The sequence below is a fragment of the Buteo buteo genome, chromosome 12, assembly GCF_964188355.1.
Source record: "Buteo buteo chromosome 12, bButBut1.hap1.1, whole genome shotgun sequence".
NCBI classification, from domain to species: domain Eukaryota; kingdom Metazoa; phylum Chordata; class Aves; order Accipitriformes; family Accipitridae; genus Buteo; species Buteo buteo.
This window is the reverse complement of record NC_134182.1, coordinates 8,885,963-9,174,320: the sequence shown is the minus strand read 5'-3', so window position 1 is coordinate 9,174,320 and position 288,358 is coordinate 8,885,963. Positions and strand designations below refer to the sequence as shown.

At 39.4% G+C, this 288,358-nt stretch overlaps 5 protein-coding genes across 8 annotated transcripts; 1 reads left to right on the top strand and 4 right to left on the bottom strand.

The window, feature by feature from the left end:
* Positions 1 to 110,209: 110,209 nt before the first annotated feature.
* On the bottom strand, positions 110,210 to 120,558 carry SLC30A10 (solute carrier family 30 member 10). The gene is made up of 4 exons (XM_075042619.1): positions 120,045 to 120,558; positions 119,511 to 119,594; positions 115,813 to 116,049; positions 110,210 to 115,061 (listed from the first exon to the last, which is right to left on the bottom strand). The coding sequence occupies exons 1-4, from the start codon at positions 120,556 to 120,558 to the stop codon at positions 114,586 to 114,588; spliced, it is 1,311 nt and encodes a 436-aa protein (XP_074898720.1). The 3' UTR covers positions 110,210 to 114,585.
* Positions 120,559 to 137,333: 16,775 nt separating this feature from the next.
* EPRS1 (glutamyl-prolyl-tRNA synthetase 1) lies at positions 137,334 to 178,451 on the bottom strand. 2 transcript variants are annotated; one of them, XM_075042617.1, is made up of 34 exons: positions 178,323 to 178,451; positions 175,579 to 175,663; positions 171,017 to 171,116; positions 169,043 to 169,199; positions 167,730 to 167,869; positions 166,970 to 167,064; positions 165,522 to 165,648; positions 164,776 to 164,968; positions 164,227 to 164,398; positions 163,000 to 163,233; positions 161,491 to 161,575; positions 161,096 to 161,155; positions 158,590 to 158,700; positions 156,819 to 156,955; positions 155,885 to 156,092; positions 155,337 to 155,449; positions 154,605 to 154,722; positions 154,140 to 154,511; positions 153,037 to 153,267; positions 152,083 to 152,334; positions 151,052 to 151,282; positions 150,468 to 150,733; positions 149,218 to 149,269; positions 148,152 to 148,361; positions 147,921 to 147,993; positions 147,066 to 147,145; positions 146,646 to 146,747; positions 145,243 to 145,398; positions 144,925 to 145,122; positions 144,399 to 144,572; positions 142,003 to 142,163; positions 140,934 to 141,012; positions 137,975 to 138,039; positions 137,334 to 137,702 (listed from the first exon to the last, which is right to left on the bottom strand). In XM_075042617.1, the coding sequence occupies exons 1-34, from the start codon at positions 178,366 to 178,368 to the stop codon at positions 137,552 to 137,554; spliced, it is 5,034 nt and encodes a 1,677-aa protein (XP_074898718.1). In that variant the 5' UTR covers positions 178,369 to 178,451; the 3' UTR covers positions 137,334 to 137,551. The 2 variants fall into 2 exon arrangements, with proteins under 2 accessions (XP_074898718.1, XP_074898719.1); XM_075042618.1 differs by lacking the exons at positions 152,083 to 152,334; positions 153,037 to 153,267 and having other exon boundaries at positions 178,323 to 178,450.
* Positions 178,452 to 181,572: 3,121 nt separating this feature from the next.
* BPNT1 (3'(2'), 5'-bisphosphate nucleotidase 1) lies at positions 181,573 to 194,665 on the bottom strand. Its single transcript, XM_075042615.1, has 9 exons — positions 194,404 to 194,665; positions 191,026 to 191,150; positions 187,650 to 187,754; positions 187,293 to 187,400; positions 186,725 to 186,773; positions 185,634 to 185,725; positions 184,460 to 184,657; positions 183,494 to 183,599; positions 181,573 to 182,167 (listed from the first exon to the last, which is right to left on the bottom strand). Exons 2-9 carry the CDS (start codon positions 191,140 to 191,142, stop codon positions 182,019 to 182,021), a joined length of 924 nt encoding a protein of 307 aa, XP_074898716.1. The 5' UTR covers positions 191,143 to 191,150; positions 194,404 to 194,665; the 3' UTR covers positions 181,573 to 182,018.
* A 45-nt stretch (positions 194,666 to 194,710) lies between these two features.
* IARS2 (isoleucyl-tRNA synthetase 2, mitochondrial) lies at positions 194,711 to 224,432 on the top strand. The gene is made up of 23 exons (XM_075042614.1): positions 194,711 to 195,051; positions 195,602 to 195,724; positions 196,818 to 196,974; positions 197,970 to 198,118; positions 198,202 to 198,251; positions 198,350 to 198,459; positions 198,545 to 198,635; positions 199,006 to 199,121; positions 200,716 to 200,885; positions 201,861 to 201,951; positions 202,160 to 202,311; positions 203,330 to 203,490; positions 211,223 to 211,325; positions 211,951 to 212,044; positions 217,425 to 217,533; positions 218,332 to 218,434; positions 219,456 to 219,581; positions 219,986 to 220,117; positions 220,783 to 220,889; positions 221,761 to 221,906; positions 222,074 to 222,264; positions 223,789 to 223,933; positions 224,067 to 224,432. The coding sequence occupies exons 1-23, from the start codon at positions 194,809 to 194,811 to the stop codon at positions 224,216 to 224,218; spliced, it is 3,021 nt and encodes a 1,006-aa protein (XP_074898715.1). The 5' UTR covers positions 194,711 to 194,808; the 3' UTR covers positions 224,219 to 224,432.
* Positions 224,433 to 224,618: 186 nt separating this feature from the next.
* Positions 224,619 to 274,130, bottom strand: RAB3GAP2 (RAB3 GTPase activating non-catalytic protein subunit 2). 3 transcript variants are annotated; one of them, XM_075042610.1, is made up of 35 exons: positions 273,951 to 274,130; positions 262,436 to 262,503; positions 260,205 to 260,328; positions 258,596 to 258,677; positions 256,512 to 256,559; positions 256,321 to 256,396; positions 256,072 to 256,173; positions 254,861 to 254,960; positions 252,204 to 252,302; positions 251,225 to 251,373; positions 250,162 to 250,241; positions 249,963 to 250,052; positions 248,989 to 249,128; positions 247,060 to 247,276; positions 246,602 to 246,745; positions 246,257 to 246,339; positions 245,686 to 245,750; positions 245,161 to 245,251; positions 242,881 to 243,008; positions 241,887 to 242,100; positions 239,737 to 239,834; positions 238,763 to 238,868; positions 237,562 to 237,722; positions 235,849 to 236,065; positions 235,296 to 235,469; positions 235,063 to 235,169; positions 233,954 to 234,020; positions 233,136 to 233,206; positions 230,948 to 230,983; positions 230,302 to 230,376; positions 229,848 to 230,066; positions 228,032 to 228,121; positions 227,729 to 227,947; positions 226,881 to 227,039; positions 224,619 to 226,591 (listed from the first exon to the last, which is right to left on the bottom strand). In XM_075042610.1, the coding sequence occupies exons 1-35, from the start codon at positions 274,057 to 274,059 to the stop codon at positions 226,445 to 226,447; spliced, it is 4,155 nt and encodes a 1,384-aa protein (XP_074898711.1). In that variant the 5' UTR covers positions 274,060 to 274,130; the 3' UTR covers positions 224,619 to 226,444. The 3 variants fall into 3 exon arrangements, with proteins under 3 accessions (XP_074898711.1, XP_074898714.1, XP_074898713.1); XM_075042613.1 differs by having other exon boundaries at positions 252,204 to 252,296; XM_075042612.1 differs by having other exon boundaries at positions 262,436 to 262,500.
* Positions 274,131 to 288,358: the final 14,228 nt, after the last annotated feature.

The window sequence follows — 288,358 nt, the reverse complement described above, 5'->3', positions numbered from 1 at the left end:
ATCCAGGCCTTGGGCCTGCTGTATAAATTACTACTGGATTCCCTGACAGGGTGAGGAAACCTGGAAACCAAAGCCTGGGAATTCAGTAGGTAGGCACTGGGCACTAAATCAGCATGCATTTCAAAAAGAAAAGCGTTTGTGTTTGCAGAAGCAATAACCCGGAGCTGAAGAGCCCCTGTGCACTGTGCCTGAAGGGTATGTTGCACAGCCAGACTCCTCGGAGCACTGGGACATGGACCAGCTCACGCGTTTGTGTGTCCCGGTGAGGGAGGACCTGCCCCATGTCCATTTAAGAGATGCTGCTGGGATGCCTGGGTCGAATCCGACACACTGCCCCTGCCCTTCTTTTTGTTTCTGAAGTACATGCAGCCATGCAGCTTTGACCCACCCCCATCAGGATGGCTTTCCCTCAGAAAGGACGGGTGATTTTATGTGTTTCAGCTTCAAACAGCCAGGATAGGGTGTGAGCCTGCGCGCAGATGTTCAGCCCTTTCCGAAAACCCAGCCCTTTTCAAGTGCTTCTCCGCGGTCGTCCAAAAAGCAGACACTGGCATGCATTCGTCACTTGTGAAACACTCTGGATGGGAAGGAGGGTGCTGAGCAGGATCAGCCTGGACGTCTGAAGTGGGGCCACACAGTGTTTTGCAAGTCAATGCGGGCAGGCTCTGCAAATGCTCTGAGCAGATGTGAGCTCTTCCTCTGCCTGCATTTGAAGACAACTCAGAGCATGTAAATCCCCTCGGTATGGAGCCTGCAGGCCCTGCAGACAGGCAGGGGACATGGAGGTAAGCTGAGATTGCACTGGTGAGCCTTCCTAGTGCTAAGAAGCATAGTCAGGACAAGCTCACATCTTTCTGCAAAAGCCCTCGTAGCCATCCCGTATGGAATAACCTTCTCCAAGCATAACCGAGCAGAGGGACAACGCAGGGACCCTGAGGAGAGCTGTTGCCAAAATGAATCTACGGAGCACTTCCCAGCCTTAACTGACCTTATAGAAGTATATAAGCCAGTAGGTCATTCAGCAGATGCCTGCTCAGGAGTAAAGCTCAGCTCCATCTCCCCAGCCGTGAACAGCATTAGAAGTGCTGTCTCAGTGTGATGCACCTAGTTTCCAGCATTTCTGCTCTAGCGAGTGAATCCCAACACCTGCAGCACTTTGTAGCTGACTGCTGCTAGCCAGCTAACAGTCATTCCCCTTCTAAGGGAAGTAAGAAATACCTATTTCAAAGATGAAAAATGAAGAGAAAAAGAAGTTACCTGACTTTGACTAATGCAATGGAGGCAATCAAATTAGAATATAGGTCCTCCCTGCTTACCTTCTTTCCATTAATCTACTTTACTCCACTTTAGGCTTTTAAGTCACCCTTTCCTGAGCCAGAAGTTACTCCAGTCAAGCTAGAAAAACAAAGTGTGCATAGCAAATATGTGAAAGAGCACATTTGTTAATTCATTTTGCCCCTTATTCTTACAACGTGGCCAAGTAATTCTAAAACTAGGTGGGAGAAAGAAAAAGATGGGGAACAGTTTTATTCTGGGAGGTGGTCATGGAAAAAGGGAAGAAGAAAGAAAAAAAAAATCTACATATTTAAGAAATACTAACCTAAATATAATCACTTGGTGTACAAAAGAGACATTAAAAATAGCAGAAAAGACAGCTCTGCTGAAAACAGCAAGCTGAGACAGAACATGAAGCAAAATTAATGCCATCAACCAACAGCATGAATGAATTCTGGAAATATTTGTGGGATCTCTTACAACGCTTATCACTCAACATGAAGCCATGCAAGGCGAGTGTCCAGAATTACTAGGGGGGCAGGAAGCAAAATGTTGTTTGAATTTTTTTTCAGGAGGACCTCTGTCATGAGCCTTGCTAGGAAGTTCTTTCTTTTTCTTTAGGGAATGGCAAGATTTTCGTGATGTTTCTAAGAGACGATCCTTGGCTCAGAAATTTTGTATCGCATAGGTTAGCTGAAGACACTTGGATCTAAAACATAATTCATTTTTCCAGAAGTAGCACTCTAGCTTAAAATGGACCCCTTACACCCATGCAGAATGTTTCATTGTTCTCTAATGAAAAAATCCATGGACAGACAACTGTGAACAATGTATAGTACAATATTTTTTTAAAAGATGAGGTCTCCCAGTATAGCAGCTTGCTAGACAATAGAGACAACATGAAGACAGACAACATCAACTTACACAGCGAGGAGTGGAAGGAGGGAGACTGTCTACCATTATGTCAGCCATTTCAGTTTGGCTGGGTTCAGAGCCTCGGAGGGGTGCCTTGCTCTGCACAGAATAAACACACCACTCTTGACAGCAGAGAGCAAAACAGAGGAAAACCACAGAACTCGGATAATTGCACTTGAAAAGAGAGGAATTGCAAGCAACCTGGGTGCACGGTTCAGAGGTCTGATTCCTCCATGCTCTCCCCAGGTACTTTGAGAGAGCAGGAACAATTACAGCTGCAGTGAGAGCGAGAGTGCAAGGAAAGGGGCAAGAGGGGGACTGCCAAAAATAACCCTCCATAAGCTGCAGAAGCAGTGATTGAGAAAACAGAGTCAGGGCTCTACACGTACGGCCACATGTATGAATCTCAAACAGAGCAGTGAGTGTTGACTTCAAACTGCAGAGCTTTTTGTGGAGGGGGAGAAACCCCACTACCTCTTAGTTCTGGTATAACTATACTTCCACTTGCCACATCTTATACCCTGCTGTAATTGCGTCCCAGTGAGCCATGCCCGTACTGCATATGTACTTCCCAGCCTGCCCATATGCTTCTTAAGTGGTGAGCTCATCTAAATCATCCCTCTCATTTCCCTCCTACAGAAACTATTCATGGCCAGTCTATTTCTATTCTGACCAGATCATTGATGCTCCACAGGACTTTGTGGAGCCAATCCTACCGAGATAATTGTCAGATTTAGAACTGGTTAAGAAAAGCCCTTTCCAAAAATATTTATTTGGTTAAAAGAATCCAAGAGATTCTCAGATTCCTGTGAACAGCAGGTGATTGTTTTTGCCAACATGTGCCCTCAGTCCTTATGACATCTTTTTATATAGCTGTAGGCACCAGGCGCGTTAACCTCTCCGAGGCCACGCTAGGTTTGGTCCATGTCAGGCTGAGAAAAGCTGACAAGCAGACATGAAGGTGAACTCAGGATGTCTTAAAAGTCATGTACAAGTTCATTCATGGCCAGAAGTACTCAGCACACACAGTGGGGGAACAAATCGTCAAAGTTGCTCATGGCCAAATTTCCAAGAGCTCCGTTTCCACTGCAGAAGCCAGATTTTTAAAACATTTTCTAGGGCTCTAAATAATGGGCTGTACTTTTCTACAACCTCAACCCAAGCGGCTAAGCTCACTTTACAGCCTGGACACTCATTTAAATATCCAAAGAGGTGCAAAGTCCTTCTGAAAAGTCACAGCTAAAATGTTCTGGTTCAGAACACTTGAGAATTGGGTATGAAAAGGTGAAAGAGGCTCAGGTCCTTCAAATACAACATGTTCAGAGGTGATCACTGAAATAATTCTAAGCCTCTCTGATTCAAAGCAATATATATGGCTGTATTCAGGATTTTCCCCAAAGTTCATTTTTGGTGGAGAACATAAGCATTTCATTTGGATGTGTGAAAGGTGTAAGTAGAATTAATTAACATTGTCAAAATTTTGATAGCAGCGTGAATTTTAGTGAAGGAGCATTAGATTAGAAAGGCTTTATCCCACTCCAATTAAAACAACTACAGGAGCCTGTGCTGTACTTGAGTCTGAGCTACGCAGATAAACGTACCTACCATAAGCAGGAGTAGGTGCAGCATAAGGCTTGACTGCTGCAAAACCTTCTTTCTAGCCACAGAAATATGAGAGATAGCATCCCTGTCTCCAGAGTATGAAAGAAAGTGTGACTGTGACCAGGCAGGGGAGAAGAGACCTGAGTTCTTGTCCTCATATGGCACCTGCCATCCTACAAGCTGGAACAGAGGGGGGCTGTCCCCTTCCTTGCAGAGCAAGAGGAAAAAGAGATAATCAGATATGTCACTGTACTGTGTTGTGGGTGGAGAAGATAACTGATAGTATCTAATTAATTTTTTTTAAATGGAGTGACAGGTAAGTTTTGAAGGATGTCTGTTCTAAAAGAGTGAAACGTATTGTTTGGAGTGGCCAAATGGGACATAGCTATGAACTATGGAACAAAAGCACAGGAAGGAAAATTCAAGATAACTGTCAGGAAAAACTTCCTAATGGCATGATATACAGCCTAATACTGTGGAATAATCTTCTAAGAGAAGAGGTGGAAGCCCAGCTGAATGAGTAATTTTAAAATTAGACTGTAGGAAACAATTCAGCGTTGGCAAGGGGAATGGACAAGATGACCTCATCAGCCTTTTCCATCTCAGATTTCTATGGTTCTGAGGACAGAGAACAATAAAAAGCCACTGCACAGAATCAGTCCCAAAGAGAGTTGCAAGGGGATAAATGGGATTGGCTATTAAGAGGTGTAGATTGCAAAAGAGACTGTGAATGAGGAAAAGTGGATGTGAGGAGAGATGAAGTCATCGATATGTTTAGAATGCAGACTTGGAGGCAACGGTAGGCAAAGTCCTGGGCAAGGAATACAAAATCAGAACAGACCAGATTCAAAGAGATAAAAGACAGCAGAGTGTGAGGTAGGGAGACTACGCAATTTTACGTGGAATACATCTTCACTTAGCAGGTCCCAGGTGTGCAGGGCTCACACTCATTGAGAGCCATCAAGTGTCGGGGCAAAGCCATTTTTAATGCTAAAAGATTATGTGAGAATTTAAGGATGATGCCCAGGTATTTGGAAAGATAGCGATACGGGTATTATTCTTTTGCTTCACAACCATGCACGTCTGCTGGGCTTGCCAGCATTTGCAACAACAAATGGAGTCTCCACTCATTTGGCTGGAGGGCTCAGGGTGCATGGATTTGTCTTCCGAGCCCATGCCATCACGGACTTTTCTCAGCCAGTACAGAGCGATTAAGTACATATGGCTTTCCTTTTGTTCATACCATACATGAACCTGGCTCTTTAGTATTTATTGGAGAATAAAGCGCTGCAAGAAAAAACAAAATTCAGAATTCAGCTTGATCCAGCACAGGTAACTAACTAACTATACAATTATTTTCTGTTGGGGAGTTGAAAATAGACATCAACTTCGTAACCTATAAGACTGTTCAAATTGTAATTGTGGAACTGAATATACAATGCATTTCAGCCATTTTGGGAAGGGTTGGGAGTCTTCTGTCCCTGGATTTTGCAAGCCGATTTACAGTTTACAATTACTCAACCCCATTTTCAGACAGCTCCCAAACTGTATTTGTGATTTGCAGTGTATGACAGGTCCTGAGGTATTATTTCTGCTTGTTGACTGGATGCCTGGTGTCGCAGTAGAGACGGACACGACAAGTAATAGATCACGCAAAATGGCTACTTTATTGTTCTAACACACCTTTTTATACCCTCCTTTAGAGTATGTGTTAGTATATGATTGGTTTGGTTAGTAACTAACAATTCATGATTGGTGAGTTCGTTAGGACGGTTCTTCTTATCACTATCTTGGTTTTGTACTGGTCTTCTCGGATCTTTCCAGACTCTTCAAGGATATACTACAAGCTGCTCAAGGTCGCGCTGTTCTCGAACTGTCAGGAATTCAGTAGACTCGTCGCATTCCCAGACAGCCTGGAACTTTTTAAGCAGTGGCATAGCAAACGGCATGTCACAGACTCCATTGTGCAAAGTTCATGAAAATTCCGAATGTACAGGTGTTTTCACGAATACATAGTGAACTTTGGAGTATTTGCAGAAACCAAATATTGTGGGCCTCCCCATAACTAAGAAGCTAATCAAATGTCAGTAATTTGTACATTGACCAATTTCTTCAACCAGTATCAAGACATAAGAAACAAAAGTGGATAATAGCTTAAAAATGTTATGCGATTCAGTTAAGAACTTAGGAAGCGCATTAGAAAATTATGAATTTCTGTAGTACTAGAAAGTGATGTTGTCATAGTTGCTAAAGTACCTGTCTAAACTGTAAGAAATGAAAGTCATTGTTCTCTGTATAGCAGAGGGTCCCATATTGTTTCAGGCAGCATGCTAAAAGTGTATGGGAAAGTTTTCTAATATGGGAAACTCTTCCCTATAACTTCATATTATTCAAGACAGGAGTTAGGAAGTCAGTTCACAGAAAAAGCATGGGAAGGAAACTTAATTCAGGAACAGTGCCTTTACTGTACTTATTTTGCATTTGTCCTTAAAAGTACCATGATAATTACAAGTTTTATCAACCTAAACACAATTAAAAGCATGAGATTCAAAATGAAAGGCATACAGCAATGGGCCTGAGAATAATGACCAATAGTTACTGTTCTGTACCACCAGTAACTCTTCATAAGCAAGTTATGACAGATAAATTTGACACAAAAGAGCAAATCTGTCTCTGCAATCCCTTGCTCAAAACTGAACTGTTGTTGAAATCTAGAGCCAAGTCCCACTTAGTAGCAGGTGCAGATATTCATTCCCAAAGGCAAACCAGGAAGAACACCTTATTTAAAGTATACATAATGAAATACTGTCATACATATAGAAATATAATAATTTCTGTGCTATAACATATCACAGAATATATAATTTCTGTAATATAGTTGTTTCTGTCATAGGCTGCAGTAGAATACCTCAGACAGAAGCTAGCAAATCCACCTACTATTAAATAGCTGTTAAGATGCAATTTACTCGTCCCTAAGCTGTCGATTCTCATATATTATCACATTGCTATTTATTATTGTTGGATTTGCTGGTTGTCACTATGAACATTCTTTATTGGTGTCATAAATGTGGATAAAAGTGGCACCGCGTTTTATGATAAAGCCTCTTCAGGTACTTTCCAACATAACCACTGAAACAGTATTTTATAATCTTTCCCTCAAATAAGTAACATCATTTTGAGGGCACTTAGATGAGGGAAGGTTGCTGCCATCAGCAAAGTTTAGAATACCTGTTCTTTAAAATGCATTCTAAAAGGATATGTAATAAAGCAGGGTATCAGCAGGCAGAAATTTGAAAAGGGGAGTTATAAGGGACCCAGCAAATATATGTTATTCTAGAACATTGAATGACTGAGGAAAAAATAAAAAGGCATAGTATAGAAAAGCAAAACCAAGAGTATTAAGTGCAAGAAATGAACATATGTTAAACAGTGACTAGAGTTCAAAGAATTTTTTGCTGGATTTTATATATCATTTCATAAAAATGTGTATGTTTGTCTTATATGGTATTTCTTGGAAAAAAAAAAAAACAATAATATCATAATGAGCCATCTTGAAATACTTCCTAGGTGAGTATAGGAATGAATTAATTTCACTGTGAGGGCACGCTAGCAAAATGAAGCTTAAATAATTCCCAAAAGTTCTTTGAGCTCTGATTTTCTAGAGTGTTTTCTCTCTCTTATACCAATCGCCTGTAGTATGATGAGCCACTGGGTTAAAAATGCTTGCTGAAATAAGTATGTTTTTCTTGAACTGAGATTTTTCTAGCCTGAAACAAGGTAAGGTCGCAATGCCACTGTTTAATTATTCAGCCCTTAAGCTACCTGTTTCAGTTCAGCATAGTTACTGCCAGAGGGGATAACTTTAGTGGTCTAAACCTGACGTCTGAACAGACATCCTGGAACCATAAGGTTTGAATATTGGCAGAGCAGAGCAAGTTCTTCATCCTTCTGTGGTAGCTGTGTTTTACTACTAGGCAGTTTATTGAACAGGGGTCCTTAAGCTGTGCCCTTAAAAACCCAGAGCTCATGTGAAAATTAAAACTCCCATGCTGCTTTCCATGAGCCCATGAGCCTGTCCCGGTGTCATGGGCCAAAGTTTCCCATTCATCCACTGCTGGGGTTTATGCTGTTCATTTTCTGTCATCTACTGCAGGGATGGCTGTGTGTCAGCAACGCCGTACTGTGAAACGTAAAGCGCTGTGGGAGCCTTTGTGGTGAAAACGGCTCCGCTGAAGTAAATCATAATTATCATTAACACATACGTGAGCCACTTTAAATGCACTCTGTCCAGACCACAGCTAGATCCGCTAAAGACTAATCAATTGACTTACAATTTATAATCCTGTTGTCAGCTCACTCTGCAGTGCTTGGGGATTGTTTAGTACCTCATGCATTTAATGCTCAAGCCCTGTGGTGATATTGCCTATTATCATGATTTAACACTGATTAATACCCTGCTATTCCTGGCAATACCAACTATTAGTTGAAAGAGGAAAGAGTGAAAACATAGTTGGGGGTTTCCCTGCTAATTTTTATGTTATTATGTAATGAATTCTGTTGGTACATATTCTTACATACTTTATAAACGTTAAAAAAACCCTTTCTGGCTGAAAGTATATTTTGGCACAATGAGGATCCCTTCCATGCACCTGTACATGACCAATCTGTATAGATGAGCCTGCAGAAGAACATGCAGAAGAGTATGTCTGTGCATATGCTTGTGTGCATGCACGCACACACAATGCCCATAATGCATTTATATCAAATGTCATCAGGAATATACTCCAAGTGTTTCATAGGCTGTATATTTATGGGTCAGTACAAGCAGTGCTTAAACACTTGGGTAGAAGGCAGCAGACATTCTGCACCAGCAGCGCTACACAGCTGTGTTTGAGGAAGGGGAAGTGAAGTCTTCCAAATTAAACTGTTGTAAAATTTAGATAGGCAAAATTCAACTACCAGAGTTGGACTTGGCTGGCATTCTGAGACCTTAATCCTTACTCTTGCAAAAGGTCCCGTGTGACCTCTACAACCACAAATGGTGTGTATCTGGTGTTACATCACATTCAGGAGACAGTAACGTCTGCATCCCAACACCTTGCACGGCACTGCTTTGCCACAAGAACTTTAGTTAGACGCTTTCCTATTCTGACTGTTTCTTCTAACTCCAAGGCTCTGGGTTTGGCTTGCTTATCTCCAGTCTATCCACCAGCCTCCTCACTTGTCATCTATGATGGCTTCAGAAAGTCCAAATGGGGACAAGACTATCAGTGGGCTATTATAGGAGTTTGTTGTAGGGACGTGAGAGAAGATCTGACATCAGTTTTTACGTGGTGCAGTAGTTCTCATCACACAGGGCTGAGTCAGAAGAATATAGGAATTGAATGAATCTGTTCTATCCAAAGAAGAAATGTCTGAACAACACATGATCCCAGGGGAAAAAAAAAAATCACTTACAAAATACCCTCAGTGAAACACTGAAATAATGAGAAGTCCTGCCAGAACTAAAGCTTTGCAGAACTGTGGAGTAGAAATTAAGGTGCATTAATCAGTACTCTGCTCTATGTCTGCAAGTAATGAACATCCATGAAAGGAAGACAGAGAATATCATTATTTTCTCACAACAGCAGATTCTGGAACACTTCCAAACTAGTTTAGCTGTAAGGGGATATACCTGAAACCGCAGTATAACAATTATCAGGGAAGCTACTCCTTCTGAAACGGATACATGCAAGCTCTGTGTTGTTTCAAAGAAAGAAGAGAGAAAACATGGAATATTTTGATGACATAGAGTGGATGAACCAGTCTGGCAATCCTCGGAAGAGCTCCAGACAGGTGAGAAGAGGTGAACCTGCGGTCTGGAGCAAAACATTCATCAGGGTGCCCAAAAGACCTCAGATGAACCCATGCCAGCACAGCTGGACTGTGCCAAGCAACATTAGCCTGGAAATCGGATGACCTGGACTGACACTTGAATTGACTCTAAAATATAGACATAAACTTGAGTCCTAATCACTCCAGATAAAAAGACCTGAGTCAGAACTGCACACGCCCAGAGTACATCCATTGGACTTTTACAGTTCTCAAAACATTCAAAGCCGTGATGCTGCTGAGTGTGACACACTCACCTGCTCACCACCACAAGGAGTTTCTCAGTTTCCTAATGTCCTTAGGAATCAAATAAAATGCAATATTTGAGTTTAGTCTGCCCTTAGGGTATTCTTGGCCAGTAGCAGTTTCCAGTACCTAAGAACAATGCAACAAGAATGAAACTTTTTGGTTAACAGAATGAGCCTGGCTCCCTGTATTAGAGATCTGCATTCATTTCTCAACTCTGCCACTAATATTCAGCGTGTTTGGGCAACACAATACCACATTTGTTTTGAAGTCAAGGAACAAAATTTGTCTCTTTACCCCAGAGCACTTTCCCTGCTTTTTACACAAGTCTACCACCTGGGCTGTGATCTCCAGGGACAGAAAGAGCATCTTCTTCTGTGCTTGTGCAGTGCAGGGCACAACAGAGCCTGTTCTGCACTACTGTAACAGAAACAATAGCATAACGGAAATGACAAAGATGATGCATTTTCAACTTAAATCATTGTCTTCACTAGCAATGCCTCCAGGAACATTTATCCACTGCCAGTAATTCCTCTTACCTGCCAGAATCTGTTCCACTGAATTTGGAAGGGGTTTCTTTAGAACTGAATTGACTGTGGAAATGTCTTTTTACTCTTCACCTACTTTCTACAACATCAAAACTCTTGTTCTTTTGAACTGGATGTGTAAGAACAAACAAAAAGAGCAAACAAACAAAATTCTGAATGTTGCAGATGAACAAAAATGTTTTTCTTGCTTTTTTTGCCATCATACAACCAGAAAGACTATCAGGGCACATTCCTCACTGTACGATTACAAGGCTTCACATTTCAACTGACTTTGTTCAGGAAGGTTGTCCTAGGTACATAAAGTGACTATTCAAAAAGAGGACATACAACAGCAGATTCACAAGCCAAGACAATCACATCAGACTGTCACAAGTATTTGCAAGTGCTCCCTCCTTAAGAAGAGAAAAATATTTATACATTGAATGGCAAAATCCCTCCATTTTTTAGAAGTGTCTTAATTCTTGGTTTATTGTATTAACTTTTTTCCTAAATTCACTCATTAGTCTGGCCATTGTATCAGGCTCTTATTCCTGTGCAAAGCTGAGCTGATATTTTTTGAAGCTGCCATTCTCCACAATGGTTGGGAGGAGGGAGGAGGAAAGGACAGGGAGCCAAGAGCTGAGGAGAAGGATGTAGTGGAATGAAAGATGATCAGGGAAGGGAAAGGGAGAGTCTGTTTTGTTAATGCTGTTCTGGCCACCTCTCATGTCTTCCTCTTGAATTTTTTAAGTTCTTCAGCTGCATGTATTTAGCTTTCTGGCTGCTTTTGTTTTTTGGCTATCCAGCCTCTCTCTTTGCATCTACTCACTTTCCTTTTTTTTTCTTTCTTTAAGAAACTTGCTTAAGCTTTTCCGGCCACGTCTCTCTCACATTGTGTGGCCGCTTCTCTTAGCTTCCTTGCCAGGGTCTAAACCAGGGCTGCTTGGCTTAGACCTCCCCCTACTGCTAGATGCTATTATGAAGCTTCAGAAATCTGCAGCATGATAAGGGCATAGAGCATCGAACACGTTTATACAGGCAATGGGGTGTTTCAACTCTGCTGCTGTGATGAGGACTAATCTGCCTGGCCCCCTTCTCACCTCACACATCACAGAGCAAAAACCTGCCTGCAGAAATCTGTTCCCTCCCAGCTCTACCTCTCCTGGGGTATTAGTATGCAATAATGGGTAAAGCAGCCAAGGGCAGGCAAGACAGCTCTTAAAACACTCTCAGTGCCAGCGTAGAGGTCTTCAACAGGCAACATAAAGTTTAAGGTAGCAACCTCCAGATGATCTGCTATTGAATGCTTGGGATCCATATTCTAGGCAAAGAGTACAATTTAAGACAGTTCATGTACACACACACGCACTTATCTATCTACTAACCAGTCTACCTATAAATGTTTTGATGTGGTAAATAGTAAGGTGTATTCCTGTGATCCTAAATGTCTACATGAAGGTTCTGTAGATACTTTGTATGCTCATCTGTACACATAAGGTTAAAGTAGGAGAGCATGGGAATTACAAAACCAGGTTTATAAAACAGCTTCCTGTAGCACCGCCTCATAACTCAAAAGGAATGCAATTCACCAATGTAATTAAGTAGAAGCTTAATCTTAAACATACACTTTGGCATGAGAATGGCACTGTTTATTTCACTTGTAACATTTGTTCTGAAGTGCAAACACTGTTCCTACTCTAATGAGAGCAGCACAAAAATCATTTACCCATTAGTGAAGGAGAACAAGAGAACAGAGATGTCAAAGCCGCCAAGTTGCATACATGCATTCAAGCATATAATGGCAAATCCATCCCAGAAGGCAGGAAAGGAGAGAAACTCGCCACTCCAGTGTGTAAAAAGAAGATGAGAAATAGATCAACTCAATCAATTGCCCATTCATCAGTATATATTCGCAGAAGCATTAGGTGTGTATACTGTTTATGAATTGTACTTCTGAGGAACTAAAGCACCGAAGGATTGGATTGTACTTTTTTGCTCCCACTTTGATCTCCAGTTCATTTTGCCAGAATGCGCTCACAGACCCTCAGCAGCTCTGCAGCAGAGTGTGATCTACAGAAGTCTTCCGCACTCATTGATGCAAAGTCCTGGTGACTAGGGAAAGCAGGGAGCTCTTGAGAAACCCCAAATCCCCCATAAACTGCTTTTTTTCTAGCAAGGTATCATAGTTACTGAATGAAAAAGCAAAAAAAAAACCCAAAGCTGTTCCCTGCTCTGACAAGCTCTCTACTCCTGTATTGTTCTGGCATCTCTGTTGCTTTTGTACATAGTCCCAAGTGTTGTCTGGCTTTTGATCTTTGTGTTTACACTGAAGATGATACACTGTAGCTCAAACATGCTGGAAATATAAGAAAAAATAATGTCGTATTGTCAGATTCTTTTATTAGCATTTCAGAAAAGTGTGATTTGGGACTTCACTGCAATGCTTTTACTGCTTCAGTCTGGAATACAGTTAAAACCCACTCCTGCTCTCATCAAAGTCAGAGGTCAATAACCATTTGCACCCATGACCAAACCTTCAATTAAAATGATCAATATTTTTTTAGAGGCCTGCTTTTCTCATAGGATCTTAAAGAACTAGCTAGCTATACATTATAAACAAAGGAATCCTTCTATATACCACTGAAAGCCTGCTACTTCTTGGATGGTCCTTGAAAGAGGCTTAACAGCATATTGAAAAAGGAAGTAAAAATGAGTACGTCAGCTGAAATCAGAAAACTGAAGAGTATCGGTACAATATAATTATTTGAATTGGAATTTCTCCAGAGCACTGGGATGATTATAAATCTGGATATTCTTGCAAGTCTTGTAAATGACTGAAACTCAGATGTGATAAATTATTCATCCATACAGTGGGATCATTTTTGAATGCTGCAGTATGAATTAGAGTGCTTACATATTGGAAAGACTTGCACATATCACTTTCTTCTCCTGCATTTCTTTTCTTTTAGCACTGCAGGTGTGCTCCATGTTTTGCAGGCAGAAAATCGAGCCATCAGTCCCCCAAAGGTTTTGCAACCTCAACAGACAAGATGGGAAATGAAGGCACCAAGGAAAATATGAATGTTCAGGAAAGTTTATCAGGTTTGTTGTCTATAATTTGGTTTAGCTATCTTTTGATGTGGACAAAGGGGGATCATACTCAGCTATAGCTCCTGATCCCCTTCAGAAATCAGCCTCTCCAAGGGATCTAACATACTTGTGTGCTGCTTTAAAGCTAATTTGTATAAACCAAAAGTAAGTGTGGGAAAAAATAGCCAATAAAAAAATTCCAAACAGCCATGAAAGTAATGTTCTACATGAACAAATAAAACTCAGGGGGAGGTTATTTAATTTTTATGAGTGTTCCTTAGCTTTCTTTAAGTCTGAGCATTTTAGATTAACAAAGGCAGAGCATCTGCCCTGGTTGGGGTAGTGAAGCATTTGGAAATGATGAAAAATCTAAGTTTTTTATGAACCCAGAAGAATTCAAGAAAGAAAAAATCAGAGTGAAATTTACCAAGTCTGAGAGTGGCTCAGGATAACAAGTTTTGGGAATCAGATTTTTGGGACAAAAAAACCCAGCAGGAAGTCTGAAACCTGTCTTGCAGTTCCTTGGTACAGACATGAACAGTCATTTCCCATTCCTATGTACTTGTGTAGCAGGAAGAGACCCTGCTACTAAGTTTAATTCCACTAGATGTTTTTAAAATACATTAAGGAAAACAAATTTCCAATGCACATATGTACCAAATCAAACAAGTCCACTGAATTCTTAGTAAAATATATGGACTTTAGCATTGTTTATCTGTGTTGAGTTTAAAGAGACTTCTGAGTGGCTTTGTACAATAAAAACCAATAAATACTAAGCTTCTACCCTTTCTTCATTAAAGGTCTTCCACTGAATACCTGTCTTTCATGCAGCTGATCCAATGCTATTCTGCCAGCAAAGTGTCACTAAGGACTTTTTTTAACACACTGAAATGCATCTATCCCCTTGTCATTCCAAAACCAGGCCCATTTCCACTGAAGCCCAGTCATTTCCATTGAAGGTGATGGGAAGATTCCCTTCGATTTCCATGGAGGATGGCTTGTTTCATGCTATATTGCGTGGCAGGGTTATTTTACTTTCCATTGAAGAGAGACTGTGGATCCAACACTACTCATCCTAACTTAGGGAAACTGTCCTTCATGACATGGTAAGCACCACTAGTTTTACATTTCTCTGAGAGCGACGCAAATCAGGAACTAAACCTACTTACAGTGGTACAAAGAAGAAGAGAGGAAGGTCTATATATATTCACTGAAAAAGCCACATCACAAGGCTATACTCCACAAATTACTATTATGTATAAGTAATGGTCAAATATTAAGTAAATATTAATTGGTATCTCAACTCCTTTTTATTAAATTGTAGTCAATTAAACATGTTACTTCTTTTATGCTATAATAGTGTCACAGAAGGCATTCCCGAGACAGAAAAGCTGTTTACCCTTCAGTTTTTAAGCTGAGACTCCTAATGAGGGAAATTTATATGAAATAAACTTTGCCAAGTGAACACTAAATTCCATTCATTTTTCAGATGTTCTACACTTCTATTCTTACAGGCTTTTCTAATTAACCTATTAACATGTATTACTTATTTCTTGGTTCTTTGCTGCTTATATTTCCTTAAAAATTCTGACAGCATGTTGGATTTAAGCCATTCTTTTTACTTTCCACATCAATAGATTACTATCCTTATAAGTGAAGGATTGTGATTCACATTTATGAGAAAACATAAGATGCAGAATAGAATAGGAAGAGGGACAGTAGTGTTTTGTAGCTGTACACTACCTTTCATTCAGCAGAAGCTGTCCATTTTCACAGTAGTTGTGTATAGATACAGATACAGAGCATCAAAAGCTCAGCGGAAAAGGTAGGAGTGATTTTGTGACTGATTTTCACAGAGCAAAGAGGAAAATCAGACCCATGTGTCCTTGACCTCTTCCTCTAAATAATGCCTTAAAAATCAAAACTATTTAAGGTTTATTCTCTCTATCAATCTGAAAGTTGGAGACCCTTAGGAGACACCCTGTTTAAGCAGCAGCCATGCGAACAGATTGCTCTTGAACAAAACCAAAGTCACTGCTTCCTTCCATAACTGTTTCTTGTCATATTGCAAGATTAGCTTTGAAAGACGTTGAAATGGGCCTGATAATGGTTATCACTGAATGCTCTTTGATGACTTAAGTATAAGTTTAGTGGTCTCGTTTCCTGTGCAGTGAATAACTACATAAATGAAATAAGCAAGATACCAAGAGTGGTATTATTGTGCTCCTTTGCTGGCAGTCTCATGAGGGATGCAAATGACTATTAAACAGCCATACACACTGCACCGTTCAACAACTCCACTGTTTTTCCTTCTGGGTTTGGAGTATTGCACCTCTGTAGGGTAGTGTGGGAGAACTAGAGCAGTTCTGTGAAAAGGCGGAGGATTTTAGTCTCCATGACTGTGATCCAGGCATGTTTTACAGCCACTGAATTCAACATACACATTTATTTTAAATTAAAAAAAAAGTCCTGAATAGGCCTATTCTAGAACAGCCCTGGTCAGAAAGAGGCAAAACTGCGGAGGCTATGCAGCTGACATGGCCAAGGATCTCGGTGCACATTGAATTGCAACTGAAGAAGCCATTAAGAGAGGGACTTTTGACACATGTCTGAGTTTAGGCCACTTGCCTGCACAATTTCTCTTGTAGCTGAACCTCTTTCACAACCTCTCTACTGTCTGCAGGACCATTCATCCAAGAAAGCCCACATCACAGTAGCTATTTCTGCAACGGAGCTGCAGAAGGATCTGTGTCTGTTTAGTGACTTAAATAGATCTATGAATCTGGACCTAAATTCCAACAGAGATTACAATTTAGCAAGAACTTTTCGTCATTCAGGTACAAAACCCTTCATTTTTTAAACCTGCAAATATTAGCATGTTTATAGTCTTTCCAAAGGCAAACAATTCCAGGAATAAGGAGAAGGAAAGGGTGGCTTTAAGCAGCAAGAAACTGCAGTCTCTCAGGAGCCTCTGAGTCTGTTTACGTGTGTGACGTTGTGGAACATGCTGCAAATTATAATTGACAGCTCAGACTGTAAAATTATGGTCCCTTTCTAACTGCTGTCTCTGTGCACTTGAGCCATGAGGTATCATTTCTCAGGAAAATGCATTTCTCATCCTTTAATCTGGAACCACTTTTATGTCCTACACAGGCTCCATTACATGCCAATGGAGCCTACCTCTTCCATGAGGATGCTGTCCAGATGTCTGCGACTTACTGTCTGGGGTCCACATGGGGCAGAACATACCTGACACTTGAGCCCAGAAATTTATTGTCAATGCAGAAGTATGACACCAATAAATCTTACTTCAAATTATTTGGGTATTTCTCAGTGCCGTTAATAGTATGACATGGTGATAACCAACCTCGCAATCCATTTGCAAAAATACATGTTACTAACTGACCACAAAACACAGTTTTTCCCATTGTAGTATTGTGGATACTTCATGCCCTGCAGGCAAATAGCTTTGGTTAAGGGAGGAAGGCCTTGAGAAGTTTCATGGGTTTGTGACAAGAACAGCTTGTCTGAGTCTAATTTTACCCAATAGTTGCATAAATGAATTTTTAAAACATGATCCATATTCTTAATGTCTAATCCAGGACTGTGCGGTTTCATGCAGGGCTAATCCCATGGAGTAATATATGACTTCAAGTCTTGGATCAGAAAACTAGTGAATATCAGTTATACCAAAATTATGGTGCCTGAAGATAGCTAAAATAAATAGAAGAGAATGGCACACAAGCGAAGAAATAGAAAAGACAGATAAACAGTACGAAAAAGATCTTGTCCAAAACACTGAAATCGCTAAGATATCATTTAAAGACTTGGAACAAGGACTATGTTAGTGAAAGAGGCAGATGTTAATTAAAAACTTCATGTTGGGCAAGTCCAAGAGAAAGTTACACTTGCACATTTAAGTGAGAAGATTGGGAGAATCATAGCAGAGACAAAAATGCTGGGGGACACAAAAAAGTGCTTCAGCTAGCAGGCAGCTGCCTCTCAGAAACCTGGCCTCACACTTCATGAAATTGGTGAGAAATTCAACAGAAAGACCCCCCCAGGGTGGGAGGTCCTCTACCCACACGTGGTTACGGAAGGCACAAGGCTGTGCCTCTCTGGATTCTCCCACCTCTCTTTGCTTTCCCTGACACAAAGGGTTGCCAACCCAGTGCACCCCTCTGGCTGCGTCCATGCTCAAGTGGCCAGGAGCAAGGGCTGCAATGGCTGAGCTAGCAGGAGGTGTTCTCTTTGTAGATTACTTTAGGACCCACCTCTGCTCCTTATACAGCAGAGCAGTGGGATCCCCTTGCCTGTCATCCTTGGGGTGTCCTGCCCATCTCAGCATTTCCAGGCATGTAGGTCTTTCCCTTGTTGCTCTAGATCACATGAAGATTTTGTTGGTCACACCAGTGGTAGTAGGACCAAGAGTTGAGTTTTTACACAACTCCGGCCTGCTTGTATCACTTTGTTTGTATCTTAAGGTATCAAATAGACCCTAAATACCTTTATCTACATTGCACATGCACTCACTTCAAAAGCAACAGAAAATTGCCTCCTGAGTCCACTCCACAGAGCCAAGGCGCTCACTCCCATGCTGTCCCTTGGTGGCAGAGGTGATGCACTGGCTGTTGCACATGCAGCGTCTTGGAGGACAGACCTCTGAGCTAGCAGTGACCTGGGCACCGCCAGCCCCTGCATGCTCACTGGCCCAGGGCTCGCAGCCACAGGATTTGTGTCAGCAGACCCTTTCTCTCTGCCCCGTTCCTCCTATGCTGGGCTGGGGAGCAGCAGGCAGAAAGCCTGTGGGACACAGCAAGAAGAGAGGCAGACTCCCGCTGCGAGCACCTGCTGTGCCAAGGATCTGAGGAAACACTGCTACGGCGGAGGAGAGCCAGCAACCACCAGATGTGAGGGGCGATCTCCAGATGTTGGGGGAATGTTAGCCTCCCACAACTGGGAAAGGTACTTACCACCATAATGGTAGAGTTACTCTGTAATCCTTTCTTTTCTCTCCTATTTACTCCTGCCAAAGCAATCAGCAAGTTCAAAGCTGTCACTGAACTCAGACGAGAAGGGGATGATTACAGAGTGCAGTAATATTCTGTGTGTAAACCAAAGCACTTCCCATTATGTAATGCGATGGCACATACGTTACGAGCCTTTCGCAGTGTGCTACCCACAGCTAGCGGGAGCCTGCTCAGCTAGGGTGCCTTGGCTCTTCATCACATGCTAACCTCATATTTTGCCTCTGGAAGTCTTTAGTTGTGTCCCTGAGTGTCAGTGCCAGCTAAGGCGGCAGTTATTATGCTCCCTTGGGTTTCTGCTACATTGATGGTCCAAGTCTCCTAAATGACACTTGTAACACAGCAAATGAGACTGTGCTTAGTTTTAGCTGATGAATTCGACAGCCAAATCTATCACTGCTTTTCCCTTGGATCTTGTGAAATATCATCTGAAGAGATAATCCTCTGTGATAAATAAAACAAAACAAGTGAGCTCCTCAACAGATGGTTTCACTATTAAAGTCTGAAATCAGAGCTGAGAAAAACTTTATCTGCTCTGACACAACATCTCATCAAACCCTGATGGATTTTTCCTGTTGTTCATATTCATATGATGAAAACAATCAACATGGTATTTTTTTTAATAGGCAACGAAGAATCTCAGCCCAGCCTCAGACAAAGCTTTTATTTCCAGATGTTCTTCTCTTTGTAACATGAAACATAAGAACTCTTTTAACAGGGTCAAGCTAAAGATGCATTTAGCCTAGTCCTAACTTTGAAAGCAAATGGTAGAGGGTGTTTCAGAAAGTATATAGAGAACATAGCAAGTACACCATGGTACTTTGCCTAGTCTAGCCTCCTGGTTTGTGGTGTATTTTCTACTGACAATTATTGTCCTTTTGGTATAGCATTAGCCTTGCACACTAGGCAAGATTCAGAATAATTATAAGATTAGGCATCTTGGATGGGTAGATTGAGTGAAAATTATTTTCCATTAACATTTAAAACAAATGCAAACCTAAAATCCATGTATATTAACATCTTCATAAAAATTTTGATTTTTTTTTTTTTAATTAAAACTGAAGCAGGCAACATCATTGTCCAACAAAAAACAGATTACTTGAAATGTTAAAAGCTTTCACTTTCACTACAAATATTGCTCCTTCACTACAAATGTTGTGTACATCTCTACAAAAATATTTACCCTTTGTCTTTTCAATTCAGTGTCTGTTTTTCTATTTAGTTTACCTTAGAAGAGCTATCTTCTTGCCACTTCTCTAAAAACAAAAGGCAAAATCCCTGTTAACCTCAGAGGGAAAACAGCTACTCTAAAAATGTGCACGATCAGGATATATAGATACATTGATCCAAACACTGTGCCCTACTCAGTCTATATTTGTATGCTGCACATTTGAAATAATCATATTAAGTAACTCCAGATTCGTGGCAGCATAATCACGATCAGGCACCTTTGCCTAGCTGACTGTAACACGGATACACGCCATGAGAACGGGTCCTCTGTCTTTATCCAAAGGGGTCTCTATTTCCAGTATGAGATCCCACACAGTAGCCTGCATGTACAAGAGAGCACTGAAAGGCTGTGAAAAAAAGCTGGCTAGGTCTCTTAAAAACACATTGTGAAGCTGGACATTTTAGGTTAAAAATACAAAATAATTTTTTAAATGATAAATTGGTCTCTGCTTATGAATTTTATTCTGCTGGAAACAAAAGAAACCACTATGTGCACCTTATGGTAAGGTTTAAATAAATATTAGTTAAAAAAGCAAAAGTGCGGTCTCTTTTATTGCCAATTACAGGTTTACAAAGTTAAACAGGGAAAAGTAATACTATAGCCAAAACAGACTTCCAGAGAGCCCTCCAGAGTCTTCTTACTTGCTGTTCACTGGACTAACATTAGTTATATTTTTATACCACAAGAATGGGCAGGGAGTATTATTAGGGTTTTGGTAGCTTTATGATCAGCTTCATATTCAAGATATTTTCTTCCAGAAATCTCCAAGTTTATGTGCAATCCTTAAGGAATATATCAATGAATTGGAAGAAGCAGTAGTAGTATTTGTGAGGAAAAGAAAAAAGGCAGGCTCGGGGTCAGTCTAGAAGTCAGATATAGCTGTAAAATTTGGTTCAACACATTCAAAGCAAGTTGTTGGCTTTCTGCTCCCTGTGTTCCAGGAAGAGAGCATTCTTTGGCAGGCACTTCATTCAGAGGTTTCGATTTATGGGAAAGAGGCTTGCCTCAAAGAGGTTATTTTTCTTATTTGACCAAAGTTTGGTGTTTTCCATCATTAGAACTTTTTGCCTCAAAAAAAAAAAAAAAAAGGTTAATTTTCAAGACATTTATTTCCATCCAGATAACTGGGAGTTCCTAGGCTTTTGTACTAAGGCACTCCTAGATGAAAGTGAAATCTACAAAGCAAAGATCTTAAAAATGTCAGAGAATAAAAATACCAACTCTTAACCAGATGTGTGTGAACTTCCTGGGCACCCACTGTAGGAGCACACCCAGGGGTGCCCAGGTAGGCCAGGGAAGTATGCCAGCTACATTTTCCACGTGGAAGCAAAGGCACCTCTGAATTGCCCACGGCTGCACCGTGCTTGCAGCAGAATTCACAGCTGAACCCACATTTCCTGAGTAGTAATCCAGTGCTGTTAACCACAAAAGAAAAGAAAATATAATGGGCCAGATCTTCTGCTTGAGGAGGCTATATCTCAGTATTGCCAGTCTTACACTGTCTAAAGATCTGGCCCAATACACACTCGCTGTGAGATTTCCATAAAATATAGGGGTTCTTGGCCTACCTAGTTTCCTATCTCAGATTTCAGATTTTTTTCAAGGAGAGAGATTTCCACTAAAATGTATGGTGCATTTTCCAGTGTTAGTGTGCAATAATGCCATGCGTGTAGCAATGGAACGCAATTTGCCATCAGGATTTACATGAGGTAATGCCATCTGCATCACATCTCTTTTGCTATGGAGAAAACACTAAAATGTAATTTGAGGTCAAGATTGTAGGGATTAAGATTACTGCTTCTTTTAAAGTACACTATAAAGACGGAAACTTTAAGTGGGCTTGTAAAATGGAAGGATCCTTATGCCAGGCCATATTTTCAGCACATTGCCTGTTATTGCCTAGAAGAGTATTTAAAAATGAAGTAAATGCCCACCGTATTGTACCTTGATGCATGTACCACATGTTCTTTTTCTATTTGCTTGTGTTGATTTAGGAATCCCTATGCCTGATCTTCTTAAAAACTTTTCAGAAAGCAACATCATATATTGAAACTCAAGGCAGGATCAACCTGCCTTAACTTTAGATGTCTACACTGTGCATATCTTAGGTTGGTCACATGGCCCTCTAAATTATGCACTCATTTTGTCTCATCCTTGGAACTAAATTTGATACAACATGCAGAAGACCTCTAGTCTGGATTGCTTTTTCCCAGAAAGAAGAGAAGACAAGCCTCTAACAGTTCAGCTGGAGACCTGACAGCATAAAGGGTTAAGCAGTCTCAACCACAGAAAGTGCTCAGCACTGCCTAAATCCAGACCTCCTCTCTGTGCCTGATCTCTGTGTCTGTGGTAGTACCACCACTTTCCTGCAGCTTTATTTGCCTCAGGGCAATAGCAGCATCTCTTTTATTTCTGCAGGCTCTGGCTTTGACCCTGCTGACAATAGAGCTATTCATCTGTATAAAGTCATGAATTGTTATGGATTTGATATATTTATTTTTATTTCATTCAAAGTTTGTGCTTAAATCCAATCCTCTCTGAATAAGAATGAGCAAAGATGGTTGGAGGAAACAGCAAGCTGAAATGGACGGTTGGAGGGGAACAGCGTGGCTTTTCTGCCTCTCTGGCCTGGATTTTCCCAGAGATTCTTCTCTTGGGCACCTCCCTAGTTGCTCTTACTATGTTGTCTGAGAGTATCTTTAATGGGTTTCTACATCCAGTTCCTCTATCAGGTGTCATGACCCTCATTTTTTCAATGGTGAGAACTGAAGCACTGAAATTCAATTCACTTGAGCCAGGTTACAGGTCTCAAGGGTAGGGAACTGAACTGAGGTCCTCAGGGAAGTCAAAAGGTTCCATTGGGTCCCCTTATCTAGACTACTCAGGATCAGGAACCTGGACTGCACAGGGGTCAGTACCTCATCTAGACACTATGTAGTAACAGGACTGCTTCTGTATTAGTGGGGATGCATGTGAACATACATAAAAAGACATTCGTAATGCCTGTATTTTTTTACATGGGCTTTAAAGCACTTTTCTGACTGATAGGACAGAAAAGGAACATTGAAAATAGCATTTCATAAAATTGCACTCTGGTGAACTGCTTTTATACAACCAGAGAATCTCCCCAGGTGGTGGACTAAGTGGCAAGTTTCTAGACTTTCACATCACTAGTCCGAAAACTCCCCATTTGGCAAAGGAGCAGAGACATCTGCTGAAATTGAGAAATTCTTATTAGCTGAGTTCAGGATAGAGAAGCCTGCAGCTAATCAATGACACCACTACCACCATCATCACCCAGAGCTGCCAGTGCAGCCCAGATGAATTCAGAGTCAGGATTACAAAGACCTCATGATAACAGAGCTAAACACTGAGAACAAAAAAGATTAGAGACTTTAGGTATCACGGGTCAAAGATTAAGTAGAGGTCAATCTAGTCATAAATAGAGAAATGGATAAATTCTCCCTGATGTGAGGCTGAGTAATGAGAAACAGAAAAACTCTGTGTTACCCAAATTAAATGTACATGAAGCTCATTAGCTCTTTTTACCCTCAACTATGCCAGTGAACTGGACCAAAACAAGACTACTACTACTGAGGATATTGTCTCTGGACCTTGTATTCACACCTGTTGTAAAGGACAACAATGCATAGCTGTATCAGAAATCTCCAACAGCTTGAACAGGTGAAAACTTCTAGCACATCTAGTCATTTCTGCTCCAGCATAAATGATTATTCAAAGTGTAACACAATGGTGGAGCTCTTATGTGCACACACGCATATCAGCAAGAAGCAGGTAAAATCCACCAGAGATTGCAAATTTGCTGTAATTATCATCTTTGCCAGAAGCTGCACATAATGAGATGTTTTAAATAGTTGAGATAGAATCAAGCACAGAATAGTTCAGAACATGTTCTTCAATTGTATTTAAGAACCTAATTATTTTTTAAAATCTTATTTGACTGACTCTGCAGAGAGCTCTTTCCATGAAACCAAGTCATTCCCTTGTGTACTGGGAATCAAGACAACACAGAATTCTGCTGGTCCCAGAGAGTTAAAAGATGAAAAATAATTTGGAAAAAACTCAGCAGTGAATCTGCAGAAGAACAAAAGTGGTATTTAAACTGCCTTGCAATTCCACAACCCACTGTGTGAGTAACAAGGGCAAAGGCACCCCATAACACTATTAAAACACTGAGTTTTTTACTTCAGGCTGTCATGACATGCTAGAGTAAAGTGAGAGTGAGGCCAAAATCAGGCCAAAATTGTTTATACTATCTCTGAATTGATCTATCTGTATTTTAGTCATTACTTACTTGCATTACCTTGTAAAAGTCATCACTGCCACTAAGTATGGCTTATAACTTCTAAGGATACAAATATTTATTGTCTCTAGTCCCAACACATTACATATATTCCTCTTGGACTGCTCTGACAAGAAGTGTTTTCTTTGTGCCCTTGAAAAGAGATTGAAAACGTGCTTTTAAATACAATTTTTTTAGGGCAGGGAGGAGCAAGACAGCAAACCCGTAGGATCCACTCAATAGGCAGAGCCCACGGCTGAAGCACTACACCTTCCTTCCCTGGTACCTTAGAGCTCTCATGGGACAGTCAGTAATTCCCTGTTTTGCACTGAGTGTCCCAGGATCCTGGAAAACCCTTGAGGCTCCACAATATTTCCCAGAAACTCAGACTTTTCAGGGAACATTTTTGCTGCAGAGTGGACATGGTGCTGAGAAGCTCAGCCCGAGTCTGGCAGGGTTTAGCCTTTCACCAGGGCTAACGAGTATGAGTGCTGCACTGGCTCAGTATGGCTATCTGGCTTCCAGAGCCTCATGTATTTCTGACCAGGGCTGGCCCATGCCAATGGGACTTACTGGCCAGCACGGAGCTCCAAGGGTCGCTCACTTGGCCGCACTGCTCTTTGCCCCTTGCCCAGGTCCTGCCTTGTATTTTGAGCACCTCGTTTAAAAATAAATAAAGACTGACTAAATCGTTTTTGCTCTCTTGTAATGACACATGCATGATTACGTGCCTGGCAAATTTTCACTGGATACGCACAGAGGGAGTGAAATGTGTAAGTGCTTTTTCCTACTGTGCGTATGATGAGGTATTACAACACTAGGATGCTCAGTTGAAAGCAAGGCTCCGGTTCAAAGGAAATGCAGGTGGTTTCGATTGTTTCTGTAGACCAGAATGCCTGCTTAATAAGAACAAGCAAGTACATGCAGAATTCAGAGGATCAACAAACTGTTCTCATTAAAGGCTTTCTACCATAATGTGCCTACAGACACATGCACACAAAATTAAATAAATGTCACAACAGAAAAATGTGGGCTATCAGCTATTGTGTTTCAGTTCACTCAGGGATAATTGATCAAGCAGTGCATTCTTTAGTGATGTAATATAAGAAAACTACCTCCTAATTGGCAATGGTAAGTAATATGACAAGAAAGAATAATTCACAGTGTAGATGGAATTCAGAGTGTATGTGTTCTGTTTACCAGGCCACCATGGAGGTTGATTACTTTGGTCAGCCATTTTTCCATAGTTTTAATATAGCTGGTTAAGCAGTAAAAGGTTCTTATTTTTCCACAGCTGCCACCTGCCTGGAGTACAATAGATACTTCTTAACTGGCATCTATTCTTACTGGAAATAAATGTACTGACTACAAGGTGGTCCTGATTATAGCAGACTAGAAGGAATATATTGTTTGGAAGTTGTATTCTGTTTAACATCTTTGCCAATGACCTGGAGCAGTTGATGGAGCACACTCTCACCGAGCCTGCAGATGACACTAAAGTGGGGGGAACAGTAGATAGGCTTGAGGGCAGGGCTGCCATTTAGAAGGACAGAAATGGGCTGGAGGAATGGGCCAACAGGAACTTTATGAAATTCAAGGAGGGCATATGCAGAGTCCCACACCGCAGAAGGAGGAGCCCCTTGCCAGGCTGGGAAGCAGCTGTGCTGAAAGGGGGCTGGGGGTCTTGGCAGAGCACAAGCAGGGTGCCCTGGCAGCAAAGACAGGCAACAGCACCCTGGGCTTTATCAACAGGATTGTAGCCAGTTACTGAGGGAAGGGATTATTTCCCTCTACTCATCCCTTCTCACACACCATATAGAACACTGCGTCCAGTGTTGGGACCACCAGAAGAAAGACCTCAATAAACTGTCCATGAGGACATTCAAGATGCAGAACAGGTTGCCCAGAGAGGTTGTGCAGTCTTCATCCTTGAAGGTTTTCAGCTGGATGAAGCCCTGGTCTGACCTCATAGCTGACCTTAACCTCCTGTGAGAGGGAGGTTGAACTACAGATCTCCTCAGGGCCCTTCCAGCCTGATGTGTTCTGTGATTCTGCAATTCTGTAAATTATTCTCCAGGGGAATAATTTCTTTCAACTGGTCTAAAAAGAAGAATGATGCCAAAAAAATTGAATGCTTAACTGGTCTCTGGGTACACTAGAATAAATGAACAAGAGAGAGGAAGATGAAATATAAAGCAAGGAGGTATCAGTTCTAAACAGCAATACAACATTGTCTGCCTTTTGTGCACTTGGGACCCACTGCAAATGAGATGTGTTAGTCTAACCTGTTCTTTAATGCATTTAAATAAAGAGAATCCATGGTGTCCTTAAGCAACTTGCCCACAGGCTCAACTGTCCTCGCCATTAAAATTTCTTCCTTAATCTCTAACCTAACTATTTTTCCTGAAAACTTAGTCAATATTCTGTCCTACCCACAGTAGACATGGGGCCAGATTGTTTCCTTTCTTTTTGCTTTTTGCATCTTTGGACATTGTTATAAGGTCTCTAGGTTATACAACCCAATTGTTCCAAAGTTTCCTCTTAAGTCACAGTTCTAGACCTCTAATATTCTCCCTGCATTTCTTTCCACTTTATCTGGTTTGTCTGTCTTTAAGTGTGGCATTGGGCTTTTACCAGTACTGAGTAGTGAGAAAAGATTATTTCATTTGTCTGGTAGTCTATACATCTGTTCATACTTTCCAGTATGATGCTTGATTTTTCTAATGTAGTGTCTTTCTCTCAGAATGGCCAAAGAGCAAGACACTGCAGACAAAGTAGGAAGAAACACCCAGAAATCAAGTCTGACATTATCTTTTTGCTATATTTGGACTGGGTCTAATATCTTATAGCCAGGATGAGGTTAGATAACGTAGGGAAGGCTCCACTCCACCTTCTCTACTTCCCTTCCCAATTCATTCCTCTCCCCATTCTGACTCCTAGCTGTGGAGTCCCACTTGTTGCCTTTGCTGCCTTACTTTAACTGCCCAGTAAGCCAGTTCAACTCAGAAATCCAGCAGGTGCTATTTGCTTTATTTATTATGTTAGTTTTCTTCTGTCTTTACTAGTACACTTGGCTTCCTCTGGAGCCTGAACCAGAGTAAAAGATGAGCAGGAACATGAAGGCGAGAGAGACAGAAAGGGAATAGAACAGTTTGGCAGACAGTTATGGCAAACAGTTCATGTCCCCTTTCAACATTTTTGGAGTGGAGGGTTTCCAGTGAACGCTCATTAAGCCTCACAACACCCCTGTAGAGCAAGTCTCATCATCTTTAATAGACGAGTAAAGCAAAGTCCAGAAAGAAACAGTCTTTCTCAAGGAAATTAAGCAAGGTAGGAGGAAAGCTAGAGGTAGGACTAAGCTCAAAGCCTCTTGCTCAAGCTACTTACTTTCCCCTTTATCTCCATGGCCCACTCCTCATGCCGGTGCTGCTTTGCAAGTTTACAACAGCTGAGGTTTTGAATGTTTTCAATATTACTACTACAAATAATGTCCGTACGTAAAGATACACCAATAATACCGATTTTGTCAAAACTGGGCAGAAGAGATCAAGAGGCATATCTAATAAAAGAGGAAAGTATTTAAAACCTAGGAGATGTGATGCCTTTTAGGTTTATGGCCTCCATAACAGAATTCCCAAGTGATGGGCAAAACATAGCAGCTTTCAACACAGAGCAAGCTAAACAAAATGGGATCAGAAACTGAAATACTTTAGGTAGTGATCTGTTCAATGTCAATACACTGAGTTAACAGCCACCTAAAACTAGTCATCGGTCTCCCCTGTATGATTTCTGCCTTTTATCTAATACTTGTTTGATATAAAATACACTAAAAGTCCCTGGAACCCAGACAAAAATCCATGGCTTCACCGTCTTTTCTGATCACCTCAAGTCACAAATCATGCTGTCACATGGGTCTAGTGAAATTTTGTTGCATTGACACAGCTTCAGGATGAGAGGAAGGAATAGTGTCCAGCTTGGCCTAGTCAGTAAGATACCCTCATAAGCAGTGTGATGGGGGGGAGACTGCAAGAATTAAAACTGATCTTGCATGAAACTTATCGCTATCACATTATTGAAAAAATGAGAGAAGAAAGCAAATATGAAAGCAAGGAAGGGAAGTCTTCCTGTTGCTGCATTAAAAGTAGTAGATTCTATGGGCATTTTGTGAGCAGCACAATCTTCCCAGTGAGCTTAGCTGAAGTGTCTATTTTGAGGATCCTGTTCAGGTTCAGGCACAAGCATAGTGCAAACCTGCACCATCCTCTTGAAACTGGAAAAGTTGTGAACATGAGCAGATGAGCACCTCAAGCTGCCAGGGAAAATGGAAAGCCAGAGAGTCAGGTAGAGCCAGATCCACGTGTCAGGAGGATTTAGGCACCCAGATGGTGTCAAGTTTCACATTTCAAAACCTATGACTAGATTGGGCAGGGGCTGCACCCTGTATACGCCCTTCTGTATGCTTTTCTGCCAAAGAACAAATAGTGCATAGGTCCTTTGTCCCAAATTGTCCAGTGTGGATCTCTGACCAGAGCTTACTCTGACTCCTTTATTGCCCGCAGGCCCAGGATTTCCTTCTTGGAAAGCATGCCATGGGAGGGGAACTGGTGTACAGCACTGCCTCAGTGCAACACAGAGTCAGGATGATACCAGGACATGTACCCAGCCTTGGAGCTCTGAAGCCCTCTCAAGCCCATCAGTTCCCCAGATATAGCTTTAGCCTTAATTTGAACATGCTTTTCTCCTTTTGATTTCATTTTGTGAGTGAAACCTTCACATTCTAGCAGTTGATCATTATATTGATACTAGGAATACACACATTTCAGCAATATTTATTCTTGATAAAAAGGATATGAGGAACTTTGCAAACACATTTACTGTATAGAAAATTGCATGTACAAAGCTGGATATCCACCTTAAGGCTGATCCTGCAAGAATTCCACATACAAAAAAATCACATTTAATTCAGGCTGTGTTTTGCAGGTTGACCGTGAATGCACCCAGAACTCCCTCTTCGCAAGGCAGAAGTATTTTTAATTGTTGTGGTAGGTGATTCTAACAAGTAAAAAAGTCAATAATGTAAAATCGTCTGTAGTCTTGCAGGTACAGTTCCACTGAGAATTATCCAAATGTACAGGGATTATAGAGGCTTATAACAAACATCAGCAAAATACACCTGGTTTTGTACAAAGGGTGAATCTTGGCAAAACAACAAAGGGGCAGCAGGGATTTGAGTGCACACACTTTCTGCGTATATACTTACAGATGCTGCTAAGATAGCTGTACTGGAAAATTTTGGGGCCTGATCCTACGAAGCAGATTTCAAGTCCTGTTAGTGTTAGTGAGCAACAAGTTACAAATAAGTGTCAGAAACTGGCAGGATTCACATGTTAGCCTCCATGCCTGGCATCTGCAAAGACGCATAGGAGGCCTGCTCACCAACTGCTTTTAAAGCCCCAGTTTCAAATCTAGTCAGAAGTCACTTATCTATATAAACCATTTGCCCATCCCCGAATAAAGTGATGCAAAAATATTATTACACGGGTTTGATTTGTTTTTTTCCTTGAGTTCAAAAATGAAGGGGACCCAAGCAACCCTCTGTTTTCCTATCCAGACACCATAGAGGTGGCTGAAGCTACAGCGGCGTAAGGGCCAGATTACAGCCCTCAGCCTGGGCAGGTGGGTACGAGGAAAGATTTGGGAGGCTTCTCCCAGCTGTGTCACATTCTGGTCAGGCATCGCTCCTACACCAGGGGTTTTGGGGAGAGGGGTGTGACGCTGAACCGCTATCACCACGTATGAGACCCACCAGCTGTAGCTGAGGTCCAGCTGCCAGAGCTAGGCCCAGGGCCTTGGCCTAAGCCTCTAGGTGCAGAGTCAAACCCATAGCTGCTGAGGTACTAATTCCAGATTTAGAAGTAGAAAATCTACACTTAAAAAAAAAAAAATTTTTGAAAAAATTTTCCACTGTTAAAATTCTGCTTCTAGTAACCAAGTTAAATATGACATAAATATCCTGGACAAATGTGTGGCTCTGGAAATACTGAAATCCTGGCCCCGTGACATGGCTGCTGGGATTCCTGCCATTCGCTAAAAAGTTAAGCTGGGAAACACTTTGTCCAATTACTAAAAAACAATGAAGATATAAAGGAATTATAACCTAAAAACAGAGGTGTTGAAAGAAAGAAAACAGACCCACGTAATAAACAATATTGATTTAATTAAGGCAGCAGAGAAAAACGTTCACGAGCTTGGATGCCCCTGGTGGGTGGGTTGGTGGGTGGGTGCATGGCGGGGGCAGGTGGGTGTGCGTGTGTGTAAGCACACGTGCTCCTCTTGGGACTGGCTTCTGCCTGAGTCCGAACAGAGGTGTCAGAGACATGAGGGACGTAAACATCAGCTCCTCTGCTCTAAAGCTGCTGCGGAGAGCAGTACTGGCATGGCACCTTACAAGCATTCACGGCCTCAACCCCATCTGGGGAAACCATTGCTGGTTGAGTATGGGAAGATGGACCCTGAGACGGGCTTTTGTGCTCTGAACTTCTGAACCCTGCAGGAGATCCGAACCACCGAACCACACTCTGGTTGTTTGTGAAGAGAGTAATTTATTGAGCTCCGTCCTGGAAGAAACCACAAGAAGTTCTGAAGGGCTAAATTCAATAGCTAAAAATATTCCTCCAGAATTGGATGCAATGAGAAAGGCTTCAAGATTTAGACAGATGTGTGTTTCCAAGGGCAGTATTTTGTTCTTCAGCTCTCAGAAAGTGGTATTTTAGTGCTTTTGGTAATTGGAACAAAGACACATTCAGGCCCCATTGCATAACATCCAAATGACCACAGAACAATTTCTGGTTGTCCTTTTCAGGTGATAAGCAACAGCAATAACATGTTTGGTAGTTCTCATTTCTCTAACAGAAACCTCCAGCACGCTTGTGATTGATGTGTGCTGGAAAGGTGAATAAACAGATACATCAGCTGAACATGAAGTAATCTGGAGAGAGCGAGCCAGAGCAAGAGGAAAGAGGGGAACTTTATGTGTGTTTAACTTAGAAATTACGTGACCACATACAAAGGCATGTGATTCTTTTCCTTTGCCCACTGGTTTCTGAGCCTCTCAGGAATACCTGTGCCACATTTTGAAGCTTTTCTTTCATGCACATGGTATCCAGAAACTTACTTTAAAACAAGACACATGAATTTTAAGATTATCATATACTCTAATACTGCAAAATAGAGGATCTAAACAAATCACCAGGTATCTTGGGATTCAAAATGAGGTGAGTTGGTACAGTCCATGTGAAAAGCAGCCATCTAATATCAGAGTAGAAAGCCATTATAATGAGAACCATCTTATTTAAGTGATGCCAGAAAAGCCAAACAACTACTCTCAACACCAGATATTTTAGGGACCATTCTACCATGCTCTAGATTTTTTGGCTGGTCATTTTCTAGATGATTCAATTCCTGTTGCTTTGGAAGTATGCTGAAAACCACAGAAATAGCTGTTAATCTTTGGGAATGCTGAAGTCTTAAGCATCTCAAAGCTCCCATATGTATTTCAAGAAGCCTGAGCCTTTTCCCATAGGAGTTCAGTGATTTTTGTTTCTAGGAAAAAACAATTATAGACACCACTCAAAACAGAGTAGAAAAGCAGGCATGAAAATACAACACAGTTCAACTGTGAGCTGAAGTACTTGGGGAGAGGACTTTTGTCACTCCCGAATCTGCAAAGACACTGCTAACAATTAGCTGTGAGGAAGAGCTTCTATGCACAGAAAGTTAGGAGCAGATCCTCAGCTGCAAGGTGCAATCTATGTTCAGCGCCCTGAACAGAGCTGTGACTGTTTACACCAGTTTAGTAGCTGCCCCACTACAGTTTAGGGAAACTATAGAGAGAAGGCTGAAAAAGAGGATCAGGAGCCTGGGTTTTCCACAGGCAAAAGGTCCACATGCCACATTTCCACATGCCAGAAAAATGTGTGCAAGCGTGATCCTACGAAATCAATGTGAATCACTTTGTCCTGTCAAACAAAAGTGCTCTTTCAATAAGACTGAGGGAATGAAGAGTTTACTGTACCTTTTTCTAATCCAGAAGAAATAGAAGCCCAACAAGGTTGGTTTGTTGGGGATTTTGTGGGAGGTTTTGTACTGCCCGGATCTGATCACACATTAGTTATTTTTCAAGGGACTACTTTTTTTCAGGTAAGCCAATGCTCAGCAACCATGAAAGGACAGGCTTTCTTGTTTAAATAGCTGAATGAAATTGCCAGATAGTGCGCACTTAAACATCTGACTTCTCTATTTAGGTAACACTTTGCTGAACTTTGAAAATTTTTTCTGACTGGGCCAATTTTGTCCCTGACACTTTGGAAAACTGTCTACTGTGTTTCTTACTTAAGGGAAAGTTGATTACTCTTCTTACTGTTTTAGGAACACACTTTCTACAATTTTTGTCATTCTCTGTTTACTTGACTACAGTATCACGAACAGCCAAAGATATTAATGTCCTTCAAACTTAGTGAGACAAAGCAGAAGTATAAAACAAGAGGTAAGAAGTATTACATAGGTGTATGTTCTCTACAGGGCAACAGCATATCTGCATATGCTGCACCTTGCAACAGTGGTGTTTGATGCCATGAAGCTTCCACGTGTTACCAAAACACAAATATAATGATAATAATCCACTAATGTATTAATTGTTCATAGGCTTTCTTGCTTCCACAGAACCATTCAGGTCAGAAGGTACCTCAGAAAGTTGTTTAGTCCAACCACTTCCTCAGAGTATCCTTTTCATGCCATGTCATTATAGCTTTTACTTTACACATCTCCATATACTATTCTTTCTCTTTTCATTATTGTCATTTTCTTTCCTTCGGAAGCTCTGCAATATGGTTGGTCGCTCTTTTCATCCATATCTTTACTGCACTGCTAAGTCACATCCCATTTCACTGATTTTCTGCCTTTTCCTGTGTCCAGCTACTTTTTCATCTACATTCTCACCTCTGAGGCTCCATTGAAGGACACATTTCCTTTGCAGACCTTCACTGTTCTGTTGCCTTTCTCCAGTTCCCTCAGATGTCACTTTCTATGACTTGTTTATCTGTGCGGGAATATATTCCTGGTACTCTTAATCACACTCCACTTCCAAAGACTCGTCTTTATCTAGAAGAGATTGTACTATGCATCTGATTTTACGCTAGCAGAGGAAAATCTTGCTGGCAGGCACACGTCTTCTTTAACAAAACAAATTCCCCAAGTTCACCACAAGCACATGCCCAAAGCAAGCGTTGTTAAAAAGTAAGGAGAATTTTAAAGGGAGGAGGGAAATGAAGGCAGCCAGGGAAATCAAGGCTTCTTAATTTTGCTCCAAAGTATTCTCCAATGCTCCCTTCTCCCAAACCACCTTGATCAATCAATCAGTACGCAGCTTGCTCTACTCTGGATCAATAATAGTAAACACCCAGCTGTGCCTGGCACACAGGTGTTTGGGTTATGTGTTGCCAACTACAGGTGGACCGATGGATATTGTGGTGGGTTTTTTTCTTGGGAAGGGGACCATGCAGGAAGGAAGGTGAGGGAACAGGACTGGGCTGGGCATGTTCTGCACTGCAAAGCTCATGGTCCACTGGCATTGTAAACCTTCCTAATAGACCCGGTGCTGTATTCAAAGCCCCTTTCACATTTCACTGCATGACCGTCAGTGCTGGACAATCTGACACTTTTCCACAGCTCAGAGGTTACCTCTGAAGTGCAATTCACTTTGGGTGGGATTTGGTGGGCACGTGAACTTGTGCTTGCTACCACAAATCCTTTTGAAATACAACCTCACTTCTGCAGCCCTTCTCAGACACTTACCAGGTCAGGAAGAGCAGGTCAGGTCACCACAGGCAGGGGGTCCACGCAGCACACAGCTCAGGAAGTGGCTATTGTCCCAAATCACATTCTGCTGCCTGGATTTTTCCTATGTTTTTAGTTTAAATAACAGCAGATAACTCCTCCTGAGTTCCCTCCTGCCTTACCCTATCTCACAATGCATTAGAAACTGACTGTATCTGAGGGTTTCCAGCTGTTAGCTTTGGTGACAGGCCTAAATCCCTTCACTGACTTTAGCAGTCTCAACCTGAAATGTTTGTATGGTTGAACAAAGTTAATGAAACCTTCCTCGTGCAGCTGTTATTCTGAGTTAATAAAACACCTCTGCACTTCTCCATGAACATCTCCTCTGAACGTTGCTGCAATAACAATACCCCACCCCAAGGATTCCCATTCTGCTTCTTCAGAAATGAAGGTGTCACAGCCAATGAATTAGCAACAAGCAATTAGCAAAAGGGCTTAATTCAGACTTCTCTGAGGTGTGATCTGTGCATTTACGTGAAGAGGAGCAATGTAGCTTTGGCATTTGGCACTGGAAATCTATGAATGTGTCTCCAAAGGTGGTTCTGTTTCCAAAAACAGCTTCTGTGACAACTTTTCAGCAGTTGCTCTTAGGATAATAGGATAGGGTAATAAAATTATACACACTGACATCACCTTTGTCACTGCCTGATTCACTATATTTGTGTTTCCTGGAATACAGAACAAATTTTGCAGAAGCTTCCTGGTCTTAGCAGGTGTGGAGTGGCACTCTCCAAATGAATGCCATTATCTCCCACTTTGTGTTAGGGCAACTTCTACACATCTTCATCTTCCCTTTTCCCTTCCAGCTCATTCTTTTCCATTTTCATTCACTGCTCCTTCTCCTTTATTCCCACAGAGGGAGGGAGGGAGGGAGGATGTTGGCAGCCCCCTTCACACCCTATCTCCTTGCAGCTCTCCAGTAGAAGGGGCAACTTCATGTAGCCAACTGTGTTTAGCTATTTAGTGTACAAAAGCCAAAGTAGTAAAGCTGTGGTGCGGGCACAGTTCTCAAGATCAAATCTGCTGTTTGCATGCTGCGTTGCCAGCACTTTTATGTCAATTAATGCTTTTCTGCAGTCAGGTGCTTTTCATTAGCAAGAAAAGAAAGATTCCAGGTGAAGATTTTATAAATGTGTTGACAAATGCCAACATTTTTTATTCAAGTTATGATTGAAATGATTGTAACCTCGTAGGGAAAATGCTAGGAATGCTCTTGATGTGGTTAGGAGGCGGAAAAAAATGGCTGAGGGTGCCAGAATGAACTCTTTGATTCTGCAGAAAAACTGGACAACAAGCCAGAAGGTAGTTTGTTCATACACACGTTGTGGATATGCGGCTTAGCACAGTGTACCGTATACACAGGTTTATAACTGAACCACAGAGGTGCCATTGTGATCCAGGTTACATTTTAAACCAAATGCTTAAGTTCAACCACTTTCCACAGCCTGAAACCCAAATCCTAGCCTTCTGATATAGATACTGTTTCCTATTATCTGCAGGTTCTTCTTCTCATCATTAACAGTGTACCAAACTACACAACTGACAGTTGCCATACGCTTCTTCTATCACTTTTCCTTTAGGATACAGGCATACTTATATGCCTGTCTTTATGGTTGCATTACACAAGGAACAAAGAATGGTGCCTTTCATCCAGAGCAGATAGTCAAATGGTTTCTGACAGCCTTGAGGTCTCGTTTGCATTTACAGGTCTATTCAAGATCCATGTCTTCTGTTACAGTATCTGCAACCCTTGCATACACAACTGAGAGTGGGTGTGTAGTTTAGCTCAGCTAATAACCAAGGCTGTTCCCTGAACTGGCTTACAGAAGAAGCTCTAACTGTGTGAAATTCTTTTCTGCCCCAACACAGACACAGTAATGGTAACATGAATCCCAATCTGACTCTTTCATATAGTGAAGGAGTGCCACTGCTGTCTCAGAAAATGTAATACCTCATCTGGCAGTTGTTTGACAACTCCAGTAAGTTAAAGAAACAGCAGACTAAGAATTTATATGTGGGTTGCCACCAAAACAGAGAAGGATTCCTTCCCTAATCCAAAAGAGCTCCCTCATTTTGTTTTCTTTTACACTGATTTCTGTGCTTTTATAGAATTTTTTTAGTGTAACCCCAAGAGTTTAGAGATTCAGCGTTTGGCTGACTAACCCTTCTTTACACTGGGATTGTGTCATCAGTAATGCTTATGTTTTAAGAGTGCAGGATTTTTAGGCCAAGGAGTTTCACAAAGAGCAAGAGCTGCTGTTGCATCCAGGGTGCACAGGTGTAGGGACTTGCACCATGAGAACCAAGCAGCAAGCAGCAGAGAGCTCTGCACTGAGCCCCCACATCTGCCATGCCTTTGGCCAGTGCTGGCATCTGTCACACTACATGTCCCTAGAAACCCTTGTGTGAGACTCCAGCTCTGTGGCAAAACACGTTTCCATTAGCAGCTGAGAGACGTAATCTATTTCACAAGTACTACAACCCAGCAATCCTATCAGCCCAGTAACCAGCTTACGTGCACCTTCCCAATCTTTCTATTAATAAACCAAGCTACAAAACAGCAGGTTACTTTCTGTAGGTGAACACCTAACCTAATAAGAAGAAAATGAACATGGTCTAAAAATAGAGGGACTATGACACTTACCACTACAAGGCCATTGAAGTGGCCCGTCTTATGAAGCTCTGGTGGTTGTCAGTGGCTGTCCTCATTTCCCTCCGGACATAAAGTTTGTCCCTTTAGTCTTCAGCATATACACATGTTACAGAACAGCCTGAGAATTAGGTCTGTTACTGCCAAAGCTCAGTTGAAGTCAGTGTGGATGCTGCTGCACAAACAACCAAAAAATTAATGATTAAAAAAAAAAAAAAACCTCATTAATTGCAAGCTGTTTTGAAACAATAGGGAGAAATTAGTAAATTATTTGTCAGTAGAAGTGCAAAAGAATAAAATCACTATGGAAAGAATTTTTACTTTCAAAAGCAGACAGACACTCTGTTGTGGTTTTAAAGGAGAAGGGAGGAAATGTTGGTTTGGCCCATTTTGATCTCTAAAGGCTTGTAAATCAGTGATAATAAGCTTTCCTAGCCTAGCCTGGGAGAGGCTGTCCGGGAGTGATTCACATTTCAAAGAGCTTAGGATAAACAGTGCACAGCTCTCCAGTTTGTTCTTGTGGAGTAAGCAGGACAGTACAAATTGGGGAAGACTGCTATTCAGGGTGGACCAAATCTTCCACCAGCCTCAAAGCCAGCACAATTAGTACAGTGGAGCTCAGTTGCTTTCATATTCCAGCCAAAATCACTCCCTTGTTAAACTCTGGTAACTAAATAAAGGATAAATAAACTAAAGAAAGGCAAAGGATGACTGTTCCCTTGGTTTCGTTACTGGGTTGTGTCATAGGATCTGTTTTCTCTAGAACCCTCCGGAGCTTTGTCTTTTAGACAAAGTCTGTTTATTTGCTTGGACTCTGTAGAAGGACATTGGTCCTGAGAAACACAAGAGATTTATGGTAAATAAAATTCATCTACAAAAGGTAAATGCCCTGAACCCTTTGTGTCAGGTGAAAGGCCATGAAGAAAGTTGTCTCAGTCAGTCCTACAGTACAAGCAAGACAGAAGGCAGTGAAGCTCTGGGGCTGACAATGATGGCGGTGGAGAAGGGACCACAGGGCAGAAATATCAACTGCCGTGGCAACTCCAAGCAACACTGCACCTTGTAGGGTAGACCAGAAAGACCCAAGTCCTATGTATGGAGGACTGTTTTCCAGTATAACCTAATGACTGCATTTATACCAGTAAATAAGTACATAATATCCGTTATTTTCTCAAAAAAAATCTTATTTCTAATACAACAGTAGGATCAAGTGGGTCTCCAGTTGAGAGAAGAAAAAAAAAATGTCATTTGTATCAGTACAACAGATAATTACCAAAAAAACCAGAGATTTTCTATTGGATTAGCTGAGAAGAGAGAACAAACTCTCAACGAGTTTTGCGAACTAGACAGACACAGTAGAACTTGAAAGGCAGCCAGCTGGCATAACAATTGCTACAGAGTAGCAGGCCTGGGCAAAACAAAGTAAATGGTATAAACTCTCCATCATGAAAGTACAGGGATTTTAGCATCCCTGGAGTAGCCACATTATGCCAGGGACAATAAGGGTATATGTACACTGTGACCTGCAAAGACTGCAGAGCTAGTGCTGACTTACGAACTGTAGATGTTATTACTTCACTGTCCCCATGTGGCTGTGGACTTTGCCGTATACATCTCAACACCGTACCGCATAGCGCAGGCTTGACATGCCCTACACTGTACTTCTACTGGTACTATATCTTTGCCTTAATTACCTGAACAGCTTACTCAAATCTTTTCAGTAAGATCTGGAAAACTGACATAATCAAAAAATCAATTCACTGAAAAAAGATGTCATGGTAGCAACTAGAAGAAGACACCAAGGAAGAGGTGGGTCATTAGCAACCAAAGGCTGTGATTTTGCATTCTGTGTTTGGTCTGCAGACAGCAAAAACAGTACCTGGGAAAGAATGAAACTCTCTCCCTCCCTCTTATTTATGTTAAGGTGTGCCTAGAGACTGCAGTCAGCATTGAAACTCTGTTGTGCTAGACATTCCACAAACACAGTGAGAGGTAATCCCTCATATGAAAATAATTTGAAATCTAACCAAAAATACAAAACAGAGAGAGAAGAAACAAAGACGCAGAGATGGAAGGACTTGGCAGCAGTTAGACAACAAGTCAGTGGAAGAGCTGGAGACAGTCATGCCTCCTGCCTTTCAAGTGAGTGCTCTCACCACCAACTCATGCTCTAGCTTGAAGCCAGGCAGTTTATATGCTACAAGCTTATTGCTTATAACACCGTATGTACTGCTGCTGCCTGAAAGGTTCTGGAAAATCACGCTTCTTTCATGAAGGTATAAAAGAAAGATCAAACAACAAAAATAGGTTGTGTGGAAGGATGTTGATTCACATTTTGGAACAAAATTCATATTCAGAGCATTAAAAGCTTTAAGGTAACAAATGAAGCTGAATTATAACCATTTTGTTTTCCATGAGATTAGGTCTACATAAAAAAGACCTGGCTCTTAAGCTTTAAATAAGATCTATAGAATAAAAGAAAGCAAAAACTGGTCCATCCTCCTCATCTCTATTTTTTGCTCACTAAAAGAACAAGGAGATTATTGCTGAATTACAAGGCAATAAATTCGGACACAACTACTTTATGGACATATGCTGGAATCATCTTGTGGAATTTGCTTGTAAGGGAGGTCATGAAGTCAAAGAAAAGTTGGTCTTTTATGAAGGGCTGAATAACTTCATGAGTCATTACCACTAACTCTTGTTGTTATGCAAGGAAAGGTATAAAAATCTTATGTTCTAGAGCACAAGATGATTCTTTATATATCTTATTTTTAACAGAATGAAAGACTGTGAGTAGGGGATTAGGAAGAAGAGTTACTGTCTGATATTTATGCATTTCTCCTAGTTTGCTTTGTGATTGCATGTTCATGGTGTCTTTTTTTCCCATGGATTTGCCCTTCTGGGGAGAGGTCTTATGCTAATGCTGACATCCCAACACGGAGAATTTAATTAGATACTGTTTCAGATGCACACTCTATTTTTGTGTTAAAAAAACCCAAGATTTCTGTGCTCTACAGTTGGCTCAAATCTGTAACTTCATGGGATATGAACATTTAATATTTTGTAACTCCGAAGACTCGGCAGTATTATATTTTATGCCATATTATTGCTGACTATAACAGCACCCCATCCCTTAAAATCATGCCAAGATTAAATGTCAGGTGCGAGGTTTGCCATTCTTGCAATGTTCACTCAAAACTTCAAGAGAAAATCAAAACAGAGATTCCCATCATTTATTACACTCTCAAAGAGAAAGTTGTATGCTGCCGCCAAAAACGCTATAAACATTAAAATACTATTATTTTGGTAGTTTAAAATACAATATGCTGTATAAGGGTGTTCCTTGGCTTCAAGTAACCTCTGGAGATGATGAAGAATACTGTATTTCTAGCCAGCTCACCTAGGTGCTCTGCAGTGCCTCTGGAGGGCTGTGCTTCTTCCTGCTGACAGTCTAAGGAAAACTATCCCCCTAAATTTAAATGCTCCTGAATCTCATATCGTTTGGCTGCCTAAAGTGATTTAAAATAAATTATGCAGATACCCACGGGTGTGTCTGCTGCTGCTTATTTTACTCACACAAGCAATATGACTAATTCTATTTTAAGGCCAATCAGTCCTGTTAGGTCATTCAGTCTGCATCCTGTATAAAAGAAGGCAGGGAATTTTGCTCAGTCCTGTAGCGAGTTCAATGAATGTTACTTGAAAAAAGCTTGCATTTAAGCTTCTCAGTCTGACTGGCCCAAGAACAGTCACTCCAACAACACAGATTTTTATCTAGACATTGGCACTTCTTCCCAAATCATTAATAAAAAATTTGGAAGTGACAGGGCTCCTGCAGTCTCTTCAGAACTGTGGTAGAAACAGACCCATTTGGTAATGATGCCTCAGAAAATATAAAGATATGGAGAAATTACATCTTTATTTAGCACCGAACACCAGACATTAATCATCACCATCATTTTAAAAGCTGGAACTTTATTTCTAAAAGGTGAATCTGTCTGGAGTGTTTAACTTCAAGTGATTGGTTTCTGTAAAGCTTTTGTCTTGTTGATTAAAGAAATCATGTAATTTCCTCCTGGTTGAGGCAGTTATGACCCCTAACTCAATTACAACAGGAAGGTCTTGTTATTATGCCAGAGAAATCAAGTATTTTTAATTTCCCACTCTAAAGCATTTTTGCCAGGCCTTAGCATAAAGTTTGTGTCCCTTTTTCTCAATTCCCCTGTCCTTTGTGAAAATGAATGTGAACTGCCTAGCAAGCATCCAAAGAGAGACACCATCACCCCTGCCTCTCCATTCCTCCCGTCAGCCGTGCAAATGCACAGGTTGTGTTGCTTCATGCCACTGTCACCCCTCGTATTTTTCGGAGCCCTGCTGTCTGAGAGGCTGTTGCCGCTGCTGCAAGAATAGCCAGCAATCCCAAATGCACCTAGCTGTGCTCAGGAGAATTTTGCTTCGAACAGGCTCCAAGAAACCAGCAGCCCAGACGGACCAGGCTGCCTGCTCTGCCTCACCACCTTTTACCACCCCGCTGAGCCATTCTCTGCAGCATCCGCAACTGGGATCATCAGCAGTCGCATTTGGATTTCAAATAGTGCACAGCACAGGGAGCTTAACCAGCCCCACAGAGACCCACCAGGATGTTTAGAACGTGTTTTTGGTAATAGCACCCGACCACCAATGCCTGCCTGGCGCCCAAAGAGCAGATTCTCAAAGCGCTCACCGCATGCTGTAACGAAGTCGTGTAACGCTACTTTGCTTTATTCAAATGAGTTCACGTTGTGCAAGATGAGAATAGCTCACATTTCATCGAGTCATTTTCCTGCGGATCTCAGGTGAGAAGCAGACTTCAATACTTTGAGATGCCTGTCTTGGAGTCTGGGTCATGATAGGGATAATCAAGATTACAGCATCTTTCCTATCACAACCTCTTTCCCTCAGAAGCCTCAAGTTTTCAGAAACTACGCCAGAGTGAACTCCAGCTGGGGATGTGTTGTAGCGTGGATACCATGCCACAAAGCTTACTCCAGTTTCAGGGACGTGAACCCAATGAGTAATTTCAGACAAGCTACAGCAGCCTAAACAAGAACAAAGCACTGGTGTATATAAATAATAACTGCATCCTCTCAGACTGAAGACACTAAGAGACATTAAAGAAAACATACAGTTTCTGAGGTTTTTCACCTTAAATAGAAAGACTAAAACATCACAGTCTGGAAAAATAGAGTCATCCTGCCACAGGACAGAAGCAAAACAGAGTCTTTCAGCAGACCAACAGTCGGAGATCTCTCTTCTCCTTGCAGCAATTTGGACGTGAAGCCACAGCCGAGCCCGTGCTCAGGGCTGGTGTTTGGGTTAACCATTGCCAGATGATACGGAGCTCTGACTACTAATCTTTGTTTCCCCCAGCCTTAAGTCTGCTGGCCTCACCAGTACTCTGCATGGTCCCAGCTCTCTCCCTCCCTGGGCAGAGCAGACACCATTACTGTTGTTACCTGGAGCAGTAGATAAAAGTATGGGTTTAGACAGTCTATCTGGGATAAAGCAGAAATCACACTATCTGAGCATTTCCAGTTCAAAGAGTTGGGTGGTTTTTTCCAGTTACTCAATTTTCCTCATCTTTTTAGGATTCAGTTTTCTCCACCTGGCTTTTGCTTAAGACACGAGTTTATACTAAGTTTGACCACAAACAGTTAAGCCATTTCTGAGAATGTTGACAGAAAAGCATGAGTATAAATTTGCTTTTTGTATGTTGGCAACCTTTTTTAGTTTTGAACAGCTCAGCATCTCAGCAGGAAGTGGAAGAGAGTTAAAATTTGACCCTAGGTCAAAAATGCTTTTTGATGATCCAGTGAAAATCCACTTTTCTATCACCAAGTCTGCAAGACACAGAGCTTGAGTAGCATGCAGTTAAATAGTCAACAAGAAAGTGGGCCATTCTGGTTTTCATTGCATTAGTAAGACCTAAGGCCATGCAATTTTTCTTAACTAGCTCTGCTCTGAATTTTCATGGGTTGAAATTAGTTATTTAGCACTAGACTATACGTTTTTATTGCTGTCTAGATAGGACCACTCAGGAGAATAAAAACTTACAAACTATATGAATTCAAAGTGTGTTAAAATCTTGGATGGATAATTTCACTTAGGGTTGAAGTTGCTTTAAGCCAAGATTTAATCAAATTACAGCAAAGTGTGATTACTTCTCTAAAAGAAGGTAACCATATCAACTTTATCAACACATCCCCCTTCAGCTCTTTTTTTTAATCTTGTCCGATCTTCATCTTATCTCACGTCCTTTGGTGTTACATAGGAAGCCAGAACTATACATATTCAGGGAACCGAATGTTAGATGGGAAGAACTGTGTTCTTGCATGCTGTCTTGCTTTGCGAGAAGCACCTATCAATTCATAGCTTTATTTCTCGCTGGGTGCTCACACAGGTAGAGGTGAGACACTCAGACCTAGAGCCTTGCCATCTTAAGATCTGCTGGCAGAACACGGATACAAGTTGCAGCTTGCACCCAGCGGGAAGCAACTTGTAAACACAAGATAAAGCAAAGTGTACAAAAGCGCTGGCAGAAGCGTGGGTGTTGAGAAAGTTAGCAGCTTTCCTGTCTGAAGGAGCCAGGCCAGCAGATAATTCTTTGGAGTAATTTCTTCCTCTTAGAGAGTACTTAAGTGACCTTAAGCTGCTGAGCTGGCAGCAAATACAGCTCGAGTTCAGCGGATGCACATGTCTGCGCTGTGTGATTCCACCACAGGGACCCAAGACCTTGGGAAGCAGCTTTAATCGAATAAAGCCATCCAGGGTATGGACAGTGCTTGCATTGAGTTGTTGGAACAGAATGAACTGAAAGATGTGCTGTGGCCTAAAAGCCATAAAACTGTACTGGCCGCATCTCCCAATCATTTTTTTGGCACTGAATTACACAAAGTTGTCTTTTCTTGTTTTGTTGCACAGATATGACACAGATTATTCATTTATTTTTCAAAAGATCATACATAAAAGTTATCTTCAGAATCTCATTAGATGTACTGCTGGAAACAGCAGCATAAAATCCTTTACAGAAAGGGTTCTTTTTTTTTTTTTTTTTCCCTTTGCAAAAAAATATATATGTCTTTCTCTTCTATTTGAAATCAATATTGTTTATAAAGTGTATACACACACACATATATAATGTACATATTTATAAATATTTATATTAAACGTATTTTTCTAAAAGTTCAGAAAACTGTGAGAAAAACTACTGCAAGGAAGTCTTCCTCACACTTTTATCTTAGGTCTCACTATCTTCAGCGTAGCAGCCTCAGGTTTCTATAGTATTTAGATTGAGTACATGATGCATTTGAAATATCATTTGTAACAGCTCACATTGACAGTACTGACTGCAGGATAGTAGAAATTACCTACCTTTGCCCAAAGGCTATCAGTCTCCTTTCTTTTAATTTTAGATGGCCTCATAACTTTAGTTTTCATTAAACACATTTTTTATGCTGCAAAAGAGCTAGGAGCAAGAATGTCCAAGCCCAACTTAATTCTACATGGATATAATAAAAAAAATAGCAGCAGTCAATTAAAATTTGCATCTTCTGCTGTCTACACCAACACTACATGAAAGGATTGGAAGAAACTTGCCCATGGACTTGTTCAGGACAGAGATTCTTGTGCCTTCACTGACTTCTCAAAGAGTGCTATGGGCGAAATGGGTGTCATGGGGGTAATGGCATAATTTATTATAAAATCCAAATTAGCAGGTAATATGCAAATAGTGAGAAAGCTTTTTATCAGACAACTAGCATTAAAAAAAATATATAAATCCTATTTTCACTATCATTTTGTTTCACATTAACTCGCAAGTTCTTCCCCCGGTGAAATGAAGACTAACAAAAGAAAATAGGACAAGCTAGACCTGTAGTGTAAAGCAGCTTATAGTTCCTCTGTCACTAAATAAAATCATGTAAAAAAAAAGAAAATGTTACCTAAGCTTATTTAAACAGTATTGTGGGTCATATATTATTCACATTTAACTTCAGTGTGAAAATACATGCTGAAAATTTTGCCTCCTACACTAATCCTTTTGGCTCAAAACAAGCTCTGTGATGCCATTCCAGCAACATGCAGGCAAAAAAACCTGTACTGTTTAGATGAGTAAAAGCAGCAACAGATGGAGCTATCTAGTGTGAGGTTCTTGTAAGGCTTGAATATCTTAAAACACAGAACAGCTTGATGAAATGTGTTGCATTATAAAGAGCAAGTATAAACTCATAACAGCAGGTGAAACACTGATTATTAAGTCCTGAATGTGTTACAATTCTTGTGCAGCAAGATACAAGAGGCATCAATATAATGAACCTCAGATAAGGTAGTAGACGCAGTTAAGAACCTGGATGCCCCTGAGTGTTGGTAAAAGGCTGTTGCCCCTGCCCTCCAGTGCAGATGGAGGCCAGTTGCATCTCCATCAAACACCCTTCTGGAGTCTTGCAAGGCTGCAAGTCTACCTGAACATCATCCCAGCGGCGCAGGCTGTGCCTGTCCCATGGGATTCCATCCCTGCACATCGAGGCAAGCACGGCACAGCAGCGAATGCCATTGCAAATCTCATTGTGTACTTTCAAAGATGCTCACCACCAGATTTCACAAAATAATAGTCAAGCTTCTTCTCCTGGACCTCCAAGAAATATCTCAGTGTTTTAAGGAGGGAGGTTAATTAAGTTAATGGCAGGCTTCCATGCAAGCTTTTATTAAACAGGTGACTCAACACAGTGTTGGGAGGCATCGTATGGAGAGCACAGGCTCTTTTTTCCAGAGAAAGAGTAAAACAGAGGTTGTTCCTGTGGCCATTAGAACCACTACCTGCCTTTCTAGAAAATGACAGGATTTTAATTTCAGGGTATTCTAGCAATTCCAGCTGGGATAAAACAAAATCTCCCTTTTCATAGAGTTTTGGCTGGAAATACTTTTTTTCTGCACAAATTGTTTTTCTCTGTGAAAGTGCTCTTCATCTTTATCCCAAGTGCCTTCAGCTGATGAATTAGGAAAGTTGTCACTGCATAATTTCCTGCTTCATCATAATGCTTTAAAGCTTAATTTATATTTATTAATATGCTGAATATAAAAAATCATGGTCATGAAAGTTAACCTGTGACATTTCAGCAAAGTCAGCAAATATTGTTGCAAGAACCTTAAGTGTAAGCACTTTATAAAAACACTTCCATAAGTAAAAAATTACCCATACTTGAAAGGCTGCTCAGGTTTTTATATCAAGATTGTCACTGAGATGCCTTAGAACTGTGGGTTTTAGAAGCATATTTTCATTTCTTTGTCATATTTTTCTTTCCTCTAAAAAGCTTTTTCTGCTCAATGAAACATAAATAGTTGATCTTTATCAGAAAGAGAAAGATATTCTGAATAGCACCTAATGCACTTTCAAACCACGATTACTTTAATGAAATATTAGGGCTTGAAAATTTCTTCCTTGGCTCCAGTATTCCATCTTATTTATCATAGAAATATAGCAAAAAATCAGATGCAAAGGCATAAAAGTATATTTGACTTTATTATTGTACGTGCTGTATGAGCTATTTGACCTAAGAGCAACTGTAAGTGACATTGAGTGAAACACAAAACATCGATCCTCCTTATGAGGAATAAACTAGCCACTATTTTTAAGTGTGAAAGTTACACAATCTCATTCCTTCATATTTCTTTCTATTCCACTGCTTCTTTCACAAATAATTCATGCTGCCAAGTGCTTCCAGGAGTTTTACAATACAACTATACAAGTTTTCAAAGCAAATATGGTAAGTACATTCTTAATTGCACGCTTTTTCCCAAGGTATCATGTAGCTTAGCTGATGGTGCCATTAGAAAACACTCTGTACAGCAATTGGTTGTTTAAATGTCAATGTTGAAATAGGAAATCTGAAGGGAATGAGTGCATTTAGTTTGCAATTCCAAGTAGGGGGAAAAAAACCAACCAAGACCAGATCTTTTCAATACAACTCTATTCCTCTATAAAAGCATCAATTCATCTGTTTGATCTGGTTCAGCCTAATCCAGGATTTATCTCCTTTCCTGACCTAACACAAGTTATCTAAACCAGTTTTTCAGATGCTCACATTTTAAACAGGTCTTACAAGATTTCAGAAAACCATCCTCAATTTGGGATCCTTGCTATGAGCAAACCCCAGTGCTGACTTTTACAGAAAAAAGCTACATGTAGTGGTCACCTGGGGGGAGTTCCTCCTTAGCTTTTATAAACTCTTTCTCAGGAAAACACAAGCTATTTTCAGACACATTAATTAGACTGATTGGTGGCTGAAGGAAAGCTATCTTTAAATGGAAACTGCAACTGTTTGTTACCTGGCCTTGTCAGAAGGCATTACCCGTTCTCCTTTTCACTTACTGAGTAACATTGGCTACTTTGGCTTAATATCTGGAACTTTTATGGTGATAAGTAGCATAGAGAGAACACTTTCTATCAGCCTCCTACCCTCAGAGAAATCCTGACTTTATCAAATTAAACACAAAACACCAGCTGACTTCAATGGGACATTTGACGATCTTCCCTTGTGTCTCTTACCACAACATATGAGCATCTTTGGGGGTCGCAACTGATTATTATGGTTTCCATGAATTGGCATTAATGTCACCCCTTTCTACAGAGATGGAAAGTGAGATGTAGAGAAGCTATATCTTCAATTTTAAATGCTAAGGGCTTAAATACTTAACAAACATTTCAAGTGGTTTTGTTTCCTTTTTGGTTTTAGTGAATTGATGTTCCATGTCTTTCAGTCGGAGGAATCCGTCTTCTCCCAGCAATAATTTCCCTATATTTGTTGGATGGCAAAAGTGAATTCCAGGAATGTCACTGCTAGACATCTTTATGAACTCATATTCGACTTTGTTTTTGTTAAAGATTTTGTTTAAAATGAAGACCTAGTCAATGGAAAAGGTGGAAGATCCAGATTGAGATTCCATATTAACTTCAATGGACAATCATCTTACTCCTTTCTATGTTACAATCCAGTCTGTCCCTTTCTATTACTTAGTCTCTCATACACTACAATAATATAAATAGTATTAAAACACATTTGAGTCTGGCGGCCATTAAGAGAGTGCAGGGTGTGGACACCATGAGCTTCAGACTGGAGTGCAAAGGGAATTACACAAGGGAGAAATCTATGCAGTCAGAATAGACTCTCTCAACTCCTTCCAAATGCATTGATGATAGATTGTGCACTCTTTTTATTCATGTACAGTGATCTCAGCTTTATTCAGCCCTGCCTTTTGAATGCCAGTATTTTAACCGAATAGATTTTAAATAACCAAGAGGAGTAGGTAGCTCACTAATCTGATAAATGACCTAGCTTCTGATAAACATCTTCCCAGGCCTGTCTTTGAAAAGGATTCAGTGTACTACTATAAGGACTAGAGAGTCAGGAGAGTGACTGACTTATTCTACCGCTTCTGTATGCTTCAGATCTTCAGCTTTCCTTTCAAATGCATCTGGTGAGAGTCTCGTTTGCTACCTTTGCCTGCTCATGAGTGCCAAAGACCTCTAGCAAGGGAGCTGTACTCTCTGAAAAAGCCTCTGTGCATAACGAATGCCACTGCTGTTGCCCGGTAGCCCTTGCTCATGCTCCCAGGGCCGTGCACTACCAGGGTGCACTGTGGAAGACTGTCTATAAAAGACATCTGTAGCAAGTGTGCACAAAGGGATTGTTTGACATCAACAATGGGTATGTTTACCAGTTCATGATGCATTCATGCCATATATGTTTGCAGATGTTCTACAGCCTGAATTATTTATGAATATCTTAACAAGGGGCATCTGTTGTAGCCATTAGACTGGGGCCCCCTTGAGATAGCTGCTGCTCCATCAGCTCATGAAACTTAAACAAGCTGTGCCTCCAGCATTCTCACCAGTCATTTCTCTTGGTATATGTTTCTACTTTCTAATTTTAAACTTGAAGCTGTCTGCTGAAGAATGACTCAGACAAAGGATGGGTGACTTAGTATGGAGGAAATTAGAAGTCCAGTCATAGTCAACCCAGACTTTTGACCCTGAGCCTGAGTCACATTAATTGTATGTACTGTAACCCCCACACGAAAATATACACAGAATCAAACAATTACTTTTTAAAAAGTGTCTGGACTTTCATGAAGGCCTGACTGGCTTGGTCTGGAACTGAAAAAGGAGACAAAAGAAGAAAAGGCTCTTCATGCAGTTTTTCCAGTCCTATTTAAAGAAAAAAAGTGTGCGCAAAAATCTTGGCCTTACCATAACAGCAACATTGTGCTTGGCTCCAATTGGGCTACTCAGGAGTCCAAAGAATATTAAGTGTGTTTGGGAATCTCAGCTGATACGACAGGCACAAGGCTTCTCACTTCAAAAAGCATTGTCACAGTTGGTCTCAGTTGTTGGCATTCTCAGAAAAGGGGGCAAAAACTACAAGGGTTTCAGGGACAAAGTGGCTTTCTGCTTTATGTACTTTTCTAAATCAAAAAAGCCTATGAGCAAAACCCTTACCCCATATTAGGTTTCAAAGTGCTTTTAAAATCAGATAAAAAGCTATTTTCCTCCATTTTAGGAAGGAGAAACTGGAGGAACCTGTGGAAAGGAGCTGCTTGCAAAAGGTCACAGAGCAATGCTAGCAGTAAGAGCTTCTAGCTCTCATAGACTACCCAGCAATGCTCTGTCCATTGTGAAACACTAGCCTCCCATCATGCAGGGGATATCCAAAACAAATTATACCTGTAAGATGAATCTTGCTGATTTAGCAATAAAAAGAGCCATGAGAATTCCTCATGTTACTGTTCCCTTACTTAAAAGTTTATCTCTTCTGCTAATTTGGCCCCACCTGCTGTCTCTGACAGACAGAACAAACCTCTGATCATCTTAAGGATAAAACTGGGATGATGTATTCCTTGAATTTACTTCTCTCTGCTTAAATCTGAACTTAAAGATAATTTTCTGTTGGTGATGCAAACCATGAAATAGGTAGGAGATCAAAGACTGCACAGTTATAGTTGCTGGAATAACTCCAGTATTCAGAATTTCCTTGGTTTAAATCTTTTTTTTTCCTCACAACTTTAACTTTGCATCATCTGGGGCAAACTAGCTTTGTGCAAATTTCCCTAAATATCAAGACAATGAAAAAGAGAATGAAAGTTGTCTGCAATATCCCAGAGAGGTTGTGAGAATTAGATGGGAAATTGTGTCTTTCAGGGTGTGCAGGGATCTTCCTAACCAGTCAGCTAGTGGAAGGATGCATCAGGCTAGCAGAGAGAATTACTTAACTCCTTTCTTGGAACTGTTCCTCCTCTCCCCTCCCTGAACTCATACACACAGTCACCATCTCCTCTTCGCATAATCTTTTTTGAAAGATTAGAGAGGAAGTCGGGGTCCTTTGGAGGCTCTCAGGACCCATCCTTGATGAGAGGCAGGCTTCACTATCCAGACCTCTCTCAGCAGCGCTGCACTTTGTAACTCTCAGTAAGTGACATTAAAGACAGGTCTGAGGAAGGAAGGTCAGACCCCAGGAAGGGAGAGGCAAGGGGAGATGCCCCTGCTTCTTCAGGAGATAGCATATCCACTGCTTCTCAGACTTTCTTGTTTTAATAATTGCCTGCAGCAGCACAATTGTACCCAGGCCCTCCTTTGCAGTAACAACAAGGAACAATGTACTCTATTACTGTTAAGAATTAAACTGTGAGCACCGCAGCCATTAATCAGTTACCATACAGCTGGTCCTGCTGGAATCAGTAACTGCTCTCAGCCCACATCCAACAATTCCTGGATCAGCCTAAGGCAATAGTCCTGCTGCATGGTCCCAAAATTATTTCTTTTGTCTTTACTTTAGCTGCAGCAGTTGCAGAGAGTACTTCACAGGTTGGATCACACAGCAGTACTACCCTCAGTTCTCCTCCCTCACAAGGAAGATGGCAAGTCCCTTAACACTGTAATGAAGAAGCATTTTAAAAAAGAAAAGTGAGCCTTTGAAACTTTAAATGGGGCCAAACAGGGTTGCATTCAGGAAGAAGCAAGCCCACAGCAAAGTCCCAAGACAAGACATGTCTCTGCCACTCCTGAACTCTGAATTCTTCCAGAATCAAAAAGTCATTTTTCTATTTTCATCTCAAACCTAGAAAAATTTAACAGCCTATTGTCCACTACACTTTTGTTAAGGTTAAATGGAAAAGGACCAGAAAGACAAAAATCATGAGGCTACTCTCTCAATATACTTTAAATCTAACAACTAGTCTGCCTTCACTCATTGTGACGGAGGGTCTCCTTCTCTTCAAAAATTGTTTCCATCAGTGAAGCCCTGAATTTTCTTTTCTGCTGCTGTACCTCAGGGGAGAACTGTTATGGTAAATTTGAGACCTAGCCTAAGATGAAGCTGTTCCATAGACCCAGTCATTTGTTCAATTACACACCTCTACTTCTTTGGATGAGTTTCTGGGAATAGGAGAGCATGGATTTGGAGGAAGTCCTATTTCTAAGAAGCTCAAATCCCTAGGGATCAGATATTCATGAGACTGCAACCACTATATGTTAAACAAAAGGAACATCTTCTGCCCCCAGTGATGATGGCTCACTTGCACCAAATTAGCTATTTGAACATTGGTTCAAAATGAACCACTTCTGCAGCACTCAGAAACCATTTTAGTAGTTTTCTACAACTATAAATAAGTGGCTTGTAGTGCATTAGACTATTTTCTGGAAGTGAAAGTCTGGTAAGTACTTTTGTGGCTGTTTGCTCAGAAAAGGTTTCGCATGCGAGAGTTAAAGCAGTCATCCCGAAAATGCTGAATTCTTTCCTCCCATTTATTAGCATTCCAGTCAGCAAAACTGCAGACTAGTCATACCCCACCAGTCAGACTACCTGAACACAGAGCAAATAGTTCATAACGAACTTCCAAATCTGAAATGAAGTGACTCACAATAACTGAACAAACTGAATAGCTGGCTATTCATAAATGACTTACAAAGAGAACAAAGGTTAACCTTTGGAAAGTCTTTTAGTACTCATAGTTGGCCATGAGCTCTTTTTTTTGCCTTTTAAAATAACAAGAGTGATCAAAAAAGCAAAACAAGCCTTGAAAGACAAGCAACCTAATCCCAGAGAGATGAATCTTTAGATCATGCATGAAACACCATTGCTGGATGGGCACAGCGATTACTTTGTGCATTTCTACAAGAGGTAGAAGCCATAAGCCAAAAGTAAGAAACGAGGCCAGAACCAGCACCAACTTGCCACTAGCAGTAAAAAATGTAAAGAGGCTGCTTTAACTAGGCATCTCCAAATCCACAGGGGTCTCTGTCTGCCAATTACTTCAGCTTTCTTACTCTTATTCTACCTGGCTTCCTATGGTCTTTATGGCATATTCAGCTGAGCATCTGAGCATTTTTTATTAGAGCAGTAAACAAAGTCCCTAACATCTCTCACTTGTAATATTTATTTCATCTATCCTTTCTCCCAGAAAAACAGTATGGGTGAATTGAATGTTTGAGACACTCTTGAGCATGATTCATGATTCCAGCTGAGTAATACATAACTATCTTTCTCCTCATCTCTTGCATGTCTTTTCTGATGTTTTGCTACCGATGCAGCCTTTTACATCTCATCTGAAACTAGCCTGTGATTCTGAAGACTTGTTGGTGAATAATGGTGTTGCAATTTTCATCATTTTATAGGGAGCAATTTTTCAGATTAGAACTAGATAATGAAGGTAAAACATTTTTGATACATACAGTACTACCTAAACTGCACATGTGTGTACATCCCTGCCTGAGGATGGCCTGTATTCACCTGGCAGTGTGGAGAAAGACACCATTAAAGATCTAGACTCTTGTGGGGTTGGGATTTCACTGAGGGTTTTGTAAGGGTCACCTGGATCATTACTACAGCTATATCTGTGATCAGTGGAGCGAATGATTCTGTCTGTCAGTTATTAGTACTCCCAAAGCTAGCAAAAATAAACACATTCAAAACACTGTCATCTTTTGATTTCTTTTCATCACAGGTCTTAAAAGCCTGTGTCTTTGGAGTTGGTTTTAGACCAACATATTGAATGGATTTTAATTATGTGTTTCCTTCTACTTCTGCCACAGGATATAGCATTAAAAATAACTTAATGGGCATGATGTATATACATATATTTTTAGCAAGGCTTAGATTTGCTCTTCTCTGCTTTCACAACGTGTGGAATCATGGAAATCTGTCTCCCATCCCATTCAGTTTGATTCAGCTCTGGGGATGGTGTTGCATTTACCTATCCAACACTGCAAAGTTTTTGGTGCAGAGGAGAGGGTATACTTCCACAGATTCACTTGGCCAAGGCGAGACTGCACTCTGCAGTGAGGAGCCGGGGATTCCGCATTTAGGTGGCTAGCAAGAGCTGCACAGACACCTCCATGGATCCTTAGCTGATACACTGAGTTGTGCCTTGTCACTGCACAGATTCAGCATATTCCTGGCCTGGGTTGATGAAGTATGAGGGCGATCAGGAATAAATCTAAAGTCTTGCAATGTAAACCATCTTCACTATGAATGTCAGATCAAACTCCACTGAAATTTAACAGCCAAACTAAAGTGATTCAGTTTAATGATCTCAGACAGTTTGTTGACTGAAATATCTAACCTCCAAAAGGTCTCTTGCACATGACCTGCTAGCAAAGCCATTTCTGAAGTAACAAGATTGAATCCTGGCAGACCAAACAATCTCAGTATTTTAATGTGAGCAACACCTGGATTTGTGAAACAGACACATTACATAAAACAGTAAACCTTTCTTAACTCTGCCCTTCAGACCACGGGGAACCAAGCAGTGAAGAGCAGCATGGATACTGTTTAGATAAAAGAAAATTTCATATGTTGGTGCCTATAGAAAACACAACAGAAGATTTCCATTCACCCCAATTATCTGATCAAACCTTGTACTAATTAGCACCCAGACAGCAAGGTACAGGTTTACCCTATGCCCTAAAAGATCCCACAGGGTGGGAAGGATCCTAAAGTGGAGGAGGGGAATTAAAAACTTCCCTTAATTGTTCTGCATGTCTCTAATGAACGTTACAGCCTAGCATATTTTTGGCAACACATAGTGCTAGCATATTATTTTAAACTTTGCTTCCTAAATCAAATAGCCTACTGTTTCAAAGCAATTGTGTTCCCTATCCTAAGGATTAGCTCAAGCATTAACAAAGTGGGCCACAGAGGGCTGTGACAGAGACGGCGTGTGGGCAGTGCTTTTGCTAATTTGACCTCTTTTCACAGAAATGAGAGGAAACTGTGATCTGAAGCTGACATTTCCTTAGAACATCGCCCAGCTTTCCTAACACTGGGACCACAATTCACTGATAACAGGGCTTTGAAGTAGCTGGAGCAGAGCCAGGAAACATTGGAAGTATTCTTCAGAGAATATCTGTTTCAGATTACCCCAATTTATAGTAAGCCACACATGCTAACTTTAGCATTTCTTCTGCCTTTAAAGCTTTTCGTCTTCTGGCTGATTGATCTTGAGCCTTTTCCTTTGGCTCACTACAGTAACATTTCTTGTCCAAACACTGCATTCCTACTTTGCATCCAATTTCTTCCCTACCATGTGTCACTAGGTTCTCTTATCTTTCTCATCCGCTGACCCACATTAACTTTTGCAAATATATGATTTTGCTGGAGTTGAAGCAGAACCTGTGGCAAACATTGCACTGAATGAGGCTAAGCAAGCACATGTTGTGGTTTCTTTATTTTATTCATTCACACCTGCAATACCGAGTCTTCCGGTTCTACTCTTTCCCTCCTCACCACAGGCTGCGTAAGAGTAACTCATAGACAGGAGTTAGGTTTTGCTGGTCCCATTTGAATTCAATTGGAGTTGTACACCCAGCTTTCACAGCAGGTAATGCAAATCGATAGGAGCAGCTCTGTAGAGCAAACCACTTGTTGATCTGACATCCACAGTTTCCTCATGCTAAGTCTAGTCTGATCCCAGGTACTGAGTGTTCATTTGCAGCCGCAAGGTTTTATGTGCATGTCTTCCAGTTTAGATTCTTACAAAAGGAATCCAGCTCATGAGCATCGCAACCTCGTGCTGCTGCGAGTCAAAGCTCAGTAAGAGGCGTTGGCTGGTAACCCTCTTCTGATCCAGGCCGTAACACCAGTACAGAAGCACCAGTTGGTCCTTCAGAATTCTTGGCTAAGAAAGGGTGCCAGAACAGTCATCTTCCACAGTGAAACACAGAGCGGTTACAGCACGCTGTGGCTCTACAAGAATCCCTCAGTCATCTAGCCAACGTTGCATGCCCGCGGCTCTGACTGAGCACCTTCGAAGCAGAGCATGGTGCATTGTCTGCTCTTTGGTCACGCCGCCGGACTGCTAGCAAGTATGACTCTCATTGCCCAGCCTAGCCATGATTTCTAGCATGTGAATCTTGGTAGCTAAACAGAGCCCATTAAATCCACTCATCAAGTCTGTGGAACAATCAATGCCAGCATGGTTTAGCATCTAACCTATGGTGTGAAACAGTCTATCACCTGCCTTGAAGCTCTGAGACACACCTGTTTTGCCTGTTCCCCAGCTAGAACTTAACATCAATGAATGCTACGCAGAGCAAGGAAAGTGGATAGCAGGCTATTCTACCATCAGGAATTTGTCTTGGAAAGACATTTAGCATTTATACAAATTCTTAGTTTCAACATATCATATGAAAACAATGACAGAAGCAATCCATATAAAAAGCTCCCTTCTTTGTGAAAGACAAAGACACCTCTGTCTTCTAATAGGAAGACAATATTTCCTTTATCGCTATTGCAAATAACTCGGGATGCTTTGCAATCTAAACAAAGTAGAAATTACGAGTTGGGCTCCCAGACTCTTACATTTTGGGTTGCTATTTTTAGGCCTGTCATCTACTGACACTGACAATTTCCTCTGCCAGGAGCATAAAAAGATTATCTGAAATTGTGGGAAGACCAGCTCATTCAGTGGCAAGGAAGGGAATCTACACATGGCAGGTGGTTGCTTGGTGCTGTTCCTCACAAGCCATGAAGTAAATGCAGACCAAAAAAAAAAAAAAAAAACAAAAAACACGCACATCCACTTGTGCATCTCACTAACATCAAGGCTTGTGCACGCTGCAGTCAGGAACTGCAGTAGGTTGGCCACTGCTGGATGCTGGCAGCAGCCTGGAAACCTAGGAGAAGCTTTTCGAAAGGGGAAAATCTACATAAAAGTTTGGGGGGTGGGGAGGGGAGGACGACATCCAGAGAGCTCCAACTAAATCTGAGCTCTGCCATTAAGCAAAAGGCGGCCTCACATATTTCCCTGGAACTAGGACTACCTCCCCATATTTCCTACCCTTCAGCAGTTCTCATTCTTATATAAAATACTGTTCCCACTGGTTTCGGTGGGACTTCCTCTGTAAAAAAGTTACTGCTGAACATGAATACAGATATTCACCCAGTGCATGATGCCAGTAAACTTTGGGAGAGCGCAACTTCCCTGCTGTTATCATGTGTTTCTGCTCTTTCTCTCCTTCTTGGGAAATTAGACTGATTTCACAAGAAGTTGTCTCCTGAAATTTCTGAGTTTTCCTTACTGTCACAAGAACAGCCAAAAAAGTAATAATTTTGGAAAAGACAAAAATGGAATGAATCCATTTTCCATATTGAAGCAATGTTTTGTGACCAAATTTACCTACATTTATTTTCACTGAAACAATATTTCTCTTGATGCATTTTATTTTGAATGGAACAAATATTTAATTACAAAAATGTGATGGATGAGAACTGATCTTACCAAGAAAACTGTAGGTCTTTCATTTCGGGTTGACCTGACACAATGTTTTTTTCCTTCCATTTTTCAGTTCAAATGTAATTGTTCAGACAGCCATTTGGCAGAAGGCTTTACCATTTTTAAGGAAAAAATGCAGTTGGTTATCAAAAGCAGTTGTAGAAGCAAGCATTCCTGTTGGGGTAGACACCCACTGAGATAACAGGTACCTTAAAATCACAAAATGTGATAGGAATTGTACTTTCTAGGGTGACCTAAGAAGTTCAGAAAAAGGTACAGACTCATTCTTCCTGATTTTTGTTGCCATCAACTCCATTTTCCCAATTTTATCATCTGCAGCACCTGAAAATTTGTGGTTAAAGACAATCAGAGACCATTATTAGATGGCAGTCAAAATGACAATTTGGCAACAAAGACACACTTTTGGTACTCCCTGTTTGAATTGCCTAAATGAAGGCAAACTAATGCTAGAGAAGAAATGAAAGGCTCCAGGAAAGATTCACATGTCCAATTGATCCAGGTGGTCTTGCACATTTACTGTGTTGTATGGAACTTGATACATTTCAGCACATTACAGCTGGTGAAATGTTACCCAAACATGTAACCCAGAATTAAACTACCTTCTAAACTGCAAAAGCACATTACTAACGATGACAAGCTTCCCACGCAACACTTTAACCACTCTTTTCAGAAGCTACCATCCGGCATAGGAGTATGTCATAAACTCCCGAAGTACCATGATGTCAACTCAGAGAGAGGAGTGGTTTCATCAAGGTCACACAAAGGTTGCACAGGGAAGGTGTAAACTGAGTTTAGTTCTCCTGTGTCCCAGTAAAGAGCTCTGACAGCAGACCGTCATCTCTCACTGATGTCAGCCTCTGTAATAAATGATGTCTCCTTGGTGGGGAACTGCCCAATCTGACATCATTAGCAGATCTGGAATTGCTAAAAGGTTTAGGGCTTCAGCATGTTTTGTTTTTAATTGAGCATGAAGCTGTCTTGGCAATAATACCAAAAAAAGCCTTACACCCAAATAAAATCTGTTTGGATTGGCTAGTCTTCATGAAGTGATTCAGAACAACAAAGCTGCACCTTCTTTCTTCATGTCGGCACAGTTGTCAGAACTAAATATTGTGGGCTGCACGTCTTTGAATGAGATTGATTGCACAATGTTTGCAAAAGTGCAAAACATTTGAAATGCATCTTGTGTGGGAAAAAACAAATGGATCAGCTGTCCTCTCCTTTGAATCTATTTGGATTGTTGTAAAAACAGATAAACTGCTGAGTAGAAGACAAATAAGTAGGGTCATTCTTGCAGGAAAGAGCTCGTGTCACATTCACCCTGGGTAAAACTAATATATCCTCATATGGCTTTGGAAAGATTCCTTCTTGGTTCCTAAAATGAACAGTTGACAGTCCATGAGAGCAATCTTTAAAAATAAAAGTACATTTCTAAGTTTAGGAAAAATAACACATTAAACCCTGAACTTAAAATCATCTTTAACGGCACCATTTTTCCAGTGATCGTTGTTCTTGCTGGAGCATGCCACTTAAAATAACGCATGTTTTTGAAGATCAGAATCCAAAAAATACTGAAAGACGTTTGCCCCATTCCTTCCTGACTGCTGGTTCCCCATCTAATGAAGGCATTCCACATGCTCCATATGCCACATGCTTCCATTTCCAGAATGTATATTACCCATAATTGATTTAATCCCTCAGCATTGAGAACTATAACTGTATTTAAAAAAAAATTGATTTTGTCTGTTTCTTGTTCTCCTCACCCCTGTGATGCATGCATTTTACACAGACGACAAAAGTTTCTTCTGTTGTATCAGATTTATTCAGTAAGACCCCAGTCCTACCACAGGGGAATTTTACTGCTCGCTTCAGCAAGAGCAAGGTCCTCATTTCCAACTGTATATCTAATGGAGCATTTTCACAGATGTCTTAAACGGATCTGTGAGGTGCCTTGCCTTTACCCCATGCACATTCTTATTGCCTTCCCCATAAAAATTCCAGCAACAGTGTGACTCTGCAATCAGCCAGATAGCCAGATCAATCAGCTCAGCTGGCAGAATGGGAACTCTACCAAAAAATAAGAGTACACTTTTTTAGCCAAATCGGTTTGCTGCATAATTGCTATTGCCAAAGCAAGGGGTGGGCATGAGCACCTAGTTTGATGCAGTGGCAAGAGTGGAATAGTCGCTTCTCTTACAGCATGAAGTCAGCTCAGCCTTGGAGAACCATCAACAAGAAACATCTCTTTCAGATATACTGGGCCACATCCTTTGCCGATAAGTCAACAAAGTTAGATCATCACTACAGAGGTCTGGACTTAAACCAGCTAACAATTGGTCCTATTATAGCCAGTGTCCCCCTGAAGCTGAATATATTAAGTAGTTCTCCAATAAAAATGAAATATATCCTCACCACCAGTCACTCCTGTTTTCATAAAGGGCAAAGCAAGAAGATGTATTCTTAATCACATGCCTGACTCGGCAAAACACATTGTGCTTATCTATTCGTCAGCCCACAGCCATGATTCAACTGTAATTATGACTCTTCCCCTGAAATAGCAATTCCATCTATCATTATTATCATTATTACTGCATTTTTTTCTTAAATGGCAAATAGCATCTACCTATGTGGAATGTAGGAGGACTGTTTTCCTTTTGCTATTAAAAAGTTCTCTCACAAAGTAAACATTGGCTGAACCTCCGAGTTGGTATACTGTTTAGGAATGCAGCCTTGCACAAAGCCAGAGGCTTTTCAGAGTGTTAAAAGAAACCTCAGGCATTGGAGTCATCCCCAGGAGGCAGATGAAAACGATGTGTACACGTGTCAAAATGCCAACTTCAACTGTGTGAATATGTCAACATGATTTGAGCTGGTAGGAAGGCAGGGGCTGCATGGAACAATAAAAACCCACTTTTTAAAAGGCTGTTTTCTAAGATGGATTAACTGCATTTTAAAAAAAACTTTAAAAGATAACAAAGAAAAGAAACACAAAAGGAAAGCTGAAGTAGAAATTAAGAATGAGTCCCTACTGCTGCTCTTTAAAACAAGATTAGTAATTACAAGCACACAAAGAAGTCTGGAATGCCGTACACTTTGTTCATTTGTAATTAAGACTTCAGTGTTATCTTAATTTTCTCTCCATTCCATATCCTTTGTTTACAAGTTGGAAAGTCTCACCAGCTGTCCCAAGCTGGTCTTAGAGCAGACTTTGTAGAGAAGTGAGCATTGCTTATAGGATGCAATCTCTACACTATAAAATCTCCAGATCTAATCAACGTTTCTTTGCTGTCCACAACATAGCTACTCTCTCCAGCATTATGGGCAGCTATTCTCCTTACCTTTACCATACTATGGAGTAGTGGTGAAACCTAGCTCTGTCCTGGCAGGTCCTGGCACTGTCATGTCCTTCTGGTGCTCAGAAACCCTGCAGAGGCTCTTCTGTTTGGGCTTGCCCACTCCAAACTATCGTTGCAGATTCCTTGAAATATGAAATGTGGTTCCCAACATTTGCTATGAAGATATCAAACAGAGCCCACTGCGAGCAGAACTGTATGTCAAGTCACATGAAAACTATGCATTGCACCAGCATAACCAGCAGAACATGCAATCATCATGAGTTTCACATTTCACATTTCTCACTGAAATTAGGTAACAGTGGAAAAAGAAAAGTAACAATGCCAGAAAAGATAGGTTGCCTAATGCACATCATGACTGGAGCTGGACAAAGGATTTTGTCAAATCCAGTCCACCAAAGGATTTTTAGAGCAGAATTGTCTGCACTGGTCACCAGTGAAGGACTTCTGGCTTCCCATTGTTTCACTCTCCCCAGGAAAAAGCACTGGAAGTCCCCAGGGGCACACAGACACTGTTCCTGGAAGAAAGCCTGACAGTCAATACAGGATGGAATGGAATAGGATGGAATTACACAAAGTCAAGGTAAGTACTTTTTGTGGCAGTTTTTCTGCTCATTCTTCCATCTTTGTGACTCTGATCTAATAGTCAGTATCTGCAAATGTTAAAGGAAGTAAATCAAACACTGGACTTGTGCCACCTCTATAAAAAGTCATGAACATTCACCTACTTTAATTCACACTCTTAATAAAAAGCTTCTTGGTAATATGGATAAGAGAGAGAGAAATACCTTATGAAATCTGTAAGTAACAAGTATAGATGGCATAGGCACCATCACAATCACAAAACTAGCCAGATTCTAGAGTCTCAGTAGGGTAAGGCAGGGGGAATTAAGAGGTACCAAGCATTAAAAAAGACAAAACCCACAATGTTTCTGTGAGGCAAAACTTAACAACAACAAAAAAAGTAATAAATTCAGGTCCGCTAAAATATCCTGCTGTGAAAGGCAAAATATTTCATTTCATTTTGCTTTTTTAATATATTTTAATTTTCATATATATAATTTGCTTTCAGAGGGAGAGATTCATTATTTTTTAACTGCAACAAGTCCAATACATAAATAAAATTTGCCTCCAAAAAAGCCAAAATACAAACATGTGTCCAGATAAGGAAATGTTGTCGTTCAACTTATCGAACTGTAGCATTATTATGATTTTTTTTTTTTAATGAAATTTCACTGAAATAAATTTTAAAAGTCTACTGGAAATTTTTCAATACCCTCTGCCTAGTCAGATATCCACAATCGCATCTTAGAAAAGTAACCTTAACTTTACTTCAGAGCATTTTTAGATGTCAAGGGAGCAGGGAGTAGCTCTTAGGGCAGCCTCCTGTCTGTCAGCGTGTCTTTAGCACTGGTTGGCACAGAGGCAGATTCTGGCCCTTTTTCATCTAGCAGCTATTCGATGCAGCACATTTGTTATTCTTTGCTGCCAAGGAGACAATCTGTTTTTCATTTCCACTGAAGAGCAGCATAATACTATGAGTAAAACATCAGATATAATTAGGCGAAATGGTTGAGTGCCTGACTGAGCAGAGAAATGGAACTGTCCTGGATATGAAAAATAGCCATACACCTGAGAAAGAAGAGAGAGAAAGGAGAAAAGCGCTGCCCTCCCAACTGGAGCGTGCAGAGGCTGTCATACATTACCCTTTCCTCGTGCAAGTGGGATATTTCTTAGGGATTGTGCGAGCTAATTAAGTGTCCTCTCATAACAACTAGAAAATTAAAAAAAAAAAAAAAAAAAAAGGCAAAAACCACACACACAGAGATCCTGCTGTTTTCCTACATAATGAAGCAGAACGTACCTTAAGATGGAAAACCTGATTCCTGTACATTTATAGACCTGTACACAGCCTGGACACAATTCTCCAGTGCTTTATGTCAATTACATGTGTGCCTGTGTTTGAAAAATGCCCCTTAACTTATACAAAGAGGAGTTTGTCACAAGTCTTTTGCTGCTAACAGCAAATATCAATTGATTCATCACCGTTCACAAGAAGTGAATGTTTTGGAGCAAGAAAACCTGAATGCTCATATTCCTCTGAACCACAACAGCGGGCAGTGCCACCTCATGTCTCATAACCCATGAGGTTATGGAGGGCTGCAAGACCCTCCTGGAAAGGCAGGCATCCTTCAAAAGAAAACAGAAGAGTCAGCTATCAGGTAGCTGAAGCTCCTGCTTCATCAAAAGATGGGCAAAGATCATGCAAGGTGCAGTTAACAGTACCACCAGTCACCTCATACTCCTCTCCATCGAAACTCAATAAATACAGTATTGCTATGGCTAGTAACAGACCACAGGCTTCATACTAACTCTGCAAGCCTTATCTGGACTTGTCTCAGCCTGCCTAGAGCTTTCTTTCAGCTTTATTCCCTTGTAAAAGTAATTTTTTTAATGACCAGGTGGCAATTGCTTTATCTGTTTTACTTCGCTTATCTTTGTTTAATTATGTTGTACAACCATCATTTTTATAGAGGCGGTTGTAACAAGTAGCTCTTCTGTAGTAATGAAAGAAGCAGAATGAAATATTGTCTAGAATAACAATATAGTTTAGGTGAATAAAGGCAAGGTATGGCAGAAGGCTTGAAAGTGAGGACGCAGGTCACAGTGTAGAGGAGTACAGACATGGGATAATGAGAAAGGGGGCATGAGACAGCACTGGAGGCCCTGGGGATGTAAACATCTCACCAAAGAACTGCAGACTCAGGAAATGTGTAAAACTGGTATTAGGGGGAATAAAGTGAACAAAAAACAAGTATCTAATGGATGTAAGACACTCCAAACAGCAAATCTGGGTTTAATGTGGAGGTGCAGCCTAATGAAAAAAACCAAGTGTTAAAGTGTGTTAGAAAAAAAAATCTAAAATAGTCCCAAAGCTACCCTAGAGTAAGAGAAAAAAGCCTTCAACACTACTATCATAGGCCTCCATGTGTAGGACTTAGGACACTGACAACACACTAACTTCTCTTCCAGACTGAAGCCAGTGACCTCAGGACCAAAGGGCAGTGAAAGGGTGTGTGTAACATCAGAGAAAGGGTAGGTACAAGGGAGCATGTATATAGCAATTTTAACTATATCATAGAGATATTTTCTAGAATTGTACTCTATTTTCCTTTTCTCTGATATTTAGATCTGGACTAATAATTATTCATTAATTATACTGATAGCAATTCAGTTGCACAAATAATATTGAGCATTACATACGAGGTATGTTTTCCTTCTGCAGAACAAAATTTTGAGTGTAACACTACCTTTCACTCACGGATGGTCTTCATACATGCCCTGAACCCCCACGGATGTAAGAGAGTGTGGCACGTCCATCTGCATTAATGGATGACGCTGGGCAGCAAATTCAGCACTGCCAGCGGGAGAAGGATTGCCATCATTTCTTCCCAGCACAAGGGCATCCCTGCGTTGTATTTTGTGGGCTGAAGTAAGGCGGCTGCTTGTGCTCTCCAAGCCTGCCAGCTCCAAACATGAAATCATACAACCGTGGTTAGCCCAGCAGTGAACGCAAGCCCTGCTGAGAGTCGGGTTTAGACTACCCCAGGTTCAACACTGCCCTAACACAGCCACACCACTCTCGGTTTACAGCTGGCTCACATCTGGCTGCTTCAGAGCACAGGCTTCTCTCTGCCTGCAAATCAACTCAGAGACATGCTTGAAGATACAGTCCAGAAACCCAAACCAGTCATATTCACCACCCTTTCCTTTCTATTTTTTCTTTTTTTGTTGTTTTTTTGCTTTTTCACCAACTTTTTGGGTGTGGCTCCTTTCCAGGAGGACACCTGAATGGTTTATTAGCAAGAAACATTGCCTACAATTTCACTAGTGGCATAGACAGCAACAATACTAGAAAGAAATATTATGCAGGGTCTTCTGTGAGAAGACAGCCATCGTTGGTCATCCCAAAGCAGCACTGGAGATGAGCAAGAAGCATACCTCAGCCCACTACAACTCAGCAAAACATGGCCCTCAAGTGGATTTCCCTCTCCATCACCAATGTTCCCATGCAGGACAATGCCTATCCAGCTACAAGAGGCAATCAGATCTGTTGTTCAATTCAAGAGCACATTAAAGACGTTACCTGGATGAGCAGTGACTCACAAACACTTTCAGCTGCAGCCAAAGAGGGAGGCATCGCTCAGCAACGCAAACTGATTCAGTCTAATAATTGTCATAGCTGAGAGTGTCAGGAGGAGGTTTACAATGGTTCCGCAGCCTGGCTTTAGCCTTAAGAGTTAGGGTGGGGACTGTAAAGAATTGGCAGCTGATAACAGAAATGGAATGAAATCAAGATATCTATCCTTTGTTTATTCGTCATCTTGAAATATTTATAATGGTCCAAGTAGCCCTCCACCCACCCCGCACTGGAGCTTTTAAATGTGTGTCCAGATTCAAGACTGGCAGCATCTTGAGTCCATCTCTGGATTAACCCAAACCCTTCTGCTTAGGCCATTAACAGATACTTTAACAAAATAAGACCAGAATCTAAGCTAGCCTCAGCTTTGTGTTTACTGCCTAATCCCAAATTAACGTTAGATGTTACAAGACTAAAATGATCCCTAATGAACCCAGAAAATGGCGTCCTGGATGAAGACATGCAAGGCCTGACTCCAGCCAACAGGCCTCCACTCTAAATATAAATAAATATACATATGTAAATATATAAAAATAAGTTTAGGGACAACTGCCCTTAATAGGGCAATCTATATTACGATACCTACCTAAGTGGATTTCAAGTCTCCCTCTGACTTAAGTTTAACATTTCTCTCAGCTCTCTAATTATTTTCTTTAAAAAGAACTGTACACATAGCATCCATATTAAAATCTTGAATGTCCATAATGCTTCTAGAGTTCACATCTGCAGTTTTCTTTGTTCTCTTTAAGGAGATGGCTGCCAGTAAGGAAGATTACATGTTGCCTTGAATTTTCCCAGATTATGTCTGCTTGGATCCAGCATTATGGTTCAGCCTTTTGTACACATGGAGAGGGCAGCTGGAACATTTCAGATACAGATGTGAACCTCCCCAGAGTTAATTATTCACATTATTGTTTGCATCTTCGATTTGAGTTACCCAGCTTGTATTAAAGTCCTACATACTACGCACTAGCTTTGGGGCACCGATACCTTTTGCGAGTTGCTGGCTGCAATCGCTGCTTCGTACGTACATTCCCAGACACTTTTTGGTTTGTGTGATTGGTGGTGAGATTGTGAACACATACATGGAAAAACTTCTACTAGAAGAGCAGTTACTTATACAATTAGCAGCACAGAGGAGACTAAGAATAGCTCTTCTAAAACCCTTTAGTTGCATTCCTTACTCTCCACTGTCCCCATGCATCCCCTCCCTTTGCTGATCTGAAATTCCTAACCCTGCAGACAGTTGTCTTTGTGTACTGTTTTTGCTGGAACTGCAAGACAGTTTATCAAAAGGTTTTTGAACGATGACAGTCTCTCAGACCTGAAGGAACAGCTAGCTCAGTTCCCTCCCATGTCCTCCACGCACTTGCTATAGAAGAGCTGTGAGGTGTTTATGATGATCTATTTCAGACTGCTTTAACACTGGACACTCTGGTCTCACAGTCTGACAACTGATTGATAAGTCCTCTATTGTGGGCTGAGAATGACTGACCTTTTCCTCTTGGATTCCCATTATAGGGTAGCCCTGTGTCCTCTTTCTTGGCCAAGTGCCATGGGAAAGACAGCGTGCAAAGACAGCTCAAAGAATGATGTATGAATTTAAAAAAAAAAAAGGAGGAAGAAAGCAGCTTTGAAAAATCATTCAGCATGACTGTGCACACACTAAATATACATGAGTCTTTTTATCACATAAGGATTCTTTCTCATCTCTCTGTGCTGGCCCTGTACATTGAGATGAGCCTTGCTTTAAACAGGCTTCCCTGGATATGTCTGATCTCTAGGAACTCTTTTAAATGAATTATCCACTGGGATCAATTTCCAAATAAAATCCATCATACTCAGGGCACGGATTTCCAACTTCACAAGCCATTAGTTAAGCTGGAAGAACAAATTGCAGCAACTACTGTGGGTTGCCCTAAGCTTTTAAGTTATACGATCTTGCCAGTGCATCAGAGGCCAGCAAGACCATTACTGCTGGAATAGCTAATGGGAGGCTGATAGGAAGGAAGAGCCAGCCACTTAAGATGTGGGAAAGTCACCCACACTCCCTGCAAAACTTCTAGGATTCCCTCTGATTTGATGAGGTGCTTTTCATCCACCACTTACTGCAAAGGTACTGTTTCTCGGTATAATATTGTAAAACATTTGGTAGCTTAGAGAGCTGCATTACCCAATTCATATCCATATCACACTTCACCCACAACTGTGCATAAATCAAAATCTGAGCTTCCAGAAAGATTGGTTAAAAAAAAAAAAAAGCAAGCTGAAAAGCTACAAGAATGAAAAGCCACTGAAATATCCTGATTGAAAGAAAGGGGCGGGGGGGGGGGGGACGGGACTAATAGAAGTAATACAGCAAAACCTGGTCTTGCAAAACATTCAGTCCAACTTCTGTATAAAAGAGGTGACTAAAGTTATCCAGACCTAAACTTTTCAGGCTGGACAAGTGCTTCCGATGGATTTGTTTTATGCCTAGCCATTAAACACTTTCCATGAAAAGTAATTTCTCAGAATCCCTCAATGCTGAGGGCCCCCAAACACTGTACAAATGGTAGAGTATTAAGAAGTTAAACGGGTAGACACTTTTTCAATCTATGTTTGCAGGTTTCTGTCACTGAATTTTTTTGCATGGATTTCCATTGGTTTTATCTTGTACTTGTTATATTTGTATTAGGTGGAAGTAGTTTGTTAGTTCAACGGCTTAGGACCTGTCACAACAAGGGAGAACAGGGGAAGGTCTGGGAAAGCACTGGGATACCCATTGCCTTGGAGCATTGCTCAGGAACCTGTCAGTGTACATTTTGTCAAATGTTCAAAGGAGATGGGCAGAGATGAAGGGAGATTTTTGCTCCCTTACACATTAACCAAATACTTCCCCAGACCCAGCAAGATGCTCATCACACTGTTCCTGATGAAACCCATGTAACCATGGTGCCCATATTGCTTAAAAGTTCACCCGTCTAGGGAAGTCTGCAGAATGGAGGCCTGAGTCTAGAAACATTAATGCATGCTTGTTACTATAATGGCCAAAGCTAACAACACTCAGAGATCAAGTCATCTACTGGAAGGTATGTTTACCATCTGCTGGTCACAGTCAGCAGAAAACTTGTCCTGGCCATGAAGACCTTTGTGATACTAAGAAGAGGAATTAGAAAAAGTGAAATACCCTGTGGTGTCATTGTCACAACCTACACTGGCTTCAGTTGTAGGGTGGTCAGGCTTTTATTACGATGAGTAAATTCTGGGACCTGACAAAATAACTCATTCATCCAAAGCTCTGCTGAGCTTGCTACTGCTTTCAAGCAAAGCTGGAATGTTTTCAGATGCCAAGGAAGAATTTCATAGGTTGGGATAAAACAATATTAAATCCTATGGTGTGGGCCTGAAAACAAGGATAATTCAGCAGCTTCAGATTACTTGAAATTTATATGCAGGTGGATCATCTGATGCTGAACATGATCATCTATAGAAACACTTAACTCTTCTTTTACCTCATATGATTTCAGGTAGAAATGAGCCTAATTAAATTCAGATTTAAATTTTTACCAAGTTTAAGCGTTAGATGTATTTGCTACAAGTGTCACGGCAAGGCACAGATTTGAACTTCCTGGAAGTCCTCCCTCAGCTGTAGATCCAGGAAAAAAAAATCAAGTCCAGCTATTTCACTTGTCAGAGCACCAAACTCAGTATCACAGGCATTTAATTGAACTCCAGTCAGTATTGGCTACCCAAGTGAATGATAGAGATGTAGTCCAACACATTTCCTTTCTTCTGTAAATCCTTTTGGAATTAGAGGTGAAAATGCTTATATGAGTTGAGTTTAGGATTTCCAGAAAAAGAGAGTAAGTAATTTCACCGAACAAACAACAGTCACTGTAGCAAAAGCAAAATGCTCTTTTGCAGTGGAGGGGAAACAATGGGGACATGGGTGCTTTAAGTCCTGACATTTTTTTTATGTTGGCTGCTTCCATGCAGAGACCCAGGCATCCTGCCTTTGCTATAGTATTTGGTTTCATTAAACCAGGACACTGCTTCACCTGACTGGCCTAGGAAGCAAGCTAATACTGTTTTCAGTAGGACTGAAAACCATATCAGAGTCTCAAGAGGGGTAGCAGACAGCCTCAAGGAGTTGATCAGATGGGATTAAAGACTAGTAAAAGGGTATTGTCCACAGAGGAAGAAAAAAAAAAAAGTACTCATTGCTTAAGGACCCAAATATACCTGATGAGCAGGGGCAACTTTCTCCAACAAAGGCAATGGTGCAGCATCTAATTCAAATGGCTGAAAAGTCTAATGGCTGAAGATTAAAATAATCTGTCAGTCCACTAAAAAAGATTTTTTTAATTCAAAATAAATCGGACTAACAATTTACAGATGTTTGGAAAGAAAATGTTTAAGTTACTCGCTTTCAAAGCCTGAGCCCTCCCTACCTTTGGTATTCCGCTTGCATTTTAATGGTTGTGGTGGCTTTCTGCCACTGCCTGCTCCCTCCTTATTCATAGCACAAACCTCATGAGTCGGCAGGTCTTGCACTCACCCTTGACTTTGAAATCACATCACTTCTATTATCCTCAGAGTTAAGCAGTGGAGGTAGGGAGAGAAACCCAAGAGCTCATTATCCCTTAACAGAAAGAATTTATCAAGCCAGAAAGTAATATATGTATGTACATATATATGTATGTAAATATATCTCAGACAAAAGAAAAGTCATATTTGGAAAATACCATTTTGGTGAAATTGTGGAAATCTTAAGTAGTAAATTAGATCCTTAGAGAAAGGAGTAGAGGACACAGATCTTTTGGGATTTATGCTAGCACTTTCTAAAAGCACATGTAAGAAGCCAACCTGCATTGCCAAGCCAGAAAAGGAACCTCAAACAATGAATTAAGTCTTTAAAGTTTCCATCTCCAGCCCAATCCTTTTAGCTCTAAGAGAAGGGGCAGGGCTGGAGGGCAGGCAGGAGGCAGGTCAGCTCCCATCGTTGTGCCACTGGCTTTGCCTCCACTCCCTCCCTCCAGCCGAACCTTAGGTGAGGAATGACATGGCTACCATCTGTTGTGTCTACTGGTATTTCTTTTAATGCTGTCCAGTTTACACTGTTCCTGCTACCCAGTTAGGGGCTTTCTTCACTTCTTCCCTCCATGATGGGAATTGATGGGATTTTTTTTTCAGTATTGAACTTTTATTATTATTATTTTAAAGTTACACAAAGTTGGCTCCCTGGCACTTCCAGCTTCCTCACTGAAACCAGCAAATTAAATTTCTCTTTCTTTTCAGCGGATCATTTTCTATTTTGAAGTCTTCTCTTTCAAAAGTTCACAAGAAAAGAAGGGTCAAGAAATGCATCTTCCTGATAAATCTTTGTGCTTTTTTTTGCCAGTTGATTCTACTTCTGAATGTGGCAGGGGTGGGAGATAAAGTCCCAATAAGTGATTATCTACATGTAATTATTTTTTTTTAAGTCAATGAGACCATAAAAGCTGAGAAAATTTAAAAGTTTTTCCCCCAGGTATTTTGCCTCTCTAATTAAGAAAAACATGCATTATCATCTTTACGCTAGTGTTGTTCTAATGAAAATTTGTCTTCCCCTGGTTCTATGACCTGGGAGAAGCCCAAGAAGGGTGGTTATGAACACAAAGGACATGAATGCAGCTGGTCATATCAAAGCACTGGAAGCAGCATTGCTCAGATGACTAAGGCTCAGTGCACTGGCTTGTCCCTAGTGAACATATCAGTACGGGTCTTTCTTCAGAAATGAACTTCGGAGCCCAAATCACTCTTGAAATGCATTCAAAATTGCCCTGGACACATTTACAGCATCGAATGTAAAACCTCAGACAAAAACTTTTCCAAATCAATCTCTTATGCATTTGTGCCACCTAGTGAACAAAAACAAGTCAAAATGGTTTTGTGAAAGGGAAGACAGATCTCGGCCTCCTCAGAAATGCTTGCAAACTGGCTCTCAAGGGTGCTTTGGTGGCTCACTAGGTTACTGCTTTTGTCCATCACTGATGGATTGCCAGTTTCAAACCCTAGAAGGGCTGCAAATGAATGTGACCTGGTAATCCAGAGCCACCAAAAGCTTTTCTGTGTCACAGGAAAAAAAAAAAAACCAAAAAACACCAAATAGCTGGATCTCACTCGTCCTCTCACAGCCCCATAAGTGACATTAGCAGTAAGTGTGTGCAATAGAGTAATGAGCAACGCAAAGTCATTCTGTGTTCAGGTATATAGGGTGTAAGAACTGAATTTAGACAACTAGTGTCCGCTATTCTACATGGGGAATCTTAATATTATTCAAATAAATATCTACTTGGACTGTAAAAAAACCACCAGTATTATCCTGGGACAGAGTTTCCTATACAGCTTATTGCTATTTTGGGACCATAATACATGATGAAGATGTAGCATTATTCATAGTAATAGCAGTCATTAGGTCCCAGCCAAAAAAAGGGAAACTTGAACGTAGTTACGATTTACAGGCTAATCCAATAAGAGGGAAAATAAAGAGAAATTCTCACTTTACAGATGAGAGCTATGAATTTACAAAGTCAGGCAGGGTGTGTTTATGCTGTATATTTTAGGCCAAATCCAGGGCCCCGGGAGTTAGTATCCGAGGGTATACAGGGTATACATGCATGTCTATAGGGTTACCTCATCTCTGGTGGTGTGCTCCTGCACAACTTAGGACTGCTCAGACCAGGGGCTAAGGAGGGTTGCAAGGGATCAAAGTCCATATAAACCTCCCAAAAACATTAGCTGATTTTTGTTTAGTCAGTGTGATTTAAAGCTTCGGCTGTGGACTCTGTTTCCAGATTCCAGGCCAAAATCACTAACCAAGTGTTGTTTCAGTATTTTGCTTTGAGCCAATTTGTGTATTAAATGACAATAATCAGATTCTGTGTAAGATGTTGATTTTGTTTACCGGTATTTCAAATGTAACAACTGTCTGAGCACTAACATTCCCCGCAGTGTAATAAACTCAGTTGCAGGACAAATGACAGGTACACTCCCTATAAAATAGTGCCATCTAGTGCATACTGGAGGTTAGATTAGACAACGTTATTCCCAAGGAAAAACATCCTGAAGGTTGTCGTCCTGCTGGACACATCCTCAGCACAAAATTTCAGATTTCAGTTTTTTTGTAAAATTTAGGTCTAGACTAAAGCAAATTAATTGTATCTGTTCAACATTCGAGTTCTTTTGTTGAATGCTTATGCAGAGAAAACATTTTCTTTACAACAAACAAATAATTCCTAGCCATCCCCAAAATCAGGCATGTATTTATCACAGCAGTATCAGTTTCACAGGCTGTGCACTGAATTCTCCTAAGGAAGACTACAGCAATCAAAGAAGAATCACTAGCAAGCCTCAAGTAATGAGACTGGTTATGATTACTCATTAAAACCTTCTGATAAGGCATTTATAAGAGCTAAACATCTAAATTTACAAACCACTGTTTTGCTCATGAAAGCAACATCTGCAATTAATACAGAAAGCCTAAAGCTGTTGTTTATAGCACAGAAGACTCTAAAAATAAAAACTCTCAGAGCAGCACCAAGTGATCCTGAGCACACCTGCAAGCGAACTCATACTAGAGAAGCCAGAGGAGCATTTGCCCAAATTCTTCATGACTCTGCCATGATAGTACACACTTAGTGCTATGCAAGGTAAAGAAGATGATCTACTTTAAGAGCTTAATCTGCAGGAGTATGCTCCATTGCAAAATTAAACCACTCTTTAGGTGGGACAGTAGCCAAGTTCCTGCTCATGGTACGATACATTGCAGCATATGCCAGACACCGAAAAGGGAGGTCCATCCCCCTATAGCCCCATCTCAGAATAGTCATTCTTCCTTAGTGCCCATAGGAAGTTTTCTGCATCTCCCTGCTCCTGGATGCTCTACCAGATCCTTCGGGACATTAGTTGCCAGTGTAATTTAAAAGGTGCTGGATACCCCATAAGGAAGTACAACCTGTCTAAAATGGAGAAAATACAAATTTTGTCCTTGCAACTAGCTGTTAAAAGCTGTATTATTTTTGGTCCCACATATACATCAATATCTTCAGCCACACTTGTCTGAGCTGTGATTTCAGCAGTTCTCACTAGGTGTATTATTCTTGTCAGAGGTATTACTATGCTAGAAATGTACAGGCTGTAACAGTGATAATTCAATAGGCAGATGTCTGCTCTGAACCTGCAGTGATCCAGCTTATCCACATCAGCAGGAAGGGCCCTGGTACCACTGGAGGTCCCTGCCACTGCACAAGGTGGATAGTCTTGACTGTTTTCCCTGATTTAAGGGTTCTGGGGCTGTTTCAGCTAGAGCAGAAATGTCAGCTCAGGTATCTTGGAGTAAGTCCAGGTACATAATTGCATTCTTCCTGTCTACATTTCCCTTTTGCTTTCAGTTGGATAAACTATTCCTCATGCTGCAGCCTAAATTGTGTTTTGCTGCTCTGCATGCTAAAAAGCTGCCATATTCCACCCCAAACTTGGCTGTATTTAAGGGATGGATTAACTGTTCTTTATGTGTGCAGTTTGGAACTGGAGCGCATGGTCCATTGTGTGATTTAGGATCATTGTTATTTAAAATAGCAGTTTACCACTGGTATCTTCATCTTGCACTCCAGCCTTGAAAGGAGTATACGAAAAGTAGACCACTGCAGAGAGTGGGTTAATACCCACAATGAGCCAAAATCAGTGTTTGGTTAGAGTCTGATTGCTGCAATGTTTTTCTGGAGGGGGCTGGGAGGGAAATGGCCTCTTCAGAATTAAGGAAAAAATAATCCACTTACATCATAGAAAGCTGGAATCGCATCAAAGGCTGTGAAAGCTCAGAAATTGGCAGCTTGAAATCCGCTAAGAATTGAAATGAATTTATACCTTTTTTAATAGAGCTGGAACAATGATTCAAACAACTTAATCCCTTAGCAATTTCACAACCTTTTGTTACTTTTCAGAAATCCCCCTCTTGTCCTCGTGTCTCAAATCACCCATTTAAATCTTTTGCCTATTTAGGACCAAATTCTGCTCTCCTAAGTGTTCGATCCTGTTGAGTTCAATAGAGCTGCAGATGTGCTTGGGAGAGGTGCAGAGCTTGGCCTCTGGCCTTTACACAGAGGGGACGCCGAAACAGAGCAGCACAGCCTGAGGACAGCACACAACTCTTCTCTGCAGAGCTATGATCTGCTGTAGCCCTTAGGAGAAAGTCAATTAGCACTCATTTTTAAAATGGGAGTAACACAAATCTGCTCCCCGGGAGAGCTGAAAAGCTAAAGCATATCCATGTGACAAAGCCTATTTGGTATGAATTTGCAACAACAGGCTCACTGGCCTTTTTGAATCAAGTGTCTATATATACACATGACCTCTTCAGCCCAAAATTGTCAGTACGACAATCAGTTGCAGGACACGTGATGAGATGTAGCATCCGAGTCCATGTCTGAAGTGTAGGGCACGGTCTCCTTGGTGCCAGAATAGACCCCTCTGCCAGGACCTATGGTGCAAAAAAATGCCTGTGCCAAGCCCCAGGTGGTGCAAGGGCACCAACGCAAACGCCTAGGGCCTCTTCAGTCCAAGGGGGTGCAAATCTGGGGCATCCCCCCCTCCGAGCTGTGCCTCAGCACCAAGCAGCGAACAAACCAGTTGGGATCCTAGTCCGTCCCCCCTCTTGAAGGTACCTCAGTGGATAGCCAGGTAAAAAGGTAGCAAGTTAAAACTCACGAGGGGAAGAAGGGAAAGGAGCCTGATCCTGTAGTGAAGCAGTTGAGGTGCTCAGCTGTGAAGAGGGAGACCAGGGCTGCTTCCTCCTTTCAGGGGGCTGTTGAGGCGTTGCACTGACCACTGGAGATAAAGAAAGGAAATAACCCAGGAAGCACCGACCAGCAGCTCCAAATTGCCCCTTCCCTCTGAGAAGCTTGACCACTGCTCTCGGTGCTGGTGTCAAGCTCTTATCTGCCACCCTGACACGGCCAGGCCCGCTCCTGCTGGCACCAGTCCGCTTTCTGCGGCAAACACCACCCTTTTTGACTGCCCTACCCTCCTTCCTTAAGGCTTTTACCTGTTCTCGCCTGGGAAAGAAAAGCATTTGTTCTTCATGTGTTAACTGTCCGGGAGCAAGCATATAGCTCTGGTAAGGTCAGTGTATACTCAAGGGACTCCATTACTTTGGGAGCCAAAAAAAGGGATAGAAGACATCCCAGGCAGCATTTCGAGAGCCAAGTGAGACAGGGATTGCCCACAGCTGCTGGTTTGGACTATTCCCAAGAGCCAACATGTCCAATTCAACACACTGAGCATCATGACAGTACATTAAGGGAAGTCAGCATCTATAGGAGGCCATGACCCCTAGAAATCTCATCTTCTACTGATGAGCACTTTGGAAGATGGTGAAATAGATTAAAAATTTGGCAAGGTCTCACAACAGCCCTTGCTAATGCATTTCCTTCTGTCTCGAGTAGAAGCGTGTTTAATATTTAGCAGAGCATTGGCCAGAACCTGGTTCTCCTGGATGCTCACCACTGTGAAGCATTGGTCCCCAGGCTGTTTGGTCATTCTCACCCAGGAAGCATTTCAGGAAAAGTTCAGCGGGTAAAATTTTGGTTTCTTTCTATAAACGCTTAAAAGCAATAGAACATGTTAGCGAATGAGGGCTTAGCCTCTTCTGGTTTTAGATTCAAGGTCTTAGTCTGGTTGACAGAGTCACATTCGAATGATACTAACTGCCCAGTAGCAATGTCAAGTGAGGGTGCCTTACAGGCACGATAATTACAGCAGTTAATTATTTGCACAGTGTCATAGGTGTGCATAGCAATACATCGTTTAGACAAGTCACTACCCCAAGGACTTTACAGTCTAATCTGGATGGACGCGGTATAGATAATTAAAGAATGACCCACAGAAGTAAGAGCAGAAGGGAGTCACATTGGAGTTCATCTACTAGTATGACTGTGGGACACGTTTACCCCTCTGACTACCTAGTGTTATTGCCAGATTTGCTTTTCAGAAGTGGGGCACGCACCCCAGCTTCCACAGCCCCCGAGGACAGAGGCAGCAGCACAGCCCCATTACCGAGGTTCTGGTGCCCTCCCCCGGCCACACCGCTTCGTCCATTTGCCATTCACAAATGTTACAGTCCACCCTTCTATTTGTGAATGTTCTTTGATATTTATGTTTAAGTGGCACCCTGAAATCCCTGTTATCATTCCTCTGCCAGCTGATGTAGCCCTTGCCTTTTGGGTGTCTCTGATAATGAAATATTTCCCCCCCAGAAAGTATACTAAGACTGCTGTTTCCTTCAGAGCGTAAGGTGACCAGGAAGAGAAGGGGTAGTCAATAATACATATTAATGCACGGACAAACCAACACTCACAGCAGAACCATGAACTTCTGGAGCTGTTACCTACATTACAATACAGGCTTACATTAACCATTTAAAATAAAATAAACAGCAGGCCCAGGCCAGAGGAGGAGGGTTAGCTGTTAGGAAATTCAAAAGTAAATTCTCCACTGACTAGTAATTTTCCAATTTCTAAACCCATCTTTTCTTGTAAGAATAATATTCCCTTTTTTTTTAATTATTATTTATTTACATTTCCAGGCCTACCTATTGTCTCCAGTTTCCTCTGGGGACTTGAAATAGAAGTACCATCCTGCAGAGGAGGAAGGTGACTCCTGCTGGTTACCCAGCCTGGATCCTGAGTAAGATGGAAGAGAAACCTTTACAGCCTTGGTGCACCCACTCCTGAAAGGCTCTTCTGAATCTACACATCTCTCCTTGCGCCAGCTGAACTAGAATGCCCTCCTTCATCTATTTGAATGTATTCTTTGATTACATACTTGGGTATAAATGCCGACAACATCTTCTGGATTTTAAAGAGTTCACTCTGAAAAGCAGAAAAGCTGTGCAAATGGAGAACTGAAGCAGCCCTCAGCAAATAAGCAAGACGACTTCAAAGGACTTGGGAAGACTTATTGTAAGAAATATGAAATAGCAGCAAGAAAAGCCACAGAACTAGTATTTTGCCAGGGAAATCTTCCCTGTTTCCTATAAGCTCCCCTGACAAAATTTTTATGGGACCACAAAGAATTCTTGCTTGCATTTCCATGAAACATAAAAAAAGTTACAGAGACCAAACAGGTCCTTTTGTCCATGCATATGCCCAGCAAATGACAATTCAGAAATGTTATCTGGGATAACCCAGTCACACAGCTCAAAGGAAGAGAAAAGCAGGGATGCCCTAGCCAGCTGAACAGCAAATGTTTATTGCATAAGAAAATTGTGGTGGTGTAAATATTGTTAGGTTGCCAAGGAAATTGTAAAAAACTTCACACCCTCCATAAATATATGCACATCCTTGGACAAAGACCTCTCTATGGCTTTGGGACAGAATGTGAGAGACGTGCTGAGCCTTAAAATATGCTTGAAAATGTACACTGTGATATTGGAAAATCCAGACTATCCATTAACCTTTTACATATGTATGTACACACATATTCATATGTGGACAAAACCAGCAACCTGAATAAAATATTCAACGCCTACACTTTACATGGACTTCATATGCATACGTATGCTTTAAAAATACATTTTTTCCATTTTTACTGAAGTATACTTTAAATATACATTTTATAAAATTAATAGCAAAATCATGTCATAAATACCAGCTACTTAAAAATGAAAGTGTGAGGAAGATACAAATTGTTCCAAAATGACAAAAGCGTGAAGATACATTTCACTTGCTCACAACAAACCAGCATAGGAAATTCCTTGTTTCTGTAATAACTCGGTCAATTTCTGTTTCGCTTTTTCTTCTGCTTCCTCCCCTCAAGACTGTGAAGAAGTATTTTTTGTATATACACACATACACATTTGCTATACTCCCATTCTACAAGCAACTTTTACAGGTTCCAGAGAAGCTTTCTATAGTTGCCACACTCCCATTAGCAATTTATTACTTTTTTTTTTACTCCTTTTTTCTTTGTACCATAGAATGCCATGCTTAACATTCAAAATTTATTCCTTATTGTTCAAGTCAAAACTGTGTTTCTTCACCTGTAACAGGAACAACAAGAATTGTGACAATTGTTCTTCAGTACAACAGCAGATTCAATTATGCATTGCATCTCTCAACTTAGACTGACACAATATGAAAAAAAGATGTGTAACATCACCTGACTAAAGCAGACCCAAAGCCTGCTTCTACTAAGACTGCATTACAGGCTCTTGCTGTGTTGCACAGGCACTATTAAACAGCGCAGAATAACATTGCTCAGCTGCGATGTGGATGAAGCTGCAGAAGCGATAGAAGATGGAGTCACATATGGCTTCCCATGCAAACGCCAAGAAGGCTGAATCTTTAACTTGGTGCTAGTCACAACTGCACCCAATTGTCCTATAAAAATACACAAAACATCCCAGTTTCCTGAACTGTATTCCATCCAGTCATATTTCTGGGAAAGCTATGTTCACAATTCAATTGGCAATTAACTTTTTCCCCCATTAAAGTATCATCATGTGTCCCTTGGAAAGCACATGCCTCATGTTGTGAAGTACGCAGGTTAACGTCACGCTACAGACACAAGCATTAGCAGTGACCTGGACTTCTGTGTTACCTTGCCACATAAAAGACCAGTGTGATCATACCTGGCAAATCAATATGATCACTTGTGTAGCAAATCATTCTTTTTCTTGATATATTTTAACATTTGAAGGGTGTAGTTTAACAGAAAACAGCAGAAACCAATCTTATGAATACATATGACATGTAACCTAACTTTTCCCACACTTTCTATGCTTACAGCTAGTTGGAACTCATTGGAAAATGCTTTACATTGAAGACAACCCAATTCCAATATGGAATAAAAGTTCAACCATTTCAGATTTTTCTAAAGAATAGAAATTTCCAGTATCTCTTGTTTAAAAAAAAAAAAAAGGAGAGAGAGAGAGAGAACTCTTTTGTCTATGAGAAGTAAAGCAATCAGCCTTTTTTCTCCTCTCTCACCCCATTTCCTCAAAGAACTCCAGAGGAGAGTTACTTGAGATGGGTCCCCAAACCTAAAGCACTGCCAGAAGCACAGGTCAGCTCAGTAAGGTCTTAGAAGAAATTCTGTTTGCTCCTTTGGAGCATGAATCCAGAAATACCAAGTAAGGGTTCCCAGTTAAACTGCTGGAAGTCTGGAAAAGCCAACACTGTTCCCAAAGCTTTCTGACAAACCCATGCTGGGGAGCACTGTCATGTGCCTTAACACCGGCGAAGATCCTGAGGTATCACCCCAGCACCACAGTAATTTACTCTGTTTAGGTCAAAATCATCCCTATCACTACACACCAAACTCAGCAGTTCTCAACATAAAAAGCCATGTGAAATCTTAAAATGTTTTACCATACCTATACCTCATGACTCCATCTATAGATGAAAATCACTGAAAAGAAAATCTTAGTCACATACAGAGATATTTAGAAGTGTAACTTCCAAACCATTCTTATTCTTCAAAACAGTTTTCGTCTTCTCTGACGCTTCCAGCTGAGAAATTAAGCTAACTTGGCAACACCAAATTAAATAAATAGCAGAGAGTTCATTAAAATCTATTAGGACATAAATTTGGTTTTGAATTTCCATGCTGAATCCTTGAAGCAGTTACATTCATGGCTACCCTTCAAACTTCCACATCCAAAATGTGGAGGTATCAGGAAGTCAGCCAAGATGTCAATGTTATGTCCCCAAAATACCTGAAGAACATACCATCTTATGCAACTTATGTAGCACAAAACTTTTGAGAATTTGAAAGAGAAAATAGACATAAAACTGTTTCCAGGCAACATATCTGTGGTCACCTCAAGCAAACATTACATGAAAATAAAACATTCTACAACAAAAGCACAACGCACTCTAGTATAAGTCTACTCGTATCAATCATATACAACCAAATGCATAGAGAGCTCACATGATCCAGGGTCTACCTTACAAATAATATTCAGTATTGCTAACACTCATAATCATATTTAGACTGTCCCAAAAACAGTAAAAAACCCAACATGTAATCACTTTAGCACCATAAACATCAAAGTGCCCATCACCTTAGAGTTATGTGTCTGCAGCTGAAATGTTTCTTAAGTGACCTGGGAATGCTCTCCACTTATCTCTTCTGTCAAAGCGTAAGTGCAGAGTAACAGTCTCCATGGGCAATAGGCAGAGTTACTATATTGTGGCTGTGGGTAGACTTGCAGACTTGAAAGGCGAATGTCTACATTCTCATACAATGACTAAAAATAAAGCCTGGGACTAAGAAGAAATTACAACCTTTGCTCCTTGTTCAACTGCACTACCACCTTCTGAGCAGCACCTGCTAACTATACAGAAGCTCACTAATACCTTTCTCAATAAAAAGGTTCCCAAGTAGAATCATAGAATGGTTTGGGTTGAAAAGGACCTTTAAAGGTCAGCTAGTCCAACCCCCCTGCAGCGAGCAGGGACATCTTCAACCAGATCACATTGCTCAAAGCTCTGTCCAACCTGACCTTGAATGTTTCCAGGGATGAGGCATCTACCGCCTCTCTGGGCAACCTGTTCCAGTGTCTCACCACCCTCACTGTAAAAAATTTCTTCCTTATATCTAATCTAAATTTACTCTCTTTTGGTTTAAAACCATTACCCCTTGTCCTATCACTACAGACCCTAAGAAGTCTGTCCCCAAGTAAACTAATACAATCATACCCTCAATCAATACTCTGCTAAGACACACTTGCAATCAGTGAAAGTCAACCTCTACATTGTGCCTAGCCCCAAAACACAAAGCCACTGCTGGCGGGGGTGGGAGGGGGAGGACCATTACACAGTTTTAACAATGCCACCTAACACCATGGCATGAATTCCACCTGTTCACAACCTGAAGAACTGCCACATTGCCAAACACCCTCCTGCCCCCATGCATTTATAACCCATGCCCACTCTTCACACTGCTGCATCCCCCAGTAAACACTTGCAGCCTTTCTATCCAAATTACTTACAGCTTCCACAAGTGTAATTCAACCTATGCTAATTTTCCAGTTAATTCTGTATTCTGCTCTCCAACATTCTGACCCCAGCTGACATGAAAAGCAGGCACACAGTTTTACACCAAGATAGCAGAACAGCTGAATGGTTAATAACCTAAGTGGTTCAGTTTGCTGCTGATTAAATCCTAGCAAGGTTTCCAAAGTGAATTGCATGCAGTTTCCCACCACACAAGCTAAATGTGAGACAGTGAGCTTTAGTTTGGAATCAGTGAAAAACTTGCAAGTGTTTGATTTCCTTCAAGGGAAATAGATGTTTTCAACAGACTTGAAAAATGCTTTGTTAAAAATCCTATTAGTCATGCCTTACTCAGCTAAAACTTAGCCTAAATTGAGTCTGTTCCCTGGAGTTCTCTCAGCTACCTACATGGCTGCTCTTCCAAACTGCTCTGTCTTGAGCCTGCTATTTTCAAATCTGGTTCTTCCAACACCCCAGTCATTCAAGTGCTGTGAACACTTCAAAGACTGGATTGTCACCTGTGCTCAGAAATGCATTACAGCTTTTCAACCTCAACCTTGCAAACACACACTCTTGTTCAATGAGAATATTTGTGAGGACTTCTAAAAGAAAATAATGTGGAACTAAACTGATTTTTGCACTTAAAGCCAAAACTTTACCAGTGCTTCAAAATCCCCATATCAGGTCCACTTTATGACAACCTTGGGAGCATTTGATGTTCACATCATTGACATGATTTTGGAAGGCAGGGCACAGAGTTTTGTGATTGCCAATTACAAGGTTGCATTGCACCCCTAGTTCTCTACAAGGGTATAACCTATTAAAAAAAGGCCCAAACAACAACCCAATAAAAACTCTCAACAACAGGGAAACCCTGTGGGTGAAGTATTTTGGGGTCGTCTACGGATTCTTTGGGTTGCTGGTGTCAACTGCCTGCCTAAGAGTACATTTGAGGCATATAACAGCACTCCCCTGAAACCCACGGTCTGTCAGGTCTGATCACTAAGGCGATCTACATAATTGCATAAATTGCTTTCAATTTCTGTACACTATATAATGCTCAAATGTTGAAAGAACAGAGATGGGGCATCATTAGCCTATATACCCTATTCTTTAGTGCAAACATGTCATTACATTAATTAACATACTAATGTTGATTACTTAGGGTTGCATAGTATGGTAGGGCAATTAATATTACTACAGAAGTCTGCACAAACAGATTGCATAGAAGTCAAATTTTGCAAGTCTTAAGATAAGCAGGCAATGCATTGTAAACTTCACTGATACTCTCTTTACTTGTCCAAGACAGGGTGTTAGGCTTTAATTTCCCTGAATTTGAGTCCCAAATACAGAACTAATTTCTGCAAATGATGTCCATTTCTAAGGAAAGTAACAGCGCTACCCATAGATAGCTTCAACAAATGGGTTCAATTCTGTGAGAACCTGATCCCGTTCCTTCTAGTGAGGATGAAAAGGTTACTACTAAATTTGCACATTTATTAGTAGAACAGCCAAATACAGACAAAACTATAAGGTATCCACACACAGCAAAGGAGCCTCTACAAAACCAACAACCTGCTCCCCCTGCAAGCTATGTTCTGCTTGGAAGAATTACTGCAGGATGCCCCTGATTGGAGATGAAGAGGTCAGCTGTGATCCTGCCCAACTGTAAGATTCACTGCTGCCTGAACTTGCATTGTTTTGCTCTCCATGATGTGGAGTATCCTGTTATAGGATTTCTATGAGCAGCTGAATTCAGCACAATCTCTGGAAAAATGGTTCCCATGAATATAGTCAAAACAGTCATGAAAAGCCTTTTGTTTCTACTGCACCTTGGGAAAATCCACAGAGTAGGAGAGAAGAAATCCCAGCTTCTTTTAAAAAAGCATCCTCTCTACAAAGGGAAGTGAGTGGGGAACTCCACCAGCACCACTCACTAGAACTGCACTCATGAGTCTTTTTGGTGTGTTGAAGTCAAAGTTTGATGGAATGTTTTAGTAGTTCTTTGCAAAACAAGTAGTTTTCCACAGACACTTTTATCTAATACAAGACTGGTGCAATTAAGTGATCCAAACATTTATTCTGTGATAAATACCCAGAATTCCATACATTTTAGTGGTTTCATGCTTCTGTCATGCAAACCATGAACATGACAAACCCCTTTAGTTCAGTCATGATTTAAATCCAAACTAAAATGCCACAAGATAATAACTTAGTGTGTGACATCAAGGAAAGTTACAACTATTGTCAAAGCTTCAAACATCTCTATTCTGAAACATTTAATACATGATGTCTTACAGTGGAATTCTCCATTGTCTGACAAAGGTAAAACCAGTTTCACTGTGACATAAAACTATGTTACTCCCCTCCCTCTTTGAAATCACTTTATAATTCCAGGGAACACCAGACTCTGTGGTGATACCAAGTCATCACTCAGACTCAGACTGGTGTCAAGGCACTACCTTTCTCCCCCCCACCCCACCACCCCCATCTTATTTTCTGCTCCCTTCCTGCCCCCAACACACACTAATCTTCATCTAGAGCTTATGTTTTGGAAATATAAAAGAAAGAGCGTTGCTATATTAGCCTCCAAATCAGACAGATTAAGTCTCACAAGATAAAGAGAAGACCCTCTGATGACAGAGCACAAGGATGTATCTGAAGAATAAAAATATTTGTAGGTAATACATGGAAGCTGCAATATAGATCTAAGGATGGATCCCCTCTACCAAAGCTTCACGGAGCAGCAGCATGGACAAGCACAATCCATGAGTGGCACAGCTTATCAGCACAGACCTTCTGGGTATACGCACAAAAGGGAATGAAATTGCCACTGTCCGCCTGACTGGTGCATGAACACCCCCTTTGGGGGCCCTGCCCTTTCTTCTCGCATCTCAAGAAAAGTCTGAAAACAGACACATTTGAAAATAAAAACATTTGAAACTCTTACCTTGGAAAGAGCTGTTAGTGATGTGGCTGCATGGATTGCAGAAGAACAGTTCCAAGAGGTCTGCCCTTGGCCAGGCCCCCAGTTGGGTTGAAGCAGGAGTGTGCATTGGGTCAGGAACGGGGTGGGTTTTCACGACTAGCCTGGTGGAGCGGGCTCTGCTGCTTCCTGGGAACACCCTGGTGAGTGGGAAGCACAGAGCAGCCATAGGATGGAGGACCTGGGGAAGGAAGCACTGGAGTTAGACACAGGAGAGGATGAAGAAGATACAGCACTAACCCATAAGGGACCAGATTTCAGGAGCACAACTCCTGTCTGTGGCCACTCCTTCTACCAGGGAGGTGAGCAAGGGGCTGGCAACAGGAGCTGTGCTCCAGTGGTAGCATAGGATCACCTGGAGGTTTACCCAAAAGTTGTCAGGTTTATACTTACAAAAAGGAAGACTTCTTGCAACTCAGGATTACACTATCGATCCAACAGGGAAGCGTGGAGTGATACAGCACCAGGTCACACAGAGAGGAGCTTGCTGCAGAGGCTGCCATCTTCTGCAGAGATTTGTCACAGTAGCAGCAACGAAAAAATGTTAATTACAAATCACTTCTTCAGGGCAGCTAAAGACAATTGACACCTCAATCCTCCATCAGACACTGTCTAGGCATTTCACACATCTCCATACACAAGCAGAACACACAGCAGCTTCAATACCTCTGTGTTAGAGGGGCCAGCAAGCTTAATCTTTTATGCTTTGCTCTTAACAAGATGTGCTAACAATGAGTAATGATAGTAACAAAAGGCACATGATGTCTCTGGCCCAGAAGCAGGTGGTGCCTGCAATGCTTGTTAGAGCACAAAGCCTGTCTTTGTTTATTGGTTGTAAATTGTTTGAATCTTTGAAAAATCTCTTGAAAAAGATTGAAAAATTAAAAAGTTGTTTCAATAAAATATTTATGCTTTCTTCTTGAGGAAAAAATCACAACAGGTTTTTTTTTTCCTGAACATTCAGAAGGTACTTCATAAATATTCAAATCTTTTTTCTCTCCCAAGGACTTGATACTTATGACAATATGTAAACCAATCTCATTATTTCAATGCAAAAAATATCTAAATAAAAGTGCTTTAAAGAGTTTTGCAAGTCACTGAATGAGCATTTTGGTGATGTTTATCACTTCTCATAACAATAGTCTTCCAATCTTTTTTCAATGGTAAAGCTTAAGAAAATGCCACCGTCTCTTTTTTTGCTTTCTTTTCTTTCCCCCCCGCCCCCCAATATTAGGCATTTTTTTTCATTCATCCCTTCATCAGACTTCCCACATTGCCAAGCAGCAACACAGGTTCATTTTCCAAGTACCCAGTAGAGGGCTCGTTTCCATAGGGCTGCGGCTGCACAGCAGGCAAATCTCTTCGTGGGCATCCAAACCCCCATCAGTCAAACCATGCCATTACCAACACCCGTACTCGGTTGTGGTGGCGTGGAGTATTAATGATTCAGCAACAGCTCAGTTACCCGATGCATATTTATTGCCTGATTTATGGGAGTGAATTATTCCACTCAGTTCTTCAAGCTATTTTACATCTGCAATTAAGATTAACCTCAGAATAAAAGATTGATACAACCCAGCAACAAAGCACAGTTAAACGAGAAAATATAAAAAAAAAAGGAAGAAAAAGTGAGATATAAATATGTATGTCTAAAGCCCACTGAAATAAATGGAAGGCTTTTCAGACAAAATAGGATTTAGTTAAGATTGAGGGAAGGCTTTTCTGACAAAATGGGATTTAGTTAAGATTGAGGGAAGAGTGAAAATTCACTAAACAGGCAGTAGTTCTTCATCTTGTAAAATCCCCAGTCTCCTTCAAGAAGTGCAAAACACAAAAATTAGTCTCACTTCCTGAGCGTCCATCCTGCAAGGGCACAGAAATTCTGCTTTCTGGAGGTTAAGCAGCCCTTAAGGATCTTGTCCACCTCGCAGCCACGCTAATTTGCAAGGAATCGCACCTGAGTCTCACAGGCTCTCAAAGCGGCTGCTGCTCCCGTTGACAGGGGACACCCAAGAAAGCCCAGGGCAGGACCCGGCGCTGGCGGAGCGCGCACCCGTCACCCACCCCACGCCGTTCTGCCAGAGTGCCACCGGCAGGCATAAAATCGTGGCAAATCTCATGTCATTGTATGGGTTTATTAAGCTACCCACTTGATGAAATCACTGGTGACTTCAGCTTTCATTTGGGAGAAAGGAGGTTTCTACTGCTGCTGGGCGGGGGGGGACAAAAGCAACTGCAAAACCTGAAGCAAGCGTATCCTGGAGGCTAAGGGATCCTTCCCCCATCCCCTGTGACCATGTACCTTTGCCGGTGCCAAGAGGCAATGCTCCTTCTATACAAGCGTTAAACATCCCGTGCATCCCTTCCCTGCCCAAAGCCCACCCCGAGAGGTCGCAGGCAGAGGAGGGAGCTGCGAGCCCCTGCTACCAGCAGCACGGTTCATGCAGCTGGGGTCTTTAGCAAAGCACAAGCTCGCTGGGCACCAGTTGCCTCATTCACCCATGGTGTAGAAGCCCTGCCTTTCTCCTCCCCTCCATCTGTTCTCTTTCTAATGTAAGGTAATGGCCTTTATCCCCTAAGAACCGCACTCACAATATAGCCAAGCATGCAACACTACAAACTGCTAGCAATGAATCACCTCACAACAAAAAAATACCTTTAAAAAATGAGATCAGTGAAAAAGATTTAAAAAAAAGAAATAAAAGGCAGATGAAAACACATCCCAAAGGATGGGTTTTCTGTGAGAGGTGCGAAACGCCAGACACTCCAAAAAATCTGCTAGCGACTTCGCTATTGTTACCGATTTTTCAGGAATTATGCTCAGAAGCTTTGGTGGAAAGCAGCTGTAAAATGAGACGAATAGACCAGTTGTGAGGACTGAGACTGACCCTTGAGGAAATGACTTCTTGTTTGATGGTACAGTGAGAGGTTGATCTCATTCAGGGCACTGGGGAATGACACAGACAGGAGGCAGGAATGGGCTGAGTGGATGCTGCCCAGAGGTGACCTCTGTCCTAGGAAGACGAAAAGAGCCTGTGGATGCAGATAGCCCAGGGGCTGGTGCCTTCGCTCAAGGTGAGCACTGAATGGGCCTTGTTTGCAAAAGCAATGTGTGTGCTGAGGACATACAAGCATTTACAGTGTCCAGAGACTAAGAGAGTTCAGGGTATACAGTTCATCTTTTACACACAAAGAGTAAATTCTTCAAGGGTTGCTAGCCACCTCGTACGTGAACTCAAACCATAAGGTGGGTGAACCCAACGGCTGCTGGGAAAGGCTGATAGCAGGGGAGTAAACTCATTATTGCCAGACTGCTCTGATAACTTGCACAAATGGGGTCCAGGATCCGTGTCATCTGAATCTGAAAACTGCTGTGTAGGCAGAGGTTTTGTCATGGCGTCTTGCTATTTAGTAGAAAGTGTCTCATTCTTCCTCTGTTTTATTGCTGGTTTTCAGCAAACAGTAGCTTTTTTTTTTTTTGAGAAAGACTCTGCAACATCAACTTCTAGCTGCAGATCCCTACACCATACTTCCTGGCTATGGTAAAGTAATTCTCCATCATTTCTCAGCATTTATCTAGTCAAGTAAGGAATGCTTTCTGCAAAGGAAATCACTTCCACTTGAAACTGGCCCTGATACTACACTAGAGAAATTTTATGTAGGGAAGTGTCCTGCAGTGGCAGAAAGAGGAACTAAAGGATTGAACTCCCAGCCTCTATGGAAGCCTCAGCAGTGTTGGCTCATCCTGCAATCAGAAGACACACGTAACTTGTGTCCAGGACATCCTACCTCTTGCAGGGAAAAGAGACCGTATCTTACATCTGGCCAGCAATACTTCAACCATCTCCAAAGAAAAACAGATATGTCCATTGTAGATGAGAAAGTGCAATGGAAAATTCTTGCCTATTACAGTTATGAGAGTTATTGAGTTCAAACTGTATTAATTACCCTCAGTGATCTTCCCTTTAGTTGCCATACCTCTCACTTCTATTTCAAATGCCTCCAATGTCAAAAATGAATGTGGGTGCCTGCATTACAGGCATTGCTATCTTTGTGCTAACTGTTGGTAGCACACAAGGATGATAACAACTAATCTACTATTTTCTAGTTTACAGAACAGAGAAGAAACAAGGACTGTCATGCACATTGGGGAAGAAATGGTTACAAATTAATTTCAACAGACTATAAGAAAAGATTTTCAAAGTAACTTTAATTAAAGGGACTGGGTTTGGTGTGATGGATTGGTCTGGTTTATTTTTTAACTCATAATTGCGTTGGGTCTTTTGAAACAGCCAAGTTTTCTCCTGACTCAGAAATACAGTCCAAAAGAAGATGAATGTTTGAAAAAATCAATTTTCAAAAAGTTTTTGGAGGAAAGTTTTCAGATGAAAGGAAATAGGATAGCCTTTAACTAATATTTCTTACACCTCTTTCCTTACATAGTTCCCAGACTTTGAAATAATTTTTTTTTCTACTCTGTCCTGCTTTCTAATACTTACTCCTATACTTGCAATATTTTACCACTTTTACTGTGAAAGAGCTCTAACTTCCTCTGGAAACTCCTTCTTAAAATTCAGTCTTCCATGCACATTGGTCTCACCTCCTTCGTCACAAACTATGACCCACCAGATATGTTTAATCCTTTGCTAAACAACTCACCTTGGGAAGGCTGTCAGTGTTCCAAGATAAAGACTAAATAAAAAACCTGTCTTCTCAGAAATTAGAATAAGGAAAACAATGACCGTAAAGAAAAAATCTACATCAACAAGGATCATTAGTCTGCTGCAATCAAATCTAAAATAGCCATCTTAGGACTGTTTATGTCTTCCAAACTTTAATGACATCATGCAGAAACATATCTTGAAAATGCTTTTAACTCCACAGCTCATCAGAGTTCAGTGGTAAATGGACAGATATCTGAAAAAAACCCTAACTCCTAAGGCAAGGAGTAAATGTATTCCCTCAGGCCATCTTTTTGAGACAAATATCTAATCTAACAAAGATTACCTTGGCTGATCAATATCTTAAGATTTTCAGACCTGAAATTTATTGTGTTCATCTGAGATAATTGCAGCATTGCTTTCCTTTCAGTAAGAAATGTTTTAACACCACCTCTTTTCAGTATTGCCCACTAATAATCACATTGGCTTGTTGAATGTTTTATTAAGTAATCTTGTATGCTTCTGCTTGCTAGATGAATATGTGGCACTGTTTTTAATACTGCAAATGAACTCCCTAAAGGATATTCTTTCCGCTGGAGAAATTTCACTAAACAGGTATTTAAATCATATTTGGGGAAAAGGAAGTTATGAAAGATCCGTACTGTGCAAACATCTTCTTTTCCATACTTCTTCAAGCCTTGCTGCATACTTCAGCTGAAGGCTGGGTGAAAGGTCACTAGTTTATTCATTATAATTCCCTTGTGTGAGGAAAACTTGTATGAAGAATACTACGAGATACTGTGCCAGTCAGCTGAAAAGAAGCTGCTGAATCTTGTATAATGTAATTAAGTTTCTCTTAATCACTCTCAGGACCCCTTGACCTATGTATGAACACTAATCAATAACCTATTGTTTAAAAGTAGAATGTTTAGATTATACTTTAACGAAAAATTAACTAGGTTTTGTAATGGATCAAAGAACTGTGTGTCTATTCATTATGCAATGAATAATTATGTTCTCATGATATGGAGAACCAAAACCCACAGATGTGCAAACAGATAAGTCAACCTTAAGAAGAGCAAAGAGAAGTAAAACCTTGATGTAAATAATAATGAACAACGCATGCATCAGGACCTGCCAACAAGAAAAGTTCAACTAAAGGACAAACGATGAAGAAGATGGTACGACCACCAGATGAAGCAAACGACCACCGGAGAGGCGGCGACTTTAGAGGTGCACACTAGATGGCAGCAAGGACCATGAAATAAAAGACCATAACCTGACGATACCATTTTTTTAGAATAGGCGGGTTTATGGAAAATATTTCCAGGAAAATAACATGAATATGTAACAATTTTGTAATTATAACTTGTTTGAGATCATTGTTTCATTGAAGCACTTGTGTGGACCAACCCCCAGTGCTGCCCAGCGCTGCTAATAAAGAATACCTGCTTACCAGTATCATCAGAGTGCTGTCAAGTCACATTTCTTCGTTTCAGTTGGCACCCCAGATGGGACCCTCTCTGCTCGGCTGCAGGACCAGTTGAGAACAGGACACCCTTGGGTACCCCCCGGGATTGTTCCGGAGGGACTCCTCGCCTCAGTCGGATCACTGCGGGAACAGACAAGGACCATTGGGAAAAGGTATTCTTTTGCTTTATTTTGTTTGGGGACCGGTCAATTTGAAAACTGTCCGTAATCCGCAAGACAAGATCTTCTGTTGGACAGCATATTCCAAGTTGCTAGCACCTTACTGGTATACATTTGGGTGTACTTTGGTACACATTTGGAATTTTGGTTATTTCAGGTTTCAGAATATTTTGGTATACCTTTGGGATTTTGGTAACTTTCGGGTTTGACTTTTGGCTTGGAATTGTGGTGAATGGCTTTTGCGATATACAGAACTGATTTTGGTATATTGTTGCTAGTGATAATAGTTATTTATTGCTGTATTAAGAATACCCCAACTGCTCCTTGCATAGAAATTCCGTGTGTACTACAATGGGCAGTCAACAGAGGGGGGAAATTTTAAAAAAAAGCCCATTAGGGTACATATTAGCCCATTGGAAAGATGCGGGGGGACCACCAGGTGGAAGCGTAAATAAGAAAACCTTAATAAAATATTGTAATCAGGGGTGGCCTTTGTATAACTTAAGGGATGGAGAGAAGTGGCCTTTTAGCAGAACTTTGAACTATAATACTCTGTTGCAATTGATGTTATTTTTGAGAAAAGAAGAGAAGTGGGATGAGGTTGTATATGCTGATAAGTTTTTCACTTTGAGAAGTCATCCTGAATGGCAGAAAGAGTGTGGTACTAATTTGGCCCCGCAGGACCCTCTGATGTTGGCTTTGGAGAAAGAGCGGAAAAAGAGCAGAAAAAGGGTCAGGACGAGTTAAAGGGGTGTTGTTCAGCATGTAGTATTGGGGAAAGGTGTTTGAAGGTAAAGGCTCGGGAAAAGGAAGCGGAGGAGAGGATTGAGGATTATGTACCCACTCCCTTAGACCTGTTAGAGGGACTCCCCAATGAGGAAGAGGAACAGAGAAGAGAGGCGGTGGGGGGGTTACTCTAATCACTGCCCAGACTCATAGTAAAATGAGTCAGGTTATACAAGCACCACTCAGGGAAGCGATGGGACTGGGAGGACCAACTCGACTTAAGCCTCCTTTTAATATGAGTGATTTGGATGCTTGGAAAACGGTGGTGAAAAGTTATCGGGATGATCCCTCAGGGGTTGGTAAGAGATTTGAATTAATAGTTAAAAATCAAGATCCAGACTGGAAAGATATAGATTTAATGCTGGATGCAATGACAGAAACAGAAAAACAATTGGTCATAAAAACGGCTCGCACCCACATGCAGGCACAAATTACAGCTGGAGTAATGGGAGGGGGAGTCGATCAGTATGTTCCTCAACATAACCCGAATTGGAATCCAAATGATAATGCCCATTATCGAATGTTACAGCGATATCAAGATTGGATAAAATTTGGATTAGAAAATGCAGTCCCCAAGACTGTAAATTGGTCAGCACTGTATGCTGTAAAACAAGGTCAAACTGAAACCCCCATGGAGTTTCTGGATTGGTTGAGGGCAGCAGTGTGTAAAGACACTACTTCAGATCCCTCATCTGATGTGGGGCAGCAGCAACTAGTCTCGTTGGTTTTGAGTCATCTGAGGATGTTAGAAGGAAACTTCAAAAACTTAAAGAGCCAGAGGTGCGGGATTTGGAAAAAATGATTGAGGAAGCATGGAGGATGTATAGAAACAGAGATAATAATGAGCGGAGAAAATTAGGAAGGACAATGGCTACTGCCACCGTTGCAGCATTGGAACAACGAAACCAGGGAACCCAGAGACCTCCTTGAGGAAGGGGTAGGGGAGGACCCACAAGGGCTGAAGAGGGATTTCGACCATCCCTAGGAACAGATCAGTGTGCATATTGTAAAGAACAAGGACATTGGAAAAAATATTACCCCAAGTTAAGGAAAACTAAACATGTGATGGAGGCAGTGACTGAGTGACGGGACCTGGGGAATCTACCCTAGCGGAACCACTGGTTAGAATAAAGCTAGGGAAACAGAGTAAAGAGGTTGAATTTTTAGTAGACAGGGGGGCCTCCTACTCTGTATTAAATCAAAAACTTATACCCGTGGACAGGGATTTTGTTAGTGTAGTAGGAGCTACTGGCCAATCAGAAAAGGCTTACTTCTTGCAACCAATTGAATTTAAATTGGGAAAACAAATGGGGATACACAAATTTTTATATATGCCTGGATCTCCGAAATCTCTACTTGGACGAGATCTGCTTGAACAATTGGAGGCAGAAATAACATTTAAAGAGGGAAGAATGGAATTGAAAGTCAAATTAAAACAATTAATAGAAATTTTGAGTTTGGCTCTAATACAACTTGAAAAGAAAATTCAAACACCCCTAGAAATTGTGGAAATCTTGAATCAGGTATGTCCAGAGGTATGGACATCCAGAATACCTGGCAGGGCGATAAATGCAATGGCAGTAAAAGTAGAGTTAAAAATGGGGCCAACCCACTAAGAATAAAACAATATCCTCACAAATTAGAAGATCGTAAGGGGATAAAGGAAATAATTGACAACTTTTTGCAATTTGGATTACTTATAGAATGTGAATCAGACTATAACACGCCTATTTTGCCTGTGGAAAAGCCTGATGGCAAAAGTTATCGATTGGTGCAGGATTTAAGACCAATAAACAAAATTGTAGAAGATATACACCCGGTGGTAGCAAATCCATATACTTTGTTAACAAAGCTAAGAAACAATCAAACATAGTTTACTGTATGGATTTAAAGGATGCCTTTTTCTGTTTAGCTTTAGCTAAAGAAAGTCAAAAGCTGTTTGCTTTTTGAATGGGAAAATCCAGAAACTGGAAGAAAAACCCAGCTAACCTGGACAGTGTTACCTCAGGGTTTTAAGAACAGTCCTACAATTTTTGGCAATCGGTTAGCTCAAGAACTTGAAACCTGGGATCCCCCATCAAAGGAGGGAACTCTGTTACAATATGTAGATGACCTTTTAATTGCCACCGAAACAAGGGAAGATTGCATACAATGGACGATAAGTTTACTTAACTTTTTGGGTTCAAGTGGATATCGAGTCTCTCAACAGAAGGCTCAATCGATCCAGCCACAAGTGATTTATCTTAGATTCGAGATTTCGGGAGGACAGAGGTAACCTGGAGTGGAACGAAAAGAAGCAATCTGCCACACACCCAAGCCCAGGATGGTAAAAGAACTCAGGACATTGCTTGGCATGGCAGGTCAGTGCCGATTATGGATATATAAATATGGACTCTTAGTAAAACAATTATATTAGCTGTTAAAAGAAGACTCTCCAATTTTAATATGGACTAGGGAGGCCAAATAAGCTTTTGAACAGCTCAAGAAAGAACTTATGAGGCCTCCAGCTTTGGGACTCCCTGATGTTTCAAAACCATTTTGGTTGTTTTTGCATGAAAAGCAAGGCATAGCCTTGGGGATTCTTGCCCAACAACTGGGGCCTTAAAAAAGAGCAGTTGCTTACTTCTCCAAGCAGTTAAATTAAGTGAGCAAAGGTTGGCCTGGATGCCTGCAGGCGGTTGCAGCAGTCGTTCTCAACCTCCAGGAGGCTCACAAATTTACCCTGGACAGAGAATGATTGTGCTAGTATCTCATTCCGTTTCCGCTGTTTTGGGACAAAAAGGGAACCATTGGCTCTCTCCTTCTCGATTTTTAAAATATCAAGCTATATTAGTGGAACAGGATGATGTCAATATAGTAATAACTAACATTGTGAACCCGACAGCTTTTCTCAGAGGAGAGACCTCAGAGCCTGTGACACATGACTGTCTGGAGACGATGGAAACCATCTACTCCAGCCGACCAGATCTGAAGGAGGAACGTCTTGAAGATGCTGAGGAATCGTGGTTCATAGACGGAAGCAGTTTTGTAAAACAAGGAAACCGTAAAGGTGGGTATGCTGTGACTACCACCCACGAGGTGATTGAAGCCGAATCGTTACCTGCAGGAACATCAACACAAAAGGCGGAGATAATAGCTCTAACCAGAGCCTTAGAATTGGCCAGAGGGAAGAGGATCAACATACGGATTAATTCCAAATATGCCTTTGGGGTGTTACATGCCCATGGCGTAATTTAGAAAGAACGAGGACTGCTTACAACACAAGGAAAACAAAACATGCTGAAGAAATTTTACAACTTTTAGAAGCTGTAAAATTGCCGGAGAAAGTGGCTGTAATGCATTGTAGAGGACATCAGAAAGGTAACACTGAACAGGAAATTGGAAATAAATTGGTAGACCATGAAGCCTAACAGGCTGCAGAACAACCTGAAGCTAGAACACTGACTTTGATTCCAGATGGTAAACTTCAAATTCTAAATTTAGAATCAGAAACTGTGAACTATTCTGAAGAAGATAGGGATTTGATTAACAGTTTAGGAGGAAAAGAACAAACAGATGCATGGTTATATAGGCCTGATGGACATATTATAATACCCTTTATTATTTTATGGAAACTAATTACAGAGGAACATAATAAAACTCACTGGGGAGCTGATGCTCTAAACAAATATTTGAATGAATGGTTGATAGGTTGTAACCTATACACGACAGTTAAAGTCACCCAGCACTGTGAACTTTGCTTAAGGAATAATCCTAACACAACAAATAGAACAAGAATTGAGACAATTGGAAAAGGTAACATCCCAGGACAACAATGGCAAGTGGACTTCCCTGAGCTCCCAAGAAAAGGGGGGTATCGGTATTTGTTAGTACTAACAGATACTTTTGCAGGTTGGCCAAAAGCTTTCCCCTGCAGAACAAACAAAGCAAGAGAACTTACATGAGTGTTGTTAAACAACATAACACCTCAATTTGGAATACCGGCGGTAATATCGTTGGATAGAGGTACTCATTTTTGTGCACAAGTAGTGCAACAGGTCAGTAAAATACTAAAAATTAATTGACAATTACACACTCCTCATCAACCACAGGCAAGTGTACAAGTTGAAAATATGAATCGTCTGATAAAACAACAATTGGCTAAAATTTGTCAGGAAGCCAACTTATATTGGTAAGAAGCACTTCCTCTTGCTTTGCTTAGAATAAGAGTTAAACCAAGACCTAAGGAAAATTTAAGTCTGTTCAAGATTTTGTATGGTAGACCTTATCAAACCCAATACCAAGGGAAAATTTGAATCAATTAGGCGAAGGATATCTACAGAAATACATGATGGCATTAGGAAACCAATTAAGCAAAATCAACAAAATAGTTGTGGGAACTAGGGTTAAGGGCTTAGATCAGCCAATTCACCCTTTTAAACCAGGAGACTGGGTGTATATTAAAGCTTTTTCAGGTCAACTGCTGGAGGAGAGATGGAATGGACCATTCCAGGTACTGCTGATGACATCCACGGCAATCAAAATTGGAAAACAACCCACTCGGATTCATTAATCCCGAGTGAAGAAAGCACCTGAAAAACAATGGACATTGGAACCTGTGGGACCAACAACATTAAGATTTTCCCAACACTTGTGACTATGACAAGTATATTAACCTTAACCAATACCTTCACCTCAAGCTGGCCCTTAACAACAGGAAATCTTTCCTCTTGGATATCGAATGATACATTGTGGTGGTGTGGTTTTGATGATCTCATTCTCCCCCTCAGTTAGGTAACAGTGAATGGAACTAATTGGAAATGGTACTGGCCTTTAGCAACTGACATCAACATCACAAGATCACAGTTCCAAGGACGCTGGATTTTGAAAAACTCTACTTTAACCTCATTACAAATTTATACCAATATTGCCATAGATTGTTGCTTAGGAAACGGGGTCCTGGATTTAATGAAACCCAATTGTGCACCATGGCATAATGTTACTAAAAGCAATCCTTTACTAGCAAATTCTTTTAACTCTACTTGGGAATCTATGTTTTGTCATGATACGAACCTTACATGCTCTGAAATGATTACTTTATTGAGCTTAAGACCTACTGTCAGAACTGAACAAGTTCAAACATTACCTTTAACTTATATCAATGTAGCTCAACAATGCCAAAAGCATATTTTGCAATTCAATATCACATTTCCTACAATGCCACCCTGTAGAGTTAGAAAGGCATGATATGATACCCTTCTGGGAGGTGTTGGATTGTTGAATTTGGTAGATTTAGAAACGATTAGAAATAAAACTAAACTGGACATGATGTAGGACAATCCATCCAAATACAGGCTGATTGGATGCCTACAGCTTTAATCCCACAATTCTTGACCCTAAATTATGAAAAGATTTTGTAATTGTTTAACAGACCACAATTACCTCTATGCAAATTGACAAAAATATTTCTAGTCTGTTTAATTGGACAGTCTGTACTATGCAGACCATATACCAAATTCAACAGAAAGACAGGGTACAATCATATCTAATGAGCAATAATGAACGGATGTGAAGGCAATTATTTGGAAAATGTATTAATAGGGACCATTGACTCAAACCCTACCCACAATACATAAAATGCATAGATGATTGGTGCATAGGTAAAGTCATTTATTACAATGTGACCAAATCTGAAATAATGTGTAGATTTATAACCCTGCCCTCACTATTTCTGCATGAATATTGGATTCCCCAATTTCAAGCAAAATAAGACATGAGTTAACTCTGTGTGAATCTACCATAGATGGAATGGTTTGTAGTCAACAGTCTGCGCAACAGGTACCCTGCTTTTTAGAACAAACAATTAATGCATGCAAATGGACAATCTTGCCAATCACGGAATTAGAAATGTTTATTGAGGTTAATGCCAGGCACGTGTGCTTTGTAACAAATGACAAAAGACGTGTAAAAGAATTTGGATTGCAAACACTGTTTGTAGGATGTCTGAGAAACATGACCCATCTGTTTTGGAAAAACACTACCTACACTTTCTTTGCTACGACAGAAGAACAGCTAGCTTTATTTTGGCATTGTGAATCCCTGAATGTACGTAAAGTTGGAATTTCATTGGAGAAGCTAAACCAGATTTTGAATCAGACAAAACAGTTTAAAGATTATGTACAAAAATGAAATAAGACTTTACATGAGTCCTTAGTGAAAACTATCATAACCCAAAATGAATTAAAAGAAATTTCCAGACAAATTGAATCAGAAACAGTTCATCATTGGTGGGATGTTTTTGTAGGTCACTCTCCATCAGCCACAAAGGTACTAGATGTACTGATCCATCCTTTACTTGTGTTATTGATAATAATTCTAGTCCTGACAATAGTGAATTTTATCTTCTGGTGCAAATTAAGAACCTTAACTAAAAGAATTTAGGCATTACCCACAATAGTCAAACATGAACAATATGAACTTTTGCAAAAGAATTTGCAAGCATATTGAAAGGGGGGGCGGGGGTTGAAGAGAAGCTGCTGAATCTTGTATAATGTAATTGAGTTCCTCTTAATCACTCTCAGGACCCCTTGACCTATGTATGAACACTAATCAATAAACTATTGTTTAAAAGTAGAATGTTTAGATTGTACTTTAACGAAAAAATAATTAGGTTTTGTAATGGATCAAAGAAGTGTGTGTGTATTCATTATGCAATGAATAATTATGTTCTCATGATATGGAGAACCAAAACCCACAGATGTGCAAACAGAGAAGTCAACCTTAAGAAGAACAAAGAGAGGTAAAACCTTGATGTAAATAATAATGAACAACGCATGCGTCAGGACCTGCCAACAAAAGTTCAACTAAAGGACAAACGATGAAGAAGATGGTACAATCACCAGAGAGGCGGCGACTTTAGAGGTGCACACTAGATGGCAGCAAGGACCATGAAATAAAAGACCATAACCTGACGATACCATTTTTTTAGAATAGGCGGGTTTATGGAAAATATTTCCAGGAAAATAACATGAATATGTAACAACTTTGTAAATATAACTTGTTTGAGATCATTGTTTCATTGGAGCACTTGTGTGGACCAACCCCAGTGCTGCCCAGCGCTGTTAATAAATACCTGCTTTAAAGTATCATCAGTGCGCTGTTAAGCCATATTTCTTCGTTTCACAGCTTACAGTCAACAAGCATGGCACGTCTCCACCCCTATGCTGTTTAATCTGCTTTTATACAACAACATCTTGAAACATTTGGATTTCTCACTTTGGGATTGTTTGTACTGAGCACACATAAGTGCTGTTATTTGGGGAGGTGGTCTTAGCACACATTAATCTGTCCGTGCTTTGACATGTTCTCCCTCAAATACTGACTTGAACTAAAGGTTGAGTGAGGAGTCCAGCAAGAGGTGCCTCCCACATCAAAAACCCATATAGCTGGCTCCTGATCCCCAGGACAGTGACTTATGACTCCCTGTAAGGACTTCAATGAACCTGGATCTTCATCAGACTTTGAATTTGACTAATGCTAGCAAAGACCTGACTTACTTTGCCTTTGCAGGGGGAGCTTACCTGGAGCTAAAGTTCTGCAGATGGCAATGCAACAGAAGTGACAATGTGGCCTGCAGCACCTTTAATAAAGAGATGAAAACGAAGAGCAAGGAGGAAATATTACGAGTCTATGCCCCTCCTGGCAGAGGGACAGCAGTTAGCATGGTCCCAGGTACCTCGCAACCTGCTCCACACTGCAGCTCCTCCTGTACACGGCTGGAGGAACAGTCCTGGCAGTCAACAGCACGGCATTATAACGTGTAACGATATAGAACCACGAGTATATTTAGGACTGGCAATGAGGAGAGAAAATGCTGGTTTTAAACAAGAGCAGGATGCTTTTGTTCACAAAACATTGGTAGTTAAAAAATGTAGACTCCCCTGAAGCCATTCTCACAGCTGCTTTTCAGAGAATCCCTCTTTCTTCCAAAAGAGGAAAGGTACAAGGCTTACGAAGACATGGATGGGCAGCAAAATGGGGCTTCACGGGCAGCATGATTTGTCTCACCTTTGACCACCATTTTCTGTCTCTTCTATGAATCATTATTACTAATTATTAGTGACGCAGGAACCAACCCTCTCTTGATACCAAAGGTACACGAGTCATCCTAAACTTCTACTTCAGCCATGATCCAGTGTCTAATAAGCTCACTAGGATTTAAAAACTATTGCACTTCAGATTAGACTTCTTACTGAGACTTCAAGATACCATGGCACAGACTTTCACGTGATTTATTCCAGCATGAACCAGGATTAATTCCATTTGCAACACCAGTATGAATCCAGTGCAAGTGAAAGATTTAACTCAGTACAATATTTATCAGGCTTGTACTTCTGGCTTATGTCAAGGCAAAGAGAGAAACACCTAGAGCCAGACTCCTACATCATGGCTCAGGAGATTAAGCTGATCTTCAAACCTAAAGGTGAAGAAGGCTGGCAGCCCTGACTCTTCCCACCTTTTAGTATGATTTCCCACTTAATTTTTCTATTTTACTGACATCTTACCTTCCCCTGAGGGATTTTGTATATAGGCGTGTCGTGGTTTAACCCCAGCCAGCAACTAAGTACCACGCAGCTGCTCACTCACTTCCCCCCGACCCAGTGAGATGGGGGAGAGAATCAGGGAAAAAAAAGGTAAAACTCATGGGTTGAGATAAGAACAGTCTAATAGGACAGAAAGGAAGAAAATAATAAAGATTATAATAACAATAAAAAAATGACAATAATAATAATAATAAAATAATTGGAATATATAAAACAAATGATGCACAATGCAATTGCTCATCACTTGCCAAACGATGCCCAATTAGTTCCTGAGCAGTGATCACCCCCTGGGCCAACTCCCCCCAGTTTATATACTGGGCATGACGTCACATGGTATGGAATACCCCTTTGGCCAGTTTGGGTCAGCTGTCCTGGCTGTGTCCCCTCACAACCTCTTGTGCCCCTCCAGCCTTCTTGCTGGCTGGGCATGAGAAGCTGAAAAATCCTTGACTTAGTCTAAACACTACATAGCAACAACTGAAAACATCAGTGTGTTATCAACATTCTTCTCCTACTGAATCCAAAACACGGCACTATACCAGCTACTAGGAAGAAAATTAACTCTATCCCAGCCAAAACCAGGACAAGCTGTGGGATGAGGAGGAGGGATATCAGTCACATTCCACTCCCCAAAAATAAACCCAAAGTCTAAGCAGGCTGCTTTAAATGCCTTAAAGTGAGCACCGAATTGGACCCTGACTGGAGGGTGGCAGGCCATGTGGTGAAGCAGATTCCTTCCTTGTTTGGCAGAAGCGTATTTAGCACCACCTATAAAAACAAGGTTGTTGGGAGTTGTGGCATGACAAGTCTTGCTCCCAGGCATGGGAGGCTGGCACTGTGGGATTCCCACCTACAATCCCAGCATGTTCCTTGAGCTTATTTGTAAATCTAAAAACATGTATAAACTGCTCACACTGACTAAGGCTGTAACTGTCAAGGTTGTGAACCCAACACTTAGAAGAGCGTGACTAGATGAACTTAGAAGAGAGAAGGTGAGGGGGGTAACTGGGAACAGGATGGGGAAACTGCAGAGGACACAAGACTTGCTGGTCAAACAGACATAAAAAAAAACAGAGGAATGAAGACTAGCTCCTGATGGTGGAGATGTGAAAGAAAATAAAGAGAAAACCGAAAAGAAACAAGGATGGAAATATTGTTGGCAAGAATGTATGTCCAACAGGCATGTCCATTGCCTGTCTGTGAAACCCACCATCAAAAAAAACCTTCACCCTACTGAAGTGCTGGTACACATGGAGGGTCTCTGCTTGAGTCAGAGGTCACCTCACTGCTGTGCTCCCATTTGTGCCTCCAGACCCCCGAGGGCACTGCCATTTCCGTTTGTTCCTATGTGAACTAAGAAAAACCCTAGGAAATCATACACTGAAGGTAAGTTAAAAGAACAAGAAAAGCATTCAAAAAAGACAAGCATTCAGCAGTTAGTGCTTGAAAAGATGAGTAAGAAAGAAAGCCTGAGTACCTGGGGATGAGGGGGCATCTATTACATCAACTGCAGGACAAACACATCAGATCCCATGTGTTGTGTTATTTTCTGCTTATTTGCATCAGGCCAACAGATGCATGTGTAACCAAAGACATCACTAAGATAACAGGGATATCATAACCCATTTTGATTTTTTCCACTGAATGAAAGCTAAAGTGTGGTTCAGTTTACATTGTTAGCTTATTTCATTCTGAGATCCAAGTGTCTGACTGAAACCGTACAGCAAGTATAGGGCAGCTCATCAGGGTCGTGGCTTTTAAGTACCACACAAGACTGCCACGGAATTACCATGTAAAGTTTATGTTTCTCTCACCACTAAGCAGCTTCTGATCAGGAAAGCAAGTCCAACGGGAGCTGTCAAATGCCAGTAGTCTGCTGTTTCTTGTCATGTCCCAAAATCTCTCTTGGTGCGAAGAAGTTCAGCTTTCCAGAGAGCAGCTTGTCCTTGTGTCAACCAAGTCGACCCACACCAGATGAGTCCTGCTGACTCCTTGCTGCCACCCCGGGGGCAGCAGGACTCCCTGTACCAGTCCTTCCTGTACTGAAAAGAGGAGTAGCGAGGATTTTTATTGTTTAGAAACGCTGCAGTCTTCACAAAACACCCTCCTAGTGTTACTTTGACACATAAGGACTAAGCTGCCACTTGTTTCAACAGGCTCATCTTCAACAAATGATATTAAAGCAGAGAAACAAGTCATCAGAGAATTGCCACAGTCTTCATTTTAAGGTTTTTCTTTCATCTCACCTTTGAAGAAGCTCTCTGGCTTTGGTATAGTTGCATGCCTTGTTGATGCTCTTTGCTGTCCTACTGAAACCCATGATATGACTAGAGAGCTCGAGGCCCATTAGAAACTTCCAGCAGCAACAGCAGCATTGGGATTCCCAGCCCTGATTGTGCAATCCAAAACCTGGAGTCAGACCCAGAAAGTCCCTGGGAAGTGTAAAAGAAGAGGTGCGTGCTTCCAAAAGGCAGGCTAAGTAGATCATTAAGAAACCCCCATTGTTTAAAATAAATGTTTAAGTTGTTCTGTGGATAGCATACAAAGAAGATTTCTGGCTACACAGTGTGGTAAGCAGATAAGAAAAACAGGAACTGGTTCGGGCAGATAATAAAATTCCTGATAGTGTAGAGGCTATACTCCCAGACAATTCCAATTCAGCATGATTTCCATAAAAGTAAAGTTTGTTTCCTGGCTGCTTATGTAGGACTTCATGAAATATTTCTTGAAAAGCATTAATTGAATTACATTGACAACCCAAAATCTACAGAAGTGTATCATCCCTTGACTGCCACAGGCCTGGGACCAGGGACCGAATAATTTCCTTTTTGAATCCACAGGTGAAGCACAAAGCTTGACATAGATACCAGGATGGAAGCCAGCCTGAGCACTCCTGTCAGAGCTGAAGAATGGGCTCATTAACTTCTTAGTCTCTTTACTAAGCCTAAGCTTTTTATAGAACAACTGAAATCAATGAGTTCACTGATTAAAACATATCTACGTGCATAAATCCTGATGTACTAACTCGTAAGTAGACTCAACATCACTAAATCTGAAGTCAAGACAAAGCAACTAAGAAGCAAAAGTTACACATGCCCCTGACAGCCCTTTCACCATAGCTAGACTGGCTACTCACAGCAAATCCCACTAAAAGCAAAATTCACATAAAAAAAAATCCCCAAATTAGCAGGAAGTTTGAGAACTTGGTCTACATTTTAAACTCTTCAGGCTCAGAAGTGCCACTCATTTTATGTTTCTAGTACGTCTGGTAAAACAGGGTGCTGACCTTCACCTGCTCTCGGGTGCTCTCCTAATAAAGGAATGATTGGTGATATTAAGAGCAATAAACTTTAGGACATTTCTATACAGATTAACATTTGTAAACATTTACTCCTCAGTATACAGTCAAACAAGACTTCAGAGGGTTTCTTTACAATGCTCAGCTGGGCAAACAAAATTCAGCCTTATTAACATAGTCTTATCATTGAAAGCCCAGAGGAGGGGGCGGATTATAAAAAAAAAATCTGACAGGACAGAGGCATTGGTTCAGCCAGGCAAAACAAGCAGCAATGACGAGTGTCACAGTGGCCGTTCATGAGGTTCATTCCCACAGCTCTTGAAATACCCACAGTCTCAGTGAAGGTGGAATCACCAGTCTTTCAAATCAGCAGAACTTCATTTTTAATTAATCAGATTAAATGGTTAAGTGCCTGGAATCTTTGCTCAAGATCCATTAGACTTCTTCCTTAAAAAGTGTAATGGCAGTCAAATTAGTCAGAATTGTTTAATCATTCATACAAGAAAAGTTGCCCGTCTCAAGAGAAGTGCCCTTGTAATCACTTCTGTAAATACAGTTGTATTAATCTGGTACAGGATAACAGGTTCAAAGTTGTAAACCCTGGAAATCTTTTACCATATGAAATGTTATTATAAGCATTAACTCTAAATGTCTGCTTGTTATCATGACAGCAGCAGTTCCCTAGGGGTCGGGAGGTTTATGCTAAAGCACGTAGTGCTGAGTAAAGAGCACATATAAAGCTCTATTGCAACTGAACCCAAAACACCCTCTTTCCTTCCCTGCCCCAAACAACAAATTGAGAACAAGAGATGCATACAGGCTCATTGTTCCTGATTTTGTATTCACCCCAAGCTCTCTACAATACTTTTGAAGTCTTGAGAAAAATCATGCATCAGAAGGATGCTCTGGGGTTTTCCGAGTGCTGCTGGTGGGACATAGGAAACCAAGGTGGCAAAGGCAGAAAGGAACGGGTTGAGCGCGGGTCAGCCTCACGGCAGCCCCATCCAGCTGCAGTCTGGCCAGCCTGGTCTCGAATAAGATGAAATCTAGGTTTAAAAAATGGGTGGTTTGTCAGTGCTGTGGATGGGCAGGACCTCAAGGATGGTCTTGAGGATATCTGTGGTTGCTGCCAAAGGGAGAGCACTCAGTGGCTGGAGGGAGCTTCATCTCGGGAGTCACTGCGTGACCCTGAAGGACGTTGTAGAAAATGGTCTAGCCAAATTCTTCCTATAACCCTGAATTTACATGGTCTCCCACAAAAGCTTTGAGGGTTCACAAGTATTTCCTTAAGTAGCAACACTGCAGGGTATCTTTGTATCTATCCCCTTCTTTAAATTGCCTGAAACTAGTCACCGCAGCCTTTCCTTTTCACGTTGTTAGTAGTAGTAGTAATATTAAAAATCACTTCCACTTAGCCACAGTAACTGAGCTGAGTTTTCGTGCCTTCAAACTTTCTAACCTCTAACACACCACTTGATAGTTTTCAATAAAAAAAAGAGAAAATTGACCAGCAGTCTAATTTCAGCCTCTGGGTCTAGATATAGAACTAAGCAGCAGTTCTGTGAAGAACAAGTTAGTTTTCAAGCTGGCTGCTCTTTCAGGCCCTAGACCAGGCCGCTCTGAACACCTCCCATTTTGATTTTTTTCCAGGACTAAGCTAAGGAGGACTCCAAGCAGAAAGACAGCAAGGACAAGATGGCCAGAAGCATGCCAGCGAGGGAGAGATTGGCAGCCCTGGACAGATGGACAAGGAAGAAAGGAGATTAAGAAGGCACTGGGTGACAAGGGAAAAAGCATCTGAGAAGAGCAACTGGAAGGAAAATAATCAAAGGGATCGGAGGGGCCGGAGTTTGGAGCCCCCAGATAGAGTCAGGGTGGAGCAGGACCCGGCACGCTTGAGGAGGGGCGATACGAGCTGGTCAGATTATGGCCGTTGTTGCCAGCCAAAAAACACGCTGCAGCAGTAGTTACCCCCTGAGCAAAGCAGCTGGAGGGCTTTCCCCAGGGGAATGGCTGTATTTGGCCATCCGTGCCCTCTTCTTTTCTCCCTGTGCATGTCTAGCTAACTTTTAAGGACCACTTTTGTGCTCCTCTCTGTCCAAATCAACCACAGCAGGGAAAATCAGCGTGAACCTCATGACAAGGAAAGTCCGATTATTATGCTTCTGCCCTTTACGTTATTTCAGTACATAGCAGAAAGCTGCCTCACACAGCTCAGATCCACATGGCAGTGCTCATTAATGGTACAGAAAATATACTAAATACACACAAAGCCCTGCCACTAGACCCTGGCAGTTTCTGCCAGGCAGACGCACAACAATTTAAAGGGCAACTATGCAATCTTGACAATACTGAATTGGTCCAATTTCAAAGTGATAAGCAGGAAGGATATACCAGATAGAAGATATCAGGGATACCCAGCAAGCAGTATTTGTACAGCACGGTGACTAAAGCAGAAACTCTCATTTGCTGAATGGTAATAAATAGGGTCATACATACTCAGTATCATACACTCATATATATGTCAGTATAATGTGTGTGTATATATGTGAGAGTGCATGCAAAAATAAATACATGCATATACATGTATGTGCGTGTGCGTGTGTTAAATATAAGACATTTCTCCATTTCATCAGACCCTCTCTGCTGCTGCCGCTTGCTGTGGAAACAATCTCCATCCTATGGGAGAGATGTGCTCCCTCCCTTTCTTCCTTAGGGCTCCTTGTCCTGAGACCACATTGGCGCAGACTGCTTTTTGCTTTGTGTGTGTGTGTGTGTGTGTGTGTGTCCCATGCAAAGAAGGTTACCCTTACCCACACAGCAGCGGGCACGGGGGGCTGTACGAGGGATGCTGGATTCAAAGAAGGCACAGGCAAGCTGCCGAACTCCTTGGCCAAGTGAACAACTACTTTGAAAGAGGTCTGTGAGCCAGGCTCCTCTTTGTTCCCCTTGTCTCCCGTTGCTGCTGCCTCACATGATTGCTCTTTGGCCAGGACACAGAGTGCTTAAGAGAGAGAGTATTTGTCTTTCAGCAGGAAATGTAGCATCAGTGTTAGTTGGGGGTTGCAAATATAACATAATTAGCAGAAGCCTTTGTCTTCTACCAGAAATAATATATATATATGTACAAGAACAAGCGCCACTGTCGGCGGGAGGGGGGGGGGCATTGCCTTACTGCTCCATGGCCCTTGGAAATCCCCACTGTAGCCAGAAAAATAGATTTTCATCTCCTTGAGGTGACCGCTGAGTCGCTATGTAACCCCTCCTGGCTGTGCCAGCAGCCCAGTTCCCTGCCACATGGAGAAGAGCAGAGCACAGGGCCAAATTTTCAGCTGATGAAAATAGTCAGAACTTCCTTCTAGCCAACACACTTGTGCTCACTTCCACCAGCAGATAATTTGCTCCCGTGTTTCTGCATCGGGAGCCAAATCCCTTCCTTCTTGGGCTGGCAAAGGTGAAAACTGCAAGGACAGTGGTGCTCGGTCTGCCGAAGGCAGGCTTTGGTCATAGCCTTCACATCAACCCAACCACTAACCCAAAATGATCAGTTTGCTTCTTGGACTAGTACCCTGCCTTACAACCAGAAGGAAGCATAATCCATTTCACCATTTATAGAACTTCATAGCCCTTAGAATTCTACCTTCGGATCTCTGCCTTTGCTTTTTCCTTTCTTTTCAGTGCAGGCATACAGTGCTGGCATATTAGCATGAAAAGACGAGCCGGTGTTACTTTCAGGGGTAGATGGACTTACTGTGAATGTGAATCTAAGGAGCTGGTCAGTTAAGATTAGATTTCATATTTTGGATACTAAAGTGCAGAGAGCAAATTAGAGTTACTGAAAAAAAAAATTGAAAAAGCTCACACCTGGAGACAATAGGAATTAAGGGAAATCGTAAAAAAGCCTCAATACATTTCCAGGTAAGTAAGTCCCTTTCCTTCATTTAAAAAGCATCCAGGAGTAGGAGGCAGAAAGAAGACATATACACCACTGCCAACTTCTGGATGGCCTCAGAAATTGTGCTTGAAAGCGCAGTGGGTACTCAGAGAATGGGGTCTCGGGGGCCACCGTGGGAGCTGCGCAGGTTCCCACTCTTCCCTCGCCAAAAGCCTCAGCAAATCCTTCCCAGGCAGCAGCTGAAGTTGTTGGTCCCAAGGGATGCACGATGTCCCACGCCAGCTCTGGGGGAGAAGCAGGACCCTCTTCCTCCTCAGTGAGGGCTGGGGAGCAGCTCCTGTCAGCACCGTGCAAAGGCTCACAATTATTTTGGGGGCCCCGATTATCTCCCTCTGCCGTGACTTGCCAAGTACACCCAGACAATTTAGGGCTGATCAAACACCCACTTATGCTCTTAGAAATTACACAACACCAGAAACCTTCGCAAGTAGAAAAGTGCCCCCCAAATGGCAATGTCTCCAAAATCATTCGGGTGCAAAAGTTTGAAGCGTGCACCGGCCAGGACAAGAGCTGCAGGTGCTGCTGGTGGCTGTTTAGTGGCAGGGTAGACCATGCACGCTGCTGGACTCTTAAGCCCAGCCATAGGAAAACACTTTCTGTGAACAATTTGGGCAAAGGAAACTGGGGTATGCAGAAAGGCTACCATCCCTGCTCCATACTGCTGTTTTAGAAAGAAATAGCTAATTAAAGCAAGCGCTGTTCTGCAAGATATCATGGCATTTGTTGTGCTGGTTTCCCACCCCGTTTTAAAACTTGGGGGATCAGCTCATCCACATCAGATGCTTTTACAAAATTAATTTTTAAGGTGTATATTGAAGAAAAGATTGTTTTCTACCTCTTGAATTATGCAATCCTTTACCTACAGAACTTTCTGTACCCTAGCCTGTGGACCTACTGTGCCGTTTCAATGACTTCTATAATGTCTTCACAGGTTTATTTTCCCATACGTACCCTGAAGTCTCTTGCTGTAGTTTTGTTTCTGTCTCCTCGCCACAGGGTGGTCAGCAATATGTGGTTAAACAGACACAGAGCTTTATTAAACATGGGTGAACGCTGAAAAAAAAAAAAAAATACTGGACTGAAAGGAGGTAAAGCAAAGTGCAACACCACATCGAACGTGCCACTTGTCTTGCGCCTTCTGTTTCTAGAGCCATGCAAGCAGCCACGGTGATAGCGTTATCTGCTGACTGCACTGCTGATCTGGGCAGCCTTTCCCCTCCCAGCTCGCCCTGCACACTGATACAGCATGGCGTAGGTGTGGAAAAAGAGGAAACCTTTCAACCACAGATCCCAAGAAACCACCATCAGCTTCATCTCCTTTTCTATCTGCAGGTACTGCTACCTTGCAAAATAGCCCAGAGGCTCCGGGACCAAGGGCCTCATCAATATTAGCAAATTAAACAGTGACTGGGAATGAACTGTGATCATCTGTATTAGTAAGCAGTTCAAGCATTTCACAGCCTGCGACAATTACTGCTCTCCCCAGCCATTCCTGGGCACAGTCCAGAGTCAAGGACCTAATCTCAGTTGGCCATCAGCACGGAGCCACCCTCTTTTGAAGTGGATGGTATTTTACTAGCATAGATGCCAGGTCTTCTATGCCTGTTGGTCTCTGTGCCTGGGAATATTCCCAGGTATAATTAATTTCCTAATACGGTAGTAAATAACACTTCACAGTTATTCAAGTGCCTACTATCTCTATTGACCAAGATATGTGTTGCTTTAATCAGACAGCCAATGTCATTTCAGCAGAGACAAGTTCAGCACAAACCTTCAGGGCTGCTCTAGTGACCTCTCTGGAGAGTTGATGGTAAGCATTACAATTATGCCTCTCCATCTAGAATTCTACAGCAAAATAGCTCTCTGCCTGTAAAATACAGCTAGGCCTCAACAATAAATTCCATCTTTGCATCAGGGGGCAAAGCTTGTGTTCCTGAAGAGACAGAGGCTTACTCGTCCCCACTGAATACCCCATTAACTTCCCTCGACATTTCATTGTACATCTACTCTCAGTTTTACTGAACCTCCACCTTGCCCTAACTGGAAGATTTATCCCAACTATATTATCAATCTGCCAGGGAATTTAACTGACCCTTCATCATCCATTTGTGGCCACTATTATTTCCCCACTTCTTACTACAACTTTGGATCAGAAGAGGATCTCCACCAGATCAGAAAGTATTTACCCTCAGCAGATAGATGTTGTGCGCTCATCTGTGGGGAATCCACAGCAGTCTCCTAAAATATTCTTACAGAAGGGTGTGGGTTTAAAACCACACATTTGAAAGCCCAACAAGCTGTAATTGCAAATATATATTATAACTTGAATGCATAAACATTTTGCATACAGAAATATTGGATGCATAAGAAATCATACAGATTGTGGATTTTTTTTTTAGAAGCTGTTTTTAAAAATGCAACCTACTACATCCAGCCCAAACTCATCCTAGTTCTTCTGTGGCTTCTTGGAGGGTAGGTAAGTATCAAAACAGTAGCAGCCCTCCAATGCAGAAAATACTTTCTGCTCCAGAAGGACCCAGATACAAAATAAGGGCCTCTATGTAGACGAGAAGTCCTTGAATTTCAAGTGCCTTATGCCAGTCTGCACAGCAGGGAAACTGTTCATTAAATGTCAGGATTAAAACTGCATGCTCCAAATCTATCAACCCTTGTTTTTCTTGTCCTAAAATGGTGGTTTTCAACATTTATTGGTCAGAGTCTGATCTTAGCTCTTTGAAAAGCAATCCCAGGATCACTTGGGCAGCACTGCTGCAATCATTTTCATGTACAACCAATAACAGTTAGGTTAAACCCTCAACATTTATTTTCTATTCTTAATTCTTTTTTTTTTTTTTCCTCTTGAGCATATGTATTATTCTAATTTTATTTGTCAGGAATTGCTTTATAGAGTTTTCATTTCTGTCTCCCAATCCCAAGCCATGACACACAACGACTATTGACTCCTTATCGATCATTACTAACAAAAACATGTAGGTACATGGACAACTGGAAAATCAGACACAGTGGGGTAGGACCCAGGTGGCAGATGACTTGATATTGTTTTTAAGGAGAGAGGAACTCATGAGGTCACCTCCATGACTGCTGCTCTAAAAACAGCACCTAAATTTAGTGTTAGGCCTCATCTCATTTCTAACATGCACATTTAGGTCATTAAACCCAGAAGTGAGAGCGTTGTAGTTTAACCCCAGCCGGCAACGAAGCCCCACGCAGCCGCTCACTCGCTCCCCCACCAGTGGGACAGGGGAGAGAATCGGAAGGGTAAAAGTAAGAAAACTAGTGGGTTGAGGTAAAAACAGTTTAATAACTGAAATATTATAATAATAATAATTGTAATTAAAAGGAAAATAACAAAAAGAGATACCCAGCCTGCTCCTGAGCAGCAGCCCCCCAGCCAGCTTTCCCCCTAGTTTATACACTGAGCATGATGTCTTATGGTCTGGAATATCCCTTGTGTCAGTTTGGGTCAGCTGTCCCGGCTGTGTCCCCTCCCAACTCCTTGTGCCCCCCCAGCCTCCTCGCTGGTGGGGTGGGGTGAGAAGCAGAAAAGCCCTTGGCTCTGGGTAAGCACTGCTCATCAACAACTAAAACATCAGCGCATTATCAACATTTTTCTCATCCTAAATCCAAAACACAGCATTGTACGAGCTACTAAGAAGAAAAGTAACTCTATCCCAGCTGAAACGAGGACAGAGAATCTCAAAGCGCTCCCGAGCCTGACGTCACACATACAGTCAGCTTTCTGCATGTGGCAACATCCTCGCTCCCGCAGAGGTGCGAATCTGAAGAGCGCGCGAGCAGGAGAGCTGTTGAGCAGAAGCTGCAGCTGAACGCGGAATGAGCAGGCATCGCCAGCAGAGCCAGGCGGCGACACGGCAGCTGCGCTCTGTGAGGAGCCCATCCAGCTCTTGCAGCCAAGATCCTTGCCTGGTACCCTGGAGTTACGAGCCATAAATTCATTCCCAGATTCGGAAACTCTAGGCTGCTTGCAGAGGAAAACCTTTGAGTGGCGTTCCCCTTTTCTTCCAAATATGTAACAAAATTTGCAGCGTTAACAAGCTCACAGGTTAAGAACAAACTTTACTCCTACAAAGGTCTTAAAATTTTCCACGTTGACACAAGCTCTCTATTGCTAACATATATCAAGCTCAGAACAACAGGTTTATTTAAAAATACACTTTATTTACAAGACATTCAAACTTCATTTTGAAAAAAAAAAACCTGTACATAACTTTAAGTAATTTTTCACTAATAGTTAATAAAACCACAGTGAAATTTACAATTCATTGATTCAGCAATCATGGAAATTACATTTTGGCACATTATTTAAGTCACATAATGAACAGAAAAACTGGAGGAAACTTTTAAGCAACACAACTCCATAAATGTAACAAATTTACACAGTGACATACTGAGGTATCACTGTTCAAATAAAGTATTTAACATAGAAAGTGCTTCCACTGTACAGCACAATAAGTAGTGGAACCTACAGAAATCTTCACAGCTTTTGAATTATCTTGTCAGAAACGTCCCTTTTACCTGCTTTCCAATTAGTCATCCAAGCTTTCCCCTAAGCTGTTAATGAATGACTAATGAACCCTACTAATTCCATTATACCAGCTCAGGTTTAGAAACCAACCTTCTTTAAAAAGTTGGTTCAGGTGGAGTGTTTGTGAAGAATTTAAGTATATATAAATATTTATATCTCAGGATGACTACTTAGACAACACTTCTACACAGACCACAGGACATAAAATAGTCCTTGGAGAAGCTCACGTCAAGCCATCCATAGACCTTGGGTGGTGAACTTCACTTTGGGGAAAATTTGGATGCTGGCACATTCCCTTCAAAGTTCAGAATAAAAGGGAGCATTCAGGACAGTAAGTGTTATAATCAGATAGGGGAGGGGGGACGGTATAGGAAGAACTAAACAAGGTCAAAAGGTTGTTTGCAATGGTAACGTGTATCACATAGCAAAAACAGAAAGCAGGTGAATTTGAATAAAATAGAGTGCAAAAATTAAACCAGTGCATAAAAGAGGTATTTCTAAATGGTATTATAGGTACATGACCATGATCAGAAGGCTAGCAAAACCATACTGCTTTTATTGAAGAGACAAAGAATAAGAAAAACATTAAGAGGAAAAAACCCACGGTTGCACTACAAGTCAAAATAAGTATCATGAAGGACACAAGGAAAAGGAAGTCAGTTGAAAACTTGGTAAAACAAAGGCAATACTCCTAAAAACAGCATCAGTTATTTTTCTTTACATAGAAGAGCAAAGGCAGTTTAGAGAGTTACAGAAGAAGGAAAAATTAACAATCAAATTGGCACATTTGGCACATACCAAAAGGTGACAAAAAATTTTTTCACTTTAAGAAAAGGCCCATGACTGATGAAGGCCAGTAAATTGCTTTTGCATTCAATGCCATGTTAATTTATTCCAGGTTTCAATTTTACTCCAAAACTGTCTGGCAAGGCTAGCAAATGTTTTGTTGACATACAGCTAGGTCACATGTATGACTGGTTATGGATCAGAGGGCCACATTAGTTGGACAACCAGTTGAAAGTCACCTGTATTTTAAGCAGATTTCCATTGCTACAGACAGTGATGGACAGACAGGGGCAACCACTGCAAAAGAACCCGAATACCATAACGATGCAATCATAAGGGATTACAGAAAAGAGATTTGATGACAGTACCATACGCTACAAAACTGAATTTAGAACAAGTGCCCATAGATAAGGGCAAATACTGAAATATACTGTATTTCAAAATGAGGTAAGCCTACTTCAAGAGACTTAGAAGTGATATGCCAAGAACTGAAGGGGAATAAGCCAATACAAAATACACACTGATTAGCATGAAGTCTTCTACAGAAGTAGAGAGGGGCCACACAGTACAGCCTAGCTGTGACACACTTAAAACAGAGAAGAAAAATATTTTGTTGCGAGACTCAAAGGAAGGCAAGGATACCAAGTCAGAAACCTTAGCTGAATACCCTGAAGGTCCCTACACAGAAAAAGCAAGGTTCTTATCAATAACATGGCTCTGTTGGGTTTGCTTGCTTAAGTAATAAAGCAAATTTAAAATCTGCTTGTTTTCTAGACCTGAAGATTTCTATAATCCCTGGTATTTTCCTATTTATTCACAAGCAACAATTACAGTACACTCAAAAAAAAGTTTCAGGATGTTACTTCATTGTATTTTCAGGTTACAACACTTTTAAAAACTTAAAAAACATTGATAAGCACAGTTTTAACAAACACTGGAAGGATAAAGAAAAAGATGGTAGATTTTGTCAAATGCCCCAACATTACACATACTAGTTTTGTCTAATTCCAGAGTAAACAATACTGCCATTCCATCTTTCAACCATTTAATAGAATGTATATATAAAAAAATTACCTGATTTAAGACACAAATGCATAATTATAAAAGGGTGCTTGCTTTAGAGGATATCTGGGAAGCAAGTTCTCCCATAGACTTTGTTGTTATTTTGGGAGCCTTCTATTCCAGTTCTCAGAAAAACTATAAATATATTTGTTGTTTACATCTAAACCTCAACATTTAGACATCATCACAGATTAAAATAAGGACAAAAAGAACAGAGGAAAGGGCTGTCTTACTTCATGCTACACGCTTTTAAAAGATAGAGCAATTCTTAAAATGTTTCCTGATTTACATTAATGCGTGCAATAACTGCCAAGCAAGATCCTGCTGCTTTCACCTCTGCTGTTGCCAACAGAATCAGACAGAGTGCAGGATCAAGCTTTAATTATACTAACACATAGTTTAATGTATATAATACAAACCTACAACGGAAGGCTATAAAATATATTAGTTCAGCCAAGAATCTGTTCAAAAGGCGTAAGTACAATCTAGAAACGTGCTATTTAGACTGCAATCACTGCTTCAGTAAATACCATTTTCCAAGCAGCAAAATATCCTGCTGTGTGTTTTAATATTCATTGACTTAATGTAATCATCCTTATTAATAAGGAGTTGGCTGCTTTCAAGCCAGCTTTACAAGGAGGTCCTGGTATTTTCCCAGCCCAGGCAGGAAATCAGTTTGCCCTTTCTGTTAAGGTGTCACTGAGGTAAAGACACCACTATTTTATAAAGGTGTCCCTATGAATAAATGGATAAAATAGCCTGCCCAGGCCACACAGACCACTGAAAGGCTGCTTTTGACAGCAAGATGTATTTGAAAGCTTCTGGATCCGGTCTGTATAGCCAGTGAGGCTAAGCACCACACTCTCTGTGGATTAGGTAGTGGGTCTCCTCTCCCAGAAACCTGGAGAACACACCTGACCTAAATCCAGCACTGGTGACAGGGCACGTCATCTTGTTTTCCTTAGAGCATGCTTGCCTACCTTCAAAAAGAGCAAGCAGCAAAAACATAATGGAACTGCTTCACTAAATACACTTTGAAATACACCTTTGGGCAGGGGGACGAGGAGGAGGGCAAAGGGGAGGGCTTAGACCTTTAAAACAAACCAACAAGAAATAATTGAGATTAAACCAGGAAAAGTTCCCTGTAATTTTTTTTAAAGCTCCCTCTAAGGGATAATACTGCATATAAAACTTTAAAGGGACTTTCTTAATTAATACTGTATGAAATTATGTCTTAACAATAGAACTGCAGAATTTTAACTGTTCATAATAGACACATTAGCTTATTTATTCAGCATGAATAATGACAGACATTCAGTGTTAAAGACACTGCAATCATCCTGCACAATGATGAATTAAGACCGTGGCTATTATAACTTCTGTTGTCAGGAGAAAAAAAAAATAAAAAAGACTGAGTTGTACACAATCACAACAGCGAACAAGGTAAAGTTAATTGGATGACTGCCTGCACTTCCATTTGCTAGAATCAGTACAGACAACGTTAGTAAGTCTTTCTTTGCTTTCATGACAAGAAGTCTATTCTTTAGCATACTTATCTGTGATTAGGGTAGGACTCCAGTATTACTAGTTGAGAAGCAAGACCAGCTTCCGCTCTGTCCCTAAATACAGGAGTCAATCAAGAAAACAAAGGAAGCAAAAATTCCTGAGTGCTTCCCGTCCCCCTTAGACACTCTTAATTTCATTCACAAACCCCACTGGCCAGAAGCACAAGTGTTACTGTTAAACAGGAACTGTCTATGGCAAAAATGGTTTTAAGGATCAGTAAAGCATCTCTACTGAAGTCCTTTATAAATATACAGTACTTTAGCCCAGGACAATTGTTAACTGGCCACAGGGCTTTCAGGAAACAGGTCACTTCAGCAGAAAAGGCCAGAGTTTCATTCCCAGTGCCACTGGCCATTAACTGCAAGCATCAGTGCAGACAGCAATACACCCCACCCACTCTAACAACAGAAATTCACATGTAGTTTGGTAAGGAACTGGGTTAGGCTGTATCAAAAAAATCTTACATGAATGCAACGCCCTTCGTGGAAATATTAATCCTTATTTCAGATACAAGGGGGTTTTAGGTGTATTTTGGTTTACAGCTAAAGCACAGAAATCTTTTTGCCACACCAACTTCAGCTACAACCACCAATGACCCCCCTTCCCAGCCAGGATACATTTGTTCTATGAAAACATTATGCAGAGTAGAGGGAATTGCCTAAAGTCGTGTACTGCTCAACTGTGATTTCTCATCAGACTTGTCACAATTTTTAACATTTTTAATGCTATCCTCTGCCAGTGGGTACTCGATAGGGATTTCAATATCGTTTTTACTTGAACCATTGTCTTTATGCAGTTCAGAAAGGCAACTATCGTTTTTCTCAGTATAGCCATTAGTTTTAGCCAGGGGGGGCTCCCGCTGACTGCAGCACAGCTGAGAGTCACAAGCTTTTGAGATGCAGGGTGAGCTGCACAGTAGCTGGGAGGTCTTGTGGTCAATGTACTCGGGCTGGATGGTCACAGAATGGATCCCTGCTTCGTGGAAAACCTTCCGAATTTTATAAGCAGCATCTTGGTAATCAGTAGGGGTTTGGCACTTGATATGAAGAGTAGCAATATTCTTCCCACCTGCAAGCTCCCAAACATGCACCTCATGAAGGCTGCTAACCCCTGGTACACGAGCTAGTCTGTCAGCTGGAAGACATAAGAGAAAGATATTAAAGGCTTTTGTGTACTGGCTAATTACCAGCTTTCTCATTAAGAGCCCTATCTGAAAGCAGCAGTCTGCGAACTATCTTTTAAAAAGAGCTGTACTTAGTAAAATATATCTGCTCCCAGCTGCCTTCAGTTCAGTCTCCAGATGACCACACGAGCAGGCCACCCTTCCTTCTGGGTTCACCTGTCCCTCAGGCTCCCAAACAGCAATTTACCAGCTGTTCACAGAAGCGTTAGAGCACCTCTTCCTTGGCCAAGACACCCATCTTCTGGTTTCTTTAGGTCTCAGCACAGTGGAATTCCAGAAATACCCAGTGCTACTCCACAATTAACCAGTGTGAACAATGCCAGAGAGCTACAAAATTAACCAACCTTAATGGAAATGTCTAAGCTGTTTTGGAAGCCTTTTGGAAGAAGCCGCTGCTGGGTTGGGAAATACTGTAATTCAATGTTGTTTCTTTCACAAACACCCCACACAAAGCATTAACAGCTCAAGACCTGGCATTTTTGATGTATTGTTGGAGTACCACATTCTCAAAATGCATGCTTTAACTAATCCAGAGAGATTTGAGTCATGTTGCTAGGACACAGGCATGTGACTATTTCTCACAGTTCTTGAGAATTTAGAGCTATTACAAGTAAATAATCCAAACATGTCATTCCAGAAATAACATATGCATTGAAATATATCATTAAAATTAATAGCATTTCAACAACAAATTTGACTTACTCAGTAGTTGCATATTAACACCTTTGGGAACCATCTGCAACAAAATAGTTGAGGTCTCCTTGATAAGTGGGAATGCAGAAGACAAGATGATGAACACCATAATTATTGTCAGGCTTGGATCGATGTAGCACTGCCAGTTACACGGAGCATTCCCCAGAGGAAGTACATGGAAGATTGTAGCAGCAACTACCACGACCACAGATCCAAGTGCATCTCCCATAACATGTAAAAGAACACCTGAAACAAATGGCACAATTTCCATTAGAGGGGGTTTTTGGGCGGGGAGGAGGAGAGCAATGCTGCATTTTGCAAGTCTGTTCTAATTGACACAGTATTCCAGACACTAACATCATAACCGAAGTTTTCAATAACAGCTTTCAGAACAAAATAGCAAGGGAAATACTGACTCTGAACCACAGCTGCTTAAGTGGGATGCATTATTAAACATGTAGGGTATGCTAGCAACTGCGGTCCAACTGCAATGCCATGGCAACGTAAAATGTGTTTGCTTAAATGCCTGCAGATTATTAAGAGATCCTGGCACATTAAATCTGAATTCTCAATTAAAAATTGATGACTAAATCAATCTGTTCTACCTTGAAGCTAAGAGAGCCACAGACCACCCCCAGTAACAGTTATTCTCCTCCATCAGCTTCTATGACACTGTTGAAATCTGAAAAATTACCTAAGTGAAACCTATGGCTCCAAATGCCCTCAAACTCCAATTTTTGGATCAAGCTTGATTACTAGTCATATTAAACCTTGTCCCACCAACAGTACTAGCTCTCAGACCCCCCCAAAAAATTGGAATCTAGTTTGAGAGTCAGTCACATGGACTCCATGGTTTAATATGTGCCTGGACTACTCTTAATTGAGAGGAATGCTGGGTACCACTTTTTACATCTATAGGAATGTCTTCGCACAAAAGGTAAAGACACAAAACAGGCTCTTTTAATAACATATTTTTAGCTGCCCTTTCAACTACAATGACCACAGTAGTCTTCTTGCTATAAAGTTACAATAATCTAAGAACTCATTTTTTCTTTGTTTTTACTGCTTTACATAATCTTCCCTCTTCCCATCATTGCTCAGATGCACTCCAGTTTTGTCAGTCTTTACCGTTCAGACTCGGTTTTCATTCCAGCCCATGCCTAATTCATAACATCTCTCAACATACGAAGTTAATTTCTTTGTCAATACTTTTCATTCAGAGCCCGTGAGAGAATAAAATGGACCATCTCCTTTTAACATCCCTACAACAAGCACTTCCAAGAGCTTCACTCCAATTTAATCACTTCCTCTGGGCTGGAGAAGCTGTAAAAGGCTCCCTCCGAAACTCACTAACAACACAGCGAAGAGTTTTGACACAGGATTAGACCTAGAGCTGTGCCAGTGCTCCTGTTTCTTGCCAGCTCTGTGCATGAACGTTGATATTCTGTGTGAGAAATGAAGGCAATAACCACTGGAGTTCCTCTGAATCACTTGGGTCAGATAAGAAAGTACAAGCTTCCAGTGAGTCCAGCTCTTTCTGCTGATGTTCTGCCCCATTTGGCAGACTCCCACAGGGTTTTACTCCTCCTAACAGTGTTGCAGTGTTTCCTTTTCATTTACAAATTAACCCTGATTCAGCACAGGCTATCAGCTATTGCACTAACAAGGGGGACAGGCAGGATGCAATTGCCAAGGCAACTAACTAGAGAGCACAGCTTAGAAAGAACAGGAAAATGTTTCAGAAAGTCTTTTGAATTAAGAAAAAAGGAAGTATGTCAGAATTTGGATAAATTATGAATTGAGAATACGGAATTTGGAAAATGCTTATTTTTACATTACTAACACCATTAACATGTATGTCTTGGTTAGGCATCACATAATGATGTGACAGAATGTAGACAGAAATGAACCCATTTCCCTATCGATCCCCAAAAGCTATGGTTATAAGATAGAGCCGAAAATGAATTTTTATTAGATAAAGTCAGTATGGTAAGACCATAGGTAACGCATAGTTTCCAACAGCTTGTGTTGGAAAGTCTGAACGACTCTGCATATGCTCAAGAAGTAAAAGGAGTAATTTTACACACACTGCAATAATTAATCCTGTCAGGCAGAATGTATGGATTCCTGTTCCTACCACTTTTAAAATCAAGGAAGCAGCTTCTCTGCCAATCTGTTTTGTCCAGCCATGTTTTTCAGGGAGGTTCGATTCTATAATGTACAGAATTTTTTGCCAAGTGATTATGAAGTTAAGTATAGCTATGTAACTAACTTCAAAGGAAAAACATAGATTTTGAATTGGAATTTTAAACACACATATCTGTAGTATTGGCTACAGAAGCAAGGAATATTTGTAAGGACAACAAAAATAGATTTTGCAAAGATGACATACTAAAGTAGCACTTAAAGAAAAACTCTCTTTTTAAAAATCAAAGACGACAGGTATCTTAAAATAACTGACACAAAACTCCTTATCCTTCAGACATTTTTGAGGGTTTCCAGCATCGTTATGCCTAAGCACTGTCATTCAGGCAAGTAAGACCTTCACTAAAATATACTCATTGGTTTCTTATTCTTCTCTCCTCCATCCCTGAAACTGACAGTTTTCTTTTCCTGCTCCAATAATCTTACCACTATAATGCTATAATATCCAGTGACACCACCTTCTAGACTTTCAGGAAAGTGGTGTGGCTCTAGCACGTGGTTTGATTTCCAAAGTGTCTTCCCTTACAGACACACCTGTGTAACTCTGAAAACACTTTTGAAAGACAGGTAGACAGACACGCACCAAAAAAAAAAAACCCAAATCAGGTGCCTGACTGCCGTGTCGGCCTCTTTAAGTTGAATTCACGTGATGCCAACTTACATGACTTTGGAGGAATATCAGATGCTGATAGGTGATCATAAGAAGGCTGAAACTACTATTCTCTACCTTTCTGTTTCAGCTGACAGCCCTTTCCTTGGGGACAAACTCAATGTTTAATATATTCAAAGATACCTGCTTTTGAATAGGCCTGTAAACCTGTATGCATACAAACACCTATACAGAGAGGGAGAGAGGCACTTGGTTAATTTATTCCAAGAAGCAGCTATACAGTTTCACCCCACAGATACCCAGAGAGCTGCTGAATTACAAGGTAATAAGGGCCAAACCTATCATAGCCTCTCTCAGGGACAGGTTCACAGTTCAAGGACGTGGAAAAACACTGTGCTGAAGCACCAGTTTCAGCACCTTTTTCCTTGTGCTGACAATAAAACATTATCAACCTTGGGATTTAAAGAAATTTTGTTTTCTGCCCAAAAGTATTTGAAAGTTGAAAACTGCTCAACTACTACAGCAGTGACACTCAAAGAAGCGCCTCATAGCTACCTGCTTTACCTTCCTATAAGGCCTCTAGTGACTTGAGCTTAGTGAAACAGGCTTTGCCTCCTTTCCAAAGAGTTCAGCTGCACTCTTCTAAAGAATTAAAATCAAATTGTGAGCACACTCGGAGCCAAATCAGCAGCACACTATTTTGCTATTATCTATGCTATTCCGTACAACCAAACCCCTTCTGCTAAAGATAACTGCGTTCAGATACATAGAAGAGTCCTGGGTTTTTGCTCCATTTCTTACTGATATTGGGGGAGGGGGGAGGGAGTCTGAAATGGAAATCAGAGAGTGTTTAAAGTTAATATAATATTAGCAGTATACTCCCATGCTGTACCTCTGATGTTCAAGGCTTCAGACTTTCTCTCTTTTTTCTTCTCAGGCCCCTCTTCAGGGCTTTTTTGGTCATTTGGTGAATCACCTGCATTCAAAGAAGAAACGCTGTGTTGTGTATAAGTTCTACAAACAGAAAAAACATCAACCTTCTCAAAACCAACTTATTTCAAAGATGACAAGAAGAAAAAAAAAAAAAACACAAACAAGCCAAAACATCTTCCAGGCAGCTCTCTGCGCAACGCCGCCTCCCCCCATCCCGAGCGGACGCCCACCAGCCCGGTGTAAAGTACAAGGTGAAAGAGGCAGCGGGCGTCTGAGCGAGGTTAGAGACATTCCCCGGGGCCCGTGAGCGGGTTTGGGGCTCGGAAAGGGCCCAGAGGATGGGTCCGGCAGCTCGGCGGGTTCCGGGGACGAACGGGAGGGACAGAGGGGACGGGGAGGGATGGGGAAAGGCGTGAGGGGTGGGGAGAGGCGCGGGACACGAGGGGAAGGCCGGGCAGCGAGGCGAGGCGGCGAGGATGCAGCCGAAAGGCACCTGCTTCATCCGCCTCCCCCGTCGGGGCGCCGCCGGGCACGGCCCGCAGCACGGTGGTGGCGGGCGTCAGGGCGGGCGGTCGACGGCGACGGCAGCAGGCGCCCCAGTCCTGGAAGACGAGGAGGCCCACGAGGTTGACGGCAAGGCCGAGGGTGCCGACGATGAGCACCAGCTGGGCGTCGTCGATGGGCTCGGGCCGGGCGAGGCGGAGGATGGCCTCCACGAAGATGGTGAAGCAGAGCGCGGTGAGGAAGACGGCGTTGCTGAGGGCCCCCACCGCCTCGGCGCGGCTGTAGCCGTAGGTGGCGCGGGGGCCCCGGCGGCTGCGGCGGGCGATGAGCCCGGTGGAGAGGCCCACGCAGAGGGAGATGAGGTCCGAGAGCATGTTGAAGGAGTCGGACACCAGCGCGATGGAGTTGCCCAGGTAGCCCGACACCAGCTCGGCCACGAAGAAGCCGACGGTGAGCACCAGCATGAGGATCAGCCGGCACGTCTTCCCCGAGTACCGCCCCATGGCGACGGCGGCGGCCGGTCCCCCCCCAGCGCCCCTCTCCCCGCTAGCGCCGGGCCATGCCCCGCCGCCGAGCAGGCAGCGCCGCCGGCCCCGCAACAAGTACGCCCGCCCCAGCCCGCGGCGCCAGGCCCCGCCCGCCGCCCGGCCCCGCGGGGAGGGCGCCGGCCGCCCGCACCGCCCCGCCGCCTCAGCCGCCTCAGCCGCCTCCGCCTCCCCGGGTGGGAGGCTGCGGGGACCCCCCCCCTCCCGCTGCTCGCCCCGCCGCCCCCGGGGCTCACGTTAGGAGCGAGCGCGGGTGAGATAGGAAATGGCGAAGAGGCGGATAAACGGGAATAAAAGAGGGGCCGCGGGGAGGCGCGAACCTGCGGCCCCGGCGTGGGTGGGCAGAGGCACCCGCAGAACGGCGGCCGCCCGGCCCCGCGGGTCCCACCGCGCTGCCCCAGGGCGGACCCACCCATTCTACTCCCTTGGCCCTTCGGTGGTGGCTGCGGTGCCAAGTCAAAGGACAGAGTGCCACCTACCGAACCAGGTAGTTTCCTGCTGCTAGCCCTCAGGAAGGTGTCTCAAAATAGTACCTAAGTGTGCACGCATCCGTCATCGTCCTACCAGAAAAGTAATTTCACGCTTCTTTTTAACCCTCAGAACAGTCTGCCAGAAGCATAGTAAGCGACTAAACCTCTGCCTTGTATTTGTAGGTTTATTTCTTCTTGTTGTTGTTATGACAGTTCTTGGGAAAGTGACAGCCCTGCACGCAAGTGGAAAAAGAACAGAGCCGGACTGCTAATGCGGCATTTCGAGAGGATGGGAGCAACTGAACAGTCAAAGGAGGTGATGGGAAATTAAGTCATCCTCAACTCTGGGGTTCCCGATAACAGAACTGGGCCCCAAAAGAACAAACTTAAATAAAAGCCATAAGACCTAAAGAAAATAACATCCTTAAAATTATATCCTGCAAGAGTCTGAAGTATTTCAATTATGCAAGAGGCACACCAGTGCAGGAGTTACTGCTTCAGCAACTACAATTCACACTGAAGTGCCCCATCAAATATTTCACCACACTTGACAAAGCATACATTGCTATCAGATAATAAACCAGCATGGCCAGGGAACACAATCATGTCCCTCCTACCTGTTGTGGTTTAACCCCAGCTGGTAACTAAGCCCCACACAGCCGCTCACTCACTCCGCCTCAATGGGATGGGGGAGAGAATCGGAAGGGTAAAAGTGAGAAAACACCTGGGTTGAGGTAAAGACAGTTTAATAGGTAAAGCAAAAGCTGCACGCGCAAGCAAAGCAAGACAAGGAATTCCTTCCCCACTTCCCATGGGCAGGCAGGTATTCAGCCATCTCCAGGAAAGCAGGGCTCCGCCACGCATAATGGTGACTTGGGAAGACAAACGCCATCACCCCGAACATCCCCCCTTCCTACTTTTCCCCCAGCTTTATATGCTGAGCATGACGTCATATGGTCTGGAATATCCCTTGGGTCAGTTTGGGTCAGCTGTCCCGGCTGTGTCCCCTCCCAACTCCTTGTGCCCCCCCAGCCTCCTCACTGGTGGGGTGGGGTGAGAAGCAGAAAAGCCCTTGGCTCTGGGTAAGCACTGCTCAGCGGTAACGAAAACATCCCCGTGTCATCAACACTGTTTTCAGCACAAATCCAAAACATAGCCCCATACCAGCTACTATGAAGAAAATTAACTCTACCCCAGCCAAAACCAGCACACTGCCAAAGGTAGTGTTCTCTACAACCAGAAATTCATTAAAGGCCTCGGGAATTTCCTCCTTATTCTAACTCTGAAGCAATTGCATTGTTACTGCTGCTAATTGAGTTTGATCCCTTGCTTGAATACATCTTTTAAATGAGGCCTCTCAATTCCACCTAAATTCTGTGTACACAACCAAAGCCTTTCTTGCATATAACTCAAGATGTATGTTAACCTCTGGAGTGCACTTAAATAGTCATTCAGGGGATAATCTCCCATATATCTGCAAGGATTAACACACACAATTCCCAATTAGCTGGAGATTCTTGTGCATGTCCTTCACACATTCAGTGCCCCAGCAATGAAAGTACCCTGCAATATTCAAATTAACAAATGCATAAAAATAAATGTATTGGAAAGAACCTTACCATAAAGACAAACATGACAGTGGGAGCAGAGAGCACAGTTTACATCAAGACACATTTCAGCTCTGTAATTACATCAGCCCACATAAGATGACACATTTTAAACAGTTGTGCCAAATAAAAATCAGTGTGACACAGATAGAACAAGAAGAAAAAAAATATATGAGTTATAGGAAGTTAAATAGTCTATTAGATATAAACTTTAAAATGACAGACTATATCTTCTTTACTATAATTAAAAATAGAAAATTCTGCCTCTGGCACTTCACTTACAATCAAAAAAAAATTCACTGAAGCTCAGCTCATTGCACCTGCAGAGAACTGAAAAGAATTTCCAGTAGTTCTTATTTTAGGAAGATGTATAATACAGTAGCTGGAACATTATTAATCCTCCCGTGCAAAAAATACATTAATTCTCTTTGAAAAAAAATAACATGTCATAGCCCTGAACCCACTTCAAAAACATAAAAGTATCACAGTTATTTTGAAGAAATAGTGCTAAAAATATTATTTTCAGCAAGTAAGGCTGTGACTAAGTCCTCTGACATGGAGCACAATTACAGATGACTCACTGAAGAAGTCAGAAGCAGTACCTGTTCAGAGCCTCAGCTCTGAAGCTGTGTCTGCTGATCCACTGATTCCTCCTTCTTCTGCCTGTCAAGCTCACACGTCTCGGTCTGCTTCTCGTGATACAGCGTCAGTCTGAGAGTCTGTTCCCCCGACATAGGAACAGAGCAACGTCTGTGCTGGGTTAGACCAGAGGTCCATCTCTGAGCTATTTCCAGTTCCCATCTACAGCTTTTGGCGCTGAGGGAACAAAACCTGCACAGTCTTCAAAACACAGGTCAGCCACAGGTTCATCCAGAGGCACAGCAAAGATCCTGACTACCATCTCCTTTACTCCTTTCCCAGGAGTAAAGCCTCACATTTGATTCACTTTTGTCTTCTGAAGACTCAGCAAACGTTTTTATGGAACTGATCATTCTCTCCTGCTTTCTGTTTCTTGTCTTCTGACCAGTTATTTATGCACACAAGGGCCTTTCCCTTCACGCTATGGCTGCTTAGAAAGCCTCTTGGAAATCCAAGCTTTTGCTCACCCCACTACGCGTACAAGCCTCCCTGGCCCTCTCCGTCCAGGTACCAGCATCACTTCAAGAAAAATGACTCCTAAAACTGTCACCTGAATAACACTACACTAATCATTCTTGTTCGGTAAGTCGTCGCTTTCAATAACAAGAATAATTCATTTAGTTCAATCTTCAGAATAAAGTGTGTGTTATCCCTGTAGCTCTTTTGCACCTTGATCTTTTTCCACATAGTCCAAACGAAAATCTTGATCCTGTACGCAGGAGGCACTGACCCCATTACCAGGGTTTTCACTCAGGCTCTTCCCCGTTTGTGGGCACTACTGTTCTGCTTGCACGGATCCACTTGCTGTATCAGAACGTTTGAATCTCAAATCCTTTGAGAAAGGAACCGTGTTTCTGATTGTTTTGCAGCATGCTTAGCATCCTTGTGTCTTTTACACTGACTGCAGACATTCAACAGTGTAATGTTACAGTTCCACTTATTCATCTAGTACTGAGATTGCCTGAGCAAGCTACATACTATTAAACAAAACAATCAACCTAAATATCCCAGTCTTTCTGTTTCTAACTATGCTGAGTTGAACAAGTCCCTCTTAGGAGGTTCAGAAAAGGTTGTCCAACACCTTAGTTTTCTAAATTATTTGCCAACTTTAGTTTCAGCTACAGTCCTGCTAGAAAAGCTGTTCTTTCAGTTTCCTTATCAGAAGCAGGAATTGATAAAATTCTTATGAACTGGTAAATTATTACAAACAAGACAACTTTCCTTCTGAACCCCAAAGATGCAAAGCATCCTGTAAGCTTCAAGATTTCTGTGTACCAAGTTTTTAAAGTTCTCAACACGCTCATTTTTAACACTTAGCCATTAGCAGTCAGACCTTCTAGCCAGCAGGCTATCCCCACCTGTGGCTATAAGGGCATGCTTAGGTAACAGTAAAAGCAGAGTGACTATATAGGATACTTTCCCATAATACTGTTCCATCCTTCAAGTATTTTCAGCTCAAGTGAGTTTCTGAGCTAGGTATCTGTATTTAGTAGCCCTCAACAGATTTCTCTTCCATGTACTAGTCCAGCCTTTCACTCACTGATGTAGACTTCAACATCGCTTGGCAACAAGCCCCACACATCTACTCATGGTGTGAAGAATCACCTCTTCCTCTGTTTTGAACCTGGATCCTGCTAGTTTCATTTAATATATCCTTAATATAGCCTTGTTCTTGTATCAAAGAACAGAACAAACACTCAACAACTATTGACCTTCCCTATGCCACTCTTTTGCAGACTTCTGTCACACCCTCCTTAAGTTATCCATTTTCAAGGTGATGGGTTAAAATCTACTTAGTTGTTCCTTGCAGAGAAGCCATTACCAGCCTTTGAAAATAGGGTATCTCTGTATTATTGTGAAATATGACAACAGTAACGGCAGTAACAATGGTAATTTTCTTCCGCTGCTGAATGAAGAATGAAAAAAAGATCACTCATAGCCTTGTAGTGCTATAGAATTTGGACAGTAAAAAAAAATCATGAAAATAAAGAACTAATTATGAACACTATAATTAAGAGAAATCACTCTGCATCCTGCTTGTCAAATCTTGGCAGAGATTACTTTTTAACCCATCATAAAAATGACTTACGAAAGATATTTCAGGAATGATCTGGAAGAAACTAGAGAATGAGGAAACAAATTCTCACACATCACTGAACGTGATAAAAGAGTCCATGCCTCCTTAAGACTGTGGGGAAAAAAATACTGCATTTGCACTAAAAAGCTGAGGCTGACCCTGGGCACATTACATTTCAAGGCACCATCCCAAGCTGTAAGAGCCTCAATGCAATGGGTGAGTGAGAGTGGACCTTTAAGCTTCATTCCAGCAAGACCTGGTGACATCCCTGAAGGTTCTCATGAAGCTTGTGAAGCTTGTTGCTTTAAACTAGGAATGCTGGGCCAAATTCATAGCAAATCTAAATTGAAGCAACGTGGTTGGCTTCTACCACGGATAAATTTGACCGCAAAATGAATCACAAAAACACTGACCGACAGACCTTGTTGTGGAAGATGGTTAGTATGAGAGTATTCTGTTTGCAGGTGGTTTGTTCCTCACTGTTTGCTCATTTTATTTGTATCTCCCTCTCATTCTGCTCAGAACCATACCTGCAGGAGGAAAATGGGTTTTCTGGCGTATGCCGAAGGGTGGAAGAACTGGGAAATTAGTTCATTAGGTCTGCTCCAATCCAGGGAGCAGAAGCCTAAAAGTTAGCCCTCCAGCAAGAGTTCAGCAGTCTGGGCGAAAGTTTTAACAACGGCATCCTCGGCAGAGTACAGAAGTGAATGGCCCTGGCTTTTTTTAATCGCAGCTGTGACACTTCATGACAGTCCGTGGCTGTCCCGGGGAGAGACAACAGGCTGGCCGGACATGGAGAATGAATTTTTCGTGCCCTTCCAAAGAGGGCTTGAATAAACTGGTAGGTCAATCTGAAATTATGAACCTGTGGGTTTATATAGTTCCTAGCCTGGAATGTCTTCTTTTTGTTAGATTTTTTTTTCTCTTTTAAGATGGTTGTTCAGCTTGTTAGTTACAAACCACCATTCCCTGCTCTTAATATCTAGCATAAAGAAACCTTTTACATACTTTAAGACATATCGACTCAGTATCTGCTCTGGCACCTGGATAGTGCTTCCCTGAATATTTCAACTACTTGATAATTCACTTTTTAAAAAGTGTAGTTCTGTTAAGTTTCCCATATAAATGTGTGTGTGTGTATAAATGTTTGTGTGTATATATATATACACACCCATATAACCTTTCCCTACCGGGAGGCAGCAAAACATGTTGCAAAGAACATGAAGAGGAGAAAGCCACTCACTGATTTCATCACTGTAAATTACATTGAGTCCTACTGCAAAAATTTGCTATCCATCCATACCATTTGCTATCCCAGCAGCATTTCTAGGCTGAAGCTGATACCAAACCTGTGCCTGTAGCAAACTCTCTGCAGAATAGCCATTCAAATAAAACAACTGCAGTTAACGTATGTAACATGTCAGCCTTAAAAAACCCCATTGTATTTAAACAGTTTATGACTTTGAACTCAGTTATCTTACAGGCCTTTTATTTCCTTACAACTCACCACAGATACTGTGATGTAACTCAAGTCTGTCTATGCCTTTACTATGAAATTGGTTCAAGGTTGAGAGCACATGCAGTTACCCAAAGTTCAGTGGCTGGCACTAGTACTGTTGGAATCTAGGTCCAGAAGTTTTGATCTTACCTTTATGCTGTTGCATAAAGCATTCAGGCACGCTTTGCTTGCTTTACTTAGACTTAAAATTTTCGTTCTGCACTTTCCATTTTGGCCAAAAAGTAGCCCCAAAACATTTGGTTTTACTTGTTATGATGCAAAATTTTCTCACTGAAAACAACTGTGGAAAGTAAAATCTCTCTCCCTTAGATTATCTCCTGAGGTTTCTTTTAAGAGAAGGAAGCATTCAAAACAGGTCTGAAGAAAATTTAGTGAAGCATGTTGCTTAATAAACTTTCACAGCCTCTCCCTATCTGTCTTGTCGTTCTTAAACTCTGGATTAGAGCTTCAGCTAATATTAAGTTAACACAGATCTGGCTAACTTTAGGGTAGCTGCTCAGAAAAGCTTTGGAAGAATTTAGTGAGGATTATTTGGCACACTATTAAACTGACGGCGGCCTTCAGAAAAGATACATGTTCAGTCTTGGGTATCTGATAAACACTTAAAATCACTTTGAGAATTTCTCTTGGCCTTTTTATTCCATTTGAGAGGGCTACGTCCGATAATGCTGTAGAAATCAAAGTCAGAAAATCTAAATATTTTATTAGAGTAGGCTTTGGTTACCTGCATGCCAACACACTAACACCTCTGGGATTTATAGAAATAAATGCATAAGGCATATGTCCCTTCATTTATACATACTATCTTGGCAAGCGTTTAGGATTTGGATGTCACAGTGCACTACGCAGGCAGCATAAATCCATGAGGATGAGGATGTACCGTATGAATGAAACAACTGTCTGTTGGTAAACTCTGGTGCTGCGCATTCAACAATCATCTCTCTATGAATGCAGTCAGGGGATGGATTGGCATGAAGTCTTGGCTGAAGGGTTGGTGCTTTTGGGGTAAACTAGTATCAACCTGGTGAAGATGTACTCAAAAGGGAGTTCAAATAGAGGTAGTAAAGCTGATCTTGAGGAAAAGCTTTCAGGCTTTTCTGGTGTGAAAAGCACAATAAGCCAGAGGTTTGTTGTTACAGGTGTAACACCTAGGGTTCCTTCCCCATTCCTTAAAAAGGTCTCCAAGCCATCAGGCTGGCATAGTCTGGCACCCTTTCAGCAGTACATTTGAGAGAGAAACCTGTTCAGACCAGGGAACTTCTTTTTCTCTTCTTAAACGCAGGTGAACTAAGTGATCATGAAATTCTTCACACTGACAAGCTAAGAAACTGAAATCCTCCATTCTGGATCTCTAATCCCCAGAGCACTTTTGTCTCCTGCAGTGTAGATTGTTGGTTCTTTTGAGCCAGAGAGTGCTGCTACAAATACAATTGCTTTTCAATACCTGCACACTTCTGCTCACCAGGTCTCCGGCATTAAGATACAGGTCAAACAGCTGCTTATCCACTTATTTTGGCCTATAAATGTTCTGACTTCGGCTGGAATCAGTATGTTTGCAACGACAGATGTGAAAACTGAGTTCAGAATATTATAACAACAAAGCCTTCCCAAGTCAGCCAGCCAGTTAAAGCTAGTGCCTCTCTTCATTCACACATGTATACCCCCAAATCTCTCCTACTTACAAAAGCCTGAAAAAAAAGACATGCCTCACAGCAAGCCTCAGAATAAACAAACTCACTCTGCATAAGGTCCAGGAGGAGAAAGAAGGTATGTTTTCCATTTATGTGACTGCTAGCTTACGTGCCACCTCTTATCTGAGGGGCAGGCTGCTGGTGCACAGGGAGATAGGGGAATCAAGATCCAACAGTGTTACCACATAAAAAGCTCACACACATGCCTGCTAAATTGCTCCTACCAGAATATAAAAGCAAGCTGCTTGGCTGCTAACACAGAACATGTTTTATTTAATGGGTTGTGAACTGTGCGAAGACCATGAGGCCTCTCGTGAGAAGATGAGAGTGGTTTCTCACAGCCCAGCCATTTTATGGGTGGCTCAGCATGAGATGGGTTGGGCTGGGTGACATCTTCATTTCCTACTTCCCCCTCACCTCCCTGTACAGACCACAAGACGACAGGATAAATGTGTTTCCTCCATGCTAAATCCTTCTTCATTTTCTCAAGACAAACGACAGAGAATTACTATAATCAGACTAATGTGGTGCTTTTCAAACTGTGGTCCCCCTAACAGTTTAAAACTGTATATAAATGAGTGGAAGGGACAATTACACTGAACTACACAAACAAGAGTAAGCTGATCTCCACGTGCAATAAAACAGGCTTCTGTATTTTTATGATTGACTATAAAGGTTATGGCCAGTATTAAAGCTGTCTGGTATTTACTATAAGAGCCGGATTTTTTTTTTTTCCAGCTGCTTATTACTTTACCATATTCTTCATTTTTGTGCCAAAACTTTCTGCATAAGATACAAGACCTCAAAATTGTCAGAAAACTCTGGCTAAAGCTGCTCCGTCATTTCCAACAGCAACAGTAAGAAAAACCTTTTGTGAATGTTAATTTCTGGCAAAAGTTTCTTAGGGAAACTTTAATATTTCTAGGTTTTAACAAGTATTTCCTGCATTTTAAGTCAAAGCAATAACTAGTCTGTGCTGCCCTCCATGCTGCTGTGCACAGCCCAGCTGGCCCAAGTACCTCTACACTGCAGTTCCTTCAGAGAGCGTAGAAATATTTTATACCTGTAATAGCTGCTCTGGACCAGCATCAAAAGAAAGAACAGGAGCATGTCCTCCCTGTACTCTTGCTGACCTCTCCTCTTAGTCCTAACGTAGCGTGGGGAACTACGCTGTCTGAATCAAGTGCAAAGATGGACCTAGAGGGCAGGGAATCCTTAATTTAACCTGGTGGGAAGAGAGGGGTGCTTACAGCTGGCAGAGGGGACAGGCAGGAATTTGAACGATGGAGAGAGTGGGAGAGAGGCAAAGGGGAATGGCAGTAGATGAAGACTTAGGATATCGGACACAGAGCAAAAGGGTAGCAAGAATCAGAAAAAAGAGAAGGGGGAGGGACAGAAGAGTAAGGGGTGAGAGGCAAAACAAACTCAGCCGATGGGTGGAGGAGGGAAATTGGGTCTGCCTGGGTAAGAAGGGGTGGCCACTTGGAACAACACATTTATGCTTGCTCAGCAAGAATATTTGTACTAAGATGAGATCATGAAGCATGGATGTTGCAATGAGCTAAATGAGGAGTACAGAAATAGAACAAGGAAAAACAATGGAGAGCTGGGTTGGCACCTCTAACACCACCCTCTGTGTCCACTGAATCTCAGACTTGGCTAGCAACGCTCGTCGTAGGCACAGCTCGCTCTGCCCCTGCTGTCAGCAGCACCCAGGAAACCCACCAGCGGATTTTTCCATCCCTGACGGTAAACGATGCAACAGAGGACTGAGATGAACTGGTACCTGTTGCAATTAATCATGGTACTAATACACGTGGAAGAATTTGCTTCAGCGGATTTAGATGTTCCCACTGCCCTCAGCACTCACAATACAGCACTAGATGACTGAACCGCTCTCTTTATTTTTTGCCTTGTATTTTTCAAAGCGATGCAAACAGTCACGTACAAGAGAGGAAAGGGCTGTTTAAATCCATTCCCTACTTGGGGAACAGAGATTTGAAGGCAGCTCTCCCACTTCCCTGGAAAGCCTAGGAGGTAGAGGGGTACTCTACAAACCTTTACCCTCCAGAGAACCGTCACTGATGTCAGGAGATTGCTCAGGTGTCACCGAGGGTATTGCCTGTGGACGGCTGGATTGCACCAGCAGGACTCAGAGACCATGTCCATCCACTTGAATTTCTGCTAGTGGCGCTGATGTGCCAGAAGATTTGCCTTGACTTCCATCTCCAGGAAAGAGTATCTTTTCCTCATACACAGGATGACAAGAGAGAGAGATGGAATCCCTCTTTTTTCATGTGTTTTAATATATACATAAAACATATATAAAGCATATAAGTATACTTTTCAGAGTACGGCTATTTCAGGAATAACATTTCTTTATAAGAAATGTAATAAAAATCCCACTCAGGTTGAATATAGAGAGAATTAGAGGAAATAAATGTGGAAATTTTACTTAAGTGGGTCTTATAAAATCAAGTCCAGAAGAAACGAGCATTCCCTCTACAGTATAAAATAGCACTGTCTTGCCTGTAGGCATTACCACAAGCAGAGAAGGTTCACTGTACCAGAAATAGAGAGGCAAAACTACTGACAAATCCACACACTGTGTTTATGGGATGGTACAAAACTCATCCCTGGCTTATGCAACTGAAATTCAGTTGAAAGCAAAGTGGGGTTGCCAGGTATTTGGACATGAGTCTGTAGGAGAGGGAGGGATGGTTGTGTTGTCCCAGAGAGTTGTTAGGAACAGGATCCTGGAAATCCGGCAAGAATGGCATTTACCTACACAGTTGCCATTAATTTCAGTTAATTCCCAAACTGCCTGACACGCTCTGCCTTTGGTTTTAAGGGCTGATGTATGTGTTCCTCCTCCCTGACTTCACCCAGAGGCACAACTTTGGAAGCTGTCTTCCAAGAAGCCATCAAACAGAGACTTTGTCAGGAATCGCTGACAGTTCCTAACATAAAAGCCCATTAAATTCCCCTGTTAATTACGTACCACCACAACTTTAGTCTAAGAGCAGCTCAAATTTTAAACAGTTCGGCATCTAATCAAACAGGCAGCAAAATAAGTTGTGGATCTGGTTTTAGTGTCACACACCAGTAAAGTTAAAGCTTCAATATCGTCTGGAGGTACCTTTAATAATATACAGAAATCTTTTCCACTTTAAGTCCTACAGAAAACACACTGAACACTGAAATGTAAACTAACAAACTTTTAGTATCTAGCTCCAAAGCCCTGTCCAGCCTGAAAGTCAAATATAAGACTTACCTTACATCATCTAGGGCAGTACATAACAGCAGCTGCTTTATTAGACAGGTTCTCTGAGCTTTCCCCCCAGGATGTCCAGTTAGCACTTCACAAATGTCTGGTTCCTATCCCAACTGAAATATTTCTGTTTTTAAGAAATATGCTTGTATGTGTATATATATACATACAGAGAGAGAGAAAGAGAACTTGCGTGTATTTTATGTCAAATAAAGTAAGATCGTTTCTGCAGAAATAAAAATCCAGTCCGCATCCCTCCTCCCAAATGTAGAAATTTAAAAATCCTATGCTAAGAAAAATAAACTGAAAGGCTAAACCTCTGTGCACTCAACAGAACCTCCTGCAAAAGATTTATGTAGCAGATTATCCCTGTTTCTCCCCTGCACGGTCTCCCAAGCACAGGTTAACAAACATCCGCAAAGAATACTTCAGCTCCGTATTCACAAGTTTTTCAGTCAGCATCCAAATATTCTCAAAACAGTTTTTACCCCCAAATCAAGGAAGGCTGAGACTCTCCTTTTGCCCTTACCTATTGTTTTGTCTCATACAAACTGTGAGCACTTCTCAAAAGATAACCACGTCCTAGACAAAAATTACAGCAGAATTACTAAAACATGGAGAGTGGAGGTTGTGGATGACTGGTATTTCAGTATTAGGTATTTCCTAATAAGTATCTCCTTAGGGTGGTAGAACACTTTGTCCTATGTTTGCCAGCCAGTAGATTAGGGAGAAAATTTCTTTTGTAGATCATTGTACGCTTTAGAAAGTCAATGCATACACTGCTTATTACAGGTTACCTGCTGAGAAACACATGCGGTGATAGCTGGAAACATGTATGGGTTCAGGCTTAAAATCCATTACCCTTGCTAACAACAGAATGAAGAAAACAACGTTTTACTTGCCCATCTTAGGGAAGCAGTAAATAGTCTCTAGAAAAGTCGTTAAGCAGAAGCATAGAGGGCTGGGAACGATGAGCAACCGCATTGGGTTATTTACCTGTTTCTGTGTCTTCTTGGGGTGCACGACAATAGCAGCAGTCCATGAAGATAACGTAGTTTAACACATTGAAGAGCAGACCTGCGATCCCGACAGCGAGGACGAGCAGTGCTTTCTCAGTCTTCTGAGGATTGATAAACCTCTTGATTGCCTCAACAAAGATGCTAAACATCAGAGCGGTGGCAAAAACAGAGTTGCCAAAAGCTCCCAGCACATCTGCCCGGCTGAAGCCGTAGGTGTTAGCCTTGTGCCATCTGATACAACTGAACCTAACGCTGAACAAACCTATGATCATGGAGATCAAGTGAGAGAGAACAGCAAAGGCATCTGAAGCTAAGGAAAGAGAATTGCCAACGTAGGCTATTGAGATCTCGACAGCAAAAAGCACAAGGCTCACCATGCACATGAGGATGAGCCTGCTGCTCCTGCCCGAGTAGCGGCCCATTTCTGCTGCTCTCTTCCCCTTACTCTGAGGTTCTGCAGGACAAGAGCTGTGTGAGGAGCAGCTCGCTGCCTGCGATTCTGCCCTTCACCTGTCAGTGCTGCTCACACGCGGCGTGGGAGCCACTTTTATAGGAAGCAGTAAAGCAATAAATCAGTTTAAAGGGCAGTTTAGCAAGATTTGTCATGTGAATGCAGCCTGAAGGCTCTAGTCCTGCAGGGGTTTCACCCTCAGGAGGCTTTTTTTTTTTTTCCCTAAAAACCAAAAATAAACCAAGGGAGACTACTAGGAGCACCAGCACTTGCTACTCTGCCCAATAGCACTGTCCTAAAAAAACCTGAGTAAGGCCCAGACAGGAGAGCATAAGAAGGTGGCTCGGAATTTTAAGCAGCTAGAGAAGGCACTTCTTTTGCATAAAACTCTCCTCTGATGTATGTTTCAGCCATTTCTGTTGCCAGTAACTTTAATAGTGAGAAAATACTACTACATGCCTGTAGAAGACGACATCTGAAATCCATGTTGGCTGGACATTATTTTTAAGAATACAGTAAACGTGAACTGCCTGTGAGGATCGTTGAACATGCTGTCCATAAAGCAAGTTTCAAAGACAACTGAATTAATCTTCCATTTTAGCAACCTAGAGTTCTCAACAGCTTGTACTTTTAGCACATTTTAACATTGCCCATGGAAATGGAGCAACGTTGGAGGCCATTTTCTAAATATGCAGCCAGTAGACATGGAAGCTGAGCCTTAACAATAAACCCAAAGTGCATTTTTTATTTCCCATTTAGAAAACCCTGCCTATCTCAAAATCCCAAAGTAATCCTCATACGCTTGCAAGGAAGAGATTTGGGGAAAGCACAACCAGAAGTTAAGGGGGAAATAAGAGCTGCAGAAGTCCTAGCTTGTACTTGGTGCCATTTCTGGAGCACAGTAAGAACCTGACGCAGTAACATTTTTTGTCACTCACTGTAGTACCTGTTGAGCTTTTAAGCGCACACATAGTTTATGCACACTCACAAACCACACTGAAGGAAACCTAGCTGCTAATAGCACACTAGGAAATATGGATGACAAGACCAGGTGCCTTCCTTGAAAAGTTTACAATCCAGTTTTTGTTTGAAATGCCCATCTGTATACATATACATACACAGTTAGTTACAAGATAAAACGGAAGGAAATTCCATGTGGTACAGCCATAGAGAGATAAGATAAAAATACTGATAACCTGAACTGACCAACTGTCCCTGCTGGCCTTAGACTTCCCAAGGTGAATTAACTTTAGGTTAAAAACTCAAATACCCACGCCTAATTTTCATTTATTCTTTTTGCTCACAGGGTTTCAACAGACAAAATATTTATGTTTAAAGTCCAGTTTGTTAGAAGCCTTGCCTGCCAACAGAGGTAATTTTTAACATTTGGTCATTTTTCTAACTACACGCTGCAGCTGCAACTTTTGAGGGTTTCTGCCCCCACCAGCTCCCCCTGCCATTTTAAGAAGACCACTAGCCCTAGCAGGATGAATTAGTAGAACTAATTACAACACTGAAACTGGTACTTGCTCTTCTTCCTCTTCATCATCTCCCACCTGTGTTACTACTTCTATTCCAGCTATTTCTATGGTGTTTTCTTCCTTCTTGTATTAAAGTAATTTTCAACTACTTAATTATTTTATTATCTGAACTACAGAGCATGAAAAGTGAGAATTGTTTTTCAAGAGTTATTCTCCTTTCAATGGGAACAGACCAAGGTCAAACTTCAGAGCTCTCAAAAGTCCTGCCTTACACAAGGTTTCCATTACCAAAACAAGAGCTAAACGTAGCATTCCCTATGCAGCAGAGCTAAAATGCTCAAGTATGCTCTATTTTGTCAATAAGGAGCAGCACCATTTTAAGGCAGTTCCCCGACATCCCACCTTACTATGTTATTTAACCCAAATTTATCAGTATACAACTGTAAGGACTAAGGAACACCAAGAGATTTGCAGTTCTATTATAAACACAAAGTAGTATCATTTAATCAACTGTAGTGGGTTATTTTGATTCATATACTTATTTTCCAGCAGACACAATCTACTAAGAGTCTGAAAGTTTTCATACTAGTATAATTAAGAGTATGGATGTTTCTTTAACGCTCTACAGATGGCTCAGATTGTGCTTCTGGTGTAAGGATACTTGACTTGGACTTGTCTCTCCCAGGCAGGCATTAGCCTCTCTGTGGAAGACCACCACAGAGATCTGCAGGTGAGTCATCCACATTCCAGACACTTCCAAGACCTACAATTATCAGGAATAAACATGCTGGGAAAAGAAAGGGGCGGGGGAGAGGGGGCATGAGAAAAAAAGTGCTGGCCTTCTGTGAAATCTCTGCCTTCAAACAAACCCATTTGTAAGTTGAGAGCAACTCATTTCTAAGAACAGTGTTGTCAACATGTTTACTCATTTGATCCAGTCAAGTGGTTGAAGGTTGGCTGTTTGTTCAAACTGATAAGGTTGCAGTACCTCTGAAGACCAGTCTTAGTTACCCATCACTTGAGGCTTGGAAAACGTCACTCTGGTATTAGTACTTACGCTCTTTCTTAAAGTATAATTCCAGTCAGTGTTACAAACAGCATACCAGGATAGAAAGACCTTAGGGCCACTCTTCTGGCATGTCAACTGAAAATGAAAGATGAATGTGTGCACTGATGTATCGTTCCCCAAATCCTTTGCTCATGACTACCCCTGACATGTTATCTATGTAGTGGGAAAACATCTAGACAGATGAATGCAAGATAGATGATTTTAAGATGCAACTGAAGCAAACCCTTCAGGACTAACCATCATCCAAGGAATATTTCAGAGAATTTCCAAGTGCCCAAGCACTCTGAGCAAGCTATTCTGAAATACTTAATTGTTTTTGCATTTTTCTGTGAAAAACTGGGGTATTATCACAAGGTGCATGATCCAAAACTGGACAGGCCACTGGTTCAAATTTAATATCAAAATTTTGACTAGGAAGGCTGACCACAGGAATCTGGGCAAAAGCAAACATTTCACATGCTTTCAAAAAGCAAAGAAGTGTGAAGATCTGGGAATAGCACTGTAAGTCTCCTGTATACTTAAAAGACTTTTAGACTATTGATGCTACATAAAAATAGGGTTTTAGAAACAGGCAGCTATGTAGTATTGTCCGAGGAAGAGTCTGGGGAGGATCTCACTGGTCCAACTTTTTAATTGCTAAGTTTCAACTCAACTCTTTTCAGGGATAGAAAAGACAGCCTTCAAGCATATGAGAGAAAAAAGTAACAAATTAAGCATATATCATCCAAAAGTTATTTTGTGCCAGGGCTATTTTTTTTTTTTTTTGAAAGTCAATCCTATGCTCAGAGTGGAAGTAATTTTAATTTTAAAATAATTCTGCAAATCTGCAATATCCAGCTTTCTCTGCTAAAGCAACACATAGTAAGTGCAGGAAAAGCAAAAGAGTTTTATGAAACATGTTATAGATATAACCACAGCCTAAAATCTTTAGCGTTGAAAATACCTCTCTTCAGATTGCTTTTGCATTACTCATTGCAGTATCACTGAGAAAGCTATAAATGCCAGTTTAAAAGATAAGAGAAACAGGGCTTTGCAAAATATCTGCAAGAAATGGCATTCACCTGCATCTTGCTAACAACGTGGCATTTAATCTAAGATAGCCTTTCAAACTCGTTTTACAATGGGGTGAAAATATCTCCTGAAAACCTGGCTCCAGAAGGATTTTTCAAAAAGGGTAGCATTCACCACACCTACAAGTTAGCAGCAAGTCTGTACTGAAAATTGAAAAATTTGAAGGCAAAATTAAAAGCAGATGTTTTACCTATAAAGTTTATGTCGGCACACTAAACTATACTGTAGAGTGTTTATGACATTCTCTCCAATCTTTCAGGCATTTTCTCAATGTACAAGAAAAAATATGCACCAAAACAGAAAAAAGGCATGAGCAAAGGATACCTATCGTCCCCATTGAGCAACACAGAAAAAAAACCCAAAGCATATTAGAGCTCACGATACATGTTTATTATTAGAGATGTTTACAGAAAAGTCTGTGAATTACTGCTAGCCTAAGACTGACAACTGGGGGGGTTCTATGGTTTATGGCTTTGTTTTTTGAATCATTTAAAAAGTCGCAAAACTGATTAAGTTTGGGGGCTATTTCAGTCTTATTAAAAAAAGTTCATCCACAGATAAAGAAGAAGGTGCTTTCACTAGTAATTTAGTAACTACGACCAAATAGGGTGTAAAACTTGGCAGGGTTTTTGCCGCAGACACATCTTGCCCCACACTGTAGTTCACGGAGAGGCTGAAAAGGTATGCAGAGGCTTTTTGCTCCCATGGAGGGGGCGCCAGGCTCAAGATCTTGATCCCTGAAATAAAAGCATACTCATAAATAAATACTCTTATTTAAAAGTAAAGGTGCAATAAAGTGTATTATACATAAAGTCTCAAAAGCACACAAATTAGTCTGAAAGTTTCAGAACTAAGGGAGTAAACATATTGAACTATGCAGGACAGCAACAGTCAAGGGTGAGGACTGTACATCAGTGTTATACCCAGAGGCATCTTACATTCCTGTTTTATATTCAAAACATTTTGATTTTGATCTTGGTAGACACTCTTCAGTTCAGTTATATTTTACCTGGCAGTGGTCTTCTTGATCCAATCCTCGCACTCAATTTCCCCACAAAAAGGGATTTGTACAATCTGAAGTGGACAAGAGGGGGGGAGAGAAAGAAAAAAACCAAAACAAAAAACAGTTATACATCTAAAAAAACCATCCTTGTCTCTGGAGGATTCCTAAATCTTAAGATCTCATATACACTCAAAGTGGGAAAAGTTCCAATTGCTACAATTAAATTTTAATAGCTCTTTCTCATCAGAGAAATAGATAAGCACAGTCATCCCTCCATAGCGCAGCATGGAAAAACCTACACAAACTCAAAGCAGCATTTAAATCAAGTCAGGGTGGTGATTTTTTTTTTTTTAATCCAATATATCTTCCATCTGTGTAAAGTATAAATACCGTTTTCTCCTGAAATACTCTGTTTTTCAGTAAAAGTTTAAAACTTTCAAACTGCAGAACAAATGCTTGCTTACATACTGCAAGACAGTGCTTTCCTAATGAAGTTTTGATTTTAATTTCTTTACTATGAATTTTCTTATTTTCTAAACAAGACAAGGACATACATATTTTAAGAAAACAGAATCGCCAACAGCACATTTTTCTTGGGGGCAGGGGGAAGTGGTGCCTATTTTCCTCCTGTTTCCTTCAGTTAGCTTAACTGAAGAAAATTGAGAAAGTAAAGTTGAAATGATTATCTCATACATTCTTCTCAGTACCACTCTTAGTTATTGTAGCAATATATAGTTTTATACTGCTACAAGTTTTATATTCCATTTTACTTATTTTTTTAGTTTTTAATGGACTTTCACAGTGAAAATTCTGTTTACTACTAAAAAGTAGTAGAGACCCCCTAACACACATTTGAACACTCATGTAATGCTAATAGCTGAGGGCAACAACAGCTACTAAATTCAGCCTTCACAGTCATTTTAATTCTATCCAAACTGTGAATAAGGTTTGCTCATCTGTATCTTTCTTTCGTCAAATGTGCATTCATAGTGCAAAATTCTCAATTTGCCTTAAACTGGAACATACCTTTACTAGACTTCACTTTATAGCTTCACTTTCTTGCAATTAAAAAAGGAACTATTACCACTCTATTATACTGCTTTTACATTAATCTTTTGTTAGTTAAATGAAACTTTCTTTAAATACCTGTGCAATTATTCTTAGAGTTTCAACTAAACTTTGCATGCAACTTAAAAGAACACAGAAGCAGTCTGCATTTTTAAAGAGCTAATAGTCTACACTGCAATTATAGTAAGGGGAAAACAGCAACAGGAATTAAGCAGGAGTACTTCAGCTTACAAATTTTCTTCTTAAACAGTAGTCAGTGCTAACACACTGTAATATCAAGAAATTACAGAATACATATGCTATAAAATTTTTTCCATACAACATATATAGGTAGAGAGTGAAACAAGTCATAAAATGACATACGTAATTTTTTTCAATTCAGATAGCCAATTATAATGATTTTATATTAACTAAGTACCAAACTGATGCAAGTATCCAACTTGGAATGTAAAAATATTTGTTCATATTTCCAAGTTTAAATACATTATAAACTAGATTATATTAGGGTTCTAAACATAATACAAATAGTTTAATTATCTTGGGCCTCTCTAGAATCTAGCTATACACAACAGTGAGTGTTGGACATTGAAGACCAGGTGGTTTACCCTCTCCATAGGCAGAGGGTATCATCTGGAACCTCTGCAGTTCGAAGAGAAGAAAGGGAGTTCTATAGTATTTCATCAAAATTAAAGGATAATAATTTACGTGCACGTACAAATACAGAATTAGCTTCACATTCCATTCCTGCTCTTGGAATGAGCTTGACTCCTGCATCTCTTAAGATTTTTTTAAGAGCTTATGTCTTCCTAAACTGTTTCTTTGTCTTGAAGACAGTCGAGCATAGTTTCAGAGTGCTTGTTTAATTCAGAAGTGAAAGATACATGATGGAACATCTTGAAATCTCTTGAAACTATTTTTGAAGTTAACAAAAGTAATATGAATTCTTGGCACCTGTGCATTTTCCATCAGAAATTTTGAAATTTTCAGAGTAGATCTAATTGGTACAGACCCCCCCCCCCATCTCACTTTATAAAATACATAGCCTTAATGATTGATCCTGGGGATCCTACTGCTTGAACACATTAATCTAAATACATGAACAATTTCACAAGCTGAGGCTTGTGACAGAATTTCAGGGTTAAGAATTTCTCTCAGTGGATCTCTGAAAAAGCAGCAGCAGCTCAATTCTCTACCGAAGACTTAATCTCTCATCTAAAATTCAAATACTTGGCCAAAACTTTGGATTTTTCACAGATCTCTGGATCAGTAGAGTTCAGTCAACCACATTCTGGGTTATTCTTACTACCAACCCAAGGAGGTTTCTGACTTGCAGCAATTCTCAATGAACCCAATGGCTTCTACTCAGGTCATAAAGGTAAAACTTCTTTGACGTAAACAGCATGTACTTTAAACTCTTACTTGGACCCTATTACAAGATTTGACAAGGTTTTTCGCTGTTTGCATTAGAATAATAACAGTAAGTTTATCTTAATCTGAATAAAATGCTCACATTAATCTCTCTGAAAAGCATTTTGTGATAAAAACGTAACACTTTAAATGGAAATTACCAAACTGCAGCATTGTAAGTCACTTCTTCAAGACACCCTGTCACCTCTGGCACAGGACTAGATTTTGAATGGTGGTAGCCTGAAACACCGTAGTTAGTAAATACGGTATTTTAGCAAAAGAAGCAATGTGTACCACAAATTTTGGGAAAGCTGATTTATTTTTGTGCAGCCCTACAGGAGAGGTTTCATCTGCTCGTGAGGGGAGAGTTCCATGAAAACCACAACAGTATTTATATATAAGCTTTGAAATTTCTAGCCCCCGATTATTTGTAAGGGACAGAAAGTGTGTGAAGGCACTTACCGGGACAGAATGAAGTAAATTTCCTTACCTTTCCTGAATCAAGCTCTTTTTGAAAGTCCTCCATAGTATTGGCCACCACCATATGACTTTTTAGGTCCTCAGAAGCTCTAAGAAAATAGAAAAAAAATTTGGTCAGGGCAGATTTATGCACATAACCTCACTGGCCAAATGAACTAAGTTTTCAGAGTCAGTCAAAACAAAAAGTTACAAGAGAAGCTATATATTCATTCAAATCTTCCTAATCAGGTTATGTCTTTCTACCAGTTCTGCCCTCAGATAAAATTTTGATTAATTGCTGATAGGGTGTTCTCCAGGTTGCTGCACATTTCACCATGTTAATTCACACTGTTGTGCATGTCAGTTCAACACTGACCACCTGTAGATAGAAACAGGTAAGTACTATAGATGTAGATTTTTCTTTTTTAATTATGTTCTAAATCTAAATAGAAAAATGCTTTTTAACTATGTAAAAATATTCAGCTTGTAAGCAACTTTGATCACCACAGAAGAAAGTAGGAAACTCATCTGCCATGGTGCTGGATCAGCACCCTGTTCTTTCTCAGTGTACTTACGAACAACAATTTGCAATGACAGACATGCAAGGGATTTTGGCACATGCAATAAATGCAAATAACAATTCCAAAAGCATTTGACTGCTTATAAGAAAACAGTCCTATGAAAGTCAATAGGATATAGGGTCTTAAAATACACTTCTGAACATAGAACTTCAACTACTGAAATTTCTTGGACAACTTTCTATCTCTCAAAATTCCCTACCAAAAGCATCTTTCAGGAATGAATCCTGTGCATTATTATCCCATGAACTATTTATGGTGTGTTTGTTTATTAATACTTCACATGAATTCATGGAAGTATTTTTAAAAATAAGTTCACAACCTTTAAAATTCTGTTTCATGAGCACAATAGGAAACTTCTATCACTGTATGTGAACAAGTTTCAGAGGCAGAAATGTCACAAACAGAAAGATGGGCCTAACCTGTCTTTCTCCACAGATGGAACAATAATGTAAGAAATTCTTCTGACAGGTAAAGGGCATCTGTGATTAACACAACCATTTACTGTACCTCTCAATTTACCTGTTGTAGAGGTTAGCATGGATCTCCTCCAAAATCTGCTTCAGTCGCTCTTCTGCTTCATGTTCAGAAAAGGTCAGCTTCTGTCCTGTGTCTCTTCTAACAGCTACAAACTGTTGGCTCTTCATGTCTCGTGGTCCCACTTCAACTCTGACTGGAACACCCTTCATTAAAAAAAGTTAGAAGTTGTGATAAAGAAGTCATTCTCAGAAGAGTTAGTTTTCTCTCTCCCTTTTTTTTCCCCTGAAGCCCAGTCTTAATATGGAATCCCTTTACACATTTAAGTTTCTTTGAAAAAAAATCAGCATATATTCCACTGCTTTTATGCATTTTTGTCTTTCCCATCCACACTCTCTTCATTTGTGCATTATACCTTGCTCCAACCTTGATTCAGTAGCTTGGAGACTGCATCTGTGCCAACATGCAAGTAATACTAAGACAGTTGAAACACAACTGAAACTACACTAAGACAGTTATCCCAGATAGTGCAAATCAGATTTTTAAAGTCTGAATGATTCGATAGTCATTTTAATGTTCTAGTTCATCCAATAACACCTTTTAATTATTTTTACAGAACACCTTGAACTGTATGAACAGCAAATAGCAAAAGTTCTGTTAAATATAGTCCTAATATCAACATTATTTGCATAGAATATTTGACTACAAACAGATAGTTCCTTTATTTATGTAAAGTTTTTATGCTTCATAAATTTTGGTGAGAAGAACCATGTAATTTGTCATCTCCCATATACCATCAGACAAAGTTTCCATTTTACTAGTCAATTAAGAGTTTGCTGAGTCTAATTTATTTTCTCTAAATCCTGCTAACGTGTGTCCCAAGTTGTACACATTGTTTCACAGGAAATGAAAAGAGTAAGTGCCAACGTATTTTGGTGAGTGGTTTTGTTGTTTTTTTGTTTCTTTTTACTCAAGGGAAATCTAATCAGTAAGCTAAAAAGCTAAAACCTAAAAACATTCTAAAGTGTTCAACAAATGAACAGGACAATCAGTGACGTTTACACAAGCTTTCCACGCATTTTGTGCTCTGTAATCTCTTGAAGTTCACAGCTTCCAAATGACTCCCTATATGCCCCCCCCATTTATGCTAAAAAGATGAATAATTTAGTAAAATCTGTCTGAAGGGTGAAATATCTACTCCTACTGCAAAGCTACATAAAAAGCTATTCAAAACTGTTATTAACAAGCAATTTAAACTGAACATTCTAGTTTATGACACACAAAAAAACTGTTTCCATGATTAAAACTCAGCAGAAAGTATCTAGTATTTCTAATTGTAATACTACTTTCCAGTGAAAGAAGGATGCCTAATGGTCATGTAGGAAGACTTCCTAAGAAAAAGCAATGGAACGAATACCAAACGTTATACAACAAGTACCAATGATTTGGTTCTTTTTGGACGTAATATCAGAAATCTGCTAAGCTGAAAAGTACATAAGGCAAAATACTTTCCAGTTCATTCTTGTATTTCTTACTCCACTACCCTCGTATTTTTTTTACCCTATGAAATTCCTTATCAGTACTCAGTAAAATGAGTGCACTTTGCCTGCAATCAGCCTGAAGATGCAGTTTATGTATTAAGCTGGACACACTAGTAGAATTTATAAAAAACATCAAGTTTGCCCTATGCTGTGCCTCCTTGATAAACCTAATTTTATTTAAAAAGTCTCCCAACATGGATTCATGGTATTGGAGCTTCATTTAAAAAAGATAAAAGGTTACACAGAAGGAAGAGAACTTGGACACAATGGGAACTTTCAACAACTCAGGGAGCTTCTATCATCTTACACTGAAAATTAACATATTGAAAATAATTTCAAATTCAGAACAAAAATATGATCCCATAACATCACTCAATACATTATTAAATTTCTAATTACCATTGTTTCATTCTGCTCATTATTTTTGTTTTACAAAAGCCTCTTATATTTGATGAAGCAGAACTGTTCCTCTCAACTATGTGAGGGGAACATGTTCATTTTGAAACAAAAAAAATTGTTCCTTTTTTTTGTTTACGCTGTACAGGTTTATCTTCTGTTCCACTGTGTGCAAAGAAGGCACTGTTGTGACCCTGGAGACACTTAAGTATTAGTACAAATTTTTAAACATGCATATAATCTGTACTATTAATTTCATTTTCTAGGTATATAAAGTGGAGACCTGGAAGTTCAAAAATCACCAATGACAGGCAAATCCTAGGAAACAGAGCAAGTCTCAGAAAACATCTTTTCTTCATTTATTAATGAAAGCGATCACTGATTATCAGGCAGCAATTCTTCATTTAAAAAAAATATTTGCCTTCAAATACAAGGCACACATAACACGCCTCATACATACCCCCCACAGATAAGCTTCAAAATACCTCCTGGAAAGAAATGTACCTTAAGTTCCCAGTGGTTGAACTTCCAACCAGGTGAATAGTTGTCTCTTAAATCAGCCCGTACACGGATATTAACACTAAGCAGCCTATTACGATATTCATTACATTTCTTCAATAAAGCCTCTTTGTCATCTTCAGAAAGGGAATTTGTGATACCACAGGGAATAATTACAACCTGCAATATAACATGACATGTACTTCGCATTATAAAAAAATTAGCTCCTAGTTATTATAAATACTTAAAACCAATATTGTGGCCCTATATCCCAGCAATTTCTTTCAAGTTCGCAGAAGTAAAGAATACGTTTTCCTTTTCATCTAAATGATACAGTCAAAATTATTTTAAATGGATGGACTATTAAAGGGAGCTTGCCTACCACAATGATTTGTAATAACTTTATACAGCACATTCTGTAATTAGACAGCTCCTATCCTATGTTAAGTCTTCCAGGTGCCCGATATGAAATGCTCATGAATTCCAAGACAGGAAAGGAAACAAAATGGTAGTTTAAGGCATTTTTACATACCTGAACACAGGCTACTCGAGGTGGAAGCACCAGTCCCATGTTATCTCCATGAATCATTGTCATTACACCAATAGTTCGAGTTGTAATGCCCCATGAATTCTGATAAGCAAACTGTTTTTCTCCTGGTTTCTTGGGATCTTCAAATACAATTTCAAACATCTTTGAGAAATTCTGCCCTAGATGATGTGATGTTGCTCCCTGAAGTAGTTGCACACAGAAAATTTCACTCAATGGAAAGTTAAGTCTATCAAGCATCAGTTTAAAGCTTTTATCTTACTGTATTTACTGAAAAAAAATATTCTTCTAATAGAGAAATACCTGGATAGCTCTTCCACTGGCAGATATAAATGCCTCTACAGTGGTTGTATAATCACCCCCAGCGAACTTCTCCTTCTCTGTTTTCCTCCCTTTCACAACAGGTATTGCTAGGAGATCTTCATACACTTGAGCATAGAGATCAAGTATCTGTATCACCTATGATGAACATACTGTTTTAAGAATTATGTAGTATTTTGCCATTTGCTAAATCCTGAAATATTTTTATATGCCAGAGTCTAAAATCTTAAAAATTTAACACTTTCTCAAGACTGTTTTTAAAAAATAAGATTTCTTCCATTACTTTAAATTTTGGGTGTTATTTTCTATGGATCAAATAGCAGCAACTATAAACTATGACAGAAAACAAGAAGAGTCACTGCAGAAATGTCAGTTCAATGGTTATATTGACTTCTAGCTTCCACCTAGAAGTCTGAACATCTGCTAAGTAAATAAACATATGCCATGATACTCAATGAAACATCCGTCTTTGGCAAAGGAAGTGTTAAAACTTCTAGCAGTTAACATGTGAACGCATTGTTTAGATTTTTAAGGAAAACAGATTTTTAAGGAAAGCATTCTTTATATAATCACACTCTTCAAACTCTCCATATTGTTTGAAGAGACTAAAGCCTCAAACATGGGTTACATCTGAGAAAAAAAATGGGTTCTAGTACACTTGATATTTTTCATGAGGGATCCCAAAGAAAAGGAGACAGATTTCTACGCGGTCCTAGTGTGGCAGGTACACCTGCCCTGACATGAAACTCTTTGACTGAAGGAAAAAAAAAACAACCCCCAAACTAGAAGTCGCAGTTTGGGGGTTGAGCCACCCAGCCCGCGTGGTGACTGTGGTCATGTACACATTTTGGCCAGTGACGACCATCCACGTACATGCTTTGGTCAAAAGGCAAGACCCCCAGCCAATGAAACACTTCAGCTGAAAGAAATTTCTCGACCGTTGACCATATATGACCACAGATCAGGTTCAACTAGGGTATGAATGGAGCCTCGCCAGAGGATAAATTGAGACAGTCCTCCTCGGAGCAGCAGGTCTGCAGTCAGGGACTCTCCCCTTGGGTTGGGATGCCGCCTAAGGAAACTCCTCAAGGTTGAGAGCCCTAATCTTTTAGGTGAGTGATATGTGCGTTTTTGGTCATCATCTCTAAAACTTAATAATTCTTAAGTCAGTTGTGCAGTATTAATCTCCCCTTACATCACTGAACCTGTGGTTTACTACTGTTGTTGGAGTTCTAAATGATTTTGGTTAAAGAATAAATTTCATTGAGTTTAACACCGTTTAATTTGATTGTGTGAGTCTCTGTGACACCTAGTAAAAAGATTTGTGTTACTATGGAGTAAGGTAACTTTCTGAAAGCAAAAGCAACAGTGCAATTGCTTTTTACCTCCTCTGCTGCTTCTTCATATGTTGCAAATGCTGTGTGACCCTCTTGCCAAAGGAACTCACGAGTGCGAAGGAAAGGCTGGGGATGTTTGAACTCCCAACGCTGGAGGGGGGAAATGAAAAAATTGAACACCAAGATTAACACTGAAGTGTCAAATTATTGTTAAAAATAATGTTTATAAATAAGTATTGGAAAATTCTGAATAAAGATAAGAAGTCAACTATTCACAGAATTCTACTTAAACTGACAAAGCATGTTTTATTAAAAACAGTAAGAAAAACAAATCACATAAACCACATTCACACTTTTACCATGAAATGTGTGCTGTGATCAGTATCATCGTGCCATGTCCACATAGAATAGTTGTCTTACAGTGCACTTATGATACAACAGTTACTCAGAAATTGCATACAGACGTACCACAACGTTGCACCACTGATTAAGCTTGATAGGAAGATCCCTGTGTGACTGCACCCACTTTGCATAGGCAGGATACATGACTGTAAAAAGAAAGCAGCTTTGGGTCTCTGCACAATACAGCCAGTTTATGCCAAACCTTTCTTTTTGCTACATATAAGCTTAACATTCTCTGCTGTGAGAACTATGCTTTTATATTTAATTCTCTTTAAAACACTTTTTTTGTCTTAACACATATTTTCACTGAAAGGAATACTTTCACTTCATCCTGTGTCTCTGCAATATAGCTTGCTTGCTGCTGGTCAAACTACAATCCAAAGCTTAATATGTAATGACATTTTGTTTGCATGTAAATACAGCTAGGTTCACAAATAGAAATTTCACTGGCCTCGAGATTTCAAGATACTATACCATATCTGAGTCAATTAAAAACTCAGCCAGCCTTAGGTCTTAAAAATGTTTGTTTAAATTACTCAGATGAAATTTTAGTAAAAGCCAGTTTCACAGCTATAGCCAAAGTACATACAAAACTGAAGTGAATTATGAGGTGAAGATATTTTCTTATAAACAATATAAAACAAACAACCAAACATGTTTTTCAGTCAAAGCAAGTCAGTCTTCAGGACATTCATGGAAAAATTCCTACAGTGTACATTTCCTAGAAAAGTCCATTTAAGGGAACATATAGTGCTGTGACACTTGCTATAAGCAGCAGTGAATTTAAGAAATTTTCATAAGGAGTTATAGAAAACATTCTAAAACATGGGTTTCCACTTTTCAAAAGGGACTCTTGTCTATCAGCTACACTATACCTGTAACTGTTTTCTTTACAGCCAAATTGCATGAAAAGAAGTCTACCTGTTTCACTTGTGGGACGTACAGCAATCGGTTCAGCCAGATCTGTTTTCCCAGATCTTGTGACCCAAGCAACCTAAATGAAGGAAAAAAAAAAAAAAAAAAAAAAGGAAAAAAAAAGGAAAAAAAAATTAAAAATCACAAGTTTGAAGAAAACCTTACTTTCATATTCGGCTGCAGACTAAGTTGTTGGGTTTTCTTGTACTCAGATTAAAACAAAGTTTTGAAGCATACCTCAGGAGCAAAGTCAGCAATATGAGTCTTCTCTTTCTCTAGGGCAGCCTGGGACACAAACATGGGGAAGTAACAGTTTTCCACTCCAAGTTTTTTGATCTCTGCATCGAAGAAGTTCTTGATAGCTTCCCAAATGGCATAAGCCCAAGGACGAAGAACATAACAGCCACTCACATCATAGTATTCAATCATCTCTGATTTTGTGATCACCTTTCAAAAGATTATTTAGATACTGAAGTTTCAATTTCATACACAAACAACATTCAGTAATTCAAGTGTGTGGCATGCAATTCAAGAAAAGTCTCCCATTTAAAAGTCGTTGTGTTCAAAAAGTTAGCAAAGATATGCTTTGTGATTGCTTTTGTTACCTATAATTAGAGAAAGTTAAGCAGGAACATTAAGTTTAATAATAGATCTGAATAAAGTAAACACTTAACTAAAATTGAATTTCATGAATCCAAGGAGACAGTAGCTAGCTTCCAAGAACCAACAAACTGCACTTTTGTAAGAAATGTCTCTAGCTCATGTCAGAAGAGATTTTTATTCCTTAGGGTATAGGGAAAAGTTATACTAGTAAGAGGAAATGTACACCACTGGTATCTATTTACAAGATTTCATAAGTAGGCTAGTCTAAACTAACCATCTTGACTCTTTCTGTTTTGAAACTCATAAGCCAGCAAACTCATTCAGTATCAAAAAATACTAACTTTGGTTACACATCATCTTGAGGTGGAATAAAACTTCCAAGCCTGTGAAATTCCTATCACTTCACTGAAGTTTTGCACTCTTAATGAAAGAGGAATTCATACATGAATTAAGAAAATCATATATATACACACACACACATATATATATAATGGGGGCTGAAATTTATTCAGCTCTTCAATCCAGGCACTTCTATTAAAGACCATGATAGCAATGTAAGAAATAGAAAAGAGCAAGTACTTTGCTTTGTATTTAAAAAAAACAACAAACAAACAGAAATACAATATAAGATATAAATCCAAATCAGATCTTGATTTATAGGAATGAAATAATTCTTTAATTCAAACTAATGTGCACTTACCTGAGAGAACCAGTCTGCAAGATTTTCTTCTTTTTTAGCTTCTAGACCCAGCCTATGGTATTAGAAAAGAACCAGATTTGTGCTGTACAGCATTTAGCATGCAACAGATTTTTTTAATTTTACTTCATAAAGTTAACTTTTCCCAAATTTTTTTCTGACAGTTCAGTATATATTGGCTAGTAGGAATTGCTAGTATTTCCTTACCTTGGCTATCAAGAGTGTTTCATAAAAACAGCTGTCTCTTTTCTACTTCTACCTTCTAATTCTCACCATGGTTGCATCAAAGAACCTTATAATGATGCATCAAAAAATGCAAGCACCTCCAATAAGAACCCAAGATTAACCAGACCTATGTGTAAGCTGTTTTACTCTTTATTTTAAAAATTTCTTACCTAGCTTGGCTACTATTTCAGGAAACATACGCAACTTGAATTCACCATTCATGTGAATGTCAGTCATACTGTTCAAGACAGAAAACTGACCCTACCATCAAAGTAAAGATTACGAGTAAAAAACCTAAAAGATTCTAAAGAAGGCTAAACTCACCAGACTCAAATGATGCTAGACAAAAGTAAAGTTTTTGTATCTCTATAAGCAGAGAAGTTTTAAGGGTGAAAAATCCATTTTTCTGGCATAATTTCTATACAAAATAACCACATCTCTGTCTTTAACATGTGATTTATGTATCTGAAACAGGAAATAAATAGTGCTGCATAATACATGCTGTGGAAAGACTTGTAAACTTTCAGGGTGGGAGCAGGAGAGGGGATGCACAGCAATGATCACTGGAGAGTTCCACCATCAACAGCAGCAGTGCCTTGCTCTGGGTTGGCCTGCATACTTCTTATGGTACTCGCAGTAAATATTTTGGAAACTCTGGTACAATGACATAAGCATAAGGGCTTTTTTTCCTCCAGGGTTCATACTGAGCAAGATACAGCAGCACATTTGCAGAAGCAAATAACGAAGCATAGCAAGTTCTTAGTAACAGTGACAGTAACAGAGTAGGTATGCTGCTTTATGCTTTCTACAGGCTAGGCAGAATTTTTCTCAGTAGGATGCTGAGGTACAGCTGACACTAAATAAACTTTGGTAACTTGCTTTTGCTTGATCCTAAATATGAAAATGAACACAGTTATTTTGCAAATGTCCATACTTTCAAGTGAAATGAGAAACCTGTAAAACTCTAAATCTGAAAAGAGGTAAACAGTTGCGGTTTCTAGCAAATAGATTAAAGATCGCATCTTTACCTGGTTTGTTTTTTAGGGCCTTGACCCTCTCCTGATCCATTTGAGGAGAGCTCATTACCACTCTGTCCTTGCAAAGGTTCTTTTTTTGGGCCATCATTTTGCTTCTGTTGCTTACTCTGCTTTTCAGACTTATTCTCCTTCTCTTTCTTCTTCTTGTCTTTGTCATCAGTGCCACTAGCAGAAATTGGTTTATAGTCAACTCCTGCAACAGACTTATACTGGGCCTTCAACTGAAGAAGTTCCTTAACAGCTGCATCTATCTTTTCCTTGAAGAACAACAAAAAAGATAAATTCATACAGAAATCACAGGAATAAAATGGCCTTATCAAAAAAATAAAATGGATCTATGTATGAGATTGTGGACATCCACACAGTGTTGGGGGGAAAATCTGCAAAAGCCAATACTTAAATGCATTAACATTTTAAGGACCATATCTCACAGGAATAATTTTAAAAGTACATTTCAGATCTCAGAATTCAAATGCTGCCTACATACATTTCTAATTCCCATAATCACACTGAATTTAAAATACAATTTTAGATTTAAATACATATTGCATTTTTATATTACAGTATGCTTTTACCTTTTCTGCTTTTTCTGATTTCAATTTCCTAACTTCGTCTCCTTGAAGAGCTACTTTGCTAAACAGGGCTTTAGCTTCAGGTGTGTCTGGACCACTGGGTACTGTGTTTGATGCCTGAGGCAAAGCACCTTGGGATACTGCTGGATGTCCTGGCTTGTAGTCCTCCCCAGTCTTTTCCTTGTAGTCAGCTTTTAGAGAAAGAAGGAGTTTTACTGCTTCATCTATTTCATCCTATATGGAGGACAAATAGCAAGATGTATTGGTGAGAATTAAAGAGAGAACTGACAAGAAGCATTGATCTTCAAGCTAAGAAAATAAAATTTCCATCTAGCAATAAACAGTGCTTCATAATTATGAGACGACTCAAGTAATAGCTCTTCCCCAAGCAACAGGAATATGTTTGAGAGCTGTCACATTGTACCAGAATGTTCCCCTAGCCCACCTGGCCAGCTATAACCCATTAATAATTGCAACAGAATCTACACTGAAAAATACAATAAACTGTTTTAGAAAAGTGCTTTTTTTTAAAAAAAAACAACCCACAAACCAAAACAAAAAAACCAACTCGACAACAAAACCAATTCTGCAAGGTAGAAATATAGGCAGAAAAAACCCAGCAGCTCCTGAAAACATATAGGTTTGTCTCATATACTTTTCCACAACTATCACTGAATTTGTAAAGTTTTGAAAAGTCTTGCTATTGTTGCAGCACACTGGATACTTTTATCTTCACTTGTCCCAAATATAGCAAGAAAAAGTAAAATACATTTAAAACTTCTGCAGGGTTGACATCTGCCATCTTGTGCCTATTTATCTAGATGTGAGAGGCTGAATTTCTAATTTACATCTCAGAGTCAAGACAGTATCCAGCATCAGAGTAGCCTTGTGTGGCATTATCAGACCAAACAAGTTTGATAGCTAAGCTATGACCCAGACATAAGGGAATTTGATCCTTACTTGGTAAAAGGTTTCCCCCCAGTGGCAAAATGTGGTAAGAATTACACTTGCTTACTCAATATTTACTATTATACCTTGGGAGCTTTCTCTGCTTTGAGTCTGCGTACCACTTCCCCTTGTTCAGCTACATTATCATAAAGTGCTTTGCCGTCCACTAAGCTACAGGGTGCCAAGTTACTGCAGCATACAGAAGAAGATGGAAGTGTAGTAGAAGGTATACAAGGAGGAGCTGAAGGTGGATTTCCAGGCTTGTACTCTTGACCTGTCTTTTGTTTATATTCTGCTTTTAGATTTAAAAGAATTTTCACAGCCTCATCTATTTGCTCCTGAAGCAAGAAAGGAAAAACAGCAGTTGCAGATAAAGACAGAAATAACAGAGATGCAACACAATAGCTAAGATAAGATAACCTTTACTAGAATGGCACTAACATAGGTGGTGTAATAAAACTTTTAGCGCTAACTTATACTAACAAGTTGTCATTATTGAGTTCTGTCATAAACGTTTTAGCCAGAACACCTACAAGTTGCACATCAAAGGTACTGATGTACCAAATCATGTAGCATATGTAAGGGCTGATTTCTGTGCCATGAAAGCTTCCCATTTAGGCGGCTTAGTTCCCTCCAGTTACAGCAGTCCCTGACTTTGTACACTGGACAATGGCAGCAAATACTCTGACTCTGAATAAAGAATGGTTCCCCAGCCATTATCAAATTACTAACAAATTTATTATTGCCATTCTAGCTTTCAAGTTACAGCCCTTTTTTCAAGTTACTGCCTATATTCTGCTTCACTTATCTTGTATCACTAAAAAAAGAACTTGTTAATTTATTTTCCAGGTTCTCCATGCACTGTCACAAAACTCATGAAGTCAGCCATATCATCAGCTTAAGAGAATTTGGAAAAGCATTTCGTAGGATTTGAAAGTACTTGCTTATATTTTGTTCCTCAAGATTCACAAAACCTGTATTTAGGTTTTAGTCTAAACTGAAAATATTGTTCCACTCAGAAGTATTCACTGCTAATACACCTTCGAAGCTTTCTCCGATTTAAGCTTGCGGACCACATCGCCTTGTTCAGCTACTTTGTTGTATAGAGATTTGCTGTCTACTGGACATGGGGATGGAATAGTAGAAACAGGAGAAGACTGAGGAGGGACAAAGACCACAGGTGGGCTTCCGAGTCTGTACTCCTGGCCTGTCTGTTGTTTATATTCTGCCTTTAGGGATAAAAGGACTTCCACAGCAGCACCTATCTCATCCTGAAAGAGAAAGGAAGGGGTAGAAAGAGGGAGGAACAAAGATAAAGAGACATAAGACTCTGAAGTGCACCTTAAATGCTTTCATGAAAAGACCTGCAGTTTATGTACACCTATTCCATTTTCTTAACTATTTAGTAGAGTTGTTCAGAGTTTTCTCTACTAGATTTCTACTTTAACAAAGTAATTCCTGTTAAGGGATATACAACCCTAAGTAAAATTGTGACAATTAGTTTAGATCTTCCCATTTATTTCGATTTTATGGTGCCACCAAGACACTACTATGAACAGTATTTAACCACCAGGCAAAGTGTATTATTTTCCATCTTTTCTTGCTCTGCATTATAAAAAATGGAAAGAACACAGCTACTAGTAGCTATGTTTTCTACGCTCAGTTCCAGACAGGAAGATGTCTCAAAACTATCTGTAGTATTTGGACCTTTACTTTCTTTTTTTCCTTTCTGGTTTTGGGGTTTTGTTTTGTTTCCGAGGTCTAAATAGCAACAAGTCAATCCTATGAAATCACATAATTCAACCATATTTAGTTAAATAAATAAATAAATACTGCAGGACATTTTAACCCCAAGGACTAGATTTGGATACTTAATCGACTCACGCTGTGGGGTGAATCCTGTCCATGTTTCAGAACAGCAGTCTAAGAAATATAGGAATTTACTTGCATCTTTATGAATATTAACACAAACTTTGTCATACATATCTAGCTATTAGAAAACACAAGTCGTGACAGAACAGAGCCCAGTCCAAATGACGATCACTATGAAAACACGGATCCATAAGCACCCATTTACCTCCAAAGACAGAGGACAATGGGCTATGCAAACCCAAACAAAAAAAATATTAGTTTAATTAGCCACCTTAGGTGCTTTCTCAGCTTTCAGTTTTCGGACCACTTCTCCTTGCTCTGCTACTTTATCATACAGAGCTTTACTGTCCAGGGTACCAGAGGTCTCAAGCTTTGAAGACTGTTCAGTTACAGATACTGGAGGATTTCCAGGCTTATACTCCTGGCCTGTCTTCTCTTTGTATTCTGCTTTCAAGGCCAGCAACTGTTTCACAGCCTTATCAATATCTTCCTTTGCTGCCTTCTTAGCTTTCAAGTCACGAACTATATCACCCTGTGCAGACACCCTGTTGTAAATGACCAGGTGACCTTCAGATGCAGTACAGGTTGGAGTAGAGGTATCGCCAACAAGTGGAGCAGATTTTCCTTTTACAGCTGAACTAGCCTTAAAAGAAAGACAAGTATTGGGCATGATAATCTTGTACAGAAACAGATGCACAGTAATACCTTTTATGACACTTTTCTAAAACACGTTTACCTCTCTCTTTGCAGTTTCAGCTTTGGTCTTCTCTTTTGACCCAGATGTTGGCATTTCCTTAGTATGTCCATCAGGGATGTAAATCAAAATGCACGGGGCATCTTTACAGCTGTAAGGACTATAAAAGGTTTTATAGAAAACAAGGAAATAAAAGATACATATGAAATATTTATTGAAACAAATGTTCTACTCTTTCTACAAGATGCTCTTGCATAACTGCAAGTTTATCTTTGTACACAACTGTAGTTACCCAAATTTACGTAACTGGGGATCTGCATTGATTCCTGTTACACACAAATTTTCTTTATGTTTTACTATTATGCTGCAATGCAGTGTAATTTAGATGTTTGGCAGCTTGCTAAAGAACTGTTACAATTAAATAGTATGTGCACACTCTAATTCGACAAACGCCTGTTTTATTCCATAACATTGTTCCTTAATTTATATACTTAGAATCACAAGGAAACCATGACCTCTTTACTAATACTAAGTCCAAGTTAGCTGGGGTGCACCAAAAATGCCATGTACTTGGCTTAGACAGTTTGAAGAGGTAGGAATGTACAAGCTAAAAGCCATACCAGTCCACAGAAATATTCCACAGAAAGGTCATGGTAAAGGGGAAAATATTTGCAGGCAACATTACTCTTGCCAATGCATGTGTAAAAACATTAGAACCTAGCAAGCCAAAGCAAATTCTGTGAAGTCTGCTTAGGCCATTTTTAGGTAGCTTACCTTACTGGTTCATAGGGCTGATCACAAATAAAGAATCCTCTTCTCTGAAGTTGTATGATGTCCCCTTTTTTTAACTCTCTAAGGCAAGGATCACCTAACATCAGTTCTTCTTGCTGTAAGTATTGAAAGAAATCAGTCCAAATCTAACAGAGCACAAGAAACAGTAAGAAATATAGCAGAGCTGTAGGAGGACAGTGGTGATTTTCTGATTTTGAAAGTGTTGAAATGTTAGTTAATTCCAGGGGCAGCAGAACAAGTACTAGCAAGAAGATGCCGTATCATAAGAATGTATCAAGGCAAAAATTCAAAGTGTTGGTCCCAGATGTGTAAAAGCCAGGTAATGCCTGAGAAAAAACATGAATCAAATTTTAATTCTGAAATTATGAGAGGTTAAATGGAAACACGGAAGTTAGGCACACCAGCACATGATTTGCTTGTTGACAAATGAGATCTTTAAATTAAAATAAGAGTAACTAGAAATAGTGATGGCAAAAAACCCCCACCAAACATAAGCTTTGTGGAATAAAGGGGACAAAAAGATAGTTTACCTTGCTATTTCGGTTGATATATTGCTTGAAATCTTCATCTTTACCTAGAACTGGCTTAGTGATCAGATGCTCATAATTAACACAGACAGTTGGGATAAGTGGTGCACGTGGAGTTTCTGCTAACCAAGTGATCTTAGTCGTTTTTTTGAAGTCTTTATTCTCTAAGTTCAACTTGGCATCGACAGACACAATTTTTCCACTTGAATTTCTACAGGAAAACAGAATGGTAAGAGTAAAGCCTAAATGATTAGTTCTTATTTGATGCTACAGACCATCAATAGACTCACTGAAAAACAAGTATTCAGAGTTCATTTTTGAAGTGTGGGAGATGTAGGAAATGAAAGAGTGTATTCACTCCTGTTGAAGTTCTCCTTTAATTTTGATTTCTTAAATATCAAGAGACAGTAAAGAACATGGGAAAAAAATCTCTATGTATTTCTGTTCTCTATCCCAGCTTACCCCATTCTGCCACTGTCTCAACACAACCATTTCAAAGATACTATGATGACATTAATGGTCTCCTTCCCCACCTCAACAGTTCTACAACTGAAACTATGATAGGTTTAGGTTTTTAGTACACAAAAGCAGTATTCGTCACAGGGTGAAAGTTGTTAAAATTCCAGATGTTTTTCTTTTGTCTGAAAAAGCTGTTTCACAGTGGAAATATTACTGTAGAAACATGAATAACACCGGATGAGAGGGACATGCAGTATCATGACTGCCTGGTGATTTCAGACCTGAATCTACAGTAAAATATGCTCTATGCTAAAATGCAGTTTTGCATATTTCAAAGTAGATATCTATATATAGAATCACAGAATGGACATATATGGACAACTATTAATATTTTACTGTTACAAGCTATCTATTAAAAGAAAAATCAACAAAAAGCTGAAAAGCAAAAATTAATTTCATCTACCAGTAAACAGGTTACCTGTTTAATTTGGTGATGATAATATTGCCCCAATTTATGAAAGTAACCACCTCTCCCTCTGTCAGGGTCTCTGCATCTGCGCCCTCAATCAGGACTCTGGAGCCATACCACACAGGTTTCAAGCCAACATCGGCATTCTGTGAATAATGATTGTAATTTCAAAGGAGAGATTGTTATTATATAAGCTGACTAACGTTAATGCAGTGCCAAAACACTGCTTTATTTACAGTAGAAGATAGATGAGGATAGAAGGCAGACAATAACAGTAACGCCAAGCTGTAATATTCTTCTATAACACTCTCAGGTTTCTCCTTCACAAGTGTTGCATGCATTCGTATGACAGTACACTCAAAAAACCCTATCTTCTATCAAATACTAGCTCCAACACAACTGATAGCATATCCCGTTTCCTTTAGGTCCATACATCTTTAAGATATTACAGCTAAAAACTAAGTCAGTTTTTCTCAAGTTTCTGTTTTGCTATGCAAATTCCCTTCAAAAATAACTTCATCACTCTCATTTTTGCTTTTTTATATAGTTAAAATGAAACAAATATGAAGCTTCTCTCAGCTGCATAGATTTTTGAAGATAGAATTGGAAATATGTCGCTTATAACACTAAAAATACTCAGCTTTAAAGCACCTCAACAATGGAGATAAACTTTTTTTTTTTTTAAAGACAGACAGCTGAGAGTTCAGACTTTTTCAACCCATCAGGAGTTTGAAATTTGTTTCTTCTGATGAGTACTTATTTCATTATATACTGGAGGCAGCATTTTTAATATCAATGTTTTAATATGTTGACTGGCATCTGACCACACTTCAAACTTTTTGACTCTTAAAAGAGTCATGATTCTCACTTGCATCTGCTCAAAACCTGTTTCCTTGTTTATCTGCCACGGGGAAGAGGGCAAACTAGATGTCCACCTCTCTGTTACAAGAAATGGCTACAGGAACACTCAGAGCAACAAAATAAAAACAAGTAAGTCAAGCAGAACCTCAACAATAGTCACTTGTTTCTCAGGATAAGTGTGACATCTAGGGGATGCTTTCAGTGAATTTTAAGTAGAACTTGAGATGCCACGCTCAAAGGAAAGCATCTTTCCTAATTGTAGTGCCAAAAGAGAATTGTATCAGTAACATACTCCCCTTCTTAAGGGATATTATTCTGTTTACTGGATACTAAGATTATCAAATCAGCAAGTTCTTAACTTCTGATAATAACTATTTGCTATCCAAACTTAAAAGTCATATTAAAAAATCCAGAGATTGGTAGAATTAACAGGTTAACACATCACTTCCCTACATCTACATAAGTCTAATTTTATAGAAGATTTTAAAAAAATCTCCTGCATTTCTCACTCTTATGGATAAGCAGTATCTACTGTATTATACCCATAAAGCTTGAATAAAATTTTATATTTAAACTTCTCTGTGAAAGCTAGTATGAAACAATAATAAAAACAGTCTGAGCATCACTCCATACTTGTAATATTTTGCCTTTTCTCAAAATTCCCAGAAAGGCCTTTCAATGCACTGTCTATATGCACTCTACATTATTTACAAAAGCAGTTTCCTACATCCTCTTAACAAACACATTCAGTAGTTGCCCAGTTCTTGACAATTCTCTGAAAAAAAAGTACACCTTGGTTTTATCTCATGCTGCCTGAGCAAGTTAAAAGCAGGACTCTCCTTGCTGACTGCTCCAAGCCAAGGTACTTCCAACCTTACTGATCTGCAATACAAGAATATTAAGAGAGTAAAGCAAGAACCTTTGGATGTTTAGCCACTTCTTTCATCTCCTCTTGAGCTTCAGGAATATTTACTGGGACCACTGCATCTTTCAGTAAAGCAGTGTACCGAGGTGCTACTGGGTCTATAACCTACAGAAAACAAATGAGGTGGATCATGAATATATGACATTGACAGAGAAATAAGATGTTGTATAAAACAACAACCACCAAAAAGGAATATTAACTGGTATTCTTTATGTTACTGCATTTTTCTATGTTTGCTTTAATGTTGCTTTAATCCAAAGCTATAAAAGAGAAAAGTGAGAAAAGAGTGGTAATACTTCACAATTTTCCATCTTTACTGAAATACTTTGTGTAAAAACTATGGATTTGGTACTACTGACACCAGAAGTAACTAAAATTATGAGCTAATGCCTCAAAGAGAAGATAGCAAAATGTACTTTGATACAGTTTTACTATACACATAGGCTATTACATCTGGACCACCTTCTTTCTAGGTAGCTGAATTTAGAGCGATAATTTATCAGTGCAGTTCGTTCTTTTTCCAGCAGCACAAGACCTGATCCCATACTCATTTTCCAGGTCAGTACTCCAGCAGAATCAGGGACAGACCTGGCTATAGAAGAAGCATCAATTAAGTCTGCAATTTTAATACAGACGCATTAGATACTATAATAAGGCAACACCATAACATTGACTTCATCAGGATTTCTACAACATGAGTGGCAAGAAAAAGATACCACTAAAATGTCTTCTGTATTTTTATTGTCCATTTTCAAACTCAACTGATGTAGTTTTTCACAGCATTTTTCATACCTGAAATACTGGTTTGTCAAACTGTTCAGAGGCACTTAAAAACACAATTCAAGTAAAAGAGTTGTCTAGGTTCAAAAGGAATATCAGAGATCTACCAGTTTAACTGGAAACTAACACAAAGGAAAACACCTGCTTTATATTAATATAAAGTGACTTTTTCTCTCCTTATTTTATTCCTGCTCAAGTGAAAAACTACATGGCAATTTTAGAAAGAAATATTTAGCATCTAATTACTTGACATTAGCAAATAAGGTGATATTATGATATACTTTTAAGAAGTGACACATTTGTAAGTCCATAGTCCCTGAAGTCAGACTCCTAAATGCTGGACACAGACTTTAAAAAAAGGACTTGTGTCTGTATCTCAAAATACAGGTGTATTATGTGATTTAATATCATAATTTTGATAACTAAATGACTGAATTTTACAACGTTATTTCAAGGCTTTTTATTTTACCCATGAAAACTCACAATCATTCCTCAGATGACAAGTGTTAAAAAGTCAGTAGCATAATTACAGGTTAACCTGTAAAATAAGAGCTCTCACACTGATGAAGTCTTTGAGCTCAGAACTACCTGCATGCAGCCAATTTTTTTTGCTCATATTTCAGATTGCAAACTATCTGCACAGATACATGTAAATAAAATTGGCTAATAAATATGGTACTGTCCAAGGAGTTGAGTCAGAGGTCTATGAAACTCAGTTTAAAAGCCAATTCAAAAAATGAGCCCTGATAGCCCATTGTGGATTTTTCCCCCAAATCCAATTCTTAGTCATAAATATTTTTATGCAGCAACAGAAAGAACCAATTCATAAACCTTTGTGTATGTAGCAAACCAAATGCAAAATACATGAAGAAATACAAGACACATGCCAGACAAGCAAAACCTACTTCAATGAACAGATCTGGGTACCATCTAAGCAAAACCAAGCAGGAATCCCAATGCAAAATAACAGGTGTTTCCACAATCACACAAAATATGCAATCAGCATTATAACAATTCGCCTTATTATAGTGTCCAAGCATCCGCTGCCAAAAAGCGACTAACCATGTCAAGATGCAATATTCCTTAATTGACATTCAGTCAGAAACATCAGCAGTGCTGGCTTTATCTACATAGGCAGTATACCCAGCGCGTTAGTCCTTTTGCCACAGAAAGGAAAAGCGGCCAACATGAACCAAATTGAATAAGATTTGTGCTTATGTTAACAAATAAGCCAAACCAGAAATGGGCAGCCTTTTAAAACTAGGAATAATGCATTTTCAGTGGGTTTGTAGAGCTCCTGTTATATAAGCAAATGTGACTGTGCTATGAAGCTGCAAAATGATAGCTTATGCTATGTATGCTTACAGCACTGTAAGCTATATGCTAAGGTAAAAAGCATTAAGTAATACCTTCTTACAGATAGCTCGCAGCTTGAAAGCAGAAAAATGAAATGCAGTTTTCATATCAGATTTACAGCAAATATCATTATCTTTCCCCGTACTAAGTAAGGCAAGTAAGTACTGGTATAGGAGAATCAATAGGATTAGTGCTAGTTCAGGTTAGAAAGGGGGGGACATTCCATTTTCCTGAAAGTGTGCCAAATGATGCAACATATTGCAACTGCTACTTGTTGTGATAAGCACTCCAATGAATGCTGGATTCTCTACATATCCCAGAAAGAGGATATCAAGAGTGGCATCAAATTCAAGCAAGCACATACCTTTTTGTTAAAGGACCAAATTTTATCCCACTCCATATTCACAACAGATCGAGAGGAGCCCTGGAAAAAAACCACCAAATTAATATAAATATTCTAGCTATTAGACTCATTTCAAACAAAGTCCTTTAAAGACTACAAACACTCTAAGATTTGCATTCATTAAAACAGTTTAGAAAGGCATCTTGAGCTTACAAAATAAACACTTTTTGAAGTAAGAAACCTGCTACCCCATTTTGCCAGGACTTGCTCACAGGTCTTAATATTGTTGAAGCAGTACACATGAAAGCAGCAAACCTTCAAAAGAAGAAACCTCCCAGTGACAAGTACTTTAACTGAAACTTCACAAAAACTTGTCCTTTCTAAGTAGATTCAAAGAATCAGAAGAGAACACCCACCTGAGCAGCAATAAACTGTTTTAGCCCTTCAACTGTCATGCCTCTTCTTAGGACACCACGCACAGTGGGAAATCTTGGGTCATCCCTAGTAGAAAAAGACATTTCATCAGTGTCACACACTAAGTTCTACCTATTAGTTACACTGATCAAAAACTTTACTAGTACTGCCACACACGAAAGGCACAGCTTCAGTGTACTTTGCTTGTGTGAATTAAGAGCTAAATGAGAAGACCTAACTGAAAAGACTGAGCTCTTATCTATACAAAATGCATGGTGCAAATTTTCTTCTGCTTCACCCCAGGGAGGGATGCCATCTCTTGGTGAAGTGGCTCTTTTCCTATAACTATTCAATCTTAAGTCTCTCAAAAACTGGCAAAAGTTATATCCCTAAAACGTTTACTTCCTTTTCAATGGCACCTGAATAATGGAACCTGAAACAACAGGGCTTGATTCTTTCTTGCTCAAGAGAAACCAGAAAGACATGAGTGACAATGACAGTGTTATCTCTCAATGACGTGATAGAATTCTATGATTTTATTCTCTTATGCAAGAAATAAAAAGGCCTAATCTGAAATGTAAAATACGTGTTGGTGGGAACACAAATCAAACCTTGCTGAGGACCTAATAGGGAGGCTTAGGGAGGGAGAGGTCATCATAAGACCAGCTACATATAAAAAAATTTTGGCTCTAGCAAAGTGGCTCCATGCATAAGCTAGGAATCTAGGCTTCCAACACAATCAAAAAATAAAACCAACAAAACCAAGCACACTTGGGACACCTAAGCAAGCCAACCAGGCAGCCTAGGAACTTGTGTAAAATGATGCTCCCATAGGCTGAGCACAGAATCACCTAAAACCACCCAGGAAAAACACTACAGGGAGTTGTCTGACTTAGCATTATCCATGGATTTCTTCAGACTCCTGTACTACAAGGAAAAGACTTTAGGTGGTGTGCTCCCACAGCTAGCCCATTGTGGAAATGAACAAAGGAGCCTCTCTAGACTCCAAACTACTTGCAGAAGTGTAAACCCACAGCTCACCCTTTCTAGGAAAATACCTAGGCTACTAGGCCACTGAGCACTACCTGTAGAAATCCAGTGAACATGAAAAAAAGAACAGAACGGGGTGGGGGGGAGCAGGCAGGAGGGATTTGACTAGATGGATAGGACCAGAAGTTCTTCAATTCAGGCCCTCTTCTGACATTGCTCAGGAATGTATCGGATGACTCAGAGTGGAAAACGTGTAAGTAGCACCCGTAGCAAGAGCTGAGTCCAAAAATAAGCTACCTCATGTTTATTACAGGATATGAATATGTAAGTACACAGTTACTGTAGAGTAGTAAACATACACATTGTACATGCAGAAGCCACTGTAATTAATCTATGTTCTTAAATAGTTTAAATATTCATTCATGCTGCTTTGATGTCTAAGCACTGTCTAAAACAAAGAACGCATGCATCAGTCATGAGTATCTTAAGGAACAATGCTGAACTACAACCATGTAACATACCATCCATCCACAAGCCCTTCGTTGACAAACCATGTAAGCTTTCTCTTAGAGAGCACAGTGTTGTTGAGGTTTAGCCGGCTATACTCCCATATATATGGTTTCCTTATGCCCAGTGCCTCAATGATCCAGTAGAATTGTTCATCTCTGTCATGGTATTCAGTTGTTCTCAATGCATGTGTGACACCTTCAATACTATCAACAATGGGGCAGGCAAAGTCATATGTGGGATAAACCCTGAGAATAAAAACATTCAATTAGCAGGGCAGAAGAACAAAACACCTTCCTCACATGTAAACACTTGAACTAAACATAATTTATATTTATATAATATAAATATTTATAATCTATGATCCTGAATCTTTCAGATCAAAACTAAAATAGCACACAGACAACAAATTGTCCATAAAAAAATCCAGAGGACAATACATTTTTAAAAAAAGAAAGCCTTCAAGAAATTAATTGATCATAGCCTTAATATTCAAGACTAAAATAAAGAAATCCTACACTGCTACTGTTCTTTTCAAATACATAAAATGCTGACTTAAAGGTGTTTTTTTCCCCCTTAAATATCACAAAGAATCATTAGTTGACTGAATAACAAGCAAAGCTTCCATGTTTAAAAACAAACCCCTACCCACAGACATAGCTTTACTATTATACACACATTAAATCAATGTTTCCAAAAAAGGGAGTTGTATAGCTGCAAACAGAGGTTTCAAATAAGCACTGAACCGTAGCCTTGAACAATTGGGTAGGCTTACTTCAGTGCACAACATAGTAATTCTTCATTCTGCACAAAGACAGCAGCTGCTGTGAAAATGGAAGCAGCCACTCAGGTAAATAGATCAAGGATGTTTTGCAGCAATATAAAATTGTAGCAATGTGAAATTGCCATGATTCTGTTTAAGCTCCAAGAGCTAAAGCAAACAGCTTTGTTGTCTGAGATACAGCCATTAAGTCTTAATCCATGTTTTGACATGAAGGTCTTCACTGACATACAATGTATTTATGGATCAAAACTGAAATAATATTCACTGCTGACCACGACGGCCAACTCACAAGTTTTAAAAGTCATTTGCAGAAGTTTCAGAAAGTCAAGAGACTCATTACATATTCTGACTGAAAAATGCTAGCAGGTTCCAAGTATTAGAAGAAGTTTACTACGGAATGGTAAATGCCCTGAAAAAAGCAAAAATCACAGGCCACACAAGGAGGAAGTGGACGTACTTGTAGGTACTTCCAGTACGTGGGTGAGGCTGGTTTTTACAACGATAAAGAGTTGGATCCCTCATACATCCATTGTTACTACTCATATCTATTTTTGCTCGTAGACAACAAGTTTGTCCATATTCTGTTCCCTTTTTCATTTCTTCCCACATTTGTAGATTCTTATTAACACCTAAGAACAATAAAAATAAATCATTTTCTAAGGTATTATGAAGTTGATACAGAAGCATGTTTTATTACTGCAGTAACAAAAAGCAATGTCACCCCCCCTCTTCAGACACTGGAATTCATTTTCACACATTTTACATTTTGAATTTTTTAAAAATGGTAATGAATGGTTATGAATTCATCCATACACAAGTTTACTGCACCTGTCTAAATGTACACTTATTCCAGCCTTGCAGAACAAAGCACTAAACACTTCCAAGTTCCTATAAGGACCTTAGAGATATGCGATTAGTTATCTCATTCATCTTTGTTAATAAAAATCAAGTTTTGATGCCAAATTAAAAAGATAAGAAAGCAAGATGGAAGCTTAAAATATCTTACAGTTATTTCTGTGTTTAGATTCCATTCTTTGCTCACGCTCTGCTTTCATTTGTTCTGCAGGAGTATCATCCACATATGCCTTCCCTTCTTGAATAAGCTTCTCAGCATATTTCATTATTGTTTCAAAGTGATCTGAGGTATATGTAAATTGATCTGGTTTGATGTGCAGCATTGCAACATCTTCAAGAATAACCTGCAAAGTGTGAAATTGTATACTGTAATATTCAGAAAAGCTAGTTTTCTTAAACCTCTACCCTCTTCATGCCAGATGTGGTGTTTTTAATGCTCCATTGTCCAGGAAGGATAAGCCATAAGAATAATATGACATGCGTGAAAGAAAAGAGAGGCAGGCATTTACCATTCATTCACAGCCTATAATTAAATGACATCAGACTTAAACAACCTCAAGAAAGAGGTGGGACAAGAAAATGAGATGAAAGCTGAAAGAAATTACTTGTTACGGACTAAGAAGTATTTATACAATGAAAACAACAGTGTATTGTAAGAGTTGCATATCTATATACTGTAAAATAAACATTGGAGAAAGGGAAGAAATAAGCTACCAGTATAAGGACTTTAAGCTTTTCAACATAAAGATGATGGAATTTCTTCCAAGCATAAGACTTAAGTGTAATACCGATACCGTAAAAATCTAGTACAAAACAAGTGTGCAAGAACAGATCTGCATGTCATTTACCTCTGAATTAGCTATACAGTGAATGGATTTCCCTGCTCTCTTATCATACCTTTTCAAAGTCTTCTTTCTCTTTTTCTGGATTTGTGTCATCAAATCTCATAATAAGTTTTCCTTTAAAGTTAACTTGGTAGTGCTGATTTAGCAAGGCAGCTTTGGCATGACCGATATGCAGATACCTAAAAAGGAAATAAAAAATAAATATATACACCAGTACTACTTCAGCTAGACTTTTTTTTTTTTTTTTTTTTTGGTGAGGGAAGGAAAAAGAATGGAAAGCAATACCTAAGTCTAACAAAAAAAAACAACCCAGGATATTTGTTGAAATACTATACATTTATGAAAGTAGATTATGTTTCTTCTACCATAAATTTAGTAGTTAACTGTTAAAAATACCTAAATCTGTAAATTAGAGTGTCATTATAGATATAAAAATAGGACTGCAATTATCTCCTGTTTTACAGACTAACTTGAACCAACTGTTGATGACAGTCAGTAGTAGCTGCCAGATAATCTGAACCTACCAGTCAGAAGAGTGAAATTTTCTGAAATGGTGGTTGCTGTGTTTTTAACATAAGCTAAAAAGCTACTGTCAATTTAAACTAAATATAAAAAATCTAAAGCCATGAAAAGAAAATCACTTCCAAAAAAAAATTAAAAATACGTGTCCCTAAAGAACAGTATTTTAAGTAAAACACCAGAATTAAGACACTAAAAGCTACTAAAATAACGTGAGAACAGTATATGTTATACAAATACATGAACATAATACAAAACTTAGGATAGTTGAGCAACAGTTTATACTGGACTAATAGAGTAAGAAACACTAGTACAGAAGTCGCATGATGCGAAACAGCCTGTTTAATGAAGAAATGCAATCATGGAAATTTTACAGCTCATCGTGCAATTCTAAAAGTAAACAGAAAATTAAAAGTTGGCTGAAAATTGTATTTATTAAATTGGCTCATCACATCACCACTCAGTGGTCTTTAAGGAGTTTGTGTTTTGGGACTACATACAGACTGGACCCCCAGTCCAAAGGTCTCCATTATACATCTAGTGTCAAGCTTCCTGAAGGGAGGCTACCCCATACATCTTTCCCTTCTCAGATCTAAGCTTCCTTGTGAAGCACTGCAAGTCCTTCCACCCAACTCATAAAGACTGTAGTTATACATCATAGCTCCTGTCAGTGCACACGCCTCCATTATCCATGCAAATGCCGTCCTTCTGCTTCTCCTCATCCCACTGCTGAGCAGCACCATGTCACCTGCTGGCAACTAACCTCCTTATTCCAAGTTGAGGCAACAGTGCAACGAGGTATAGAGGAGAAGTAAACATACAGCTCTAACGTAGATGTGGACAAAGCTTTAAATACTCTTTTGGCTTAAAAGTCTTGTCTAATAAGCTGATTAACATCCTCACCAAAGCACGCTTCTTTTTTTTTTTTTTTTTAAATAAAAAACACAAACAGAACCTTCTCAAAGTATCTATGTTTCTTACCCACTTGCTTCAGGAGGAAACCTTACAATGACCTTTCCCATCTCTGCACCAGGAAGTTCAACAAACTTCCCAACATCTGCTTTCTTTTCTGTTGCCTTAAAAATTAACAGAGACGTAATTACAGATCGCATTAGCTGTATAATCAGATATAAAACTCTAGATAATAGCTTCTGCACCAAGATCTCCATTCAAACAAGACAACAAAAAGCTGCTATATTGGACCCAAAATTCATCTCTTGACAAGTTTCACATTACTCATAACACATCAAAACAAGATTAATTTTTGAGTTTTAAGTTATTCTGTCTTCAAATTTGATCCAGGACTGAAAAGTCCCATGAAGTTGTTCAATTTTTTCCATAAAAGGAAACAGTTGCTAGCCAAGTTTTTATATCCTAGTGTTCTTAACCTGTATGTGATCAACAAGTTCAATCAACGAAAGACTGCAATCTTTGCAGGTCTATCAGAATCTCAAAATCCTCTTTAGAAATAGCAAACAATATGTCTAAAGAGCAGTGCTGATTAAGAGGTGCCATTTTTATATGATTCCATTTAAGCTCTGGACTACACCACTCATGCCTTTCTAAATATGAAAGCTCCAGCTTTATCTTTAAACGAGTTTACAAAAATATAATTTACTGTACAACCGATTCCTTTTAACTTTTAATTCTCTAACTTAAAAAAAAAACCAACAACAACCTGTCTTACAGTGTATTCACACAAATAAAGCTATTCTCTCCAGAGGATCCGAGTAAATCTTACCATTTTAACCTTTGGTGTACCAGAAACCCACTTGGCTCCTACTGACTGAAAAGCACGCTGTACCTCAAGAAAGCCATACCATCGCTTTGCATGGACAGGAGCTTTGTTCTGCTGTAATTGCTCTTGCCATATGTTATTATCTGTTAGAAAACAAATCATTTTTCAAGCTATTAAGTTATAAAAATTAAATGATTACCAACAGCAATTTTTAAAACCAAAAGAAGATTATGATTTTTAAAAAAATCTACTTACACTCTCTTCTGAAAAGACATTTAGTCATGGGGACACAAGTCATTCCAAAGCAAATTAAACAAACTTCCTCCAAACCCCAAACATACTGCATTCTTTCTTGGATTCATCAAAGCAGAAGGTGGAGGGGACTGGGGAACATATATTTTAATTTGCATCACCCACCTCAAAATTAATAACAACTTTTTTTTCAAGACAGAAATATAGGATATCCCTCCAGTGTGTCTACATTTGATGTTTTCTAAGCTTTATCAGAAAAGAAGCACGTATCAATACTACCCTTTATTTTTGAGGTGCTGTATTCCCACAATCTAATTTTCAAGGAATGTGACTTCACTAGAAAGATTCTGATGGGGAAAGGAGAAAAAAAATGAAAGAAGTATACTCCCTTCAGATTTCTCTCAGGAGCAGCAACTTTGAAAAAATATGTAAAGATGTTAGCTTTTAATCTTGAATATGCATTTTACTTTCAAGAGGAATTTGGTTATACTGAATGGTAGATTGACACCTATCAACTTTAGGCATACCTCTCCAAGAATACAAAAACCAAACCCATAAAAACAGGTCATCAAAGCTTATTTTAACCTCTGAAGGGTATTTTACAGAGTAGCATATACCTCTCTTAATAATTCAAACTAAACACCAAAGAAATTTGCTCTACTAAGATAATGTCATGGAAAGGTCTGTGTATTTAATTTTACTCTGTATTACAAAATAGTTTAAATATTTCATGCAAAATTTTGGGCCACAGTAAATTTTCATATTTAGGCAACATGTAATAAAAAGACATTCTTACAGTTAACACAAAAAAAGTTTAAAAAATTGCTATCTATGATTACATCCTATAAATTTCCAAATATAACAACAATTTAAAAAAATTCTAGGGTTTCCTAAGCTATACTATTCCCATCACTAGTGATGCACAGGCCAAAGCAGTATGCACAACAGTATACAGTCTGGCACATAGCTAAGAGTTGCTACTAGCATCCACAAAAACAGGAAATTTGAGGACTCCTGGTATACACTGATTGCAAGCCAATGAAAGCGAGAACATATACTGATACCTTTTAGAACAGCCCAGACACACAGGTCTGCGAGACTCAAAGAGTTTCCGACCAAGTACGTTCTTAGAGACAGACAGTGGTTGAGCTCTTGGACTGCTGAAAGAAACTGGCTGGCAGTAGATAACTTTGTAGCACTAAACTCCAGCCAATGGTCAATCTAGTTTTAAGGGACAAAAGATAGTCAAAGTTACTAAAGGAATGAGAAAGAAGCTTATTAAAAAAGCTGAAGTAATATATAATCCATTTAATAGCTGAACAGAAGATATTAAATGGAACATTAGCATTAAATATATCGGACAACAAATCATAACATATGCTTAAAGAACATTTAAAATATACTGAAATATTCACCCAGAACTATGTTAAATGATTAAATTTAATTTCCTTCAGGAGGTATTCAAACTGCTGAAAATACCGACCTTACTGATGCTATTCCCATTGGTAAAAATAATCAGCAGTTCTTAGGTACTTATTTATCACACACAGTATATAATAATCGTCATTACCCTTCAACTATTTAAATACCATATTTGTAACCTATTTGATCTTCCTGGAACTGCTACTGGATAAGTATACCATTTTCCCCTCAAGTCCCTATCTTCTCTGCCTCATCTCCTTTTAGATTTGAAGAAATCAAATCCCTCTCCCACCTCATTTCCCTCCCCTCTCTCCTGCAAAACAGTCTTCTCCCATAACAGGAAATATATCTTGGTACATAAACAAACAAAAGTATCAGGCCCTTGGTTAATAATGTAGCCCGGTCTATAAATTGAATCCCTCAATCCTGTAAGAGACTAAGTGTCTCTCCTAGTCCTCTGTCCCTGTTTCATGTGCAAGTGTTCTGCAAACTGCATCAGGAATCCTTCCAATATTCGAGCCAACGTGGCAGGCACAGATGTAATTACACCACCACAGAATTTAGTTCAGTCATTTGCAGTTATGCTCCAAAATATTTGCACCACAAATGCAGCTGTCGCTGTACTTCTCAAAGTACAACTATTTCTGAAAGATGCAGAAGTTAAAAGAAGAATTTTATCAGAAATACCAATCTTGAAAGTGTGTTTGCAGAGGTCTGAGGGCTTAACTTCAGAACAAGGCTTTTGGTCAGAAGATTTAAATAGCCACAAGATAACCTACAACTTTTTAAACACCTTACAAGCAATACACTAAGACAACACTTCCCCTGAAACGAGCTATATGAGCTGAAGAGCGATTACTACTAGCTTCATGTAGTTGTAGAAAAGACCTGAATCAAGTCTTTCAGTCTCTGCACAAATTGCAGAGGAAATAAATTTGAATTTATCTGTTAGTTTCAGCTACCAACTTAAAATTCTGAGCTAGGGTCAGAAAGAATTCCCTCTCATTTCATATCATATCCACAGTTCCTAATAATTTTTTGTAACCTGTGTAAGCAAAGACGACCAAAAAAGTTTCCTCTTTGGCACAAAAATTCTGGTGCCCTCCTGGCACCTCTAGGGAAGAATTATGGAATACAGGACTTTGCACGAGGGAACAGTTCGTCTATGTGGCGATGTCTCACCACATTTCACTGAATGAAATTGGGGGGGGTCAGGGTTTTGTCCGTTATATACAGAAAAACTAGTTCAATATTTCCATGTCATACAGTGTTCCTAGGTGTTACACTGAAATGTTACAAGGTAGCAACTGATGGCAACAGAGCTGAGGAAAGTGAAGAGGGAAAACTGCAGATACCACTTTCCAACCTGAATTATACTAGTGAATTATCAGGTTAGGAGTTGCTGTTGCAGGGGTGGGAAAGGGTAAGCTCAAATTTATGACTCTTCTTTATAGGAAGGAGCAAACTTAAGAAAGCAAAACCCTCAGCATCCCACATAGTTGGAACCTCAGTCTAACAATAAAAAACAAAAATGCAAACACAAAAACTTCGATTGCAGGCCAAAAGAGAGGAGAAAAAGGAAAAGGAAAAAAAAGAGAGGCATGATTCCTTCTCACCTCAGTGTGTTCCAACAGATTCGAACCATACAAGCCAGCAGAACCAGCAACTCTAGCCAGATAACGAACTATTGAATTCACATCGGTAAATGAAACATGCCTAAAAAAAGAAAGAGGCAAGATAAAGATATATTAAATTACTACCTCCAGTTCAATTTTAATTGTACACACACAGTTGAAACATGTGTAATGCAAACACAAAATAATTTCTGGGTGCACCAACAGGTACCAGGTCACCATAATAAAAAAAAAAAAAAAAAAATCTAGCAAAAGAATATATCAGTCCTTGCTTTTCTATCACCAGATGGAACAATAAGCTTCTAAACATGAAACAATTTTATTTACATAGACAGAAATTAAGAAAATAAAACTCTGATTATTCTTTCAAAGAATAAAACTCTCTACATCTGACAGAATGCATAAGTATAACCTGAGCTACATATTTTCCAGTACATAAGGAGCTAAGTCAACATTTGTTTTCTTTTCATACAAGAAAGATGATGTTGAAGAGGATTCCTAGAGAATCTACAGAGGAATCAAGGTCTCCACTGTGGTTTTAAGGGCTAGCATTAGAGGAAAAAAAATAATTCATTTGTAACTTACTATATTCAATTCATACTTCATAGACACTATCCCCTATTGAACAAACTTGGCTGCCTGTATTTCTGGTTTTTACCCAGTCTTCTCCAGATAAAAGACTAATTTGAATTTGGTTTTCCCATTCTGCTGTTGAAAATTCTTGATGAAACTAGAGGCAAAAGGCTCTCCAAAGAGCATACTTCTTTCTGTGTTTTAATCTCCCTCTTCTACCTTACATACAGTATTACAAAAAGCTGCATACTGTCAGAAATCTAGCTTCAAATTCACCTAAGATAAATGTGAACATTTTCATTAATATTTACTAAAGTGTTTTGGAAGAAAGATGCATCACAACCATCAATTGTCCAGATAGTACTCATCTCCACAGTCCCACATAGATGTAGATTACAAAATTAAAGCTCCAACTACTTCTAAACAAGCATTGACATCAAGAAAAAGAGTTCCCATAAGTCTTCTGTTCCACTCAATTTAACGGACTGAATGCTACACTTCAATTTGTCCAAACAAGATTTCATTTCTGTTCTGCCATTGTTCTATACTTCCTGTTACACCTACTGTGTCCTTTATAAAATTAAAAGAATTTTTGGCAGCCCTCAAAAAGCCTTGCAAAAATCAATAAAAGTTCTGAAAAAGATACAGAAGGCTTCTTGATATATTAACAATTATAAGTCCCATTTTTAGTACAAATGGATCAGCCAGTCTCACTAGGTTAACTGCATCAAAACCTAAGGAACATAGTTCATTTGTAGTTTTTTTGCTTCTAGCTTTTCAAGCTTCTAGGATCCAGTATACAGAAGATCCATAGAATATAACTAAAACCAAAAGCCACAATGGGGGGCTTAACATACACAAAGTATGTCCTATTATAATTCACACTGCTATCAGATTTTAATGAAGCTTTTTCAAACTGAGAAAAGCAAAACATTTCAAAATCATTTGCATCTACAGAAAGTCTCTGAAATGTGTTTTTATTGATTTCAATAGTTCATACTAAAACAAATACCCTTGATTACTCGAACAAAATTGAATAAATATATGAAATGTGACAATGTTACTCTGAGTAAAATCTTACTGGTGTCTAAAAAGTTGTTTATTTTCTTTGGGAAAAAAAGATCTACTTTCACCCAAACATAGTGCTAACTGGCCTCCTTTGAAAAAGTTACAAAACATTAAGGCTGCTCTTTGCAGCTAGTGCCTGCTAAATCCAGGGGTAAGTAAGGAAGAATAAACAGGGACAATGTAATGTTACAGACAAAAGAGTAAGCATCTCAAAAATGGCATGAAATGACATATAATTAAATACCAGGGCAAATATTCAAGAAGCAGAAGACAAGATGGGAGAAGGAAAAAACCCAAACGCAAGACAAAACGGAGATTCTCCAATTGTAATAAACCATTATTTGAATTAATTTGTAAAAAGCATTGCAGAATGGTTCTGTGCAGCGGTTAGATACATCTTCCTAAGCATAATACTACTCTGAAGTATGCATGTGCTCACAACACAGAACAGAAAAGTTGTACTGCAGTTTGTTATCTGATAAGATGCAGGTATACTAAAACATTCCATAAAGCCATCAGCATCTAGCAGAGTGGTTTGTTTAGGAGCTATTACCACATGAAGGCTTCAAAAATAACCTTTAAAATAAAATTCATCATCTCAAATTAGTGATAAACTTTTCCGCTTACTATCTGACAGCTGAGTTTCAGCTAGTTAGCTGAAAAGTTTGTCACTAGATTTTAACTGCACTTCAAAATATAACCTAGAAAAATAGCAAATATAATGTTCTCTCTTGTTCAAGTCATTAGAACTAATGGTTTCCTGAAAAAAAAAATAATCAAAGTCTGAAATATCCCAAGTGGATTTCAAGTCATGCCAAAATAAGACAGCTTCAGCAGAATTGATGCCATGAAATCCATTTACCAAAGCCATTAGTTGAGATATGAGTTCAGCTGATGCTTCTCAAGTCACAGATACACTTTTAACAGACTTTAAAATAGAGAATCAATTTTAAAAATGATTGTACAAGTGAGCAAGAGAAAATTAATGCAATATTGAGGTTTGGAATAACTTCTTAAACATAATCCAATGCCAGGTATGAGAAGACACTACCACACAAAAAACTCCATCTGATGGAATCATGATTCTAGATACTATCCACACGTGGCCAAAGTGCAGAAGAAGAGCTTTTGCTTTACAATTCTGACAATTTCCATCACAGCCAAAATGAGTGTTTTTGCAATGCAGTGGGAAGAAGGCATGGTAATAGAAAATTATTTAATAAAATTAAACAAAATACTGTTTCAAAGCCAGGTATATAAATTTATATTCTTCCAAGATCATGCCCATGTGTCACAGGAGTGTATATGTGCAATTCATCAATTTTGGTATATACATACACACACACTGCCTAAACTGTGAAAGGAAAATGAAACCAAAATCTGACCAAGACTACTTAAGGGGAAAACTCTCTCATGCAACTAAAAAAATACCCATTTAACTCTTGTTATGTAAGCTGTGTCCTACATGTGCATAACACACACCGAAAATTATTAATGCTGTACCAATTAAGTCCCAATATAACCTGCCACATTTCTCTTGCTTCAATTCAAAATCACAAATTCAATGCCATCCCTAGGCACAGCAAAAGACAACATGTAAAATCAGAGATTACAGTAAGGAAAGAACTCATATCTGAGTTCAATTTTAACATTTTAAACAGAAAGTAATACTTGCAACCAGTAAAACAATCATTATGATTGAAGATTGTGAATCATCCTGTGCTTTGATTTTTTGCAGAAATATGTACATAGTGACAAGCTCTTTCCCCAAGGTTAGAAGACAGTGGAAAAGCTCAGTTGGTGTTAATTTATGAGGATCAAGTCAGGATCTCTGCAACACAACATAAAAATACTATGTTGTTTTTATAACCATTCTACAGACATGTAGGAATACCAATTGATGATGCACTGGTGGCTTTAACAGCATCTGCTACTCAAATAGCTCACAAAATGTGAGTTTGTCAGCAAGTCCATGAACAATAGATTTTTTCCCTGCTCTTTCAAAAAACAACTAGTATTCAAAACCTACACTTATAATCACTAATTCCAAACTCATCACGGTGTTAATATACTTTAAGTTAGGACTGCAATGTTTATTGGTCAAAATCTGCTCCTTACTGTAGATACTAGACATCAGAGATATCCACCGATATGTCAGTGGTACTTAAGGTATCAGGATAGCTCCTCTCGATACATCCAGTTATCTCACCTGACATGGAATCTAAGATGACAATGCAGCTTCCCAAAACTAACAGCATTAGTCTTGCGTTTCTGATATGCATATGATGCTACTCAGATCATAAAAACCACCTGCATGCCCCAAACTTGAAAATATTTATTCCAATGGCAGGGTATTTTTAGAAGGACAGGCAATAGGTTTCTACAAAATTTTCCAAGATTCTTTCTACAGGATGCAGATGGACACACTGGGCAGCATGTCATAGTTAATTAGCACTTTTCTAAGATAACATCATGCCTTCACTTATATGCAGCAGTGATCGCAAAATAATGCCATATAAACCTTTAAAATTCATTCTACCATGTATGCACAAGTCTAAGGAATCTTGTATACCAAGTTTGCCTAATACAAAATGGCCTTGCTTTTGTTAATCCATGGCACCTGAAAAAGGCAAATGCCTAAACAATAAAGTGACTGGTACAGCAAAAACAATTAGACATAAGTGCATGCGAATTACAATACCAGAGCTCTTTCCATAAAGATCAAGTTTAGAAGATACTGTAAATGTTTTGGCTGTGCTGTAAAGAGACATCAGTAATGCAGTGATGAATAAAACTGTCTTCTTCTCTTCCTCCTACCTGAAAAGGTTACTGTCAATGTTAAAACCATGTGATTTTTAAAACTGCTGACCCAAAGCTAGAATGAGAGATGCAAAGTCACTTACTCGGACACACGGAGGATGGTTTCTTTGCCTTCTTCCACTGAAATTTCAACATCATCCTTCACATGCTCCACTGTCAGCAGAGCTCCTTTAAAAAACAAGAGAAAAAGATACTGAACTTTCTTCCAGGAAAGATATCTTTCATAGTAGCAACAAAAGAGTTACATTTCTTATCAAATAGGACCAGACAACTGAACTGGCTCCTTCAAGTAAGATTGCCCAGGGAAGAAATCAATGTTCAGTCTCATATGCAAGAGGCTTCTTATTCTTGGCAATCCTTACAGCTTCAAATTGATAACGTCCAGCATACGGTAACCTGCAGTGAGCTCAGCAAGTGTTGGCACCAATACGTTTTGCTTCCTAAGGGTATTCTAAAAATTAGTCCTGTCCCCCAATATATGTAGAGAATGCAATCAAATTGCTTTAAATTATTGAACAGTATAGTAACGTACAGCATCCCAGCCCTGACATATGCATCAAAGGAGATCAATTACTGAATATACCTGTAGTTTCTGAACAAGGATGAGACTATTTTAAAGCTGATTTAATGTTTATGAAAAGATTAGCCATTCAAAACCAAGAAACTCTATCCATGTAAAAGTGCAGAAAGCTTATAAAGGGTTTTCTACATAGTTCACCAGTGACAGTAAAGGATGGCCTCTAGAAATAAAAGAATTTTTGAAGTTCTTAGGCTACATCATCAGCTGGAAGACAGCTCGCCCATAATCAAAGTGGCTTGATGCAAACCTGCTCTGATCTCAATGCTCTATAGCATGACACAGTAGCTCAAACAAAGCACTGAGCTAACTTGGCTGTATTTCTGGATTGGCTCTGGTCCAGATTCAGCCTGCTGAGCATATGTAGAGGAGCTTGTGTTCTTTTGCTTTGCTTAGAAGCACGTACAAAGACAGCAAGCTTTTGCATAGGCAAATATTACTTAAATGAAACTAGCCAAAGGATTATACTCTAGTTTTTGAAAGGCATCTAACCTGTTACAGTCTTCATAGCACGCCGTGCACTTTATCTTCCCTAGAACAACGCACAGACTACCCAAGGCAGATGATGTTGTAAGCTATTAATACATCGGCCTAAATACAAAGCACTGGAGCTAGGAATTCCCTAGCTCTCACCTCTGCTCAGCTGCAAACCCTTCTTGTGGCATTAAGCTTTTATCAACAGTAACTCAAGGTTCTTCTTCCCATCCCTCAGTTATCCATCTGTGAAAGTCAGGATGACATCCCTTATGCAATACGTTTGTAAGACGTGTAAGTATTTTAATAACATGCACGGAAATGCTTTGAAAATGACAAGTATTACACACACCAAGCTATGTAATTAATACTAATGCCATTAAAAGCTACTACACTTTTCCCAGTGCACAGCCATGATGAATAGTACAAAGTAGGAACGAGTAGGATGAGTGTGCTTATCTTCTTGATACAAATGTCTACCAAAGTGTTTCATCTGTAATATGTAATATTTCTGACATAACTATGCAATCTCCTGAATTAAATCTCTAGTGCCACTCACCAGCTATCAAAAGAATCCTCCAAAGCCCCTAATCCCATGTTCATCACAGCTCATATTGCATCACATCTCTTCTAGCAAATCAGTATAAACAAGTACTAGGAGAAATGTTATTTAAAACTTACATATTATTATACCTTAAATCAGTAGGTGTGCAAGTTGTATTCAACTCAAATGCATTTGGGAATAACGGCATGAAAAAGAAATCAATAAACTAAGAGGAAGAATGGGAAGAAAATGTATTTTGAATAGTTGTAACAAAATGGAGAAATGGTACGGAATACATACAAAAGGCCATTTCCAGATGGCCTAAAGTGTAACGAAGGAGGTTCTTGCATTTTGAAAGGCAAAATAACCTCGAAGGACAGCGAGCAAGTGAAAAAGCAAGATTTTGCCGTGCAACTTTGAACCAGCTCCCCAGAGGAGCCAAATTTTCGCAGCAGATTATAACTGACAAGGAAAGATAGCGGCAATTAGGCAGAGCTCACAAACAAGCAACCTGAATCAGGGCTGCCTTGAAAATTTAGCCTCAACCTGCTAAGTCACTCGAGGGGTCTCCCTATGACTCAGTTTCTTGAGCGCAAGTTGCGTTAAGTGCCGGCAGCTGTCACCGCTGCCCCAACAGCTACCCGACAAGCAACCTGCTGGAGACCGGCCGCCCGGAGGGGCGGCAGCACCAGCCCCAGCCCTGCCCGATCCCTGCAGACCGGCGCCGGGTAGGCGCGGCGGAGCGGCCGCTGCGGAGCCCGACACGCCGCCGGGCTGCCGGGCCGGCGCCCCCTCGGCACCTCAAGCGCCGGCGGCACCCCGCGGGGGCCAGGCCCTGCCGGCGACGTGGCCCCCCACCCCCTCTCCTCCCCTCAGCGCCGGCCCGCCCGCCGGGGACCGGCCCCGCCGTCCCCCTCAGCGGCAGGGCGTTCGCCCCGCGGACCCGCCGGCCGCCTCAGTCGCCCGTGCCAAGGCCGCGGCGGGCGCAGGGCCCCGGCCTACAGCAGGCCCGGGCCGCAGAGGGGGGGACGGAGGCGGGACGCTGTTCCCCTCACGCCTCGCCCGTCCCCGCACGCGGGGACAGCCGCCGCACCGGCGCCGCATGATGCAACGCGGCGGCCACGCGCGCGGCGGGGCGGGCGAGCTCTGAGGGGACAGCGTCCGGCGGGGGCCCTCCCGAGGGAACGGGGAAGCGCGGGGGGCCGGGGAAGCCAGGTCCGGCCCGCACTTACCTAGCGGGGGGCTCCCCGCGTTGACGGTGAGGCTCAGCGCCGCCATCCCCGCCGTCACCGCGCCGGAACCAAAAGAGAGGGTGGGGCTGGGCGCGCGGCGGCGCCAGCTCGGCAAAGGCCGGCTGGGCAGGCCCCGCCCCCGGCCCCGCCCGCCGCCGCGGGGCGGGGACGGGCTTCGTCACTTCCGGCGGGAGAAGCTATAAAGGCGGTGCGTGAAGCGAGGGGCGGTTGTCGCTCCCCCATGGCTGGCGGTCCGTCGCTGGCCCGGGCCGCTCTGCAGCCACGGCCCGAAGTCCGCCGGGAGGAGGCGGTGAGGTTGGAGCTCGGACGGGAGGTGACTAGCGGGTGGTGCGCAGGGCTCTCCCGGCTGGCGGGGCGCTCGGTGAAGCCCCGGGGAAAGCGCCCCGGAGGGGTGCTCGGTGGAGGCTGCCCTGCCTCTCAGAGTGCCGCTGACCTCCGTGGGGCAGCGTGCCGGTGCTTCTCCTCTCACTGCTGCTCCGGTGATTCGGCAGAGCCTTCCCGGGAGCTTTGTAGGAGTTAACTGTACAAATTCTGGAGCTAGGTGTCCGGCAGCAGCCGTAGAGATCGCTTCAGTCCCTTTTCTATGTATAATGATACAAACAAATCCAACAGCGCAACGTACACCAACACACTGGAGTACTGTGGTTTAAACCATCTGTTCTCATAGGGTGTTATGCTTTACGCTTCTCGCAAACACGGAGATTTTGCAGTGGGTCAAACTAGTCTTGGAATGAATTACAAAAGTGCTGTCAGCAGTTTTTCAGAGGAGACAGACTCAAGTTCACATTGTTGCAAGGACAATGCAGTGTCACTATGCCTCCCCCCCCCCCCCGTCTATTTTATAGATTTGTACTATAGCACCTAATGTGCTAGTAGAGAAATTCTAAAATGCTTGATTGGTGGACCGGCGCTGTTTTGTACAGAGGGCGTAGTGGTGTAGCCAGAGCATGACTGCACCTTACATGCTGGCTTTTGTCCTTGGTTCCTGCTGCTGCAGTTTTTTTGAAATTTCCTTAATATTCCCCTGTGTTAGCAGTTTCACAGTTCCTGTAAGCATAGAAAGTGGTTCCATACGTAAGCATCTTTACGCATCAGGTAGAAGCTGGTGTATGCCATGCGTTCTACTCCCATTGAGGTAACTGTAAATGAGCGGAGAGATAAATTACAGCAGAATTAGAAAGGGGCTTATGCTGAGGAAATTTTTGAACATATAGCAAGTTTCAGATGAAAATAAGGATATAGAGACATAGATGAAGATTAACAGCGGGTTCTGCTCTTGACTTTGTATTTCAATGATTACATGGAAAGACATATTAAGGCAGGCTTTGTGTTGTCTAAGTCGTTCTATGTTTTATCTTAATGTGTTTTGCAAATGCACATGCAGATTTTAATGTGAATACTGAATCCTGCAGAAGATAAAGGTGAGAATTATGTATAATTGGGGCCGTGAAATTAGATTAATCTTGTACTTGCTACGTGGTTCAAACCAGTCACAATATGTGCAATGATTAAACTTACAATGGGTCAAAATGTGAAGGAGGCTCTAATTAAAGCAGGCTGAATCTGTCATGCATGCTCTTACTAGTCATGCGCTTGAGGAAGGAGAAGAAAGGTAGGCTACAGATGAAAGGATTAGAAGCATGCACTGTTCCTATATATGGAGCTTTAATCCAGTGTCATGATAGCATTATGGACTGGCTGATGATGATAGAATGAGGTAAGTTATAATCTTGCTAATTTATCTGTAAATGTTATGATAAGCAGGTCTCACTAAGGGAAGAGCTGCCTTAGATCCTTTACTGTGTGTGCACATGGAGAGACTGGGAACATTTTAGCAAGAGTTGCCTTGTTTGTATCTTTTGGTGTCCAAGATGTTCCTGCTTGCTGGAAATAGAGCCAGCCTTAAGCCAGTGAAGTCATATTGCTGTTATCCTACTGTGAGGAAAGGATCTATCAAAGGACTTTAAGTAAATTAGAGTTGTTAAATAACTTGTGTGATGAAAGGAGAAAGAAGTAACTTGAACACTGTTGAAAACTGAATTTTGAAATTTTCTTCTGTATTGAAAACATAGCTTTTTGTATCTTGAAGTTCAGTGCTAGCTTAAACATGGTTTGAGTGTACCAAGAGTGCAGTTATTCAGAGGACTTAATCTTGTGGGAAGGGAGAAAGTGAGAACGGGTGCAGTGCAACTTGCAGTCTACTTTGCCATTCATAGTGTCAGCAGAGTGAGGAGAAAAAAAAAACCATGCTGGGAGAGCTTAGCCATTCAGTCTTTATGTAAGAAAGCAGCCAAGTTCAGGCACCCTTGCTGACACCACAAGACTGAGAACCCGACATATGTCACTCTTCTGTCCGTGGCATGCCTCAGTATGTGTCACATTGTTAGGGAAAGGGAGGCCCCAAGACTATAATTTGTGAGGGACTTGGGTCACAAAATCTGAAGAAAACAAAGTATATAGGGGCTTCACTGGTGCAAGATACTCCAGGCTCCTGAATTCAGCCTGAAGAGACTTCATCTGTTTTGGCTAGTTGCCAATTTTAGGTAGTCATATGTAATTTACTACTTGTTCTCTTTTGTGTTCAAGTGGACTGAACAGTTGAAGCCTGCTCTCCTAACCCCCACACCTATGGGAAAGCTGACTGAAACAGGCTCTCCAATTTTTTAGTTCATTTTGGGTGATCTTGTCCCCTGCTCTCTCCCCTCCCCTAACATGCATATGTTCCACAGGAGGAGGAAGTGGTAGTGTCAGGTTCCTTAACTCTTGGGGCTGTTGGAAAGGCACCTGGACTTTGTTTCTCTCAAAATTTGGACCTGAAAAATTTCAAGTTCCAGCATTTCTGTTGTGCCTATGTATGACAAAGTGACCTAGGATGCCCAAAGCTCTCCAAGACTGAGGTGGCACAGACCCTGACAGAGGCATTTGAGATGATCAGAAAGGTACTGGAAACTCCTCCCTCTGTTGCAGTTTCCTTGGGTTCTCTGCAGCTGAGTTGTCCTGTACCCCACTGTATTAATGCTTCACTGATCCTCAATGGATCCAATGATCCAGGAACCCCTATCTGAGATGTCAGAGGCCCAGTTGGCCTGTGTCCTGGTTCCTGTAAAACTCGGACAACCCAGCTCACCACCAATAGCAATCCTGGCCATCCCAAAACTGAGTGCAGATCAAAAAATTCAAAGATTCGCTTCTGAGAATCAAAACCGTCAACTTTATAATAAATGGGCTAATCCATCCAGGCAACTTCTTAGTCCATTTGTATTTAATACAATAAACCCTTGTTGAGTACATACAACAAGAAACATTGAGCAAGATCAGGTAAATGACTTGATGTGATTTTGTGCCCTGAATATTATGATGATTTTTGGACTGTTGTGTTACGATTAGCAGTATATTAAGCACAATCGTGAAGAATGAATGCTCCCAAAGAACATGGAAAACAACTATTGAAGAAATGTGACTGTTTTGATGTTGTCTACTAAACACAGCAAAACAATCTGATCAAACATATACCTAGAGATTCTGTATGTAATTTTGAAATTATTGAACACCTTAATGTAAGAATTCAGTTCAGATTCTATAAAACAAAATTTCAAGCTCGGTTATCATCTTTCTTTGTTTTTCTCCAAGCTTGCTTTCTCAGCCTTCCAGGCCAAGTGAAGACGCCTTACTGCTTTAAGGCATAAGAGATTGTTTAACAGTGTTAGGAACACGACTGGCATAATAGTCATAATTTCTCAAAGTGGCAAGGACCCCAGCTGAATTCATGTGTTTCACTTCCTTGTTATACTGAAATGAATTTCCATGGATATCTGTCATCTTGCCTGCAAAAAAAAAAAATAAAAAATTCCAGCAAACAGGAGTTGAAGAGATACTCTTATTTTATTAGTACAAGTGATGTAACTAAAAAAAGACAGTCTTTGGCTTACACATGCATGTCTTCAGATGTGAAATATCTTTGCTCCCAGTTTAAATGCAAGTTTCTTATTGACTGAAATCAAACAGCTAATGGTTCTATTTTCTTTCAGCAATACTTAAAATTCCTTGTGTTTCAGGAAAAGGAATACAATATCTGTGTCTTATGGATTAGTTAAAATGCTTCCTGAGTAGTTTTTACATTGGCCATTGACAAGAAGGGAAGAAAAATCCTCACTTCAAGTAAAAGCCAGGGTAAGTCTGTACAACAAACTAACATAATACAGAAATACCCTAGCTTGTTTTAAATGAGATTCTAGAAGTCACTTGGCAAGAGCAACACAGATCTTTATGCAAGCTAATTTAACTACAAGATACCTACATAACAAGGAGGCTAAATACAGCACTGGGCTGCCCCAGATTGGTTGTTTTTTTGTGCCTGAGCTAACCTGTTTAAAGGTATCCCAGTTATCAACACTGGAGACTGCAGAGGAGTTAAAATAATGTCATTATGAAGCCTGTTACCCTTGCTTGACAGAATTTAGATCAAAACCCACGATTATAGCATATGGTGGTAAAAGGTCTATCAATGTGAACAGCAGAAAAAGTATAATAATACTTATATTCAAGTTCTTGTCAGTGAGGCTTTTCATAACTTCTCTAACCCCTTACCCTCTAGAAAGGTGAAGTGGCTTATGTTGGCTGGAGACCGCCAATTTTACTAAATAACACGAATGACTCAATTTTGGAGTTTGTACATCTGAGAAACAACTGCATGATTTGGCCTATTTTTGTTGTTTAAAGAATCCAGTGTCCACATATTACATAATATGTTACTAATAATAAACTACTATATCCAGTTAGTAGGACAGTGTGATTTTACTATGAAGTAGAAGCCAAGAGAAAAACATTTGTTTTGAAAATACTAAAATTAATATACCCAAAATGTTGGAATTTGGCTTTTTAAATTATTGACAGTTATTGACTATATTAATCCAGGGCAAAACAGATCATATCATGCTTTCCAGAGCATAATTTGCTGCCCCTCTGGAGTTACTGTTGATTTCAAAGGGCTCAAAGCTCCTAGTGAATCGTGACTATGTAAAAATACATACATACTGTCGTTTTTCTTTCCAAAGACATGTTTGGAAATTCTATTTTTCTATGAAACGTATAAATAACTTTAAATTGATGCAGTTTCACTTATCCTGGAATTTTGAATGCTATTAGCTTACCTCCCACAGCATGTAGAATAGCTTCGGGTGCACATGTATCCCACTTCTTACACCCAGGACTGGCAAATACATAAGCAGATGCCTTGCCTTCTATAAGTTGAATGACCTGTTATGAATAGTGAGTGGCAATCATTGCAAAGGATGTAGGCATTAAGAAATGGGTAAAAATAACACCAGGAAACAGGGATTAGATCAGTTTATTCTATGTACTTATGGTCAATAAAAAGGAACACGAGCCATTTCCTTTCCGATATTACAAGAAATTGTATTAAGATTTAGAAAGCTATACTGTATTACCATTCGGCATGATCTATTTTTGATTGTTATAAATACAATACAGGATGAAAATCTGCTTTTAGTTTAAGAAACAAGAATTCCCATCTTGTGCAAGTACTAAGAAAATAAAGTGGAAACTGTCTCCATATTGTCTTGGTGCCATTTTGGGCTGTGTTGGAGAAGAGATTGGAGGGTCTGTGTTTGACAATCATGACAAAACTAAGCTTTCAAAGCTGCAGCAAATGAGTATTCCCTGTATGCAGAGAAGGTCTGCAAAGGAAATATCATTGTGTGCTTCTCCTATATTTATCCTTTGGTATGTGCTGCTAGATAGTGGGAACAAAAACTGTTAATGTGAACAGGAGGAAATGTCTAATAATTATGATGAAATTGTATTCCCATTTAGTCATTCTGGTCTTGTAACTTTTTATTTTCTCCCCTAGAAACAGAATACTAGGGAAGATGGACCTCAGCCATGACCAGCATGGCCATCGTTACAAATGTACCTGTACCAAATTCTTGACTGTCTACCTCATAGCAGTCTGCTAGGAAGCGAACTTGTGCTGGGGAAGGAGGAGGAAGTCTCCTGTACATTCATGCAAGTAAGCAAATGATTTCTTTAAAAATTCTTTTTCTTTTTCCAAAGGTACCACCTCCCAATAAAAAACAAAAGATTTGGAGTTTTCATACCTTGTTTCCTGCTCCTCCAACTCTGATGACACTGTCTGGGTTCAAGGCACTGATGCAGTCATTCACCAGGGTACTGCTGTGAGAGCGGGTGGTAATGATGATGTGTTTCCCAGCAGGTGCTTCTGTGAGCTGAAATCCAAAGGCACCTATGCCCAGGACTCCCCAGATTGTCCTGCCCAACACAGCATCAGCTCCTGCCTATGAAAAAGGTACGCAGGTCCAGGTGATGGTTAATCATAGTGATCAGCATTTAAAGCACAAATGGAAAGGAATACCTAGATATCTTTGCATATCAGGGAGTATAATGTTAATACTGGCAAACAATGGCACTTAAAAAGAACTACTCTAGAGCCCACAGTGAGAAATTGGCTCTTTCCCTCTAAGGCAGTGATGTCATTTACCCTTTTCTTATCTGTGACATTGTGCTGGTGCATTACATCCTGCCTCCAATGACTGACAAATTCATATTTCTGTACTTCAGGCACAATCTGTAACTGAAAATATCTTGTCATTTTAAATATTTTGTCATACGTATCATATAAAACATACAGAATCAGCTGATGATATGCATTACATAAACTCAAGAGCTTTTTCTTTAAATTCTACTAAGTTTAATCAGGCTGCACCATGAGCTTTTTTTCCCTCCTCACAGATAATACTGAAATAATCTCCAAACATGTAAGTGCCTGTAGGTTGGCCATCCTGGACTTACATCTGAAACCTGGCCTGATACATTCTAACCCAGCTGTCAGTGACAGGTATGCCTGGTTTGTTTAGGGCTGCAGATTTATGGCAGTTACCACACATCACAAATGCACATATTTCATGGATTTACTAAAGAATTTCTAGCAAAACCACCGATCTGTGCTTGGTTTACAGTATGTACTTCATATGTGCTCTAGTAATATCTACAGTATGTATGTAATACATACTGTATTAGTGTATTACACAAGCTTCAGGATTCAGTATGGCTGTTAGTAGGTCCCTGAGATTCAGTTCCTGGAAACCAACATTCAAAATTGTATATATTTAATAAAAACACCACCACCTTATATTACAACATTAACTCCATTACACACTGGTTTTCATTTGAAAGTGTGCTAACTTAGAAATGGCTTAGAAGTGACAGTTAGAAATCACCTAATGCTTTTAAACAAATCAATGCATTTAATACCTCATAGTTGTAATATGGCTGGTTAATAACTCCTGCTATTGCTTTGCCTCCATAAGCAATTCCAATAAGAACCGTTACATGGTCAAGGAGACCTGTACAGAAATAATATGAATGTAGTTATGCTTGAAAAAGAGAAAGTTTATATATAAAAAAAATAAACCTTCAATAAAAGTCCACAAATTGATATGCAGGGTGGTATCTTAAAAATGCAAATACTAATCAAGTGTAATAGGTTGGCTGATAATTTCTTTTAGTCGTTTAGCCTTAAGGTCTACCAAAAAAAAGCCCAGTTAGAATTCTCTTAATATAACTATGTTAGAATTAACACATTATGAGAAAGAAATTTAAAGATACAACTAAATAGCAGTGTATGATGTCATTCTTCTATAATTGTGGTGTGAATTCTTTAAAGGTATTCAAAACTACCAATTTGCTGACAGTTGTACATCTCTTTCCGTGACAAGGGGGAAAAAAATCTGCCTAAGAGATTTTACATTAATCAACTAAAAGATGCAGCAGGAGGCTGAAGTGAGGTTTCAGCATGTTGTTTGGAGGTTTTTGTTTGGGAATTGTTTTCCTTCATTTTAGGGTCTATTTCTATGGACACAAATTAGGCTTTGCTGAAAACAGTGTCTTCCCATAACTGAAGAACTATGATTTAGGGGAAGATGTTTTATTTTGAAAGGGCTACAAATGCAGCTGTGATATTTGGGTTTTTTGAAGAGGAGGATGTAAATATAATTGAGCATATTCCTGTGCAAATGGGAGATTTAGTCCCTCAATTCAAAGTACATGCGAAATTGTAAGTTTGACTAAAACTTAAGACAACCTGCCAGTAATCAAAGGCAGCCCTTTGCTCCCTGAAATGATAAAAACTGGTGGGTACTCAGTAGCCCATCAGGAATATTCAATACTGGTTAGAACTGAATGGAATGATTAAAAAATTCCATAGAACTCAGAAAGTACATAAACAACATCAGCCTTATGAAACAACATTGTATGTAACTTCTATCATAAAACTATCTACATGTACATGCTACTTTATTACACTGCTATAATTAAAAAAAAAATAAATTAAAAGAGAAGCCAACCTTCAGTGTACTCTTTGGTTCCATCCAAGGGATCAACCCATATTACAAGCTTTAAAAATAAAAAAATAAGGAAAATTAACAAATACAAATCATGTAAATTACCATGTAATTATATATTTTACTTTAGTGCTTTTATTTCCTTAAGGCAGTAAGGAAATAAAGAGATTCAAATTTTTAACATTATGATATGACTGAAGCCTACAATAGTATTTTACACAAAAAAGCTTAAAAACTGACTGGAACTTCTTGGCAAATACCTTAATAGAGGTATGAAGGCTTAAACTGAATATGTAAATTATTCTACTTATGTCTGAAGTAGATTCCTTCCAAATTAATTTGAATCACAAGTTGTTAGAAGCAAATTTCCATTTCCCATGCTTGCACACAAGGATATGCAGCATTTCCAGCTCTGGAGGTGTGATTCTCATGACTACATTTCAATTTTCAAACCAAAAAAAAATTGGCCACATTGAAATAACATTTTTTCTTAATACATTCTTAGCTAAAATCAGTAAGTAATACAAATAGTGTAAAATATGAAGACATACGTGTAACATTACCACATTACCTCTTCCTCTTTAATTCCTGTGTACTGAGCAGGACAAGTTCTCTTCAGTATTTCTTCACAGTGGCCATCTTCAATTAATTCCTCAGTTACCTCATCAGTGGTTAGTTCCTAACAAAAGGATTCTCAGAATTATTAGAAAAAGGTGTTGGACTCACCTCAATTTGCCTTAGAACTGTGGATTTGCTTGCAGCTTACTTGACAAAGGTAATGCAATGGAAAGATGAAAAATGGGATGGAAATACTTCTTTTTTAAATAAAAAAAACCAAAACAGATGATTTCCTAAAACCTGCCAAAGCAAATTCCACTGCAAGTTACAGAAAGTTAAATTATTAGTATGAAATAAACTAGGAACTTACTTCTTCTCCTATGATTGTCACCTTGGGAAACTTCCGTGCCAGGGAAGCACAAATGCTCATTTGTACCAATCGGTCAGCTTTGGTCTGCAAGTCATTGGCTCCAGTCTGTCAAGGGATGGATAGGAATTTGTGTATTTCAAAACAACAGCAACAACCCCCCCCAAACAGTACAATAGCCCATATGTCACTCTGAATATCTACCTTGTAATGAAAGAGAAGTCTAATTTGGTAAGTCATCAATCTAGCAAGTGATCTCGAGAGAGGCAGGCTAAAAACTGAAAGTAGAGGTTTATCTATACACCTCAGAGCTAATATAGACTAGTATGATATTAGAACAGTATTTACTTGCTGTATTCTTCTCATGCAGTGGTGCAACTGTACTGAATATGCATTTGTGCAAATACTACACTATGTAGAGAATAAATTATTACAAGTATGAACCCAGATATAAAACAAGAAGAGGGAAAAGCAAAAATAAAGATGTTAAGAGGAAAAAAATAAGTATTTTAAGGCTCACTGGAGAGACATGGGAAATTAGAAAAGAGGAGAAATATAGGGAAGGTGTTAGTAAAAGGTGATTTAAAGGTCCAATTAATCTAGCTTGTTGAAAACAAAATAATGGAAACAATTATGATGTATAAACTTCTAAGTAGTGAATAGTTCCTTAGTCTACCACAGAAAGACCAAGGAGGGCCAGAAGATAACAAGTGAAATTGAACTGGACATTAACATCCACACATTTTTTTCCAGAAAAAATTCTAGAGATGAAACAGTGGATTTGTTGTGTCAAGATGACATGGAACAATGACTGAAAGCCTTCTCAAAAGATGCAGTGTAGCCAAACATATGTTGCCAGATGGGTTACGTTAATTTCTTCTTAAACATTAATAACCTGCTATGTAGTGGAAGTGGGTAATTTATTAATACTTTCTCACCTTAATCTTTGTATGGAATCCATGAGTGGAGGAGCCCTTTAGGTCTGGAGACAGAATCCCCAGTAAGAAATACTTCTGTTAACACTGGAATTAAGCAAGCCAGTTCATCTAAAGATTTGCATCTTAGTTGAGTCAAACGAAAATTTTATTTTTATCTGCTTGTATCTTATTTGGTGACATGAAAATTGTTTTATCCAGCTACAGAAATTAGCCATAGGGATGGAATATTCCATTTAGAATCACATTATGCATTCATTTTTGCATGCTTAAAACCTAGTTTGTCCCTTATCCAATTGCCTATTTTTATGAAACTTGATATTTTTCTTTGAAATTTCCCTCTCATCCCCTAATAAATTTGGTTGAATTTGGCACTGAGTTTAGACTCAGAAAGATCAAGTTATTGCAGAGAATGTCCTTTGTTCCAGGACACCAACCTAATAAAACAGTATAAAGTAGTTCTTTAAAACAGTCATCAATAATGTAAGAATGGTTGGACAAAATGTCTACCTATCAATTGGGGTGGGGTGGGGGTGTATGTAAAAACGCTACAAGGAGAAGCAATATAAATGGATTGCTTAGAGTTGATTGGGGGAAAGAAAATTCTGCACATCAGGAGAGGAAAGGAAGGCGATACCTAAAAATTCAACTGTCTTTGAACTATTTTTCATCTGAATAAATGAATGGGAGGTCAATGTGTTGAGGGAAAAGGTGGAAAAATGTCTTCCTAGCTTTTCTAAAGCTTTCAGTAATGCCAGTTGGAATTGGTCTTGACGTCTGCTGATGGCTGAAAGAGCATGAATGATGAGGAGCAGCACTTTCTGGTCTTGTGCATCTCTTCCCTCCAGACCATAAAGCAGAGGCACATATTCTCTCTTGCTTTGTTCCTCTTTCTTGATCAGCCATCTTTGACAAGAAGCTTGCAAGAATTCTGAGATCACTAGTCCCTCAAACAGGAAGCTCTTCTGTTCGTCATTGTTTTCAATCTAATTTTGTGTGTTTATAGTATTCATTTAAAAAAAAAAGTTATGTATAACCAGTCTTATTTAGAACCAATATCACCTGTTACTTTTGTTATACTGTATTTACAATTATTTACTTAATTGTTTACAGAGCTTAAAATGTGTTCATTTGCTGGTTTACTTATATTAGAAAATGATTGAGCAATGCATTTCTGATTTACTGGGAAATAATACTAACACATGTGCATTTTTTTGAAGTGAACTGAATTAAACAGATAAAAGCCAGCATTTAGTTTTAGTTAAAATTACCTTAACCTTGCTGGACTCTTAAAAAATAAGCTTAATGAAACTCGGGTTTTGCATTTAAAATTAACTGGTTAAACAAAGTACAGACAGTGCTTCCTTTGTACCTCTGGATGCAAGTATTTTAAGGCTTTCTTGTAGCAAAACTGCATTAGTTTTTCCAAGAACCTAAAAGCAGGTTATGTGGGAGAGTATATTCTACTTAAATGTGGCTGAGAATCCTGCTATGTGTCTAAGTACCTTTGAAAACACAGATCATTACTTTCCAGGTTTTTTTAATTCTCTCTACCATACACCTGATTTTAATTGCTTAAGAAAAAAGGGAATAAGAAAAACTTGCAAATGTTTTTGTAGTGGTGAATGTAACTGACCAAATGGGGAAAAAGATCTTTTTGCATCTACTGTCTGAACTGGCAGTAAAAGTCATAAAGGATCATGCTTTTCTTCACAACTGGCTGAAAGTGCTTGCTATCAGAAAAATGTACATATCAGCAATTACTTCAATGTAAAGACCAAAAATAATATAGATACTTAATGCAGTCCATAATATTGTGACATATCTGTAAAGCTAGGATTAACTTCAAAAGTTAATTACACCTATTCTAGTACTGTAGTCAAAACAAAGATCCTGGATCATCAGTGCAGCTTACTAACTTGCAGCAAATTATGAACTTCATGCAGATGATTGTAATTTCATTTCTGCCTTCTATTTAGAATTAAATTTGAAGCTCCAAATTTATTTTGAAAACTGTGATTTACAATCAAATCTAAGGTTCTTTTTTGTTTTAAGAAACTAAATACTGATTTATCCTAGTCCAAAATTCATCAAGAGCACAGTACTTTAAACTGTACTACAGATCTTAGAACACAGGTATGGAAATTAATGGGAAAGATACATTACTATGAATTCTGACATGCTATCCAAAGCTTGTGTTTTGTGAGGGGAATCAGGACAAAATTATGGTGTGTGTTTCTTTTAAGAGTCTGAACATTCTTTAGAAATACTGGTGAAAAGACACTTCTCCAGTGCTCTTTTAATCCTTTAATAAGGAATATTGTATCAGAGAGGTGAGGACTGTATTTCCTTCCCCAGTTGCTGATCTTCAAAAATACCACTTTGGCCTTACCTAACTCAGCATTAGCAAGAGATGTTAAATTGGAACAAAGCAGAAGTAATACCTTCTCCACTATTGCCAGATCTCCTGCAGCCATTACATTCCTAACAATTGTTGCAGCTTTTTCTGCAACCGAATATGCAGAGGCGACCACACGCATGAGTAGAGCTGGAGAAGCCATACTGAATGCTGAAAAGAAACAAAAAGCAAACTTGTACATTTCTTTCTTCAAAAGAAGACAAGAAGGCAAATATATTACATAACATACTAAACAGATACAGTTTATTACTGCCAGTGAGTAGTAATGAAGTGAGCTTTGACTTTTTTAAAAATACAATTAACAAACACAGATATATATAAAGCTATTTTAGACAAGCTTTTTGAAATATCCATGCTCTGTCTGACAGTGAACCTAGTACTCCTCACTAAAATAAAAATCTGGCATTAAACAAGAACAACAGCAGCAGAAACTCTTCATAAAAGTTAAGAAAAAGTGTATTCTACATAGTACTCATTTTTTGTACATTTTGAACATAAGTTCATTTTTTCAGAACTGAACCTATGGAGTTGGTTTGTGTCCAGACTCAAGTATAAGGCTACCAGACAGGATAACAAGAGCAACTTTACCTACTATTTTTGTTTAAATATAAAATAGGCTTTTGTAGATGGCCTAGTTGTGGACCCAAAATAGGCTAATAATATGCAGATACTGCAAACACTGCACTTGTATGTGAAAGTCTGTTCATCTAAATTTTATCATCCTTTCTGTATTTCTTTCACTTCTTTTGATTTCTTTAAGGAAATCTGTTACATCTTCCTTCCTCCCCTCAACACTGCATGTCCTGTCATTCTTCCTATTGCATTGTCTCCTGTCTGGCAGCACACATCAGCACAATTCACTATGCCTTCAGTTCCCAAATAGAAGAATAACTATCACTTTTGCAAAAGGCTAGCAATCATCCATTCCTCCCAGCTTTTCTCTATCTCAGGAAAAAGAAGCATTGATAACCATACTGTATTTCTCAAAATGCAGAGCTAATTGCTTTTTATGTTTTCCTGACAGTTTTTTCTATCTGTGCAGATTACATGCTTTTGGGTTGGGCTCACATGTATGATACACTTCCAAGTAAACACCTGAGCACGGAGCTAGAAAAAAATACAGAGGAACTCATTGACAGCACATAGAAGATGATGTATTAGGCTTCCCTCATAATCAATATTTGCAGCAATTGCACCAGGTACTGTGTACGTGGCAATAGGTCGTTATACCGTATCTTTCCTTTCTTGCTTGAGAAATCTACTCGGTAAAGTACAATATAATGAGGTGATAAGGCTAGCTACTGTAGATTATATTGATGTGACCTCAAGTTCACATCTGTTTTGTGGCAAAGGCAAACAGCAATGTTAGAGGTATCAAAATCTGAAATTTAGCTGGTTTAAGAACCTTTTCAGCATTTTAGAAACACTGTAAGCGTATCTCAAAAGTCAGAAGATCTCTGAAGCTAAAAGTGGAGTGATTGTGTAAGTACATTCAAAAAGTGCAGTTGCTACTGTTAATTATTATTTACTGCTCGTGGATGGGAGCAAAGTGCTCTGGAGTCCTGTAAAATAGCCAAGGTCCATACCCAAAGCACACTTGTGGGCTACCTTGGAGTGTTAACAATGGTTACAGAGGAAATTTTGGAAACACTACCTGTGGCAAAAAGCAGCTCTCAAACAATTGAAAGTTGTAGAGCAAATATGGGTCATAATACATGAGAAGACAGATACTGTTTTAAGTATATACCACCATGTGAAACAAGTTAACAGGAAGGAAAATTGAATGTAGTTCATTCTATACTGAAAATATCTGGAATATGAGCACTTTTGAGAGAGAGGGTAAAAATATTAGCATATTAGATGGGAAGTTTGGGTTAAAGAATTGAGCTCAGGAGATGATGATAATTAAGATTTTATGCTCAGCTTCTCATTCCTCATTTGATCTTTTACTGCACATTTTTTTCCTGCTTTGTAAAATAAGGTTAAAACTCACTTGATTGTTTTAAAGGCTTGATTTATTAAATGTTTGCATAAAGTTTCAAAAGACTCAGAAAACAATACAGAAACACCATCTTATATTCTTGAAGCTTGACCCAGGGTGTTTCTTGGGCACGTTTTTCTTGGACATTCTTAAGGCAAACAAGTGTACTTTCTTTCTGTAGTGAACGTATACCTGACATCTCTAATCAAACCTTAAAATCAAAATACTCTTACGAAAACCAAGATTTATTAAGAGAAACTGAAATGGGAGGTTCAACACCCCCTCCTCCCCAATACAGAAGAACTAACTAATAAAGTGCAAATTATGTTACTACTGCAAAAGGTGCCTTAAATTTTTACAGGGCTGCATCTCCCATGTGGCACGTTCTCTGGTGCGTTGGCCCTTTTTGGTTAGGTAAGCGTGTGTGCTAATTTGCCCTAAGTTTCTCATCTCTGTAACTTTTTGATCTTAAGTTAACTATTTTGTAAGTTTATAGCACATTCTTTCTGATGAGGGCAATGTCTAATGTATACTTCCACAATACATTTAAGAATATATTGCTTGCTTTGGACAAACAAGTTTGACTTACAAAACTGTACAGTTTACAAAGACTGCACAGCAACTATCCCTCAATTTCAATTTGCATATTATTTTCAAAACATACCTCGTCCTCCAAAGACCATCCATCCTTTCTCCTAGCCTAGCAACCAAATTGTTGAATGGCCTCAACTTGACAAATCAGCCTGCTTTGATACCTACTGAAATAAATAAGTTCTCCAGTTCTTCTTACCCATTTTAACTTTTAAATATTTGAATATTACAGGATGGCTGCAATTAATTTATCACAACAAGTATGAAGGATCTGTTGATGTTGCTACCTCAGTGTCTCTTCTGCAAACACCTGCTTTTCAAATGTATAACTTCACCTGATGAAAGGAGAAAATGGACATCACGCACAGCGTGCCTTTAAATGCAAGCGCTAAACTATGACTTCTTCCCCTGCGCTCTCCACAGCCCAGTGACCAGAGCTCCCTATTTCTTCACGATAAACTTCGGCTCACATTTAGCGAAAGATGCATTTTTCGTTCTGCGTAACGTAAGGAAACGGTATTTACCCCGCAGAAGCGGGCCAGGCCTGGGCCCCGCTGCGGTTCACCTGCGGGCTTCCAGCGGGAAAGGGCTGCGCTGCCTCATTTCACCAACGTGCTTTGAGGCCTCCTGCGTTTGTATTAAAAAAAAACCAAACCCCAACCCCCCCAGCCTGTTCCTGATTCTCTTGTAATTGGGATTCCCGGTGGTAAACTGCCGGCGGAGCAGTCCGGACCGGCCGGAGTTAGCGCACACCGCGCTCTCCGTGCGTTGAGTTGAGCATCGTCGCGAACCGTCGGGGGTCGCCGCTGACCGGGAAAGCCGCGAACTCACCGTCCCCGGCCTCGCTCTTCCCTTGGCCTCGGCGCTCTCCGCCCGTCGCCGTTCGCCGCGCTCCCAGCTCGCCGGCAGCCCTTCCTGTCGGTCCCCGCTCCGAACGGTGAGGCGACCGAGGTTACCTGCCCGCCCCTGCGGCCTCCGCGCCGCCCGCTTCAGGAAGAACTCGTCCCCATCGCGTCAGGCCCTCGCCTTTACCAGATAAGCTCGAAACGCCCCGACTCCTTCTGGCTCGCGGGCGGGCTGAAGCGCTCCCCCGGCCGCTCGGGAGGCCTCCGCGGCGGAGAGAAGAACGCGTTGCTGCGTGGCGTGTCCCCGCCCGCGGCCCGTCGCCGCGCCGCTCGCTCGCCGTAGCGCAGGCGGAAGCGTTTCCCCAGCGCGCGTCGCAGGGAGCTCGGGAGGATGATCGGGGCCTGGCGGGCGCCGCCGCTGGCCCGGGCCGGGGCGCGGGTCAGGCTGCGGGCCCGGGCGGCGGTCGCCCGGGGCTGGGCCCGCTCCGCCGCCTCGGAGGCCGACAGCCGGCAGCCCGCGGCGGAGAGCCGGCAGGACTCCCAGTACCGGGACACGGTGCTGGTGCCGCGCAGCCGCTTCCCCGCGCAGCTGCCGGGGCGGCTGCAGCCCGAGGCCGAGCTGGAGACGCAGCAGGTAGCGGCCGGGGCCGGGGCCGGCTCGCCCCGGGGGGGTGCGTGTGTGTGTGTGTGCCCGGAGAGGGGCGCGGGGCTTCCCCTTAGGGACAAGGCCCGGCAAGGCGGCGGAGCCTCCGGCCCGGGCGGCGGGGGGAGGTTTGTTTCGGGCCCGGGTTTCGCTGCCGTTACCTCCCCGTAGGTCTGGGCTTTGGCGGGTGCCTGGCCAGGCCGGCTGAAGTTCGCGGTCGGGGAAAGCTGGAGGGGCGGCGAGCTTTGGTTGTTTATTTCTAGCCTGGGTGCTCTCAAGCGTGTTGCAGTTTTGTGTGGAGAAAGAGTAACGACCCTCCTGATCGCAGAGAGTCAGAGTAATAACGTTGGGCTTAGTGTTACGCCGATCTCGGGCTTCTTAATGCTTTTGGACTACTAACGCCTTCTGTTGCAGAGTTAGGAAAGTTAACTCTCCGTGCTTGTTTGCTTTTATTACGTGTTCTACCATCTAGCCAAACCCCAGACTTCTTGGAAGTGCAAAGACCTGTGATGATTTAGGTGTTTTCTTGTTGTGTCTACAGAAATGTGGTTTTTCAGAACTGTATTCATGGCAAAGGCAAAGGAAGGCAAAGCAGGAATTTTGTCTGCATGATGGACCACCTTATGCCAATGGAGACCCTCATGTTGGCCATGCGTTAAATAAAGTAAATATTTACCTGTTCATACTCTACTGTTTTGAAGTGGTAAACACTTCCTATAATGTGCTGTGTGTTCTCCTTTCCCATTTGAATCAATAACGCTTTAAAGTGTTTGGTATTTTGGCAGACAGGGCTTTTAAAAGGCAAGTGGTGTGGTTACAGAGATACCATATGATGCCATGGCAACATCGATACCATACCATGACATAAATGCCATATACCAGTATATGGTACCTATATGCTGAGTGTTCATTTATGAGGCTGAATTGTTTCAGTAAAAAGAGAACATCTTTTTAGAGAAGTCCAGCCCGTAATTCATTCCTAAGCAATATTAAATGCGCAGTTTACTTGTGTATTGAATGTATCACACATATGCATGTGGGTGAGTGTCTATTTCTATACGTGTATAGGTAATAATGTTACTGTAATGCACAGTTGAGCTGTGCCTTGCTATTCTTTTGCCCTTTGAAGTATTTTGTAAGTTAGTTCTATTGCATTTATTTTATTTTATCTGGGTATCCTTGGTGGAACCACAATGACTAAATATTGATGGCTTTTAAAATATAAATTTCAGTTTTGAAATATTACTCCTAAGTATGTTTGGCTGTGTTTAGATTCAGTCCTGAGAATGACAGCATTATATATGCTACAAAGTGGGAAAGACTAAAATGTGACCCACGGCTTCTTACTGTACTAGTGCCAAAGCTTGGACTTCTGAGAACAGCAAGTTTTGGTAGGTCGTTGCTTACATCAAAAACCAGTAATGTGCACTAGGCCAACACTGTAGATCCAGCTCAATGTTTTTAAAATAAGAGCAAGTAGGATTTGTTCACTTCAAGTCTTGCAAGCTTATAAACTGCATCTTTCAGTTATACTGAACGTGAATTCCTTTGATCAGAGGTCCTCTGAAGTTCTGCCAAAATACAAAATGATGGGCAAGAAAAATCACAAATGCACAGTCTTAAATGTAAATTTATTGTGCAGCCTTTTATATTTGGGGGTTTTTGTGTTTTTTTTTTAAATAGGAGCATCTTAATTAATAATGTAGCTATTTCACATGGGGGAGCTAAAGTAATAACAGAACCTTGTGTCTTTTCAGATTTTGAAAGACATCACTAATCGTTTCTACATGATGAGAGGTTATAAAGTACATTATGTGCCAGGATGGGATTGTCATGGATTGCCAATTGAGTTGAAAGCGTTGTCAGAAGTCAAAGGAGCTGAAAATCTTTCACCAATGGAAATTCGACAGAAAGGTAAACTACTGTTTGCAATATCTTTATAGAAAAAGTTGGCTTAAGTATTTGTACATCCTACTCATATTTTGAATATCCTACTCATATTTTGTATTTTATGCTTTATATATAGCTTTTATACTTTATTGTGGGCTTTTCTATTACCTATTGGTGACATTTTCTATGATCACTGCATGTGTTTTCCAAGCAGATTGAGTACAATGCAATCTTATGAAATGGGATAATTGAACACAGGCTTAATTTGTTGCTGTAATGAATATGCATAGTAATGACCATGGGTTTCAAAAAACAGAAGTACGGCAGAGGATTTGGATTTCTGCTTTGCTTAACTGTGTAGTGGCATGAAACTGATATTTATCAGATCAACTTCCTTTTGATTTTAGAAGACTGAATTTGATTAGGAGCTAAAAAGTTGCATATAAAAATCAGGCTTCAGTAGGACACTTGGCTCAATATCGTAAGTAGGAATGTACTGTGTTTTTAACAAATACTACAAAACTATAGGGGTGACCTTTTCAGAGAAGGGTAGTCTGCACTACATGGAAACTGTTTTGAAGAAGTAATTTCAAATACCATATGTATTGAAAGACATCAACATTCAGCTGCAATGAGCAATTTAAACTTTCACTCTTATTTATTTTACTTTATTTGAGAATGCATTTTGAGAAATTGTTCTTCATAACTAAATATACTTAATTTTTTCCCCTATTCCTTAAAAAGAAAGTTTATATTCTAGAGACGTTTGTGCTTTATGTCCCCATATTAGTCAAAAAGTGCTGCTCCTGAATCTTTTTACTCTTTGTAGTCATTTTGTGTAACTACTTCTCTGAAATATATATTTTTTGAGCCATAATAATCTATTTAATACAAATCAGTAATTAGTGCATAGTTTCAATATGTTCAGCTCAGGCTGAACATCAGTAGCACATTTTAAATGGTATTAGATTGGATGTTAGTGGGCTAAACCATGTGCTTAATGGAACTATTCCCTTTAGCTAGAGAATTTGCAGAAAGAGCAATTGAGAAGCAGAAATCTGCCTTCATTCGTTGGGGTGTAATGGCAGATTGGGCTAACTGCTACCGTACGTTTGATCCAAAGTATGAAGCAAACCAGCTGAGAGTCTTCTATAAAATGTATGATAAGGTATGTTGAACTTTTGTTGAAGTGTGTTTTGATTCGTCATGAGCTTCGATTCTCCTAACGTTTTTACCCTTCCTTTCCTCTAGGGTTTCATTTATCAGGACTATAAACCTGTGTTCTGGTCCCCTTCAGCAAAGTAAGAATCAACTTACAATTTTGTCCTCAAAATTTTAGCAAGGATATCAATAGCTTTTCATGTTCAAGTATGTTAACATATGTTTGATATCTACCCAGAACAGCCTTGGCTGAAGCAGAGCTTGAATACAATGAGCAGCATGTCAGTCGTTCTGTGTATATGAAATTTCCCCTGTTAAAGTCACCACCTAAGCTGACTTCTGTGATAGGTATGACTTCTGTATAGATTTTAAGATTGATAGCTTTTATTTTTGTTAGAATTTTAAGTAAAGTACTTCTAATTTACATCTGTAGATGGATCATCCTCTGCTAGCGTGCTAGTCTGGACCACACAACCTTGGACTGTGCCAGCAAATCAAGCAGTTTGTTACATGCCAGATTCAGCGTATGTGTCTTTAACTTGGTTCAGTGATCTGCATCAGTCCTTATCAACATTTATCAGCAAAGTTGTTCTGGACTACCATTACTTTTTATTTAAGGCATCTTTTTTTGTGTGGTTTGTTTGTTTTTTTTTTTTTTAAGTGACAAAATTTTAAGCTTTGTTCTATATTAATATATTCTGCTTTCATTTTTATTTTTTAAGTTATTTCTTTTTCTGATGTTACGTTATCTTGAAATTCTTTTCAGATTTATGAGTGAATTGGACATGTAGATTTTAAAATGTATTTTGCTTTTAGAGATGGAACATTTAAACAATTTGTAGCTTTATGGTGTTTGTAATTATCTAGTATGACAAATATATATTTTCATTGTAGATACTCGGTTGTGAAATGTACAACTACTGGTGAACACTTCATTCTAGCAGCAGATAGAGTTGAATCTACAGCTGCTATTTTGGACAGGCAGTTTGAGGTTATGTCAACGTGTAAAGGTAGGTTTTAATATTGTTGTAAGTTGCTTAGAAATTTGCTTGCAGGTGTCTGAAAACTGCTTCAGTTTTGATGTATTATTAAGTTTGTTTATATTTTGAGAATATGCTTCACTAAATTGTACAAAGAGGAGTAATAGTCTGTCAGATTTAGTATTGGTGTATTGTAGCTCAAATTTTCATCCATAGATTTCAAAGTACTTTTTAAAATCTGGATTCACACTTGGAAAACTTAAACAGAGTGGAAGTCTGTTCAGTATCAAAATCTTAATTACACTGAATGCAGTTTTTCTGTCTTTCTCACCCATTGCTGATGAGAACAAAGAGCTAATTACAAGTGTGCTTGCTGACTGACTGAGTGCTAAATTGTATGAAAACTATTGAAATTACCTAGTGTGGCAGAATTGGTAGCACTATCAGCTGCTGTTGTCATGTTATGTTACTTTTCAAGTTTTTCATTGTTGAAAGGTGTCCTAAGCCATAAACATGAAGAATGTTGAGGTATTGTAGGTGACTGTTGTCTTTACAGACAAACTAAAGTGGTTCAGTTTGCATCCTAACAAACTGCATAGTGATATTTCTTAATAGACAGACTTCTGATGCGGTGTCATGAGTCCGGATTTAATGTGTTATTTGTGAGCTTTATTCATTTGCCTTTATCAGCGATTCAGTGCTGGAAATAGGCATATCTAAAGAGGTGAGAATGGTGGTTTCTTTGATCGTCTCTTCAGGTTGTTTTGGTGTCTTTCCATGCCCTCTTTTTCAGAGGGAAGAAAATTACCTGTTTCTCTACTTAATCATGTTTTTACCTAATGATAAAATTACCTGGAGGTGTTCTTAAAGGTTCCACCTTCTTGAATCACATGATTTGCAGATTACATACAACAGTAGAGTTGGACCTTCTTGAAAAGAAATTTTATATTAGAACCTGTTCTTTTTATTTTCCCATATATTTAGTAATTGTTTATATTTGTTACCTTTCTGTATTTGTTTACCTACCTGTCTGACAGCAGTTCCTAAACATGTTCCTTCTAGGAAGAAAACATTCAATGAAGGCCAGTTTCAGCAAGGCTTTACTAAGATTTCTTCAGTGTTTTTTTTTAACCTTAAATTGTCACTAGCTTCATTTGTGCTGTACTCTCTGTATGTAATTTAGAGAATTGAAGTGAATTGTTCATGATAATATAACTACTTAGGCAGAACTAGGAATGGATCCCAAATTCAAGGGTTTTAGCCTACTAAATCATTATTGAGATCTGTTTCTGGAACACTGAGATAGTGGTCTCCAAGAAATGGGAATGTATGGAGTGTCTCTAGGTGGAATGTCACTACTAATGGAATACCATTTTCTAAAGTAGAAGAAAAGCTTTTTCTTCAAAGGAAAGAAAAAAAACCCAAACCTGTATGCAAGGTTAACAATGCAGAGAATTTGAAAACATTTGAACAGGGACACACAAATGAGATAAAGTAGTAGTACATCCAAATAGTATCCCATGCATACACTTGCGGATCAATTGTTCCATTTCTGCTCTCTTCTAAAGAAGCTGAATGCATTAATTGTTTCTCTATTTTCTCCTCTGTTTTTTTGCACCCCCAGGTGTAGATTTGGCAGATGGTTCTTGTGCTCATCCCACAATTCCTGGCAGAGTCTCTCCTCTGTTACCTGCAAATCATGTGACAATGGCAAAAGGAACAGGACTAGTTCATACAGCCCCAGCTCATGGTATGGAGGACTACAGCGTAGCTTCCCACCATCAGCTACCCACGGTACTTTATTTTTTTTCAGCTGTTGCTCTTGATTTCCTGCAACTGTTTGATCATGTGCCCCTAAAGTGATTGTTGTAATTTGTGCATAGAACCTGAAGATGTTTTGAAGCATTCATATAAGTGTGAGCATTCACATAAGTAATACTTATGTGAAGTATTCATGTAAGTGTTTTGAAGCATTCACATAAGTGTAAGTCCTGCAAGGATGAAGGACTAACCTGAAAGTGTGTATCACAATAGAAGGATGAAGTTTTTGCTAATTAAAGGTTACAGGGAAGTGGTAGAATAGAATCCAGTTTCTTTTCTCTCTGTGTTTTTGGTTTTGTTTTTTAAAGGATAACACAGACAACAGTTCTCAGATATTGAGATTCTTAGATATCTCAGTACTCAGAATTGGCTTTTAATGCTGTATCTTGCAGACCAGTAAATCGCCAGTTATGTAGGTCATTATTACTATTCTTTTTCAGCAAAGCTTGTTTTAAAGACATACATAAATACAGTTCAGGTATGCACAATCAGTTTGCATTTGGTGGAAACGGAGATGCAGGGTATTCTTTTTCTCGTTTACCTTTTTAAAGAGGTGACTCTTGAGATGTTCCAAAACCTGATTATACTCGTGTTTCTGGTTGGTTTCTTTTTTTTGGAGATAGGGTTTTTCTTGGGGGTTTGTTTGTTTTTGTTTTTCGCTGTTAATTTGAAAAGTCATTGAAATACTAACCAGTGACTTGATGTAAGACAGTTGTGGTATATCTGCAAACATAATGGTGCTTATTTCTTCTGATAGGTAAAATTCACTTCCCTGGTAGATTACTAAATTGCAGTTCACTAAATCCGAAGTGTACTTAAATATAACATACTTTGCTGTTCATCAGAAAAGTAGTTACTCAGCAGAGTACTTAACTCACTTTGAATACCAGAAAGGTAATTAATTGCCACATGGTATTTTATTGACATGATTAACATATTTATTTTAAGGATTGCCTTGTGGATGAAGGTGGGTTTTTTACTGAAGCTGCAGGTCCTGAACTTCAAAACAAGAATGTCCTTGAAGAGGGGAATGAAGCTGGTGAGTATTTAATGTAGCCATTTGTTACTTCATCAGTTACATTCCTGCAGGTATATGTTGAGGGTTGGTATAAACTGAAAACGTTTTGAATATGGATGAGGTACAGGCACTTCTTACTATGTATTGATTATGAAAAGGAATGAATTGAGGTTAACAGTAGCAGTATGTTCAAATTGGATTTTAATCTTGCCTCATTTTTTTCTCTCAGTCATTCAGATGCTTCAAGCAGCCGGGAGTTTGTTAAAAGAGGAGAAATATGTGCACAGTTACCCATATGACTGGAGGACTAAAAAGCCAATGATCATTCGAGCCAGCAAACAATGGTTTGTAAACACAGCAAGTGTGAAGGCTACAGCGCAGGTATATAATTTTGCTTTCTTATGGGACATTTAAAGACAGCTGATGCCATTTGGAATCAGCAAAACTATCTTGCTATAGCTCACTCCAGAATATGTTCTTCTCTAGGGTTTACAAACAGTAGTTGAAAAGTGTTAATTATTTGTAGAAGTGATGATTGTTATTGGGTTTTTGTCAATATTGATATAATCCATGATAAATAAATTGACTGACATATTTTTTCATTGTATTTACAGGAGATCTAAGTTTCTTAGAGCTACTGAATTATTTTCCCCAAAATATTTTTTAAAATACAATGTTTCAAGGAATTAAATCAGAAGAGACAATTTTATCACTGTTAAAATTACCTTTGTTGTTATGGTGGCCTTGGATGGCCTGACATCTTTGTTTGCTCCCCTATTAATTTTGCCACAGTCCTAATTTAAATAACTTTAAAACATATTTTTTTTTTAATATGCAGTGCACTTTGAAATTATATACATCCACACAGAAAACTCAGACCAGCACCTTAGGCTGTCTTGAGTAGCAGTGATTTCATTCTAAGTGGGGCATGAGTTGTTTATTCCTTATTCATCTTTATCTAGAATGAAGAAAAATACGATGGTTATTCAGCAGGGTTGGGAGCGAGTGGTTGCCCACACTCTCTAATACAGGCAGCATGTATCAAGGTGGGGTTTCAAAGTAAACAACAGCACAAGACACAATGAGCTATTAAACTTCAGATAGACATACTGATGCCATTTCTAACTTGCTTAAGGGTGCATCTGCTAGACAATCAGAGCTGGCAAAAAAACATTGGTTGTTCTTTGGGGAAATGTACAGTATATACAGTGTTCAAAATATGTTATTGAAGAGCAACATGCAGTGAAGTAAACAAAATAAATGTGACAGTTGCCCGAGAACATGTTATTCAATACTGGGAGTGGGACTGTAGACCTGTACCTTTTTTTTTTACTGGTAGCATAAACAGTGTTTGTCTGAATGCTGAAGCATGTTCAACAATTCACTGTCTACTTCATAGGAAGTGCTGAAAAAAGTGAAAGTTATTCCTACGTCTGCAGCGAACAGAATGCTCGAAATGCTGGACAGAAGGACCTTTTGGTGTATATCACGGCAAAGATGTTGGGGTGTTCCGATTCCTGTTTTTTATCAGAAGAACACAGGAGAATGCTTGATAAACAGGTATTTGTCTAGCTTTATATACTGAAAAATGAAAGAATGAGCACTGTCTGTTGTGCTGCAGTTATACAATATTATAAAACTTCTAACTATTTAAGTATGAATACATGCTTTTACTTGTAATTGTTTATACACAGAACTAGTTCAGCTATAAATTAAAGCAGTCAAAACCTCATTGCTGAAGGTGACTTGTATGTAAGTAATAGGAATCATTTTACTTAGATATTTAAGTTACCTGAAAAGTCTCCTTGATACTGATTGCTGCTTTCATTCCTCATCTTCAAATTAAGTGAGCTGGCAGTAATCACTGGCCTTTAAGTTTAAGCAAGGAGTGAAATGCAAGTTGTAGTTAGAATAGATTGCAACTGTAATTGTAGCACTGTAAATTGAACAGTACAGATATTTTGTCAAAATAGCTTTTTGCTATTGAATAAGTGACAATGAGATTATCTGAAGCTGAATAACTAAATTGATTGCAGAATAAGTAATTGCACTTTGTTTCAAAATGAAATTAGTGTTTTTGAAGAGCCAGCCTCAATAAATGTTAGTAAGTGACCTTTAACTATATGGTTTGGTATGTCTAGAGCTTCAGCTATGTGGTTTGGTATGTCTAAAGCTTCAGATGCTAGCCTTATTCTGCCATCTTTTGGTTAATAGTATCCAGATATTGCAAACACTGCATTTCAGGAGTTCCAGATTGCATTTCAGGAATTCAAATGTAATGTGGAGGAAATCCAAGCTATGCTTTAAAACAAGGAAACTCAACCAAATATGATCCTTTTCTGTCTTTTAAGGAGTAATAGAGTTCTGCTTTTACCCCTTCGGGAGACAGAGGTTTTCAATTGTGAATATCCTCTAAGACATGATTTCATAAAAATAGTATTGTGGAGTTCCATGTTCATTGTTCGTTTCCATAATTGTTTTCTGTCTTGAGATATGCCAGTGTAACTCCATTTTATACATCTTAACCTTACAACCGTTTGTGCAAATTCATTATGGGTAGTAAGATTGCATAGCTGGAGGTGAACTTAGTAGTGTTGCAGAACTTTTTTTATTCTGGTGTTGAATAAATATACTGCAGAGAGTTCAGCTTGTTTTCCAGAGGATGGACTGAGCTCATAACTATAGTAGTAGGTGAGGCTTAGGGTGTGGAGAGCAGGGAATGGACTTTAAGCAGTTAGTCCTTAGCTTCACCTAGCGTGACTGGGTGTGTAGGCGCACAGATATGTACTTTGACTCTCGCTCAGTAGGCAATAACTGTGAGAAAAGACCACAATAACCGTAGTCGTTTGTAGTACCTGAATAATGCTGACGCACATCAGGAAATGGATGGAGGCTCTGTGGGGTGTAAAATCATTTTACCTACAAAGATTGTTACCATATTAAAAAGTAAGTGTATGTTCACATAAAATGATGATTTCCAAGGAATACTTATTGTAGCCTGTCTGCAGAGTAGGGTTGAGTGCGTTACTTGGACTTGCTTAAAATTGTTAAATGTGTAGTTTAACAACAAAGAGTGTAATGAAAAACAGTTTAGCAGTTGGTAGTCAAACGGGAAGGGCACCATGAAGCAGTAGCTCCTTCAGAACGTAAAGGAGCTGACCCAGCTGGTACAGAAAGCATTTGAAAGGAGGGATGCATGGGAATTCCTTCAGGTTATTGTAAAATTACCTTGAAAGCCAGTGACCTGTATTAAAAAGCATGCCTGCATGTCTTTTGTAAGTGCTTGAGCTGTGTGAGATTATTGCTGGAGCTGTACGATATGAGGCAATTGGGGCATTCTGATGTGATAAACTGCAACAGTTTAACAACTCGACCTTTGTGTGTAGCTATTGGCCTAGCAGTCACCCATGTAGGTGAATGAACAAAGAAACAGTATGGCATGTTTGGTTAGAGTTGATCTGGTGAAAAAAGAGAGACATTTAGGAGAAAAAAAAAGAGACATATCCGATATGCTTGAAAAGTAATTTATTTCATTTGACTGACAGCTTCTGATGCTTACTTATAGTCAGTACTCTTAACTTATATCATATTTTACAGTAGAGGTGGAATTTTCAAAGAAAAGTTTAAAACACTCATTAAATATTTAAAGTTAGCCATAGCAAACTTCTGTACCGAGAGTAGGAAAAGTGCACAGAATATTGGCCTATAGAAATGACAGGCAAATTTAGAAAGCAGTCTGTCAATTCATAGGTCATTTTCCTGGACACCAGTTCTTATTGAAATAAACACCTAAGCCTAAATATTTTGTTGCATTTACAGTATCATTTTGAAAATCATAATCACAGTAGGTTGTTGACATATTTCTAACACTTAAGTTTCATATTCAGATTTTGTGAATAATTAATATCATTTAAAAAACAGTAAATAACTTGCATTTCTAAACAAAAACTGTTTTCTTACCTAAAATGCTGGATAAACGTGTTTCCAGTAGCAGCTGCTATGGAGTTTTTCAGTGGCTATCAAAAGTAACAGCATCTCCACTGGAAGTCAGTGTAGTCCACATGGAGTTGCTGTTACATTTGAGAGCACCAATGGTCGATCTTGAGTGATCCTGTTTCTGTATCACCTGTGAAAACACTTAAAAAAAAAAAAGTCCCTAAAATAAACAGCTGTTTCTCTCTGTTAAGTGAAAGTTTCCCCTGAATTTGCCATGTGAAAGGCTGCAGAAAGGTGCTCTTTCAAGATGCAACTGCTCGTGTCTTAACAGAATATTTTTCCCACACTGACAATCCTCTTTCTGACTTGAAAGCCAAGAGCTAGACTGTAATCTTGTAAGCAGCAAGTTTGATGCAAGATCTCCATGAGTCTTTCCCCTTTGCTGCTGTGACTCCCCATAGACCTAAAAGACATTTGATTGTATGACACTGTTGTCTATGGTTCTAAATTTAATACGCTAGTGATGATTAGATTCTTTATGTAGGGTATACCACATCATATTGCAATCAGGAGTTTAAAAATTATTATAAAATAATAAAACCCTATATGAGAGGGAGAGAAAAGACAGAACATTTTTTCATTATTGCCATTTTCATTAAGAGTATGGAGGTAAGATTCTGCTCAATTTTTCTGCATGAGTAGAGAAAAAAGACCTTAAATAGAATACAGCACAAATAAGCACTTATACTGTTTTGTCAACTTTCAGAATTTATTAGGTTTTGAGACAAAAAGTTCTGATTCTAGGAAATTCTGTAACTTGTGGAAGAGAAGAGAGAAAGAGCTCCAAAAGTAAAACGAGAGATTTGTAATTCCACTAGTAGCTCAGACCAGATAATAAATGTGAGATACATACTTTAATCTGACCTCATGCAGTATCTTCTTTACAAATTCGCTGTTCAGATACTGGTAATAATAAGTAGTATTGCAAAGGTTATTCTAATGCCTGAGGACTTTTGTCCCTTTCTCTGTGATTAACAAGTAACTTAAATTTCTGACAAAGAAAACCCCAGCCTGCTTATGAAGTAGATCTACCCTGCGCTCTCATGTGCTTTTTAAAATATTAAGACATTTCAGTGACTTATAAGCAATAGCAACTTACCATAACCTAAATACTTACTGCAGCAGTATCAACATTCATGTAAAAAAGAAGATAACTTGCTCTCTTTACTGTTGTTTGAAAGGAGGTCGAGAGAACATCAGGCACTGTATTCTTCTCTTGCCGACTATATCTTAATGCCACCTAATTTCTGTTAACACATTAAATAAGTGTTCAGTGTAATCAATATCAGACTTCAGAGTGATTGGCTGGTGTCATGGTAGCGTGAATTGCCGTAGAGGTTTCAGTGTTAAAACGTAGTGAGTGACACGTAATGCAAGTTCTTCTAGATAGTGTATGAATACAGGGCAAAGTTTTACAATGGTGTTTATTGCTAACTCGGTGAATTATCATGCTTACGTTGAAGCCTACCGATTATAAAGTGATGAGTAGTTATTTGAGAAAGGTGGTTTTCACTTGCACCTCACATAAAAGTACTTTGCAAAAATCTTCCTCCTTACAATATGGATACCTGAAATATATTCATTTCTCTCTGTTGGGGTAATAGTTTATCGTAAGGATCCTGGGAAAAGATTAGAGGAACAGGCTGGTTTTTTTTGTTTGTCTTGGTTTTTTTTCAAACTGTAGGAGGAAAAAGTCCTTGTTGAAATGGTATCCTGTAAATCTTTGGTCTTAACTATCTCCTTTTATAAAATACTTGTCTGTTAATGTTCACTTATATTCTGTAGGGAAACTGAATATAATGAAAAAAACTTGCACTGCTAAAATTTTTTTTTCCACTTGATTTGAAACTATGATAGAATTTTGAGAATATTGGTCAGTAACAAGTTAACTTCACAGTCACTGACTCCTTATTTCTTGTAAGTGATTGATAACACAAATCTGACCACCTTTTAGTTGTCTGAAAACTTTTATCTGTAACATAATCCTATCTATTAGTTCATGTGTCGTGAAAATGTGTCTTTGAAATAATTCTGCCCTTCGTGAATTAACAATATAAGCCTTTGCATTGCATAGTAATACACTTGGTAAAAGGTTAGTCCACAGTATGTTTTGTAGTAATGGTGTATCTGCAATGGTAGACAACTGTTGTGTGGCATTGGCAATACTTACTTACTGTAAATGAAGGCAGTCATTAGTCATTTTATGATGGTTTCCCAAGGGAGATTGATAGCAAGGTTCTATTTCCTTCTTGTCCCTCCTCCCGCCTCTGATGGAAAGGAGAGCAGTTCATCCTCACTACAGGTAAATACAGTTTGCACTAACACAGTGTTTCAGATCCTCCCCCTTGTTAATGCTCCAAATATTTGTGTGATAGGCCTGACCTTAATCATTATCTCTTCCATTGAGGAGAGATGTCATTGCAATTAACAGTTGTAATGTTGGAAAACTGGTGGCACTTCAGGCTGTATCTCCTTTACTTAAAGCTTAGAACATGTGACAAACTGAGGTTTCTGCTGCGATCGAACTGAATCCAGACAGTTGCTGGAAAACGTTGTTTGTTTGTTAAGGGTATATTCCTATGTGTTGTCCAAGGTAGCTGTTACTTTTGGTCTGCAGCTGGATTTATCACCTTTTAAAAATGCTTACAAACATGGATATCATCAAATACCTGTTGAATGTTTTAAGAATGTATAGGTTGAAAATGAATTAATCACTAGAGTTTATGTCACTCCACTGAACTGCATTTGCAATATGGAAAAGTTACGTGGAAGACAAGCTTAGTTCCTGTTTAAATTTTCTACTTGTTTTATAGGGCATGCTGGTAGCTTTTTTTTTTTTTTTTTTTTAAATACTGGTTACGGGTATGATTCTTGATTAGAAAAATTTTCTGGCTCTAATTTGAGGACAGAGCCATTAGCTGAGCACAGAATTGCTTCTTCCATGAATCACTCAACATGCACTAACATCTTATGTGGTAATAAGCACATTTTAGGGTAAATCATCTTCTTTTTAATTTAACTACTCTCTGTTCTGGTGGTGACTTCCATAGGTAAGACTTGGCCAGTAACAGGAGGCACTGAGACTGTGGAGGCAGCTCTTGAAATATTCACTTGAAGACAACTAGTTATCTATAATTGTCTTTAAAATTACACTGATAGTGTATTTGAGAAGAATCGAAGATGGAGCCTCCTGTTGAAAAGGAGTGAAAAATAATGTTGTGTATTGCTTTTTCTAAAATGCTCCCAGGTGCTATGGTCTGTGTCATCATTGAAGGTCTGGGTGTAAAGCCAGCCTCTTCAGTAGAAGGTACTGACCCTGCAAGAGAGAGACAAATTAAGTGGAATAGTTTAGTCTGGGCTGAGACAAACAAAGTTCTTGGCTTACTTGATTTTTTTTTTTTTTTTTCTTGAGAGCTTTCTGAATTTGAAGATTTAGCCTGATGGAGGCAAGACAATCAGGGATTTCTCAGCTGTCTGCCTTGAATTTACCAGAACTGGAGTTGTTTGCTTTTGTCTTGGAGAAGTAACGCTTCACAGTTGGAAGTATAGGCAAATAGGCCTCTGTGCAAATATTTCTGAAAGGAAAAGATACTGTTCTGAACGGGAGCTCCTAAATGTTGTTTTACCAAGATAAATGTTAGCAGTTATATTACAAAGCCATCAACTGTGTCCTATCTTTAAACTGGAAGGTGAATGACACCCATTCTAGCCTGAAAGGGTAAGAATGGCAGTGGTATGCTAGGTGGCTGTCGCTTTGTGAGTGTTACTGGTTAGTGATTTTTCTCTTCAGAAAACCTACTGGCATGTTCTACAGGAATTTACTTTGAAAAGTAGATTGATTGATTGATACAAACCTGTTGGTCTATCATTGCAATTTTATTCCCACAACCAAGAGCAGAACTGCATTTTCTTCTTAACGTTGCACTTCTTGTCATGTAATTAAGTAATAATTTGTTCTATGTCTTCTTAGAGAACATGGGTTTTCATGCTTAAACTCTGTAAGAGTCCACTAAATGTTGTAGTGATGTAGCTCAACTTCTTAGCAGTGCAGAAAAAATACTGTGCTGCAGTCCAAAACTGAGTGATGACACTAAAGAAGTTAGATAATTTTCCTTTTGTGTTTTCAAGATAATTATGCCAGATCATTATTTTACTTTTTCCCCTTTCACAATACTGTGTCAAGGAGTTAGTTAATTGATTAAATCTTCTTTTTTTTTGAGTTAAAAACAAAGCTCTGGTGGTTTGGGTAACACAGGTTTTAGTTTGAAGTTGGCAGGTCATGACTATCTGCTGTACACCTTGAATACAGCAGATGTCTTAAAAATCACCTCTTCAGCAAGTGCTCTGTGAGTCAGCAAGACAAAGTGTGTGTGGTTTGTTTTGGTTTTTAAGCTATCTTAATTTATGTCTAGACTTGGCATTAAATGATATTAAAAATCAGTTCCCCCTAGTCTTACCTACTGGGGACAATGATTGAATGTGTCATACATAGTGCACAGAACTGCATGCCTTGTGGTTGTTCACATCAGAAAAAATGCTTAGTAAGCTTTTTATTTTTCTTATTTCTGTAGTATCTATTTATTTCAGGACCTTTGTCTTGGCTGGTGCTATACCATATGAACTCATATATTGCCTTCAGAGCATATGTTGAACGGTCGTTTACGTCACTCCTCTACTGGGTACAGAAGTTTAAGTTTACCAAGTTATTGGGATTAATATACTTATATAAATGTTTCTTAAATTTTAAGAAATGTATTGCTAAAAAGGGGGAATCCAGGCAACCAGAAGTCTAATATATATGTACGTTATTCGAAACACTGCCACTTCCTAACTCTCCATTTCCACATGAGTTCTCAAGGTCCCTTTATACAGTGGAGAGAAGAAGCCTGTTGTCAAAAAGAGCAAATATTTGGGGGGGAAATAGTTGTTTGGTTTCTTTAAAGTCAAGGTCAAGAAATAGGAAGTGAAATGGATTTTAGAAGTTTTCAAGCTGCTGGCATCTTTTCTGAGTGCCCAGTTAGTTTTTTCTGCAAATATTCAATATTTGGAATACATGTGGGTTTCTGTATGTGCAGGTTTTACACAACCCTACCCATCTTGGAAGACAAAAGTAGGAAGTCTTTTTAATACAGGCAGAAAGCTCTGTGGAGTCTTGTCTGGATTAGAAGCTGGAAAATCACAGGTTTAAATAGCTTGATCTCTTTATCAGTATACCTCACCACTTTGGATCTGAGATATTGTAGAAAGGTATGATTAACTCATCAATGTGTAAAACTTATTTTTCCTTCTAACCCAGTGAAACTATCACAGATGTCATCAAAGTAGTGGAGCAGCAAGGAACAGATGCATGGTGGACCCTTCCTATTGAACAACTGCTATCAAAAGAGGCTGTAGCAAAGGTAATTTTTTGACTTCAAATACAGAAGGTGCTCAAGACAGTCCAGTCATGGGAAATAATATAAAACCTTCATGTATTCCTATGATCCTTTTCAGTCTTTTACCTTTATGAGAAGGTATCATGTGAAAGGAATATTCAGAAAGTGAGATCTGAGTATGGCAAAATACACACAATCAGATTTGTGCCATTAATTCAGGGCAGAGATCTCAATCCTCCTCCTCCTTTTAGTTGAGGAGGAAAGTGACATCCTAATTAACCAAATCTTAAGCCCAGATATATATTAAGTCTTTGTCATTAAAATAGATTAGAATTTTAATTTTGTTTTTCCTAACGTTTTATTGTTCCTTTAAAAATTGTGTTCTTAAGCTAGCACACAAACTGTAGTGTTACTCTGCCATCTCAGTTTTTTTGGTAACTTTTCCTTGTTCTGTTTTGGGGTTTCATCAGCAATTATCTGAACACTATTGTGAAAAGTTACCTAAATTATTTTGTGTTCACTCACAAAGTTGGTAGCAGAGCCTGTACAAAACTGGTGTAGAAACCAAATCTACTTTATTTGTAGTTTTGAAAAGCATTGATGTACTGAGTATTCTATTTGTATTATTTAATAATTGTTTTTCCAATAGGCTGGTGGTCATGATGTTTTGGATTATGTCAAAGGACAGGATGTCCTAGACATCTGGTTTGACAGTGGAACTTCCTGGGCTCATGTTTTGGAAGGTACAGAATTAATATGTTGATCTTTCTTTTAAAATACTTGGAGAACAAAATGTAACTGTTTTGCATGATGGTGTTGGTATTGGCAAAACTGAGTTAGGTTATGCCAGCAGCAAACTGGTTGTGACTTCTTGTAAAGCTGCTTTTGCTTGTAAAGATAAGGGCTTAATGTTGGCAAACTCAGTTTCAGCATAGTTGAAATTGAGATCTTTCTAATATTCTATTCTGAATGATTCTGCCACATGACATACCATATATCTTCTAATCACAATGTAATTTGTTTTGAGTATAGAAGTTTCATGACACAAATGGCCAACGTACTTTGTTGCTAGTTGGTAACACTTAAATTATTTTCAGTTAACAAATTTCAGTTTGTGCTTGTGCGTGCTATTTGAAGCAGAACAAAACTGAGATCAGCTTCTGAATTTAAGTAAGTTTTATAATTTGAACAGTGTAGGTGTACTTTTTCACTTCTGAGTACTTTCAGTAACTAAAGCAGTATATCGTGGCTTAAAATATTTATACTTGCTATATGCTATTTATAGTTCCTACTGCCAGTAGATGCTGCTCAGCAGGTAACAGATATATATTTGTATAAAAATACATTAAAAGTATACTGTTTGCCTGGAGGATAGTCCAAAGTCAGGAGTCCTTTCTAAAGGAGGAGTCTGGTCCCATACATCAAGTCTGTTGGACTTTAAACTCTTAGTACACAATTGTGTGATAACCATCTCGTTGAATTATAAAACACGTTAGTACCAGAGGTTTTATTTCTTAGCAACGTGGTCAGACAACAGTACCATCAGCAAACATTCATTTTCTAGAAGACCTTTACATATCTTAAAGTTCACACTCTTTAAAAATTTTTCTGGTTTGGTTTTGAAAAGTATAACAAAGTATTCTATGCACATTACATACTTGAATTCTTTAAGGGCTTAACACCTCAGTATGCAAAAACTACCTCTAATCCTGTGTAGAGGAAACACCTCATGTTGAATAGCAGAATAAAGACTCTTGATTCACTGTTGATTTGTGTAAGGCTCCTGTATGGATTCTGTAATGTCTAATAAATGCTGGGTCTTTCACAGTACAAACTTCTTTCATGGAACCATTAAAAGTTCCTCTTCTCTGTCTAGTCTTGCTGGAACTTGGTGTGTGTAAGGCATCTTCTTTTGCTGTCTGACGTGACTGGAGTGGCCCCACTAGTTCAAAAGTTGGGGGAAGGATGAACAAGCAGTGTGATCTTGTAAGCCTCTTCATCATCAGAAATGACACAAAAGTTGCATTACCTTTTTTCCTATGTAACCGAGGCTCCCAGCCACTGCCAGAAGTGGAAGTACAGTCTCAATGATTCATATGAAATTACTGTTTTAATTTATGAAAAATGCTCTTTGCAAGAGAAGTTGTTGAATTAATAGTTTTGTCTTGTATTTCCCAATATGCTCCAGCTTTTAAAACTTTTTGCAGAACTTCTTCCTATGTCCATAAAAATAACAGGCAATGCTTATAAACAGACTAACTGATGGGATTCTTTTCCAAAGTGCTTTTGGGGAAAAATGGATGAAATCCATGGAGAAATCCAAAATTGCTTACAGAATGTCATAATGGGAAGAAGAACTTCCTGTGGCTTAAATTCATGAAAGCACAGAGGCATATGGAAGCTGGTGTGCTACCTGTTACTTTTGTAGTAGATCAGTGATAACAGCAGTTATTGCTTGTTTTCTGATGACGGTGTCATGCATGGCAGTGGTTCTTTCGCAGCACATGAGTTAATTTCACGGCAACTGGAAGTGCAAGACTAATGTTTATAATTGTTTCACTCTACCATGAACTCAAGCGATTGAAAATAATAAATCAATGATCTGTCTGTTAGTAACCAGCAGGAATAAAAGGTGTTACAGATTTCCCTGCCAGTTCCAGTCTCACAAAAATAAGTTGATCTCTTCGACATCTCTGCAACTCGGGGAACTTAGGCCTGAGTTTTCACTGGACTTGAACTAGCTCTGTCCGAGCTTATTAAATGAGATGCAGCAGTTATAGAATTCATCCCTTTAGCTGATGGCCACACAGATTTCTTTCAAAAATATGGCAGGTTGGGAAGGGGGTGGGGAGGAGGAAGAAGAGAGAGATTCCACAATATGAGGTATTTGAACAGGCTAACAGAATTGCTCAGTGACAGCAAGCTCAATGCTTGTATGCTAAAGCATACACAGGTTGCATGGATACAGTCATATTTCTAACGCTTCCCTTGGTGCATTTCCTACCAGAGACTGGGCATAGTTCTCATGGAAATGACTTAAAGTTGCCCCTTTTTCATTAAATTATGGTTGGCTTCCTTTTTCCAGCCTAGGTGTGTCAAAGAGTACCACTTCTAGCTAAATGACAAATTAACCAAACCATTCTACATCAGCAGTGTGGCAGGTAGGAAGGTGTGACTTACTAAGATCAAAGATTTAGCTACTGTACTCACAGAACCAAAAATATACAGTTATAACTAGATTGTGTGTAAAATAAATACCACCCTGCCTGCACCATTGAGAGCAGATCCTCAAGTGCAATGTGCTCTGAAGAACCCACTGTTCTGGGGATACGGTTTTCTTCGTTAATGCTCTGTTTGCCCAGCACTGTTTTCACTGAACAGTTTATTGTTGTGCTATCCAATCCTGTTTCTTTCTTGCTACTCATGCCTCAAATATTTGTGAAAGAACTGTTTCCATATTCTTTTATGCAATGCTACAATTTAAGTCTGAATGCTTCATGGGTGAATAAATTCATTTTCGCAGTACTGCTGTGAGGTAGAAGAGTGTTAATATACAGCCTCCAAAAAGAAGGTGCGGTGAAAGCAAAATTTGGTTCAAAAACATTTGCTAGTTTTGAATACTCAGTGCTGTGGTGCCTAGGACATTTTCTTTTCTTTTTTGCTTTGAAGTTCAGTTTGTGTTCAGCCTTTTGATAGGGCTTATTTCAGTAGCTGGCTTTGGAGTATCCATTTTAGAGAGTTCTTTTCTGTCTTAAAATACTCTTACAGGTCTTGACTTTTTCCTCGTGGGCAGAGTGCCATCTGCACTACAACCTTGAGATTATTATTTTTCAAAATATTTCATATAAAAATACATAGTGGACTCTACTGCGATGCAATATGCCATGGGTAAAAGTCAGACAGCTTTTTACCCAGAGTTTTGTATCTCAATGATCGTGGTTTTCAACATCATAACTTTTTTCCCCTATCTTATTGGCTAATATTTAACTGAATGAATGTGATTATTTTACAACTTAGCTGTCTAAGGGTTTAAACTTTTGTGCTGACTGAGAGACTTGAATTTATCTTGGCTGATTCATTCCTGGCATTAAAATACAATATATTTAATCTAAAGTCAAAGTCTGTAAGATCAAAGATAGGGAATCTTGAAATCCAAACCAGAAGGATCATAAATTGTAATTTTCTTTAATGACCTATGTACTATATCTCAGTATAAAATAAACAACTGAAAGGTCCCTTCTGGGTTGCCGGACATACTCTTCCATTTACAAAGAAACGTGCACACTGTTCTAATTAATTTATGTATAACCATCACAACTTCAGTGAAATTGAGGTAGGGGAGCTACCTGTGCACTTAAAAGACAGGCTTTGTATATGCAAAACCCGTGTGTGTATTTTACAGAGATAAAATGTCCAGGCCTCCATTAACTTTGTAAGCTACATTAGCCAGCCTGCCAGATGTACTAGTTCCTGTCAGAAAAGATCAATGCAGTTCGCTGTTTGTAATCAGTTGTTGATTTAACTTCTTCTCTAAGTAGTAACTACTGGCATTTCCATGAAAAGTTCATTTCACTAAAACCAGTGACTAGTAGACTAGTTGTAAATAACAAATGTGTTGTTACAGATTTTCCAGTTATTTTCTTCCTTACCACACATACTTTTTTTTATCTTGTCCTGACAAGCATTTTTGCAGTCTGTTACTACAAAGGGTGATCTCTACTTATTCTACTTTTAAAACTCAAACTCTTTGTAGATTTTCTTGAAGGAATAAACAAATGTGTGGGTGGATGTTATGATTTTTAACACATTTTTCCTGTGCTAGCTGGAACTGTATGGCCTTGACCTTTGTAGTGTTGAACTTCCTTTTATTGCAGATGGATCTAAATATTGAAACTTCCATTAAGTTAAACAAATAAATCAAGTGTGTCAGCGGCAGAAAGAAGCATTGTCTCAGGGGTCCTAGGAAGAGGCTAAAAGGAGCTACTAGATAAAAACTGAATAGAGAAACTTTTGTCTGAATATCTGGAAAATTACACCACCAACTTTTAGAATCAAAACTAAATTCCTGCCAAATATGTGTATAATTTTGCACATTCATAGGCTTTGACTTGCATGTTCTGCTGTGCTCCACATTATTCTGTTCTCGCTCTGATGGTGACCTGTCTGGGATTGTTTAGGATCAGGAGGGACTTCTTGAGTTAGCAAGTCTTGTACCTTTTTGTACAGTGACTGAATTCCACCAGTAAAGCCAATTCCACCAGTAAAATTTTGCTGCCCTCCTTCAGCCCTGTGGAAAAGCTGGGTTTGCTCTTCTGCTTTTAATGTGCAGTTAGCTAATACCCAGTCTATGTGCCTTGTAGCCCATTTTTCCTCTGATGCCAACAGTACTCATTAGCTCCAGTTGTTCTTCTCAAGCATTCTTCTTTTTTGCGTATTTAGAGGGAATAATATTTCCACTCAGCCTTCACCTGCATAAGCTAAACAAGCCAGGCTCTTCCAGACCCCTCTCTCCCACAACAGGCTTTCTGTTTCACATGTTGTTCTAACCCTTTCCTGAAATTTTTAATCTCCCTGGAACACCGGTGACCAGAAGTGTAAATTCTGTCGCAGGTGACCTGTGGTCACTGCCAAAGCTTCCTGGTCTCCTCTGAAAATACCTGATGCCTTACACACACTAGTCGGGCATGTTACATCTGTGACTTGTATGCTTAGTAATTCCCAACTGTTGAAGTTTCAGGTCGTACCATAGATTTTTATTAATTCCAAAGTATGTGATCTTTTTTGGGTCTTTCAGTTTATTTAGGAGTACTTGGAAATTATTTTGAGAACTTTGTAAGAAGTCCTCTGAGCATGATAGCTTCTGTTTTCATAATTTATTATTTTGTTTGGTGGAAAGCAAGCTTATTTGTTAAATTTTGGAGTTCAGTGAGTCTTGGATTTTTAAAAAAATTGTGATACTAATGAATCACTTGTATCATGTTCAAGTAACCATACACCATTTATTAAAAGTAACTTACCTACTAGGTGTAAAGAGCAGAATAAGTTTCGGAGATTTTCTGTTAAGTGTATTACTTGATTGAAGATATAGGCTGATATTTTAAACAAAATCTTCTGTTTTTAAAGGAGCAGAGCAAAGAGCAGATACATACCTTGAAGGAAAAGACCAACTGGGAGGTTGGTTTCAATCCTCTCTATTAACTAGTGTGGCAGCAAGGAAAAAAGCACCATATAAGTAAGTGCGTGGATTGCAGACACATTGCTAGTTCAGTTATTAAATATCGAGCTTTTGATAGTGTGGACAGTAGTGTATAAACAAGAAAAATCAAGCCAATACCAAGTATCTGATTTATGTTCTTACATTTTCAGTATAAAGCTTTTCTCAGATTAGATTGTAATGGATTTATTGTTTAAATTTTTTCCATCATAATTTTAATATATATTTTCTTTCTCAGTCATTTACGTATATCCTATTACATTATCAGAGACAGGTCTGTTCTTTTGCCATCTCTCCCATTCCCATAATCAAAGTGATTATTATGGGAGGTGCAGTATCAAAATCTCCTAAAATCATTGACTTGTGAATTGAACACTAGGCTGTAATGAATTCAGAATCACTGTGTGTATGTCTTATATGGAGGCTGTGACACACTTTGTCCCCTGGAAGATGAAAAGCATAGGGAAGGGTAATATGTGAGTCAGTTGCAAGGAGGCTGTGCAATTTGGGAAATGTATTGGCTTAAAGAGGAAATAATACTTCAGTCTTTAATTCATCTGAAATACGTGTGCTGTGGGTATCTGCAACCAATCTGTTGCTTGCACGGCAAAATTAAATGAGGAAAATAAAGTTGTATGCACTACTTGGACGGTAGTACAGTGTATTCATGGTTGGTTGAACTCGACAGATGAAACCTCAGGCTTACCAAAATAGAGGATTTCTGTATGTTTTGAATTAGGACTATCCTCATTAGAAATCTATTCTTAATGTACATTTTTCACTGGGATTTTGTTTTCACTAAAATCTTTTCTTCAGGACTCTGGTAGTTCATGGATTTACTCTTGGTGAGAAGGGGGAGAAGATGTCTAAATCTATTGGCAATGTGGTTGACCCTGATGTAGTTATCAATGGAGGTGAAGTAAGTAAAACTCTTGAGTTTCTCAGAATCACTAGTTAAAATTTTTCACTACCAGATTCTGCAACTGTCTTGTGGCATGTTATTCTCTAAACAGCTGTCTTGTAGCAGAACTCTGTAAGGCTCTTCTAAAGATTGTGGCTACACTGCAGTTCCATTTGGCTGGAGTAAAAACCTTGAGGTTTTTTGCTTCAGCTGTAGTGCCAAAACCCCCACACCTTTGTTCTGTGCTAAGAGAAATGAAAATGCATTATATAGAAGGTGCAGTATGGTTCCTTTTTACTTGGGAACACTGTTGATGGAGTGGGAAGATTAAAAAATAATTAAAATAATTAACCTTTGCTTTCAAACTGACGAACCTACAAGCTGGGCCTAGCAGTAGAGCAGTTAGAGTAGAAGCTGCACCCCAGCAATCTTGTCTGCTCTCAGCCTAGGCTGTTGTATTGACTCTGGAAGCTTACTTCATTCCATGGTCAGGGAGGTTGCGCTGCAGGTGATGCTCTGAATTTTTTTCCCTCCCCGGTCCTGCTGTTGGTCTTTCTGAGGCTGCTAAGCAGCTTTTGAAATTCTGTAGACAAAAGAATCAATTCTTATAAAGACTTACTTATCTGATTCAATAAAACACACAATAGTTTCTATTCTTTCAAAAAGCAGATAAGCCATTTTCAGAGTTGAAAACAGGGTGGAAAACAATCCGAAGGGCGGGAGGGGGGGAAGTATGTAGTTTTAGATATTAACATTGCTATTTTAATGTTAAGAGTTCAAAGGATTCAAGGCTGTTAGATGAGTTTACCTCAACTTAACCTGAGTTCTAGCATTGGCTGTACACAGAGTGCTGCAAGTATACATTGTCGCGGTGGCTTAACAGTGAATCTTGGTAAAAGAGGGTGAAGGCCTCCAAATACAGTGGCCTTCTGGGCACACTTACAGGCATGTTCACAGCACTGACAGCACGGAATGGCACTGCTCACCGTGCTGCAGGACCCCAGCAGTTTTACTGGTGTGCCTTTCTGTCTCCACTTAGGATCACACCAAGGACCCTCCATACGGTGCCGATGTTCTCCGCTGGTGGGTGGCAGAATCGAATGTTTTTACTGAGGTGCTGATTGGGCCTGTTGTACTTAATGCTGCAAGAGACGATATTAACAAGGTAAGTGCCAAATATGCTAACCCTCTTCATTCTAATGACAGCTCCTCTTTATATTTGGTTTTGTGTTGGCTGAGTAGAATTCATTGGAAAGCTTTTCAATCTTTAGACTAAAGAAAGCTTTTCCGAACTCATTTAGGTAGGTACTACTGCTCTTTACATCTGTGGATCAAATAGTAAAGTGTACAAAAGAAAAGACTAGGTTTTGCAGCATACTTGGTAATAGCCAGCCTTTTTACTTTCATGTAGGTCCTTTTGGCATATGTTCTTCATGATGCTTTTGTAACTATTCAAACAATCATTTTGAAAAACAGCCAACTTCAGTTAATTCATTATAGAATATTATCATTTTGTGTTTCATCTAAACTGCAGACCATTAATGTTTAATTTTTCTGGTTTGTTCCTAGCTTCGGAATACACTACGCTTCATGCTGGGAAACGTTGCTGGCTTCAACCCAGAAACTGATTCCATCCCTGCTTCAGAGATGTACATAGTAGATCAATACATGCTGCATTTATTGCAAGATTATGGCAGCAAGGTAGGGGTAAATTGTATTTAAATGAATATATGTAATGTTTTTCATTGGTTATACCCTCTAGGGAAAATTCCTTAAGTGTATGAGTAAAGAGTGTGTGTCAAGTAGGCAAATTATGACCACAAAGGTTTCTCTGATGCAGTGTGCACTTCCTTAAGCCCACTTCAACTTTTGAGAGGAAGGCTTTGTTTTTAACATTTTTAACTTGGTTTTGACATCGACCAGTTTTTCCCATTCCCCTCCTGCCCAAGGCCTCAAATTACATGTCTTTAGAAATAGCTAGAATAGGATATAAAAAACCAAACAAACAAACAAACAAAAAAACCAAAAACCACCAACAAAAAAAATCTAGAGCTTTGGAAATCTGCTGTAGTCCAGAATTTAGTCATTTCTGTCACTTAGAACCATTCTGCTGAATAAGAAAGTATGGGCATAATTTCTGGGGTTCTTCCTGTCCTCTCCCTTCAAACTTGAATTGAAATGATTGTTGACTGAATTAACTTTTTTTTTTTTTTTCCCCTCCAACAACCTTTTAAAGAAAAGATTCTCACAGACTTTGTGTCACTCATTACAGTTTCTGTAAGTTCAGGTTCATCAGGGGTTGTCATTGTATGCCATGTGATGAAAATTGATGCTCTGTTCTTATCTCTCTCTGCTCCCTCTCCCAGGTTACAGAAGCATACAAAGAATATGATTATAGCAAAGTTGTTCGATTATTGCAAGCATTCTGTTCCAGAAACTTGTCTAACTTTTATTTTACCATAATCAAAGACAGGTGGGTTCATTACTGCTGCCTTCAAAAGGGAAAAAACAAGTTAATCAGTTTGCAATGGAGATAACAACATTCCAGGCAAATGTTGAGTGAATACAGATATCTTGGAGAACATTTCACAGTTATGTATTGTGCTTTAGTGTACTAAAGCTCACAGGTGAAGGCTTAGCTGCTTTCAGTTGAGTATTTTTGTCATCAGTGTGCTTCTATATTCTGTCCACTAGGGGTACTGAATCATTTTGAAAGGTAATCAAGTGGACACATTTAAAACTAAATAAAGTTTTAAAGATAAATTCTTGGATCTGTATTTCTAACTAGAAGTGTATTGAATTTGGGAAGGTAGGGGGAAGGGCTTTTAGCACTTACCTGGGCAAGCTAATGTCTTTCACTGATCTAAAAAACAGGTAAAGAATCCTAAGGATGTGACTGCTATCTTTGTAAATTTTGAAAGGGCTATTTCATGGGAGAAGAAGGTAGGGGGTTATACTGATCTTTAGTTTCCAGAATGCAAGTAAAGGGGAAAAAAAAGAAAAAAGCCCTAATGCTAAATTTTATAGATGAACCAGAACAAAGGGCTAACAGAGCTGCAGCCTCATCTCCCTGAAGGCAGATTCTCTTCTATACAAGTGAAGCAAATTAACATGCCATGTACAAAATCTCCTTTCCTGTGACAAAATGTGGCTGGATATACAGATGGCCCTGTACCTATACCACTGGGCTTGCCTAGGAAGGGCAGTTAAGAAAAGCTCTCCTTGGAAAGGCAAGCTAGGTCAGACTTCTGTACTTTCAATGACAGTCCTGGAACTATGGCTCTTGAGCAAGAACAGTAACAAGAACATACGAATACTTCCCAACCTTCATCTCTGTCTTGCAGGCTCTATTGTGAAGAAGAAAAAGATCCTAAGCGTCGTTCATGTCAAACTGTGCTAGCACAGGCTTTAGACGTAGTAGTCCGGTCCTTTGCACCAATTCTTCCTCACTTGGCAGAGGAGGTTTTCCAGCACCTCCCTTATAAGAAAGGTAAAGCACGTATCATTTCTAAGGAATTCCTTTAGTGCACTGTTTAATGGCATAGTTAAAAGAAGGAATGCAAATAGAGAGATATGCCATTCTTTTTTATTAATTTAATAAACACTTGAATAGAAAGACGCTAAATTAAGAATTCCTTTGTTTGCTTTGCTTTCAAGACTCAGAGGGTGTGTTTCGTACTGGCTGGATTAATGCAAGCTCAGCATGGAAGAAGCCTGGCATTGAGGAAGCAATAGAAGGTGCATGTGCAATGAGAGACTCTTTCCTTGGGTCCATCTCTGGCAAGAATGCTTTGGAGTATGAAGTAGTCATTGTAATTGAGCCTGGATTGCTGTTTGAATTAATGGAGGTAAAAGATTCAACTAAGAATAGTGTTGTCTGTGCAAAAAATACTGATTTCTGTAAACTTTCTTCTGCTTTGTACTTGCCAGAAAGTCACAGAATTGTTGAGGTTGGAAGGGACTGCTGGAGATTGTGTAGCCCAAGCCCCTTGCTTAGGCAGGGTCAGCCAGAGCGGGTTGCCCAAGATTGTGTCCAGTTGGGTTTTGAATGCTGAGGATGGAGACTCTACAACCTCTCTGGTTACGTGTGCCAGTGTTTGACCACCCTCACAGTAAAAAAGTGGTTTTATGTTTTCTTGGAGTTTCCTCTTTCAATTTCTTTCTTTTGCCTCTTGTCCTGTCACTGGGCACCACTGAAAGCACCTGACTCCATCTTCTTTACACCCTCCCATCAGGTATTTATATACATTAATAAGATCCCCCGAGCCTTCTCTTCTCTGGGCTAAGCAGTCCCAACTTGTCGGCCTCTCTTCATACATAAGATGCTCCAGTCCATCATCTCTATGGCCCTTTGCTGGACTCGCACTGTAAGTTCACATCTCTCTCTTACTGGGGAGCTCAGAACTGGACCCAGCACTGCAGATGTGTCTTACCAGGGCTGAGGAGCGAGGAAGGATCACTTCCTTCAACCTGGTGGCAGTGCTTTTCCTAATGCAGGATGGTGCTGGCATACTCTGGTGTGAGAATATATGGCTGGCTCGTGGTCAGCTGTTTGTCCACCAGGACCCCTTCTCTGCTAAGCTACTTTCCAGCCCGTTGGCCCTCAGGGTGTACTGGTGCCTGGGGTTATTCCTCCCCAGGGGCAGGACTGTGCACTTCCCTTTATTGACCTTCATGAGACTGCTGCTAGCCTGTTTCTCCATCTTGTTGAAGTCCCTCTGAACAACAGTGCAGCCATCTTGTGTATCAGCCACTCCTCTGAGCACTGTATCATCAGCAGACTTGCTAAGGGTATGCTCTGCCCATCATCCAGGTTATTAATTAGTGTGTCAAACAGTAGTGGACCCCATACTGACCCCCGAGCTACATGACTCGCAACTGGCCTCTAGCTCTGGACTCCTTGAAAATGCCTGTTCTAGTGCCACTGGCAGTGCCCTTCCAAAGTAACCTGCCTTCTTGGTGAGAGGGTCAAAGTAACTTGAAAGTTTCTGCAGAGGGAACCCTGGACAGTGCACTTCAGGTCTGTACTCTTAACTCCTGGCAGGAGTAAGTAAATTAGACTCTTGGTTCAAATCATCCACTCTAATTAGGAACCACTGTCTTAGCATTTGTTTTAAAGAATGGAGCATCTTGGAGCTTGCAATGGTAGACCTCAGTTTTGATGCCAGATTTAAGCATAATTATATAAATGCATATGTTTAGACACAGGTACATGTGGGTGTAAACAAACTTGTGCTCTCTTTGTGACAAAGCTATGACAGCTGTTGCAATCACATACACAGTAATTCTACTTCTGCTTTAACATTTTCTAGGATGAGGATGTTGAGGAACAAAACCAGGTTGCAAGTCTGAAAATTAACTCTCTTCCCTAGGCACTGCAGGCTGAAGAAACTTCTAGTGCTTCACAGCTGAATGAAATAATGATGGCTTCCCAGACAACCCTGCTGAGTGAGCTACCTAAAGAAACACCTGCTGATGCAAACATCATCAAAGGGACCTTTCTGATTAACTTGGAAGGTAAGAGAAGTATTCCAGACAGGCTTCTGTGCTGCTGCTTCTCTGCTCAACACCATACGTTGCTGTTCACTTCATAGGTAGAGTATGCTAACTACACCTACAGGATCTCAGTAACAATGCTTTCTTTTAACAGGTGGTGATATCCGTGAAGAATCTTCATATAAAGTTATAGCCCTACCGCTTGCCAAAGCAAAATGCCCTCGCTGCAGGAGATACACTTCTGATTCCTCAAGCACCCCCTGCCCACGGTGCCTGAAAGTCATTACTGGAAAAGTGAGCACGTGAGGGTGAAATGCCTATGCACAAGCTGCGCCAAAGTCATGAGTATTGAAGTATACAATAGTGGAGGCTAACCAGAAGGGCTGTGTACTGAGGCCTGTAGAACCAGATGCTTAAGCCCCAGCCTGAGCAGAATTATCATGTTTTGGGGGGAACCTTCTGTATATACCTAACTGTGTATATCACTTTTCTGCTTAATAAAAAGGGTCATTCAAAATAACTGACTTATTTACTTGTTTTCAGCAACCTGTGTTCTTTTGAAGTTCACTTCCATTTAATTTTTATACTGTCAGCAGGTAGTTCTGTGGAACCCCAGAGAACTAGTCCTCTGCAGTAGTGTGTCTACTCCTCTTGTAAAAAGAACAGAAAAAAAGGTGATAATCACCATTCCGTAAAAAGGAAAAGACACAAGGAAACCCCAAATTTTATTTAATCAATTTACACAAATCCACAGCAAATTAGACACAAAATAGCACTATATACAGGGTATTACTTACAATACATTACAGATTTGATTGGTGTCGTGTCAGCTCTGACATGATACTCTGTTACAGTAAAATCCTTTACACAGCTGTACCAGGATACAGGAATGTAATGCAACTAAGAAACATTTTGTTTTCCTCAGGTTCCATGGTGACCAAATCTCTAGCATACTTATTTCTGCAGAAGTTTGAAGTGCTGTCAGACAAGGTGGTAAAGTCAGCTGCACAATCTTACCTTCTTCTATTTTTCCCCTACAGCTGTTTTAACTTCAGTTATGGAAGTGTCTGTATAGAAGTACCTAAAACATAGACCAGGCCTGGCCCCTTACTCTTACTAGAATTCTTATTACTCTTTACTCTGTCTCATCTCATGTCACTGCAGGAAGTCAAACGTATAGTATCAAAACTTTTCAAGAAGCCTTCACAGCTACACTGAAGTGCAGTGATTAAGAAGTAGGGATGCTAAACAGGTGAAGAAGGCTGTGTAGAACAAGCCACCTACATAACCTTTTTTTTTTTTTTAGGGGGAGTCTAACCCTTAGATGACAGCAGCACACCTTTCTGAAGTATGAGACCAAATTCTGTCTCCAGCAAGGCAGAATACTATGAACGTTTCTTACATATAATGCAAGAGGAGCAGGTTACAAGATAGAGCTAGTAATTTCAGCTGACTTTGACAAAAATCGTTTACACCAATTTAATTTTTCTCTCCTAGCTTCCTTTAGGTAGAAAATAAACAGTACTAACTGATGCAAGATAATCATGTTTAATACCACTCCAATAGTGAAGATACTCACTATATGAGTCCCTGTAGATACCATAAATAAAAGTGGTTTGTTTGTTTTAAGGCTAAAGTACTCAGTACTATAGATCTTCACTGAAGTTGGGTCAACTATTTAAGCAGTTTTTGACTACAAGTTAACATGTGCAGAGATTTATAGCATACTACATCTTCTACAGTGATAAGATAGGGGAACAATCTTACAGTAAGACATTCCTTGACCTACTTAAACTCAGCAGAGCTTAATAATAAAGGAGAGGGATGCAAATCCAGTTTTAGCTGAAGCCCAGCACCCTAGAGACAATACTGGGAGATCTGGACTAAAACATGAGTCCGTACTTGTGTCTGAAGAATTTGATTCTCTTTCCCAAGCTGTTTCTAATGTGGGCTGTTCTCCCTTTGTGTAAGGCCCCAGCACAGTTCATCCTATGTCTAGTGCAGTCGCCATTGTCACGTATAATGCAGTTATAAGGCATGAGCCCAACACCAGCTCTAGCTTCTGAAAAAGCAGTATTGGCTTTACATAGTAACTTCAGAGACCAAAGTTTTTCTCGGGTGTAATTCTACAGCTCGTTTTTCAAAACAAATCATACATGGAACATTGAAACTGCAGCAGTTACTGCCAGCATGAAATACAGAATTTCACAAGATGTGATTTTGTAAATAGACTAAAACTGCTGTCAAATATATCCAATTTAGACTACCGCAAAAAGCGCTCAAGTCAGAAATAAATAACAAAGCATTTCAGATACTGACAAGTGTACTAGAAATTAAACATCTTTGTACTAGTGCAGATTTTAAAATATATTCCAATTTAAAGTTACCTTCTAAAATTCTGGGATGGGGAGCATTGGTTTTTTTCATTGTTTAACAGGAGCCACACAGAAGTTTCTTTCTGTAAAGTTCAGCCTCATTGTGTAAAATCATGCATTATACCACTATATAGCAGAACTGTGCTAACCAAGAATGTCATGATGAGATGGCTTCTACAGCCTCAATCAGATTCAAGGCAAGGCTGTACTGCCCATGATTCTCCGGTAAGTGCTCTATGACTTTGTTAACTAGTTTAGCTGTTGTTGAAATTGGCACTTCTACATTTTGAAGTTCCTGGGGGTCCTATATAAAAGAATAAACACAGCATTAGAGTAATTTTACAGATGATCATCTGCATATAAGCCCTCCTGAACTTGTATAAAACGGATCACTAAGGTTTATTAACTCAATTAAGCTGATGCTTTGACCCATGAAACTGCTTTACCCTTCATGAAACAGAACTAGCATCAGGAAAAACGAGAACAAATTCTTGTTTCCATTAGTAAGAAAGGGCTATTCAGATGTGATCTCTGTCTTGGTGAACAGAAGCTTCTGAAAATCAACCTGTTTTCCTAAATCAAGCTTAACTTACCATAGCTTTGAGCCAAGTACATAGTGTTGGAGGAAGCCTAGCGAGGAGTTCCATACCCTCCTTTGTCTGCATATGAAGTAAAGCAAAGGCCAGTCTCTGTCCAGCCAGTATGAGCAGCTGTGATGCAAGCACTTCTTTGTCAGTCACCTGAAGAAAGGCCTGAAAATAGAAGAATAAAAGGAAGTAGAAACCATTTCAGCATGACACAGCTCACTTATCTGGAGGCTTGAAAAGCTGTATCAAAAGAAGCTTATCAATACTAAAAGGACAACTAGTTTTGAGACTGTTCCTTATGTTACCTGTTACTGTAATAAAGCACATTATTAAAAGCTTCAGCACAACATAAGAGTGAACAAAGGCAAGGAATTGCTCTGTACTTTACACAGTGATTAGCATGACCATGAGATCTGTTTTATAGTTCAGCAACATATTCCTAACTTCCCCATGATCTCTTGTTTGCTTTCCCGCTCAAGAAAGGGAAGAATTATCTTGTCCAAGGACTGGTAAATTTTTCATAAAAGAAGAGATTACAGGCAAAAAAGCAGATTCCTGAAACTATCAAATACAGTAAAATGAAAAAGGCTGTACTGGTGTAGACCAGTAGTATAACTCCCTATCATGTTGCCACTAGTTGCTATACACAGATTCATGTTGGGAAGAAGGAAAACTGAGGGTAATTATTGCTCTTGAAAAAGTACTTTTCCAGCCTCTGACTTTCAGTCTCGGAATTTTTTTGAGCCTGATAATACTTGCCTAACCCTTCCAGGCATCTTAAGTGAAAAAGTAATTTTAGCAGAATATCTGACATAATGCTGTACTGATTTAAAATCATTAAAAGCTGTTATTACCTCTTCACCAAGATGATCCATCCCATAACTATACAGTTCACAGACATAATGCCTTTTGACCACATCCTCAGAGATTTGAAGATACTGAGCCAGGTCCACAGCCAAAGTTGGCCAATTCTTCCCCTTTTCAAAAGGAAACAATTCCGCTTCTGAGACTTCTTTGGCCTTTTGTGATGAACATAGTGTTTGAACTGCTGCACTCACCACTTTGACCAAGAACTTGGAAGCAAAAATTGCAGGTTACTTCAGTATTATTTGAAATTTTAGAGGTTTATGAACTTTCAGTACAAAACGTATACCTACCTGTTGTCGTATGGATAACACATTTGGATCCATATCCCCACTAGGCAGCAGCTGAATTGAAGTAAGGTCTTTGAAAAATGCATTTTTGCCCTAAAATTGAGAACCAAAAGACAGGCCTCAGAGATACAGGAGAATACAAGTAATCCATTTTGATCCAATACCAAGAAGCTTATTTTTTACATTTAATTTGTACTGCATCTTCTATTTCTCTTTGAGGATAAAAATTAATATCATAAGTTAAAGCCACAGAACAAAACAAACTTTTGTTCATGCAATCATAACATGTCAAGGGTTTGCTTTCAAACTTAAAAATACCTGCCTACTAAATTTAGGTAGCTGATATACTACGAGCTGGAGCTGAAGTTTGGATAAGTTTCCTGGTCCCTGGCTCTAGACCAACATACCAAGCATAATATGTAGGAAGAAATGCAAACTAGCCAATACAAAAATACATTTTATCTATTGATATAGTTGACACTGCTTAATTTTAAGGTCTCTTGAGCTGCAGATTAATCAAATTTCAGGTAAAAACCCTGAACGATGGCACATGGTAGCCCTTGTTTTAGTCCACCATGCTCCAGCAGTGACATACTCAAGGCAAAGCATCTCTGGCAGTCCTGCTCCATACTAATGCAGGGAGCAGGGAAACTGGTACAAAAAAAATGCCTATGTTAAAAGACAGTGATGAGCGTGTAGGTCTAATTAGTGACTTGCCTTGTCAGAAATAAGGTAGTAAACAGTCTTTGAAATTTTAACCACTTTTTCAGTCATCAGTCAAGATTCTTTAAAGACCTGTTAGAAATTCTCTTATAAAGCTCACTGAACAAATGGAAATCTTGAGTGAGTGAAGGCAAAAAGGCAGCAGCTGAGAATAGTAGTTGTATGTAAAAGAAAGGAGGCACAGGAACAGGATCTAATGTTACTCGAGACGTAACATGCATTCTTAAGTGACAAAAGGTAGTATAATGCTTTCTGCTAACAGATAAGCAAAAAAAAAAAAAGGCAAAACACAATGGAATTTGATCTATGGTAAAATGCTAAAACCAGACCCAACTGCTTCATCAGAGCTTGCACACAGACAAGAACCTATGGCAAAAGGAGAGTAATATTCTGCATTTATTAAATTCCAGTAAATCATTGAGAAGGAATCTGTACAGTATTACATGACTAAATAATTTTCTCCCCAGCAGGAATTAAATTACAGTCTACACCAGTACTTTGTGTTTCAGGGTTTTTTAGAATTGTAGTGTGGTAAAGCTAGGAGGAGGAAAGTTCAATCTATGGTAGCTGCTTTGTATCAAGGTCAAGCTCTGATTTGAGATATACTGCATTTTGAATGCAGTGATTTTTTTAATTTTTTTTTAAAGTGGTTTATATGCATTAAATGACAAGCTGTTTATTCTCTTCAAGATGCTCAGAATTCTGGAATAATCATCAGCAATAATGGATACAACAGTGACACTAACATAACATTTCTGACCTTAAATATTTATGTTTTTTCTGATCTGGCACTTCTCAAAGCAACTAGAAAAACCTGTCATCCAGTGTTCTTACAATGCAGTATTTTCAGATCAGCTAATTATTAAGGAGCTGATTTTCATGCATCTGAGGTCACTACAAATCTTTTATTCACAAGGAAAAGCACCAAGTTTGGGTCTCAGCCTGAATTCTGGCAGCAACTTCATTAACACACCACAGTGGACTAAATGGCTCTCAAAACTATTCATGAACTGTTTAAAGAGTGAAAGCTAGTATATATTATAGGTACCAAGAGGAAGGATAGCAAAATTAAGATGTATGCGTTCAGAAGACATACCTTGCTATCAAACAGCGAAAGAGGCTTCACACTCTTCAGAGAAAACCTCATGATGGCATACAAGATAGTACATAACACAAACTGGTGTTCAACAAGTGGGTAGTGAATGCGTTTCTGCTCAAGGGCTAGTTCTACTATCGATACTGGTCCTTCTACCGACACCCAAGCATCTTCGGTATCTAAGACAGGAGCCTGCATTTCGTCACTACTAACGTCAGCCTGCCAGAGCAACACAGAAAAGTAGTCACACACAAAACATCATCTATATTGGCCTTCTATGCAAGAGACATGGCTTTAATCACAAGTTCTCTGCAGTGAAATCAAAATTTCATGTCTAGAAGTTTATTAAAATTTGTCTGTACGGAACAGTACAGAAATTAGTATAACCATATTCTTCAAAATTAAGTTTGAATCAATTAGTTCCTTAGTTTCTATGGGAACAATAAAAATTTACCTCTAGCAATGTTTGCAGAAGATCTGAACAGCAGCCAAGAAAACTTGTCATTGCTGTGTCACCCATACCTACATCCTGTTAACAAACAGTACGATTTAAATAGTTTGTTGGAATTGAAACAGGCTTTTATTAGCTCTGTATGTTTAAGACGACAGTTGTTGACATAAAATTTGTTAAGTTCAGTTTATTAACCTATTACATTTAAAGGTCAACAAATATTCACTGAAGTACAACAAAGAATTAGGAATAACAGGAAAAAATAGGAGTAAAGCTAAATGTAGCCATTTACAGTACTGTATCTCTAAAGAAGACTGAATCCCTCAAGTAATCACATCTAGTAAATTTCATTTTCTGAGCATATCGGTTGTCTTCCAAAAAAGTTTTAACTAATGAAATTAGACATGAAAAATAATAGTTTGTCATGTTATAGTCTCAAGTCTACCTTCTATAATATTTGAAGTTATACTGCTGTTCTAATTTGCTTTGTCAGATAAAGATTAATTTATATTTCTTAAAATTCATAACACTTTCTCTAGTGGTCCATTTTGAATTTTTCTGAAACTTTCAAAATAAATCACAAACTAGTATTAAAATTAATGCATTTTTATTTATTTCTTCCTATTTAGACAAAAGTAGTATTACTTGCCCGTCTGCATAATCTGTCCTTTGGAGCTTTTCCAACCTGTTTAAAAAAAAAAAAGGCATTTCAGTACAATTAAATAATTTTAATCATAAGGTATCTGTTACCCTGTTTTAACCTTTTATTACTATTTTCCTAGTATAAAACAAGAAAATAGTTCATTACAGCTACATAATGCAACACATTGCATCACTTGCTTTCAACAAAAGATTTGATACAGATCATACAACTCAGAAATGAACATCACTGATGCCCATATTTCATTCATCCTTCTTAAAGTCTAGGAGTAGAAATAAGGCCCCAAGGTCCTCATTCAAATCTCAATGGCAGCTAAAAAATTCACAGTGATTTCTATCATACAGAAATAGAGAGATAATACCAAGCATGGTATTAGAAAGAAACACTATGGAGCAATGGAAGAGGAAAGGAAGAGTAAATGCTCCAGCATATTCACTGAGATGGAGGAAATCTAATAAGAAAGTTATTAAATGGTTTCCATACTTGGCCTATCTGAATTCTTCAGAAGAGACACCTCAATTATATCCTGTTTAGGAATGTTACTATGAGGTCTAACTTCTACAAGTTGAATCACGTGCTGCACAGGATGAAGCATGTACACGTAAGTGGAACTTCCCTCTTCCATAGCACAAGAAAATAAAAGTAATGATTACATTGTGGCAGAGTCTGAACAACAGCTGAAGTGAGATTCCAGGGTCCTGAATTACAGGATTACTTGAACTCAAATTCAAGTGATCCATCATGCTGTTTCAAAGTCTGAATTTGAGACAACTTTCAGCTGTCAATTTTGGGACTGATTAAGTGCTAACAGATTTGGAAACCGTATTTTTCTGGAAATTGACAAGAGATCAGTTGTGCTATTGCTTCTGTAACACAGATCCTAAGGACTAATTCCCAGCTTTCAAACATACATAAAGAAGTACTAAAAGTTAGCAACATTTGTTATTACATGATATTTGTTTGAGGTAACAGATGTGTGCATCTGTAAAACAGTTAGTAAAAACCTTTATCTCTTCTCCTGCGGGTATTAATCTAGGCATGCAGAAAAAATGGGAGTTTTTGCAGAAGAAACACCCACACTACAACTATATACAACTGAGCCTATTTGCTTAAAGGAAGAAGGAAGATGATATTCTCCAATTCTTACAGAGCTAAATAAAAAGCAAAAGCAGAAAATGAGAGGAGCAAAGGAGAAGGAAAAAAGATGACAAGACAGCAAATTCTTGTGGGTTTTGTGTTGGGGGGGGGGCGGGGTGTTTGGTTTTTTGGAGGGGCTTGGTTTGGTTTGGTTTTTTCTCCAGATCACCTTCAACACTTTTCTCTTTGCATCTGGACTTTTATGCTGAAAAACACTTAACTGCTGCTTTACACCTGGCCAACCAATAGGCAGATTCCCCTTACACAACTTAAACAGATCTATCACTTACTGGCAATACTCTTCCTAAACTGTCTTCCAGTCCTAAACAGAAATGTCTTCCAGTAAACAGATCCACTGCATATTTATAAGCATGAAAAAAACTGAAGCTTAGCAAGTGTCCTGGTTTCAGCTGGACAAAAGACTGCTATAACTCATAGCAAACAAGTTGCATACTAGAACAGAAGCTGATTTACAATGGTAGCGATAGTTAAAAATGCTCAACATCCACAAGGTGTTCTGCATTTTGCAGAGTAAGAGCTCATACATGCAAAACCTGGACCACAACATTAGGAAAAGTTTCTGCTTGTAGGAACCTGAAAGTTTCATGGCAATAACTTACCAGGAAACAGGCACAGAGAAAACACTTTAAGTTATTTATTGTTTTCTAGCTTAAAATTGTATATATGCACACATAAATAGTTTCAAACTGTTTCACAAATACTTTTTATTTAGCAATTACAAGCTAATGCTGTGCATAAGTCTTCAGTACACATCAGCCAGTGCTGATCAGCTATTACTTAAAGCTGCCTATAGTTGATCATTCCATGGATTTGATATTTTAAAATATGCATTCCTTCATCAATTCCAAAAGTTAGCTACATAACGAACCAAATAAGCAGGGTTTTTTTGATGTTTAAATCAAAGATATTCCAAACTTTAAAAAAACAAAACAAAACAATGGTTTAGAAATACTAGTTTCACTTTTCAGTTAATAATAAAAATTCAACCTCAGAAATACTGTCACAATACTGCACTCACCTTGTCCATGAGATACGTAGCAGAAGAAAGCCTCTTCACTATGAATGTATTCCACATCATCAGTGCGATACCTAGAACAATCGCAAACTTGTAAACTCCAAGTGAATAGAAAAGAGATCTTACAAGTATGGAGTGAAAAGCCATGGGCCAAAGTTCCTTTAATGGGGTCATGGTGGGTCAGGGGGAGGAATTAAAGATGGTGAATGAAACAAGAAGGAATTGAGAGTTATCCTCACTGCTTTATACTAGCACTTCAGATTTCTCAGGAGACTACCTTGTTGATCAAATATAGTCAGAAGTTCAATGAATCACTCGTTAAAATTATTACATTATGCAGACTGGGTTAAACATTGTCGGTACACAGAAACTTTGGTGGTAAGCATAAAGCTTTAAGACTAGTGCTTTAGGCATAGAATGCACCTTATTTGCAGACGTAAGTAGTCTACAAAAAAGACGATTTTCATCATGTTCACTACAACAGAGTATGAAGAAATGCATGAAAAGTAATTGACTGCAAGAAGCATATGCCACTTTAAATACAAATAAAAAAATAGTTCCAGACCAATTTTATTTTAAAATGTTTTTAGTTAAACTTGTTAACTTTATCTAACCAACTTATTTTCATGGTTCTGATGGAAACTCAGTTTAAACATGAAAAACAAAAGCTTGAATGTCAGCAGAAAGTTTTGGGTTTTTTTCTAGACAAAACAGCCATCAGTACTACAAACTGCATACATTTACACTAGTTGATAAAGTCATTTATTCTGTTGTTTTACAATTTCAACAAATATCATTTTTAATAATAGCTTCATACTTACCATGCTGAACATGAGCATTAATGATGCATCTTAGATGATCTATAGACCTAATGAGAAAACATGCTTCCTTATGTAAAACAAAAAAGTAAAAGAACAAGTTACTACATTATTCAAAACTTGTTTTAAATGTAAACTATTGATTCTTAAAAGGCCCAGGTAGATTATTTTAAAGCTACTATTTTTTGACAGTTATAAAACTTGTAAGTTATTCTGATATTGCAATCTTCCCTGCTACTATCTGGCAAACATCCATGCATGTGGCGAGGTATGTTTCAGTGATCATGAAACTCATTGTGATTTCAGCACTATTTTCAGGGCTTTGTTTTAGCATATGTACTGCTAACACACTTTTTGCTGAGAGGTACCTCCACTGACTACAGCCATTTTTCAAAAACAAAATCCATTTGTGCTAGAAAGATTTAAGTTTTAGTCCATTTCATTAAGATGGAGTAAGTTTTTAATAATCTCAAAGGAACCTTCTATTCTATAGCAACATGTTACATTGCACAGATCTAAGGAGTGCCAATTTCAACTTTAATATCATCCAAATTTAGGATGACATTTTCCAATATTAGAGAAGCTATAGGACAGCAGCGGAAAAAAGGATTTTTTTTTTTTTTTTCTTCTTTCTTCTATGACAATTTCCATCAGTGGTGAGGGAATCTAAGAATATTCAAGAAATCCCTCTTTAAACGGAATGGATTCTAGTCTAACAAATTTAGTATTCTATGATCTGTTTTAGCATATCTAGAACAGAAGAAAGGTTCATCACTATTTTGCAGTATTTAAAGTGTTTTGTAGTTGCACAAAATACAGTCAAAACCCCTCTTCACGCTGCTTATTTGAATCCAGTTTCCACACTTGCAGTTCTGAGAATCTGATAGCTTAGAAACATACAGTCCTGTCTTTGTGAGGTGCTATTCAGCCTCAGGACCTGCATTCATTTTCTCAATTCAATTTCTGCTTGCCACTTATCACAGAAAAATTGTAATTAGTATGCTTTCAAAGTCAGTCATCTTAACGAAAGGTTTTATGAACTATTACCAACTTGTGAAACTGCTTCTATTGAGTTGGTATTAACCATTACTCCCCGCAAGTGAAATTTTTACCTCTGGGTCCTTATTCCACTGCACTACATATTCCCAACAGCAATGTGCATGGAGTACATCTACTTCAAGACTACATGGAAATTGCTGATATGCTAGTTGCAGCAGCTCTAGAAAAAGAAAATCTGAAGTTACAAGACAGACCTCTTCCCACTATAATTTCTGCTACTTCACAACAGCAGTGACTAAAATATCTCTGCAGACATTTAGAATTAAAATAATTTTTATTTTCTTACCTAGGATTGTTTCCAAGCCTGCATCTGCTTCTGGTTCCTCAAGAAAGATATTAGTATGCATTTCTACAGATTCTTCAGTACTATCTGTATTGGTTTTGTGTTGGGCCAAATTCAGTACAAGAGGACTGAAGCCTTGCTTAAAAACCCACTTTGCTACAGTGTCAGCAATACCTCCTAGGACATTTTAAACAAAAAAAAAAAACAAAAAACAAACAAAAAAAAGTATAGTCAATGTATCCCAGAAGATTTATGGTTCAGAATCGAAGGACAAGAGAAGAGATATGAGTTTTAACTACTACCATTAAATAAGGATAACTCTACCAATTAAAAAAATTCCTAATCAACTGATTAGAGGTTTACAATGCAGTCTTTACAGTAATACCCTTTTATAATTTTAAAGCGGTACTCTGTGGTTTGCATTGGTTTTTAAATTAAGGAAAGTAACAAGCAGAACAATTTCCAGTGCAGTGTATATCATTGGGTAGGTAAGGATGGCTCAGAAGTCTATTAGAAACACCATCAACCACCTTTCCAAGAGAGAAAAACAACGTACCTTTTCCAGCTTCAAGCAATTTCTTTACAGAAAGCCTGCTCAAAGGCTCAGTCTGGAGCGATGAAACTCTTTTTGTCCTTTTGCTCACTTTGCTATGCAGTAGTGTTTGAAGTATCAGACAATCCTCTAACTGTTTCAGCAAAAGTTTCCAATATTCAGTATCAAGGGAAAGTGCTTCCCAGGATTCCGTGTCCGAACCTACAATTATTTGGGAAAACTAACAGAACATATGAACTGTTTTAGGTCTGTTCACTTAAAGTAGCACAGTTTTGTTTAAAAAAAAAAAAATGCATAGTATTAAAATTGAAAGCTATAAACCAAGAGCTACTGCATTTTAAGGAATAATTTAGTTCTAAGTATGTACATTAACTATGACGCAAAGATCGATTAATATCCCACACTGCTCACAAGATGTACAGATTCTTGAATAAAAGACTAAGGAAATAAAAGGACCTGAAAGGCCATCTTGTAGTCCCATTAAGTTCATATTTAGTTGAAAAGTGGGTTAGAATCCCTTCAAAAAGATTTAATTTTACATTCTGTACTATATATGCATTCTGTACATATATGATTAATCCACCTACATTTCAAATTCCTACCATATTTAAAAATATGCATCATACACCAAGAAATACTGGATCATAACATGTCGCAGTTCTGTGCATTATTTTGGTAATTCTCATGCTTAGCAGCAAATGCCCTGCCAGGAAGCCCAAGAATCTTTCTGGTGGGGTGCCAATCTAATTCTTAACTTTGTGCACCAAGACGGCAAACTCTAGAGTTTTCAGAAGCCTGGCCATTAACACTTCTAGGCTTTAAGCCAAAGGATAGTAGGAAAAAAAAAGGGAAAAGGTAATAGCTTTATGGAAGGGAAGTCTTGAGGGAAATTAAGCTGTTGCTTTATTCTTTTAAGAGCAGAAGAGAAAAGGCGACAAACGAGAGCATATCGCTAAAGCGTAAAATGTTGCAACATACCCACATTCCTATTTGGGCAACGCTGACAATTTTAATATACAGAATTGCAACAGTTAAGATGAATGTGCAAAAATACTAAAACGCTTCCCAGTAATCTAGTTATAATTTATAAGGCAGTCTATTTACAAGACTGAACATCACCTAAACCCCATCTAATCTTTTAAGACTAGTAAAACACACATATGCCTAGTGCCATTTAGGAACAGAATAACTTTTTCCATCTTGAACCGCAATGCTGTGTGCAGTTTCACAGTTTTAATCACAACTTTGTGAAAAGATACTTATTGCCAAGAAAACCAAACACCCATCACCTTAAGAAGGCACAGTAACATAAGTGCTAATAAAATTCACCAGTATATTTAAAAAAAAAAAAAAGTCACAACTATGTTAAAACAGGTTTACCATCCAAAGTTCAGTGGACTTCTCAAATTTATGTGGAAACACTGTAGGCTTTAAGTTTGCCAACATCATTTGCTATCAAGAGAAAAACTTACTGTACAGTTCCCATCACATATTTAAATAGGTTTAGTAAACAATTCTGATATATCATTCATTCACCTCAGCACAATATTCTTCAAGTTCAAATACAAATTTGCAGGCTTGCAGGGTGGCATGCTTGTGCTCATGTTAGAATGACAACAAATGAATGCCAAAGATGTTATTGTATTAAAAAGACAGCAATTTGCATGGAACTGATACAGTAAATAAAATAGAAGGGGGAGGTACAAGATGACTTACCTTTTTCTCTGTCACACTGTCAATTATCTGTGCAGTAACAGAATGTCCAACGTGAGCAGATAACAAGGCAGCTGCATTGTTTTCAGACTGAACACAAGCTGTACGCATTTGCTGCCACCAGGGGGAAACTGACTGAGTGTCCCATGACTCATCTATAGCAACTGTAGAGAAAGGGAGAGTAAGAAACTCAGCTTGGGTCATTAGGTGTTAAAACTAGTAAAGCAGCAACCAACCCTGAAAGCAGCACTTGTTAATACAGCTTATGTTAGGCGCAATTTCCAATTACTCTACAGTCTCTTTTTCTAGATATGTAGCATAAAACTGCTAGATTATAACTCAAATTCAAAATAAAGAGCAGAAAGTGAATTTCTCATTCTCCAAGCTTCATTTGTAGGAAACAGGCCATAGATTTAAATCACTAGGTAGTAAAACCTGCTGAATACTTACTAGATCTAAGGAGTATTACAAAATGACACTTCAAAATGCAGCTGCTTTTGTGATTTCAAGCTGCCACACATTCAATGCACTCAAAGTGGCTCTCTTCAGGCTACCTCATGGTCAGCAGAATTCATTTATTCAGACAACAGCAGCAGTAGCTTATTCATGCTTCCAATTCAAGCTGATAATGGTGCCCTATGGTCAACTAGACATAAGGGAACCTGGCACAGACATATCCATAGCAGCTCTGTGTGAGGTAGGAGAATCAGTATTTATTCATTACACAGCTTAGCCCAACTAATGGCAAGTTGACTTTATAGACTACCTCTCAAGTTACAGAGATGTTCAGTATACAAAGGATGCTAGAACAGCAGTGTCTCTATGAGTTAAAGGAACTCAAAGGACTTCTAAGAGCCAGTCAGCACAAGGGAGAGGGGCAGGACTGTACACTCAAAACAGGGAGGAAGGGGAGCTGGACAGCCACCTTCTGGTGCCAAACAGGAGTTGTGCCAACTTAGTGGAGAGTGAAACTGCAGGGCATGAAGCAGGTCTTTAATTGTGACACTCTTCAGATTTTGATTGTATATTTAGTTAGTTCATCAACATGCAGCATTTAGCTGTGTTACATAATTTGTGACGGGGGGGTGGGGTGGGGGTGGGGTGGTGGTAAAACCCTAAGTGGTAGTATAGGCTAGTCAGAGCAGCAAATTTCTAATAATAATTAATATCAGTTGTGTTTAAGTGTTCCAAATGCACATTTCACCTTTCATTTTGCTCAGAAGTGACAGCATAGTGTGAAGGCAACTGACAGAATCTGGTTTGTCTAGAATATCTTTTTCCTTGGAAAGCCATAAATTGAGAAGGAGGGACTGTAAAAAAAGCAGAGAATATGGAATTAAAGCAATAGATATGCAATATACCTAATATACCTAATATTGCAATACACCTAACACGAACACTTTCTCAAACAAATTTTGTGTCATGGAGCAGAAATCTTATATCCATGAACCCTTATTACACTCACATAGAAAGTTAAAAATATATTGCATAAGGGATCCTGTGACAGACTTTGAGATGAAACAATACAATCTGTATCTTTCATTTAGAAAGATATCTTGGAAAACACCCTCTTTTGAAGGCCCAGCCAGCTAATACCAGTATGTTAGCAATCTCAACTTGGTAAATATTAGTAGTTATTAATATTACAGATTAAAATCTTAACACCAGCAAGTAACACTGAAATACTTATTTCTATCGTTATGTGGTAGATGGAAGAAAAGTAGCAAAAGACTAAAATTACATTCAGATGAAAGATACAAGATGATTGTCTGAACACTACTAGCAATTCTGCAAAGTTTACTTTTCTTTTTAAACTTCCTTGCTTGCTTGCAAAAAGGAATTATAACAAATGTATCAGTTCCTGAAAATAACTACTCTCATAATTTTTGCTTCTTTGTAGAAGAAATCTTCAGCAAGATTTTATAACACTTGTAGTCCTAAATGCATAGTCTAGACACTCCCACTAGAATACTCACATTCTCTACTAGAAGATTTTTTTCCTTTTTTTTTCTTTGACATCTCTTAAGTGGGAAATATAAATATGAGCACCTAAAGAACCAATTGAACACAGCCTGAATACAGCATTAATCCAAAGGTCAACATTCAGAATTTTTCCTTTCTATGGATTGTTCTCAAAATACTAAATCAAAGTTTTAAAGTATGCAGTAAGTATCTTACCAACAAGACTTGAGGGCTAAAACCTGCTGATTCCAATGCATGACACATTTCCTCTGTGGAACTCTCCCCACACAAACACTTCCAGAAGAAAAAGCTGCCTGAAGCAAAAATTAGTTGACATTATAAATGACATCTAAAGCCACAGCCTCTCCCCTTACATAGAAGATCATCTATTGATCAGGTCCCACTGAGTGCAATACAAAGGACTAAGTTACACCCAGGATACCCTGATGGTTTACCCTTAGTGGAGAAGAAGGTTCATTACAAAGGACATTAAGTGTTCCTACCCACTACAGAAGTCATATGGAAAATGGATTTATAACAAAACAAATGTTACTGTACTGCTTAGATATGCTGGTTTCAGCCAGGATAGAGTTAATTTTCTTCTTAGTAGCTGGTACAGTGCTGTGTTTTGAATTTAGGATGAGAATTATGTTGATAACACACTGATGTTTTTAGTTGTTGCTAAGCAGTGTTTAAGTCAAGAACTTTTCAGCTTCTCATACTACCCCCACCAGCGAGTAAGGCTGGGGGTGCTTAAGAAACCGGGAGGAGACACAGCTGGGACAGCTGACCCCAGTTGACCAAAGGGATATTCCATACCATATGACATCGTGCTCAGTATATAACATAGGGGGAAAGCTGGCCAGGAGCTGCTGCTCAGGAGCTGGGCATCAGTCAGCAGGTGGTGAGCAATTGCATTGTGCATCACTTGTATATTCTAATTCTCTTATCATCATCATCATCATTATTATTATTTTCCCTTCCTTTTTTGACCTATTAAGCTGTCTTTATCTCAACCCACAAATGTTACTGGTTTTTTTTCCCCACAATTCTCTCCGCCATCTCACTGAGCGGGGAGTGAGCAAGTGGCTGAGTGGTGTTTAGCTACCTGCCGGGTTAAACCACAACACTGGATTACACATTTTGTTCAATTCAAAGAACTGCTTGACGTGTCAGGCAAGTTGACCCATGGTGTAACCCATAACTGTGTGGCAGCATGTTGTATCTTATATAGCAAACTAGAGGGACTTCAACCAATTAAAAAACCCAAACAATTACATAATTCATACCTTACCAGCACTACAAAAAGTTTGAGTGTCCCTTTGAGACAGAGGAAAATTGGAAAAACAAGATCTTCAAGAAACCATCTAAACTGCTTGGCATGACATTCATGGTTCAATTACATTTGTCTACAGCTGAACACCCTAGTAAGTTACTGGTGATCCCTATCCAAGGGCATGGGGAGAAGAGTACTTCTACCTCAGTTCTTAAAACCAAGTATAGTGTTATGGTAGAGAAAACGCAAATTTTAAGATTACTTAGAAACAGCCTTTGATCTTCATACAGATGAAAGCCAAGCTCTTCTTCCTAACTTTTCAATCCCAATCCGTCTCAAAGTCTGATGATTAAAGCCAAAAGAAACAGGAGGCTAAAGTGAACACCATATAATACCTGTGCACAGAATTCTGTGTTTGCACCAAAATTTCCCCAGAAAAGAAATCATTTGGAAAGACAGTGCCTTTGAGACAGATTTAACTCAAGCTGCTTCCACTAGTTATTTCCCAAGAGATCCTCAAGGACAGCCCGGAACAAATTTGCAAACTAAAGCAGACTACAGACAGTAACCCCATTGCATACCCTAACAAACACCCCAGCACTCTCCCCATCCATAGTATTTCAGATCAATATTGTTCAAAATCTCCTCAACTCCACAAATGAGGGGTCCTTATTCCCTCAACTAATGGTCTTGTACAGCCACTGGACAGCTCCCCCATCTCTGAGGCTAAAGTCAGTCCTGACTTGACATGAACTCTGGAAGTGCTGTGACCACAAAAGAAACAGCATAATACAGCTGTGAAGTACCTAGCTGACAGTGTCCCAACTTAGTGGAGTTAATAAACAAATGAACAGTGATAACATGGCTTTAGGGTAATTATATCCACAGATGTAGTTAACCTGTATTAATATCCATCTAGGTGGAAGACTTGTACTATGGCTAAAGGTAAGAGTCTGGAACTAGCACTGTCACATACTACTTCGAGATAAGCCAGCTTGTTAAGGCCCCCAAATTACAGCAATAATATTTATACCATCTTGGATTATAATCAGTCTTTAACTAATCTGAGAAACAGTTCAGTAGCTCTTACCTAAAGCCACATATTCTCCATCTTCCATATTTTTCACATTAATCACGTCCTTTTCATATTCCAAATATTCTAAGAACATTTTCACAGACAATACGTCATCTTTCTCATCAGCAAACTGAAGAGTAGTTTGGGTGTTTTCTCTCTTGTAGTTCTCCAGTAAAGTTTCAAGCCTATGAAAATCATCTTCTTCCAGCCGAAGCAGTTTAGCCAAGTCCTTAAAAGCAAAAGCCCAAAAAACCCCACATCACAAGACTAATACAAACAGACGTTTTTCAAAAAAAAAAAAAAAAAAAAAAAAAAAAAAAACCACAAAACCACTAAAAAGTCAGAAGAATCAAAATATTTTGTTTTGAACATTAAAAATGTCTTTAAAAAGGGCCAAAATGATTGAATAATCTCAAAATCACTTATTCATATAGCTGAAATGAAGACCTTGTCTAGCTCCATTTTTAAGGACTTCAGCATATACTTTTCCCATATTTAGATCCCGCTCATAGTATAACAATCACTCATCAAGCAAACAAGCTTATATAACACCACTCCATCTGGCTTTTGTAAATGTATAAGCAGTTTTACAAATTATATCAAAAGCAAGCCAAATTATGATACTACGCAAGCAAGTATCAGAATTTGTAATTTCTGCTGGTCCCAAAACACCCCTCCAAAACTAAACAAAGTTAAGAATATGCTATTTACTTTAGATAAAGGACTGGAATCAGGAGATCCTGGTTTTATTTTCACTTCTGTCTCAACTTTATGTGACTGCTAAAGATTATTAGGTAGATGAATTACTCAGCATTTGTACATGGGGGGGGGTGGGTGGTGGTGGTGTTGTAAAAAAAGGCATTATAAAACAATTACTTCATTAAAAGTTCCAGGCCACGAAACAGGTAACTTATTACCTACTTATTTTACCCAAGGCCTTAAAAAACTTCTTTTTATGCTTAAATCATCACTCAATTCTGTAAGACAACTGAATTTTGAATTTACTCACATTATCTGAGGGTGGAGTCTCTTTCTGTATGCTTTGGGAATTTAGTTTGCTAACTAGTTCATAAAGATGTAACAGCTTTAACTTGTTTGCGCAGAACTGCAGTAGTCCTTCGTCCACACACTCAAGCTCTGAGGAGAAATAAAACTGCATTTGAACTTGAATATATAGCCTGGAATAGTGAAACGTGCTTTACAGCTGCATTAAACTCCCCCTTTATTAGCACTGGAGGACTTAATGTGTCTCAGTAATTTTTTGATGCACTGCTGCTTGCAATGATTATATTTAATTCACAGCAGTATAAAATGAGAATTATTTTTATGAGAAGTATTAGAGAAAGATATCAGGCTCATTTTTAAACTGAAGGAGATTGACAATGTGGAACTGAACAAAGACAAATCTATTGTCTCTTCCTGGTTTAAGGCTAAACCAGAGATCACCAAAAATTGAAATACACTAAGTCTCAAACATATTTTCTTTTTTCAAGAATACCAAACTAAAATCTTTTATTCATTCTGCCAATATTTTAAGCATATATCTTGCATCAGAAGAGAGCTTGATATCTACTAATATGAATTCAATTTCATCTCTGCAAGACACAGCCTTTTGTATTTCTACAATCTTAGTCTCAGAAATTTCATGTATCTATTGACAATCAAATTTCATTAACAATTAAAGCAATTAGAATATAAGAAACTAACACCAACACAATTTAGGAAAAAACTCTATTCCAACTTTTTTTTTTAAGAAAGCATTTTAGAGAGATCCTAAAAGGACTTTTCTATACAAAAGATATCTCTGAATATATCATCTTCACCTGAAAGAGCTTCTTAACACAGTTTTCTCCCTACAAACCCATAAACACTTTTGACACATTTCTATTTTTTTTCACAACCACAGCATTCACAGAGCCCAGCATCTGCTTCACATTATCTTTTACCTACTAAGCACAAGTGGAAGGATATACCACTATTATTCTGAAATTAGAAGGCTGGAACATCAGCCAAGTTTGTTCTTTATTGTGACTGTGAGGAAACAATGTTATGTATGACAATAAGAGTTGATGAAAAATACACAAACAAACAAACCTCAGTAAGTATACAGTTCTGTCAATCTCTCTTCAGTGTAAAAGGGCATGTTTCCATTTTTATTTGTTTTTTTTTAGGAGTTCTAATAGAAATGAATAATGCTAGTGATGTAGAATGCCAGACCAAAATTAGGTAGAGAACTACACATGTGAAGCTGTCAATCTCCTCTATCCACTTCAAGAAAATAGTAAAAAAACAAAACAAAACAAAACCCCAACACTGATACAAGTGAAAGAAATACTTCCTCTCAGGCTTTGAAACTACAAAAATGTGTTGTCACATTCTCACTAAGACAGGACAAGGGACACAGCCTTTCTAATTGACAAATGGTTTATTCAGGACTTCCACACAACAGTGGTAGGGATTTCTTGATTCCTATTGCTAAAGTCTCATCTTCTAACAAGCTGAAATGAATCCAGTGATAACAACAACAACAAAAAAAGCAGACTTCTATTGCTGAGAAGTCCCAACACATGCAAGGGAAGTGGCACGCACATATTTCTCCAATCTATTCCTCAATACCCAGTTGGCTCTCCAAATTGGGGTCACCTCAAGTACAAAGAAGGTTCTCCCAATTTAGAAAGATTCAAGTGTATCATTTCAAAGAAACAATCCTGCAGACTTCCAGCAGCAAGACTTTGAATAGGTAATGACATTTCCCGACATTGGCTCTGAAATCTCCAACAAAACATATGAAATAATTTAGCAAAGTTTACCAAGAAAAGATACCAGGCACCTGGCCAGAGCTCAGATCCTCAGTGATGAGGATTTTGTGCTACCAGTACATTAAAATTCACAGATCCAAAGTACCATATCCTTACTGCCTTCCTTGGAGAGAGAGAACAAACTAAAACATCTACAGGCAAAAGTCTGTGAAAGCTTCCTTCTGAAGGAAGCTTTTACTGGATGCAAGTACCCAGCCCAGTTGTTGGGTTTTCTTTTTCTTTAATATATTCACAAGTTACTAGGCACAAGCATAGCAAAGCATACTTACTAGCAAGCTATTTGCAGTCTGCATTAAAAAAAAAAAAAAAAAAAAAATTACGTAGAAGCAATATCCTGTGATATCTAGCAGCAAAACTAAGCAGACCAAGTCTGGTCTCCCTGTGGAACAGAATAGTTCTACAATAGCCTTACAGCACTGCAGACAAAGTGCAAATGCCTCTCCATATTTGCAAAATAAATATCCACCTACCCTGTTTTTTTAAATTATCCATTAATGTCTGAGTGATGTTTGTGAGAGATGAAAGTGGCACACGTTCACTTGTCAATATACTTTCCAGAGCCTGTTAAGCAGACGTTCAACAGAATTAAACATTTACTTAATTTTACTGTAAAAGCACATAAGGTAAGCCAACAATAGCACAACTTTGACAATGATTTTTCATCTGTATTTTGTCTTCAAATATACTTGTGGCATAATTTGATCCTAACGAAAGGTCTGCTCTCTTTTTATTATTTCGACTTTTATCATGGAAGATGCCTTGGGGAAGTCACAAGTCAAAATTAATTCCAGTCAATATGTTGTAAGAAAAAAAACCAAAACCCCCCAAAAAACCCAAAAAACCACTCCACTAAAACAAAATAGTTCAATTATTTGCTTTAAGTAACTCTAGGAAAAAAATAACATTTTGAAAGATTTAAAAAGATTTAGCACTCTAATCTGATAACGCAATATTTTTTTTCTAATATTAAAGTATAATGACTTCTAAATATTCACCTGTTTCTTTGTAGCAGGGTATTTGATATCAAGTATTAATTCCTTTGCCTCAGTTTCAATCAAATCTGCAAAGACAATCATGACTTCAATTAATATTTCTCAAATGCATTCTGAAAAGCAAGCCCCCACACACCACAGTTAAGATGCGCATGGGTTTATGCTATAGAGATGAAGACACTATTACAGAAGTCGCCAAAGTAAGCTTGGGGAAAAATGAAACAAAATAACAGCTCAGTAGCATCTCTTACTCCAGATTTGTTTTTTCTAAGAAATATCCTTCTTCCTGTAAGTAATACATACCTAGAGTCAAATGCTGAACTCCATTACATAGCATAATGGATTGCAAATAGATGACATTTTATGCAAGCACTCAAAGTAGAGTTTAGTTAAGATTTACATGGCAGACAAGGCTTGTACTGGATCCTTGTACAACATAAATTCAATCTGGTAGCTTATAAAAAAATACAAGCTACTTAAAAATAATAATTCATAGCACATATTGCTGTCAGAATGCACCACAATCATACCTGTGTGACATACAATCTTAAGAAACTGCACAAGAGAACCCTACCTGGATCTGAGGTTTTTGCTTTGAGTAAAGCATTTAACTTCTTCACTAGATGCATATCCTTTGCTCGCTCACTCTTTTTATCACTGAAAGGAAATAATTTTAATTATATGAGTGAAGAGAACTAAAGTGAATGTTTCAGAAAAAAAAGTATTTTTTTTAATTATTTCTACTACTTTAAGGTAACATCACATCAATAAAAATCAATAATGCATACAAACCAACGAGGCTATTACCAGGGTACTATTCAGCTTGCGAAGGAACACCAGAATTGCCTTCTCCAAGTAAAATGTTTTCAAAAACAATAATGAAATTCATTTGGTTATACAGAGTACAGAAAGTCCTTACCTCAGTGCTAAATGGAAAGGTACATGGACAGTTTTTACACTTCCAGAGACTGGATCAACAAGGCATATCTGGTAAGTCTGGGGCTGCCATCCCTGACTGGTCACATTGTTTAGACCCATTATTTTATAACCAGGATACAACAACCTGAACAAAAAACACAGCATTCACAGCAAAGAACAAAATTAGCAACCTTCCCTTTCCACATACTGAGTAAAAAGATGACAAAGTTTTATAAAGCTAAGGTTTAACAACTGCTAAACATGTTTATCAGGAAAGACTGTAGAGTGATGAAACATGACAAAGTCCCCCTCTATAATACAACAACAAGCTGCATTCAGTAGAAACGCTGTAGACAACGCAAAAAGCACCTGCCAGCACTTTCCACTATTACCACTAGCATATCCACATATCACTTTGTTGCAGCTGCACAGCCAAGGTGCCTACCCGCTGTTTCTTACCTACAATGTTTCCCCACATTGAAGGCTCCAACCCGAGGCCCTTGCTGTGTGCTCCACACTTCCAGAATGCCTCTCCGCGGAGCATAGATCACAAGGAACTGAGCTACTCTGCTTGGACACTGTGCATTTCCAAAAGGAGAAAAATCCATCTTCTCAGTTTCCCTCTCATGAAGGTCCTCTACAGTCTGTATCCAACCAACTTCTGCATCACGGTATCCTTTGTAAGAGAAGACAGAAGTTCGTTAGCATACAGATATTAATACATGATTAGGACACATCACCACCCACTTAAATACTATTCCAGCAGGAAGATGTCTTAAACTGTGCAACTCTGGCCAGTAGCCAGACTCCTGTCAAGAACTGTGGTCCATGTACTCAGAGCAGGGCCCACCAGAAGACTCCTCAGAGCCACATGCAGCCTCTTGCAAAGTTTTGCAGAGGAACAAGATCTTCTGGGAGAAGCCACAAAAAAACCAGGTCTATAGTCTGGACATTACACCAATGCAAAAGCTTCTCTGAGAAGAAAGATGTGTAGTAAATGTCCAGACCTCTCTCATTTCAAAACGACAAAAAGATTTAATGAAGTAAATTTGCATAACCTATTAAATAGGATATGTCATATGTTTCCATTGATATGTTTTTATGATTAAAATGCAATTTTAGTAACCCAATAAAAATACTCATCTTCTCTCTTTTTCTGGGTAACGCAAATACTTTCCCTCATAAAATCTTCCTAAACAAAAAAGGCAGAGGTGCTCTAATCACAGCACTAAACTATGTAATGGTTTAGCAAGTACAAATGAATACTCCAAACCACAAGTGAAATACTAATGTATAAAACAAGTTTATAACAAGGTATGTTATACTGAGAAGGTTGAAAAGTATTCACAACTCAATTAATGAGAAAAGGTACAAGCCAAAACATTTAATTCAGTAGACAGTTTTGCTAAAAATTAAAAAAAAAAAAAAAAAAGCAGCAGCTATTTCACATCTCAACAGCCTCACTGGGGAAAGGCTGGCAAATTGTAAATATGTGTCTGACTATCAAATAAAGCTTGGGATTCTAACAGTACTTCCTAGATAATATGAAGCTCTCAGTAATGAAGAAAAAAAAAAAGTCCAAGAATATCAGAAAGCACATATTATAGATAACGAGCTTCAAAATATGAGAGGAGAATGCACAGGGGAAACAAAACATGATGACTCTAGCTATTACAATGTTAGTGTGTCGCTGAAGTAGCTACTGTATTCATGACCACTAATCTTCTGAATTGGTAGTGTGGGAGAGAGAGAAGAGCTAGAGATGTTCTTAAAACTTATCTTTCATCTCACGAAAAGCCGCAAAATTTTAATTCTATAGAGAAAATAAGTAGTGTTGTAACATTAGGTATAATTACAATCTGAGAGCTTAACATCTGCATTATTTTACAAAAAGCCCTCAGTTTAGAAGAGATTGAGCACTCCCTTCTTGTGCAATCACCATGATGAAACGAGAATCTAACAAGTTGTGTATCTTCTTACTGATTTTTCAAATTTCTGTTTATTTTCTCAGCAGAATTAAAGAAGGTACTAGAACTTATCAAGAGAAAGCGTCTTGGAGAATAGAGCTAAAGCTCTTCCAAAAAAGTTATTAGGTCAAAAGCTTTCTGTTGGGATACAGTCTGTGAAAGTGAAAAAAAAATAAAAAAAAAATCTATAAAATACAAATCAAAGAGACCAAATTTTTACTGTAGGCCATATCAGTATTTCAGCAATTGGTACAACAATGCCCTTATGGACTTTATATTGCATCTGACCTTCATTTGTAGTAACATAATGTACTAAAGTCTTTCTTAATAATGGAAAAACACTTGGAATTCTAAGTCTGAACATAAGAAGCCACAGTGTTTTGAAGAATATTATTTGCTATACTAATATACACTACCATACCTTTCCACATGCGAACTGCAAGTCCTCTTGTAACATCCAGTAAAATAACCCTTCCAAATTCATCTGTTACGGCTGCCAAAGTGTTACATGGAGAAAGACATATTCTTTCACCATGGCGACGGGAATCTGGAATTCCAAACCTAAAAAAAAAACCAAAAAAACCCCACCACAAACCAAGCAAAACCACGAGATTACTATTTCTGAAGAAAAATAGGTAACAAGAACATCTTATAAGGACTAAGATTTCTTTTTTTTAAGGCAACACGAAGGTATGGGTAAAATTAAGAGCAAATTATGAAAAAAAGTTCTTGTGCTGTCTACTGGGAGACCTCATAGATCTATGAAAGTCCTACTGAAAACCAAAGTTCAGAAACTAGGATAAAAGATTGCATTGTCATGCACTGGGAGGCAAGGATCTCAGAGCAGTGGGTTACTTTATAAGCCCTCTCTTATTGCCGAATAGTCTTGAGAATACTTTAAAAAAGAAAAAAAGCAGGAAAAACAATCAGGAGTTAATTTAGTCTTTTATCAGCTTTCTTGATAACATTCGGCTACAACCGGTTGTTCCCGTTCTCCTCTCTCCACAATCAACAGGGAAACAGGGCACCTCCTAATTTTTTTGAGGGGCTTTAAACTATCATAAGCAGCAAACACCTCACATGGCTTCTTTGAGGCACTTTAGTGATAAACTTCAGGACTGATATTTGTGTACTTATACTGCCATTAAACTGTGCACGCTGTTCTTCTACAGTAACGATGAACCCACACACACAAAGTGAGAGAGATGAGTAATTATTTGTCCAGAATGATAAACTGAAATGAAACAAAGCTTAAAACAAATGACCTGCAAACTACTGTCGCTGCTAAAAGTCAAGAAAAATAAACATGTTCATCAATTATGCACCTTTCAAAATAATTCAAATAATTGAAACCACAAGATATCTAAAGCAATTGAGACAGTATGTAAAACTTACCTCACTGCCAATGGGGTTGCAGGTTCAACTTTTGGTTTCTGTTTTTGGGCAGGTTCTTCTTCATGTTTACTCTTCCAACCAAGCCAGCCACTTGCAATAGAAAAACACATTAGGAGAATCATACTAACGGTCCTAAAAATCAAACTATTATGTAGCTACTACAACAAAAATGATTTCATGTCATTTTTTAGTTTATTACCTGGCAGCATTAAATAACGCTGAAGTCAGTTTACTTGCAACTGCTAAGGCAACATGAGACAACAGTGGCTGTGAGCTACCCTGAAAGAAAGGAATAAAGTGTTTAGGAAGTCAAGAAATAGTCAGCTGTGAGCCACCCTGAAATGAAGGAACAAAGTGTTTAGAAAGCCAAGAAATAGTTCTTACACTGAACTCAACTGCAGAATAGTTTTTCAGGCCTCCTATGGACTTTCAGCTCAGAAAGCATAGCTTTAAGACTCTGCAAAATTTTAATTCATTGCCCCCAGAAAAGCCATTCTGACATCTCTTTACCATTTGAAAATCCTCCTGCAAGTCACTGGTATGTTTGTCTGCAACAGAAGTTAAAAAAACCCTGTGTATGATTTATCATGGAGAGTTAGCTGGTGTATGGCTTTGGCATCCTTGCAAATATCAATGTAAGCAGTTTTTTCATAAATATATTGGAAAAGCAAGTACAAAATAAAAAAATCCAATTCTAGCATTTTCAATCAACTTTCAATCCTGATAAAGGACAGCACACAAGTATGGTCTGAATGTACAAGACACACAGATACCTTGCCATCCTTCTCCTCCAATACAACAGAAGATGACATAAGTGTGCTACAGGTATCGTTAAGCATAAGTTGCAGTTTTCTTCTACAAGCAGTAGTTCCACTACATGAAATCACCACAGTATACTCAGGCCATGTGTGTACATGATCAAAGGCCTCCAAAAATCCGTAAGATGCACGTTTACAAAATCTCAACATAATTTTTCAAAAAACCTTAGGTTACTTAGTTGGCAATAAATTAACAAATGAAAAAAATAAAAACAATTACTTGACTATCACATGCATTTTAAGATGGAAAGTAAAATTTCTCATTAGCAGGAACCTGTGGTAGACATGACTATCACATCCACTCCAAATCATTCCAGTTTCAGAAGATCAAGAAGCAGGGGAAATGTCAGCATAAAATGGACATAGGAATACTTCAGAAATACCCATACAGAAAAGAGAAGGATGAATCATTCAGTTTCAGCAAGTCAGCTTTGTAGTACATACCTCCAGGGCAAAAAAGAAACCAGTGAAAGGATTGGATCCAACAGTAACATACTGAGACATAGCAGGTGGGCTGTTTTTTATAGCTGCATTATATCCACCTATATTGGAGGCAGTCTTCATTTGATCAAAAGGAGACAGTGTCATGATGCCTAACAAAAATATTAAAATGAATGTCTTATACTTTCAGAACAAAGGCATGAAATTGCTCTCGAAGCCTAAATACATTCCTGCCTTCTTGACTGACCAGCCAACATTCAAGGGGAAGGGAGGAGGAGCAGCTTCAACCACAGAAATTCCAAAGAACACAGCAGAAATAACCTAATGTACTTTAATTATAAAGCATAGTTGGTTTGTTTAGAAGAAAAAAAAAAAAATCAGCAGAATTCAGCAGCAAAAACACATTTACCAAATTCACTTCACCTGCCTCGTTAGCCCCTTTCTGACCTCTTACCTGCTTTTGTGAAAAGGGTAGAAGCTTACTGTCCCTCAGATCTGCCTGTCTGACAAGAACCTGAGCTTCCACAAATTCCTAAGGAGTAAAAGTCTTTGAGAATCTAGAAGTCAGTTTGTCTTTTTTGGAAAGGAGCAATCTCAAATTTTAGTTTCTTTATGTGCTAAACTCAGGAAAGACCCATACCAGTCTTAACCTGCCTGCCAGACAGTTCTTTAACCTGACAGAAATAGGAATAACTGCACCTGATCTAGTCTCTCTCAGCTGTTTCTTACCAAACAAGAGAGGACAAGACAGCTCCAGCTGTAACATCCTTTCTCCCCTCAAGTGGAGAGGGGAGGCTCAGTCAGACTAGAAGTAAAATATATTTTTGATGATGGTTAATGAGATCAATCACTACAACAGATCTCTCCCACTATTTATTTCTAGCCAACCATTACCACTAAGTGCTCCCACCCCAAATTTAACAGCACAAAAACATTCAGTTTCGTTTAAGCCAAATATTTGAAATTAAACAGAAATGCTTACCAATACTAGCATGGTCAACTATTGTATCCACATCTTGCAAACCCCATTTCTTATAAGCTAATGGTGGAGGCTGAACATTCTCATTGCCAGATGCTGCAGCTGACAAAAGTTGATAAAACACAAAAAAATTTCTACTGAGTCAAAGACAGAGGAATGGCATAACAGAGGGAAAAAACCTGATGCAATCTGAAGCCACAAAATAACTTAGTTTTAAATTAACATATATTTAAACACTTGCTGAGCTAAACTGGCCTTCTGAAATACTTACCTTAATGAAATTAAAACATTTTTAAAAATTAACTGAATAAAATTGTACATGATATTCCATCACAACTGTACCTGCACAACCATACTTGCAGAGAGCTTTGTTTTACTAGTCATTTATGGTTTAATATTCTGTACAATTTTAAAATGCTATTGCAATTTATTTCTGTGGCCTGGGCATGTTAAAGTGGAAACTCCCCTGCCAAAGTATCTAGTGAATGTGTTGACTTTGCAACAGTGTGAGGTAAGAACAGTGGTAAAATTAAAGCAATGATTGAAACTCTTCAAAATATCCATTATGACAAACATAATTGATCAAGAATGAAAGAAGATATAGCACTGGCTACAGATATTACAACTTGCTGTAGATGCTTCCCTGCAAGTGGTGATCTCTCACTGAAAGAGTAGAGCGTGTTCTGGTTGTGAAAGCAGATGGATATTTCTCATTATAGTGTCTGTTTCCTTTCGTATTTGCTGCATGATTCACAGAATATCAGGTTTTAAAGTTCTGATTTACCGAAGTTTTGTTTTCTCTTATATTCCATGGAAATGCTACTTCTTCATTAAGATGATAAGAACAGACATTATTAGATAGACCCAGGGAACCACTTAGTATGGCAGATTATGATCTGAGCAGAGCTAAAACCAGATGTCTAGGGAAGAAAATTAGAACAAGGACACATATCTGATGCTTCCTCTAAAGCAGCTTCTGAAGAGACCTTCTCACCCAGAGGTAAGCTCTAAGCACTCAGTAATCATCCATAGCTTGCTTCTCCACTAATTTGTCAGTTTCCCTCTGAGCCCAAGCAAGCCTTTAGCATCCACACCAACCTCAGCAAAGAATTCCAGAATTTAACCTCGCACTACAGAAACACATGTCTACTTTTTATTTTGACTTTACTATCACCTAGCTTCATTTCATGCTGCTTCATCCTCAACTGGAAGAAAGAGTGAGCAATCCATTCCTATTCGCCATCCCCATATGATTCAGAGAAGAGCTGTCTCACCACAGTAGCATTTTTCAGTTCTTTACCACTCATCCCTTCTATGTAAGATTCAAGTCTTAGTTTAAGGGTACTGCTGTCCCAACACTTCCTAATGCTGTCATGCTGGCAGATCCATTGTGCTTCCCACCCACACTCAGCCTCATGATTGTCTGCTGATGTGGCTTGCTGTAGAGGAAACAAGACTCTGACAAATCTGAAGTTCAATGAGAACAACCATCAGGAAATTTGGGAGAACAATTCAGCAACAGCACCTGTTTAACATTTTATCTTGCAGAACTGTAACAGTGCCATACTTGTGTAATCTCCCACACAGTACTGCTACATGGTTCTCCTCTCACCCCAGGAAACTGACCCTGTTTCCAAATTAGAGTATAAACAGGCACTATACTAAAGGAATAGAATCAAAGGCTGCACAATCAAACCAGGTATCAAAAGCTCTTAGATGTTAACACAAAGAGCAGTGACCATTACCGACATCATCATCACAGCATTATCATTTCCCAGAAAGTCCTTACTGGGAAGAAAAGTGTTTCACTGACAGTGAAGTCAGCACCCTGACATGCTAAGAAGCACCTTAGCAGTATGCTGTGGGTTAACCCCAGTGGGCAGCTAAGCACCATACAGCTGCTTGCTCACTTCTTCCTAGTGAGATGGGGAAGAGAATTGGAAGAGCAAAGTGAGAAAACTCAGGGTTGAGATAACGACAGTTTAACAGTTAAAGCAAAAGCCCTGCATGCAAGCAAAGCAAAATAATGAATTCATTCACTACTCCCCATCAGCAGGCAGGTGTTTAGCTGTTTCCAGGAAAGCCTAGCTTCAAACTCTGAATGTTTCCCCCCTTCCTCCTTCTCTCCTCCCGGCTTTTATCACCAGGCACAACATCATATGGTATGGGATAACGCTTTGATCAGTTGGGGTCAGCTGTCCCAGCCATGATCCCTCCCAATTTCTAGTGAACCTCCAGCCTGCTCACTGCCAGGGCAGTGTGAGAAACAGAAAAAGCCTTGACACTGCGTAAGCACTCTTCAGCAATAGCTAAAACATCAGTGTGTTATCAATGCTTTTTTCATCACAAATCCAAAACATAGCACCATACCAGCTACTATGAAGAAAATTAACTCTATCCCAGCCAAAACCAGCATACAGTATTATGGTGAGAATGTACAAGACAGTTAGTGCTACTCAGACAACTTGTGCTCCGATAATATTTTCTTGTAGAGGAAGAAATTTCCTTGTATGCAGTAGATGCCTATATATTGATGGACAAGCAAGGGAGATCCAAATTCCACCTTGATTTGATATTTAACATACATAGGTAAGTTTCATGTAATGTAATGTAAAGTAGTATAAACAGCATCAAAAATAAACATTTCCTCTTAAACATACCTCTTGCTACCTGATTGCGACATGCTCGAAGGGACTGAAAGAGGCTGAAACCATCAATTGTCACAATTGCTGCTGGGTACAAGATACTTAGCTCTTCATTCTGTGGAAGAAAATGAGAGAAGGGACACAAAAAAAAAAATAAATCACGGTTACCATTGTAACAGCTTCTTTGCTGGCTTTTTATATTATTAACTACACAAAAATGAGGATTACATCCAGAGAGTTAATATCTAACAAGCCACAGGCAAAAGACTAAGGCAAAACTCAGTAAGGCAAAATTCAGTATTAAACCTTCCAATATATGAATAAGTAAGTTATTTAGACATGTAATTTTATATTTTTATCTTATTTCAATGATGTTTATGTTTGCTTAATATATTTTATGGCTTAGGGTGAAAACACAAAAGTTACAGCAGCTTGTGAAGGCCACAGAAAAACAGGTTTATCTGGAATGCAAGTATCAAGGTTTTATGAGCCAAATTCTGAAACTGGATTAGCGCCTGAATTACCATTTGGGCACATAAATGCTAATTTGGTGACATAAATTCAAGACTCAAATTCCTTAATGCTTCTGTATTTCAAAACTGATCTCAAAATGTCATGCTAAATCACATGAGCATTTCTATAAAGAAATTTCTGTAACTTCATTAGTTTTCTGTATAAAGCATGCGAACTCAGCCAAGAGCAAAGGAAGTTGGCTTTTCTACCAAATAGCTTGAGTTCTGCAAGAGCCTTCTCTGTGGGAAACACTCATAATGACATGCAGGTTCCTAGCACTATCTCCTACAAAGATTGTTTTCATTTTCAGCTATCGTCTCTGTGAAATAATTAAGATAAGTTCTTATGAATGAGTACATATAGCCCTTGGCACCTGTCAAGTTGCATTTTCTCCTTTCATCAATACATTATCATATTTTGTGCACATAAATGAATAAACAGGAAATTAATGAAGCCTTCCTTTGCAAGGTTATCACAGAGAAAAATAGAACAAACATATAGAGCCAACTAAATACTCCAAAAAAATAAAAATAAATTCTGAATCCTCAAACTATACAGGCATGATTACTTCTAGAACAAGAAATCCAGTCTCTTGTTCTAAGGAATCGTTCATCCCGTCAAAAACTGGTAAAGGACATAGAGGATTCACAGCAAGGACTCCCTTCCATACCCCATAACACTGCCACTTCACTTTTGAAATAATCTGACAAAACCTGTTCTGTGACACCAGGATGCCTGGGAATTTCATAGGTTCTGCACTTAAGCTGTAGGACTGGATCTTCATTTAAAAGCTGTGCAAGCAGCAGTACTCCACTCTAGAAGAGAAAGAATAATAAGCGTGAACATTTCTGTCCCTTTTCTTAGGGAAGGCAAAAAGCACTACCTGCAGAAACCGAAGTTTTATAGAAATAGATGTTTATTACAGTAGCTTGCTTGTGGCCCTGCCATGCTGAGAAACATACCTCAGTGTAAAAACGAACATAGCCAGAGGTGAAGCCAACCACAATGCAGGTCCAGTCAGGACGGCCTGTGGAACTCCTGTTTCACAAAGATATACTAGAAGTTAAAAACAATCCAGCTCTAAGCTGTAGACATATAACAGTGTAATGTAAGATGACTGACAACGCATATACATAAGAATATCAAACCTTACCTCTTCTGACTTGCCAATGGAATACACAATACACTACTCACACATTCACTAGAAACAAAAAGATAAAACTAGTAAGTATATTTTTCTCCAGTTGTGAAATTTTGCTCTACGCAAGAGATCTTGCGTCAGCATTTTTTATATTTAAGAATATATTAACGTAGCACACAATATATCAAATTCATACTAAAAAAGGGAAAAAAAACCTTTTCATTTTAAAGACATGTTCAATTACAAGTTCCCCACTGCCCAAATACATTGCATGAGTGCTTATTACGCCTTGTTAATATTGTCTTTCATCATTCACAGACTGATTACTGTGCCAGTACTCTTCAGTAAAGATTCAAGTTAAAACTGCTGTACCTAAAGGTAAATAATTTTTTTCTGATCTATAATGATATACCAAGAACAACCACTTTTTTAAAAAAACAATTGAACCATACTTAAAATAAATTTTTGAAATACATTACACAATTAGGTAGATTTTATATCCATTGCATTTCACGGTTTTATAGTCTGACAGCATTTGAAGGACTAACATGGTCTTCCCAGTTAACGCAATAACTGAGCATGCTCAATGCATGGCATGCAAAGCACGCAGAAGGCAAGCAGATGAGCAGGCCTCAATATCTCAAATCAAAAGTTATTTAACTGTTACCATGACAAAAGTTTTACAATGTCTGGGGAAACAGAAGCAGTACAAAGGTTTTATGAAAGAGCACATAAATTCAAGATGACATCCCAAACAGCACTTAAAGCATAAATGCCCGCAGTACTGTTGATTATTTGCATTTCAGGTCACTTCCATTCCCCAGTTACAGAAAAAAAGCTTTCTAAATGCAAGTTTGACATGAGTTGCAATTCAATTCCAATTTCAAAGCAATGTTAAATATCTCAGTGTAATCTCATCTTCCAATAGCAAAGCTCAGCCACAGAACATTATCAGTTGAAGGCAACTTGGCGGGGGGGGGGGGGGAACGGGGCACAGAGAAGTCAAGTCCTTTGGCAATCGGACAGTAATTGCCATATTCACATTTTCACAGAAACAGAAACCTCACCTACAGGAAACACTCAAAAACCTTAGATCAAGATGTAGTGAATATAACCATGTCTACCTAAAAAAATCTACCTGTTCTATATGATAGTGTCTGTTGGGGCTGTAAGAGTAGAAAGAAACAAACCCCAAAACAGAATTTCTTTTCCTTTTTTCAATAAAAGATAGAGTAATTTCAGTGGTAGTATGGGGGAAAAAAAAAAACTTAAAAAGAGAAGCACATAAAACAGGTCAAATGGGTGGCAGCAGCAATTTTATAGAAAAGGATTATGATTTTTACAGATTGGAGAGAAGCTGATTAAGTCAGCACCTCCTGCAGCATAACAGAAGGTTGAAGCCAATAGGGAGCATGTTCAAAGGCAGACAGCAACTCAAGGCTGCAAACTTAATAACAAAATGCAAAATCTTCTTCCATATGGGTGATTCAAGAAAGCGTCTGTCTGGTTATTTGAAGACAGATCAAGCAGAAATACTGTACAAATACCAAATGTATGACCAAAGCAAATTTTCCAAGTCCCTAAATGACTTAAAGCCCCAAACCATTTCTTGATCAGAGAGAGTACTTTATATTTCCTTGAGGTTTTGAAAATGAAAAAAAGTACTTCTAAAACAACTTCATACATTTCCAGTTGCAACATCCCCTAACAAATTTTCATCTCTACTATAAAAGTACCTTCTTCAAAAAGGGTACTTATTTTTTTCCCTTCTAGAAGAGGAACTTATAAAAAGCATGATAACCCAGATCTCTTAAAACATCTAAATTACATGTAAATACACTGATTTGCACAGAGAGTACCTCTGTTAATTTGTATGAACTTGTGCTGAGACATCACACCACGCATGAAGAGTGACCTTTGCAGACAATGTTTATGATCACCCAGGTTTACACCATTTCTGTTTTCAACACCAAAATGCGTAAGACCATGAATGCACTCAGATGAAAGCAAAAAAAAAAGTACACATAACAAGCATATGCTACTAATTATTAAACATGAAAATGACACTTTAATCACAGCTGCATTTCAACACCTACCCTTCTTCAACATTCAGAGAGCCACTCCAGCCAACAGCATATTGCATTTCCTCTTTTCCCTTGTCACTGTGCTTCCATTTAGCTGCCATTAAGAATAGACACCATCTATAAAACTGTAATGTTTTGCATCTCACAAATGTAGTTCTATTCCTAATCCTTCTATTCTGTACAATCCATCCTACCACATTTAGATTAAGTACCAACTGCAAACCTTGAAGATCATAAAAATAACAGGACATTTTTAGTGACTTTTCTAAAGAACTCTCATGTTTTCTTAGCAATTTACATGGAACAACACACTACTAAAATTCCGAAATGCCTGGTTTTGTTTAAAAAGATTTATACAATAATATCTACTTCATCAAAATTCAACTAATGAAACAGGGATCCTTGGGAGAAAAGTACTAAGCAAGGGCAAACTTATTCTGGGAAGATTACTGAATATGAACTTAAACAAATAGAAAATTTTAATTTTAACCGCCAAGAAGGACACAGGAATCCTACATTAAATCTGACAATTTTTAATCATCGCATCATAATCAAGGTTAGAAAACACTATACTTTGTTATTTACAGGGTGCTATTACAGCTGAAATTTGATTGTTGAATCATCTCCCAGGTGCCAATGGACAACTAAAAAAAAAGTTAGCGTTGTGTGCCATTTGCCTGACAACCTGCAACAAAGAGACACTTCTGCCACTGTGTGGTACATTTGCCACTGCGCAGTTCTCCAGCAAGTCAGCTAAATCACCTCCTTATTCTTGATCCAATAAGAGTTTTCTGAGGAGTGCTGCTATCCTTTAATTTTTGGTGAAAAATTAGTAACTAATCTACATTTGTTTTGGAACACACAACTTTGCAGGGAATGACAAATGCAGCATGAGAACTCAATGCAATCTACTTAATTATGCAACTCTGAGCTTCAACACCCTGGTTTTGTTTTAAAATGGTGTAATATTCCCCACAGCAAGAGGTTTCACTTCATCATGCTCACCTATCACCAACTGCAGCTGGTAACAGCACCAGCATCCCAGGCAACAGCACATATGTAAACAGCAGCTGGCTGATCAGTGTTCATATATTACTAAGGGTCCTTTAAAAGTTCTGAGAGCCCTACTTTAGAGTAAAATATAAAGCCACCCACTCTTCAAGATGGAGAGGAATTTTCTATCAAAGGTGGAAATCTCAGAAACAAACCACCTCAATACTCCCTCCTCAAAGTGACAGTGGCTCAGCTCATTTTTTCCATAGGAAAAGAAAAATGAGGTCAAGTATTTCTTAATGGCTGAAATTAACACAAAAGATTTGGTTTTCTTACTGAGCACAATTAATGTCAATATCTCTGAGCATCTCAAACAACTGGGTAGTTATAGTATATATTAATTATATGTTAAAATAGTTTTATCAGATAAAAGATAGCTGAGAAGTAAAGACAAAACAACTTACTTGCCAAGCAGTACCTAGAAAATTCATTATGTGTATGATAAAACACTTCAAAATTCTTGAAGGTATGACTTGGGGGGTAAGCAGATGGGGGTGGGGGGAAGCAAGTCTTGTCCTGATTACTATTAAGTGTACTAGCATATATATTTAGTAGAATGTATACTTACGCACTAAAAAGACTGCTTTCTGTTCATTAGCTATTACCATCAGGTCATTTGTTGGTGACAAGGACAACACACAGTCCTGAAGCCAGTGATTTCTCCGGTTCTTGGAATTAGATTCCTCTTCCTCCTACAGGTAAAACTTTAGTCAATGTATGCAACAATTTTTAAATATAGCAGAACTTGCAAGATTCATGACAACAATTTGGCTTGCCCTCAATACTAGCACTGAATGGACTATTACTTAGCACGTCACTACAGCTCCAACTTGCATGAAAAGCCATGAGAAATGCATCAACCTTGCACTAATTTTGTGTGTTTACAAACAGAAAACAAAGTAGTACTTATCACTCTACTCCTCAAAATCTTCTCCTTTCACCAAAGAGAAACTAGAAGAATGAGATTTAAAGTTTTATTATTATTGATTAGAGACTGGATTCTCTCTAGTTACTCTTACAATCCATACTCAAAATGAACAATTTATCCAAGCTGATGCATTAAGTAAATATATGCATGCATGAAGAAAGTAACTAAGCCGGCATTCACACTAAAGCCTCATAGTAACGTGCAACAGGTATCACATGCCTTTCCACGACAAGGAACTTTACAAAGAAACAAATTCAAACTAAGAAGTGCCAAGTTTTAAGGGTTTAATGATGGGTAAGTAAAGACTTAGATGCCATCGTTATGTATAAAAGCAAAAAGATTGCATCTTTTTTCCTCAGAGCAACAAGCCAAATATCTGATTGCAGAACAAACAAGGTCACTCTTGCTAACCATAGCTCACAGGCAGAAAGTAGGTCATAGGTTTTGAGCGGACTGCTACAAGGTCTCTCAGAGATGATACTCTTGCTTTCTTATCTCCATCCTCTTACCCTGATCACAGCAATAAACACACCTTCCCTTGTCCACCATCTCCATTTCTATAGACACATATCCAATCCTACCTCCTCCTAGTTCTCCAACATATTACTCCATCCTCTAGTATCTCAAAGCAGCTATGCACAAATTAAATACAACTTCAGTGTGATCATTTTCTGATCTGTGCAATTTATTATGTTGTAATAAAGTTGCATCTACTTGAAACTATACACATTTACTCCCAGCAGAAGAAAAAAAACCAACCAAACTGTAGGAAGAATTTGCATATCATACTTTTAATCAGCAATTCATTGTAACTTTTTCCTTTCATAAAGTTGTACCATAAAAGCGGTGCACAGAAGAATACCCTGTATATCCATCGTAAGGTCTACATTAGCGCACTACAAACATTCTAACTACCTTTGTCCACACTATCTCTTGATTTTTGCAAGATGATAACCTATTTTCATGTCATTTTTGTCTGTTGATGGACACCAAGTTCTATAGCAACAATTTTTCCCCTAATTACTGGCATTTTTCAAGACTTTACAAAAAGGTGATGAAGTTGTCCAAGATACTCATGACAACTTTAACTCCTCCTGACAGAGATAAATGTATTATGTGCAAAAACACATAACCAAAACCTAAACAAAAGCCTTGTACTAATTTTTAATGTCATGATTTTCAAACTGAAGAAACAGAAATTAAAGGCTTATTTAAAGATTAAAAGGAATTAAAATTATATCTCAGACAGATAATTTAAATAAAATTATCTGTAGGCATAAACAAAGAACTTAAATTTAAAGACATAAAATATGGCCATCATATTAGGGGCAAAAATAAGCTAAGTGTTAAAACAGGGAAAGGGCTGAATTTGTCAAAAGAAACTACTTTAAAAGGTGAAAGACAGAATTATTAAAATCAGCATTTAAGACAAGATTTCAACATCATCATCCCTACAAAATAGCTCATCAGTTCCATAAAAAGACCTTATGGAAGAAAACTTTTTAAAAATTTTATTTTTTTTCTTTCTTTTTTTTTTTTTTTTTTTTTTTCAATTTTCAGTGCCTTCTCAAAAGTTGCTGTTCCATGAAATAAAATACTTGTCCAGGTGACTTAAGTAATTCCAAGAAAAGATGTGTTTTACACCAATTATAATGCAAATCAACAAACAGTTAAAAGTTTTAACAACAGAATTCATTGTTATATTATACTAGTAATTCTCAATTCTGTGCTAGACTGATGCACTCATTTTGGTGTGTGTTCAGACATACAGATTCACATATTTATATGTTCCTACACCACACACACAAACAAGTGGAAAAGTCTTTTAGAATAGGCAAGTTAGCAATGAATACTCATATATAGGGACTTACAGGTTCTTGTAATTCTGCTTCATCCCAGGCTCCCCAGCCACCATCTTCCCAGCTTGTTGATTTGCCTGCTTTAAGCAAAAAAAGATTTGTCACATGAATACAGCATAGGCAATGAAAAACACATTCAGAAAGGATTGCTGGTGGTTGTTTTCCTTTCCCCACCAATGCATTATAACTTCATTTACAGCAGATACTAAATGAGTTCTACACAAAGAAACGTGAAGTGGTAGAAATGGCTGTCTTACTTCTCTGTATTTACTTCCATTTTTGACACTATGGAAAAGCAGTAACAGATGATCTTACACCTGTTTCCAACTTATACTTAGGTTACAACACCTGTATCAAATTAATTTTGACAGACTGCATCTAGAACCACGGGTAAGTAACATCTTACAGTGCCTGGTACAAAACATCATTGATCCTTCAACAGGGCCTCTCTGCACTTTACAAGAACAAATTATTCAATCAAATTTGGGTTTTCTCAGTTTCTCACAGACATTTCAAGAGAGCCAAGACATATTTCTAGTTTTATACTGCAAGCTGAAGCAAAGAGTGAAGGCATAAGGGGGGGAAACCCTATGTGTCCTTTTGACAAAAACTTTCTCCAGTAGGTACAGAGACCTAAAACCTCACTGCAAAATTTAAACTTTAGCTTGATTTATCTAATTATTACTACTCAAAAGACAACAAAAGCCCCATCCTGTACATATTAGGCAGCTACAGAGGGCAAGTAAGGGGACAGCAGGCTCTCTCCAACCCTTCAGGACCCTATGTATAGGCCCCAAATGTTTTACTGACTGGCATAAGACAACCTGTAACACACCACAAGAACCACATATGCACAATTTTATGAGAAACAGTAGTTCTACATATAAGTAAAAAAAAAAAATCTTCCTTCCCATAATGGTATATTTTGGTTTGGTTTAAGTCAATTGCAGGATCAGCCAGTAGCAACATAAGCTCATTTTAACAGGGAATGACAGTACATGGAAATTCCCCTGTGACAACAAAACATCTGAGCCCAGGATAATGCAGATCCCACCACCACTCCCAAAGCAGCCAAAGCAAAAACTGAAGCTGCGGCCTCTGAAGGGAAGATGAGCACAAGGACCTTGGCTATTCATGTCTTCGCAAGACAACGCAGAGGAAAGTTAATGAGACAATGATCAGTTTCAATTATGTCATTCAGAAACCTCAGAGAAACCACAAGCTTACAAAATACCTCAAACACCTGATAAAATAGAGATTCATAGAGACAGGCGTACTTCTCAGTTGGTTTGTAAGAGTGAATGTAGTAGTCTTGTGTAAAACAAAAAAATCTGTGATTCTTTCACCTAAAAAAACAGAACTTGATGTGAATTTAAAAGACTATGCAAACGGTAATTATGCACAGGCATTTAGTAGTAGAAGATGTACAATTCTCAGACACCACCATTATTGGAACCCTCAATAAGTCAAGAAGCATCACTGTAGTTCGGGAGAAAAGCCAAGCACTGACTTCCCTCTAGAAGCACTAGCATGAAATATGAAGCAGCAACATCAATGACTTCAAGCCTTTTCCAAGAATTTCTTTCAAGTTTTTCATTAACTGATGTCATGGCTACTTTGACCTTAAGAAGTTCTTTAAATGCCATGTCACAAATTAGTTGAAATTTAGTTTTAAGCAAGCAAGACTTTGCCATTTTGGATAGTCAAACAGTACAGACAAGAAGGTTTGTATCACGAACACTCCAATTCTATTTGATCTAAAAACTCTGCTTCCTTTACCACCAAACAAATGCAGAATCCAGTACAACAAAACAGAAATCTGTATTCTGTCTGTTTGGGCAGATATTTAAACTTTTGTATGGCTAATGAAGACAACCTTTAAAATAAAATTTTTAGCTTATGCAAGAAACTTTCTACCAATGGTGTTGAGAAGGTATTTCACCAGACTGTAGAAGACAAAATGCCCACTCTATGAATATCTTTTGTTAAAATTGAAAGGTCTGTACCATCTACAAAACAGGCGATTCAGCCAGTTTAACTGCATCATCATCAATACAGATCTGACTGCACAGTTATTTCAGGCATAACTATATAAGCGACAAGCTTCCAAGGGTTACGGTCCCATCTTGTATTTGAGGTCGAGAATTTTCCGGTGTACAAATATATAAAAGAGAATTATGGCAAATACTGTTGAATATAAACCACAAGAAGAAAACAGTAACTAACTTCAATGTTTAGTTTAAGACAGCTAACAAAATTCTACTTCTGTTTACACATATTATCTCAAAAGGCAACAAAACCTCCTTCCTATAAAATTCATGGAGGAAAGAAATCTGTCAGTGTGCCACAGTCCAGAGAGAAACATAACCATATCCAAGAAACACAGTCAGGGCCAATGCCTTCCCTACAGCACAGAGCAGACCAACCTTTCCAAGAAGCATCAGCCACCTCAGTTCTGAGGCTGAACACCCAACATAAAACTCCAGTTGTGAGGATTCTTGCTGTCTCTTTGCAAATAGCTACATTTTCATGGTTGTTGTCATCTTCCTTGGATGAAGCCAGATCAATCAAAAAAGAATGAAAAAATGAGGTAATGGTGATGCACTATCCCACTGATGAAGCTGCAGAGATCTTTCAGAACTGTGACCTGCTCTGCAAAGCCAGCCTCTCCTCCACCTTACAAGGGTTTACAAGTTTGCTCCTTCATATCCATCCTCCACATTGTATAGACTGCCCCTGCATGTGCTAATCATATGTATTTCTCGAGCCCCTGCATGCATTCTTTCCTTGCTTCCATACACTAACTCCTTTTTAAAAAAGAAATTAAATTAAAAATAAAATTGTTTCCTTACCCATGTTATTCAGACACTTCACCTGTGCAATGGCTAGTGAAGCAAGGTATTAAACAATAGACAACTAATCTCTGAAACAATAGACAGAGAAGCAACAGAGGGATACACCTGTCATACTTAAACTCAAAGCACGCTGTTATTCACCTGTGCCAATGAACTACAAAACATGGCACAGCAGCTTGCAGAGACTTTCCCATGCACCAGTACCTCATAAGGTTTGTCAAGTGAGAGATGACATAGGATCCAAGTTCTACTTACAGTGAAGATTTTAAGAAATAACCCACCATTTCTTTTAGTAACATTACAGATCAGAACTAGCAACTGTGGAATGTAAGACACTATTTAGTAACCAATACCTAAACAAGCCCTAAACAGTTCTTGACTTGCAACATGTTTGTTTCTTCCAGTCCACTGTTGGGAAAAATCAAGCTTTCCTGTGCAAATCTGCATTTCCACTCATCTCTATCTAGTAGTAGACGCCTGGTAAACAGTTCTCCCTACTTTGATAAAGCAGCAGCAGTATTCCAGATTTTGTTTTACTAGGGAGATTGCAAAAATAAAAGTTCATCTACTGGGTCTACAAGAACCACTTCATTCTTTAATTTGAAGCATATAGCATTAAAACTCCATCATCAGCACATTTGAAACTTGAGAGCTGCTTTAAATGCTGCACATGCACAGCATTGGTTTTAACGTATAAGAGAATTCATTTCAACCATATTTATCATTAACTTAAAAGAACAATTTCTACCAATAAGCATGTTTTGTTTAAAAGACAAGAACAGAGGAGAAACTTCAGCAACAGATCTAGACCAATGAGGTCTAATTGGCATTTAACAGGTCACATTCAATATGAAAGATGTTTTTACTCCATCTAAGACTTCCTCCCCCAATTGCAGAATCTATCTCTGAGCCCAGAAAACTGCCACTGTCCTCCCTTCCAGAGCAGCATGACGACCTGGGGCAGGCAGCAGAAGCCATTCCCTCCTGCCCTCACATCTACGTTCCAGCTCTTTGCAGCAGGTTACCAGAGGACATGCTTGGCATGGGCTTGCCCAGAAGAGTCTATGTTTGCCCAAGTGGGAGAGCATGTGTTGAAAACTGGACCCCCAAAGCCACAAAGGTCAAACTACCCCTACCCTACACTGATATATAGCTTTAAAACAAGCAAGTTTATGTTCATAGACTATTTCTTTTAATAAGAAAAATATCAACTCATGCACAAGCTAGTAATCTGTCCTCAACAGGTTTTAGATTATTAGCCATAAAATATCAAGCTGCATCAGCCAAAAGACTAATATGTACATTCTTTGTACACATAAAAATTGTAAATAAAATCAAGTCATGCATTAATTTGTTTCATATCTTAATGTACTGATTTTGCCTGGCATAGAGGTAATTTTCTTCATAGTAGGTGGTATGGTACTATGTTCTGGATTTGTGATGACACAAACACACCAATGTTTTAGCTCTTGCTGAGCAGTGATTATACAGCATCAAGGCCTTTTCTGTTTCTTACACTGGCCTGCAGCAAGTGGGCTTGGGGTGTGCAAGAAATTGGGAAGGGGACATAGCTGGGACAGCTGACCCTAACTACATCCCATACCATATGATGTCATGCCCAGCAATAAAATCTGAGGGAGAGAAGGAGGAGGGAGGGGGTGACATTCAGAGTTATGGCATTTGTTTTCCGAAGCAGCTGTTACACATAATGGAGCCTTGCTTTTCTGGAGATGGCTGCACACCTGCCTGCTGATGGGAAGTGGTAAATGAATTCATTATTTTGCTTTGCTTGCATGCAGGGCTTTTACCTTACCTATTAATCTGTCTTTATCTCAACCCACAATTTTTCTCACTTTCACCCTTCCGATTCTCTTCCCCATCCCACTGTAGGGGGAAATAAGCAAGCAGCTGTGTGGTATTAGCTGCCTACCAGGGTTAAACCACAACACTTAATTGCATGTGTGTAGTCTGTTGGGTTTATGTTCTTCCAGCTTGTTTCCCATTCATGCTTTAAGATCTTATAAAATTAATAAGTAATAGGGCAAGAAATGATTGCTTAAGTGCAAGAGTTTAAATTTTTTTCTATGTATATTTACTGCAATTCTGATACCATTGGATTGCATAATTAGTGAAGAAATAGAAGCAGTTTCTTTTCTCTTCAAGCCAAGGAATTTTAGAAGTAGTTTAGAATCTTCTTGCTGTTCAGTAATCATAGGCCATTTATTCCCAAAGCTCCTCCAACATGGGGACTGACAAATATATTAGGTTGTTTTGCCAGCATTACTAGGAAGCCCCTTTTGAGAATAGTATTACATTTACTTTCTCTTGTCACTTCAGACATCCATAAAGGGGGGGGGGGGGGAACAACACGACGACATGACACTCTAAGTTAGCTCACTAATCTGAAAAAGAACCACTTGAGCAATTTCTCTTCCTTTAGATGGTCACAATTGCTTTCAACAGAATAAAAGATGACTAAGTTAAAAATAGTCCAGATACTACAAAGATTCTTTAAAGAAATGCTGTGAATTTCCATGGCTTACAGTTGTAACAACTCCAACAAAGTCTGAGGTACCATGGGGGGGGGGGGGGGCGCTTTGTGATGCTCTATACCACAGGAAACAAATGAAACAGACTGCATACAAGACGTAGTAATTCAACTTTCTTTCAGGTGTAAGTGACAGCTTAAGTTACAGCAAGAAATAAGTTATCCAGTAAAGGAGGTGCTAAAGCAGCAAAAAACTCGGGTGCCAAAATAATTAGGACGAAGTACTCTGACACCACCCTGTCGTGTGTTGAGAGCATGTCATTTAGTCTTCCCCATATCTCAGAATGTATTAACAATTACAGACATAACACAGTTCAGGTAGAGTGCATATTTTTATGATATTTTACATAAAAACTGGAAGAAAGGCATCTTAAATGTATATAATGCAATCTGGAGAGGGAGGATCTGATTAAAGAGGCAATACAAAAGAGCTTGTCAGAAGACTCTTCAATAGGAATATACCAAATTCAGTAAGAGGGATACAGAAACAGTTAAGAACAACCCTACCGCTAAATGCAATCTACAATTTGATTTTGTAATGTATTTTTTTTCTTTGTAACCTTGTTTGCAACTCTGAAATAAAAAGCCTGGCCTTCTGTATTTCTGAATTAAATTAGCTGATCCAGATAAAGCAAACTGTGCATGCACAACTCCAAAGATGTTATTTAGAGCAACCGGGCTGAAGAACACTTTTCAGGGTGCTGTCAATGTAACAGGGCTGGATTTTGGAGAAGAGTTTCTCTGCCAGGCTTAAGCCATGATTCCTACTGTAAAAAGAAGCAGTAAAGTGACACCTCATAGCTCTGAGCAACCCCCCAAATCAGGGGGCTAATGTTTTTCTTCCCCCTGAATAAGCAGCAGCATCTCAAAGCTGTGTGCTGTGCCACACACCACTCTGAAATGACCAGCTCACTATCATAGATTCAGGTATCATTGCTTGGAAACTCCCAAGGACAAGTTTGGGTTTATTTTTTTCTTCTTCTTAACTTCGTTTAAGTAATGGGAGATAAACATACTTGGGAACTGAAAATATCTGCACACCAGGAAAATACTCATTTTTTTAATTTCATCTTAATGCCCCCGAAGTTCAGCTAGCAGCAGTCCTACCTAGCTATGTCACTGAACAGCTATCATCGAGCCTATCAAATGTTCTAACACACACAATTCAAGCTCAGAGTCTACTTGAAGAACAGAGAGATGTCAATTTAAATAAATTGTGGTTAAATTCCTCAAATTATAAAGACTGTAGAAAATGTTATGTGTCTTTATTGCTCAATTTTCTGCTCCTTTCAGTTAAATATCCATTAATTTCTTAATGCTAAAATTCTGTTATGCCTGTGAAGGTTTATCACATTTTGCAAATAAGATGGATTTTTTCGTTCACGTGTACACCTTATAGACAGTTGTACAATGGAGTTAACCGTTACAGCTGTTTTTGATCTAGCCAACACACATCCCAAAACAACTTCAACACAGCACGCTGCCAAATTAAAAGTAATGCAAATACTTTCTATTCCCAGTATTTGCACATTTGAAGCAGCAGTTTTCAAAGCCACTTAGATATCACTAGGGTCAGGCTCCACAGAGGATTTGTGCCTCATTATTAACATTAACTTTTCCCAAGAATCTTAAATCCTCATGCTTTATTAGTCCTGTTCATTAAAATATGAAAAATGTTGAAACCCTTTTTTTTCCCTAGAGAATAAAGGTATGGCAACTCCATATGAAGCATCTTTAACCAGCTTACTCCACAATATCGTTTTTATTTAAGCCATGTGAGGCAAGATCCACCCCAACACCTTTTATTCTAACATCTACAATTAAAAAAGTAGCTATATATTGCTTCATGGCAGAACAATGGTCACCTCAAACAGTCTATAAAATTTACTTAAGTTATTTCAGCATTGCATTATCAGCAATCTTAACATATGACTGCATAATGCAAACAAGAACAATATGAACCCTTCCTTCCAGTGTTTCCTAGCAGGAAACGGGCACCTGCAGAACTGACTTTACACAAGGTTCAAAGGAAGAGGACACTTCTTTTCCTCCCCAGTTTACCAGACAAGTATATCCTTTACACAAACTAGACAAACTGTTAGGCTACAGGAAAAGATTAAGTGAAGTTGTAGTTGATAGGATGCTTTCCATCATCTTTTTCCACTGCTGAATGTGTTTAAACATTTACCTATACAAAGGAAGGAAAAAAAAAAAAAATCAAGTTCCCTTAGAATAAAAGTGCAGATTTATTTGTTTTTTAAACTCAGTTACCTACTTCTGTATTTTTAATATAAGTAGCACTTCGATAAACCTTTTCAAATTAAATTTGAAACTGACAAGCTAGATTAACTTATTATAAATAAAATATGCTGCTATGTCAATTATGACTAGGTAAGAAGGTACAGCTTTTTTATTCATACTAAAGACACCTAGCTTTGAACTTTAATAAAAGTCACAGTATCACATAGTGATTTAGAAATGTATATTGCTTGCACTTTCAGAAGCAAGCAAATTCTTTTCACTTAAAACCTATCTACAAACATGCTTTTACATTAATCACCTGAGATTTTAGCATAGCCAATACACTCACAGAAAATATTTTGGTTATTTCGGTTAGAAAGAAAACATGGCCAAAGCTAAAAGAGCAGAAAAAACTTCTTTGATCTATAACTAAGAAACCAGAAAAGAGATGACCTACAGCTTCTAACAAAACCCTTAAACCCCACACACTGAAGATCCTGGAGGCACCTTTTCAAAAAACATTTGATATCCAATATCTGACAGGAGCTTTTTAAAATTCTACTAAGCACCTAAAACATCAAGTTATGACTCAAAAAAAAAGTAATCAATTTTTTCATTGAAATACTCTTTGTTAAATAAAAATATTTAACAAACATTTGTTTTCCTACGGTAGCCAGCACTATAACCTTTAAATATTGCGTGAAAGAATTTCCATACAAATGCAGCTTAACTTAAAAAAAACCAAAACACCACACACACAAGAAAAAAATAGTAAATAAAAGGTGCTGGTTCTTCAGTTTAAAGTAAAAAAAACTTAGAACTTCAACATGTGCTTATTAATATTTATGTAACTGTTTATATGTGAATAAACATAGCTTAAGTTTAGTACAAAAGCTGTATTTGATAGCAAATGAACATACTTTCTCTGTTGAACTTCCCAGTAAAAACAAACTACTTTTTAGCTTTTTTCCTCTAAAGAGTAAAAATATAAAAGCAGATTACAATTCACATTTCTAAATGTACAATTTTATTCAACTACTGTTTTAAAACAGTGCATTCTGCCAATGCAACAGTTTTTACTAAAGCATTCCCTGATAAAAACCATTTATTTGTATCTTGCTTAGTTAAAAAAATTTGCCTTGGCTTTTGTGCAATAAGAGTGCAAAATGCACTTTAAAAAAAAAAAAGCCCAACAAAAACTTGCTTGGACAAAATTTTTTTCTTTCCTTAGTGCACAACATTAGAAGCAGAGATTTGTTTTATGTTCTCACACTTCTTCACTAACACTTTATTTACAGCAAAGAGTTCTTCCATGTGGACAATATAAAAGTCAAGGTACACAACAATCATCAAAGAGAAAAGGGAGTAATTTTGGACTGCCATGCAACAAGTCAGTTGCTTACTAAGAAAAGTGAATGAATTAGTATGTATGTGGAAAAAATAAAGGAACAGAGACTGAAAAACTGAAATAAGTATTTCCAACCAGAGCAAAAACTGTGGGTGCAAGACCAAGAGATTAGCAGTAGCTGCAGGACCTATACCATCTCAACCTGAGTTTCAAAACAACCCTGCAGCTTAGCTATTCAGTTGGTTATGCCACAAAGTAGCAGCAGACTTGGAGGAACAAGCCTAATGGCAATAGAATCTCATGTTCCACGCAGCCGAACCCAATTTTTTCTAACTTGGGATACCTCCACAATTTACTTATTTCTAACTTAAAATCCTTCTGCATATTGTTAACAGTCTGTCTCCCTGTCCAATATGAAGCAGAAATCCTTAGTGCATTCAAAGTGACTAATTATAATCTTACTTAAAAGTCACTTTAGGAACTCTTACTTGCTTACAATTACACTCATTTATCCTGAACCATGAAAACAGCCGTGGTATCAAAAAATCACAGGAACAAACGCAAAAGATTTCAATGAATCTAAATAAGCAATATTTTGAGAAATACTTCATTCTGAATTCTGACGCTCTGCCTCGATGACTGAATGAGCAAATATAAAAACAGTCCAGAATACAGTCAACTCATTAAAATGGAAGAACAGCACATTTTAGAACATACACCTTTGCTTCTATCATTTTTGTAGTTTTACAACATACTAAATGTTTTCTCTCTTTACAGCTACCATTTGATAAATCCACTCCAACAGAAGTACCCAAAAAGTTATTTTACACGAACTTCTCTCACATGTACCACCAAATACGAGAAATATTTTCATTTCTTTCAGAAATACTTTTAGAAACACAAACACATTACAATCTTTTGCTTTTATCTTCAGTATTCAAGAGACACTAATGGGACCCTACTGGTTCCAGAATCCCTCCTTTTAGATATGGATGACACCAAAACAAAAGCCATATGGAATCTGTATGCATTTTTCAGAGCATTGTTACAGTCAAACAACAAGCACTAGTACCAGCACATAACTGTTTTCTACCAGAAGTTTTGGACAATGAAGACTGGCTGTATAAAAGTCTTCCAGAATTACTTTCTTCCAAGTGCATTTCAACAAGTAAATTAAATTCAATCTTGAACACGAGAAAAGGCAATAATAAAATATAACAACGTGCATACAGAAGTTTTAGTGGTAAAGTTAACTAGCTGAACATATAGTGTGCTTTTAAAACTTTTTCACAATTGTTGTGTCATCTTTTTAACAGGATGCGTAGTGACAGGACAAGGGCCAACAGTTTTAAACTGAAAGAGGGTAGCTTTACATTGGCTATAAGGAAGAATTTTTTTACAATGAAGGTGGAGAGAACTGGAACAAGTTGCCCAGACAAGTTACGGACATCCCACCAGTGCCAGCGTTCAAGGTCACGTTGGACAGGGCTTTGAGCAACCTGATCTAGTGAAAGATGTCCCTGCCCGTAGCAGGGGGGTTGGACTAGATGGACTTTAAAGGTCCCTTCTAACACAAACCATCCTATAATCTCCCCCCTCTTTATTTCCCCCACAGACCTTTTAAGCTTTTTAAAAAAGCACCTTGCTGCTTTCTCTCCTAACTCTGTTTACAGTTGAGAGGGCTTTACAAGCATCCTCATTAACCTCTTCAAACACTTTCCTCCCATGCTGTTGCCAGAAAAACAAGACATCAGCCACATACAGTTAACACATTACAGCACCAGCAAGATACAGGCCACTGTTTTGTTTCCCTGTACCGTCTGTCCTGGTTCTTCTTCTCTGTTGAGTATACGGATTCTGTGCCAGACAGCTCAGCTTTTGCCGTGCATTGCCCCACACAACAGAAATCTGGTCCACAGCTTTGGACTGTAGTTGCTCTAAGACTGACTGTCTTTTTATTTAAGACGCCAAACTAAACCTTTAGTATGCTTTAAGCACGTTTGGCATTATTAGACAACCCTGCACGAACAACGCTTAACTTTACTGGAACGCTTTCAGACAACCGCACTCTCAGCGAGAAAATTACAAACTTTCATCTCGAAGTTAGCGGCACACAGGGCCTGAGGCCGAAGAGCTTCACCTACGCTCTACAGGATACGGACCGACACCTGAGCACAGCTGAGCACCCGAAACTTCCGGACACCAGGAGAATCTGAACTTGCAGGGGAAGATGCGGCACCTGCAGCAGGAGAGTCACCCTTTACAGCCCTTTATCACGACGGTAACGATGCCGAGCACTCAGCCACCCGCGGTTACCCCCCACACGCCCCCGGCGCACTCTTGCGCGGACAGGGACGGTGAGGAGAGCGGTGAGGAGCTCAGCCGGCACCCCCGGCCGTGAACAGGGGGCAGGGGCGGACGGAGCCCCGAGGGGGCCGCGGGGAGCAGCCCTCGCCACCGCCGCCCCCACACCCGCCGGGCCGGGCCGGGCCAAACCGGGCCCCCAAGCTCTCCCGCACCGCGGGGCGGACTCACCGCTCTCCTTGCCGGCCGCGACGCTGCCCTGACGGCGGTTGGGGCACAGGAAGTCGCGAGCCGCCTCCAGGTCCTGGAAGTGGCCGAAGGGAACTAAAGCGCACGACATGGTGCCGGTGCCACTACCGCCGCCGCCGCCCAACCCGGAAGCGGTCGCCGACTTCCCTCACGACCGGCGCCGCGCGGCCCTGCGCAGGGCGCATGCGCGGCGCGGAGAGGCTCCTCCCCCTCGTCTCCCGCGGGAGCTGTCACGTGACCCCGGGAGGCGTTGGCGGGGCTGCGTCCGCCTCGGGCTGAGGAAGCGGCGGAGGCGGCAGGGCAGGCATCGCGATCCTCCTCCTCTTCCTCCTCCTCCTCCTCCTCGTCCGCCGGGCAGCGACGTGGCTGCTTGCGGGCAAAAAACAATGTCCCAGCGGATGAGGCTGGCCGGAGCCGCTCTGAGGAGGCGGGATCGGCGGTGGCGGGCGCTGCCTCCCCGCCGCCGTTCCTGAGGGGAATCGCGGCCTACGCGTCCGTTTTTTCCCTGGCCCTTGAGCCTGCAGCTGGCTGGGGCCGCCGGGAGCGGAGCAGCGCGGCTAGGGTACGAGCTGCCGTATGCCTGCGGCCCTCCTGGGGTACGAGCTGCCGTATGCCTGCGGCCCTCCTGGGGTACGAGCTGCCGTATGCCTGCGGCCCTCCTGGGGTAGCTCTGCTCGCGGCCCAGGCAGCGGCTGTGGCAAAGCCCCATCCGGGCAAAGCCAGGAGGAAGAACGGCCGCCGAGTCCTGTGTTGTCTTCTCGGGGCCAACTCCTTATGCAGTCAGTGGCAGTAATTGGCATATGAGACTCACGTTGATGACAATGCCTGTGTACTTGGCAGGGAAGGCAAGACCATGTCCCTGCCGGCCTGAGTCTAAAGGAAGGTGTTATGAGACGCTGGTACAATTTCATCATCCAGGCCTAATGATGAACAAACATGACCCTAAACACCTATGTTACTTTGATGAATAGGGAACACCTGTAACGAGTAGCAAGGACAGGGTTTCTTTCAATCTGAATTGCTTTTGCAAATAGAAAACTTTTGTTTGGGTTTAATGTCAACCAATTTCTATTCCTCTGAATGCTGAGGCGTCTGACTGGTGGTAGTGATTATGATGAGTGAGATTTGATGTGGAGTGACATCAGTATAGCGTTGACAGCTGATCCACAGCCTCAAAAATCTCCCCTTAGGGCAGAAAAAAAGCATGTGCGAGAAGAACACCAGGCGACGTTTTCTGGGCCCTGAAGAAATAGAAATTGCCCTGTCCCCAGAACTTTACAGTTTTTTCTAATGAATCCTACTTTACCATATGGTTGCTTGTTTTCACACAGATGTCTTTTATTTGGTAGATAACTATGCATGTGTGTCTTTAGTTGTTAAAAGCAGAAATGATTGAGCAAGTAGTCCAAGTTATTCTGAAAGTTTGGGTTGTGGTCTACGTTTTTTGGGTGCTCTTTAAACACCTTCTAAGACTGAACACATTTTTACTAAGAGAACTTTCATTCCAAACTGGAATCCCATTTGGACTGTCCTGAAGGCCCAGACTGTAACAGGCTATAAACTCTAGAAAATCTGTTGTCAGATTTTCAAAGAAACTGGCTTTAACTTATTCTGACAACTTTTTAATGTCTTCAGCTGTTCTATTTTGTTGCAGTAATGAGGACCCACCAGCAGTTTTTCCCTTAGCGACAGCAGGGACATGTAGTTTTTACATTTAAAATCTGTGGCTTCTCAGGCAATACACAGGTTAGACTTTAATTTAAGCAGACGAATAATCCCATGCCTATTCAATACAGAGTTGTTGAATCCTGTTTTTCTGAACGGGCATAAAATTACATGCTGTGTACCAGTGGGGAGGAGGTTCTTCAAAAATAAGGTCACAGTGTGGGAAAGGTTGAAAGCAACTGTTATTGAGGAATGGCTGATGACTTTGAAGATGCTCTAATTAAACATGTAAAGCCTGTAGGGAAAAAATATTTATTGACATTTTAGATCTGTAGCATGCACAGTTGCTAGTAATGTCAAGTGAATAAAGAGTATGCAAGAAATTAAATTAACAACCTGGTTTGTCACTCTTTAATGATGTTTTCATCACGTTATGAAAATTTCCTTATTTAGAGACTAATGAACAGTGTAAGACACTGTCATATCCCCACCTGGTTTGCTGCACACAAAGAAGTCAAGCTACAAAACTGCCAAGATACCAATTAATGCATAAAATAAGGCAATGAATAATTCAGCAAATAATATTTCAAGACAGGGCTGAGGCCTGATGAACCCACCTTATCACTTTGGCTACTGCATTACCTTTTGTGTGTTTGTTATACTTTCTTCAATAGTTAACTAATTTTTAAATATTCATTGTAATTATATGGGAGGTTATTAAAAAAATCACTCTGAAAAACCTCTGTCATAAATATTAAGCAAAGTTCTTGAAGCTATTCAGATAAATGCTTAACATCCAAAATTAACAATACATTTACAGCAACAACAATACTTTGCATTTACCTAGGTCCTGTTATTTGGAGACCTTAATGCAGTTTACAAAAATGCATAATTACAGATGTTAGGGATTATCACTTGGGAAAATGAAGGTAATGAAAGATTAAGTGATTTACTCAGGGTCAATCCACAAATCTGTGGAGTACTGCGAGTAAAACTCTGCTTGCTTCATCATCAGTGATGATCTCCACCTGTTGTTCAACTCACGCTAGTTGGCATAAATGAATGTGATTATACTATCATATGCAGAATCCTGCATTTGGTCTTTGATAATAAGTGAAAATGAAACCAGCAATTTAGTAATAGTTATAGCAGACACATCTATACCATAATGTCAACTTGATACAAACAATCACCTTATCAAACACATGCATAAGTGGCTTCCAAGTAGTGCAGTTAGCACTCATGGGGAGGGAGCAAGAATTAATCAGCGTTCAGTAAAACGCAGAGAACAGAGAGAATATGGAGAATCCCAGTCAAACATTTGTGCTTGTACCAAGCCTTTTGCTGCTGTCTAATCACAGCTAAGCATTGAACTGCATCCTTAGATGCCTGAGTAAGTTGATGTCTGTCTCACATAGGCCAAACATCCACAATTCCTAAAGCTTCAGTATAACTTACGGTGGTTTGTCGCCTCTGAACATCAGTTTGCATATTTATATCTTTATATAAATCTCTAAATTCAGATTTCTATAAATATATATAAAATATAAATATGTAAAAATAGAAAGATATAAAAAGAGCTATATGTCACAAAATTATCTGTCTTGGGATATCTGTAACAGACCTTTCTGTCTATCCAGTGGACAAGGCATTCAATTCTTTGTTCCAAGCTCCCACAGGGGCATGAGGCAGAACTGGGGCAGGGCTAGAAGCGTGCAGATTCATTACTGCTGTTACATACAGTTTATAAAATTTAGTAAAGGTTGTTTTTGAAGAACTGAGAATGGAAAGATGCACCTGATATTTCTCTTTTCCTATATATTACATTTCTTGCATATAGAAAAATATATTCTAAACCTGAGTTTGTGGAGGGAAAACAGTATACTGAAGAAATTACTTCCATTTTGTCCCTAGATGAGATGTTCTGACTCACAGCAAAAGCAGGATAGGAGGGAGGGCCAGACAATATGTCTCTTCTGATCATTCTGAGTTGGGTTAAGGCTGGATGTAAGCAACCTTTTTTCCTCTCTACATACTTAGGCAGGCCACTGCAGGCAGCTCCAGCTGAACTTTATCTACAACAGCCTTTAAGGCTTAACAAAATTCTGGCTGTGCCTTGCTCCAAATTCATGCTTTGCAACTTGAGGTAATGTGGAAGGCATGAAGACTAGTGTCTCGACTTGAGGACTATTCAGATTCTATTCACAAATCTTTCTGGAGAGATGCGTTTACTACCCTGGCCTTTAATTAAAAGAATATTTTCACTCAAATTCTAGATATCTGAATCCTAAATTCATATTCCAGATTTTTATTTTTGAAGCACTAAGATTTTTAAAGTAACCTGAACTTTCTTCCATCATTGAATGTTTGCGAGTGATGCTGCCCACTCAGAGTCATATCTTTTGCATTTCTTGATTTTCACCTAAAGGTGTGGTTTAAACACTGTTTTATCTGAGAGCCAAGATATATTCCTGCATACAAATACCTATAGAGGATGGTGAAAACCCCCAAAGTTTTCTTCCCACGGTTTCCTCTGGATTTTTGCAAGGCAGTCTTGGGACAGAAGGGATGCATACCATAAATCCTACATATCCATCTTGGAAATGCAATGCCTCCTGGTTGGAGATTGCAACCTTTAGTCTGCTAATTTCTGTGTAATAAAGTTACCCACATTCCTCTTTGGTACACTTCGGGCTTATGTGAAGTTGTAAGCATTGGGATTTGATTAATTGTAATCCATGCCTCATGCTTAATAATAGAATATTTTAGATCTATATATATGTATTCAAAACATACTCTGTCGTGCACACTTGATTCCTGTCCTGTGCTGAGCCAGTATTTTTAATGTGAAAAACCAGTTCTGGAAATGAAAGCAAACCCTGCCCCTCCGACCTATCTGCCAGCGTGTAGCAGTGCAAAGCGCGGCATCAAAGCCTAGAGGGGCACAATCTGTCTGGCTCCTTTTTTTCTCACCTTCCTGGGCCAGACTCGGACTGGCATCCCTGCCTGCCTCTTCTCTCCACATGGAGGGTAGCTGTTGCTAAGCAACCGTGGACCAGGCACTACAGCCTGGTTTTAAAATGGAGAATTAACTAAATTAGTTTTAATGAAGACAAGGTACAGCTGAAGAGCAGGCAGGAGAAAAAAGAGAGGGAAAAAAAAAAAAGCATCCATGACTTGTGCTAGAGAACAGAAGGTGTCCAAGCAGAAAGCGGAGTTTTGAAAGCAAAGAGGGAAAGATATGTGTGGCCCAAGTGGAACAAATAGGGAACTAGGTGTTCTTCAGGGCAAGCGCTGTCTCTATAGTTGTACATCACCTAGCACAGCAAAGCTCCAAGTCAAGGGGGACTTCAGGACACTATCATAATATAAACAAGTGAAAAAAGTGCTGCCACAGAACCTTCCACCTCCCCCTCCCGCTGGTCCTGATTTCAATACAGCCTCACAGCCACCTCTAATGGGAGATGAAGAATATGGAAAGAAAAGTGAGGGAATTTAACAGTTCAGTTTTCTGTCCTGGGGTATCGTTACTTCCATTGACTCCTTGAGCCACCCTGGCTGGCGTGGCGTGAAGCGTGCAGTGGCCTTGGGTGACTGCACAGTAACTGGGGACTTGCCATATTTTTTTCGTAACCCTACAAATGTCACTACTGCATTCATGCATAGTCCATAAAGAATTTTTCTTCCAACAAGGACATTCTGTGCTAACTAAGCGTGGCCAAATCTCATTCTTTTGTATTGCCCGAGTTCCCTGACCTCAGAATCCAGATCGTAGTGTTCCATGAAAAAGCACATCAGCTATTGGGCTCAATATCTTACATTATTCTTCTAGAGTTATAAAGGCCAAGCAAAAAATATGCAAGTTTTTCTGAGCATATTCATGTTTTGTCATTAATTCACTGCAACAGTACTTATTCCCATCTATGTTCATTTTTCATGAATATTTCAGCAAATAATTTCACAGGCTGAAATAGACTTAGGAAAAAAAGTATGTAAATATAGAGGAACATTGCCAAAAAAACCCTGTACTACAACTGTGATTCTACCAGTTACACCCCCCCAGCCGTAGAGCATATGTGTACCCCACTGAATTTTTGGTCTAGTCATGACAAATCAATATGAATGAGAATTCAAATATTGAATGTTTAGACTGGAAAATTTACAGGCCAAGAATTCTTTGTTACAATTAACTTGTGACTGAATCTGAACAAGCTTAACACAGTTTTCTGGTGTTCAGAACATTGAAAACAAAAGCAGAGAGAAGTAAGTAAGGAGATTGCTTTTCAGCAATGCAGGTTTGCTTGTAGTGGGTATCAGTCAATCATTTGTTCCATTTCTCTCCTGCTCTTAAACGAAAGCAAGAGATTTTAAGAGATCTTAGTTCACAAATAAATCTTCAGACAACTTTCAGATACTACTTTGAGTTTTACATAAAGCAAGATAATTAAATCTCACAGGCTAATTCAGTGACAGTCAAATAAGATGGATTTCTTAAATAACTCATATCTCTGAAGTACGTTTTTTAAATAATTGGTTGTCTCAGTAGAATATTATATATCTGGGTTTTTAGCACATAAGCTAGAACTCTCTAGAGAGGTGCTTAAAAGTTAGGGCCCTCTCTTTTGGTTTTGGTATTGTTAAGAATGCAGCTGACATATCCATAGACACTGTAGCATTCCTACTTTGCTAACACGCTGTCAATCAAGCAAACCCCCCCTCATTTTCTGTATTTGAAGTTCATCTTTTCAATGTCTTTATTCATTACAGTGAGACTTTGATGTCACAGATCTGAGAGAAATATCAGGGAGAGATATATACATAGAGAAGAAAGGATGCCTAGTCTTCGTGATCCTTAATGAGAGAAAAACCTGGCCATCAGCAAAGCAAATTTACCATCTCAGAGGATGAGTTCAGACTGCCATCTGGGGGATTTAGGGCTGATAAATGTGGCTGAAGGGCTGAGAAATTTAGCCTGTGTTGTGGATCTAACTGGATACCTTCCAGTAGTCAAAGCATTCACTGAAAATATCTTATCCAGTGAATTTTTACTGAGTAGTTGAGTTTGCAAACTCTTTGCAAACCTGGCCTAATTTCTGAGTACTTATGGAATTGTTTGGATGAATAATTTTCAAGCTACAGCCTGTTCTCAAACTTCCCTTCAACGTGTTTCTGATCTGTGACCGATAACATAATTTACATAGGATTTTTGTTCAATTTCCATTGGATTTCACCCCCACCCTTTGTTTCCTTTTAAAGAGGAAAGTAAAATATGCTGAATAATAAAGAGTGGTTAATAAACAAAAATGCTATCATAGGTCACCTGTCTGTGATCGTCACCAGAAGAGAAAAGAACATCAGTCTTTATCCAGGCATTCATAAGAAGCTGGGGAAATGCTTCCCTAAAGTTTGTGTGTACGACACTGGGTTAATGTAAAAGTTTAAGAATAGCCTAACACAAACGCCATCGAACATAGCAGCCAGCTAGAGTGCTAATTGCCACCCACAAATGTTTGTAATGAAATCATCACTGGAGCGCAAGCAGAAGGCAGGCCTGAGCTGTCAAACCACGGTGGCGTGGCAGGAGCCAGGAGCGCAAGACAGCTTGACATGGGTCAGCAGAGGCTCTTGTTGTAGACTAGATCAAGCCACATTCACCCACATCATGCTGGTTCCAGGTATTACCATAACTCCCCGAAGCAAGGGAAAATTTCCTATTCCGAGTAGTGTGTTCTTTTAGTCTTGTTTGGATATTCTAGCTTATTGCCATGTACTTTTCTAGAGAAGCCCTTCTAGTGCAGGGGAAAGCATGCCTGGATCATTTCCTAGGGATGTTGGGATTCTGCAAAAGTGGGGCAGTGGCGTCTGCCCTGTCTATACAAGTTTCCTAATTTCACATGCTGTTTGTCTTATCTTTGCTCTTAATATATGTGTCTAGCCAAGACTTCTGAGAGACCAGGCAGGTTTTGGTTCTAAGGGCAATTGATTTATCTCAGCTTAGGCAAGAGGCTTCATTTCTTTACGTCTGCTTTCATCTTTCCTGAAGGGCAATAACAGTAATAAGAAATTATCCTAGGTCTCTGCAGGCAAATAATTCTTTTATCACACCTGAGGCAGTTTTCTATGGTCTTGATAAAAAATGGGATTCCTTGTCTATCAACCATCACCTTAAAAGGTGATTCGAGTTAAAGATCTGTAAAAGCTGAATCTAGCTGTTTTCTGCAGTAGCTTAGATGACGCCATGAACTGAACAGTAAATGAAAATACGGGTGATTGCAGATTCCTCTCTACATAGATGTAAGCAGGCTGAGACTGAGTAAAAAGCAGATCCTGAACAAATACATTTATATAGTATGGGATTGAGATTTTTCTGAAATAAATACACCTGGTCAACAGTCATTAGACATTTTCCTACACAGAGAGAAGTCTCAACCTCATCTGTGCCAGAGCGAGCTTTACAGCCAGGCATTACATTTGGTTTTCTTCCACGGTTTAAGAACAGAAGAGCTCAGCACTGAGTCTCAGCAGTGCTCTTTAGTGATTTTTTGAGAACCATGAAATTTGCTGTTTGTAAGCCACACAGCCCTTTCCAGCTGAGTTCAGAGTAGTGGTTGTATCTGAAAAAATCTGCAAAACTGGAGCCTGCGAACTACCATTCTTTCCCTAGCACATTAACTTTATTATTTTACACATTCAGGAGCATGAAAGAAAAAGTAAGAGGAGATTGTAGCTCAGCTAAACTAGGAGAAGTATATCTTAGACATGCACACAGATACACAATGTTATCTGTAGTTTCTCTTTCATGTTTCCGCATTGATTTCTAAATTATTTCCTTCTTCCCTGTGGAGGAAGCACCCCATCAGCAGGAAACAAATAACTGAGTTTCTCTTATCACCCTCAGAATAATCTTTCTCCCTAACAATTATTCATGTAGCAAGGGGCTTATCCACACATGCACAGAAGGTTACAAAGCTACAGTCAGCACCTAAAGAGGCTCTCATTGATATTCTAGAAAGAAAAAAGTTTTGCTAGTCCTCTTGACTCTTCAATCCATGGCAGTAGTTATTCGTGACCAGAGCAGAAACAGGATTGGCACTACCTATTATTTTAAATAGTGTGGCTGTGGTCAGTGTGACTGGACTTGCAAATTGGATTAAGGCTGTAGACATAACATTTCTATCAAAATACTTTCTCTTTCATCTTCCCACTTAACCAAGGTAGTGAAGCACATCAAAATCAGAATGCCATTTATTAAGGTGTACTTAAAGGTCGTTGAATGTGTTTTCTCAAATGCTACGCAAATAGTAATTTGTCTTTTAAATCCCCAATTAAGAGCATCAGTAGGTAACCAATCTGTTTATATAATCATGGAGAATTAGAGTCTGTTAAGATACGACTAATTTACATCCTGTTGGCATCTGTTCAATTCAGAGGGATTTTACTAACTTTTCTAATTTCTATATAACTCCAGAGAAGTAGAGAGACCAAAGTCAGTCTCTCGTTGTTAGGGGACATAAGGAAGGGGAACATCCATAAATGCCTCTGAGATGATGGACTGCGTGCGCAAAGCAAGCAGCTGTGTATTGCTGAGCTGGATGACACAGTTAGGAGTCCAGGTCTCGGCTATAACTGTGAACATTGCATGATTTGTGCATCCTGAGAGAAATAAACAACCTCTAGATAGAGAAGGGAGACAGACCAGCTGCTAGCTTTAACCTCGATGTAATTTATTTAACTTCATAGTGCCATGGGCTCATTAGATTGGCCAGTGTCACAAGCACAAAGTGTGCCAGTGGGCTAACAGTCAATCCCATTAACATTAGCTGCTTAGTTTCTAAAACTGGAACCAAAATACTGGGTGACAGTCTCATTCAGCTTCATTATTTTAGCTAGAGCTCTCCTTCAGATCTGAAGACTGATACAGCATGAAAACTAAATTCTCAAAGAAATTAGGTTGGCAGGGAAAGAGTTTCTCTTGCCCCTTTCAAACTGCCTGCACAGAACAGCGTGTGTTTATCATGCAGAAAGAGAGTGCGATTATAGTACTTACATAAATGGCTTTCTAAATTGGCCTTTTAAACAAATGTTTCAAGACGATCCTGTCTGGATATACCTATTATGCTAATTTCAAGTCATAAAGCAATGCTAACCCCCTTTTTATGCAACTGTACTTTTATAGGTTTCAGGAAGAAAATTTTGTTTCCTGCGTGTTTGTTTATGCTGTTAACCTTTCAGGAGTTTATCAGAGTATTACATTCATGAAATGGAAGCAAACTGAGTAGTTAACACAGCCACCTCTTTGCAATCTTATCTCAGAAATGGCAATAATTCTTTTTATACATCAGCCTTGTGGTTCTAGGGAGAAAATATCCTGAGTTCAGTAGCATGGACATCAATACTTTAGCCTTTACATTTTTTTCACAGGAAGATAACATGCCTTCGAAATTTAGTTTGGGAGGGGTTTTTTGGTAAATGCAACTGCAGCTGTGACTCACTCGGTAGCAATCAGACTTTGCACATGTGCAGGAGGCAGAGTTACTGAGGGAGCAAATAAAAAAAAAAACAACCCCAAAGACCCTTTCTTCCCTAGAAGGGTTGTTTTGGTTTGGTCTTAAAGTGTGATGGTGTTGGAGGGAAGACTCCAAGCTGCGCATATACTGATAGTCCCTTTAAATTTCTGATGGCTGATTAAAATCAAAGGAGTGATGGCTGATAGGCAAAAGCAGCATGCAACTCGTCTTCTAAAGCTATAGCAAAACAGAAGCAGCACACAATTCTGGAGTTAAAGGAGACAGGAGGGTGTGCGGCTCAGAGCAGGATCTGGTCCTGAGTTTTCTAGTTTACTAGTAAAAAACTATATGTGATGCCTCTGTATTGCTGTTAGAGGGCAGCAGATATCCTAAGTAAGGTCTCCGGACACTGACCTAGTTCTGCCAGGGCTTTGTGGTATCTGCAATGGCAGAGAAATATCACCCAGCGCTGATTTCACCTCTAGGTCTAGTCAGCGATGAATTTTCTGAGCTTTAAGTTTTCAGGTTAATATTTTCCATGCTCTATCTTTCTTAGCTCAGGCTTTCTTGAGAATCTGAAGAGTTTTACAACCATCTTCAGGATGGCAGTTAACCTAAAATCTATCATTCTGCTAATGCCAAAAATTTTCTTACCAAGCATTTCTTCAAATCACCTAATGTCGCTAACCTTCAGGAGTGGAATTTTTAGAAAAGCGTAATCTAGACTCTAGAGCTTTTTTAATTTTTATAAACATAACAAATTCTATTATAAAATTCTGATATGACCACTTAAACCTGTTGAATATCTGCTTTTTAAGCTTGCAGATATTTCATCAATACTGTGCTTTTGCTCTCTATCAGGATACCTGCATGTCCTTCTCCTCCTTCAGCTCTCATCACACATCTGTAATCTTGGGCATGGGAGAAAAGGAAACAAAAAACTGGCCTGGGATTCTGGAAGTTTTTAAAGTTTCAACTCTTTCAGTGATGGTAATTTAACAATTAGTTAAAGTGTTAAGCAAACCTGCATATCCTGACCTACGAGACCATCCTGTGGCAGCTGAATAAAGTTCTGTAGATTCAATTCCCCAGTATAGGAACTCTAATTTTTGTACATTTAACTACACTGTTTTCCAAAGGAAATTGTCCGTACACCTAGCTCTGATACCTATAAATACTACCTTAAAAAGACATTTAATTGGCTTCTCTGGATTTTTTTGTTCACACAGCAGAAACTTCAGATTGGACCCTTCAAAATATTTTCTTTCTGGAAAAGTGGAGGACCTCCCTCTAAATGTGGCATGCAAAAAAAAAGGTAACAGCTTATTACTTTACTGACTGCTTCCACTCAATAGCCCAAGAAATCTAATAAATTAATCCAGGAGTCACTGTTGTCATTCTACATCAGTGTCATAGAGTTAAATGTATGCAAGCTCAGTTTTCATTCAAAAATTGTGCAGGCAACAGCATCAAGATCAAGCTGGGTTTGTTCGTTATTACTTTACGTAAATAATCAAACACCAGATATCTGGAAACGTCACAATTAAGATCATAGCCAAGACTTCCAAGCACACTTCTCCCCATATATCATGACTCATCCTCTGCCAGCCAGCTTTCACGTGTAAGAAGGATCCTACAGAAACCAACTCATCCCAAACATGTTCGTGCCATTTTCTCTGTCTGTCCTGTGCATCTGAGAGAACAAGTGTCTCCTGAAGAAAGCAGAACATCGTTATATAGGCTGTATTGCAACGCACACACGTAAAGGAGAAGAATTGAAGCTGCACACACAGCCTTAATTCTGGCATTTCTGACTCCAGGTACTTGACTTTTAAAGTGCTTGAGTTACATCTTCTATTAAAAAAAGGACATCACTTTACCTTGTTGACCCAGGATTGACCCAAGACCTCGCAGGTCCCGATTCCATTTAAATAAACGTCAGAGATTCTCACCTATTTGAAGAGAAGCAGGACCAAGCCTGTATTAAAATAACGGAGTGCCTGAGACACTTTGGAAGCTGCTTCTCAAAGCTGGTGGGGGAAGTCACAGCCCCTGTGGATTCTCCTCTGGCCACAGAAGTGCTTTGATGGCAAGGGCAGCAGCATCTCCCCTGTGTCTCACAAAATGGAAGGTGTTATTAATACTGTAGCCAAAAGAATGCATATAAAAACATACATAGGTGTTTTATTCCTTTCTGGCTTCTTGTGCCCTAGAAAGTACGACTAAACAGCTTACAGTCAGAATTTTAATAACTCTGAGTTGTATTAAAAATTCAAGGGATTTTATTGCACAATATCTTCCTAGTGGTAAACACTCAACATAAAATAGCAGAAAAGTCAAACTGTAACTTCCTATTTTGATAAATTAATAGGATTTTCTTCTAGACAATGGAAATAAAAGCCCTTTTAGAAGTGCAGAGATTTATAAGTTTAGGTCCCATTAAAATTTCTAAAGGCATGTGCATAAATAAATCTAATCAAGTTCACTGCTGAAATAAAATCGCTTGCTTCAGTACAGTTTCTTCAGAAAGCACAGTTTCAGCTAGGGAAGAACATTTCCCATTGGAAGCCCTTTAAATATCACCCATTACTCATTGCTGGATTTATGTAAATAAATAAATTAATACCTCTTTTGGGATATAGGGCATCTCATTAAAGAAGAAGTTGTATGAAAGCAATACTATTGGACTACTTTTCATTGTTTATGCTGAGAAGAAAGAAAGTTCAGCAATGGGCTGATAGTAAACTTTGATTTATGCAGGCCACATTTTAATTTGGAGAAAGCAGATGCAAATCCTCTGAAAATCTGTGCCTGAATCAGAAGTGAACAGTAGCATTAGTTAAGCAAAATATACGAGTTTGGCAAAGGAGTGAACCATTTTACTACACAGTGGGTATTTGATAGATCTCATATGGACATTTGTAACTGCTGTCCATGGGGAGGAGTTGTAGCATCCCAGCCCATCTTGCTGTGCCCTGCTGGTTCTTCCTATTCAGGGTCACTCACGGGAAACAATCGAGGACGGTGTTTCTGCTCATCTACGCGCCCAAGCCAGTATAAAAGAACTAAGATAAGGAAATAAATGTCTGCATTATTCCACATTTAGCCCTATGAGTTCAGAGTCTCACTTCATCAGGTTTGGGGGATATTTTTGTTTGTTTTGTTAATGCAAACTTAGGATGCAAACTCTGCCTAGAATTTCTACTTCATCATTAAATCTTAAATAGAAATGTGCATGTTCAGGAGTCATTTCTTCCTTCTTTTCATGGTGAGTCTATTTTAAATATAGGTATTGTTTCTTCCACAGACCAACCTGTGATTTTGCACTTGAGGAACTACTATTCCTTGGGAAGAATTATTCAGAAGAATATAAACAAATAATTAGTATACTGCACAAAAAAGAGACCTTCAGCAGTTACTTAGTTTCAGACTGCTTCTCTTGGAAATCCTGACTAAACATAGCAGCTGGACTGGTTCTCTTGGAAATCCTGACTAAACATACCAGCTTGATTAAAGATACTGAATGTAAATGTTTCCTCATAGATGAAGAAAATGAAGAAAGTCAGAGGTTTGCACATGCGATGACCACTGGTACCTCCAATATGTAAATAACTAAGTAAATAAATCCATGTCACAAGAGATGTTAGTGAAGAAAAGCATAGACTGCAGAGAGGACTGTGCCATGATAAATTTTTCATCTGGACAATAACCGGGGTGCTTTTTTTACAGGCTCAGCCTAAATAAAAATTAGGTTTAGAGTTGAGAGGAGAGAGCCTGGAGAGCTGCAGTGGGGCTAGAAGGGGACACCTGAATGGATGTGTGGGCTGTGGAAAGACCTGGGTTGTAAGAACCTTTTTTTTCTGGGTAATGGCTGGTTGCCCATGTTGAAGGATAATCCTCAGATTATGGTTATTTTTAGGCTTAGGATTCAGGTTTGGGTTGAGTGAGAGCCTAGAGCTGCAGTTGGAGTGGGACTGCCAAAGGAAAGCGTGGGCTGTGAAGAGAATGGGCTGTGAGAAGTTTTTCTAATGGTAAAGACGATACAGGGTGGACATCAGCTAGTCCGGGGAAAATTGTCTGCTCTCTCGTTGAATGAATGAGCTGAGTTCAGACTCAGCAAAATATGACCTCGTGTTGTCTTCCTTCCCTTTCTGACATTCATTTCTGCAGATGGTTAATAAGAGCAGCCTATTTAAACAGAACATCTTGTCATTAAAT

What these genes read in the sequence shown, in the direction of transcription:
- SLC30A10 (XM_075042619.1), bottom strand. Translation starts at nt 120,558, where the DNA reads ATGGGGCGGTACTCGGGGAAGACGTGCCGGCTGATCCTCATGCTGGTG. An exon ending in TGAAGCCTTGAACATCAGAG is followed by an intron (nt 116,050 to 119,510) that starts GTACAGCATGGG and finishes CATTTGTTTCAG; the next exon opens with GTGTTCTTTTACATGTTATG. An exon ending in TGTTAATATGCAACTACTGA is followed by an intron (nt 115,062 to 115,812) that starts GTAAGTCAAATT and finishes TATGTCTTCCAG; the next exon opens with CTGACAGACTAGCTCGTGTA.
- IARS2 (XM_075042614.1), top strand. Translation starts at nt 194,809, where the DNA reads ATGATCGGGGCCTGGCGGGCGCCGCCGCTGGCCCGGGCCGGGGCGCGG. An exon ending in TTGGCCATGCGTTAAATAAA is followed by an intron (nt 195,725 to 196,817) that starts GTAAATATTTAC and finishes GTGTCTTTTCAG; the next exon opens with ATTTTGAAAGACATCACTAA. An exon ending in GGTTATGTCAACGTGTAAAG is followed by an intron (nt 199,122 to 200,715) that starts GTAGGTTTTAAT and finishes TTGCACCCCCAG; the next exon opens with GTGTAGATTTGGCAGATGGT.
- RAB3GAP2 (XM_075042610.1), bottom strand. Translation starts at nt 274,059, where the DNA reads ATGTCGTGCGCTTTAGTTCCCTTCGGCCACTTCCAGGACCTGGAGGCG. An exon ending in ACTTCTGAGCAAAATGAAAG is followed by an intron (nt 237,723 to 238,762) that starts GTGAAATGTGCA and finishes CTTTCTCTACAG; the next exon opens with TTGCTATAGATGAGTCATGG. An exon ending in TTCTGCAAACATTGCTAGAG is followed by an intron (nt 230,067 to 230,301) that starts GTAAATTTTTAT and finishes TTGCTCTGGCAG; the next exon opens with GCTGACGTTAGTAGTGACGA.
- BPNT1 (XM_075042615.1), bottom strand. Translation starts at nt 191,142, where the DNA reads ATGGCTTCTCCAGCTCTACTCATGCGTGTGGTCGCCTCTGCATATTCG. An exon ending in TGACAATCATAGGAGAAGAA is followed by an intron (nt 187,401 to 187,649) that starts GTAAGTTCCTAG and finishes TCCTTTTGTTAG; the next exon opens with GAACTAACCACTGATGAGGT. An exon ending in AGCCATATTACAACTATGAG is followed by an intron (nt 184,658 to 185,633) that starts GTATTAAATGCA and finishes CCTTTTTCATAG; the next exon opens with GCAGGAGCTGATGCTGTGTT.
- EPRS1 (XM_075042617.1), bottom strand. Translation starts at nt 178,368, where the DNA reads ATGGCGGCGCTGAGCCTCACCGTCAACGCGGGGAGCCCCCCGCTAG. An exon ending in AACAGTTTATTGCTGCTCAG is followed by an intron (nt 161,156 to 161,490) that starts GTGGGTGTTCTC and finishes GTTTTTTTCCAG; the next exon opens with GGCTCCTCTCGATCTGTTGT. An exon ending in CAGCCCTATGAACCAGTAAG is followed by an intron (nt 154,723 to 155,336) that starts GTAAGCTACCTA and finishes AACCTTTTATAG; the next exon opens with TCCTTACAGCTGTAAAGATG.